General features: G+C 38.4%; 1 protein-coding gene across 8 annotated transcripts; it reads left to right on the top strand.

Annotated features, from left to right (window-relative positions):
- The first annotated feature begins 18968 nt into the window (after nt 1–18968).
- GRB14 (growth factor receptor bound protein 14) lies at nt 18969–197754 on the top strand. Of its 8 annotated transcripts, XM_065931657.1 has the most exons (17): nt 18969–19064; nt 20750–20807; nt 25740–25982; nt 69836–69999; nt 73815–73947; nt 145867–146023; nt 165195–165316; nt 167148–167222; nt 170962–171099; nt 179642–179752; nt 179944–180039; nt 186570–186650; nt 193010–193126; nt 193215–193287; nt 193430–193517; nt 195742–195835; nt 197202–197754. In XM_065931657.1, exons 5-17 carry the CDS (start codon nt 73846–73848, stop codon nt 197346–197348), a joined length of 1401 nt encoding a protein of 466 aa, XP_065787729.1. In that variant the 5' UTR covers nt 18969–19064; nt 20750–20807; nt 25740–25982; nt 69836–69999; nt 73815–73845; the 3' UTR covers nt 197349–197754. The 8 variants fall into 8 exon arrangements, with proteins under 8 accessions (XP_065787729.1, XP_065787736.1, XP_065787730.1 ...); XM_065931664.1 differs by lacking the exon at nt 73815–73947; XM_065931658.1 differs by lacking the exon at nt 20750–20807 and having other exon boundaries at nt 18987–19064.
- The last annotated feature ends 38119 nt before the right edge of the window (nt 197755–235873 follow it).

Here is a 235873-nt window from a genome sequence, read left to right as displayed (position 1 = left end):
GCTATAAATACAGAAAAAATAGAATACATGTTTGCTAGTGGGAATCAAGCAATGAAGACTGGATTGGGGAAATTTATAGGAAGAATCAATTGCATTTGTAGTCATTTCTTTTACAAACTGGTTTGAAAACAAGTTTTACTCCAGATTTTAGCATACTTGAAATAGTTTGTAATTAGGATATTTTTTAAAGATCACACAGGACTTAGGGGGATATATATGAACCATGAATACACATATATTCTGAAAAAGTTCCCTTATCCACACTATTTTTGAGAAAAGCATGTGCTACATTCTCTCCCCAATTGGGAAAGGATGTGAAAACTAGTGAAAACTATCCATATCCTTAAGTGATGACAAAATGAAGATGCAGGAGTGATTCAGAACTTTCAATTTTCATATTTGATTTTTGGCATCTAGGCATTTTGCTTTTTCCTTTTTCCCTCCATCACGTTATTTCTTTATAATACATATTTTTAGAAGCAACTTTAAATTTTCATCTTTAATTTTGGGCATCTAAGTATTTTGCTTTTCATTTTCCACCAGTTTATTTCTTTACAATGCATATTTTTAAGTTATTCAGATTCTATGTAAATTATAGGGTGTGAACTGAGATACCCTCTTTTCTGTCTCCAGCATCCCACTGCCCTCTTCAGTGATAACCAACGGTAATGTTTTGATATGAATTCCTATATGTAGATATATTTATATCCAATATATAGGTTTGTTTTGGGCTTTTGTATTTTTACAGAGTCTGTTTTTAAGATTTAATACTATTTAGCACCGTCCCTTTGTACCAGCAATGTTCTGGAAGAGCTTTTCCATTTGCACATACAGACCTACCCTATCATGTCTCAGTTTGCTGTTCTCCTATTGTTTCTTGCTGTGGTACACAATTCTGTCAAGAGTCGAGATACTTGGGTTCAAATCATATGTCTGCCATTTATGAATCATGGGGTTTGGGAAAATTATTTTATCTGTTCCTCTTTACCTTTGCAAAATTGAATTAATAAACTTACCTCATGGTGATGGTTGTAAAGTGAAGTGAAAGTCGCTCAGTCATGTCCAACTCTTTGCCACCCCATGGACTATAGAGTCCATGGAATTCTCCAGCCCAGAATACTGGAGTGGGTAGCCTTTCCCTTCTCCAGGGAATCTTCCCAACCCAGGGACTGAACCCAGGTCTCCAGCACTGTAGGCGGATTCTTTACCAGCTGAGCCACAAGGCAAGTCCAAGAATACTGGAATGGGTAGCCTATCCCTTCTCCAGAGGAGCTAAAACTACCTATGTTAAATGCTACTATTAGTGAACAGGTATTATTTATCTAGTAATCGAATCTATTTCCCATCCTCCTGAAGAGTGACCTTCCCTCTCATTTTAAGATCAGATCTGGCTTTGGCCTGAGACACCAGAATCCACACTCTGCTAGTTGGTCCAAGTCCTTGAATGAGACTAGTCATTCTCCTGAGACCTAATGTTGCTTGTCCTTGAAACTTAAAAGAATTGCAGTTGATACAATTATTTGTCTAGTGCCAGTTCATTTCTTACCCACTACTAGTAGAGACAAAAAACACAAGATTTAAAAAACTCATCATTTTTTACTATTCATTGACTGTCATAAATGTCTTCAAAGAAAAGGGAACTTGCAATTAGGGGTCACGGTGAAGATTTCCATGGATAGAATGTTTTTCTTAGATGATATTTTATGTAAAAATAGCTAATTTATGTGGTGTTTGAGTTTACACAGAACTTTTATATTATTTGATCCACATATGGAACAAAAAAGTACACAAAGAAATTGCTACTTTACAAAGGTCACACAACCAGACAGGTGGCTGAATTCCACATCTCATTTCCAGTCTGCTCTTTCCTGTGGCCAAACTGTGCAAATGATGGAGAATCTGGTGCTAGATTTCAAGGGACACTTGTTTAGGGACCGACTTGTTCCAGATCTTCAGTTGGTCTTGCTTTTCTCTTAAATGTTACCACCTTCCTGCAAGTTTTCTTCCTTAACACCTCAGACTCTTCATATGGATAGATAGATTTTGTTTATGGCAAGAAAAAATGCCACCATGTGCTCTCTCAAAAGAATTTTCTGACAGGTACTTCAAGAGAAATTGTGAAACATTCTGACAATTTGTGTAGAACTGTTGGCATTTCTGCTTCCACAAACTGGAGAAATTCATTTGGATGCCTCACAAATTACTCATCTTGAAGCAAAAGTGCTAGAATTCCAAACTTATAGTTTTCAAGTCAAGGAATTTCTTTACCTCCCAACTGATCCTTATGTTACTACCCACTCCTTGTGGCAGATGGCAGTGATGGTCCCGATTCTTTACTGCACCTGCATCTACACCTTTTGCCATGTGACTGTGCACTTCCTTTCACTAAAGAGACACGGCCCTTTTCCCCACCCAGAGAAATAGGTTTCATGACTAATAGAATGAGATGAAAATGACACAGTGCCAGTTCTGAGACCAGACATCCGAGGGTGCATGTTTTGGCCTGCTCTCCCTGTTCCTGAAATCCTGCTGGGAGAGACATCTCTGGGTTGGCTGAGTGGTCCTTAAATAAAGGATGAGCGATGCAGAGAGCAGTGTTCCCAACTGAGGTCAGTCTACAGCATTTTACAGTCAGAGTCCTAGACATGAGCAAGTTCAATCAAGATTAGCAGGGCCACAGAGGTGCCCCTGGTGTGTGAGCAACCAAGGTTCCACGATTGGTGGTTATATAGCATTAATGTGGCAATAGATTCAATACATCCTTTTAAACAAATATACATATGACTGCAACCCAAAATATAAATTCATTCAATTGGTTCAGATTCACATGCCCTATATCCCCCAGAGTTCCACAGACTATTTACTAAATCCATCAAAAATATACCTCTGAATCTCTCTAGCTCCCAGCTAGCTCAAAGAACCACTCTAACTTAAAAATTCCTTCATTACTGGTGGTACAGAAATATTTTCTTTCCCTTTTTCACCTCTTGATTTATCTTCAGAACTGGGAGAACGAGAGATCCAATATCAAAGAGATCCACAACCCCCTTAGAAACTCTTTGAATTTGTTTTTTATACAGTTGCCAGATAAAATAAAGATTTCCCAGCTAAATATGAATTTCAATGATAAACAATGAATTACTTTTAAGTCTAGGTATGTCCCATGCAATCTTTGGGAGATACACTAAAAAATTAATCACTGATCTGAAATTTAAATTTAACTGGACAGCCTATGTTTTTCTTTGCCAAATCTGGCAACCTTACTATTTCATGAAAGTCTAGAAGGAGGATATGAACCATCCCACATGTGGGGAAAGGAGAGAGCAGGCCCAGCTGAGTCAGGAAACTGGAAAGTGACCTTGTGGAAGAGTGACTCAACCTTTATTCTCTGATAATTCACCATTAGAGAAACCCTCATATGGTAAATAGGAAAAGTTTCATTGAATAGTTCACAGTGAAGAAACCCTGTGGATGACTTCTGTTGGTGGACTTTAGATACCTTCTAAGTCATCAGGAAATAATATACTCCCAAAATTCTTCTAGAGATTGGCCAAGATGGCAGAGTAGAAAGACAGTGAGCTCACCTCTTCTCGCAAGTTCACCAAAATCATAACTATTTGCAGAACAATGATCAATGAAAAATACCAGAGCCTACCATGAAAGACCTTCTATGATTAAAGACATAAGAAAGCAATGAGACAGGTAGGAGGAGCAGACTCATGATACAATCCAGTTCCATACCCATGGGTGCGTAACCCACAAGCTGGAGAATAATTATATTGCAAAGATCCTTCTACAGGAATGAGAGTTGAGTCCCATATCAGGCTCTTGAGCCTTGGCCTCCTGCATTAGGAAGACAAGTTCTCATTGCATTCGGCTTTGAAGGCCAGTAGGGCTTAATTCCAGGAGTCCCACAGGACTAGGGGCAAGAGAGACTTCACTCAGAAAGGATGCTGACGAAATTTCATGTGCACTGGGACCCGGAGCAAAAGCAGTAATTTGATAGGAGCCTGGGCTTTCCTGGTGGCTCAGATGGTAAAGAATCAGTCTGCAACGCAGGAGACTCAGGTTTGATTCCTGGGTTGGGAAGATCCCCTAGAGAAGGGAATGGCAACCCACTCCAGTAGTTTTGCCTGGAGAATTGCATGGACAGTGAAGTTTGGTAGGCTGCAGTCCATGCAGTGGCAGAGTCAGACACAACTGATCAACTAACACTTTCACTCTCTTTTGGGCCAGATCTAAAGGTGGGTGGGTCTCAGAGAGTGTCCCAGGGAGGCGGAGGGTGGCTATGGCTCACCTTGGGGACGTTCAGCTTCGGAACTGGGACACCCTGCTGGGAGAAATCTTGGGACCCTCCCTCTAGTTTACGGTGCCAAGATCCGACCCCACCCAGCAGCCTCTAGGCCTGTACCCTAGGACACCTCAAATCAAACAACTAAGTGGGCAGGGAAACACCATGTCTATCAGCAGGCAGTCTGCCTAAAGACTTCTTGAGCTCAGGTCACCTCCACACATCCCTCTAATATGACCCTGCCCATCAGAGGACTAAAACCCAACTCAACTCCACAGTGGGGAGGCACCAGTGCTGCCTCCAAGAAGCATGCATGAGTGTCTAGACCAGCCTCAACAAGAGGGCAGACACCAGACATAAGAAAACCATAATCTTGTAGCCCACAGACCCAGTCGGTCTAGAGAAGGCCAGCCCTTTCCCTGGGACCCCAGCCCTACCCACTAGTAGGCCAACACAAGCTTCAAGACACCCAGCACCCCATACCCAAAGGTGTCAGGAACAGTCCCTCCTCCTCCCAGTGATCTGACACCAGCTCCAGGAGCCCTGGAGACTACAGGACCTGGTTGTGCCAGCGTTAGTCCAGTGCTAACCCCATGATCTGGCTTCACTCTCCAGTGAGCAGGCAACAGCTCTTGAGTCTTTTGAACCCCGATTCCACACCCTATCGAGCCAGCACTAGCCTGGGATTCCCCAGGGTTCTTCAGCCTGCTGTTGCATGACTCGGCCCCACTAACCAGCAGTGTCTGCATGAATCTGTACATGGCAATCAACTGCGCTATGGGCCAGTCAAGCTTACCAGACCACTAACATAATCAGCCTGTCACAAAAGAAGAACCCATGCAGCCCTCTGAGATGAAACCCCTAGAACACATAGCTTAGGTGATGAGAGGGGAGTGGGCTGCTAGGACACACAGAATGTCTCCCACAGGAGGCCACTTCTCCAAGGCTGAGAAACATAGCTAACATGACACATACATGAAAATACCAATAGCAATGCAGAAAAAATAGGGCTGCAGAGGAACACGTTTTAGACAAAGGAACCAGATAACACTCCAGAAGAAGAACTAAGTAAAGTGGAGATAGACAGTCTACCTGAAAAAGAGTTCAGAGTAATGATAATAGAGATGATCAAAGAATTTGGGAGAAGAATGGATCCACAGGGCAAGAAATTAGATGTTTTTAAACAGTTAGAAATAACTAAGAAACTTAGTTATTTTAACTCGGGTATGTCCTATCTTTTTGCCTTTTCATACTGTTCATGGGGTTCTCAAGGCAAGAATACAGAAGTGGTTTGCCATTTCCTTCTCCGGTGGATCACATTTTGTCAGCAAAAACAACACCCAGTTGTGGATGTGACAATGGAAGCAAGGTCTGACGCTGTAAAGAGCAATATTGCATAGGAACCTGGAATGTTAGGTCCATGAATCAAGACAAATAGGGAGTGGTCAAACAGGAGATGGCAAGAGTGAACAGTGACATTTTAGGAATCAGTGAACTAAAATGGACTGGAATGGGTGAATTTAACTCAGATGACCATTATATCCACTACTGTGGGCAAGAATCCCCTAGGAGAAATGGAGTAGCCATCATAGTCAACAAAAGAGTCTGAAATGCAGTACTTGGATGCAATCTCACAGAATGATCTCTGTTCATTTCCAAGGCAAATCACTCAATATCACAGTAATCCAAGTCAATGCCCCAATCAGTAATGCTGAAGAAACTGAAGTTGAACAGTTCTATGAAGACCTACAAGACCTTCTAGAACTAACACCTGAAAAAGATGTCCTTTTTATTACAGGGGACTGGAATGCAAAAGTAGCAAGTCAAGAAACACCTGCAGTAACAGGCATATTTGGCCTTGGAGTACAGAATGAAGCAGGGCAAAGGCTAATAGAATTTTGCCAAGAGAATACACTGGTCACAGCAAACACCCTCTACCAACAACACAAGAGAAGACTCTACACACGAACATCACCAAATGGTCAACATCGAAATCAGATTGATTATATTCTTTACAGCCAAAGATGGAGAAGCTCTATACAGTAAACAAAAAAAAAGACCAGGAGCTGACTGCAGCTCAGATCATGAACTTCTTATTGCCAAATTCAGACTTAAATTGAAGAAAGTGGGCAAAATCAATAGACCATTCAGGTATGACTTAAATGAAATCCTTAACAATTATACAGTGGAAGTGAGAAATAGATTTAAGGGACTAGATCTGATAGATAGAGTGCCTGATGAACTATGGACGGAGGTTCATGACACTGTACAGGAGACAGGGAGCAAGACCATTCCCAAGAAAAAGAAATGCAGAAAAGCAAAAAGGCTGTCTGAGGAGGCCTTACAAATAGCTGTGAAAAGAAGAGAAGCAAAAAACAAAGGAGAAAAGTAAAGATATACCCATTTGAATGCAGAGTTCCAAAGAATAGCAAGGAGAGATAAGAAAGCCTTCCTCAGTGATCAGTGCAAAGAAATAAAGGAAAACAATAGAATGGGAAAGACTAGAGATCTCTTCAAGAAAATTAGAGATACCAAGGGAATATTTCATGCAAAGATGGGCTCAAAAAAGGACAGAAATGGTATGGACCTAACAGAAGCAGAAGATATTAAGAAGAGGTAGCAAGAATACACAGAACTGTACAAAAAGATCTTCATGACCCAGATAATCACGATGGTGTGATCACTATGAACAAAGCTGGTGGAGGTGATGGAATCCTAGTTGAGCTATTTCAAATCCTAAAAGATGATGCTGTGAAAGTGCTGCACTAAATATGCTAGAAAATTTGGAAAATTCAGCAGGGGCCACGGTACTGGAAAAGGTCAGTTTTCATTCCAATCCCAAAGAAAGGCAATGCCAAAGAATACTCAAACTATGACACAATTGCACTAATCTCACATGCTAGTAATGCTCAAAATTCTCCAAGCCAGGCTTCAATAATATGTGAACTGTGAACTTCCAGATGTCCAAGTTGGTTTTAGAAAAGGCAGAGGAACCAAAGATCAAATTGTCAACATCCTCTGGATCATTGGAAAAGCAAGGGAGTTCCAGAAAATCATCTACTTCTGCTTTATTGACTGTGACAAAGCCTTTGCCTGTGTGGATCACAATAAACTGTGGAAAATTCTTCAAGAGTTGGGAATACCAGACCACCTGACCTGCCTCTTGAGAAATCTGTATGTAGATCAGGAAGCAACAGTTAGAACTGGACAAGGAACAACAGACTGGTTCCAAATCAGAAAAGCAGTACATCAAGGCTATATATTTTCACCCTGCTTATTTAACTTATTTATAGGCAGAGTACAGCATGAGAAAATCTGGGTTGGAGGAAGCATAAGCTGTAATCAAGATTGCTGGGAGAAAAATCAGTAACCTCAGATATGCAAATGACACCACCCTTATGGCAGAAAGCAAAGAGGAACTAAAAGAGCCTCTTGATGAAAGTGAAAGAGGAGAGTGAAAAAGTTGGCTTAAAGCTCAACATTCAGAAAACTAAGATCATGGCATCTGGTCCCATCACTTCATGGCAAGTAGATGGGGAAACAGTGGCAGACTTTTTTGGGGGGACTCCAAAATCACTGCAGATGGTGACTGCAGCCATGAAATTAAAAGATGCCTGTTCCTCGGAAGAAAATTTATGATCAACCTAGACAGCATATTAAAAAGGAGACATATTACTTTGCCAACAAAGTCCATCCAGTCAAGACTATGGTTTTTCCAGTAGTCATGTATGGATGTGAGAGTTGGACTATAAAGAAAGCTGAGCACCAAAGAATTGATGCTTTTGAACTGTGGTGTTGGAGACAACTCTTGAGAGTCCCTTGGACTGCAAGGAGATCCAACTAGTCCATCCTAAAGGAAATCAGTCCTGGGTGTTCATTGGTAGGAATGATTTTGAAGCTGCAGCTCCAATACTTTGGCCACCTGATGTGAAGAGCTGACTCATTTGAAAAGACCCTGGTACTGGGAAAGATTGAAAGCAGGAGGAGAAGGGGACAACAGACGATGAGATGGTTGGACGGCATCACTGACTCAATGGACATGAGTTGGAGTAAACTCCGTGAGTTAGTGATGGACAGGGAGGCCTGGCGTGCTACAGTCCATGGGGTCCCAAAGAGTTGAACATGACTGAGTGACTGAACTGAACTGAAGAAACAACTAGACAGATGAAATGGGCCTCCTTGGTCACTCAGGTGTTAGAGAATCTGCCTGCAATGCAGGAGACTCAGGTTCAATCCCTGGGTCAGGAAGATCCTCTGGTGAAGGAAATGGCAGTCCACTCCAGTATTCTTGCCTAGAAAATCCCATGGACAGAGGAGCCTGGCAGGCTACACTTCATGGGGTCACAAAAAGTCAGACACGACTGAACAACTAACACATAGGCAGATGAAAAGACACAATAATTTCAATGAAAAGTGCACTAGAAGGAATCAACAGTAGACCAAATGATACAGAGGAACCTTTCAATGAGCTGAAAAACTGTAGTGGAAATCACTGCCTTTGAATAGAAGAAAGAAAAGAAAATGAAAACAAGTGAGCACAGCTTAAAAGACTTTTGGGAAAACATCAAGTGCACTGCTGCTGCTGCTGCTGCTGCTGCTGCTAAGTCGCTTCAGTCGTGTCCAGCTCTGTGCGACCCCATAGACGGCAGCCCACCAGGCTCCCATCCCTGGGATTCTCCAGGTAAGAACACTGGAGTGGGCTGCCATTTCCTTATCCAATGTGTGAAAGTGAAAAGTGAAAGTGAAGTCGCTCAGTTGTGTCCGACTCTTAACGACCCCATGGACCGCAGCCTACCAAGCTCCTCCATCCATGGGATTTTCCAGGCAAGAACACTGGAGTGGGGTGCCATTGCCTTCTCCATCAAGTGCATTAATATTTGCATTTTAGAAGTCCCAGAAAGACAAGAGAGAGAAAGGACATAGAGAACATATCTAAAGACATAATGGCTGAAAACTCTCCTAACATGGGAAAGAAACAGTTATCCAAGTCTAGAAAGTACAGAAACTAGAATATTTTCTAACACTATACATAAAAATAAACTCAAAATGGATTAAAGACCTAAATGTAAGATCTAATAATATAAAACTATTAGAGGAAAACATAAGCAGAACACTCTGACATAAACTGCAGCAATATCCATCTCCTGGAGTAATAAAAATAAAAATAAACAAATGGTACTTAATTAAACTTAAAAGCTTTTAAAGCAAAGGAAATCATAAACAAAAAGACAAACCACAGAATGAAAGAAAATATTTGCAAGTGGAGCAACTGACAAGGGATTAATTCCCAAAATATAAAAACAATTCATATATCTCTATATCAAAAAACAAAACCTAATCAAAATTCAGCAGAAGATCTAAATAGGCATTTCTCCACAGAAGACATACAGATGGCAAAAAAAAACACATGAAAAGATGCTCAACATCACTAATCATTAGAGAAATGTAAATCAAAACTACAATGAATTGTCATCTCACAGTAGTTAATGTTCATTTTCAAAAAGTCTACAAACAGTAAATGCAGAAGGGGAGGAGAAAAGGAAATCCTCCTACACTGGTAGAGGGAAAGTAACTGGTAGCCACTATAAAAATTAAACTATCATATGATCCAGCAATCACTACTACTGGGCATATATGCAGAGAAATCTTAATTCAAAATGATACATGCACACCAATGTTCATTGTAGTACTATTTATAACAGTCAAGATGTAGAGACAAGTTAAACGTCCATTGACAGAGGAGTAGTTAAAGATGTGGTATATGTACCATGGAACATTACTCAGCTGTAAAAAGAATGAAATTATGCCATTGTAGCAACACGAATGGATCCAGAGATTATCATACTAAGTGAAGTAAGAGACAGAGAAAAGACAAGTAACATATAATATCACTTATACATAGAATCTAAAAAAAAAAATGACACAAATGAACTTATTTATAAAATCGAAACAGACACACAGACTTTGAAAACAAATTTATGATTACCAAAGTGGAAAGGTGGGAGGAGGAATAAATTAGATGTCTGGTATTAACATACATACACACACACACACACACACACACACACACACACACACTACCATATATAAAACAGATAGTCAACAAGCACCTAATGTATAGTGTAGGAAATGCTACTCAATATTTTGTAATAAACTATATGGGGAAAGTCTGAAAAAAAGATGGATATTTACACATGGACAACCGAATCAATTTGCTATACACCTGAAACTTAACAAATCAACCATATTCTAATACAAAATAAGAATTAAATGGCTGATTCATATCAATGTATGGCAAAAACCACTACAATATTATAAAGTAATTAGCCTCCAACTAATATAAATAAATGAAAAAAATAAAAAAGATTTTTAAATTTAAAAATTTAAAAAAATAAAAAAGAAATGTTTAAAAAGGATAATCCTCATACACTGTTAGTGGTAATATAATTTGTGTAGCCACTGTGGAAAACAGTATAGAGGTTTATCACAAAACCACAAATAGAACTACCACACTACCCAACAATTTCACTCCATGGTATGTATCCTAAAAAAAAAAGACACTAGTTTGAAAAGATACAAGCACCTCAATGTTCACATTGGTGAACACCTCACCTTCACACCTCAATGTTCATATCAACACTCCCTGGTGGCTCAGTGGTAAAGAACCTGCCAGCCAATGCAAGAGACGCAGGTTCGACCCCTGGGTTGGGAAGATCCCCTGGAGAAGGAAATGGCAAGCCACTCCAATATTCTTGGCTGGGAAATCCCATGGACAGAGGAGCCTGGAGAGCTACGGTCCGTGGGGTCACAAAGAGTCCATGAATTAGCAGCAGCAACAATAACAATGTTCATGTTTATATTCACAGCATTATTTACAGTTGCCAAGACGTGTGAAGCAACCTTATCCAGCAACAGAAGATGAATAAAGGAGATGTGGAATGCCACATAAAAATCAAATAATAATCATTTTTATTATCATTATTCTAAATTCTTTTTCAGGTAGATTCCCTATCTCCTCCTCTTTTGTTTGACTTGGTGGGCTTTTTTCATGTTCCTTTACCTGTTGGGTATTTCTCTGCCTTTTCATCTTGTTTAGATTGCTGTGTCTGGAGTGGGCTTTCTGTATTCTGCAGGTCTGTGGTTCCTTTTATTGTGGAGGTTTTACCCAGTGGGTGGGGTTAGACGATTGGCTTGTCAAGGTTTCCTGATTAGCGAAGCTTGCGTCAGTGTTCTGGTGTGCGGATCTTGATTTCTTCTCTTTGGATAGCAATGGAGTGCCCAGTACTGAGTTTTGAGATGGGTCTATGTGTTAGGTGTGACCTTGGGCTGTCTGTATGTTGACGTTCAGGGCAATGTTCCTGCGTTGCTGGAGAATTTGCGTGGTATGTCGTGCTCTAAAACTTATTGGCTCTTGGGTGGTGGTTGGTTTCAGTGCAGGTATGGAGGCTTTTGTACGGTCACTTATTACTTAAAGATCCATGTAGTCAGGAGTTTTCTGGTGTTCTCAGGTTTTGGGCTTAAGTCTCCTGCTTCTGGATTTCAGTTTTATTCTTCCTGTAGTCTCAGGACTTCTCCAACTATACAGCACTGATAATAAAACTTCTATGTTAATGGTGGAAAATTTCTCCCCCGTTAGGGATACCCAGAGAGGTTCACCGAGTTACATGGAGAAGAGGAAAGGGAGATAGAGATGGGCAGGAGGAGAAAGAGGGGGACTCAAGAGGAGAGAGACAGATCTACGAAGTTGTCTGATCCCAGAGTGTTCTCCGTAGCCCAGACACCCACAAAGATTCACAGAATTGGATTGGGAAGAGAAGGGGAAAGGAGGAAATAGAGGTGTTCTGAGGTAGAAAACAGAGTCAAGATTGGGAGAGAATAATCAACACATTCGTGAATAAAAATGGGAGCTGAATATTGGATTCTTAAATGTTCACAATTTATATCATATACTGAAAAACAAAAATTAAAAATCTAGAGTAGAGGTTAGACTCTTAAAAATACTATATTAAAAACAAAAACCAAAACACACAAAAGAAATTTTAGAAATATATATGAAGTTTGGTATAAAAATAGGGCTTCTCTTCTTTTTTTTTTTCCTTTCTTCTGTAAGGTTATAGTGGATTGAAAATGAAAATTAAGGCATAGTAAAAGGAGTGCTAGAGGGCTTTAAAAGAAATAAGAGAAAAAGAAAAAGAAAATAGAAGAGAAGAAGAAAAAAGAACAGAAAAAAAAGAAGAAAAAGAAGAAAAAGAAAAAAAAGAAAAAAGAGAGAGAAAAAAAAATTGTTTTGCCTAATTAAAAAAAATCGTAAAAATCTATGAAAGTTAAGGAGTAATGGGGGAGTAATAAGGAATTTTTAAAAGGAAAATAAAAGAGACCCAAGAAAAAAGAAAAAAAAAATTTTTTTTTTTCCTTACTTAAAAAAAAAAAAAAAAAAAGAAAAGAAAAAGAAAAAATATATCTAGGAATTTCTCTGGAGCTGTTGCGGTCAGTGTGGGTTCGGCTCAGCTTCAGATAGCTCCTCGTTCCAGCTTACACTTCTCGATATCTACAGGCCCTTCCGGTGTAGTCAGTCGGTGGTTTCTTCAGGGATTTTAATCTGTTGCACCGGTCCCTTCTGAAGCGGTTCCCTTTATTTGGGTTCTGTTGCCGGTCTCTCTTCCGCGCCTAATTTCCGCCCTGACACAGGGGGCGGAGGTGGATTCTTATTCAGGTAGCTAGTTCCGTCGCGCTGCGGGGAGGGGCTGTGCGGGGAGGGGCTGTGTGGGGAGGGGCCGGCGCTCCCGGGAGAGGCTTGCGCTCTTTTCTCTAGAGGAGAACATAGGCAAAACACTCTCCGACATAAATCACAGCAAGATCCTCTATGACCCACCTCCCAGAATATTGGAAATAAAAGCAAAAATAAACAAATGGGACCTAATGAAAATTAAAAGCTTTTGCACAACAAAGGAAACTATAAGTAAGGTGAAAAGACAGCCCTCAGATTGGGAGAAAATAATAACAAATGAGGAAACAGACAAAGGATTAATCTCAAAAATATACAAGCAACTCCTGAAGCTCAATTCCAGAAAAATAAACGACCCAATCAAAAAATGGGCCAAAGAACTAAACAGACATTTCTCCAAAGAAGACATACAGATGGCTAACAAACACATGAAAAGATGCTCAACATCACTCATCATCAGAGAAATGCAAATCAAAACCACAATGAGGTACCATTACACGCCAGTCAGGATGGCTGCTATCCAAAAGTCTACAAGCAATAAATGCTGGAGAGGGTGTGGAGAAAAGGGAACCCTCTTACACTGTTGGTGGGAATGCAAACTAGTACAGCCACTATGGAAAACAGTGTGGAGATTTCTTAAAAAACTGGAAATAGAACTGCCATATGACCCAGCAATACCACTTCTAGGCATACACACTGAGGAATCCAGATCTGAAAGAGACACGTGCACCCCAATGTTCATCGCAGCACTGTTTATAATAGCCAGGACATGGAAGCAACCCAGATGCCCATCAGCAGATGAATGGATAAGGAAGCTGTGGTACATATACACCATGGAATATTACTCAGTCGTTAAAAAGAATTCATTTGAATCAGTTCTAATGAGATGGATGAAACTGGAGCCCATTATACAGAGTGAAGTAAGCCAGAAAGATAAAGAACATTACAGTATGCTAACACATATATACGGAATTTAGATAGATGGTGGCGATAACCCTATATGCAAAACAGAAAAAGAGACACAGAAGTACAGAACAGACTTTTGAACTCTGGGGAAGAACGTGAGGGTGGGATGTTTTGAAAGAACAGCATGTATACTATCTATGGTGAAACGGACTACCAGCCCAGGTGGGATACATGAGTCAGGTGCTCGGGCCTGGTGCACTGGGAGGACCCTGAGGAGTCGGGTGGGGAGGGAGGTGGGAGGGGGGATCGGGATGGGGAATACGTGTAACTATATGGCTGATTCATGCCAATGTATGACAAAACCCACTGAAATGTTGTAAAGTGATTGGCCTCCAACTAATAAAATAATATTTAAAAAATAAAAAAAATAAAAATAAAAACTTCAAAAAAAAAAAAAAAAAAAATCAAATAATAAAATTTTGCCATCTGCAGCAACATGGATGTATGGATGAACTTGGAGGGCATTAGGCTAAGTGAAATATCAAATGGAAAAAGAAAAGTGGTATAAAATATCACTTACACGTGGAATCTAAAAACACAAATTAGCAAATTAGTGAATATAACAAAAAAGAGACAGACTCAGATACACAGATATATAGAACAAACTAGTCATTACTAGGCAGAGAAGGCAATGGCAACCCACTCCAGTACTCTCGCCTGGAAAATCCCATGGACGGAGGAGCCTGGTGGGCTGCAGTCCATGGGGTCGCTGAGTTGGACATGACTGAGCAACTTCACTTTCACTTTTCATTTTCATGCACTGGAGAAGGAAATGGCAACCCACTTCTGTGTTCTTGCCTGGAGAATCCCAGGGATGGTGGAGCCTGGTGGGCTGCCGTCTATGGGGTTGCAAGAGTCGGACACGACTGAAGTGACTTAGTGGCAGCTGCAGCAGCAGTTACTAGTAGGAGGGAGTAAGAAGGGTGGAAAGACAATATAGTGGAAAAAAAAAGGGATATTCTGAGATTATATGAAATTGTGTGTGTGAAACTTTTAAAAACTATTTTGGAAAACTGTTTAAAAGCATTATAGAATTTAAAGACACTTTCATTCAATACAAAATAAAATAAAAAAGATATTCTGCTAATGTCCTCATTAACCTCAGCATCATTCATATGATAATCATTATAATGACTGATAAAGCTAATAGGGGGTATCTGGGTTATAATTACATATGAATATTCAAAATTTCCTACATGTTTGAAATTATTCATAATGTAAAGTTGGGGAACAAGTTACTGAGATACTCCCCTAATAGTGAACAGCTGCACTATGCACAAGTTGGGAAGGAGTTTAATTTGTGGTCATTTGTTTCTCTTCCACCAATGAAGAATTTTAGGCAAGTCAGAGGAGATGTTGTGATGCAAGTATTAATTTGGCAAAAGCAACTAGCTACTAGCAAAGTTTATTGAACAGTTTTATTGTTAAGTCTTAACTAAAAAAGATACACTTCAAGATTTGATTAAATATAGCATTATCTGTGAGAGGGAGGGTAGAAATAAGGAAAATAAAATTTAAGAGGGAGCATGATGAAGATGGCAGGGGGGTAGGACATGAATCTCATCTCCTCCCACAAGTACATCAAAAATATAGCTACCTGATATATGAGCACCCAAATACATTAAAAACTAACAGACCTAAAGGGAGAAGTTGACAGAAATACAATAGTAGTAGGAGACTTTTACACGTCACTCACATCAATGGACAGATTTTCTAGACAGAAAATCCATAAAGCAACAGAGATCCTAAATGATACAACAGGTCAGTTTGACTTCACTGATATTTTCAAAATAAATAGAGAATGACCCTAGGCTCTGGTAATCCTGCTCCCGGGTGTATATCCAGACAAAAGTATAATTGAAAAAGATATATGTACCCCTATGGTCATAACCGCACTATTCACAAGAGCCCAAAACATGAAAACAACCCAAGTGTCTACTGACAGATGAATGGATAAAGAAAGATGTGGTACATACATACAATGGAATATTACTCAGTCATAAAATGAATGATGTCATTTGTAGCAACATGATATAACTAGAGATTATCATAGTAAGTGAGGTCAGAAAGAGAAAGACAAATACCATATGATATCACTTTATGTGGAATCAAAAATATGACACAAATGAATCTATCTACAAAATACAAACAGACTCAACTCACAGACTCCAAGGACAAAGGAGAAGTTGCAACAAATGATAGAGGTGCAATCAGATTAAAATCCAGTCGCATATGCACTGTGAGGGTGACCCACAAACTGAAGAACAATACTAGCAAAGAAGTTTCTTGCACTGTTGCGAAGGCTCTAGGCCCCACGTCAGATTTCTTGACCTGAGGATCCAGCAAAGGAACTGGGAATACCCAGAGAATCCAACTTTGAAGGTCAGTGAATTTGATTACAGAACATCCACAGGGACTAGGGTAAACAGATACTCCTGGGAGGCACAAACAAAACCTTGCATGCACCAGGAACCACTGGAAAGGAGCAGAGACCCCACAAGAGACTGAACCAGACCTGCCTGCAAGTATCTGAGGGCCTCCTGCAGAGATGTGGTTGGTAGTGGCCTGCTGAAGGGATACGGGCCCTGGAAGCAGCAGTACTGGGAGGCCCATGTTGGCATAAGTCCTTTTGGGGGTCACCAACCATAGAGCCTGTAGACTCTAGGACTGGGCCACCTCAGGCCAAACAACAAACAGGAAGGGAGCACGGCCCCACCCATCAGCAGAAAACTGGATTAAATATTTACTGAGCATAGTCCTGCCCACCAGAGCAAGAGTTTTCCCCCACAGCTTGTCTCTCCCATCAGGAAACATTCACAGTCCTCTTATCCTCATCCATCAGAGGGCAAAGAGAAGAAGTAAGAACTATAATTGCACCAGCCTCCAAAATGAAAACTACAATCAGAGAAAGCAAACCAAAATGACCACATGGATCACAGCCTTATGTAACTCATTGAAGCTATATGCCATGCAGGGCCACTCAAGACAGACGGTCATGGTGTAGAGTTCTGGCAAACGTGGTCCACTGGAGAAGGGAATGGTAAACCACTTCAGAATTCTTGCCTCAAGAACCCTGTGAATATGAAAAGGCAAAACCTTGCTGTTTTTGCAAGCTGACCTTTAGAGACTTTAGTCAGTGGGTTCCCTGGCATTCGGGTTGAGTTGGGTTGAGCTAACGAGAGACTCTGCCAAATACTGAAGGGACGGGTTGAGAGTGAGGTCAGGGTTTTTAGTGAGATCAGCTCCCTCTCTGCCAGGCTGTTGATTGGTGGAGTTCTACGAAAAGCTAGAGCTCTGTTGGGTAATCCCTTCCTACAGCTGCAGCTGCCCTCTTCGGGTTCCAGTAATTCCTCCCTCTCCCTTCCTCTTCAGGGATGGGATGGCCATGGCTCCCTGCCCTTGCTAGAGCTAGCATGCTTCATCATCCCATAATAGTTCCTTTATTTAACTTTCCTCAATTACACAATTTGACCTTGTTCCTGCCGGACCCTTATTGGTACAACCTAAAACTCAACAATTTCACCCTTAGGCACACACCCAAGAGAAACCAAAGCAGGAATGCTTTCCAGGAGACATGTGCAAGAATGTCCGCAATACACTTGGCACACTTTGGTAATAGCAAAACAGAAAACAAGGAGGGGTGGGATCAAAGCTAATCGTGATATATTTGCAACCTAATATTATACAAAAGTGAAAACTAACCAACTGTAAGACATGCGGCAACACAGATGAGTCTTAGTAACCAAATGTTGAGGAAAACAGTTTGAAGCAAGCCATAGAAGGCAAACTAGAGCATGATAACCTTTTATAAAACTGAAGATTATTTATATATACTAAAACATTTTAAGAATGAGGCATGACAAACACCAAATTTAGGACTGTGGTTAGCTCTGAGAGAGGGGAAAAGGGTAAGATTAGGATAGATAAGGAGGACACAGGTAGGTTATTAGTATTACATAGCTTGTTACGAATTAGATGGCAGGTTCAGGGTGAAAATAAATTGGTTTAATAAAAGCAAACCCATAATTTACTATTGTTAAAACATGAAAGCATGTTTAGGAAGTCTAGATCCAGGTGAAGAGTTTCAAATTTATCCTCTAATCTTCTGAAGTTTTTGAGCAGAAAGGTGACATCCCTACACATTTATGTTAATCTGCTGGATGCAGACAACCATAGAAATTCAGAAGTTAGCAATGGCATTCTGGTCCTGGAATCACAGCAGGAGCATCAGAAGGAACAAGAAACAGGGCTAAGTGTTGCTAGCATTCTTGGTGGAAATACAGAAGGCCAAAACAAAGGAAGACTGAAGAAGGTGGCCAAGAGTTAATTTCCCAGGATAGGTTTTTCGTCACAGAATTTGTGAAGCCAGAATTTTCAATATCATCTTTTAAGGAGATGTGAAGAATTTTAACTTTCTGATGCTGTCTCTATAAGTGGCTAAATTTATGCTAAATAAACTGAATGGTCTTATTTCTTGGGCTCTTCCCAGGCCTACTGAATGGGAATTGAATTCAAGGGTAAAGTGACACTGTAAATCACAGTGAGTTTTAGCTACATCTGCTAAATCAGTTATATCTAGTTAGCTGATGCTATTATCCAAATTTGGGTGTTTTTTTTGCATTTTTGTTTCTAAGTGAGAATACCATTAAAATATATAAAGGGACTTCCCAGCTGAAAAACTGAAAGAAACCCTATTTTAAATAAGTTGTCATTGCTTGAATGTCAATTGTCCTTAAATTTTGAACATACTTTCATAACCAAGATTTCTCTTAAATATTTAAATGGTATCCTATTTGCTACATTCAACAAAAAATAATGTATCTTATTAATGAATCCAATCCTGTGGGTTGAGTTGTTAATCCCAGTACTCTATTTATACAACTTTTTTCAACTTTATTTCCTATTTTTATCTCGTCCTTCAACTGCAGTAATAGTTCAGGGTTGCCTATTTTTAGTCCACTCAAGTACCACAGGGCAGAAATGCTTTAACACTTCACCGTCTAACCACGGCAGTCCTAGGCTGCACCTTCCCTCGTAGCAGGCGGCCTGTGCTTATGTCATCTGTGTCTTCCAACTTAAAGGGTGAGTCTAAATTTTCCTATTTGCCCAAAGAATACCTGTGTTGTAGCAAGAAGAAAAAAGAGCAAATAAAATATTTTGATGATCCTGTATTTGAGAGGAGACCTCAAAAATCTTGTCTAAAAATAAGACATTTAATATAAGTGCCAAAGGTCAAGTAAATCCTGTGTCCAGGATTGATTTGGGGAAACCTTGTAAAAGAATTGTTTTATTCTTTAGGGGGAAAAAAATCAGAAAAAAAAGCCTGACTTCTTGCAGAATCTGACCATTTTCTTTTTTAAAACCCTTATGAGCAAGTCTGTGGAACAAGTTGACCTTCATTTAAATATGAGTTTACAATCTGCCTCAAATGTCTGGGTAGGGCCAAAATGCCAAGCGTACTTAGGGGTATCTGGTTAATATTAGTGCAGATTATCCAAATCAGCTCCCTCCTAGAAGGCTGAGGCTTGATAGAGAAGATGTGACTGTAGTTGTGACGTGGAGCTTTTGAGTGAGACGAGGACAGTTGGGTGATGGGGTTGTGTGTGTTTCCTCCTTGGCACTCAGGCTGTCCATGCCATTCCCTGCAGAAGGGAAGCAGCAACTGGGCTCCTCCTCAACAAATTTTGCTGATGGGCTCTTCGTTTTCTCTCAGAAGAACCTGTCTTTATTAGGACAAAGGTCTCTGGAGTATCACAGAGATTTATGCCTTAAGAAATGTAGCAAACCGTTGGGAATTAGGATTGCTTTCTTGAAATTGTGTGCGTGTGTGTGTGTGTACATATGCTAGTCTCTCAGTTGTGTCTGACTCTGTGACCCCATGGATTGTAGCTCCCCAGGCCCCTCTGCCCGTGGGATTCTCTAGGCAACAATACCGTAGTGGGTAGCTATTCCCTTCTCCAGGCAATCTTCCTGACCCAGGGATCAAACCCAGGTTTCTCGAATTGCAGGCAGATTCTTTGCTGTCTGAGCAGCCCTTTTGAAACTTTAAATGGTCATAAAGCAATGAGAAGTGGGAAAATAAATTATTCTGAGGATGCCTGCCCAACACAATGGTCCTGATGTGAAATTCCATTTGCTACTCACTTGAAAGCATATGATTAATCCTAAAAATATCAAAGATTTTGAGACTCGGTCACCATGGAGGGTGTGGAACAGCAAAATGAAGTATGGTTCTCTTGGCTGCAAACAAGACAATGACACATGAGCATTTGGAGAGATGTTATTTCCATATAGTATTATTCATGTTGTACTTCCCTTAGCACTTAACAATTGCAGCTTAAAGTTATTTATCCAATTGTTTACTATTTTTCAATTACTAACTTGTTCTCCATGAGGGAAAAAAAATCATACCTAATTTATCTTCCATCCATAGTCCACAACACATAATAACAGCAGCAGTTAACATTTTGCCCTTATCATATGCTCTTCTAAATGCTTTGACATTAATCCTTCAATCTAACAATAGATATTTTTACCTCCAATCTTACAAACAAGGACACTAAGGAACAAATTACCAAAAGACCACATCTAAACATTAAACCAGGTACTCTGACTTCAGAGTCCCCGTTCTCCTATATTACCTGTCATATTATGCAAGCAATAAGTATTGGTTAAAAGCATGAATGAGCAATTCAGTAAATGGTTTTTTAAAATCTTGGCTAAGTGAGAAATGGATCATTTGAATTTTTCTTCTTTTCTCTCATTAGAAATATTGATCCACGTCTCTACAAAGAAAACAATGTAAGAAGAAACAAAGAAAATAATGTAAGAAAACAATGATAGCCAATTGTATTGAGAGCTTAATAATGACAGAACCTAACTTCAATCTTAATACAACTATTGTAGAATCCCCTCAAATTCTAAAGAGACAGAAAATTTGCGTAACTTAGGTTAAATTTACTCAAAGCTGTCTTGATTTCCATTAAACTTTCTGCCAGAAATATATACAAATACCTTAGGAAGCACAGAAACCTTTCGTAGTATTTGTAAAAGTGGCTTACAAACAGAATTTCTATAAATGAGTTTATTGATTTTTAAAATCTTCATCCCTACTCTCTAAAATATTATAGCTCTAATCAAGTCACCACCTCTTCCAGGGCCTTTGATTATTCCCTCTATAGAGAAGTACTCCAAATGGTCACTTTCTCCAGAGTCCAATTCACTATGTATTTTACACTTGGCTTGATTACTACTTGTCCCATTTTAAAAGATTTTCCAGGGGGATGGATGAATTTCATTGTTTCAAAAAATTCTTCAAGTATAAGAAATAACTCAGTTGGTAAAGAATTTGCCTGCAATGTAGGAGACTCAGGTCTGGCCCCTGGATCAGCAAGATTCCCCTGGAGAAGGAAATGGCAACCCAGTCTAGTATTCTTGCCTGGGAAATTCCATGGACAGAGGAGCCTGGCAGGCTACTGTTTATTGGGTTGCAAGAGCTGGATACAACTTAGCAACTAAATCACCACCGATGAATACATTTGAGAGTTTCAAAATTCTACTTAGTGATAAGTATAGTAACATTTTACTGAGGAGAGATCTTACTGCTTTTGTTATCAGTTTCATTCAGGAGTATGTAGGGCCTCAGACCCTGGAGAAGGAAATGGCAACCCAGTCCAGTATTCTTGCCTGGAGAATCCCATGGAAAGAGCTTGATGGACTACAGTCCATGGGGTCGCATACAGTCGGGAACGACTGAGCGGCTAAATAGCAAAGGGGGCCTCAGAAGGAAAGGAGGCTTGCATTCTGGACTGGGACACCAGAGAGCTGGACTCTAGGCCTGTAATGCTACTGACTTACCAGGAGACCTTACCCAGGTCATTTAATTTCTCAGAACCTCAGTTTCTTCATTAGTAAAACTAAAATTCTATTACACGACCCTTATCGCTTCCAGAGAACATATACTTTTTAAGTAAATTACAGAAGTACTATGAATACTAGAATGAATACTGTTACTAGAATAGTAACATTCTAAAGGAGTCATTTTTAAGGGGAAATAAAACACCATCCTTTCTTTCTTTTTTTTTAATTTTATTTTATTAGTTGGAGGCCAATTACTTCACAACATTTCAGTGGGTTTTGTCATACATTGACATGAATCAGCCATATAGTTACACGTATTCCCCATCCCGATCCCCCCTCCCACCTCCCTCTCCACCCGACTCCTCTGGATCCTCCCAGTGCACCAGGCCCGAGCACTCGTCTCATGCATCCCACCTGGGCTAGTGATCTGATTCACCATAGATAATATACATGCTGTTCTTTCGAAACATCCCACCCTCACCTTCTCCCACGGAGTTCAAAAGTCTGTTCTGTACTTCTGTGTTTCTTTTTCTGTTTTGCATATAGGGTTATCGTTACCATCTTTCTAAATTCCGTATATATGTGTTAGTTCATCCTTTCTTAAAATCTAGAGTCCCTCTAAGTGATACTGTTTCTCTGTGAAGAAACAGAATGAGCTATGGTGAGGTGACTTTTGCAAATGATCTCATTCAGGAGGTATCGAGGGGACAGAGACTTGTCATTGCCAAGTAAGTCACATTTAAATTCCCTCAAGCCTTGAGAAATAATGTGAGGGAAAGTGCAAAAATAGCACAGTCATTCCTCTGGACCAAGTCGACTCCGAGGCCTCCTGAGAGTGCCGCAGCTGTGTATTCATCTATATGCAAAGAGAAATGATAAGAATCCTCTATATTTGGCATATGGTGCTCTTCTCTATACCAGTGGGCTTGTCTATCAGTGTATTTTATGCTGAACCTTTCGGTAAGGGAAGATCCACCATGCACCCTGCCTCACACACAGCCACATATATTGAAGATGCTTTATTTTTCCCTTGCAATATGGAAAATTGCAAGAGCACACAGCCACACTGAACCAACCAGAATGAAACTAGAGGCCGCTGTATCTGATTGAAACTGCGGAGAGAATTGAGATTGACAGAGTTGCAGGGCTAGAAGGTTAATGAGTCCATAGTCCTGCCTCCAGGCAGAACTGTCCTGAACCATTCCAGGCAAATGACAGCTCAGCCTCTCAGAAAAACAAACAAACAAAAAAAAAACACAAAAAAAACCTTCATAAGGCGCTTGGGTAACATATTCCATTGTCTAAAATGTCCTTATCCTCATAAAGTTCTGAAAGCAATATAGGTCCACACCTGTTTAAGCTCCCTGTTGACAGATATACAGAATAATAAAATTGACAGAAACATTGATGATGAGAGCCTTCGCGATGGGTCACAGAACTGGTTATATCTTCTCGGAGACCCCAGAAAAGGGAATAATTAGCACATCTGTGGACTCTGGTTCTAGTTATAGTAACATTATGGTTCCAACTATTTGTTTTCTATAAATCAGATCTAGGATTTATCATACAAAAATAAATGAAATTTTGCCTTGCAATTCATACCAAGAATCATAAGGTTAGCAAACACTATCTAACCTGAAACATGTAATTGAGAAATAAGCTCTTACATAAAAAGGCAAAGGAAGTACAGACTGGTAGGCAAATAAACCCATATTTATTTACTAATGTTGTTATAGTATTCCAATTTATGGGTCTGCTGTTACATATAATGCCTCTTATAGATTACTGCCTCTTATGTCTCTGGGCACTAGGAATGATGAAAGTGGTGGTGGCACTATATAAAGATTAGTGTAGGCCATTGGCAGATCAGCGTTCAAATCTCTAGTCTGCTGCCTGTCATCTGGGTGACTGAGTAAGCTGCTGAACCTGATCCTTACTGCCCCTACCTGTAAGAGGAACTCATAATACCTATTTCACAATGGTCTTGGATGATAAAATTGGAAAACGCTGGTAAAAGCACATAGGACCTAACGGGCAGTAGAGTAAGTGTTAGTTGACACTAACCACAAATCTGATGTGCCACACACTGCCTTTCTTACCTCTTCTCCATTCATTAAAAGTTCTGGGAGAGAAGTGATGGCGGGTGGGACACATCTGCCTCCTCTGAGTGTCATCAGGCTGTGTTTCTGCTTTGATTTGGCCTCTCTTCTGTTGCTGATCCCCATGCAAATTCATCAGGGGATTTCCCCTAGGGACATCAGGGGTAAGAGCAAGGAGACTTTACGATGCCAAGCTCAAGACATTGCTGGGTGTTAACTTGGTTTTAATAAAATTTGTGTATGTGATGTCTGCGCTAAGACCAAGTAGATGGAATTCAGATTCTAAAACACTATACTCATTTTTAGAAAGCTGTAACAGAACTGCTTTGTGCAAAAGATAAAAAGACTGATTCAAAGATAGACTTCCTTTTGGTTCACAGGAGTGAGCAATAAGAGGAACTATTATTCATTATGAAACAGAAATGCTAATATATACAGAGTTTGAAATAGATTTAAATATGCAAAGGTCTCATATTATCAGAGAAATATGCTCTTACTACATAAAACAGAGAGAAGTAAGGCATTTTAAATCATCACTCCAACTTTATGATCCAGAAACCACTGATATTTGAGTACATTTTCTCTTTTTCTGCACATAGTCTGACAGGCAGAACTGCTTTTAAGTTCTGCCACTTCCTAGTTAGCTGGTGTTGGGCATACCACTTAGTTTAAGCTTCTGTCACTGCATCTGAAAACTGGTATCCACTTCATAGTTATTGTGATGACTCATAAAATAAAGCATATGAAGCACTTAGCACTGTGCATGGTACATAATAAGCATACAGTCATGACAGCTATTGTAATTATTCTCTTTGTTATGTATTATTTTAAATGAAAAAATGACAACTGGAGAGGAAATGAAGGTCACTAGGAAGCTGCTCTGTCTTGAGCTTGGAGCCAGCACAGTACAGAAAGATTTCTCATGTAACAACATCAGAGACAATTTATTCAATGTTTCATTATGTGCTTCCAGACACTAGGATATCATTAATATAACTGATTCAATCCTTGTACCAATCCTGAGACAAGAGGTGTCACTATTTTCATTTTACAAATGAGCAAAATGAATCAAAGACAGGTTAGGTAATATGCAAAATCTCATAGCTAAATGACAAAGCTAGGGTTTGAATGTAACCCATCTAGTTCCAGAGTCCATTTTTATAAACTGCTGGGTGGCAAGCCCTGTACTTGCCCAGCCTTAAGACTAAAGAAAAAACCCAGAGTAAGTGACAGAGACATCAACGGTTTAATGGATAGAGGGATCTTATCCAAGGTTGTATACCCCACTGTGCAGACAGTGGGAGGGACATGACAGCAGTCTTCACTACTCAGGGAAAAAGAGGCTACCATCAACAGGGGGAATTGACATCAGGTTGGCTCCGTTACCAGAGAGGCCAGCACCTGGGGCAAGGGGCAAGCACACGGGCTGTTAATTGGGTCCTATAATAAGAGAAGTAGATAGTCACATGAGAGAAGCAGGGCCTGGTTACACAGAAAGCAAGAGAACAGCCATCTTGAGCGGCCTGACCATACACTCCATTCCGACTCCCATGCATAACTCTTACAGTCTGTGTCCACCCATCTTCCCAGATACCCCTGGAGTCAGGTATGTAGAGGTACATGGAAACCATACACCACACATACAGAATTGATGAACTGTAGCTAAAGAGTATTGAGAGGCCAAGAGATGGACAATTTGGGGGTCACAAGCTTATCAAGTCAATTTTTCACGGAAGTCCAGAAGAGGACGACACAGTCATCTCGCTTTAGCAACTCAGCAATCATACTTGTTTTGCAGTGAAGCCACCTGTTCATGAACAGATTCCCTCCGCTCAGACTAAGGATGAAATGCAAGATGTTTAACAGGCACAATCCAGGGGAGATCACGACCACTAAGCAAAATGCAGGCAGTAACAGCCTTCTGAGACAACGTCACCCTGCCTGTGGTTTTCATCCTGGCCTGCAGGACCATCTCGCCCATCCACCCACAGTGCTGACAGCTGGTGCTGAATACTGGAGAAGCGATGTGACAGACCCCATGGTAACGTAAGGGGGCCCTTCTCCGAGTGCCTGGAGTAGTTACTTTACTAGGTGGGGCCCGGCAGGAGACAGGTGAGATCTGTATGCACCAAACTGAAACCACCAAGTCCTTACCTGCCGGTCCCAGGGCCATTTTACAGTGTGTTCCTCTGGGGCTAGAGCTTGTGGCAAGGGCAAAAGCAAGTTAGTGTCCTGATCAATAACCAGCAGTCATCCTTTAGTGGTCAGGAGTCAAACTCGCATTGCATGGACTCCCTGCTTCTGGGTTAACACGGCATCAGAACTGGGAAGGGACCACACATGGGGAGAGTGGGTTTCCCATCTCAATAAATGTTTAAGTAGCCTTGCAGAAGTGGGGTTGTAAGGAAGGTGGAAATGCCAGTGTAGGTCATTTTTATTGGCCCATTCCTGAATTCATGGTCAAGAAAAGTGGATCCCTTTGTTCTTATCAATGTTTACAGTGGCAGGGGGAGGGAGTCTATCATGCATAGTTATTCTAGATCCCAAATAATCCTTTTTGGGTTGCTAGATAACTAGGATAGGCCTCCTTAATGTCTTCCACCTGTTATATGGTAGGCTACATTTAGCTGTTGTTTCATCACACTGCATCGTTGCTCTGCCCTTTTGCATAGCTGGGACCTGAAGCCCAAGAACACTCTAATAATTTTGCTATTGTCACAGGCCCCTAACAAACCCTTCCAAGTAAACAGCCATTCCAATTTACAAACCTGTCCCTGAATTAACACCCCAAAAGCCTGTGTCTGTAATTGCTTAAGGGTGGTGCGTTAGGGGTATGCTCAACATAGTTGGTAAAGAATCCACCAGTAATGCAGAACACCAGAGTTTGATCCCTGGGTCAGTAAGATCCCCTGGAGCAGGAAGTGGCAACTCCAGTATTCTTGCCTGGCAAATCCCATGGACAGAGGAGCCTGGCAGGCTACAATCCATGGAGTCACAAGAGTCAGACATGACTTAGTGACTAAACCACCACCTCCACCCAACTAGAAAACAGCCAGGTATATGATAACCCAGGTCCTGCATTTTGTCTGTATTCATCAGCCATTCCTGTGCACAAGCCTGGGGCTGCTACTTTTCAACTAGCAGGATTCTCTGAGGTTAACAGGATTTCATCGACATAATGGAATAAAAAGACACCTTTCATGGTAAACAGTGGCCACAGGGCACCACATGCTGGGGGTGGGGGATACCTTGCAATTTTCATTCCCTGTCCTTACTTCCCAACATCTTGACATTTACGGGAGTCTTCTCGGCCACCTGGCTGGCTCACCAATTGTTGGGCTGCAAGTGCTGTTCAGTTCAGTTCAGTCGCTCAGTCATGTCCGACTCTTTGCGATCCCATGGACTGGCGCACGCCATGCTTCCCTGTTCATCACCACTCCCGGAGTTTACTCAAACTCATGTCCATTGAGTTGGTGATGGCATCCAACCATCTCATCCTCTGTCATCCCCTTCTCCCACCATCAATCTTTCCCAGCATCAGGGTCTTTTCAAATAAGTCAGTTCTTCGCATCAGGTGGCCAAAGTATTGGAGTTTCAGCTTCAACATCAGTCCTTCCAATGAATATTCAGGACTGATTTCCTTTGGGATGGACTGGTTGGATCTCCTTGCAGTCCAAGGGACTCTCAAGAGTCTCCTCCAACACCACAGTTCAAAAGCATCAATTCTTCAGCGCTCAGCTTTCTTTACGGTCGAACTCTCACATCCATACATGACTACTGGAAAAACCATAGCTTTGACTAAGACGGACCTTTGTTGTACTTGCCCAGTTTTAAGACTGAAGAAATAGTCTGTAGTTATGACAGACACACCAATGGCTTAAGGGACAGATCTTACTTGTCTGAAGTGAAGTCCCGGAGCAGCATCCCCCTGTGTGCTGTGTGAGGCAGCCAACAAGCAGGAAATACTAGCAACCTTTGCTACCTGGGGGTGGGGCAGCGGGGCTGGAAGCCTCCGTTTATAGGAGAATTGATGTCAGGTTGGCCAGTTACCAGGGAAACCAGCAGCTGAGGCAAGGGGCAAGCACGCACGCAGTTAATTAGGTTCCATGATTAAGAGGATTAGATATTCATGTGAGAGAAGCAAAGCCTGGTTGAGCAGGGGGGTATCCAGAGAATAAGAGAAGAGCCGTCTTGAATGGCCTGACCATACATAAACGGATATAGAAGAGTTTAATATTGAGCAGATATTTTTTGTTAATGTTGCAGTTTAAGTCAAACGTTCTAAAAAGACCATAAATTTTTTACAATTTAATTGCAATTAATTAGAAAAGGACCAGATAGATAACTACCAGGAAAAGAATTAGATAGATGCCCTATTCTTTATGAAAGAATGTTTTGCAATGTTCCCAAGTGACTTATTATACCCATCCAGAGAAGTTACAGGACCTCAGAGTTGATCCATCTCTTCTGAACTTTGTAGGTAGCTAGAAATGGTTAGGCAGCAAGCAGTGTTCTTGGAAAAATAGATTTGTATTACCCTTGGAAACAGACTGTGTTGCAAGAAAGTTTTTGGCATGAAAGGAGGCTGAGTATACACAGTTGTCTCTCAGATGGTGTGGGTTTGGAAACATAAGTGGACAAGCCAAACCCTTTTAAGTCTTCCTTTTCCTTTGAATTGAATTCCAGAATGTGGTTTTTATGTTACTGTGTAGCATTTGTGTTTATCCTTATTTATTCCTGCATAATATTTCATTGAGTGGATGTAACAACAGCTATTGAATGAAAACAAGAACCCTCAGTCATTCCAAACTGACTAAGTTAAAAGATCCATTCTTTTCAAGTTCATTTACTTATCGCTTTTGGATAGGGAGGAAAACATCCCAAAGCATGTGTGTGGTCAAATGATAAAGCAAAATTGCTGTCAACTTTTGGGGAAAACTGATATGTTCAGATACTGCTAATGAAAGTATAAGTTGGTATATTCCTTTTAGAAAACAATTTGGCAACATTTACAAAGTGCACTATAAATGTTCATAATATTTGGCACAGTTCCTCCTATTCCCGGGAGTTTATCCTAAGGCAATAATTAAAAAAGAAAAAAAACCATAAATGGAGAAAGAATTCAAATATAGTGTCAATTATAAATAAAACCTAAGGAGCATACTGATTGTTCAACAATAGATAAATAGAGAAGTAAACAACATGGAATACTTCATTCCCTCAAATAATGATAAATATAAACTGCATAATAACATAGAAAAACAAGATGTTAAAAATCAGGGCACTAAATGATCTGTTTACTTTGATTATACCATGTGATGTGAATAAACTAGAAAGTTTATTCTAGTTTATTCTGTTTCAATAACATTGAATAATGGAAGCAATGGTGTTAAAATAGGAATGAGGATTAGGTGATTTTTTTTCTTCTTAAATTTCTTAAAATGCTGCTTGAGATATGCAAGAGAATTAACAAATAAGATAAATAAATGATGGAGTGTTTTCTTTGCCATTAGAAGAATAGAGAGAGCTTTCTCTTCCCACCCCCAGTGACAGAAACCAACCAATCAAACACACCAAAACTGGAAAGAAAAAAACAAACATTAAAAAAACTTCTTGCCATTCATCATCTAAGGAAAGCTATTATGTTTAGAGCTTACACTTCTGAAATAGCCACTCTGGTGAGAAAGTTAGATTGAGAACAATCTTCTGGAGCAGGGTCTTCAATTTGGAGTGAACTTTGAGAAATCTTACTCTGGACTTCCCTGGTGGTCCAGTGGTTGAGAATCTGCCTGCCAGTGCAAGGGACATGGATTCAATCTCTGGTCTAGGAAGTTCCCACAGTCCTTGGGGGGACTAACCCCATGCTCCACAATTACCGAGACCATGCTATTTAGGGTCTGTGTTCCCCAAGAGAAGACAGCTCAACGGGAAGCCCGAGCTCTGCGGCTAGAGAGTGACCCCCACTCAGAGGAACTAAAGGAAGCCGGTGAACAGCGACAAAGACCCAGCAGAGCCAGAAATAAATATGGATACATAAATAAATAAATAAAAAGAGATCATACTCTTCTTGCCTCCCCCTTTCCCTCCCTCCCTTTCTTCCTTCAACTACAGCGGATGTTTATATTGCTCCTTTCTTCTTTCCTCTTACAAATTTCTTTTCAACATGGCTTTAAGGCTCCCTTTTCAATACTTTTTAGTAAATTTTTTTTCTTTACCTTCCACCTTGATATAATTATTTTATCTTTTATTTCTATATGTTATTTTACAGTTAATTCACTAATGCACTTTTATTCTCACTCTATTTTGTGTGTGTGTGTGTGTGTTAAAGATATCCTGGCTGACTAGCTACAATTTCACTTTTAGTAATGGACATAAATAAAGGTAAATTCAACTCTAGCCCTTAAAAAGTACTTCATGGTTAAGTGGTTATGGCTAAGTTTATGGTTATAGTTAACTTTCTCAGAAGAACTAAATGACAATAGCTTTGGGTCATTAAGAACATCTTCTAATTATTCCTGTCTTCTATTCAAATTCTGTTACAAACAGAGTAAATGCTTTAAATTTCTTTATATTAGGTTGGTGCAAAAGTAATTGATGTTTTGCATTGCTGAACTTTGCTGTTTGACATGGGAATACATTCTTAAATAACTGTGGTTATGTTATACATCATTTTAATGCACATTTCTCACTTTATGTTTTTCTTCTAATGACATCACTTGCTGTGTATTTTATATTTATCTTAGACAATAGAACTGATGTTAGGCAAAAAACAAATTTGAGTGTTTTTTTTTTTTTTTAATTCGAGTTCAAAATGGGTTGTAAAGCAGCAGAGACAACTCAAAACATCAACAACACATTTGGCCCAGGAACTGCTAATGAATGTACATTGCAGTGGTGGGTCAAGAAGTTTTGCCAAGGAGATGAGAGCCTTGAAGATGAGGAGTGCAGTGGCCAGCCATTGCAAGTTGACAGCGACTGATAGAGAGGATCATTGCAGCCAATCTTCTTAAAACTACACGAGAAGTTGCTGAAGAACTCAGTGTCGACCATTGTCGACAGTTGTTTGGCATTTGAAGCAAAGTGGAGTGAAAATCCTCAATAAATGGGTGCCTCATGAGCTGCCCGAAAAAAAAAACACACAAAACTCGTTGTTTTGAAGTGTTGTCTTCTCTTATTTTACGCAAAAACAATGAACCATTTCTCGATAGGATTGTTATATACGAGGAAAAGTGGATTTTACAAGACAACCTGAGATGATCAGCTCAGTTGCTGGATTGAGAAGAAGCTCCAAAGCATGTCCCAAAGCCAAAGTGCACCAAAAAAAGGCCATGGTCACTGTTTGGTGGTCTGCTGCCGGCCTGATCCACTATAGCTTTCTGATCCCGGCAAAACAATTACATCTGAGAAGTATGCTCAGCAAATCATTGAGATGCATCAGAAACTGCAATGCCTGTAGCCAGCACTGGTCAACAGAATGGGCCCAATTCTTCTCTGCAACAACGCCTGACCACACATCCCACAACCAATGCTTCAGAAGTTGAATGAATTGGGCTACGAAGTTTTGCCTCATCTGCCATATTCACCTGATCTCTTGCCAACCAACTAATACTTCTTCAAGCATCTCAACAACTTTTTGCAGGGAAAATGCCTCCACAACCAGCAGGAGGCAGAAAATACTTTCCAAGAGTTCTTCAAATCCTAAAGCACAGATTTTTACGCTATGAGAATAAACAAATTTATTTCTCGTTGGCAAAAATGCGTTGATTTTAGCGGTTCCTATTTTGATTATTAAAGATTTGCTTGAACCTAGCTACAATGATTTAAAATTCATGGTCTGAAACCACAATTGCTTTTGTATCAACCTAATATTTACACAGTAAAAATAAATGCTTTGTGGGAAAATTAAGTGTACTTTCCCACTTGTTTTTAAAATAGCTTTTGTCACTTAATGTATACAATTTGTCATACGGTTGAATAGTATTTCTGGTCTTCATTGGTGTTGGAATAAGCTAGACAGGTATCTGTTGCTTGATCTGCAATACTGTATTTTCATTGGGTGTTGCTAATGATTTATTTTCTGACTTATTCATATTGAAACATTTTCAGTCTAAGTGGATCAACTGCCCTAAAATACTTTTCAACTTACTAAATATAAGTAAAAGTTAGACTTTTCATTTTGTTATGAAATCTTGATTATAACCAAAGACTCTAATTTGACTGTTTTCTTTGACTTAGTTCTTTTAGCATTAGCAAATACCAGACAGTATTACAAAAACTTATGCTTCTCTAAATGAGAATGTAACACTGTTACATTTTCTGTTTCATTGCTTTTATAGATGACATATAAGTCATATTTCTCTGTTTTCATAAGAGTACCTCTGAAGCTTAATTTAATTATCATAGGTGAACACTTAAGCAATGTCATCATGAAATAATATTCAACTACCTTACCTTCATTAAACAAGCATCTGCCTACAATGCGGGAGACCCAAGTTCAATCCCTGGGTCGGGGAAGATCCCCTGGAGAAGGAACTGGCACCCCACTCCAGTACTCTTGCCTGGAAAATCCCATGGACAGAGAAGCCTGGTGGGCTACAATCCATGGAGCCACAAAGAGATGGACACAACTGAGCGACTTCACTTTCTTTCTTTCATTAAACATACTCACCAAGAACCTACTATGCATTAGCTCAGCGTGATGCCTAATGGAGAAGGAAATGGCAACCCACTCCAGTGTTCTTGCCTGGAGATTCCCAGGCATAGAGGAGCTTGGTGGGCTGCCGTCTATGGGGCCGCATAGAGTTGGACACGACTGAAGTGACTTAGCAAGTGCCTTGGAATACAACAGGAAGGAAAACACTCTTGGTACCCTGTGCTTCTCTCTTGCAAAAAAGGAAACTGATAACTTCATAAAGCTCCCTTGAGGTGTAAACTAATTCATCTGATTGTTTTTATTTCAAGGATCATAAAAGATTACCCATTTTAGTAAATGCAAAACTTTAAAAAAAAAAAAAAGGAAGATATTTTAAGTGACACCTGGTTCAATATCTAGAGTTTACCATGGTAGGCTATAACTGGTGAATGTTAGAGTTATCTTTGAATACGACTAAAGATGTGTGTATTTCTATTTTCAAACATTGGATAATACATGTGTATTGTAGAAAGGAATTTAAATTGTAGGTTGCCCTATACACTCAGAAAACTGAACAAAAGCAATGAAACATGATAAATACAGCTGAACAAACACAAGTTAAAGGATTTCACATAGTCTAAACCTGCTCCCGTCGGTGCATACATTAAATATTTCTACTACCGTGATATTGAGATGAGAGGATGGCCTTTTGTTACATATCGACTCTTTGGAAAATCCAATATGAAAAATTCTAAGCACATGAGAGAAGTATGTGTATTAGTTCCATCTTACACAAGGAGTCATTTTTTGGTTTTCTTTAAAAGGCATCATTTATGATCCTTCCATGAGTATATTTATAACATTATTTCATGTACAAAACTTCTGTTTCTGCACAGTTTATCAGTAATGATCTATTGTGTAAAGCATGGTTCACTTGTAATCTTCTTATACTGCACTAAGCTAGGCTGAGTAGCCTCAAGGTCATTCAGACCAGTTTTTGCTTCTGTGTAAAGACAGCCTCAAGCTATTTAAGGAATATCTGGCTGCTGGAGAGCTTGGAGCCAAATTTGCAGTTCAGTAGCAAGTGTAGGCTTTTTAGATATTAACCTTACTCCTGGCTCCATCTAACTTTTCCATTCTTATTTTTCCTTGTTTAAAAACACTTATTTAAAAGTTCAAAAAAATTTTTACATGTGAAATGAACTCTCAATCATCTACCCTAAATTGTTCTGGGTGCTTATCTAGATATAAATAAAGATGGGCTAAATAATTTGTATGATTATTAGGAAACCCAAAGATCAGAATTATGAAATAGCCTACTGCTTTAATTATGTTTATGCTAGAATATCCAGAATGAACAGCCATAAAAAAGAATCACTTTTTAGCAGATAATGTCATGTATCGGGGCTTCCCAGGTGGCTCAGTGGTAAAGAATCTGCCTGCCAAAGTAAGAGATGCAAGAGACGGGGGTTCAATCCCAGATCTGGGAAGATCCCCTGGAGTAGGAAATGGCAACCCACTCCAGCATTCTCGGGGAGCCTGGCAGGCTACAGCCCATGGTGTCTCAAAGAGTCTGACACAACTGAGCGACTGAGCACACACAAGTCATGTATTAGTAAACATGAAGAAACACTCACGGGTTAATGACTTACTTAAATACATAGTTTTACTTGAAGTAATCCTAATACCACTTATTTGTAAGTTCTAAACAGAATAAGAACCTGCATAAATGGACTATGACATTTTGAAAACTGCTTCAATCTTTAAAACAGTACATTAAAGTTGATTTACTGAAAATCTCATGAAAATACCTATGACCTCTACATTAATACATGGTGAAAGGATAGTAATCAGTGAAACGTCTGTGATTTCCACATGAATCAACAGTGGTACATTGCTAACGTAACACTCAATTACATCATGTTTAATTTATGGGAAAATGTTTGGATATGCTTAAAATGTCTGTGGTAAATCATTTTGGGATCTTAATTGAACATTTTTCTGTGATAAATTACTCTGTAAACACTGAAATAATATTCTTACATAACTACTAATTTATTTTGAAAGACTCCAACAACCCCAAATCATTATGTTATTTTCTTTGTATGATTCAAAGCAGTACCCTGCAGGACTTAATTTTCTTTTCTGGTAGCAAATAATCTTAACATTTATGAAATTCTTATTTCCATTCCACAGCCTAGTTATCAGTTCTTAAAACTCAAAATATCTATGTGAGTTTAATGTACTATATATCATGGTATACAACGGTTTCTTCAATAATGAAAAATGCTTAGAATTAAAAATTTGACACTCTTTTCCCCAATAATAAGCTACTTAATTTAGTATACTAATGTAGTAATGCTCTATTTCCATACTCTATTACTTCATTATAAAGAATATTTAAGAAAAGGGTTCATTTTTATGGTGGAGACTAGTTGAAATGTCATTATTACAGAAAAGATTATTATTCAAATGTATTAATACATTATTAATACAGAAAAGATTTTATGTAAAGTTGAGAAATAAGTATTTTTAATCATAAAATACTATGACACTAAAAATAATTTTCCATGTCACTACCATTCACTACTTGATGAAATGTTTAAGTCAAATAAATATTTAAATCAAATAAATCCTATTTTGAAAATGTATATGTCTGTCTACTTGAAATACAATAATTCTTCCTAAATTATAATTAATTTAGATAATATAATTTAAAATTGATGCAAGTTTATATTATTCCAATAGCTGTGATTTTTCTATCACTTTCCAGAAAAATGAGTTAAGAACAAATCTGGAGACTATACCAGTCCAAGTTCTTGGCTGCAAAAAATAACACAAACAAAGCAATGTGACGCGGCTAAAGTAACCACAGCTTCTTCGGCTGAGGCCTTAATGGGATTCTGTGACTCCCTTTGTGCATTATGCTTTCCTTTGCCTTTAGTTTGAATCTCAGTGGATCATGACTTTTCACCCAATATGGTGAGGGAGCTGAGCCCCCAGGAACCTTGTTTAAGCCAGTTTGCAGTATCCTGACATTTTCTTCCACCCACCACTGTGACAGTAAGTCTATTTTCCCTTAAGGGGAACAGACAACACAGCAACACAGCAACAGCCATCATCTTCTCTGTGCAGCATTTTTGGTGGTTTTTCAAAGTATTTACTTACTCGGCTGCATCGGGTCTTAGTTGTAGCACATGGGATCTTTCGTTGTGGTGCATGGGCTTCTCTAGTTAAAGCACAGGCTCTCGAGTTGCGGGACTCGAGCCTAGCTGCCCCACGGCATGTGGGATCTTAGATTCCTGACCAGGGATGGAACACGCGTCCCCTGCACTGGAAGCTGAGTTTCCAACCACTGGACCACCAGGGAAGTCCTTCTCTGTAGGTTTCTGGTTTTTTCCCCAATGGCTCAGTGGTAAAGAATCTGCCTGCAATGCAGGAGATACAGGACACATGGGTTCCATCCCTGGGTCGGGAAGATCCCCTGGAGAAGGAAATGGCAACTCACTCCAGTATTCTTGCCTGGGAAATCCTATGGGCAGAGGAGCCTGGCAGGCTACAGCCTATGGAGTTACAAAGAGGTAGACGTGACTGAGCATACACACACAAACACACATGGGGCATGAAGAACCCAATCTGATTAGGTGCAGCCTTACTTTTCAATTCAGTGGAATTCCAATCCTCATGTAACTATTCCATCAGAATCTAAAATCAAAATGATAGAAAGCAAACAATTGACATGAGAGTCAGTAAAATATAATCCCGAGAACCTCCATCCCAATTTCAAACCCTAGGGTTTCCGACTTGAATATTCTAGGTGGAAAAGGAACTCCATGGGGTAATCATTTATTCGGAGCATATAACATGTCCTGCAGGACAACACATCAAACCCCCACACTGTTGACTCTCAGGTGAATTTACCTAAGTGACTAGGAATGGGGTATGCAAAAGGAACAGTGAATCCCTTGAACATTAACTCGTTGACTTCCTGTTTCTTTAAAAAAATGTCTTCCTTTAAACTGAAACTATTTAGTGTGGGGTACCAAAATCACTGCAGAGGGTGATTGTAGCCATGAAATCAACAGACGCTTACTCCTTGGAAGGAAAGTTATGACCAACCTAGATAGCATATTAAAAAGCAGAGACATTACTTTGCCAACAAAGGTCCGTCTAGTCAAGGCTATGGTTTTTCCAGTGGTCATGTATGGATGTAAGAGTTGGACTGTGAAGAAAGCTGTGTGCCTAAAAATTGATGCTTTTGAACTATGGTGTTGGTGAAGACTCTTGAGAGTCCCTTGGACTGCAAGGAGATCCAATCAGTCAATCCTAAAGGAGATCAGTCCTGGGTGTTCATTGGAAGGACTGATGCAGAAGCTGAAACTCCATCCAATACTTTGGCCACCTCATGCGAAGAGGTGGGAGGGATAGGGGCAGGAGGAGAAGGGTTCGACAGAGGATGAGATGGCTGGATGGCATCACCGACTCGATGGACATTAGTTTGAGTCAACTCCGGGAGTTTGTGATGGACAGGGAGGCCTGGCGTGCTGCAATTCATGGGGTCGCAGAGTTGGACACAACTGAGCAACTGAACTGAACTGAACTGAACCATGTCTTTGCATAAGGCAACCAGTTAACCTACAGGTGGCATAATGACAGAGAAAAATGATAAGGGAAAGCAAAAATAAATTCAGAATATCTGCTGCAATTCGGAAAAATTGCTGCTGTCTGCTCCCCATACCATAAAGATGACTGGTATTCTGTGTAAACAGTGAAAGTTGCTCAGTCGTTTCTGACTCTGCGACCCCATGGAATTCTCCAGGTCAGAATACTGGAGTGGGTAGCTATTCTCTTCTCCAGGGGATCTACACAACCCAGGGCTCAAACCCAGATCTCCCACATTGCAGGTGGATTCTTTACCAGCTGAGCCACCAGGGAAGTCCAAGAATTCTGGGGTCGGTAGCCTACCCCTTCTCCAGGGGATCTTCCCAACCCAGGAATCAAACTAGGATCTCCTGCATTGCAGGCAGATTCTTTACCAGCTGAGCTGTTTGACATTAAATTGTTCTTTGGTCTCTCCAGGTATAATGCTTTTTAGAAGCCTGTGATTAGTTACTGATATTAGGAAAAGGAGTGTTCCCTGTAGCTGGATGGCCACTGATGAGAACTCCATGTTGTTGAAACCAGGGATAATCTTCATTCCCTCTATGATAAATGTTTGGTTCATGAACCCACTGGCATTGCCAAGAAAGGAGATTAACCTATATTTATGGAATGGGTCACATATCCACACTTGAGGCTTTGTGGTGAACATATAACCTCCCCAGAAAGGTACTCACATTACGAGAGCACAGATTTGTTCAACATACCCTTTCCCCAAACTCCTCCATCATCCTCCAATCCTACTCTTCCCAACTGCCTGGCCATCTGACTAGTTTCATTAGCCACTGGATTGGTATAGGTTCTTGTTCTGATTATCTTTGCTGTTTATAAAACTAACCTACAATTTAGTGGCTTAGGGCTTCTGGTGGCTCAGACAGTAAGAATCTGCCTGCAATGCAGGAGACCAGGGTTCGATCCTTGAGTCGGGAAGATCCCTAGGGGAGGAAATGGCAACCCACTCCAGTATTCTTGCCTGGAGAATTCCATGGATGGAGGAACCTTGTGGGTTACAGTCCGTGGGTCACAAAGAACTGGACACCACTGAGTGACTAACACTTTCACTTTATTTTTTAGTGGCCTGAAGCAATCACTCTAATAGGATCATGAATTCTGTAGGTAAGGAATTCAGGTGGAATCCTGGGGATGGTTGTCCCCTGTCCTGTGATGTCTACAGCCTTAGTTAGGATATCCCGAGCTTGGGGATGACTCATTAACTATGGGCTGGAGCCATCTGAAGTCTCCTTCACATGTATCTGGTACCTAGACTGGACTGACTCAAGGACGAAGACTGATGACTGAAGTAATTACATAAGGCCTCTCTTGGCAACCACAGACCATGATGGTCAGAGAGTGGTAGGATTTCATTCCCAGGGACCACAAGAAACAAGTTAATTAGTTGTTTCAGTTCTTCATACTAGAATCAGGCAGATCTACATTCTGTCTCTAAAATGACTAGAATTTTCTATTCCTTCACCCTCAACAAAGCCAGATAAAAGCCCTGGATCCTGCCCAATTTCACTGAGGTTCTTTGCTGCAACTTACTTACTGGTAACAGTTTCTGTTTAAACTGGGGTCTTGCTTGCATAGCAGAAGCCTACTCTGATTCTACAAAGCAGACAAGGACTTCATTGGAAGAAAAAAATGTTGGCTCAGACAGTCCATAAGAGGGCTAGAGAATCAAGCTCAGGAAAGGGGCCTAGGTTCGAGACTGGGAAGCAGAGAAGGTAGCTAAGCATCTCGCTCAGGATCAGCCTGGACAGAATATCCCCATTAGCAGTGCTGCCACTGGATCCTGGCTGCTGCTGCAAGCATGAGGCCTCGAACTGCGGTGACTTAACTGCTCAGTTGCCTCCAGAACAACCCTCATCTACTGCTGATCTTGTCACTTCCTAAAGATTCAACATTCTCGTATAGAGCTTCCTGCTGACCAAACCTAAGAGACATGCCTGCATCTTACCTCTCGGGGTGAGGGAATGAATGTTCCTTCTGGTTCCCCAAAGGTATTTCCATAACAAGATTCCTATCAGATAAAAATGGGTCTTAGATTCTGAGCAGACAAAAATGAGGGACCTACCCATTGAACATGCCTAATCTGTTATTTAATAATTAAATGAATGGGTGAAATAACAGTAAGATTTAATTAGTTTATGCAACTACTTTAATAAAAAGATCCCAAAACTGCTAGCCTTAGTGTTGAAGTGTGACTGGGTAAGTCATTTAACCTCTTGAGTTCTCTTGTCTTACATATACAAAATGAGAGTTTGGCCTCTGATCTCAGATTTTCATTATGACTAACTTCTTTTAAAAAAACTATTGTCAGTGTAACTTGCAGAGGCCCATCCACATGGTGGAGCCATATGCCTGGGACTTGGCAGTACCACCTGCCTCAGTTTTATAATATTAAAGAAACTCTTAGTAAACCAAGTTGGCTAATTTCTTTGAAGTTACAATGGATTGTTTTAATATGTGTATATTAATGAAAGGTTATTGAACAAAGCTTGGTTAAACTTAATGGTTATCCATCCAATTTTCCATTGTGCGTGCAGAAATTTGGGAAATTTTTTTCCCCACAGAGCTTCATTTTGTTTTCTCAACTCCAACACAGTCTGGAGATAGTCAATAGATTTGAAAATGGCAAATTCAAGAAATATCCTTCCCCAAAGAGTGTGGGTTCTTGGTACAGAAATCTTTTCATGAAAGACTTGGTTCCAAGGTTCTCCATAAGGAAATCTGGGGACTTTCCATCTAATTTGCCTCATGTCTCATCTGAGTCATTCCTTCAGTGGCCTAGATGTCACTTCTGAGGGATGCTCCAACCTTTTCAAGATAACATGGAATTTTTTCCCTCCCCTTTGGGAAACATCACAAATACGCTTTGAAGGAAAAGATGATGACCCTCCAGACTGTCTGGCTTCCCCTTTCACAGTAATTCTATTAGGGATTCTCTTACAGGGAATCCCCCTTGGATCCGTCTTTTGGCAGGCAATACTGAACCAAGACCAAATCTTCAAAGAAGACTTTACTTACAGTGACTCCCACAGTCGATCCCTCACAACACAGCAATGTTTTGCAAATTCTGGGAAGTATGTTTGCATTCTGGACAAAAATATACTTGGTCAAAATTTTGCACAGTGTACTATAACATAGGATGGGTCCAAATTTCCCAACAGGGTTATGACAGGAAAATAAGACAATCGGAATAGGCATTCAGAAATGTCTGCTCATCCTAGCAACATGAAGTTCTCATACTTGGGGACTTTGGGTTTTATTTAGCTGACTTGAGTCATGTCTGTGTAGGGGAAATTCCTAGTGAGGTCCTGGATGTGACCGCTGGGTGTGCTCCAGTCTCCTCAAGCCAACACCAGCTCAAAACAGGACCTCATTCAAGGGAAGCTTGCAGTCAGACTGGCTCCCACAATCTTTCTGTGAGACTAGCTCCATGATTACAGGGATGTTCACACAGTGGGAATATGCATTCAGAAACTACTTTCTGACCAGCTATATTAAATCTATTATGGCAGACAACGGCTATTATATTTTATTATATAGATGTAACTAAAGATCACTGGTTGGGTGAAGATTTAATATGAACAGACGATGGGTAGATTTCACAAGTGACACAGTGCTGTTTGGAACATTTTCATTTTGTCACTAACATTACAAAAAAAACACCAAAAACATGCAGCTGAAGGGGCCAGTAATAATGATCTACTTCATGAGCTGATGGGCTTCCCTGATGGCTCAGATGGTAAAGAATCTGCCTGCAATGCAGGAGACCAGGGTTCAATCCTTGGGTTGTGAAGCTATCTTGGAGAAGGGGGTGGCAACCCACTCTAGTATTCTTGCCTAGAGAATCCCCATAGAGAGGAGCCTGGCAGGCTACAGTTCTTGGGGTCACAAAGAGTTGGACATGACTAAATAACTAACACTTTCACTTTCATGAGCTGATAGAAAAATCAAGAAGATAGTAGATGTTCACACTTATACTATGCTAAAACTCTTCACATAGGGCCTGGCATAAAATAACCATAACAATGAACGAATATTTATGTTAACTTTACAACATGAACATATTATTACATCTAATTTCAGGGAGAAAAACTAAGGTACAAAAAAAGTTAGTCACATTGCCTAAGTACATCCTGTTAGTTACAGATGGGTTAAGGTTTGAAGTCAGGTCTTTTCCTACCACAGCCCATGGACTTAGCCACACCACTTTGCCTGTGATGGATGCAAGCTGAATAGATAAATTTTTTAAATAAATAAATACATTAAACACCGAAATTATGGAGGACAAAACTCCTCCTTGGATTATGAGTTTTTAAAACTCCTCTTCATTCCTACATAATTGTGTTAATTTATCTTATTATTGTCTCAAATTCAGTTTAGCAAAAATATTACTCCTAAACTTTAATAAAATCTGTTGGCTAATATTAACATAAACACCTTGCTTTGTGTTAACTTCTTATGCATGGAATTGTGCTGACCTTTGATGTATATGCTGTATAGTTGTCTTAATTCCAAATTTAAGAATATGTAAACAAAAACAAAAGCTCTTGCATTTTTAAAAAGATTAAGTGAAGTTGTAGAGCACATTGATGACCTATGTAAATACAATGGATTTGCTCAAGGGACTGCTTCAGTGGCCTTTACATACCAAGGTCAAGTTCAATCTGACATGGCAAACTTGTTCCAAAAATACAAGTCATTTTTAGAGGCCACATTTATTTCCCAAAAGACATTTCTATATGCTATAAAAATGACAGTCCCTTTTATGTAGACCCCTTTATTCATTTGCCACTATTCTCTGTTTCTTTTTAGGATTTCTGAGGATTTTCATTTCCTATCGTATATCCAAACCAACCTCACTCTATCCCTTAGAACTTTCCAGAAAAATATCCAAGAATTAATAAGCAAGCAAAAGAATATTTTAGAGAAGTTTTATAGACTGTTCAAGTGCCACATATGCCAAAAAAATCATTGTTTTCATATAGTCTGGTAAATGACCTGATGATCTGTGTAGGAAATTAGTTGTTTTATTCACTTATATACTTATGCATTACATCGTTACATAGGCATCTACTGCTTTGGGGAATGAATACTTACAAAATATTTGAGTTCAAAGGCTTTTGTCAAATAAGATGAAGCTTGGTTGCAAAATCAGGGGCTGGCAAACTTTTTTGTAAAGGATCAGATAATAAGTATTTCAGGCTCTCCTGGCCATACGGTCTTTGTTGAAGCTCCTCAACTCTGTCATTGTAATGCAAAAGCAGTCATACATGAACCAACAGTGTGACTTCATTCCCATAAAACTTTATGGACACTGGATTTTGAATTTAATTTTTATGTATCACAAACTATTATTCTTTGATTTTGTTCAACCATTTAAAAATGTGAAAATCATTCTTAGCTAGTGGGTCCTCCAGCTGTAGTTTACCAATCCCTGCAAAAAACAGTGAAGTCAAGTGTAAATGAAAATAACAAAAATCTGCCAATGAGCTGATTTTTTAAATGTCAATGATAAGGATGTAGAGATAATGGCATTTTAATTAGTATATTTGTTTTTGCTTTTAATCTTTGCTGGGAATTTTCTTTTGTTACCTCTTCCAAATTTGCAATGTTTTCCAAATCCACTATCTTTTTTTCTTTTTTTACTGTCCATCAACCATTTTACCCTTGATACTGTGTTCTTCAAAATGTGCACTGATTTGCTCTGTTATTAGTTATAATAATTGATAAAAATTGAGATAATTGATAGCAAAGAAAATATTGGCTTCTTTATCCTTGCTCTGATAGATGGTTGTCATTTTATGTTTTTAAGTTTCCATAAATGTAGTAAGTATTCCTCTGTCTTCTTAATAATATAAAATTCTCTTCTCTCACCTTTCTCTTTATGATAGATTATCTTTAAAATATGGTGATGTACTATGATTTTGGCTATTCTAATAATGATGTAATCTAAAATGGGGATTAATAGCTATTAATAACATTGGGACTGAACTTTGGCCCTTGTGGAACTGGTAAGCATATGGAAGAGAAGAACTAAGTATAGGCAAGATTGAAAGTTGGGTGAAGACCTGAAATAGAAACACACAGGATAATTGCTTTAATGATAAGGAAGTAAAGATGTGATATTAAAGGGAGTTCAAGACTTGGCCCTATATCCAATTAAAAAAAAAAAAAAAAAAAAAAGGATAGTTACATTTTGAGAATAAGTGACAAAAGTCCTAAAAGTTCAAAACTGTCTTTTTAGAAATGGACTAGGCCATTGGTCAAAACTAAAGAATACTAATTAGTTGGCATTTTAATACAGATTGTGAATAAGATTAATAAACATCACAGTGTCTGAAAAAATTAGTTTTATCATAACATTATCAATATTACAAAAAAAAAAAACCTCAGAGGAGAAGAGAAAAGATCACTATGTATGAACTGATGAGCTGATATACTGGTTTGGCAGCTGGTAGTATGGATCCTGAACTAGAGAGGCCAGGGTTCAAGTGTATGTGAATGGCAGGCACTGCATGGTGAAACACCCAAGCATAGAAATTGGCATATAAAAGTAGGGTAACTAGAGACAAGGCAGAAAGATGAATGGGATCAAGAAAGATATTCACAACCTGGAATCTGAGTCATCCACCAAGGATAGTTCAAAACTTGCAGGGAACAACCTGAATTTTGAGTTCCTGCCAGCATTGGGAGAATAGTCACAGATGAGGCTCTACTGCTGAGAAATTAAAACTGGCAGGAGAAAAAGAGAATGAGTGAGAATTGTACTATAAACAACATAAGAATGAAGTGACACCATAGTCAGATTACATTATTTATTACAAAATGAAACTAGGTCTTCCAATTATTCATTTAAATTATGTCACTATTCAAATTAATTTATGTGTCATCAATTAGAGTTAGCTGATATTTCTTAGTCATTCTAATGAAAAATGTGGTCATGGAAAATGCATATTTGACTGTCTACGCCCTAAAATCTGGAACTTACGCCTGTTTGGAGGAGTGCAGCTGGTCACATAGCTGGCCCCACACCTCACTGACCCATCACTATGTCTGTCCGAGACCCCTGAACATCTCTCGAGGCCTCTACTTCTTTCCTCCTGGTTGCGTCAGTTTAGTTCAACTCTTTGGCTTATTTCACCTGGATTACTGAAATGTCTTCTTAAAGTTGCTCTTCACTCTTGAGTCAGAATGATCTTTACAAAACAAAAAGTAATCATCCCCCTTCCCATCACCTTTAAAAGCCTAGCACCATTAACACCCAGCTGAACAACTTTGCTAAAGGACTTTTAACTCTCTTTGCCTCAGTTTCATTATCTATAAAAGAAGGAGTAATAACAGTACCTAAAGCATGTACCAGTTACGACGACAAAATGAGATACATTTAGAACAATGTGGAGCCCATAATAAGCACTAGAAGTGCATTACTTGTCACTCTTACTTTTTAGCATGACACCCAAAGTGCTTTATAGGGCATCCAGCACCCCTCATGATGTTGCCATTCCTTTCCTGTCTGGCGTTAACCCTTTTCACTCTCTATGATCTTTCCCTCCTTCACACCAGCAAAGCTCTGCTCTCACTATACGGAACTGCTTGCATCTATTTCGAACCTTCCACTCTTCCTCTTGGACTTCCATGGTGGCTTAGCAGTAAAGAATCTGCCTGCAGTAGAGGAGACGCAGGAGACGTGGGTTCAATCCCTGTGTTGGGAAGATGTCCTGGAGGAGGGCATGGCAACTGACTCCAGTATCCTTGCCTGGAGAATCCCATGGATGGAGGACCTTGGAGGACTAAAGTTCATAGGGTCGCAAAGAGTCAGATATGACTGAAGCGACTCAGCACACACATTCTTTCTCTTGCATGTGTAGCTGTTATACCTGGCAAATCCCATTTCACATAATTTGCCTAATTAAATTCTATTCTTTTTTAGGACATAGCTTCATGGCCATCTTTTTTTCTAAGTTAATTATTTTAATTGGAGGCTAATTACTTTATAATATTGTAGTGGTTTTTGCCATACATTGACATGAATCAGCCACGGGTGTACATGTGTTCCCCATCCTGAACCCCCCTCCCACCTCCCTCCCCATCCCATTCCTCAGGGTCATCCCAGTGCACCAGCCCTGAGCACCCTGTCTCATGCACTGAACCTGGACTGGCAATCTATTTCACATATGATAATATACAAGTTTCAATGCTATTCTCTCAAATCAACCCACCCTCGCCTTCTCCCACAGAGTCCAAAAGTCTTTACATGTGTGTCTCTTTTGCTGTCTCACATATAGGGTCATTGTTACCATGTTTCTAAATTCCATATATATGAGTTAATATACTATATTGGTGTTTTTCTTTCTGACTTACTTCACTTTGTATGATAGGCTCCAGTTTCATCCACCTCTTTGCAAAGACTTTTCTGGTCTCCCATGCCAGGACTATGTGCTCTTTCTGCCTGGATGCCCTGTAGGACCTGTATTTTCACCTGCCTTCATGAAACTGCTTACTTCTTTGGCTCTCTCCCCCATTAATCCATAAGGCTCTTGGAGGCAGAATTTTCTGAGGCCAGAGCCTAGGACAGTGCCTGAAATATAGTGCACATATAGTAAATATTTGATGCCCTCATGAACAAACAGGATGGCATAATATGATTATTATTTCAAAAGTGAAACAAAACAAAGCTTATTGGTGGCAATTATATAAATGTCCTATTTGTTCCCTTCCCAAAATATTTAAGCATGCTGGAAATACATAAGTAAATCTGGAATATAAACATGTCTTAAATGAAAGTTTGTAACCATTCTATATCAAACATGTTATAAATGTACTATAAAAATATACTTAATGTTACAAGCTAGAAATTATTGAACCACACAGGAAAAAAAATCAAACTGACAAACTGAGTGAGTAATTATGTTTCTATTTATTTCTTTATGTTTCAATTCAGGCTTTTCCTTTAACTTTGAAATAAACATGTTCAGGGAGCTTAGCTTACTGGACTGTAACCCAGGACTGACTGAATTGAAGCACACTGGGGGAATACAAATATATTTTTATCCATCATGGCAGATGCTCTTTGAAACTTGAATTGTGAGCACAGAAGTTCAATGAATGTGTTTTTCACTTGTTCTTCTGACAGATAGAGGCCAAGTGACACAGTGGGAAGATCCTCAACCAAGTGTCAAGATAAAAACTTGTATTTTAGGGTCTTCTTTGCCACTTAAAATAGCCTTGTGACTATAAGTGCTCATTCAACATCTCTAAGGCTTGGAAATGTAAAAGAAAGACATTTTGTAAGTGGCACAGCATGGGTGGTAGAAAGGCTCTGATATGTACGTGCCTGAGGAGTCTTGGTTTTGCCACTGACACTCGGGTGACCACTGAACCATCTGTTTTCTATTTCTCTTTCACTCATTTACATACTGTAAGTGCTCTAACATACTGTAAATGCACTAACACTTTGTTAGGCATTCAGAAATAAAATATGCGGCTCTTATCTAGAGGAGCTCGGAGTTCAGGGTAAAAGATAGAGATCCAAATCTCTGATAATATCATTTCTATTCACACATCCCAAACATTTGTGTGCGTAAGAATCACCTGCAGATTTCCTTAAAATGCAGATTGTGATTCAGCAGGTCTGTGGAAGAACCTGAGATTCTACATTTTTCACAAGTTCCCAGGCTATGGAGACTGTGGACTAATGGACCAAAGTTTAGGAGCAAGTTCATTGAGATATAAACAGGGTGATGCTAAGAGAGCACAGAAGAAAGGAAACTAACTCAACATGGAAGGCTCCACAGACGGAGATGGAGTTGAAGGATAAGCAATAGAAGGTGGAAAGCATTTGAGTGGGCTTCCCCAGTGGCCGAGCAGTAAAGAGTTCGCTTGCAATGCAGGAGACCCAGGAGATGCAGGTTCAGTCCTGGGTTGGGATGATCCCCTGGAGGAGGATATAGAACCCACTCCAGTCTTCTTGCTGGAAAATCTCATAGACAGAGGACAGTCTCCTGGGCTACAGTCCATAGACTCACAAAGAGTTGGACAGGACTGAGAGCACGCACGCAGGTATATGCATTTGAGTAGAGGCAGTATTTTATACAGGACACAGGATGCGCAAATGGCTGTAGTCTGGGTGTAAAATAAAAGAACATTGGAGGAGGCAAGTGACAGGGACACCAATTTCCAGGAAGTGCAACAGTCCACAGGAGGGATGATGAGGACCTGCTTTGATGCATTCATCTGATTATTTGTAGCTCCAATTTGCAGAGTGGGTACAGTGGAGGGGGCCTTATGAAGGTGGGGATAGTGAGGATGAAAAGGAAATAGATGTCTCCCTATATATTTATGAGGTAAAAAACGACAAGACCAGATTCATGACTGAATATGACTCAGAGTAAAGGGTGAGGCTGGGATGCTTGTGTCTCAGACGACTGGAAAACAGGGTTAGTTTTTAACTCAGGGAATTCAGCAGAGAGACACACTTGGATCAGGTGGGGGAAGTGAAAAATGAGCATAAAATGAGTTTCGATACCGATAATTTAATGATTAGAGGATGGTGGTTCATGTCTATTTAGGTCTAACGATCTATTGTTGTTCTCTTTTGTTAAATCCACTGCCCATGAACGCTGCATAGAGTGATTTTCTCTATTTGAAAGAAACTGTTAATTGCTTAGTCGTGTCTGACTCTTTGTGACCCCATGGAGTAGCTTCCTAGGCTCCCCAGTCCATGAAATTCTCTAGGCAAGAATACTTGAGTGAGTAGCCATTCACTTCTCCAGGGTATCTTCCCGAACCAGGGATTGAACTGGGTCTCCTGCATTGCAGGCAGATTCTTTACCGTTTGGGCCAGGGAAGCCCACTTTCTATTTAGCAATATATAAAACAACCTTAAGAGACCATTAACATTTTACCCTCATCTCATGAGTCCCTTTAGGAATTTTCTTTTCTTACTTATAAATTCTCTTTGTGTATCCTTAAAAGTTGACTATTATGATTTTAAATAATGTTATTTTTTTTCCTGAATATATCTTTTTATCTTGCCCATGCATGCTTAATCAGTCATGTCCAACTCTATGCAATCCCATGGACTGTAGTCCTCCAGGCTCCTCTGTCCATGGGATTTTCCAGGCAAGAATACTGGAGTGGGTTGCCATTTCCTTCTCCAGGGGATCTTCCCAACTCAGTGATTGAACCCAGGTCTCCTGCATTGCAGGCAGACTCTACCATCTAAGACATCAGGGAAGCCCTTATTTTGCCCATGGGTGGGTCATATGATACAATTCATTTTCCTGTGTCTCTTCCTTTCAATTACTGCTGCACTATTTCAGCTGTTTTTGTGAAAAAGTGATTATTGACCTTATTTTCTCCTTTGACACTACCTTCTCATTTCTCATGGGCTCTACCTTATTATATTTCAGGCTTTTAAAATAAGTCGTTCATTCTGAAATAACTTGTCCTGAATAAATTCATTTTGGTAGTCCTATATCTTAAAGCTTATACACTAAAGTTGGACTTTATTACTTAATATTTCTCCAATATATCATACATCTTGCCCCTTTACCTTTGCTGATATTGTGTTGCTGCACAACCTTAATAACCCAGTTCTCTCTTTTAAGATCTTTTGAGTTTTCAAGAGAATTAGAGATCTAGATTTTTATTTGAGGTCTAATGATCTTACTGTTGACTCACATATTTAAAACAGTGTTGTTCATAGTTGTTGCAGTTTGATCTGGCCTCTAAAAAGATGTGTGGAAGTCTACACTCTGGTGCCTGTGGATGTGACCTTATCTAACTTGTTCTTATTTTACTTGGCCGTGTAGGGTCTGAGTTGCAGCACTCGGGATCTTTGGCACGACATTTGGGATCTTTTCAGTGCGTCACATAGACGCTCTAGTTGTGGCACCTGGGCTTAATCTTAGTTCCCCTACCAAGGATTGAACTCGTGTCCCTTGCATTGCAAGGCAAATTCTTTACCACTAGGCCACCAGGGAAGTCCTGGACCTTATTTCAAAATAGGGTCTTTGTAAATGTAATCAAGTAAAGATGAGGTCACTAGGGTGGACCCTAATCCGACATGACTGGTGTCCTTATAAGAAAAGAAGGGAGAAGAAACACACACAAGGAAAAGGTCACATGAGGAAGGCAGATGTAATGATGCATCTACAAAAAGGATTGCTGGCTGTCACCAGAAGCCAGGAAAGGAGGCATGGGACAGATTTTCCCTCACAGCCCTCAGAAGGAACTGACTGTGTTGGCTTCTAGACTCCAGAACCATGAGACTATAAAATTCTCTTGTTTTAAGCCACATATTTTGTGTTGCTCTGTTACTACAGCCCTAGGAAACTGATCCAACTGTAAAAAAAAAGTTCACCTGTCAGTTTCATATATGGTTTACCACTCTATAATATTAAGTAATTTTGTTAAATTTATTTTATTTTTTAGATAAAAACCCTAGGAATTTGTAAAAATAGGTATTTTTGGCTATGTTTTTCTGGAATATGGCAAGTTACTTCATACCATTACCAACATCTCCATTTTCATCTGATATTTCAGCTTAATTGTTATTTTTCAGTAGCTCAGTCATGTCTGACTCTTTGCGACCCCATGAACTGCAGCACGCCAGGTCTCCCTGTCCTTCACTATCTCCCAGGATTTACTCAAACTCATGTCCATTGAGTTGATGACGCCATCCAGCCATCTCATCCTCTGCTGCCCCCTTCTCCTCCCGCCCTCAATCTTTCCCAGCATCAGGGTTTTTTCCAATGAGTCAGCTCTTTGCATCAGGTGGCCAAAGTATTGTAGCTTCAGCATCAGTCCTTCCAATGAATATTTAGGGTTGATTTCCTTTAGGATTGACTGGTTTGATCAAGGGACTTGCTGACCAAGGGACTCTCAAGAGTCTTCTCCAGCACCACAGTTCAAAAGCATCAATTCTCAGTGCTCAGCCTTCTTTATGGTCCAAATCTGACATCCATACATGACTACTGAAAAAGCCATAGCTTCGGCTATATGGACCTTTGTCAGCAAAGAGATGACTAGAAAGTTAAGTTTTTGAATTTATTCCCTCAATAAATATCAGTATTAAACACCAGGTACCAGAAACTGAACTAGATACAATGGATACAACTATGAATAACCATTTTATTAAGAAATTGATCATTATCACAGTAGTTATACTACAATAATGGTGATGATGGAAAAGTCGTACAGATTGCTATGGGAAGATAGAGGAGGCACCTAATATGACCAAGAGATCAGGAGAATCATCCTACTGTGATATATATAATTTAATTCTACAGAAGTGACATATCAGCTGAACTGTCTTACAATTAAATATATAACAGAACTGAGATCCCGATCCAAGACCTCTGACCCAAATCTCTTTCTACAGCACTGCACCACTTTGCTTTTTGCATTTGCAAAATTGAGGATAATATTACTCCTTAAAGCTTTTGTAAAGATTCAATAAAACTTATGAAGCCCTTTGGCCAGATGCATGGTCTTGACAGACCTCACTAGTGCCCATCAGAATCTGGTTCTTTTACCTGCCCTGCATCTTACTCTGTCCTGACTAATACAATGATCCATAATACATGCTCCACAAATTTTCTTCTTTCCTTTGACAATAATTCAGTGCACAAGATGATAGAAATAAGCTTTAAGTTAAAAAAAAATTAAAAATTAGGGCATGTATTGTCCACTTGGATATAATATATTCTTATTCCAGATTCTGAGACAAACCAAAAGCAGCTTAAGATAGTTGAGAAAGTCACCGTGTCCTAAGACCAGCTGAAATGAAAAATCTATTTGCTGTCAGGAAAAAAGTCACCTCTCATTAAGGATCATTTCTTTCATTCTTCCAAACCAAATTATTTAGGGTTAAAAATAGCAAAAAGAACCTTATGAAAAAACATAAATGCTAAAAATCCAAGCTTGAGGTTTCGGCAACTATTCTTAACATACCTTCAGAGGGTTTTGACTGTCATTACTACAAATAGAAGACTTCCAGGAAGGAATTATTCAACAAAAAAGAAGTCTTTTATTTTCTCCACAAATTTGGGACATGGAGAGCAAAATGAGAGTAAATATAATTCCAAGTTTTCCGCTCAAACAAATCTAAATGCTTCTGTCTAACATTCAACGTCTTGATGATGTGTTCTCATTTGCTAACTAACCGCATTTCCCACTTTTTTTTTTTAACATAGACGCCATTTTAATCAAGTCTCCTCAAAGTCCACAAATAAGCCATTTCTTTATGCCTTTATCCATTTGCCTGAAATGCCTTCTCGCTTACCTGGGGAATGTGCTCTTGGTCCGCATCCTGTAACTGTATTTTGTCCTCAAAGATTCAATGCTTTAAAAAAAAAAATAATAATTTATTTGCTTTTAATGTTTAAAAAACTGAGATATAATTGAAATATAACATTAGTCTCAGGAGTACAATATATGTTTATTGCAAAATGATCAGAACAATAAGTTTAGTTAATATTCATTGATACTTTTTTATTCCTAGTAATTGTGTCTCTGACTTCCCAAGTGGCTCAATGTAAAAGAATCCGCCTGCCAATGCAGGTGATGTGAGTTTGAATCCTGGGTTGGGACGATCCCCTGGAGTAGGAAATGGCAATCCACTCCAGTATTCTCGCCTGGAGAATCTCATGGACACAGAAGCCTGGTGGGGTTACAGTCCATGGGATTGCAAAAGAGTTGGACACGATTTAGCGACTAAAGAACATTGTCTCTAATTTGGTTTATAAGTTCTCAAGAACAGGAATGCTTTTTACAACTTTTTACAACTCACCTCAAAGCTCTGGCACAGTACTGAGCAAACCAGCAGTAAGCAAGTACTTCTGGGTTGATCGCTTTGTGAGTGCTTGTGGGGATGACTGCATAAAAGAGTATGAGGAAGAAGAACAGAACATTGAAGATGTTCCAGCAGAAGAACTTGTGACTGAAGTCAAAATCAGTGTCTGGGGGAATGAGCGGGCCTTAAACATCACCCTCTGCAGTTTTTTAGAGCTATGTATTCACAATTAGTGAGCATTGGATAGTAGGCAGTAGTATGACTGCCTCACAGAAAATGAAAGCGGGCGATAGAGCACTTCAGAAACTTTCCTGCTTGGGAAAAGATCTGGTGGCTAGAGAAAAGAGGCCCTGAAAACAACACTGTTGACATTTTAAATATTAGACATTGCATTCTCTGCTATCGTCTTCACTTCTGTGAGGCAGCTACATGATCAGTAGGTATACTGCAAGTGCCATGTCATTTTACCCAGACTGTCATCCAAGTTATAGATGGAGCACAAAGATGTTTTATGTAACAACAGAGTGCCAGTTAGTTAATGATGTTGTGATACATACTGGTGTGAAGTGTATTAACACCAGTAAACACTAACAAACATTTAAGATGTTTAGGTAGGTTTTTCTCAGCTGTCTAGCCGTAATGCACCACCCTGTATCCTCTTACTAAAGCACTTTTCAGATACAGTGCGTTAAACTAGGTGTTGAACTACATTTGACATGCCTAAAAGGAAAGACCCCATGGTAGACAGAGCCATGGACTTCAGCAGAAGCAGAGCAAGGAAAGACTGAGGTAGCGGTTGCCTTGAGTTCAGGTTTTTCATTTATCACTTGAATGCCAGACACGGCTACAGACTTTGAGGGGCTACCCACGAACAAGACAGACATCCTCTGTAACCACGGTGCAGGTGTTCCGTTTGGTGAGCTAGACAATCGATCAATGAATTAGTGATCAAGATTCAGACAGTGATCAATGCCATAAAGAAAAGGAATCAGGGTGTTCTAACAGAGTAGTGAGGGAAGCGGTGTCCAGGAAAGACTGTCTGGGGAGGTGACATGTAAGCAGAGGCCAAAATGACACATGGGAGGCAGAGCTTCCCTAACGCAGGGAAAGAATGACCCAGCAAAGACCTTTAGGCTGCAGGCAGCTCAACCCATTCGTGAGGAATGGCGGGCAGGCCACTGTGATGGGGGCCTGACGAAGGACACAGGAATGAAGAGGGTGGGTCAGATGTGCGGGCCAACAGGAGGAGCTGGGCTTCAGTTTCATTAAGGGTTGGGCCCTCACTGTGGTACTGATGCTGGTAGTACCCGCACATTTTCTACCTGCTCCTAGGTTGTAGTTTCAGGTTCAATTCTCTCCTCTCTCCTGTGCTCACTGCTGGTCTGGGACGCCCTTATCTTTCAAAGAGAAGGACTTAATGTCTTTGCTGGATCATTTGGAGAAAACATATACCTTGTGTTAACTATGGCACTGAAATCTGAACGTGAGAAGCTGTATTTCATCTCTTATGGTGTTGGTGCCAAGGCCATCTTGTCCACATGCTATGGTGCCTATGGTCCACAATATTTAAAATATGTAGATATTTCAATTTATTTTAAAAATCAGAAGGAAAAAAATGAACTTTTAGGTTAGAGAATACAGGTAATATTGATATATTTATTTTCAGCCAATGCAGTTATAAAATATAACTTAATATAGTTTTATTAAAGAAAAGGCCCATGAAGGCTATGTCTAGGGTCCTTGAAAGTCATAATAAAAGCATCATGTGTTTATGTGATAACAGACACTAAGGGGCTGTGTATTCTTCAGTACAATTATTATTCTCACAGAAAAACATGTTATCATGTTCATTCTAGTTTAATGATTGAATAGACTCTAAACTATTTGAATGTGTGTGCGCATGCATGCATGCATGCGTGCTAAGTCGCTTCAGTCGGGTCCAACTCTTCGTGACTCCATGGACCGTAGCCCACCAGGCTCCTCTGTCCATGGGATTCTCCAGGCAAGAATACTGGAGTGGGTTGCCATGCCCTCCTCTAGGCAAATTCCTGACCCAGGGATCGAACTCACATCTCTTGTGTCTCCGGCATTGGCAGGCAGGTTCTTCATCATTAGCACTACCTGGGAAGTCTGTGTGTACCCTGGAAGCTATAAATAATAAATAATTATAATATATATATCTACCACTGTTCTATGATAGAGTATGAAATATAATATATGCATAGTTATAAGTATATAAATGGAAGACTTTAAAGTTTAAAGATGAAATAATGTTTAAATAATTCTTGTTATTAACGACAAAATCTTTGCTGTTAAAATTATTGATAATTATTTTTAGAGAAAACAATATAACCTCACATGTTGAATTTCTATGAAAGTTTTATTTTAACATTTAGTGATCTGAAAGTCAAGTTAAAAGTTCAACTTTTTAAACTTGGTTTTAATGACTAACATATCTGAAAAAGATACTTTACAAAAAATGTTATATTCTAATGAAATGAGTACATCAAGGAAAATATTTAGGAAATCATGATCCTACTCGTTTTTCAATTCCATCTACCAATTACCCAAATATTTTTTGAAATTCAGCAACTTGGCATTTTCTAGATTTTGACACCTAATCAGAAGTTGTTGCATTGTTATATTTTTAGCAATGAGTTCAAGATCCACTTAAATTTTCAGTTAGAAGACTTTAAAACAGATTAAATAATGTTAGTTTATTTTTTAAAATAAGGAAGAGATATTTATAGATGTCATATTTACATGTTATTAAAATGCAGCAAAATCATATATTTTCAAAAATGCCTTGTCTAATTAATGAGTTGCAAAAGCAATTTGTGAATCACTCATTGTTAAGCCACCTACTTTATCTTGATGGGCTGGATGAAAACATATCTTTTTTCAAAAAATATCTATAACGTGGCATTTTGTTGAGACCCACCTACCAGTGCAGAAAAGTCCAGCAAATGTGAAACCCTTATTTAATATATAAAATAAAAATGTATAACTCAATTTTTATTTCAACAATCACTTTAAGTGCTTCAATGAAATAACTAGTGAATGTCTTTGTAAGACAAAAGTTTTAGATATTGTCTTTCTCATTACAAACTACTTAATGGTTATAATACTGAAATAATAAATTTAAAAACTCACTTAATGGGACAAGGAAATTGCAACACATGGCAAATGCTGAAAGGGAACCCAAGAGCGATGGAGCAGCGTTGGATGTCACAGTGCAACCTTGGTGCACCTTGCCCTCACTGTGTGGTCCATGACCTCCTGACACACACAGCGAGTAAGGTGTCAGTGTAAACATCTACATTAATGACTGGTACAACTGAGTTTCTTTTCTATTTTTTAGGCACGGAATGAATATAAATAGGAGACTTGATGCTTATGTCTTGCATAAAAGTGGATTATTTACTTTTAGAGAACATTCTGTTAAATTCCCATTGGGTATTTCTCATTTAAAAATTTTTTTTAATTCTAGCTATCTTTTCCTAATATATTTACTATGACATCAATTCCTTTTTAAAATTTTAGCCAATCAAAGTGTTCTTTTAAAAATAACCATAACAAATAAGTATAGAGATGACTGACACTTTCTAAACAGTGTGTGCATTTATTAACATTCTTTTTGGGGTTTCTCATATCAGTTGAAATTAATCATAGAGATCAACTGAAGAAAAAACTTTCTGCAATTAAAAAGCAATTTTCCAAAGTCTCCATTCATTATTCAAAGAGAACAAATCTACATTAGCAAAAAACATTCAGGCTATGAAATATGCATATTTTTATTAAGAGTGAACAAACCTAGGGAATATAGTCAATACTTTATAAAAAACTATGTATAATGTATAAAAATACAGAGTCATATGTTGTACCTATGAAACTAGTATAATATTGTAAATGAAGTATACTTCAAAAGCAAAAATAAGACTACGCAATCAACTTTTGATGTTGAGCAATAGCTATTTTTTCACCTTTTTTTTTGTGTTCTATAAAATTATCACATAATCATATAATAGAAATATGCTGTGTGTTTATCAACCCTCACCAAAAATCCAAATATAGAATAGCATTTCTGTGACTTAAGCATTATTAAAGGTCAGAGAAACAAATGTTACTTATGTCAAATTGGAATTTTTAAAAAGTAAAATGACATTATCTAACTTACCAGATTGGAAACCAGAGGGCAAAGAGGGATTAGTATTTCAGAGACAAATATAGAAAAAGAAAAGAGTACATTAATAGCTAAGATAAAGTCATCCAATTAATAGGCTATTTTCAATTCAAAGTCAATTTATAACATCAGTTGCTAGTAATTCAATTCATATTTGAATCAAGTCTAAAATTCAGCTTCGAGTCATATTCCTGAATGTTTTAAGAATTTACCAGGAATTGTTTATGCATTACTGCCTATTGCTTTTGTTCAAAATAGGGTGGGTAATGCTTGGGAAAATAAGCCAGTTTCGAAGTAGCATTGTAAAAAAAAAAGTTTTAAAAGTAAATGGCTGCCAAAAAAAAATTCTATTCAGCTCATCAAATTTGCCTTGGCCTAATCCATATTTACCAACTTACTTCCTCCTAGCTATTTCCATCATTTTCTATCATTAAACTAAGACAGTAGTTCTCAGTCTTGAAACTAGCAGAAATAACCCCCTGAGGGAAGTAATAACTACCTACCTCTTTGACCGCGCCTTCTGTGTCTACTTTGAGGCTTCTTCTTCCTCCTTCTGTCCCCTAAATGTTCCTGCCTGAGATTCGTTCAAGTCTTTACTTTCTGCTCTTCAGACTCTTGCCTCTGATAATCTCATTAAGCCTGTGATTTCAATGTTCCTATAGAAGAATCCCAAATAGATGAGTTTAGTAGAAATCTCTCAAGCTATATTCTCACATCCCAGTCTCCTGCTGGTCTTCTTTGCTATGCTCTGTGATCAGCTGCATCCAACTCTTTGTGACCCCGTGGACTGTAGCCCACTAGTCTCCTCTGTCCATGGGATTTTCCAGGCAAGAATACTGGAGTGGGTTGCCATTTCCTTCTCCAGGGATCTTCCTGAGCCTGGTATCGAACCCCCGTCTCCTGCATTGGCAGGCAGATTCTATACCACTGAGCCACCTGGGAAGCGCTAGTCTTCTACATTTGGATAAAATAATTCCTCTTTTCTGTCAGTACTTCATTCTCCTATCTATGTTGCCTTGAGACTCAGAGCTCTTTGAATTATATGCTTCCTTCCTTACTGTTCCACCTTTCCTATCATTACTTGCACTACTTTCAGTAACATCTTAACTAGTCTCCTTGCTTCCACCTGAGGAACATGTCAAGTTGAATCATCATTCTAAAGCATGGCTTTAACCATGTTTCATATTATCTTTAAAAATCTTCATTTGCTTCTGATTTATTTAGTTGGCCGCTCAGTCTTGTCCAACTCTTTGCGACCCCATGGGCTGTAGAGACCACCAGGCTCCTCTATGCATGGGATTCTCCAGGCAAGAACACAGGAGTAGGATGCCATTCCTTCTCCAGGGATCTTCCCAACCAGGGATCAAACCTGGGTCCCCTGCAATAGCAAATGGCTCCTGCATTTCAGGCAGATTCTTTATTGCCTGAGCCACCAGGGAAGCCCGATAAACATTTACTGCTATCGGTTTTAGTCTTTTTGTTGTATTCAATTGTGTCCAACTCTGTGTGACCCCATGGACTGTAGGCTGCCAGGCTCCTCTGTCCATGGGATTTCCCAGGCAAGAAAATTATAGTGTTGTGTTAGTTGCTTAGTTGTGTCCGACTCTTTGTGACCCCATGGACTATAGGCCATCAGGCTCCTCTGTCCGTGGGATTCTCCAGGCAGGAATACTGGAGTGGGTTGCTATTCCCTTCTCCAGGGAATCTTCCTGACCAGGAATCAAAGCCAGGTCTCCTGCATTGTAGGCAGATTCTTTACCAACAGAGCTATCAGGGAAGTCTAAGAATATTTATAAAGAATGTTTAAATTCCTCAGTCTCCTATTTAAGAATTTAATTATCTGTCATACTTTTCTTGATTCATTGTCTATCATCCTATAACTTATACGCTGAATCTGAATTTTATTACCTAATATTTCCTCAATGTAACATGCAGTATCTTATCACTTCACCTTGGCTGATATCATGTTGCTGATATCATGAACACCTAGTTCAAATTAAACCTTTTCCAAGATGCCTTACCTGATAACTCTAGCTAGCTGAGATCTCCCATTGATTTATTCCTAAAGACAATGTGATGCAATGGAAAGGGTATGGGCTTTGGAATTCTTTACATCTAGGTTCCAAAGTCATTCTGTTAGTTTTGTGACAATAGGAAAGTCATTTAACTAAGTCTTGGTTTTTAAATATATAAAATGAGAATAATACAGCTTACCAAGAAGTTCAAAAGAAGTCTTGTGTGGTATAATTGATGTCACCAGGAGAGAGTCCAATTCAGTAGCTAGAAGCTTCTCAATAAACCTGAGATGGTAAAATTTTTATTCATTAACATATATCAAACACCAACGGAGGACCAGGCACTTTAAATTACAGGGTGATTAGCAAGATAAACATAGTCCCTGCTTTCAGGGAGCCAACAACCTGAACTCACCTCAGCCCAGAGTACATCCTTTACTTTAAAGACTCAGAAATGACCTGGGGAATTGATTAGGTCAATGCATATTATACTTGCTGACAGCACCCTTAACACAAATGTATAAAACCAGAGTAAACAATTTCTTATTTATGCTGAAAGTCTTAACTGTCAGACACGCTGACCCCTCGTCGTGATCTAACCAGGGAGCTGTGTGGAATTAGAAGGAGCAGGGAAAGATTCAGATATTTGACAAACGTAGGTTCTCCCAGCCAGGTGGGCCAATCTCTAAACCGGAAGAGAGGCTTCCTTTCTTAAGACAGGTGCGTATTAGGAGATGACACCTGGGAGGAATTCCCTGGTGGTCCAGTGGTTAGGACTCTGCACATCCACTGCACAGGGCAAGACTTCGGTCCCTGATCAGGGAACTAAGAGCCCGTCCCACAGCAGCCAAAGAACAGAAAAACAACAACAACAACAAAACCCCCCAAGAGATGATACCTCAAATCTAAGAGATGCTGCAGAATGATACACCTCTCCTATCTTCCTCATTTTCTAAAGAATTTACAGAAGAGGTTCACGAATATTCTTATGGATCTTAACGTGAGGGATGGAAATGCTTGCCACAGATCTCTGCAATTAAGTATTATCTTATAGTGAGGCTGGAGGCTATGTTGAGAGAAGTGGATAGAACTCTCAACCAAATTCTGAGCAGAACTTATGAATCCTCACAAGGCAAAGAGAAATCACTCAATTAAAAAAGGATGAACTCAACTGAGTATCTGATATTAGGCAAAACAGCAGCTCAGAATCAAAGATGAGATTCAAGCCCAAAGAAAATCATTATGGTAGTCCTATAAAAGCATGTGTCTGGTGATATATTACCTGGGCTTCACTGGTGGCTCAGCAGCAAAGAATCTACCTGCCAACGCAGGAGATGGGGGTTTGGTCCCTGGGTCAAGAAGATCCCCTGCAGAAGGAAATGGCAACTCACTCCAGTATTCTTGCCTGGAAAATCTCACGGACAGAGGAATCTCACAGGCTGCAAACCACGGGGTTGCAAAAAGTTGGGACACCGCTTAGCAACTAAACCACCACAATATATTATCTAAATTTCTTGAAGGCTGATACAAGGCCTGGTTTGGCTTTCTATTAGAATACCATACCCAATAAATAATATGCTTTGCATCAATATTTAAGAAAGGAATAAATGGTCCATCTTTATCTACACATCAGGTAAACTGCTTATGAGAGACATCTTTGGTGACTGGGAGAGGACACTGAAGTAGGCTTTAGGAGGCATGAGACTTAAGTAGTATGACGCTGGCACCAGCAGGGAGGTTTAAATCTTATCCTTAATATCCTCCTATCCCTTCGATATTCAAGTGTCCATTAAAAGGGAGATTCCCCAAGAGATACTGGCTGGTTGGACAGTAAAGTGCCAGTCTCCTCTGTCCATAGAATTCTCCAGGCAAGAACACTGGAGTGGGTAGCCATTTGCTTCTCCAGAGGATCTTCCTGACCCAAGGATCAAACCAGGGTCTCCTGCATTGCAGGCAGATTCTTTACTGTCTGAGTCAGCAGGGAAGCCCAATAAAATGGAAAATTAGTCAAAACAGCTTTAACAAAGAACACTTCTCTGAGCTTTGTCTATACCCACTCTGCAGGCCTTTTGGCCCCTCGCAACACTGTGGAGTGCACAGTAACCATAATAAACTGTTACTTATTATTTACCTACTCATCACTAGGTTCATTCCAAAAACTATATGAGGTGGCCAGAACACACACAGCAAGACAACAATAAAAAGAACAGCAAAAACCAAAATATACAGAAGGAAGTCAAAGTCAATGCTGAACATAAGGAAAGGGAAATAAGCTCCAACCATGGGTAGTATTCATACAGAGAACGCAGGCCTTTGGAATCTCTACACTTGCTATAAATGGATAAGAGTGACACTGACCTTTCTTACATAGCATTTGAACTTTACAGGTAGAGCCTGATTTTCTTGGGAAATTTTAAGTTTCTTAGAATGTGAGCAAAAAGCATCTTTAGGGAAAGAAGCCTTTCTTCAGGGTATACTGTCAGATTTCCTTAGGCCTAAGCCCACAATACTTGGCTGGTTTAAAAACTGCTACCTGAGATTTCAATTTCTTTAGAATGCTCCTTTAAGTGAATTTTCATTTTTACTTTATCTTTACACTATCTCAATCTTTTTTGCCCTTTCTTTCTTCCTTCCCTCTCTCCCTTCTACCTTCCTTCCTTCAACAATCTAATCTTGATGCTCACTTAAGACAGTCATTCAAAGGCTAGTCTTTGGCTTTTCTGGTATTGTTATTTAAATAGGACAGACCCAAAGTGCTTATAAGTGGCTCAGATGGTAAAGAATCTGCCTGCAATGCAGGAGAGCTGGATTCAATACCTGGGTTGGGAAGATCCCTTGGAGAAGGGCATGGCAACCCACTCCAGTATTCTTGCCTGGAGAATTTCATCGACAGAGGAGCCTGGTGGGCCACAGTCCATGGGGTCACAAAAAGTTTGACGTGGCTGAGCGACTAACACACACACACTAATTTGTTTATATTTTTTAAAAAATTAACAAAAAGGGCCCAGGGCTGATTCATGTTGATGTATGGCAAAAACCATCACAATATTGTAAAGTAACTTTCCTCCAGTTAAAATAAATTAGTTATTAAAAAAAAATTAACAAGAAGGGAACCACACTACCGTCTCCTCATCGAAACTGAGGTCCAGCACGTTAAAAAAAAAAAAAAAAAAAAAAAGAAGGGAACCATACCAAAACACTGAAAGTAATAAAACTTGAAATATAAAATGTTTTACACAACTTTCATAGAAAAAGTTGGTGGCAGAATCTCTGTGAGCCATCTGGAGTCCAGGAGTTCGAGAGCATGCATATTTTGAGCTAATGAAGGCAGGCATGCACAGGTGCACTGGTAGGCACTCACTGAACGTCATGCTTCTAGGACTGGAGAATAAAGCACGCTCCCTGGAATATTGTAGTGCTTTTCTTTTTCACTTGAAAGATGATATCATATAGAATGTAGTTCATCAAAGTATCAGACTGGTAGCTCTGCAGCCCCATTTTTCTTCCTGCAAAGCAACAGCAACAGAGGCAGGGATATTACAAATGTGCTGAAACGTTTTTAGTAATGGGACTTAACTGGGGCATTATAGGAACTTATAAGCATGTCAAAATTTTTACATAAATCAGGTTGTTGTTGCATCTGAAGACAGTGGTAGGAGATAAATGAATAAATTCACAAGAAGTGCAGGTAGTTTGGTATGTCAATTATGGCTCCTGGAAATTTCATTTTTAATAAGGCACAAAGATTATTTAAAATGGTTGTTCATGGCAGGGGCCTCCCCAGTAGCTCAGCTAGTAAAGAAAGCAATGCAAGAGACCCAAGTTGGATTCCTGGGTCAGGAAGATCCCCTGGAGAAGAGCCAGACTGCCCACTCCAGTATTCTTGGACTTCCCTGGTAGCTCAGATGGTAAAGAATTTGCCTGCAATGCAGGAGACCTGGGTTCGATCCTAGGGCTGAGAAGATCCCCTGGAGGAGAGCATGGCAACCCGCTCCAGTGTTCTTGCCTGGAGAATCCCTATGGACAGAAGAGCTTGGAGGGCTACAGTCCATGGGCTTGCAAAGAGTTGGACATGACTGAGCCATTAAGCACAGCACACTCACGGGAGAGGGCCACATAACAGAAGATGACGGGATCTCCAACCGATGCGCTCCTGGAAAACAGGTTTCTGCACTGGCTGGTCATGGCACCACCCTTCTATCTTAGAAGAACTTAAACTGTTACTATTATTCTCCTTTATTTTCTATTATTCAGGGGTAGACTTTATTTTCTAAAAGTCACGAATAAATGTATGTCTCCTAGATCACAGAGAAGATGCTTAAGCTTTTCCCACAATTATTAACTGCTTTGTTAGCACAGCTGGCTATAAGTGGGGGTGAAGGGTGGGGGTGGTCTACAATATTCCTGTTTTAAAGGAGTAAGATATAGCATAGGTTAAGATTTGATGATGAAATTTCATTTGTCAGTTCTAGAGGATGGCTGAAAGGCTGAGCAATTTTTTTTTTTTATAGTCTTGTGAGGGTTATGACAATAGAGCACTATCAATGTAGAAAAAGGAATCCTGGAAACAACCCTTGATTTGGGATGGGTCACCAAAAGGATGTACTCTAGCAGTAATGGCAAATCAGAAGTAGTAAATCTTTAAAGGACTGGGAGCTCAACTTTGAGTCATCACCAGATGAGATAATTTCAGAGTGCTACTGCGTTCAGAAGCAGGGAGAAGCAATTACAACCCTTTGGGAAGGAAGGTAGTGTCATCCTAGGCCTCCACTTATTTCTAAAAGTTATTTTGCAAATCAACATCAGGTAAACAAAAATAAATAACCAAGAGTTTAAAGAGACAAAAACATGGGAATCAAATATAATAATAGCAAATAGACACATGATGGGTTCAAAGACTGGCATTATCAGACACATTTAAATAACACCTATTACTTTCAAGGAGATAAGCAAGAAGACTGAATTTTAACAGGTATTTAGATACTAAAAATAGGATACTTTCACATGAATTTATGTATGAATGAATGGATTTATTAATATCTTGGACTCAGCTGAAGAAAGATATGTCAGGAAAAAAATACCTAGCAGAAAGTATGAAAAAATAAAAATTTGGTAATACATGAGAAACGTCAATAGGCAAGGAGGGCACAGTGATAAGGTCTAAGATATACATAATTAGAATCCAAGAAAGGAGAGAAAGGGGAAGGAGCACTATTTGAAGAGATAATGGCTAAAAGCATTTCTAAGATGATAAAAAATATTATGTAGCAGATTCAAGAGCACTTATAAACTGCAAGAAGAATAAAAAGAAATTCTCACCTAGGTGCAACACAATAAAATTGCTGCATATTAAAGGAAAGGGAAACCTTAAGAATAAGGGGGGTAAATAGGATTCAAATTACTTTCAAAATAAATGACAATTAGACTGAGTTGATTTCTCAATATAAACAATTAAGTCAGAGCAATGGAAGAATATATTCAAAGTGCTGAAAGAAAGTAGTGCCAAGTAGGAATTCTCTATGCAACAAAAAATTCTTCAAATAGCAAGCTGAGCAGAAAAGATCATTTAACAAAATCCTATACTTCTTCACAGTGAAACATTCAAAACTAGGAATATAAGTTTACTTTTTTAACTTGATAAAAGTCATCTATGAAAAAACATAGCTAACAGCATACTTAAGGCTGAAAGATTGAATTGTTCCCCCTATGATTAGAATCCAGACAAGGATATCTGTTCTTACCACTTCTATTCAATCCTGTACTACAGGCTCTAGTCAGGGCAATGAGACAAAAAGAAAAAAAAGAATAAAGAAGGCAAAATAAAATAAAAGTTATCCAAATTAGAAATGAAGAACTAAAATTGTCTCTATTTGCAAATGACCTGATCTTGCATATGAAAAATCCTGAGGGGTGGGGTGGAAAAAAATGCATCCTCAAATCTATTAGAACTAATAAGTCAGTTAGACAAGGTTGTAGGATACAGAAACAATATACAAAAAATCAATTTAACTTATCTAAACTAAAAATGAATCAAAAAATGAATTTAAGAAAATAATTCCATTTGCATTAGCACCAAAAAAGATAAAGTACTTAGTAATAAAATTTTTCAAAGTAGTACAATGTTTATAATCTGAAAATCACAAAACATTGATGAAAGAAACTAAAGAAGACCTAAATAAAGGGAAAGATATCCCATGTTCATAGATTGGAAGACTTAATATTTTTAAGAGGACAATATTCTCCTCTTAACTGAACCGAAGTTTAAGTGAAATCCCTATCAAAATCTCAGTTGGTTCTTTTGCAGAAACTGACAAACTGACCTTCAAATTCAAGAGGAACTTAAGGGGCTACAGAAGAGCTTAAACAAACTTTAAAGAGAGGACAAAGCTGGAGGACTCACAATTCCCAATTTCAAAACTAACTAAAAATTTACAATAATAAAAAGAGTATAACAGGCATAAGAAACATAGAGTTCAATGGAACAGAATTGGAAGTCAAGAAGTAAATCCTCATATTAGTGGTCAACTGATTTTTCACAATGATGCCAAAATAATGCAATGGAAACAAAAGTCTTTTCAATAAATATGCTAGGATAATTGAATATATACATGTAAAAAAAATGAAGTTGGACTCTCTTTTCACATGATATATAAAAATGTATTATGGACTTAAACGTTAAGAGCTAAAACTCTAAAACTGATAGAAGAAAATATAGGAGTATATATTTGCGACCTCAGCCTTCTTAGATATGATACCAATAGCATGTGCCAAAAAAATTGGACTTTATCTAAGCTTAAAACATTGTGATTTAAAAAATCATCAGAAGTGAAAAGAAAACCCATAATGGGACAAATGAACCAACTGAAAAAAAAAAGACAAATGAACCAAGTGAAAAATGGGGAGGTGATCTGAATAGACATATCTCCAAAGAAGATATAAAAATGGTCAGTTGGTGCATGAAAAGATGTTCAATACCGTTAGCCATTTGGGAAGTGCAAATCAAACCATAATGAGATACCACATGGCACCCAGTGGAATGGCTATACTCAAAAGACAGAAAATAACAAGTGTTAGTCAAAATGAGGAGAAACTGGAACCTTTGTATACTGCTGGTGTAGACACTTTGAAAAATATTCTGGCAGTTCCTTAAATGATTAAACATAGAGTTACCAAATAGCCTTGCAACTTCAAAGAGAATTGAAAACATATGTCCACACGAAAACCTGTAAGCAAATGTTCACTGTGGCACTATATGCAATAGCCAAAAAGTGGAAAAAAATCCAAATATCCATCAAGTGATGAATGGATAAACAAAATATATATATATACATGTATAAAAGACCATATATAACAACTATGTTGGGACTGCTGAATCCTCGCCACTGGACCACCAGGAAGTGTCCAACTATGTTGAGATACAGGCCACACACCACACAATTCACCACTTAAAATGTACAGTTCAATAGTTGTTAATATATGCACAGATTTGTACAACCAACATTACAATTAATTTTAGAACATTTTTATCACTCCCTGAAGAATCTCACACCCATTAGCAATTATTTTCCATTTTACTCCAACCCAAGCAGTCCTATATAACCACTAGTCTACTGTCTATCTCTACAGATTTGCTTATTCTGGACATTTCATATAAAAGTGTTTGATATCCTTGCATTGTTTGGAAAGATGGTTAAAATTAAATTATTTATTTATGCCGTAATCTCTGATACCACCACTAAAAGAATACTAAAAATGTGCATTATTCTCAAGTTAATAAAGCAGAAAACAGATGGCACATTCAAGCTGGGTAATTTGAAGAGAGTTTAATAAAGGAGCTCCTTATAAAGATGTGACCAAGTTTAAACAAGAGAAAACAAAATATAACAAAAGGAGTTAGTGCAGAACTCCATTGTGTGGCAGTGCAGAACTCCACTGTGTCAAGATCTATCTGAGTTTTTACTCAGCTTGCAAGCTGACAAATTATCCCACTATAGATTCAAGGATGCTGGCAGAAGACACAAAACTCCTGGGTCAGAGACAAAGGACAGTTTGTCACGCACAGCAATAGCAGTAGCCAAAGTATCAGCATTTGCTCAGTTTTCTGAGCTTGAAATTCCCATAGGATTACATAAAGAGGTCAGGTAACACTTATACATGCAGTGGATTGCATTGCAAGAGAGGAACCATGCCACCTGACAGGAGAAAAAGGAGAAAAAGGGAATAAACACTCCAGTTTCATATTCTTCCCCCTGTTCAATTTCTTACGGTTTCTTCCACTAAACAAAACCAACCAGAAGCCAGAAAGTAAGGAAGCTCTTTGATGTCATCTATAAATGTGACCTTCCTTGGGACCCAGGGCAGAGTGGGAAAGATAGAAAATGAATCAATCAGGTAGGACAAATGGATAAGCAGAAGGAAAAACATGAAGTAATACAAAATAATCCAAGAGAAGATAAGAAAGAAGGGGAAAAGAAACACAGAAATGGTTAGATAAGAAGACAGCTCTTATTAGGATAGACATTTAACATAAAATATTCTTCAATTAAAAGCAATGATCATCTACTTGGAAAAAAACAAATTAGCTAAGAGACCTAATCTTTTTTTTTTTTTTCCAGTGGGTTTTGTCATACATTGATATGAATCAGCCATAGAGTTACACGTATTCCCCATCCCGGTCCCCCATCCCACCTCCCCCTCCACCCGATTCCGAGACCTAATCTTATGACATAAAAGACACACAAAACATGGAGATAAAAAATGCTGACACAAAGTATGGAAAGCAGATGTACCATAAAACATCAGCCAAACTGTATGAAAATCAAAGGAAAGCTTGAAGGCAGAAAAGTTAATAGAGGTAAAGGAGAACAGCTCAAAATGTTCAATGTTTCAATTTATCAAAAAGACCTACTAATTCTAAATTTGTAAAATAATATACTAAAGCTAACTTCTAAAAATTTAGCCTTAAAAACGTATAAAGTAAAATAAAATAGTTAACAAAAATCCACAATCATAGTGGGAGATTTTAACATAACATCTCTCACAATATGATAGAATAAACAAATAAAAAATCACTATGAATACAGAGAATTTAAACAACATGGTTGACACAATGAAATGAAAATGCCTTCTTTTCAATCATACACATACTATTATAAATGTTGACCATATGCTTGGCCAAAAAGCAACTTTCAAAGGACTGAAATCACATAGAGTGTTGTCCGTGACAACAAAGAAATTAAATTATATTTTTAAAAAAAAGAACACAAGAAAAAGACAGCTAGAAAAACTCTATCACAATGGAAAATACATTGAAATGAATAATAACCAAAATATAACTCACTGAAACTTGAGAGATACAGCTATGGTCATACTTGAGAGGAAACATATGTCTTTAAATGTGAATATCAGAAAATACGAAAAGCTAAATGTCAATGAGCTATAAGCATTCACATAAAATATTTAGGGGAAACAAAGGAGGGCAAATAAACCCAAAGAAAGTAGAAGGGGGACAGAAGAAAAGATTAGAATAGAAACAAACAAGACAACACAGACAATAAAGTAATTCCTGAAAAGCTTTAAAATTCATAAATTCTGGTGAATATCATCAAAAAGAAAAGTGAGAAAGCACAAATAGCTAATGTTAGGGCTAAGGAATAGGTCAATACAATACATCCTTTAGGTATTAAAAAGTTAAGAAGAAAATATGAATGATTGTCTGCTAAAACATTTCCCTGATGGCTCAAGCAATTAAGAATTCACCTGCAATGAAGGAGAAGCAGGAGACGTGGGTTTGATCCTTGGGTCAGGAAGATCCCCTGGAGGACAAAATGGCAACCAGCTCCAGTAATCTTACCTGGAAAATCCCATGGACAGAGGACCCTGGAGCATGCGGTCACAAAGAGTCGGGCACGACTGAGCAACTGAACATGCTAAACATTTAAAAATTTGGATAAAAGAGAAAAATTCTTATAAAATGCTACTTGTCAAAACTGACACTAGAAGAAATAAGAAAATTAGATTAAGAATATTAGAGTAGTCCTGTAACTATTAAGAACAGTTTCTCAAAAAATATCAATGTCTAAGATATAAGACAGAATGGGAGAATGGATTTACAAGACATTAAAAAAGAGCCCATAACTAGAATATAACTAGAATAAGAAAAAGACAGACAACTCATCATAAAACAGGCAGGAGAACTGGTACTTAGCAAAAGAGAATGTCCAAATGGCAAATAATCACGTGAACAAGTGTTCAACCTCATCAGTCATCAAGAGTCAAATTCCACCATGAGGTATTTCTGTATGTACACCAGAATGTCTATTGTACAAATTCTAATAATATTCCAAAGGTCAAGGACGTGAAGAACTGGGGAAACATGCATTGCTGGCGTGGTGAAAATTGGTAGAGTTAATTTGAGAAACTGGCAGTATCTACAGGAGATGAGCATAGACACAGCATGACCTCACAATGCCAGTTCTGTAGACATGCTCTGCAGAAATGCATGCACACCACCAAGAGAAGGGTGCAAAATGTTCACTGCAACAGTACTAAGACAGTCCAAAGCTGGAAATAACCCAGATGCTTCTCAGTAGTAGATGAATACATATATTGTGGTATTTACATACAATAGAAGAGCTGGAAAAACTAGAGAAACGTGTAAAAGCAAGGAAGAATAAACAACATAAACAAAAGCATGGAAGCATATTGTAAACAATGGGTAAAGGGAACCATCAAGTCAAGCACAAAAGGGGCCTACTGCCCGATTTCACTTACATAAAGGTCCAAACCAGACAACCTACTCTGTTGTGAGTAGGGATGGATACTTAACGGTTAAACTATGAGTTTACTACGATTACACGGAAAATCTGGATTGGAGGGCGGGGCTTTGGGATGACTGACAGTAATGCATTTCATCATCTGACATCAGTGTTTGCCTTATGATAAATCATCACACAGTTCTGTTTGTGACCTTCTTTTCTGTACATGGGCTATCTTTCCCAGTATAAAGGGTTAAGCAGTTTGATTGGCTAAGAAAGGTAGAGAAGAAAGCAGAGGCCACATTTTCCTTAGGGGTAGGAAGCCTAGGATCCCAGGAGAGAGACCAGGGGCAGAAAAGGCTTAAAGTGGGGGAGGGGCCAGGAGACAAACTGCTTCCCTTGCCATTTAACAGGCTCAAGTCAAAAAAGAAGAGCCGCTAGGGGAGGACTGACTCTGTGGTGACAAGGTATCTGCTTTACTGCTTCAGCTATCTTCATTAGTTATGGGAAGGAAAATCTCTTTTGAACTTCCCTTTTCACAGAAAAATGCCTCTGTATTCTCTTAGGCTGTACTAGGTCTCATAGTATTCTGCACCTTTTATATTGCATGATTCTTTATTCAGAAACTTTTTTTTTTTTGGTAAATCTCTTGGATACAAAAGCTAGTTCTTTTGTTGGCTTGCTTTAAAAATGTGAATGAGGGAACTGTATCATTCTTGATATAGATCCTCAAGGTGTCTGGGAGTAAATTCAATATTTAATGTCAATCTACAAGACAAAACTATTTAAGTTCTCATTCCTCAGAGATTTGTTCTTTTCCTTTTTGCCCCCCATCACTACAGGTATAACAAGTTTTCCTCATGGGGGTTAAAGGAGGAATATAAAGTCTGCAAATGGATACTCCCTGGATTTCCACTAAATGAGAAAATGCCCAGAGAGGGGAGACACAATTGAGATCTCATTCCAACCAATGAATATTCTTTCCTGAGGTTAAAAATTTATGCTGGTAAGTGGAGCAGTATACACTACTGGGAAATAGTATTTCCAGTGATTCCAAAGATATAGTTTCCACCTACTCTTTTCTCTGGCAAAAAAAGACAGCCTGCTCTCTCTTTCTCTGTATGTGACAGAGACAAAGAGAAAGTTGTTGAGTAGAGAGGGGACAAACCTCAGCCATTGATTCACTCTCCTGTTAGAATGTTCAAACTATATCATTTTCAGAAAGGAGCAATGGCTGCCTGCAGGACTTTTGGATGAAAATAGGAATGATTGGTGATGATGATGAAGAAAATATATTTATGTCTTTAGCTCAAGTTATCTGCAAATACACGCTTCTTTTTTATTTTGCTGGAAAGACTTCAACATATCTGTACGTTTTTACATTAGACTCTCTTGAAATCCACACAGAATCCAGACCATCCTTCAGGGAATAGGATGTGAATGAGGGCTTTGCCTGGCACACAGCACCAATGTGTTAGCTATCATCATGATTAGTATTGCTAATCTTATCCCTCAGGGGAACTACCATTTGGTCTGGGCTTAGCCATTGCATTGCATAAAGTGTCCTGGAGACCACTCTTGATGTGTAACCCAGGTCAATATTGCTATTTATTGGGTTTTAATTTTGACGTGAGCAAAACTTGGATTCTGTAAGCTCTTTGACTCAAAATTGTGTGCCTCTATGAAGTACTACAGATTTCTCACAGGCTGGGGATTAGCAGACCCTGGGTGTCGGCAGTGGATGGTGCCATGGTGTGTGTGTGTGTGTGTGTGTGTGTGTGTGTGTGTGTGTGTGTGTGTGTGTGTTGGGGCGAGGGGGGGCACGCAGTTATGGAGCAGGGGGCTTTGCCCGTTGCCGTGTGTGTGTGTGTGTGTGTGTGTGTTGGGGCGAGGGGGGGCACGCAGTTATGGAGCAGGGGGCTTTGCCCGTTGCCGTGTGTGTGTGTGTGTGTGTGTGTGTGTGTGTGTGTGTGTGTGTGTTGGGGCGAGGGGGGGCACGCAGTTATGGAGCAGGGGGCTTTGCCCGTTGCCGTGTGTGTGTGTGTGTGTGTGTGTGTGTGTGTTGGGGCGAGGGGGGGGCACGCAGATATGGAGCAGGGGGCTTTGCCCGTTGCCTTAGGAAGCAGTGTTTGCCTTTCTCTGGGCAGAGGTTGTGAAGGTTAAGAAAACCTGGTTAACAGAAGCCAGGGACAGATGTTACCTAATTTGGTCAAAGAACAAAGAGTGTATAAAACATTTGGAAATCCCAAACAGTGCACTGGGATGGTGCACTTATTGGAAGAGCAGAAACAGATTTACCACCCAGAATTCAGAGTAGGGCGACTGCATCTCAGGTGAGCGTAACGTAATTACCACTTCAAACAGTCTGGATTCGGGGCATGGAATCTTTCGGGTTGGAAGCCTCACTGCACTGCTTCACTAGCCCTGTCTTGTACCAGGCACTCCATGACTTTGAGCCTCAATTCCCTTATTCTGGGTAAACATCTAATTTATGAGGCCGTTGTGAGGTAGAGCGGGGCTAGGCAGAGTGGGGACTCATTAGATGAGAGCTGCTCTTATCAGAAGAAAATGAATAATCTTCCTAAGACGTCAGGTCTACTCACACCTTACTCAGAATTCTCAAGCATCTCAGGAGTGTTCGGCACCGACTGTGCCGCCTGTTCCCCGTCCGCCCTTCTCCCTCGCCGGTGTCCTCAGCTGCGGAGTGGAAGCAAGAGGCACGTGGGGGACAGACTGGGACAAACCTGGTCCCCCGCGCTCCTGGCCCGGTGGGCCTGTCATGGCGGCCCGGCGACAGCTCTCCGCTAGCAGAGCAAGAAGAATGAAAAGGTCCCGGGGGTCAGGGCTGCCCAGACCCCCGCCCCGCCTGCGCCCTGCCAGGCTCGCCCCGAGGGAGCGCCGGATCACATGGATCCCGCCTCCCGCGACGTGGATCCGCCCCGACCTCGGGCTCAGCCTGGCGCTCCGGCGCCCACCTGGGAAGCCGGCGGCCGGAGCCTCGGGAGCCGGCAGCCAGGCCCCCGCGCGGGCGGCGCGGGCCCCCAGCCAGCGCCCCCCGGCGCCCCGGGCCGCGAGCGGGCCCGCCCGGCGCCCTCCCCGCCCCCTCCGCGCCTCGCCCCGCCGCCCGCGGCCCCCACCCACCCGCCGCTCCTCCCCTCTCCCCACCCTCCTCCTCCGCCCCCTCCCCTCCCCCGCCGCCTCGCCTACCGCCGGCCGAGCGTCTGAGCCGCCCGGGTCCAGAGCGCAGGCGGCGAGGCCACCGCACCTGCAGCGCGCTCGGGCTGCCGACCCGGCACCTCGCCTCCCGCCGCCCGATCTCCTCCTCCCCCCGCGCCGGGTCTCCCATGACGCCCGGGCCCCCCGGCCGGCGACAATGACCACTTCCCTGCAAGATGGGCAGAGCGCCGCGGGTCGGGCGGCTGCCCGGGACTCGCCGCTGGCCGCCCAGGTGTGCGGCGCTGCCCAGGGGAGGGGCGACGCCCGCGACCTGGCGCCGGCCCCCTGGCTGCACGCGCGGGCGCTCCTGCCCCCTCCGGACGCGACCCGCGGCTGTGCGGCGGACAGGTAGGCAGCCCTCGGAGGGCGCGGGGGAGTGTCCTGGGTCGGCTGCCGGCGAGGGGTGAGGAGGCGGTCCTAGGGGGTGAGCCATGTGCCCGGAGCTGGGCCAAGTTTGAGAAAGTCTCTGAAGACAATTCCCTTTGAGCTGGCTCCTACCGGATGGGCAGGACACTGCGATCTCCCAGCGCCTTATAAATAGCATCACCGTTTCATTGAGAGCTCCGGGTCGCTCTCGCCTCTGCCCATCGGTGTGAACTAGGAGGCCGAGCTCCAGGCTGACCACCCTCCTTCCTTCCTTACTGCGTTAAAAAACAAAAAACAAAAAAAATCCATTTTATATATTATAAAAAATCCGAATAAATCAGTTCGCCTCCCACATGGAGTCTTAGAGCGACCCTGGAGAGGCAAAGTACGGATTGACATTTGAGCAGTCTAGCTGATTATCAGGAAAGAATAGAGGCTTTAAAGTGTTTCCCAATTTCCATAGCATTCAGCCCTAAGTGCCTGTAGAATTCACAATTTCACACATACTTTAGGAAAGAAAAAGGCTGCAACAATACAAAAATCTATAGTCCTTTATATTCATACATTTAAATGGTGTCTTTTTTTTTCCTTCAGATTTTCAAAGTGCTTCAACTTCACTGAAGTTAAAATTACATTGCAGTGGACCAAAGTACATTAATACTAGCAAGTTCTATTCACTTACCTCCTCAAAAACACTGCCTTGCAGTTTAGTATCTATAAGCACTTGAAAAATCAACAGACTGTGTGTGGGCCACATTGTGAATGAAATTTGAAGTGAGATGAACCACAGCTATAATTAATAAACCATAACTTTCAAAAGTGATTAGTAGACTAGAATAGGGATGAATTCACTAAATGTATATAGACTGTCAATTTAGTGGATGCAAAACAATGTCTAACTACTCAGGATGATTTTTACTTCAATAATTCTGTAGTCTGTATGTCAGTTTCAGGAAAATTATCAGAAGTCCTGGAAATGGGGCTTCCAGGCCTGGTGATTTTTTTTTTTTAAAGGCCAAAAGAAAAGAAAGAAAGAAAGGAATGCAAAAGGAGATTGATTTATGTCAATTAACATGTTTTATTCTGACCCACAGATGGTACACCACAGACCTTTCCTGTATACTTTATATTAGTATTGTCACAGAGTGGGGCATTCTGGCCTTAACTTTTTAATCCTGACAGCAACTATATTTTACATTCCGTTTTATGTAAATTACATCCTATGTTCTCTCGGTGTAGGAGAAAAAAGAAAGATCTTGATGTTCTGGAAATGCCTTCTATTCCAAACCCTTTTCCTGAGCTATGCTGCTCTCCATTTACATCTGTGTTGTCAGCAGGCCTGTTTCCCAAAGCAAATTCAAGGAAAAAACAGGTATGCATTTTAAAATGTTCTAATTAAAAAATCTTAGAAGTTCTATATCATATAATCTTTAAGGTACTCAATAACTTACAATATTAGCAAAGGATTAGCTTGGCCTATATTAAATAACTCTGTTAACTGACATAGTTCTTTGCCATTAGTTTCCTTTAGGGTCTCACTTTTCACATCTGTATAATGGGGACATTAAAACATACCCATCAGGCTTTTGGAATGGATTAAATTAAAGAATATATATGAAGTACAGAGCCTAGGAGCTATTATTATTCACATTGTAAGTGGAGAGTTATATATGATAACAACTGATCAATTTTAACTCAGAAATTGGGAGAGCAGGTAGTGATTTAGAGTGAGAAGGGAATTGACTGGTTCCTTTAATACCTTCTTTAATCTTTCATATTTTCAACCCAAGCCAACCTTATTTACTAAAGGAAATTGATAATGGTGAATCTGTGGTGAAAGGTAAATGGAATTTTGGACTCCACAGGTTTTCTTTCATTTCAGCGAATTCCTCAGTTTGGAAGCTTCTGAGTGCAGAAGGCAGATGACTTGTAAGTGATGATTAGCGTATGGACTTAGTTTTTATGATTTTCTTTCAAGTTTCTAGTTTGGAGCTGACTTGAGCATTTAAACTTCAAGAACCAAGCAACTGTGGGGAGATGCATCACAATTATATATATATTTTTTTGGAAAAAAAAAAGTGTTTCCTAGGTTAATCCCATCTCTCCTGAATATACTTCATTCCAGTCTTGAATCAGCAGGCAGAGAGAAGCTTCACTAGGTAAAATGTACCTTATTCTTGCAAGGGTTGTTGTTTGTAGTCGCTAAGTCGTGTCCGACTCTTTGTGACCCCATGTACTACAAACAGCACACCAGGTTACCCTGTCTTTTACTATTTCCCAGGATTTGCTCAAACTCATGTCCACCGGGCACTTCTCTGATGGCTTAGTTGGTAAAGAATCCATTTGCAATGCAAGAGACACCAGTTCAATTCCTGGGTTGGGAAGATCCCCTGGAGAAGGGAATGGCTAGCCACTCCAGTATTCTGGCCTAGAGAATTTCATGAACCGTATAGGGTAGCAAAGACTCGGACACAACTGAGTGACTTTCACATACATACACATACATGTCCATTGAATTGGTGATGCCATCCAACCATCTCATCCTCTGCTGCCCCCTTCTTTTGCCTTCAATCTTTCCCAGCAACAGGGTGTTGTCCGGTGAGTCTGTTCTTTTCATCAAATGGCCAAAATATTGGAGCTTCAGCTTCCGCATCAGTCCTTCCAATGAATATTCAGGGTTGATTTCCTTTAGGATCGACTAGTTTGATCTCCTTGCCATTCAAGGCACTCTCAAGAGCCTTCTCCAGCACCACAGTTTGAAAGTATCAATTCTTTGGTGTCTAGCCTTCTTTGTGGTCCAACTCTCACATCCTGACATGATTACTGGAAAAACCATAGCTTTGACTATACAGACCTGTGTCAGCAAAGTGATGTCTCTGCTTTTTGATATGCTGTCTAGGTTTGTCATAGCTTTTCTTCAAAGGGTAGAAGCAACAAATTTAAACAGTCAGGTGCTTGCCATAAGGAAAGGGTTAATGAAAAGAGACAAGATGGTTGATTATTTTCCCCCAGCTATTGTTCTCTTTCCTTTTTTTTGCACTTTTACTATCTGTGATAGGTTCAATAATGTGTGTTTGGGTTAAGATGTAAGATGGGAATATGGATGATAGATTCATATGTGCATCATGGTGATGGAAAAATTGATTTTGAACTATCCCTGTGATCCAGGATGGGGAAAGGAAATGTCTGATGATGGTATAATAGTCCTTTGGGGAATTTAATACATCATTTTCCATATTTATGGATGGCCTGCTATGTTTCTTGCATCATCCTAGGCTCTGAGGCACAGAGCTAAGCAAAAATGCCATCCAAAGGGTGTTTATCGGGACTTCCCTGGTGGTCCAGTGGTTAAAACTCCATTTTTCCAATGCAGGGGACATGAGTTCTATCTGACTGGGGAACTAAGATCCCACATACTGTGGAGTACAGCCACAAAGCAAAAGAAACAAATAATTAAATTAAAGAGGGTGTTTATCAAAAGGTAGGGCTAGGTTAAGCATTAGGAGATGAACAGAGAAAGGGAAGAAGAGGGAGAAAGGCCTGGGTTTACTCCAGCTTTAAATTCGTGAATGAACACTGGGAGAAAGTCTGTGTCTACCAGGTGAGTCGAAGGGGCAGGGTTTCTTTTGAATAAAGAGAGAATAAACATCTTATGATTAGGTTAACAGAGGAAGAAAAAAGAGAGAGCGGGTGTACGTGTCAGGGTCAGGTCAGAGAGTGGCCCAAGTGTGGGTAGTCACCGTCTAGAGTAGGACATCTGATTCTGAATGACAATGTTCCTTCAGACCCAGCTCAGCAGCTTGGCAGAGTGGGAGAAGGGTGCTACGCTCTGCTTTCCTCCGGCCAGTCCCCACTTGGGCCTTTGTGACCTGTCCCACAGCGACCTTCAGCAGGAGCCCTGCACCCGCACAGGCAGCGGTGCTGTGGCCCAAGCAGAATTCTGGCCTGAATCCTAGGGACCAGTCCCAAGGGTACTCCCATCAGAGAAGCGCCCTCCCTGCTCATCTCTTCCTTGGTGCAAGGGTTGGGATTTCCATGAAGAGAAGGATGTCCTAGAGCTGGGCAAGAAGCCTCCTTTGTGCAGTCTTTTATCTTGTCTGTGCCGGGTATTCATTGCAGCCTCTGGGATCTTTGTTGAGGATCACGGGCTTTCTCTAGTTGCAGCACACAGGGATTTCTCTTGTTGCAGCAGAGGGACTTCTCATTGAGGTGCGGGGGCCTCTCTTGTTGTGGGGCACGGGCTTTAGAGTGCTCAGGCTCAGAAGTTGTGCCTTGCGGGCTGTCTGGTTGTGGGATCTTAGTTCCCTGACCAGGGATCGAACCTATATCACCTGCATTGCAAAGTGGATTTTAACTACTGGATCGCTAGGGCAGGACTTCCAGGTGGCACTGCTGGTAAAGAACCTGCCTGCCAATGCAGGAGCCATAAGAGATGTGGGTTCGATCCCTGGGTTGGGAAGATTCCCTGGAGGAGGGCATGGCAGCTCACTCCAATATTCTTGCCTGGAGAATCCCATGGCCAGAGGAGCCATGGAGTTGGATAAGTTGGATACAACTGAAGTGACTTAACACACTGGCTGCCAGGGAGATCTCTTGCATTCTTTTTGTTCTCTTTTCTGCACCTAGACTTTGCTCTTAGAACTGATCCTTTGTTTTTATTCCTTTCTATATGCTTAGTTCTTCGGAATGAGGGAGTTTTGGGGACAGATGACTCTATGTCAGTAACTCCCCCAAGTTCAGTGTCTTTGTGACACAGATTACCCCTTTACAAGATGATATTTCAGGCCCAATTATCTCTGACCTTTGGTTGAGATGATGTACTAGGTTTCTATTGGCTATTATTTATGGCTGAAAACATTATAGGAGACGATGTCTCATTTCTTTATAGTCTCTCTTTGTTTTGTTTAACCATTCCAGTCATTTTAGCAATTCTTTTCCCCCCATAGAAAAAGTGAAGAATTGCACTTGTTACTTAGAAATAAATGACCAGAAAGTTTGAAAGAATCCAGACTGGCAATGTTAAATCTTGGCCTTTCAAAACCACAGTCAAAAACCATTTTACAGGCCATAGATACTTTTTTTTGTTTTTTACAATTTGCGATGTCTACATAATACATGAGTGGTAAAATGAATTGATGCCACAAATAGAATATGCTTTATCTCTTTGTGCAAATAAAATGTCTCAAAGTATACATTACTATATGCTTTCAATATTTTTATTTTAAAATAATAACTAGATTGGGATAGAACCTGGATTCTTTATCCCCCCCCTTTTTAAAATAATTCTGAGTATTTTTCTTCAGCGTATTTCTTTGTGTTTGCCAATAAAGTAGATTTAAAGTGTGCCCTCCATATACATGATCCAGAAAAGTTACTTGCAATTTAAATTTTATATGAAAAATAACTGAACTTATGAATTTAGGTATCTTTTTTTCTGTTTCTGATTAAAATTTACCAGGAAATCATACCTGAGCACTTATTATTTGAACAAAGGGAAAGAATATCTTTAGCCTTTGCAAAAGAATCAGTTCTTTTCTTGAATTTGCCTACCCCCAGGTTATTTTTGTTCTTGGACTCAGTTTATGTAGTTGCTCTGGCTCATTGCTTTCCAGGACTGTGTAGGATAACTAGTTCAAAATAAAGCCACTGAAGATTTTAAAGATAAAAAATCACCTGTGAGAAATAGTGTCATGGAAGTTTCAAGCTGGAAGGGATCTTTGAGATAAGCTGGTGAAATAGTCTTCTACAGATGAGTAAATTGAGGCAAAGAAATGTTATGTAGCTAATGTTATCACAGCTAGAACCTGAAAATTGGATTTCTTGAAGCATAGACAGCCCCCTTTTAAGGAAGGTACAGTATCTGCAGAAATTGAGAACTGTAAGAATAGCAAAGTAATAATCCTGTATCAGTTGTTGTTAGTTATAACTCTCCCCTTAATATAAAAGGTGAGGCAGCAAATGCCGTTTGATGATCTCCACCTAAGGATCTGGATTCCTTTTTCTTTTTCCTTCCTCGACTATAGCAGTCTTTTTGTGTTTTCTTCCCCCTCTAGCTTTCTTCTCTGTCTTCTCCTTAAAACTGATATGAAAAATCTATCAAATCATTGGTCTACATCAAGTAAGTTTTATCAGTGTTATTAATAAGTGGATTTCGTGTGTAGTTTATAGTCCACAGGCACACTGAGGCCAGGAAGTGTGTCTGTCATCCAGATCATAAGATTTTTTTTAAAAAGTACAAAACTCAGAAGTGATTTGTCCATGCTTCCACAGTTTAGATAAAGGGAAATCGAAAAGTGTCACTTCTGTATGTGTTTGTCCCTCACTACACTATTTCTGGTCTATTTTATATTGAATTAAACCTTTTTGTATATCTCAGGAAAATAAAAACTATCTTCCAAATAATTAAAGAAATTCTTTTCCATATGCTCTGCCTTTGATTTTTGTTTTCTTTTCATATGTCCAGGACTATCAAACAATAAGTTTATCTCTGTCCCCGATGAAAGGGTCTCTGATATCATTCCTTCATGATGTCAGTAGTGATTTTAATTTGTGCAGTGCTAAACCTGTATGTGTGGTTCTTATGTGGCTGCTGCATTATCCAAATATACATACCCATTTCTCCAATATACATAGAAGAAGAAAGCAAAAAACTCTACTCCCCATTCTCATTTTCCAGATTTAGCAGTTATCAAGATTTTGTCTCATTTATTTCATCTATTTCTTTTTGAAAATTTTTTTGTATTTGTTGAAGCACAATAAATTACTTTAAAAAAAAGTCAATTCTGGACATCCTGTCATTGCATCCCTATGCAGTTTTGTATGCACTGCTGAAAACTACATTTTCTTATTTAACCAACAGGCCATTATTCCCTAACAAAAGTAAAAATTCCTTGAAAATGAGTCATTCAGTTGTGTCTGACTCTTTGCAACCCCTTGGAATTCTCTAGGCCAGAATACTGACTGGAGTGGGTAGTTGTTCCCTTCTCCAGGGGATCTTCCCAACCCAGGGATTGAACCCAGGTCTCCCACATTGCAGGCAGATTCTTTACCAGCTGACGCACTAGGGAAGTCCAAGAATACTGGAGTGGGTAGCCTATCCCTTCTCCAAGGGATCTTCCCAACCCGGGAATCGAACCGGGGTCTCCTGCATTGCAGGCAGATTCTTTACCAGCTGAGCTGCATGTGAAAAATTCCTTGGTATCACTTAATATCTTTCATAATCAAATTTTCTAAGTTGGAATGATACATGAAATCCTCAAATTACAAACTGGTTATGTTTCAGAATCTTTAAATTAGGTCTTTGGCTGTTTGAATTCACGGAAACAGCATTATACATTGTGTTTAGGCCTGCCAGGCTCTTTTACAAAATCCTAAATGTAAAATGAAATGCAAATTTAATATATTTGCAGAAAATATACAGAAACAATACTTGCTCCTATTGGGGTTTCAAACAAATACGTGTTTCCAGCAGCAGAGTGCTACTTTTGAATGTTGGCACTTGATGAATATAATTTTCCTTGAGAGAAATTTGAAAGTATCCAGATCTTTGTAGCAATATTGAAGCAGGCTTTAGAACAGTACTTCTCATTGGACCACCTTCCTCAGAATCAGCAGGGATGCTTATTAAAAATATAGATACTGGGGCTTCTTGTAAAATCCACTGAATTATAATATCCTGGTGAAGGGCATGGGATTTGACTTCTTATTTTTCTTTAACATATATACAAAATTAAGGGTACTCATTCTCTGCTGCTTTCAGGCTCTGGAGCAATTTGACCTTTCAAGATTGCGGACAATTTTATTTAGTTGAGAAAAGGTAGAAATATTACAAAAGGACTTTAGTTGGCATTTTATCCAGGTATTGATTGTTTGGGGTGAATAGAGCCTCATGTGAACTAGTTTGAAAGGTTATGTTATAGTACCTGAAGGCCAAAAGTTCATTGATCTCATGAGAGACTGGAATTGGGAATCAGAAAGCCAGCAAAAATCAAGGCAGCCACTCTCTCCATTCTCTCTCTTTCTTTTCCCATAAACATAGCACATAGTCTCTGCTGCTTTTTCTAACTCCATATCATCCTCTGATTTTTTTCTATGGTCTTGCTTGTCTTGATTGCATGTCACTGCATGTGGCCCCAGTGGCCACCCTTATTGGAATAACTGTTTCTTCCTGTTGCTGGTTTAGCATATGGTGACCGACTGGAGTCCATATTTGGAGAGAGCTCTTAGCCCAGTATGTCTAGCTCTTATTCAGTCAGCTGTGGCCACAGCTGACACAAGGGACCTGGACCGCTGCTCACTCAGCAAAGGTTATGAAACAAATTCTGTGAGTAGGAAGCGCAAGTTCAGTAGGTATAATGTATGGAGGTGGGGAGGAAATGATGAACAACTAGTGCCCTAAGGAAAAAAGCTCAAACAAAAAACAGTGGACACACAATTTCTTATAATATATGAATGATATATGGTAGCCCACCGATTAATTTGTCTGACATAACCTGCACAGTTCACAGGATCCAACTCCTTTACCTCAATTCACTTAATTCGGTTGAAGGGAGTTTACTTGACAGTGGTTTCAGCTGATGACACCCTTCAGTGATGGTCATCTTCCTTGTTCCTTGTTCTTTGTTTTAAGCCTGCCTCTTATTGAGGTCCCTTGGCTTCTGAGGACAGGAGCTGTCAACTCAGGATCCTCCCTGCTTCGTGCTAGATACCTTCGACTGTAATAGAAAACAGCTGTCTCTTCCTATTTTAAAACTTAAATCCCCTAGCAGATCTGCTTGTTAAGGTTTTATTTCCAGTTTGAAGTTTGCCTCTAATTTTTAGTTAATTTGCAGGATGCGTTTGCAGTCCAACCTTTATCTGCAACATGACTTTTATTTTTTACTTCTTTGAAAGCTCAGCTTCTAGTTTGTTTTTCCCTAGGGGCATATATTAAGTTTTTTCAAGAGGAGGAAAATTGGTCATTCATGGTTCAATATAAATGTGGATCTTAATTAATATAAAAAAGCTTTCTGTAGTCTTATGGAGTTGCTTTGAAACATGTCAGCTTATATGGAATAGAAATAAATTCCATTGTATAAGTATCTGAGCAAGGATAAGCAGACTTGGGAATTGTCCTTTCGGCACTCCCCGTAAGGGCTAGCTCAATGCAGAACTTAGGAAATGGCTACAAGCCTTTGTCAAAGAAAGGGAGCAGAAGGGAAACTTTCAGAATCAGTTTAGAAGTCTAATGGGAGAGCTGACATAGGAAAAGTATCTTTTGCTTCTTGTCCTTCCCTTTGGTTCCACTTGTTGAGTAGTTTTCAAAGCCACAGAGAGAATAAACACAAATAACAAGATTACCACTTTTAACTATTGGTAGTTTACAGATGGTTCCATCTATTCTGAAAGATCATTTATAAGTTGGCTATTTATTCACATGTATTTTTTCCATAGCTGTAATGTTAGATGGGGTTTCCAGGTAGCGCAGTGGTAAAGAATCTGTCTGCCAGTGAAGGAGACTCAGGAGACTTCTTCAATCCCTGGATTGGGAAGATCCTCTGGAGGAGGAAATGGCAACCTGCTCCAGTATTCTTGCCTGGAAAATTCCATGGACAGAGGTGACTGACAGGCTACATACAGTCCATGGGGTTGCGAAGAGTTGGATGCAACTGAGCACATACAATGCTGGATATGATTATTAGGTTATTAGGGAGCCAGTTAAAAGTTTTTTAACCCACAGTCGTGCCTCCAAATGGTAGATTTACACCATCCTCTGCACCAGCTTTTAATACCATTCCCATAGAAAGATGTAGGACCACATGATGTAATTGAAAGATACTGGACTGGGAATCTACAAACCTAGGTTTTAATAGGGTCCTGCTGCTGAGTGATGTGATATTAGCCTATTGCCCACACTTTCTGGGCCTCTGAGTGCTACAATTTTATTCTGTTCCTAAAGCAAGTGATTCTAATGGCTCTTGGAATATTAATACTAATGACTGCATAGTAGACAGGTGTCTTAGGAGGCTTTTTTGATCCCACTGGCCTCAGCATTTCCCTTTCCATCTTAGATCTTCTCACGTGGTTACTACACCTCCTTTGATGAAGAAAACATTTGGGTGCTATGGGGCCAGGTGCACAGGAGCCAACTTTACAGAGATGATGGGGACAAGAAGGGCTTTTAAACTTGACATTGTGCATCAATGTGTCTAGATCCAAATAAGAGAAAGTCAGAAAGGTGTCATATCTGGAAGGGGTCAGTTTGTGTGGTGAATTTGTTTTTAAACTTAGAAATAAGGCTATAAGATTAGATATGAACATTGAAGTCTGACCTTGGTTCAGTATGCACTTGGTTATGCTTGGCTTAAAGGGTTCGAGGGTCTTATAACTTCTGTGTCCTTTTCTAAACTCCGCTTGCTCAAGTCATTTGTTTGATCACTCAAGTCAAAAACCAAGGAGTCCTCTTTCTGGCCTTCTTTCAAGTACTGCTACATCTTTCATCCCAATAAACTTGAATCCATAACCTTCTCTCCATCTCTGCTGCTACCATCCCAACTTGAGCCTCTGTCTTCTGACATCTAGGAACATTTTAAATGGCCTCCTTTTGCTTCTGCTTTAGCCTGTTGTGGTCCATTTTCCATATACTTGCTAGAAATGAACTTTTAAAAATGTAGATCACATTATGTCACTCTCTGGTTGAAAACTTTTTGATAGATTATGAGAAAATTTAAAATTCTGCCTTGGCCTATAGGTTCCTAGGCAATTTGCTTTCCGTCCATGTCTTGAACCTCACCTGCATTCTACTCTTCATATTCTAGCCACTGGAAAGGGACAGTCCTGCCTGAATGTAAACTTGGCAGGCTTTTTTTTCTACCTCAGAGTCTTGGGCTTCACTGTTTTCTCCATCTGGAACCTTTTTTTCCTGGTTATTTACAAAACTGACTCCTCTATTCTTTAGATCCCAGTGTAAGATCATCTCATCAAGGAGGCCTTTTTTGACAAGTCTACCTAAAGTATCCCCCCACACTTTCATTCCCCATCCTACCACATTTCCTGGTATATTTCCTTGGTCATAGTTACCATAATCTGAACTGTCTCATTTGTTTATTTGCTCTAGTTATTGTTTTTCTCTCCAAATAAAATGCTGTGGTTTTATTGTTCTTGGATTCTCTTAAGAGAAGAATTAACGAGTAAATGGATTATTGAAGATAAATAGTTAAAACCAACTTAACAAACAATATCTTGGCATATTTATTCTAATTATTATCAGTCATCTTTTTCCTCTTCATCACATTTTAAAACATTAAAACATATTTCTAATTTTATTAATAGATTCTATTTACAAAAAACGAATATACTAGGTTCGTAGACCTGTGGGATTTTAGCAGTACATATCTTTTTCTTTCATTATGCACATAGGAAATTTTGATCACGTGTAATGAAATTAGTGGACATATTTTTGACTTTAATCATTATTCTCATTTAGTGGAATTATAAGTGAAAAGTACATGGTGGATTGTTACACTTCCAGTTTATTGTGTGTTTAAAATCTACGCATTTAGAAAAAAAATTAAGTATAAATATGAGTTGGGTTTTTAATATGAATCTCTCAGTGCAAGAGTTAGATGTCATTACATTTGTGCATGCATGCGTGCTAAGTCACTTCAGTCATGTCTGACGTTTTGTGACCCCATGGACTGTAGCCTCTCAGGCTCCTCTGTTCATGGGGTTCTTTAAGCAAGCATGCTGAAGTGGGTAGCCATGCTTTCCTCCAGGAGATTTTCCCGACCCAAGGATTGAACCCAGGTCTCCTGCATCGAAGGCAGATTCATTACCTTCTGAACCACCAGCACGTGCCTGCTAAGTTGCTTCGGCTGTGTCCGAATCTGTGCGACCCTGTGGACTGTAGCCCATCAGACTCCTCTGTCCATGGGATTCTCCAGGCAAGAATACTGGGGTGGGCTGCCATTTCCTCCTCCAGGGGATCTTCCCGACCCAGGGATCAAACCCTTGTCTTTTATGTCTCTTGCGTTGGCAAGCTCGTTCTTTACCAGTAGTGCTACTCGGGAAGCCTTGTTATTATAGCAAGTGTTTTAAATTATTACCTATTAATGTCATCGATGAATGATTTAGGCCAGTGCTATGATGTTGAAATGGGGAGACATATACCCTGTGGATATATACAGAAAGACTTTCCAAGAGATTTACAAACTCAGAGATTTAAGATAACGAGTTTCCAGATCCTCATCCTCCATGTGTACTTCTTCCTAACAGGTACCTGTGTTCACAGTAACTGTCTCACTGCATCACCCTGGGGCATGAAAACCTCCAGGGCATCACACTCAGGGAAAGCTTCCTTTAATGATTAATCAAAGTGCAACAAATCAGAAGGGGTTCTTATCTTTTTATGCCTTCTATTTTTGTTAAGGGCCAACATGGTTAGAAATAAGGATTTTGACTGGTGTTGAAACATTCTGAATTCAGATATATGATGGGAGTAATGACAATTTTCACTTTTTCTGTTTTTCAGTTTACATTTATTGACTTAGTTCTTGCCTCTACTGACTGTTGTCAAAGAATATATAACTTTTGAGGGAGAGTTTCCTAAGAACAAGGCAAATAGTGAGCACATCAGTGGGAGATACTGAATGCTGAAAATGGCCTTTTGTGATGTATTTAAATGTAATTTATGTGTATTTTCCCACTGTTTTCAACACTTGAGACATATCCACAGCTGAAAGAAAATGCACCTACAAACGCCTGATGTTATATATATTACTATGGGTTCTGTGGGTGAGGGAAGTTCCTTGGGGAGCCGACTTGGAGCCTAGGTTTGCCTGCAGGAAGTGTGCTGGGGCGCAGGGCGCTTGGAAACTGTCTGTGGGATGAGCACAGGACAAGGTGGGCTGCAGTGCAGCCACAGCAGAGGCATCAGCTGATCTCATAGGAGCTGGAGCTGCAGAGGCCTATGGCATTGTTCAGAATGAGGGCACAGAGGCTGCGCATCGGGGACCTGAGCTTGAACCTGGGGACTGTCCTCCACTGAGAGCAGGGACAAGTGGGGAAAACTTGCATGCCTGTGTGTGCTCAGTCGCTCAGTCATGTCTGACCCTTTGCAACCTGATGGACTGTAGCCCGCAAGCTCCTCTGTCCATGGGATTTCTCAGGCAAGAATGCTAGCGTGGGTTGCCACTTCCTCCTTCAGGGGACCTTCTCAGCTCCTGCATTGGCAGGCGGACTCTTCACCACTCAGCCATCTGGGAAGCATGTGTCCTCAGCCACTCAGTCCTGTCTGATATTTTGCCCGCCCCGCCCCCGACCCTTAGCCGGGTCTTAGTGGCTGACACTGTAACATCAGGGAGAAGTCCTTCAGTCCTGAAAAGGGCAGTCTTGGACTGTACATGCCGCCGCATCTCAAGGATATAACTTATACATAATTTCTTTCAGCTTTTACGTGTCTTACTTAGTATTGTGGTATTTTATCAAATTATATAGTGAACGATTCATTCCAGTCTATTTCCAACCTGTGTTATCATAAAATACATTAGAATTTTTCACTTGCTATTAATCAAATGGCCTCCCATGGTGGCTCAGTGGTAAAGAATCCTCCTGATGATCCAGGAGGTTTGGGTTCAGTCCTTGGGTTGGAAAGATCCCCAGGAGAAGGAAATGGCAACCCACTCCAGTATTCTTGCCTGGGAAATCTCATGGACAGAAGAGCCTGGTGGGCTGCAGTCCATGAGGTCCGAAAGAGTTGGACACAACTTAGGTGACTAAACAATGACAACATCATCAATAAAATACATTAGAGGCTAATTTTTAGAAGTATATACCGCTTGGTTTCATTAAATCCATAAGAAAACTTTATTATGATGAATACTATAATTAGTGAAACCATTTCTGATTTTATACTTGTTAAAAATTACATCCAAAAGCTGAAAAATCAATGTATAAGTGTACATTCACACAATTATCAAAGGAATTCCATGGCCTTCCTAGTACTTCGTCATACTACTCAGAACTCTTAATTCTATATTATTTTAATTTTGAGTGCTTTTAGGTATTTCTTTAGAAATACGTTTGATAATTAATTTTTAGTGATTTTTAAAATATTTTTTCTCAGAATGTGTATTGATCCCTCCATTTGAATTGAAAAGTAAAGCTGGACTTTATTTGATAGAACATTAGTCTGATTTGTCTGATTGATCTGAGAGTAAGGACTAACTTTTCCAGTTATATGGTTGACATTTTTCTTAAATTGAATGCACTAAGTTTACAGTCCTAAACCTTTTTTATTATTTAATTTAGAATTAAAATTTTCAGAATTGATTTATGGTTGATTTACAGTATTGTGTTAATTTCTGATATACAGCAAAGTGATTCTGATATATATATAATATATATATTCTTTTTCATATTTTTTCCATATGGTTTTATTACACAGTACTGAATATAGTTCCCTGTGCTATACAGTAGGACTTTTGTTGTTTATTTTATATATAGTAGTTTGTGTCTGCTTATCGCAAACTCCTAATTTATCCCTTTCCTATTCCATTTCCCTTTTGGTAACTGTAAGTTTGTTTCTATGTCTGTGAGTCTGTTTATGTTTTGTAAAAAAGTTCATGATTTGTATCATAGTTTAGATTCCACATATCAGTGATATCATATAATACTTGTCTTTGTCTCTCTGGCTTACTTAGTATAGTAATCTCTAGGTCCACCCATGTTCCTACAGATTTATTGGATGATTGATCATTAAAAATGAATTTTAGCTCAGATGGAATTCAGAGATTGATGTTGCTTGCTGTCACCTCTGCACTCTTTTCTCCATTATTGAGCTTAATTATTCTCTAGCACTTACTGTCAGCTGGCATATTATATGTTCATACATGTATTTGTTTATTCTCCCAGTGCCTTTTTTCACTAGCGTATAAGCTCTGTGAGAGCAGGAACTTTGTTTTATATGCTGTTCAGTTTCCAGTAGATAGAGCATTGTCTGGCATTTAATAGACCCTTACCCTGATGCTAGCAAGGTTTGAAGGCAGGAGGAGGAGGGGATGACAGGGGACGAGATACTTGGATGGCATCACCGACTCATGGACATGAATTTGAGCAAGCTCCAGGAGATGGTGGAAGACAGGGAAGCCTGGTGTTGTGCAGTCCACGGGGTCAAAAGAGTTGGACACAACTGAGCGACTAAACAACAACAGTAAATTTTGCTGAATGAAAGAATAAATGAATGAATTAATGCATGGGAAAGGAGCAGAGGAAGTAGGTATTATTAAGAGAAGGAATGAGGGTGTGTTTAAGAACGAACTGATAGTTTAACATAAATGGTAAAGAGTTTGGAAGAAAACAGGAAAGTAAAATTTAGTTTAGTTACTGGGAAGGTTCTGATATTATTAAATGTTGAGAGAGATCCTCATCAGAATAAACTTTTGAGTATTGATTTACCACTATTAGCACATTCTAAATCTGGATTACCGTTGCTCAGAATAAGTGCTGCTCTTGTCTGTTTGGTCTCCTTGTAAGCATTTTCAGTCTTACCAGCCCATGTGTGCCAGTTAAAAAGCATGTATGCTTTATGGGACTAAGTCCAGTAAAAGCTTTTTAGTCAACCCACATTCACAGTAGAAGATTACTTTCATTCTTGGGAAGGGTGACGAAGCCCAGTATTCAGATGAAAGGGGTACTTTGGTATTATTTAACTGGGTATTGGCAAGACTCGGGCCAGTATCTAGTTTCTCTTTAGAGACATTTTGCATTATATTACAGTACTCTTACTGTGCTGTGCCAGGGAAATTAAGATCACCTGGAACATTCTGTAGGTCATTGGCTTAGAATCTTAGGGCACTGGGAACTTGTTTTGTTTTAATGACCTCATTTAGACTGAACCTGTCTTTGTCCCGAAGGCAAAAGGACTTCTTTACCAAGCCATGTCTATGCCTTGGGAAATAAACGGGAAAGGTTTAGGGAAAGGTGATTTGAAAGCATTGGCTCAACCTCCATGTAAAGAACACTTGATAAATTAGGACTCTTCTGTCAAGAAAGATGAGGAAGTGGTATAATTAAAGTCCTTTCCACATGGATGTAGCCATTCAGTTCCATGAAACGTATTTTGAAGGTTGAAGATAGTTTTAAGAAAAGTGAAAGGAAGAAATGTTTATAGGTCATGTAGTAGTTCATGAGCCTTGTGCTCCAGCAGATCCTTCTGCAGAAATTTCCAGAGGAAATGAAGCATGCCCTCCATGTTTCTCAAAGTGGGAGGATATAGTGTGTATATGCATATGGTGTGTATGAGAATGGTGGGAAGGCCATATGGGACGTTGCACGATAAACATGGAACACCTTTCTGGAACAATAATTTTAATTGAAAATGAGAGGAAACACTTTTTTTGTTAGAATAAACACTCCTGTTTTTATGAGTCAAATGCACAATTTACATGGATTTTAAAGAACAAATTGTATACCTTAGAGTTCTTGCCTACCCTGAGAAGGCAAGTGCTGTGTGATGACTTTCTTTTGTATTCTTGATAGAAAAGAATTTTCTGGTAGAAAAATTTGAGAAACCCTAGTGTAGTTTTCAGGTCTGTGGAAAGGGGCTTTTTGTAATCCTCAAAAGGATCAGCTGTCATCTCTCTTTTCCTTCTTGGTTTTTTTCTAGCCAAAGTTCTTTCTCACTGAAATGTCTCTGATTTTATTGGTACCTGTATCATTAATCTTGAGGGTATTGGGTTGTTAAACATCTGAAGTGTTTTTTTCCACTTGACTTTCCTGCAGCATGGCAGGAAATTGTTCTCACTAAAATCTCTAAAGACCACCATATTCCTGAAGACCTACTTCAGTGCTTATTTTGATACCTCAGCAGTTTGGGGCTTTTTTGACTGCCCTTTCCTTTGTGAAACATTTTCTTGGCTTATACTTCTTATAGGCCTCTGTTGGAAGATCTTGATGTTGGTGTTCCCTAGGGTTTTATACTATAGCTTTTTGTTTTCATTTTATTTTCATTTTATTGTTGGGGCAATCTCATCTACTCCCGTGGCCTCTCTATATAAGTCTAGACTTGGTTTTCCTGGGCTGCTTGCTAAATATCTTCTTTTGTGTAGACCATAGGCATTGCACAGTCAGCATATTCCAAACCAAATTAATACTTCTGTTAAATTTGCTTCTTCTGTGTTGCCTTTCCTAGGGAATAGCATGCTCTCTGCTTATACTAGAAGAAGATCAGAAATCTTCCTTCTCTTTTGGCTCCTCAGGATTCTTCTGTCTCCTCATTCAGCTGGTTACAAACTTCTCTTGGAAAAACAACCGTTGAACTTATCAATTTTTTTAATGCACTCTCTGCCATTGTCGTAGTTCAGGCCAAATCATCTCATAATTGAGGGTTTCCTCACTGATTGTTCTATTTTTAGTCTTATTCTACTCCTAAAAGTGTAATGTGCTTAAAACATTTTTTTTAAATTGAGGAGCTAAAATTCATATAATGTAAAATTAACCATTTTCAAGCATATAATTCAGTGGCATTTGGTACATTTACAGTGTTGTGCCATAATTACCTCTGTTTAATTCCATCACCCCAAATGGAAACCCTGTATCCATTAAGTCACTCCCCACCCCATGCCTTCCCCCAACCCCTGGCAACCAGTAATTTGCTTCCTGTCTTTATGCATTTAGCTCACTTTAGATATTTCATATAAATGAAATCATATAATGTATGACCTCTGTGTCTGGTTTCTTTCACTTAGCAAGTTTTTGAAGTTCATCTACTTTGTAACATGTAATAATATGCTTTTAACCATGAAATAATTCCAAACATATGGAGAAGTACTTATTTTTTCTTTTGAGGAAACAGGAGGTTGTTCCTTCATGGTAGCTCCCTTCTTTATTCTTTTGTTCTCCATCCTGTTCTGTCTCTCCTGTCTTCCTATAGTGAGGGAGCCACTGTCCTGAAGTGGGTGAACATCCTTCCTTTCATATTTTTATACTTTGGCAATATATAGCACTGTACTTTGTTTTAGTGATTTATGTAAAAATATGTATTGTATGAATATCTCTGCAACTTACAGTTTCATTCAACATTTTTGATTATTCCATGTCAGTAAATGTAGATCTAGTTTATTTTAATTTTATTTCACTATATGTAGATATAACAATCTACTTATCCTTTGTCCATTGAAGAAAATTGAGAATCTTAATTTCTATCATTAAAAAACATACTGAAGTATACATTCTTATGCCCATGTGAAGGCATTCTCTGCTGTACGTATTCACAAGTGGGATTGTTTGGCTGCAAAGTAGGTACATAATCAATTTCACTAGATACTGCCAAATTGTTTCTACAAAGTGGTTGTACCCACTAGTACTATGGCTCCATTTCCACATTTTTTTATCAACAGGTGGTATTTTCAGATTTTAAAGTTTCTGCCAGTGTAATGAGTGTACTAAAATTAATTATGGCATTGATTTGCTTTAGATTGACTACTTGTAAGATTGCACATCTTTTCATTTGGTTCTGACCATTCATGTTTCTTCTTTGTGAATTATCTATGTTTTTCTATTGTGTTTTTTATTGATTTGTAAGATTCCTTTATAGTTAGTATGAATACTAATCTTTTTGTAATTGTAAACATTGTTGTGATCTTTTCTCAATAATTATGGCTTGTCATAACTTTTTTTAATAGTGTCATGATACAGAGTATTTTGTTTTAGTTTAGTTAAATCTAGTTTCATATTATTGTGCATCTTAATAAATCTTTTCCTCCTATTTCTTGAATATATTTTCATCTAGTCACTTCAACATTTTGCTTCTCATACTTGGGTCTTTAATATAAGCATGACTTATTTTTATACATGATAGGATTCTAATTTTTTTCCAAATGAGTATCTACTCATACAAGTACTATTTGTTAATCACCTCTTCTTTCTCAAAGCATTTTAGCATGCTTTGATCATGTATCAAGCTCTCTTTTTTACAGAAAATTAATAGTTTTAAAGGACCAATCAGATTATACATTTTTAAACCATTCCACAGTCCCCATCATTCTTCGAATACTGATTTTACTAGGGCTGTTGGGTACTGCATAGCTGAACCGCCTTTCTAATCCTGTCACCTGCCCTTTCCTCCTGGATACTCTGTTCTTTAGTCACACTTAACTCCTTTCAGTTTTCTAGCACATCATTTTTATGCTTATCTGACCCATGAGGATCAGGGTTTTTTTTTTTTTTCATTTATTTTTATTATATGGAGGCTAATTATTTTACAGTATTGTAGTGGTTTTTGCTATACATTGACCTGAATCAGCCATGGATTTACATGTGGTCCCCATCCTGAACCCCCCTCCCACCTCCTTCCCCATCCCATCCCTCTGGGTCATCCCAGTGCACCAGCCCCGAGCCCTTTAAGCTGTGGTACATATACACAGTGGAATATTACTCAGCCGTTAAAAAGAATACATTTGAATCAGTTCTAATGAGATGGATGAAACTGGAGCCCATTATACAGAGTGAAGTAAGCCAGAAAGATAAAGACCATTACAGCATACTAACACATATATATGGAATTTAGAAAGATGGTAACGATAACCCTATATGCAAGACAGAAAAAGAGACACAGATGTATAGAACAGACTTTTGGACTCTGTGGGAGAAGGTGAGGTGGGATGATCCGAGAGAACAGCATTGAAACGTATATTATCAAGTGTGAAACAGATCGCCAGTCCAGGCTGGATGCATGAGAATCAGGTCTTTACATAAGACGTTTGACTTCCTGCATCTCTTTTCTCCTTGTGCTTAGTCGTTCAGTCATATCCGACTCTTTGTGGCCCCATGGACTGCAGCCCACCAGGTTCCTCTGTCCATGGGATTCTCCAGGCAAGAATACTGGAGTGGGGTGCCATACCCTCCTCTAGGGGATCTTCCTGACCCTAGAATCGAACCCAGGTCTCCCACACGGCAGGTGGATTCTTTGCCATCTGAGCCACTAGGGAAGCCCAGGAGTACAAAGCTAGCTTCCAATACCTCTCTTTGAACACTAGACTGAGAGAGTTTTCTCTTTCTCTTTCCCAGCTCTATGGTCGGTGCTCTGTTATTTGCTCAGTAAGTTGCATCATCCGTCTGTTTATATATTATTGTTCCACTATCCAGAAAGTTCTCTGGGGGCAGCAGGAACCAAGTTTGCCTCAGACGTCAGAGCGTTTCCAGACCCCAGCCTTTTGCCTGGCATCTTGTAGACCCTCTATAAATACTTGCTGAATTGAACAGATGGTTCAGATAACAGGTTTTTTTTTTCTTTTTTTTTTTTTTTTACCTAAAGTAGGATTTGTCTCTGAAAAATATCTGATAGATGATCCATATAGTCTCCTTAAGCATTTTCAATGATGAGCTTAATTTTCCTATTACCAAGAAAATCCTGGCACCAATGCTTTCTTATGAATTGCATATAAACCAAGATTGTGTATAATGGTTAGAAAATAAATTTAACTGTAATTGTTTGTAGTATCTTACCTTTCCCTATTTAAGTCTAAGTTTTGATCCTTTCCTCCAGTGTGTCAGTATGTTATTGAATTGTATTCTTTCATTACAGTAATTGTCCCTCTCAGTTTTGCTTCATATGCACACAAATATAGATGACAGTGTCTTCAGTCAAGAGTGAAAAATGAAGCTTGCTAGTCTAGGCTGCTTCAAAGGTTTGCTAATGGATCGTAAACACTTTTGTTTTTTTCTCAACATGTCGCCAGTCTGTTCAACCAGTATTTATTGAGTGTCTGCTTTGTACCTGTCATTGTGTTTGGTATATGTACACTTATGTCATCATTTTGGTCTTATTTTCATTTTGTCTATCCAGAGTGTCATGAGATATTCCTCAGTTATTCTTTAGAAATTAGGATATTTTAGTCCTGGATATTCCTTTGACCCATCAGTCTAGAAGCTTATTTAAAGGTCATAACTTAGTCATTACTACTATCAGTAATATTTATTCAGTCCTTATAATGCACCAGATGTTGTGCTAAGAAGATGAGTTTTATAATGTATACTTTTCCCAGTACCTCAGTGAAGTAGATGCTATCATCATATCCATCTTATAGAGGAAGATGTTCAGGTCTAAGAAAGATTGTTATTTGATCAATTTTACACAGACGAGAAGTAACAGCGGCAGGATCCACATTCAGGCCAACTTATATTAGTGACATTTGCACACTCCTGATGACCCTTCCCTTCTTCTTCCCTTCCTCTATTCTTCCCCCCCCAACCTTAAAATTTTTTTTGGAAACAAAAAATGATTGTTTTTATTAATAGACCAGGCCCCTACTATGAATTGTTTTGCATGGTAGAATTCTAGAGGTAGGCATTTCTGAGACATCTCTCATACACGATGTGACCAGTGTGCCTGATGGAACAGAGCCAGTGTGAGATTTACCCAGAGGTTCTTTTCACACAACATTAGCTTGAAGTTGATTAGTTTATCTCTGGATATATAAAATTTAGTAATTGCACAGAATTTAAATATAAAAATGCTTTTTTACTTCTTTGAGAAGAATGGCTTTTCAAATCCAGTAAGACTGGCTCCTAGATTGTGGAGGTCCAGGCTGTTCAGAGCAGTATGACTTCTCATGCCAGTTTCTGAGGGTACGTGGAGCTTCCTGCCTGTGTTACTGATAGTGCAACTTGCAAGGTACTTTCAAATAGGTTATCGCTGTTATCCTTTCACTATCTGAAGGTAGTCTGTAGAAGAGTTAGTGTTTTCTCAGTTTTACATATGGAAAGAAGCTGAGTCAGAATCGTAGAGGCTTGCATAGCCAAAACTTGATCCAAGATTTTCAGATTTCAATTCCAGCCCTGAGTGCCTAACACCAAATTGATAGGTGGCATTCTACTTAAAAACTACATGCAAAAAAAAAAAAAAAACCAACAACATGCAGAATTCCTCCTTTTTGCTTTCAATATCACCGATTTTCATGTCACAGAACATAAATTGTGACAGTAATAAAGAGTTGTCCTTTGAACTGCACGTGAAACCCGACCTTACTGTATTCTGATCTCCCTCTACCTCCAGTGTTTTCTCAATGGTATTGGTATATTGCTTCCAGGAGATATATTAAACAAACCCTTTCTATTATAGTTTCAGAAAGTGTCAGAAATCTTTATTATTTTTTAATTTATAGGATTTTGAATGATTTCTGGAAACTACCCAGGAAATTGGATCCTTCTCAAGTCAGGATGTATTTTGACTGAAAGAGCTTAGCTGTGCTTTGGGGTGTTAAATTAAAATTTTTCACTGACAGACCACTGCCTGGGATTTAGTTGAGATTTAAGTTAGTGAAAATCCTGCCCTGTGACCTAGAGAACAACTGGGCAAAGTAGATGAAGTGGAGAGCAGTGTGTTCTCTCAGCCTTTCTGTTGCATTGGATAGAACCCAGGTCATCTACGGAGAGTAAAGATTTGGTAATGAATCTGTGCTGCCATTGCAGTCACCTGTAGCAAGTCAGAGACCCATTGTCAGACTAAATGTGAGGCTGTAAATGTCAGCGCAAAGAATCCTGGTCTTTGAAGCATGGAATCAAAAATGATTCAAGTGTTCAGAGATCAAATTAAATTCCATTAAAAAAGGTTAGTGGGTTTCCCTGGTGACCCAGACAGTAAGGAATCTCTCTGCAGTACAGGAGACCCCCGTTCTATACCTGGGTTGGGAAGACCACCTGGAGGAGGCGTTGCAACAAACTCCTGTATTCTTGCCTGGAGAATTTCATGAACAGTAGAGCCTGGTGGGCTACAGTTCATGGGATTGCAAAGAGTTAAAAGCAAACACTTTTAACAGAAGTTAGTAATCCTTCATTTAAAAAAAAATTTTTAATACCAAAAACATTTTGTATTGAGGTATAGCCAATTATAACAATGTTGGGGTAGTTTTAGGTGAACAGCAAAGGGACTCAGCCATACATATGCATGTGTGATCCCTCATTTATTAATATGATTACCTTCCAAACCCAGAAAAGTCATTTTATATTTGTAATGCGTTAGGGTGGCAGTTCTCAAGCCTCATTGGGCATGTGTCACATACCTAGAATGTTTGATATCAGTGCCGATTCCTGGGTCCTATTCCTGGGGAGTCTGTTTCCATAGGTCTGGAGTGGGGTAGAGGTATTAGAACATTTAACAAACGCTTCACAGGTGATTCATATGATGCTGGTGCAGGTTGTCTGTAGACCACTTTTCAGGACACCTTGGGATTGTTCTGATTGAGCTGGGTTGGAAAAACAGCATTTCGCTTGCAGAGGAAGAATTAGGCAATCCACCATTATGGTGGAAGTATTACTCCACATGTACATCCACATGCTTTACATCCATTTGTGGTTCTGTATTTTCTGAACGATAGCACTTGTCTAAATATTTTTACTTTCTCTCCAAGCTGATTTGAAATTGCATTGCCTTTAAAAATAAAGCGTATTTGTTGCTTAATAAAGAACTTCTGTGGCAATGAGAATTGGCACAGCTGTGTGACTGCTCAAGTGGTTGCTGGTGTAGATCACACAGGAGGGCGCTGTGGGGATATGGTTTTGTCTGTAGTTAGTTCGGAAAACAGACAGCAGAGGGAGCGTGCTTTAAGTGACCCAGAGAACCTGTGACCTAATTGTTTTAATATGAATTATTCGAGATTGCATCGTTAATTCATTTCATTTTGACCATTAGGAAAGTATTGAGACAAATGGTCTATTTAAGGAAGGACCACGTGATCAGATGTTTTAATCAGTTAATTGAGGCAAAATATTTTAATTATGTATTTAAATAATTCTGGTTTCTTTCCACATTTTCACATTATGTTACAAACACTGGTTGTAGCTAGCATCTCTTCCAGTTAGGGCTTTTTTTTTTTTTTTCCAGTTGTAAGAATTAAGAGTCTGATAAGCTAAATGGTTAGTTGATTATAAAACTAGAATTGACAGATACTTCCTGCAGACTATTTGTTGAGTAAAGTTTTACAGTGTTTTGCCTAGGAATTGAAGATACATATCATTTAGACTAAATTATATCACTAAGAAATTGTAAGTGAATTCCATATCCTAAAACTTTTTTTCTTTCCTTCTAGACCTAGTTTATAGGTAGACTCTGTTTATAATGTGGCATTTCCCCATACATGCTTTTATCAGTTATTAATGTTCTATTAGTAACAATAGAATAAATCAGCTTGAGTTAGGTTACTAAGCAGAAAAGGAATGCTTCCTTTGCCATTCTTTTTGTTGTGTTGAGAACTTTTTCAAAGCCAGGGACTGTTTGTCCTTTTTTATCTTTTTATTTTCTACTGTGAAATATTGGACAGAGTAATGAGTATCACTGCAGGTGTCAATTCCTAGATACAGGCTATATGCAGGATTAAAAGTGCACGTTGATTCTTTCTACAGCCTACCCCTGCCGCTCACCACCCCCTCCCCCCCGCCCCTCTGCCCAGTGAGAGGTAGCATTATATCTTGGTATTCTAGAATCTTTGATGGGTCTGATTACTTGACCAGTATAACACAGTGGAAGTGACTCTGTCTGGTCCAAGGCTTTGAAAGATTGGTGGTTTCCATTTACTGTTTCTTAGAATCCTCTCTTTGGAAGCCCCCAGCTTTCTTGTCTGAGTTTGGTCTGACTGTATTGGGATCACCATGTGGGAGAGGCCATATTCAGGCTCTCTGATTGATAGTCTCAGCTAAGCCCAGCTTTTTAGGCATCCCTGCCAAGGTGCTGGACACCAGAGTGACACAATCTTGAATCTTCCAGACCTGCCCATCCTCTGGCTGAATACCTATGACTTCTATTGACATCATGCCGAACTGAAGAAGTGCTTAGCCAATTGACATCATGCAGAACTGAGGAAGTGCTTAGCCAAGTCATGTCGTGATCCACAAATTCCTGTGATACGATAAAAGCATTCGTGTTTTAGGTCACCACGTTTTGGGGCAGTTTGTTATGCACCAATAGGATAAACAGAACACAAGCAAAGTTCCTGAGAGAAGAATAGATGGTGCTTAGTGGAAGGAACTCTGGGGAACGTCTTACTTAACCACTCCCTTTTGTAGGGAAAAGCTGCGTTCCAGAGAAATGAAGTGGCATGTTCCTTTCAAGACATCCTGACAGTCATGGTCACAGTCAAACTCTAGTCTGACTGCTGCGTTTGCTGCTGGAATACCCTAGATCATTAATTTTCACTTTATACCTGGTAAAGCCAAGACATGTAGATATAGCATAGAGACACCAAGGGAATGGACTGAAAGAACTTTTATACAACCTCAGAAAGGAGCCCCAAACAGTGTTGTTCCAGGATTACCCAACCCAGCCATTTCATATGATTTAACTATCATTAAAAAGTTACATTCCAGTGTAAATGGATGTTTCACTTAATGTTCAAATATAGTAAGTGATGTTAGAAAAAGAAGCACACACACAAATAATAAATGCTCATTTCCTATATGGGTAATCTCAGCATATATGCAACTTGTATTCCAGGAAGCAAAATGTTAGTTGCTCAGGTGTGTCCAACTCTGCAACCCCATGGATGGTAGCCCACCAGGCCCCTCTGTCCATGGAATTCTCCAGGCAAGAATATTGGAGTGGGTTGCCCGGATCAAACCTGGGTCTCCTGCATTGCAGGTGGATTCTTTACTGTCTGAGCCACTGGGGAAGCCCTGTATTCCAGAACTTCCTCGGTGAATTTAGTAACTTGGAATGCATTTCCCTATGTAAACAGTGATAAGCAAATTTCAATTTAACACATAATATGCCTAATATATAGTACTTTAAATAATCACCATATTTGTTGATTTTCTATGGGATGATGCTTTCCAAATTCCGACTTGGTATCTGTGAACCCATCAGTCCAGCCTCTCCCTTTGACTGTGGCAGAGGAACTGGGTTCTGTTCTTTCATGAGCAGTGAGAGTGAGCACCTCACCTCGCTCTTAGCATCAGCTGGGGGCAGACTTCTGATGACTAGGGATGAAGGAGAGCAGGTTCTGGGGGCTCTGTGCAACTGGAAGTGTGCTCTCTTTGGGGATAAGGAGAAGAAAGGCAGCAATAGCAAGGTTCAGGATATCTTGCTGATACCATTTCTCAGTTCAGATCAACTCCTGGTGCTTTCCCCTCTTTCTTCTAAGAATCCTAGAGATTTGTTTACTTTCTTTCCTTTTCATCTTTCCCAATATCTTCCCCCATTCAAGGTATCACTTCTTAAACTCACCAGAGATGGGATGAAGTCTTTTCATTTTCCTATATTTTTCTATTTCTCAAGATAGAAGAGAGATTTTCTTTTCTACCCTTCTCTTCTTCTCTCTCCTCTCTTCGTTCCCTCTTTCCTTCCTCCTTTCCCTTATTTCTATTACAATCAATCTAATTTCTTTTATGCCTTGGGGATTGTTATCTGGTTATTGTTGCTCAGTTGCTCAGTTGTGTCCAACTCTTTGTGATCCCATGGACTGCAGCATGCCAGGCTTCTCTGGTATTTGCTATAGTTAATTAAATACTTCAGTTTATTTTTAGATTTGGAGACGGTGAGTGGCACCTTTACTGCTTATATAACTAAGACAAATTATAGGTGTTTTACTCGATTATAAGCCCTTGATAGGAGAGACTACATCTAATTTTTCTCTGTAATCCCTTTCATATAATTTTGGAATACTTAGCAATATTTATTGTGCAGATGAATACAGATCACAATTATGACCTTATAGTTATATGTCTATAAAATGAAAGAGGGTGAAATGACCTGACAGTTGTTTTAAAATCCTGTGAATGCTGGTGTATTGCCCACATTCCTAGCCTGTATATTTAGTGCAAGTGTATGTGAAAATTTAAAGTCAAATTTTGCCTTTGGTTTCCCCTTTATTACTGCTTAACTTTCTTGTTACGATACCATCAAACAGTGAAACTGTGTGAAGTCATAAACGTGTGGCTAATTCACCAATAATAAGGGCAGTATCTACATTAAATACTTCTATTCCTTAGAGTAAGTAAATAAATGAAGGTTTTGCGAGTTTACTTCAAGGATTAAAGACTACAACTAAGAAACTTTTTTCCCCCACTTGTTTTTTGATGACAAGTGAACTATAGTTCTTTTTTCAGAGTACTTTGCACTGTGACAGTTCTCTTTTCCTCAAGGATAAGAAAAAAATTGTGCCGAAAAGTTCAAGGTAGTTTAGTGTTTTATGTTCCCTGGAGCCTGATTTGAAGTGTAAAAACAAGATGCCAGGAAGTCTCAAATTGAAGAACATACTATTCTACAAAATGTTATCTTTCATATATTTATCAGTTTTTTACCCTAGCCATTCTCAACTGTTTGCTTTTTTTTTATCTTCTTAGATCAAATGTCCTTTAAATAATTCTTCAAGTGATTGAAAACACAACTATGAGAGAATCCTAAATAGTAATTTTAAGAGAAACTTAGAATGATATGTAAGGAAACTTTTTATTAAAGATCTTGGTTAATTCTTAGTCCTTTTTTTTTTTTTTAAAAGAAAACTGACATTTTAATGACTTGAGTGGTATTAATTTCTACTTTTTATGTTAGGGTTCAGGATTCTTTAAACATTTATTAGAGCACTAATTCTTTAGACACTCAGTATTTCAAAAGAGAAACAGCTCTATTTGCTTGATTAAAACTTGACTTGATATTGTTATAGATTTTATGAAAATTCTTATGTCCCTTCCAACACTGCTGACTTGTTTATGTTTGGGTAAATTTATTTTAATTAATTTTTATTCATTAATTATACATGGAGTGAAATATTTTGTACATTAATTGTACATGGTGTGGAATACCTACAGTACTATTCTCAGATACTAATTCCCAAGTACTAGTGCCTAAGTTGGAAGTTTATATGTAGGTACCAAGTATAGAATTCAGCTTTTTCCTAGTTTTTCCCTGAACATATTTTAATATGATGTGTGACGTTATTCTACATCAATGCAGTAATCTCCAGATGCCATCAAGTGGTCTCCCAGACCATACCTTTCTCTCTTTGGGTGTTGTACTTGAGTACTTCTTCTTAGAATCTAAATCTGAACATGATTTTCTTCTCTGTTAATCCTTGAGTAACTCTCCACTGGTGGAGATTGTTGTTGAGAGGCCCAGTTCACTCAAAATTTCAGTCTTTTGTGAATTGTTTGTTCTTTTCTGGAGCTTTTAGGATGGTCTTGTTATCAGAGATGTTCTAGAATTTCATGATGAAGTACCATGATGTGGGATTCTTTTTTTAATTATTGTGTAAGGCAGTTTGTAGTTTGGCGATTAATCCTGTTTTGCATTTTTTTCTGTTATATATCTGTGGTATATTCCTTCTCCCTGTTTTCTCTTCTCTGTTTTAGAGTTATATAAGTCAGATGTTGAGCCTGCTGATCTAATTTTTAAATCATTTCCTCCTTTTCATCCTTCTTTTGGTCTTTTTGTTCTACTTCCTGGGTGATTTTTCTCCTTTTATGTTTCCATTTTGAAACAACCATTTTTTTTTTCAGTGATTATATCTTTCATGTCTAAGAACCCCTGTCTTATTCTAAGTCTTCCTTTTTAAGTTTTATAGTATCTTGATGCAATTTATGCCATCTCTCTCTGGATATTATTTGTAGCTTCTTTGAAATTAACTTCTGTCTCAGTCATTGCGTCTGATTTTTTTCCTCTGTTTATTTGTTGTGCTTCTCTCTCCTGTGCTGGCGATACTCACCCAATGCCTGTTGAATTTTGGCTGCCCATTCATATTTTAAAATGAGGTCAGAAAATGATTGTTGCAAACTGTGTTTGTTGGTTGGCAGTTTTCATGGTAAAGCAGTATTAATCAAGCTTATTGGGAAACACACATGTCTATATAGGCCTTACATCTGAGGCCATCTAGGTCATCCAGACAGGGATTCGCCAATGTTTTGCTTGAGGATATAAGCCTGGCAGCCAGTGTGTAGGCTGGGTAAGAACAGAGTGCTTGGCGAGTGTGTTTCTGATTATTTGGGATATAGATTTTCACCCCTAGCCTCTTCTGACCCTAGAGCCTCTCCAGTTTCATTTCTCTTAAGACTCTGTCTCCCCTGAGACTTGGTAGAAGTAGTGGCCTGACTCTGCAGGGTGGAGAGGAAGGATGTAGGAGTGCAGAGACCCTTTATTCAAAATTTCAGGTCATAACCATTTCTTTTTTTTTTTAATATCTAGTAAGGGCATGCTGCAGTCCATGGGGTCGCAAAGAGTTGGACATGGCTGAGCGACTGAACTGAACTGAACCGAACTTAGGAGTACCTCTTCTGTACATACCTTATATTTCTAGTTTCTGAACATACCAGGGCTTTGCAGGACATAATGGATTGCTTCTCATTGCTCCGGCTCTTAGGTTTGACCTCCCTCTATTCTCCTAAGTCATCTACTATTCTAGCTATTTTATGTTTTCATGTGTTACAGTTTGTAGTTAAATCTGTTCCTTGATCTCTTTGTAGCTGAAATGAATATTTTTGTTTATTGTTCTTGTTTGGGGGCATTTGTAAAGGAGGAAAAATGTATTACCCTATAGTCTTGAAACTTTAATTTTATTGAAAATGCATTCATGCATTTATTCATTTCATTTTTAATTTTATTCTCTTGAGTAGCTATAACATACATATAGTTTGCGATATAAAATATATTAAAATTATTTCATCAAGAGGTCTTGCTCTCAGTTTCAAATCCATTGGTTTAGGACATCTCCTCCACGTCCTATAGGGATTCACTTTTATTAATGTCTTTTTATATCCCAAATCACTGCAGACGGTGACCACAGACACAAAATTAAAAGATGCTTGCTCCTTGTAAGAAAAGCTGTGATAAACCTAGACAGTGTATTAAAAAGCAGAGACATCACTTTGCCACCGAAGGTCTGTATAGTCAAAATTATGGTTTTTCCAGTAGTCATGTATGGGTGTGAGAGTTGGATGATAAAAAAGGCTAAGTGCCAAAGAACTGGTGCTTTTCAGTTGTGGTGCTGGAGAAGACTCTTGAGAGTCCCTTGGCCAACAAGGAGATCAAACCAGTCAGTCCTAAGGGAATCAACCTGAATATTTGTTGGAAGGACTGATGCTGAGGTTGAAGCTCCAATACTTTGGCCACCTGATGCGAAGAACCAACTCATTGGAAAAGACCCTGATGCTGGGAAAGATTGAAGGCAAAAGAAGGGGGCAGCAGAGGATGAAATGGTTGGATGGCATCATTGACTCAATGGACATGAGTTTGAGCAAACTCCAGGAGATAGTGAAAGACAGGGAAGCCTGGCATGCTGCAGTTCATCGGACATGACTGAGTGACTGAACAGCAACAATGCATCCCCTTGTTCTTATTTATGTAAATATTAATAGCTATAAATATATATTTATTTTTAGGCATACCCTATTTACTTTGCTTTTTGGCTTAACACTTTCTCTTGATATCTTTACTTGAAAACACTTTAAGCGGTATAAACCCGTATATATTATAAAGTAATTTGTATTAATTTAGAGTTTAGAATTAGTTCTTATACACTTTCAATCACATTTTTATGAAACTCAAGGATTTTCATGGGGATGGGGATTGTGCAGAAGATTGAGGTATAAAACATAAAAGAGGCTGAGGCATAGAGACAGTTGAGATGCAGTGAGAGAAGCTCAGTGTTGAAATTAGAAAAATGGAGGTGGGTATTTAGGCCGACTTTCATAAACTGAGGAGTATTTCCACACGTGGAAAAAATAGTATAGATAGTATAGTGTTCAACTACATACAAAACACATACAAAGTAAGCATATGGTGCATGTCACCATATGCTTCCCCAAATATCTAGTAAATAGCAAAGCTTGCATCAGAAAGTGTTGCCACTTCTAAAAGAGAACATGCATCTGTGCCCATCTTGAAAAATTTTGATAGACTTGAGACCATTAAATAATTTCTGGCTTATACATGCATATTCAGCAATACATCCACATTCAGTGATTCAAAATGAGGATGATGCCTTCAAGGAACTTATTTTCCGAGCATCTATATCAACATTGTGCTCAGTTGCTAAGTCATGTCCTTAGCAACTTGGTCACAAAAGCCACTCTTCTGTGACCCCATGCATTGTAGTCCTCCAGGCTCCTCCGTTGATGGGATTCTCCAGGCAAGAATACTGGAATGGGTTGCCATTTCCTCCTCCAGGGGATCTTCCTGACCCAGAGATTGAACCCATGTCTTCTGTTGTCTCCTGCACTGGCAGTGGATTCTTTACCACTGAGCCATCTGGGAAGCCCTATATCAACATTATACAAAAACAATTACTCAAAGACTTGGTTGGTTGTAATTCAGTTAGTAATGCTATACGCATGCTTTATGTATGTGTAAATGAGAAAACTCTACTAAAATAGCTTCCTAGTCTACACAAAAAACAACTCAAAAAACATTTAATGATTGGGAAAAATCCTGCTCGACTGATCTTAACCATCTGTCTTTTTGTGAGAAGTTATATAATTTTATTCTGTATTTTAAAATAAATATTTAAATTTAATTAATTTAGATTATTAAATATTGTGGAAAACTATAAACACTATACAAACAAAAGGTAAAATTAAGACCACTGAACAAAAATAAAAGTACTATCCCGTTGCTTAGAAATAACTCCTGCTAAAATTTTGGATTTTTTAATCTTTACCCCTTTAATGCATCTAGACTTCCTTGGTGGCTCAGATGGTAAAGTGTCTGCCTACAATGTGGGAGACCTGGGTTCAATCCCTGGGTTGGGAAGATCTCCTGGAGAAGGAAATGGCAACCCACTCCAGTATTCTTGCCTGGAAAATCCCAAGGATAGAGGAGCCTGGTAGGCTACAGTCCATGGGGTTGCAAAGAGTCGGACACAACTGAGTGACTTTACTTTCACTTAATGCATCTAAAAATATAAAGTTTTTCAATCAAATACTGTATATTGACCTAGAGTCATAAGCTTTTAGCAGGAAGGGTTCTATTAATGATTTTTTTCTTGTTTTACAAATTTAGAGACTGACCCAAGTGAATTAAATTACTTGCCAGTACCTGGCCGTGGTCATTTATCAAGTGAAGTGGTGGCAAGAGGAAACCTCGGGTTTTCTGATGATCTGGCTGCAGTGTCAGTGGGTGTGAGTCACACTCTGATCTTCAGATTGTCAGCAGGTTGCCACGCACACCAAGGCCAGACTGTGGAGACGGAGGCGGCATGCACACAGTGGGCCTGCTGGCTGACGCCAGCCGCCCGCTTGGATCCCAGCCTGGTGGCGCCCAGGAGTCAGGGCCTCCAAGTCAGAGCTGGCCTGTTCGGGGTAGGGTCCCAAAGACCTTGCTAAGATCAGGAGCCTATGAAGCAGAGTCTCTGAGCCAGGCACACCAAGTGTGTCTGCTCAGCTGCCCAGGACAATAGTTACTGCTTTGGAGAAGGCAGTGGGATCAGGAAACAGGTTCTGAGGATTCGTGGGGAATGATAGCAAAGTAACCTGCCCTGAAGCCTTGGAAAACCTTTGGTTTCCAGACCAGCAGTCCAGAGGATTGAAGGTAACCAGGCCTTCCCATATCTGACCTCTGGTTCTCTGAAAATTAGCAAACCAACAGCCTTGTATTTCAGGACTTAGCTGAACTTGGGCAGAATAAAGCCTTTTGTTTTTCTCTCTTCTATTGAAGAATGTAAGTACAGTTGAGGCACAGAGGACTCAAGCCTGTGGTGAACTCAAGCCTATTGATGGGGGGAGAGAGTGGGAAGGGGGAGGGAAGGAGGAGAGGAAAAGATTTTGTTTTAACTCTTGAAACATTCTAAGACTTTTTTTCACTCAGTAGACACCATAAATGCAATGTTTTGATCAAAACTGCTTACTTAATGGTCTGGGATGGAAGGCACCTTAGAGAAATACTCACAAGTGAGGTGCATGCTGGTATAATCTTTTTCCATCCTTAGACTTGGAAAGTCTACTTTCTATGTGGAAGAGTATTTTTAAGTGCCAATTTATTGTAGCAGTTGCTGAGTTTTAGAGGAACCCTCAAGTAAATACACAGAAATTTCTACATATTATTTCTCCTCAGCTTAATATTAGAACTGAAAGCAATTTCCTAGGGCTGAGACAAATTCATTAGGTCAAATAATTTTACTGGGTTAACAAACTTATAAGTGATATATGATTATAGCCAAGTATTGTCCTGTTGTGTTTTTATTACGTATGTGTTGTAGCTTTTACAAAATAAATCAAGTGGCAGTTTTACAATACAAATTATAATATAACCAGTGAAGTTGTATATTTAGAGCACTTATAATACCAAAACAATGGCGTTGATATTTTCTTTTCACAAAGAATATGGTTGTGTCTTGTTTGTTTAAAAAAAGTAAAACTACTTTTGCAAAGCACTATAAAAGTAGTTTCAGTCATAGGTTCAGATGAAATGATACTCTTGAAAAGACGTGGAGCCTTGTAGATTTCATCCAATGCCAGGGTGCTAGATACTATATTATATGCTGCTACTGCTAAGTCGCTTCAGTCGTGTCCGACTCTGTGCGACCCCACAGACTGCAGCCCACCAGGCTCTTCTGCCCCTGGGGTTCTCCAGGCAAGAACACTGGAGTGGGCTGCCATTTCCTTCTCGAATGCATGCATGCATGCTAAGTTGCTTCAGTCGTGTCTGACTCTGTGCGCCCCTATGGACAGCAGCCCACCAGCCTCCTCTGTCCACGGGATTCTCTAGGCAAGAATACTGGAGTGAGTTGCTATTTCCTTCTCCAATGTACTATATAGAGAGCATAAATTAAATGTCAGTTTGCATTAGATTATAATCTAACTAATAGTTTTGTTGTTTATTTCCTCCTTCCAAGCTGGATTCATCTTCATTTGGATATGTGTTAAAGTCATGCAATTTATTTTATTCTAGAATCAATACATCTGAATAAATATACTCTCATTCAAGATAAACACTAGGAGATGACACTGATTCCAGTGATGTGTTACTGCTCAAAAGTTTGTAACAACTGAGTTATTTTTAGAGATTGACAACAATCTTTTAAGCATTCTCATTGGTGACTGATCTTAATTCCTTGAAGCAGTCTCATTTTGAGAGTTAGCAAAAAGTTGTCTTGAGCCAATTCTGGAGAATGATGGGAATGCTCGAACCAGGACATATAGGAAGAAGGCTCTGCATTTCCTGCTTGACTCAGACACCTTGATATTCCTTAAGAAGTATATGAAAATTGCTTGTGGAAAAGAACATTGTTAGAATAAGGATATATAGGATGTCCAAAACTTTTTCTGTGACATTTTCTTTTGAACTGCAAATTAGAATATTTTAACTAGGATAGCATTTTTTTTTTCCAAAGGCAAGGTATTATTATAGTTTTAATTTGAACTAAATACATCCCAGAAGGACAGTATTGTGAAAGCAAAAGCCATAAATCACTCTTAAGTAACAGGGGGATATAGTCTTATATTGCAGTGACTATAAAATGTCTATAAATGTACACAGACTCCAGGAAAGGCCTCTGTGCGCTGTGACGTGTGCATTCAACATACCGAAAGTGTAACTGTACCTCGTCTGTTGTGCAGCTGGTATGTACCAATGAGTGCATATTGGGCTTGGTCTCTCAGTTTTGTCTTTGTAGTTCCACAGACTGTAGCCCGCCAGGCTCCTCTGTCCATGGGGATTCTCCAGGCAAGAATACTGGAGTGGATTGCCATGCCCGCCTCCAGGGGATCTTCACAACCCAGGGATCAAACACAGGTCTTCCGCATTATGGGCTGATTCTTTACCATCTGGGCCACCAGGGAAGCCCAAGAATACTGGAGTGGGCAGCCCATCCCCACTCTAGGGGATCTTCCCAAACCGGGAATTGAACCGGGATCTCCTGCATTGCAGGCAGATTCTTTACCAGCTGAGCTCCCGGGACTATTCAGAAGAAACTTTTGGAATGGTTTATCTGAATTGGGAATTTTAATAAGCATGTCTAAGAGATTTCAATGGAAACCATCTTCTTCTCAAAATAGCGTGCCCTGCAGCAAACTGAACATTCAAAACTACTGCATTAACTTTAGATCCGTGTTACTTCAGGAGGAGCTTACAGCTCCTCCCCATTTATTCCAGAATATAATGGTCTCTTCTCAATAGACTGTTAATGTGGATAAAGGTGGCTGAAAATAAAAATACAGGTTTATTTTCAAATGCAGCTCCAAATGATGAGATCTACCTGAATAACTCCTGAGACAGTCACTCTTGAAGGAGTTCACTCATTTGCTGCATCTTTATGTTCTGGTATATTTGTTAAATCAGGATAATATCACATAGTCACACCTCATAAATATTTGAACTTGAAATCAAGAAACTGCATATTCTCCTACAGTTACTTAAAAGTTAAGAATACTTTTCTCTCCCCACCTACATACAACTCTATAATGATGTCCACATTTGCTTTCTCAAAGTTTCTGCTGTGACCACTGGCAGAAACAGCAGAGGAGACCAGATGGTCTGTTGATTTGAGTAGAGAAATTCTTTGGCCTTTATTTAACTCGGTAGTTCTACTCAATCTGCTCAGGAGAGTCTAATGAGAGAACATAAGGATGCTGCTGTTAAGATGGGGTAGATTGGCACCATTTCTGCATTTCTTGCCTACCCTTGGCTGGGCATTGTCGTTAGTTCTCTTATCTTTATAAAACCATTAAATGAATCATTTAAACAATAAAATCAGTTTTACACGTGTCATAATATTTTAAAAGATGGCTCTATGTTTAAATCCTGTTACATATAGAAAGTTTGTGAGGACTGGAAATGGATTTATCTGTTAAAAGTTGATGAGAAGTTGACCATTTCCTTTGGCTTCAGAAGTATTTTGGTGACTACTGTAGTTCTAATGCAGAAGGATTGCAGTGACTAAAAGTGAAGCCCTAAACAAATGCACACACTATTTTTGGACCTGGTTGTTTATATCAGAAGTTTCCATGACAAACATCATCTCTGAAAAGATCCTTTGTGAATTCACCTCCTTCTGGAGTTGCCTGTGGTGAATCGATTCATGGTACCCCCATCTTGTATGAGAAAAGTTTTATGTCAGTGCGTTTTCTTTACATTTGGTCCTATTGTCTGGAATGAAAGTTTGCTTTGGAAAATAATCCTAAATATCTGTTTAGTAAGATGAGTAGTCTCTGTTCATTAAGATTAGCAGTTGAGCAGTTTAGTAGTTCTTGTTCAGTAAGGTTAGCAGACTCTGAATTGGAGAAAATAAAAATGAGTAAAGATTTGCCTTGAATTATTTGTTGGAATTTCAACTTACTGACTGCCTGAATGATTCCCTTCTTCCTTTTCTTTATTGTCAGTGATTATTTGTCAGTCTGTGGTATGAGAGTTGGTAGATGTAAACAATATTACATTATTGTGTCAATCCCAGTACTAAAAAAACCTCATTTATAGAAATATTAGAATTAAGCCAGTTTGGGGAATTCAGTGTTCCAGTAAACTGAAATTTTTTTATTAACTGTAAGAAAACCCTTTTATGTAGAAAAACTATCTTGGACGAAGTAATTCACCTGAGCTAATGAATGCCTGCTACCACATCTGAAGCAGAAAGGGTGGGTATGGTGCTAGGCATCCATTATCTCAGGTAAATTTATAGTGCTATTGATTAATCATCTGTAATTAAAAGCACATAGAGCTCTGTTTTTAAGGATGTCTTCACTTGACCCTCATTCTTGTTCATTAATTTGGCTAGGTTTATAATTCTAGGTTCAAAATTATTTTATCCTCAAAACTTTGACTCAATTAATCCTTTGTCTCTGAGTGTTCAGTTTGGAAGATAAAAAGTGTGTTGTTAGCCTGAGTCCTGTTTATTTTGTGAGAGTTTTTGTTTTGATTTGTTTATTGGTTTTTATTCTCCTTCCTGGAAGCTTTGCAGTTTTTCTCTTATTGTTGGTGTTATGATATTTCACTAAAATATGTTTAACAATTGTCTTAAAAACCCTGCTATTCCTGCTTTGTACTTGGTAAGCTCATTTAATCTCAAGCTCATAGTCTTTTCTTTAGCTAAGAGAACATTGTGTGTTTCATTATTTTCTCTCTTCTGTTTTTCCCTTCTGGGCCCAAATTTTGCCAAGCATTATGTCAGCCTTGTGGTTTTCAGCTAGTTAACCTCTAACATCTTTGATCATCAATTGCATTATTATAAAGTGGAAATAATAATCCCCAGGAGGCCAGTACCCAAAATGGTAATTATTCTTTCTCCTTCAGATGCCTTGCTGCTCTAAGCTTATCGTTTTGATCAAGGCACTTGAAACTAAATATAGATTTCTGGCTCTTAAAGTGATGTCTGGGCTGTTTTTAGCGTGAAGGTTATTGGACATGACTCTGGTCTTCCTCAAGGTAGCACTGGCTCATTTCCGAAGACTTCTTTGGATACTGTAGCTGTGTTATATGTCAACTACAGTGATCAGCACAGAGAAAAAAAGAGTCAAAGTATATGTGGAATGGGAGAGTGTTAAACAAGGTGACCCAGTTTGTTACAAGGTAGAAGTCTATACAAGAAAGCTGTGGGATCTACAATGTTTCCATATAGATTCAGCTGATGAATAGCTGCTGGATTAATCTTCCCAGAAGAAGAGCTTCAGGCATGTCACCACTCTTTAAAAATCTTTATTGAATCTCCATTTCCTTACAGAGGTAACATCAGATTCTTGAACTTAATTTTCAAGTTGTCCAAAACACTGGCTCCAGTTAAACTTTCCAATCTTATATCCTACTGTTCTCTACATATTCATTCATTCTAATTAAAATATATTATTCTGTTTCCCAAATCTATCCCATGCTGTTCCCTTTGCCTGCAGTTCTCCCTGCCTTCTATTTTTTCTAGTGAAATCCTTTGCTTTTAAGTTTCAACCTCAGAGCTTCTTCCTTTACAAAGCCTCCGGCAGTCTCTGTAACTGTTTCTCTGTACGGCTCTTATAGCATCTAACATACTGCACTGAAATGACCTAAGGAAGAAACTGTAGCTTCATCTGTAATTTACTGAGGTCTAACAATGCCTATTTTGTAACCTGTGCTTGATAATTATGGTTGAATGCTTAAATGAGTGAATGCATTCCAGTCATGCTGCATTGTAATGTTTTACATAGAGGAAAATAGACTTGGAGGTTTTTTTGTTTTTGATGAAACTGACTGGTGACCAAAATTGTGCCTCTTTGACTATTTTGATTAAAGTTTTCTTAAAATATTATTTATATGATCGCTTCTTGATTTTTATGAAAGCTATAAGTACTTTCTAATGACATAGGATATGTCAAATTTTGGAATGTAGTTACTCAGCTTTCAGTTCTTTTCCTTTTAAAAGTCTTTATGAAGAAAAATGAAAATCAGATATAATACTGCTTGTGGCTGAAAAATATTGTGCATTTTAATGAAATTTCTTATACCATCTAATTTGTTTTACCTGTGAACATACTTGTTACTTGGGATTGACTGTGATAAATCTGCTGAGAGTTGAGTTCTGTTTCATAATGCATTCTTTCTTCTAACTTCTTTTCCAGTGATGAAACTGAAGATATGAAATGTCTTCTTTAAGTTGGAGCATTTCTGTAACTAAGTGCATGACTTTTAAAAATGCATTAGAAGTTTCTTGATGGATACAAAGATGAGGAGTAGGGCAAGACATTACATGGCAATTTGTTATGTGTGACTTATAATATTTGGGAAAAGAACAACTATAATTTTGTGTCTTCAGTCAGCAGAGTGGCATTGATTTGTGGCAAGTCAACATATTCCTGTGCAGTTTTGTAATGACAGTACTTAAGAGAAAAGAGAAAAATCCTTACTTAAGTCTTCTGAAAAGAACTTTTAAATTGTAGGGACTTACTTCTGATCATCTCCCCAATATACAGATTTTTTTTCTTTCATAACATGAGTGTGTTTTCAAGTTTATATTAGTAGTTTTTCCCCTTTAAAAATGAAAAAAATATTTAAAGACTGTTTTTTTAATTAATACCTCATTTTGCGGAGAAGGATAGATGCTCTGAGAGTTGGTAGAGGACCTGGAACCAAAATGATCAAGTCTTCCAACTTAATACTGACAATATTAACAACAAAACAACAACAGTAATAATAGCAGCTAATATGTACCATGCATATATTTTCATATACTCTCACTATAAGGAAACTGAAGCATTGAAAAATTAAGTAGCTTGCTCAGGATCACATTATGAAGTAGTAGAGTTGGGGTTCAAAAGTAGGCCGTCTTCTTTTGAATCTCTCAGTATAACCCAGAAATGTGGTTATCTGTGGCTTCACTTTTTAATTGAAACTCTTGAGTGAATTTAAGTGCTCTAAGAAAATAAGGATTAATCTTAAACCTAATATCACAACATTAGTATTAGCAATAGTTTTGTAAATGTCAGTTCATCTCATTACAGAGCATACCTGTCACAATATATAGGCAAAAAAAAGAATCTGCCTTCAGTGCAGGAGACCTGGGTTCAATCCCTGTGTTGGGAAGATCCCCTGGAGAAGAGAATGGCAACCTACTCCAGTATTCTTGCCTGGAGAATTCTGTTGACAGAGTCTACAGTCCCTGGAGTCACAGAGTCAGACACCGAGTGACTAACACTTTCATGTTTATTCCTAGGCTGACTAAAAATTTCTTATTTAAAATAAAAATATGATGGAAATTGAAATTGGGTTTAACCTTTCATAGTTTATAAGTTGAATTCAGTGTAATTCATTTTAGACTCTGGGTACTGATATTGAATTGATGATAATATGTAAGTGCATATGAGGTCAGCTAATCCTGTATATTCACAGGGAAACAAAACAAGTATGATTTTCAGTAAAGAAGAAAATGTCCTCAAGTAAGAAAAGTTCCACTTTGTTGAACTTACTAGAATGTTTACAGACAGAAAATCTACTAAGAAATTATGCCAATTTTAATATAAAAATGAGTACAGTACCTACAGCTTCAGACCATTTATCGTTTACCCTTTTACTATTTGTCCCAATCATTTTATATTTCTTATTTTTTTTTGTTTTCTGCCTTCTTTTGGATTAATGAACTTAAATACTTTGAAAATTATTCAGCTATTTCACTGTATAAGCTGGTAGGTTTACACTATTTTACTATAAGTAATGAAGATAAGTGGATTGATTTTGGAGATGTTCATGAAGTACAAGTAGCAAAATTGGTGATAGAATGGATATGAGGTGTGGATATGAGGCATATCCAGAATCACTCCCAAATTTCTGGCTGCTGAATGGATGGAAGATGCCATTCACTGAGCTAGAAACACTGGAAGAGGACCAGATTTGCATGTTGGATAGTGACATTAAGAGTTTGATTCAGAACTTTTGAGTTTGGGATGCGTTTGAGGCCTCCAAATGGAGATATCAAATATCAAATAGCCAGTAATATCATGAGTCCTTTGCTGCACAGAGATATCTGAGCAAGAGACGTGAGTTTGTGAGCATCTGCTTATATGGTGGTAATTGAAGTCTTTGGACTGAGTGAGCTGGCCAGATGAAAGTCAACAGAGAGATGCTAGCCAAGAATGTTCACATAATGAAGGGCAAATAGAAAGGAGGATGAAAAATGTTCATTTTACTTAGCTTCAAGGAGATCTTTGGTTAAAGGACTGAATTAGGTCTTTCAGAGTGGAAACCTTAGATTGTATTTGGAGAAAGTTTGTTGGTAAAAGAAAAAAAATTATTTTAGCTGGAGAGAAATTTTAGTATCCTTTGTTTTTAAATCTAGAGGCTTCAGTAATATGTGTAAAAGCCTAAGAGAAATCTGGTTGAGAAAAGTTTGAATACCCAGGAGAGAGAAAAGAGCATAGAGTAAGACTTAAGAAACTAGAGAGAAAGGGGGATGTATTAGTTTCCTATTGTTACACTAACAAACTATAACAACACACATTTATTATCTTACAGTTTCAGAAATCTGAAACCAACTCATTGAGCTAAAATCAAGGTAACAGCCTTTTTCCTTCTGGAGACTCCATTGAGTTGCCTTTACTAGCCTCTGGCTCTTGGTCCCACCTCACTGTGACCCCTGCTTCTGTTTTTACATCTTTCTTTCTCTGCTTCCATTAGCACATCATTTTCTTTGACTCTGACTTCATCCCTGCCTTCATCATAAAGACCCTTGTGAATACTTTGAGACCACGTATATATTTCAGTATAATCTTCTCTTATCAAGATCTTTAAATTAATCACATCTGCAAAGCCCTTTTTACCATCTAAGCTAATATATTCACAGCTACAGATTCCAGGAATTAGGACATGGGCTTTTTTTTTTTTTGATGGAGGCACATTATTCAGTTTTATCATTTTGCTTTTTTTCCAAGTTTTAATTTCTACTTTTATTTTTATTAAGTGTTTTTTCTTTCTATTTTGCTGAGATTTAACTTAATAATGTTTTCTAAATTTTGGATGCTAGTGAGTTTATTTTCATTCTTGTTTGTTAATATATATTTAAGGCTATGAAGCATAGTATGAGAATTACTATAGCAGTATAAGATGTGACATATAGTATTTTCATTAAATTCATTATTAATAGTAGTAGTATTACTATATGGATATTCTTCAATTTCAATTTTTATTTTTTCTTTGGAGAGTTACCTGAAGAGTCTTAAAATTTTTCCTAATCCCACATTTTCTTTGTCATTTTTAATTTTATTATATTGTGGTCAGAAACTGTTGTCTGTCATCCTTCCACTATTAGAATTTATTGCGGTTTTATCTGTGACCTAAAATGTGACCGAGTATTTTTTTAACCATTTTCTTAAAGAGAAGTTATATTCTCAATTTAACCTCAGAGTTCAATATGTAGCAGTTAAACCCATTTTATTACTTATTTCAAACTATTTATAGCTTTCATATTTATATCTACTTTTTAATACATCTGTTCATCATGGTTTGAGAGTGTTGGATAATAGTCTGTTGATAGAGTGTTTCTGATGTTCCTTATGTCTCCTATATGGATGTGTATTATATGACACCTGCTGTTGCTGCTAAGCCGCTTCAGTCGTGTCCGACTCTGTGCGACCCCATAGACGGCAGCCCACCAGGCTCCCATCCCTGGGATTCTCCAGGCAAGAACACTGGAGTGGGTTGCCATGTCCTTCTCCAATGCATGACAGTGAAAAGTGAAAGTGAAGTCGCTCAGTCGCTGCAGCGACCCCATGGACTGCAGCCCACCAGGCTCCTCCGTCCATGGGATTTTCCAGGCAAGAGTACTGGAGTGGGCTGCCATTGCCTTCTCCGATTGTATGATACCTAGACATTCATAATTAATATATATTTTTTATTGTGAATCACATCTTTTAGCACTCAGGTTGTCTTCGTTGCTTGTTTGATGCTTTTCTGTCCTGCGTGATGTTGCCCACTGCGTTCTTCCCCTAACCCTCCTTCCCCCCTTTTTTCCCCTTTCTCACCCCCGTGCCGCTCTCCCACATTGTTTTCAGACTTTCTCAGTCACTGGTCATGGAAGTCTCTTTCCCACAGAATAGAGTGGAATCTGCTTTATGATTCAAATGGAAGGTTGGTTCCCTTTCAGTAGGTGAGTTTGGCTTTCTGGCATTTATTGAGATAACATAAAATTTTGGTCTTGCTACTGTTATACTCCTGGAGAAGGAAGCGGCAGCCCACTCCAGTGCTCTTGCCTGGAAAATCCCATGGTGGGCTGCAGTCCATGGGGTCGCAAAGAGTCGGACCCGACTGAGCGACTTCACTTCACTTCACTCTTATACTATTTGTTATGCTTTAAAATAATAGGTTTTGAAGAAAATTTGCTGTGTGTTCTGCCTTCTTAGCATTGCGTTCTTTTAATTAGAAAGGTTTACATTTCTGTTATCATTATGACTATTTATGGAAACCCTTAAACCTCTTATTTCTTTAAGTATTATCTATTAATCTCCTCTAAGGAGCAATAATAAAATTAATATTTTTCTTTTTCCTCCTCCCTTTTCTACCCGCTGGCTTTAGCATTATAAAATAATTTAAATTATCCTGTGATTTATCAGTCTTAAATAATAGCTTTTGATCTCAGTAACATTTCCATGTTTTTCCTCCTTCAGCTTTTATCTTTCCATGTTTGTTTTATCGTTTCTACATTTTTTAAGGTTTATGTTACTTTTATTATAGCAACATAATTACATAGGGATTTAGTCCCATAATTAGTTTTGGTATTTATTATAGTCCTTTTCCTCTGAATTTTCCAGCTGTCTCTCGGATGTTTGCAATTTATCTCCTAGTAAATTCTTCAAGAAGGTTCCATGGGAACAAGATTTTATGTGCTTTCATGTGTTCAAAACTTTTGAATATTGTCTGTTGTCTTTATAATCAATGAGTTTCACGAGATTTAAAAATCTCGTTTCTGTTTTTCTTTCCCCAAGTATTTCATGGGCTTTACTTCATCCACTGGGGTAACTAGAAGGCCCTGAGGTCCAGTGAAACTTGTTGAATCTTATAGTGGAGAAATACTGCAGCAGATGGATTTCCCCCTTACGAGCCACTAGGGCGTTTTTGCCTTGATGTCCGAAGCATTCTTTAAATTTCAAGTCCAATAAAGTAGGATATTTTACTGTTGGCTATTAAAATGACTTTCCTAGCAGATATGTGCCCTTTGGTAGGTACTTTGTTTTTTAATCATTAAAATAGCATTTCAGCTTTATTAATAGTAAATTTGGAATAGGGAAATCAGTTTAGACCATAAGCAAAACTAGAACTTTCTATTCATTTCCCAGCTACCCATTCACTATTCATACAAAATAAACCTTGACTCCCACATCTAAGTGAAATGGGTCTGGAGAATCTTTTGGTGAGTGATGGGGTACCAGTGGCCAGCCTCAAACCTGGTCAGGTCTGAAAATAAGATTACTATAAGTTGGAAGTAACATTTCAGTCTTGTCTTGAGTGGTATAACCTAGGTTCAATTACAACTACATTTGTCATGTGAGGGTAAAGAGTTCAGTGTCTATTTATTGGTCAGAGTGGCAGGTGAGATGGAGCTGAATGTTTGAACTAAATTTATCTAGTTTTTTTTTTTTTAACTCATTTGTTACCTTTTGGTAACTCACTCATTCTTATCTAGGGGAAAGAAAGATTTGCAGAAGAGAATGCCAGGATTTACTGAGTATAAGAAAATACACATCCTTCAAAAGAAATACAAGGAATGAAGTGAAAGTTGTCATCTTTTTCCTAGTCTTATTTGATATTTCTCTGCTGTTACATTGCAACCAAAGCTTTCACATCTCTCAATACAGACTTCTACACTCTGCATTTTATAGCTAGGAAATGCACTAATAAATTTTTACAAAATATCACATATATTCACTATCGTTCCAACTGTATTGCTAAATACCTATTAAACTATAAACAAACGATCAATGAACATTACACAAAGTAGCTTCATTCTCCATGTTGAGGGAATAGACCAGCCCACTGGACAATTTTATTCTTATTTTCAGACAGTCGAGCTCTAATTATATTGGTTTTCCCTGAAGTATATTAAGATACTTTATCTTATAATCATATCTAAGCAGACGCTAGCATTTAGAAAGTATGAAGATGTCCCTCTCTCAACAGATACGGAACAAGCCTTTATTGGAATGTTGAACTCCAATTGAATGTTGAACTTTATTGAATGTTGAAATATGGCCATCAGAGCCTATTGAGAGGAAAATACTTAAACTCTTTCAGAAGTAAACTTTGTGTAGAATGTTTCTGATGTGCCCCTTTAATAAATCTCTTTTTTAAAATTGAAATGCAGTTGGTTTACAATGTTGTGTTAGTTTCAGGTGTATAGCAAAGTGATTCAGCTACACATAAATAAATATAAATATGTATATCTATATATCTTTCAGATTTCAGTATGTATTTTATTGTAAAATGTTTCTCGTATTTTATTTTTATATATTTATTTGTTTCCGATATTTTGATTTTCTTCTGGGGAGATTGTGTAGATTTCCTTTACTTGTCTTTAGTTCTCTGTTTCTCGGCTGTACTGTGCTTAGTCGCTTCAGCTGTGTTTGACTCTTTGGGACGTGGACTTTGCGACCCCATGGACCATAGCCCGCCAGGCTCCTCTGTCCACGGGGATTCTCCAGGCAAGAAAACTGGAGTGGGCTGCCATGCCCTCCTCCAGGGGATCTTCCCAACCCAGGGACCCAATGCACGTCTCCCGCATTGCAGGAGCATTCTTTACTGTCTGAGCCTCTAGTCCTTTTTAAATTTAAAGCAGCTTTTTTCCTCTTTGGTTGCAGTTTTTGTATTTGTCATCTATTTATCCTGACTTTGATTTCACTATAGATGAGCTCTGTCAGCTGATGTTTCATCTCCTCTTATTGTCTTGGTATTTCTTCCTTATATTTTTAATTGTCTACTTTGTGTGCAGACAGATATGATTTTGCTTCATTAATTATTTTTTGATTTTTAGTTTAATGTGTGATCTTAAATTTTATCTGCTTTTTTGCTAGTACTTTTCTTGCAAGTAGTCCACATCTGCCATTTGTTTCTCCTGTGCCTCTTCTTTCTTCCCATTCATAGTATGTTTTTTACAGATTCGAGGATGGGTCTGTTTTAATATTCATCTACAAGCAGTGGGTTTTTGTTAGAACATATTTTTGGGAGGCTCATGAGGAAGACAGCCACAGTTTAAGTACTAAGTTAAAAAGACTTTTCCTTTTCTATGATTGAATATTTTTTTCAGTCTTTATTTCTTCTAAGCTAAGGGATTTGGGAATATGTGAAGTTTTTCTTAATATAATGACTGCCCACTGCTACAGAGGTATGGTGTTCCTGCAAAAACTGATTTCTTACCTCCTTTGGTTTCTGTTACTTTTTAAAGGATTTTTGTGCTTATGTTCATGGGAGACATTGATGAGAAATTGGACAGTAGTATGATGCCAGTCTGATTTTCCTACATTGCAGGTAAACAAAATTTTCTCTCAGAAAGTGTTAGGAATTTTTTTTCTCTTTGAAGTTGTCACATTTCCTACCGTTTGTTGAGCATGGCTCCTTTTTCGTTCATATTAGCCATCTGGGGCACTTTTAGTTTAAAACTTGTAACCTCATTCAGCTAAGGGAACTTCTCTTCTGCCTTTTCTTTCTTATTCCTCATACTTTCTTTTTTAAAAACTCTTTCTGTAACATATTCTATGTGTGTTGATCTTCTAGATTTTTCCTCCATGATTTCTTTTTCTTTTCATTTCTTTGACTTTTCTTCACATTATAGAAGACACTTTCTCAACTTTATCGTCTATATTGTTTTCTAGTTTTTAGCTTTTTTTGTTATAATAATGTTTGAGAGTTCTAGTTACCTCATCTTCTGCATTCCTTTTCTCTTACTTTCTCTAAATATACTGTAAACCTAAGTTCTCTGGACCTGCCTTCACCATCTTGTCCCTATACAAAAGTTCCGGCTTTAATTTCTTGTGTTCTTATCAGTCTAATCTCAATGACTTCTAGCTTTCAGAAATTCTTTTAATTTTTGGTATACTGAAGGTACCTTTCTTGTATCCCAGCATGGTAAAAAAAAGATGAAGTGACTTATTTTCTTTTAGCAAGGAAATTCTCTCATTTTTCTTCTCTTCTTCCTTCTTGTCATTTTAAGGTTTTGGAGGCATGAAGAAAGTTAGTGTTTGTTTTCTGTCTACTTTCCTGATCCATTTTTCTTATGAGAACCTTAAAGTACATGAAATTTGAATAGTGTAGATAAGACATTTATCTTTTTATATTCTATACTTTTTAAAATTATAATTTATGTTGAAAGCTCATATACATGGAAAATATAATTTTATTTCTATTTGTTAATGTTTTTACTATTTGATCCTGTATTTCTCCTCCTTGTCATCTTTGAAATCTTGATTTCTATGTTGATGATTTCCATTTCTCTCTGGGACTCATTTAGGACTAATTTCTCTCTTTCTCTTTTATTCCTTCTAGTCACTGTTCCACAGTTTGTCTTCCACACTAAGATAAAGGTCACATCTTATCAAATACTGCTACCTTTGAGGATGAAAGTCTGACTTCTCAGTGTGACATAGAACGACCATTCTTGGCTGGCCCATGCTTTTCCAGATTTATCTTTGTATATGTTTCCATCTTGAATATTTTGTCCACTTGGGGAACTTGTCTGCTTGCTCATGGTGAAATTAATGTCTTTCTCTTTTATGGTCCCAGAACTTTATGTATAGTTGGTTAAAGAACTTAACACATTGTTGTAATTATTTTTATGTGTCCATCTACCCTCCTGTAGATAGCACAGTACATTATGCCTCCTTGGCCGGCAGCCATAATGCTCCTAGAAAACCATCTCATCTGGAGAAAGAATACCTAGGCACTTTTAAAAATCCTTGAATGACCTGTAGATTAGTAATATTTATCATCAGTAGTCTCATAAGTCATTCAGTAATTTCTTTAAAAGAAGAAACTGAATGACTTATGAGACTAGTGATGATAAATATTACTAATCTACAGGTCATTCTTCTATCAGACTTTTAATCAGTAAGAAAGTCCAGACATTTTTGATGGAAGGAAAGAGCCGTCAAGGTGGAGGAGGAAAAGTAAGATAGAGGAAGATCCGATCAGATCCACCAAGTATAAAGGATGATGCTGTGTCATACCTAGGGAAGCAAAGGGTATTTGAGTAAGATGAACTGATAGGATTAGAAGTACTGAGTTTGTATCTAAAGATATCTAGACTACTTATTGCAATTAACTGCTATGACGAAATATTTTAAGATTTTTTTGAATCCAACGTTCTTAGGACAACAGTTAAATTTAGTGACAACTCTGCTGACCACTGACAGAGCTGTGCGTGCTCAGTCGCTCAGTCATGTCCAGCTCTTTGTGACCCCGTGGACTGTAGCCCGTCAGGCTTCTCTGTCCATGGAATTTTCCAGACAATACTGGAATGGGTTGCCTCCTTCAGGGGATTTCCTCCTCCAGGGGATCTTTCCAATCCAGGAATCGAACTCACTTCTCTCTTGCATCGCCTGCATTGGCAGGCAGATTCTTTACCACAAGCCACCTGGGAAGCCCAGAACTTTGTCGTTTGGCAAAAGAATATCCAAATCATCCTGTGAAGAAGACTGTGTGCTTTTGTTCAGAATAAATCACAAGGCTAGCAATTGTTAAGATGAGAAAGGAAGCTTGTCCACCATGTGACCAGAGTGAGTCGTCATTCCACGTTGACTGTAACGTAATGCCTACTATGCACAGAGAGGAGCAGCATAGGAAAGGAAATCCTGGGTCCCACCCTTAAGGATTATATTTTCCTTGGGCAAATAGCTAAGGCCTACAAAAGGATTTATTAGTTATCAAAGCAATTATTAGTATGTATAGAAAAAGGCATGAGAAATGGAAAAGTTTAAGCCCTAAAAAAAGTATAGAACAAGAAATGATATAATTTAGATGCAGGGAATGACTTCTTGGAGGGGCCAATTTTGATCTGCATCTTTGAGGGAGTTAATGAATATGGAGGGGCAATTAGCTACCCCACAGGGTAGCATAATGGCATGATATTCAGGGACATGGTGAAGAGGGAAACAAGTTTTGTTTTGTGTGAGACAGGAGATTGGTTGATGGGTCCCCTAAAGAAGTATTTGTAGGATTTAGTAAACAGGAAGCATTTATTACAGCATGTTCCCCCATGTATAAAACCACTCGAGTAGAAAGAGTACTGCTCAAAGGGAAGTTAGACATGTCTCTGGGGCTTCCCTTGTGGCTTGATGGTAAAGAATCTGTCTGCCAATGCAAGAGCCTCAGGAGATGTGAGTTTGATACCTAGGTTGGGAAGATCCTCTGGAGAAGAAAATGGCAAACCACTCCAGTATTCTTGCCTGGAGAACCCCAGGGACAGATGAGCCTAGTGGGTTACAGTCCACTGGGACGCAAAGAGCAAAGAGTTAGGCATGTCTTAGCAGCTAAACAACAACAACAAAGACATGTCCCTATTTGCAAGGAGCCTACATTCTAAATAATATAGAATATTAGGGAAAAAAAAAAAGAATGCTAGGAAACAGTAGCTGAAGCTTGACTAAACTAGGGTAAAGAGTCTGAAAAAGATGGATGTGGCTTGAATCTGTAAAATGGGAATAAATAATGCCTGCTTTATAAAGCATTATCTACCTCTCAATTCTAAGGTAACTTGTGCAAAAAAAGAGAGAGAGAGAGAGAGATGCTTGAATGATGCATCACCAGTAAAACTTTCAGAAGAGGTGGGACTGTTTTGAGGCCTTGAAAGGTTTTAGAGAGGCCTTGTGGGTTTTAGAGAGAGAGCATTATAATATAAAGAGGTAGAATTTAAACATGCTTAAGTGAGTTCCAGGAAACTTTCGTTGATGTTGTGTGGAAGGAGAGACTTGAAAGGCAGACTTGGAACCTAGAGACTGATCAGTGCTTATGCCTCATCCCTTCTGCCTGGATCCCACCTTGTATCCTACTTTGCCCAAGTGTTTACCTGTTGCCACGTGTCAGCTCCTCTGCTACACAGGTATCAGGGATGATCAACTCTGAACTCCCGAGAGCAAATAGCATCATACTTTATGCATACTAAAGCCCCCCCGCCCCACCATGTGTATTTATTAAGTGAGTTAGTAAAATGAATGCTTAGGTACATTAGAAAAAGAGTGGTATGAAGATGACATTTTACGCTAATTATACATCAAATTATATAGTTCAATGTGGGAGAGAATATTGTAGAGTAGAATAGCAGTGTCTTGGAGAGGGCCAGATGTAGTTTTCACCTTGACTGATGGACTTACATACTTTGTGAATTTGGGCAAGTTTTTGCAATATGTACTTATATCTGAGACCATTTTTAGCCATATGCTCTTCTGTCCTTAGTTTCTTCATCTACTGAATACCTAGTGCCTACTTTGTAGAGTGGGTGTCCCTTGTGACTCAGACAGTAGGGAATCTGCCTGCAATGCAGGAGACCGGGGTTCGATCTCTGGGTCAAGAAGATCCCTTGGAGGAAGTCACTCCAGTGACTTCCACTCCAGTATTCTTGCCTAGAGAATTCTATGGACAGAGGAGCCTGGCAGGCTACAGTCCATGCAGCTGCAAAGAGTCTGACACAGCTGAGTGACTAAGCTCACATGTGCACTTTATAAAGTTGTGAGAATTCAACGAAAACTAGCTAAATGCCTGGCTCATATTGGGTGCTCCCTTATATAATATTATCATCATAATGTTTATTATTATATATTATTTTTTGTTAGTCTTAATTCACATTGAAACTTTGATATACATAGTTTGAGTGACAAAACTCACTCTTGTTCTAACAAAGTACTGAGCAAAAAACAAAATAATATACAGTGCTATTCTATAATATTTCATTGTGTATTATACTATATTGTTTGCAACCCTGTTATATCAAAATTTAATTTTGGAAACCATGATCTGTGACACAGTCTAAGGAGAAGGTATCTTCGGCCCAGTTCTCTGCAGGAGCAGTTCAAGGAATATTTTGCAGCACCTGCCTTGGACTCTTCCAGATCCTGCACAGAATTGATATCCTTGACCCTCATAGCAATCCCCAAATTGTTGGCCATAGCTTTATATTCCCATTTAGCAGCAGCTGAAGAAATTAAGGCTCAGGTGACAAGATTAGTGAGTATGCAAACCATTGATAATAGTGGTAGAAAGCATAGGCTAAAGTTAAGTTTTGAGTCAGTGTCTGCAATAACTGGGATGTAAGATAAAGGACAGTCACTAGGAACACTTGGAAAGGATCGCTGAGAAGTGTACTCCTTCTGTGTTATTAAGTGCAAGTGTCATCTCATTAATCTTTTCAGCCTGTTGACTGTAAAATATTTGAGTTTTTTTTCAAAAGATCTTTTTGGAAACAGAGTCACAAAATGCTACATTTCACTCTTCATGGTTTTCACTGAAAATTTGTAAACTTTAATTTTCAAGTAGTTCCAAACTACTTCAGCAGTTTATTGTCTCTTGAATGTTTTTTGAGAGCAGGTATGTTGCAGTGCAATGAATATAGAGCCTGGGTGATGTTTTGACTTGAAGGATTCATTTTAGTGTTTAAAAAGTTTGTGTGATGTAAAACAGCATCTCTGACTCTCTGTTCGCCAAGACTTCAAAACTTGCAGTCAGCTTTGAGACGCTCCCTCTGAGTCTCCATCAGTTATCAAGTTCTGCATATTCTTGTCTCCTAAAGACTTTTCAGAGCAAATGTCATTTCCTCCTTGAAGCCTGTCATGATGGTGTATCCCTGGTGCTTGGCATTTAATCACAATGAGACTCAGTCCATTACCGAATGTAATTTCTTTTTTTTTTGGTTCACATCTTTTTAAAAATTTTTAAAATATTTTTTTAAATTGCGTTTTTATTTTTTAAATTATGAAAATATGATGACACATTTACAGAGACTTGGAAAATACAGAACAAAGTTACATATGTGATTTTTCATTTTAAAAAATGAGTATCTATTCCACTACGAAGCAGTGACCATACCTTACTTATCAGGATGTGCCTACCACCTAGCTCACTGCCTAGCACATAGCAGGTACTTTGCCTCAAGATTTAGTGGAATGAATTACCTCGATTATGGTCGAAACGTTTTTGAGACCAGAGATAACACTTCTTTGTAATATTCAAAGACTAAATTGAGAAAAGAAGAAAGAAAAATTATAGATAGTAATCTTGAAACTATGTAGTTACAGTAGGCATTGTCATTGTGTGCCTGCCAAAAAAGTGACTCAAGGTTAAAGCAAAATCTTCCTTCACAAATGGTGACGTCCATCTCAATATTAGTAGAATTTTTGTTGATAGTTTTATTTTAAAAGACCACGATAGTGATGAGCGTATTTGAAGGGAAGGAAAGGAGACACAGATGTAGAGAATAGACCTGGGGACACAGTGGGAGAGGGGGAGAGTGGGGCAAATGGAGAGAGCAGCATCAACACACATACACTGTTGGGTGTAAGATGGAAAGATAGTGAGAGGCTGGTGTGTAACACAGGGAGCCCAGTGTGGCTCTTGCTGATGATCTGGAGGAAGGGGATTTGGGGAGGGGAGGGAGTCTCAGGAGAGAGGGGATATATGTATAATTATGGCCGATTTGCCTTGTTGTATGGCAGAAATCAACTCAACCTCGTAAATTGTTTTTTAAAAAATTAAAGAAAAAAAAAAAGACCATGATAAACCTAATAGGATAGGAATCAAATGAATGCCCCCAAATTAGATGACTGTGACTTTTTTGTTAAGTGAATTCCCCCTACCCCTAACTACCATTGTGAGACATCTGTGTAGGATTTGAAATTCAAAGTAGGGAACCCTAGAGTTTGTAGTGTCTTTTTCTTTTGAGGAGTATGAGATCACCATGCATATAAAACACACCCATGTGAACCCTGCCCAGTAGCAGCTAGACAATGAAATGGAAAGTTTGTGCCTGAGTTGCTGAGCATCTTCCATTTTGCCTTGTTTCTACAACAACCACTTTGTGATCTAGTGATGAGGAGCGCCCCTCAGGCTAAACACAAGGCCTCACACCCTGTGTCCTGCTTGAAAGGGCATTGAGTAGGTGCTTGTTAGGGAGTCAGTCCAGAGGAGATTTTATAATTATAAAAACTAGATTAGTTTTAATATTGTAATACTTTTTTTGTCATTTTTGAGTGTTTCTCTTACTCTTCATTTAGACTTTATTGAAAATTTTCTCATTAACCAGAAATGGACCATTCTCCAACTCTCAAAAATACTGAAATACAGTTTTTAGTTATTATAAGACAAAAGTCAAAATGCTTGTTAATCATGATTATTGTTTAAATGCTTTGAATTAAGTGAAATATGCTCAGTTACACAGATCTGTGCTTTTAAAAAAATTAGCATATCCAATTCATATGTTGTAGCTTAATGCCCCATTTGTATTTAACATTATTATTTAGGTTGATTCTTAAGATTGTATTTAACAGGAATATTTAAGTGTGTAACTTCAAGCGCAGCTGAAAGGTTCATAACAAAAAATTTTAGCTGCTTAGAAGATGAAATGCCTAAGTATATATTAAAATCCTTTTATTATAACTTGTAAATGAACACTTTTGGACTGATTCTAACTTCAGGATTATTTTTTTTTATGCCTCATATAAGATGTTTCAATCGACCCATTTATCACTTTTATGAGTAGCATAAGTAAATTTAGTGCATCTGCATATTTATACACTTTAAATAGACCAATGTAAACAGTTTCTTATCTGCCATATGTTGAAATGTTTTAGTAAAGTAAAGACATAACTGCCTAGTCAACAAAGAATGGCATTGAATTGCACTGTTTTGGAAAAAAAAGTTAAGTGAACTAGATGGCTGTTAATCTGGTTCTTTAAATATCATAAACAAAAGTATCAGAATGTGTTTCCAAGGACAAAGGCGGAGTTTTCTGGGCTTTGATTGGTCGCTGCCTTGTCCTGTCCCACAGCCATCCTTAATTGGCTTTGGGTAGATTGGAATCACATAAGCAGAGTGACATTTATTACTTTCCTAGTTGTTTCTTTGCCCTGAGCCCCGAGATTCCCAAGGAGAAACTATAAAAGATTTCTTTCATTTTGTCCATGATCTACGGGAGGGGATCCCTCTGAGAAGAACAGGCATGAGTTTGAGTGCAAGAAGAGTCACTCTGCCTGCAATAACGCCCATAGTTCTCCAGAAAAGGGTATGTGACTTCTGCTTTTTTCTTTTCTTCTTCTTGCTCTTTTTTTCTTCCTGTAACTGTGTTTATTAGTGTGTTGGTCACTTTCGTTATCTATCCTGAGAGGGGCTAGAATTCATTGAGGCTGTAGGTGATTAAAAGACAGATTATTGAAATTAGACTAAGGGGAGAAAAAAAAGCAGGGCCAGCACATCTCTGTTGTAAAAAAGCCCCATGTGAAAGCAGTTTGGTCTCAATTTGAGGGCCTTGTGATTTAGAGACTGTATTGAAGCTTGTTCTTACTTTTTTTCCCCTTTTACTGTAACTTCAGGCCACTTTGCTTTTAGTTCAATAGGCAATCTGCTAGCTATTGTGTTTCATATTTGTTTACTAAGGAGCAGTTTCTTTGTTTCACTATAATTCATAATATATCCATCTTCATTGTTGAATGGACTGTGTAATTGTTTTACTACTTAAACATATGGCATCCGTTTATTAGCCTCCAGTTTTCTACCCATTTCTATTGAGTTTCTGCTTTCTCGCTTAAGAAAAACTTTCTATTGAAATACCCTGTGAAAAGGCTTTCTGTTAATTGTTAATGCAATCAATCCTTTGTGTGAAAATATTTTGTCTATTAGTTTTTTTGTAAAGTTTATTCCTATGTCTCACTGGCTGCATTGTACTTCATAAGGTAAAAAACACACCACGTAATGTAGCATTTAAGTAAAGCTGAATATACTGAACTTCTCTTGTAAATGCACCAAATAAGAAGCATGTATTGAAATCCTTAAAAATCAAATCTGTTGTATAAAAAAAGAAAGCACCAAAACACATTTTGGCACGTAATTTTTGAATGATTTTGGTGACTTTAGAAACTGTAATGTTATTTCCATACCTAACTTTTAATGGTTAACTATCAGTGTATTTCATTAAGTCAGATGTTATGGTTTAATTTATTTGAAAATGACAAATCTTACAATTAGAGTTTTTTTTTAAAAGAAGTGTCTTTTTTTATTGTTCTTAATTTACTTTCTTATCCAATTGGCTACTTATTCACCAGGGACGTTTTACTTGGCAGTGAAATAGTATATGATAATTTTGCCAACATTTGTTCTTATCTTTCTTGATGTCTTTCTCTCATCTTGAGCAAATTTAATTAAAAATATTTTGCTTTGAGCCAGAATCTTTATTTTGATTTAGAATTAGTAGTATATTAATAATGACTATATAGATTTCCTGAGTCACTGGGAATGTGAAAAGATATAATAGCATATATCACATCTGTGTCCTTATGTTTGGGTTCTTCTTTATCCAGTTAATTTTGCAGTTTGGAATAACCAAGAAACTTTCATCGTGTGATATTTTTTGCATGACATGTTGGTGTGGTGGAAAGCATGCCACGTGGATTCTCCATTTCCTAGCTGCATGACCTTGGGCAAGTCACTTAAACTTGGCGTCATTACCTCCTCACCTATAATTGTTAAGAGATTTTCATTAAATGCTCTCTTTAGTCTTATTTGTGTCTAGAATTTTGTGAATTTGGATTTTTATAACTATAATCAAATATTTAAACCATTTCTTATTTTCTTAGTGTATAAAATATTAGAAAAAGATGCTGTCATCTTCAAGTATTTAGAGCAGTTAGTCTAGGGGAAATTGGTGTGAGTAAATAACATCCAACTCTGATTGGTAAGTAGCAAAACAAGGTTACAGTGATTATAATTACTATTAAGTCTGAGCTGCCAATAGATATATCATTGTGATTCCTCTTGGTCTTTTATAATAAGCTTCTAGCCAGATTTCTATTATAATAATTACATAAGTCAAAATTCCCTTTGCCCAAGTCCATGTTATTCCTTTCCTGTGAGTACACATATTAGATTTTCATATAATTTAGCACATCGTTTGCTGAAAATATGTAATACTATTTCTTTGTCCCAACATTTTAATCCCCAGAGGACCCATTGTCTGTAAGATTGTTCTGAAAATCTTAGTGTTACTCTTATTTTAGAAACTGCGTGTTTCTCTGACTAAAAAATATCCATCTGTTCTGGTCACACCATGCCTTTTTTCCCTAAGATAGGAAATTACTCTGTACTTGTAATTAACTTGTCAGTTTCTATATGCACCATAATTTAAGATGATACAAATTAATACAGCATTTCTCAAAGTATTTGGGGGGCAGCTCTTCCTTTTCCAAAGAATGTAGGTTTTTTTCCCACAGGTTTGGCATAGAGTTTGCTCATCCTGAATGAGTCGTGCTTGCAAAATAATTTGCCAGCTGAAATCCTAGTCATTTCAAAGGCTGAGGATATTTCTGAAAATGCCTAACAGTGCTAAGGAGTAAGTTTCTTATCAGCAAGTGCATATGATTTAACTGGGTATAAGATCTCCTGAGATGGATTGAGAACTTGAACTTTAACATGGCTCGTAACATGGTCTGGATCTTTTTTGTAGCAGATCAAATGTATTTTGATCTTTGAGGAATAGGGTATTTGTGTGGACTCTCTATGAAGTACCTTGGCAAGAGCATTTTACTTTCTCTAATTCTATTAGGATCTGATTTCCTTGATTCTAGTGAGTAGTTAATCAAGGTTCTGGTGAAGAAAGTTTCATCAGCTCGCTCAGAAATGACTACACCCTCATCAAGTGTGCTGAGTGGATTTTTTGCCTCATAGCATTTTTCTCAGGTCACTACTAGGTTAGGCCATTTCTGTTCAGATGAGAAGACTGAATCTCTTGAGTGTTGAGTAACTTATTAGGCAAGGTCACTCAGAAGGTCGATGGCAAAGCTAGAAATAGAATCTAGGTCTTGTGACTTCCAGGGTGCTTCTCTTATTAGATACGTGTTACCGCCCGAATTAATATGTTAATGAAATTGCCTTATGGTGTGTTTAATTGCCATTCAGCTTCTAATCTGAAATTAGCTCAGACAAATCCTTTCATCTTCCTCTGCACCTCCACCAACTCCCATATGCTCTAGTGTAGAAAACATTCTATTCAGAAAGCAATTGTGAGCAAAAAATGAGTGTGTGTGTATGCGCATGTGCACACACGCGCGCACGTGTGTGTGTGTGTGTGTGTGTGTGTGTGTGTGTATGTGAAAGAAAGAAAGAAGAGGGGAGAGGAGAATGGAGAGAATGAGAGACAGAGAGATGGAAATGCAGTTGTACCCAGTGCTCTAATTGGGTTCATTACATCAAGAAACTATTTTAAGGTCCCAGAGAGTTAACAAAAGACTGAAGCATTATAAGGCTTACACTAAGTGCAATATAAAATTCACATTCTTTTTATAGAAAGACTGCAAGACTGCAAGGTCAGAGGCCAGATGTTCATACTTTGATTCTGTGGGTAGGAAGGGTTCTACCTCAATCAAATTAAAATCATTTTGCAAACTATGTTTCCAAGCATTTCTACATTCTTTATCCATACTACAATTACAAGAGACTTTGAAAGGCACACAAAATTCTAACGTCTCTTCCAAAATCTCAGAGAAATAAGAGATACTTTTTAGAATATATTTTTCATAAGATTCAAATCATTTTGAAAATCCAAAATTCATGAGTATAATATGGAGCAAGGCCATTTACTGAACGATCCAGTTCCCGGATTATACAACAGAATAGTTTGTTATATTCATTTTCCTCCTCATACAATTAGAATTATTGCTATGAATTTCTAAAAACAATTTTGTAGAGAACGAAAGAATATAGATCTTCATGTTACTCTTTTGCCCGGAAACTTGTAAATACGTATGAAATCAGTCCAGGCCTATGTAGCAGCCACTGTGCTGCAGGACCTGGATCCACGGGGGTCCCCAGGACCTGGATCCACGGGGGTCCCCCCAGCTTCATGTGAAACTTCCACTCCAGCGCGTGGTTTTTCTCCTTGTGCTCCGAGCAGGGTGTGCTGTTTGTCCCTCTCTACTTCTGCACCCTGACTTGTGCTCCATGGCCTATAGACGACTCCAGGATCCTGTTTGTTCTCCCGAAGGCTCAGGCTGTGGTGCCATCTGAAGCTTTCTAAGACTCATTCTCATCACATCTGTCTTGATGATGTCTGGGCTCGGGTGTTAGTGGCTGTACCTTTGTTACGCATTCCTCAGTTCAGTAATGCCTGCTGGGTGACATCGGTTTCGTTATTACCTTTTATGATATTCAAATCTTATTATCGTATCCTTAGGTATCTTACACTTTCTGACTTTTCATATTTGACTTTTAGTTTTCTTTGTGGACCTCATATATCTTTTATACATCTTGCTCTATTTGGTTTTCAAATTTTGGTGGATTTTGTTTTATAGCTAGATTTTACACTTTTAAGGAAAAGACTCTTTAAATAAAGTGCTTTGTCAGTTGCAGGCTGAATTTAATTTCATGTAACCGGAAAACTCAAATGACAGTGTATTAAACAGGGGAGAGATTTATTTTTCTTTCTCTTTACAAGAAGAATTGTTCCAAAGCTAACCTAGCCTACTGCAGTTTCCTCAGGCAACCAAGCCCCTTGCTTTCTATTGTACCGTCCTTAGTGTGGGTCCCTTTTCCTTTTATGGAAAGACAATTGCAAGTCGCTAGTCATCCTGCTCACATTCCTAGCATACAAAATGGGAGGAACCAAGGGTATACAAACTACTTCTGTCAGTTATTAACGGGCCACCAGGGAATAACCAGGAGCTTCTGCTGACTACTTACTGGCCAGGGTCGTGTCATGTGGTCTGGACCAAGGAAAGCCTGGCCATGTAGGCCTTGAACTCCACAAGCTGCCTTCTCATCAGAATCAGGAGATAGGGAGGATGGTTCTTTGTGGGCAACTAGCTGAGAAGTGCCTCCTACATATAAGGCATGCAAAAAATGTTTGTCCCTTAGATTTCGATTATTGTCATGCCAGCTACAAGATATGGCTATGCTTTTTGAACAAATGTATTTTATTGCTTGATTGGAGACAGTAAATGTCTAGTAAGTGGGGAGAGAGCAGATTTCCTGAGAAGGGGAGGCTACTGGAGATCGCAGATGGTAACTTGACTTTAGGTGACTGACTTGCTTGAAAGGTGAGGTCTTGAAGTGGTAGTGAGTACTGTTTTTGCTTATTTGCCTGGAGTCCCCATTCCTGCTAAACCTTAATCTTTCTGCTGTCCTTTTAATTTTTATACAGGGTAACATAGTTGCATATTCACCCAGGAAGGGTACCACATAGATGAATGGATTTTGTGTTTTCACGGAATGTTTCTTTTCCCTTAAAGTGCACTTTTAGGAAGTGTAATAGAGTGGAGATTCTATTTTAGAGTCAGGAAACCCTGAATTTGAACCCAGCTCTGTCACTGATCAGTGTTGTGACTTTAGGTGTCTTCTTTTTAAACCTTTCTAACAGTCAGTTTCTCTGTCTTGGGAATGATGGTGCTTCCTTACAGAACAGTTGTGAGGATTAAATAGCATAAATATTTAGAAGCACTTGACATGTAGTAGAAGCTCAACAAATGTGAATTTCTTTTTTTTCCCCCCTCATCTGGCATGTTTTACTAGTTTCATAAACAGTTTAAAATCTGCCTATTAAAAATGGTGGAGCGGGGGTTCTATCCTGTTAAGTAGGTGTCCAAAAATTTTCTTGTAACAAATGAATCAACCAAAAAGTACTTGTCCTTGATACAGTGCAGCCAGGGAACAAAAGACAATCTGTCTCTCAAATTCTTGTTGCCTCTGCTCACTTTCTGAATGAAGACTCTAATTTGAATTAAAAAAATTAATCCAACTATTATATGCTGATAAATACTTTTTTAAACATCTGGGAATATAGATTTAAATATAAGAAGATAGGTATTTAGATAATATCTCCTTTCACTCTCCTAGGGAATATCCGTCAGGGACTTCTGGGTTATATATAATATCTGAAAGAGGTACAGTTGTACCTAGTGTTAAGACATTACTGGACTGTGAGCTATAGGCTGATAGGGGCTGTGTCATTTTTGATCATCACTAGACTCAAGTGCCCAGCACAGGGAATGTACAAAGCTGAGATATAATTCCTATTCATTGAATAAACACATTTAAAAAAAAAGTAAACGGGGCATTTTTGATACTGACCTGTTACTGGCATTTCGTTCTTTGCTTTTGTCTCTCTGTAGCACTCCTTTCCTTTTCCGTATTCCATACCGTGTGGTGAGAAGCCATGCACCCAGGGCCCATTTTAGCTGGCCCACCCTGCTTTTTCATGAGCTCTGTTTCACCCCACCTCCCAGCCCCCAGCTTGTTGCCCTGGGCAGTTTTGAGCTCTCCCGGCCGTCCGCATACCCCAATAGAAATAAAGGCAGCTATACTGTGTTCAGCACTAGTTACACGGTCTCTTTAATCCTCTTAAGAACCCTAAAGGATTGGTGGGCAAACCCAGTCTGGGATGAGAAAAGTGAGCCTTGGAGAAGTTACCCAGAGCACAGTGCTAGTGAAAGATGAGGCAGGACTGAGCCCGGGCGCTGTAGTCTGCTTAGTCGCTCGGTTGTGTCCAACTCTTTGCAACGCCATGGACTGTAGCCGCCAGGTTCTTCTGTCCATGGAGATTCTCCAGGCAAGAATACTGGAGTGGGTTGCCATGCCCTCCTCCCAGAATTTTCCCAACCCAGGACTTGAACCCAGGTTTCCCGCGTTGCAGACAGATTCTTTACTGTCTGACAGGTGGATTCTTTGCCATCTGAGCCACCAAGGAAGTCCAGGAATACTGGAGTGGGTAGCTTATCCCTTCTCCCAGGATCTTCCCAACCTAGGAATCCAGCCAGGGTCTCCTGCCTCGCACGTGGATTCTTTACCAGCAGAGCTGCCAGGGAAGCCCATCTGTAGTCTACTCATTGGACAAATCTCACCTTTTTTTCTTTAACCACTCTGTCTTTTGCTTTCCTAGTTATTTTTTCCTTGATGTGCACTCAGTCTTGCCTCAAAGATATAGTGATCAAACCATATGAGAGAGTTCATTGGACCTCAGTAGAAATCTCTTGGGACTTATTTTGCTTTCAAAAATGTATAATAGTGGTCACTATTATGAATGGAATGCTACGAGTTTGCTGTCACTTTGCCTGTTTTACAGGATGAGAAATCTAAGACTCATAGGTGATAAGCTGGTGGTCTAGGATCTGATCACAGAGCAGATTTTGGGAGTCCACCATGGCCTCAAGCACCTGGTCTGAACCTCTGCACGACTGAGGGCCATCCCTCGTATTAGTTTGCAAACTGCAATGTCTGGTCCACTTTTGGCAATGAAAGGAGATTAAAAATAGCTGGGCTGATTAACAGTCTAAGACTCTTGCTCGGGCTGGTCTTAGGGCTGACTCTCCGGGCCATGCCTCAGTGCCCTAAGCCAACTCTAGAAAAATAAGAATCTCTTTTTGGCAGAAAACAAGAAGTAAGACTTTTGGTTATTTCAGTTATTAAGCTCTCTGAAAGGATAAAGATTTTCTACTCCCATAGGATATTAAAAATGCTTGCTCTTAAGACAGTTTCAAAAGAGGGATTAAAAAACCATTTTGGCAAAACAGCATTGTCCTATGTTGTTTATAGCTTCCTAATTGGACTTCATATTTGGATATACACATTCAGTTGTGTCTGTGAAGATACCAGGAGTTTTATTTTATGGTTTTAGAAGTCATATTAGTTGGGGTAGTTTTATCAGGATTTGAAGAAAAATTTTGGCATGATCATTCCAAATGCCAAGGAGGATCTTCAACTTGAGTTCCAGGAAAGGGGACTTTATATTATATACCACCTGAAGTGACATACATATATATTTATATATATATATAAATATAAATATATACACACCACCCTCCACCCCATCCCTAACCCTTCTTATTAAAGATTTAAACATGATTTATCTTAAAAATTCAAATAGTTCAGAATGTTTAAAAATAGATTTAAATTTGTTAGAAGCTTGCAGCTATTTTAAGCAGGACCTCTATAGGGTTAATAATAGTAAAAGTGAAAAAAGTAAAAGTTACTCAGCCGTGTCCAGCTCTTTGTGACCCCATGGGCTATACAGTCCATGGAATTCTCCAGACTAGAATACTGGAATGGGTAGCCTTTTCCTTCTCCAGGGTATGTTCCCAACACAGAGATTAAACCCAGACCTCCCACACTGCAGACAGATTCTTTACCAACTGAGCTACCAGGGAAGCCCAATAATAATAAAGCAATATTAAATATTAAAGGGCTAACAAAGCAACTTTCAAAGCATCCTGTTTTCTTTCTCTATTTGCACTGAGAAATAAAGACTCCCTCTGCTGGCTGTTTCTGAATATGCCTTTTTTTTTTTTTTCCTGGTAAGTTGTGCTGAAAAAAGTGAAATACAAAGAATAACTTTTTTGACATTCAAAAAGTTGGGTGCTTTGAGCCGTATTTGCATATAGTTGCATATTTGGGTTTTCAATCATCTAATGTGTTTATCCAAGATGTCCTGTCAAAACAGCAGCGTAAAGTTGGGTAAGCAAACTGGAAAGACCAGGTAGGAACCCGGAGACGTGTTCCCTGGTAGGTTCTGCCAGTGAGCAGATGGAGATCCCCTGGCAAGTCAGGTCCTCTTCAGTCTCAGCTTCTTCACTTGTAAAATGAGAAGATTTCAGTGGGTGTTTCTAAGAGTCCTGGCAGCCTTACGTATTTTATAATTCTAACAGTATTGATGCCATTTTTTTTTTTTATAGGAATGTGCTTGTACTTAGTCACTCTCTTGTGTCCGACTCTTTGCAACCACATGGACCATAGCCACCCCAGGTTCCTCTGTCCTTGGGATTCTCCAGGCAAGAACACCGAGTGGGTTGCCATTTCCTACTCCATGTTATGGAAATATACATGTTTTATACTGATACACATGCTTTGCACTGATAGAAAAGAAATATTTAGAAAAGTGAGAAAAAGGTAAAATTATAAAAAATGGATATAAATCAGTTTTCCCTAGTGCTATCACAATATGGGAATGTTAGGTCTACAAAGTTATAGTTTGCATGCTGTTAAAAATTCATACAATAATACCCGCAGGTGTATCAGAAGACTGACTATCGCATATTTCACTGATTCTCTGGCACCTTACATCACAAAAAGTATCATTATCTTATATGCTTCCAATTAAACTATGCCGTAACCATTGATGGTAAGTTACGCCTAAGGTTCAGAGAAGTTAAATGTGAGAAGATGTGCTTTTGAAAAATCACTGAAACAGGTAGGTCCTAAAAGTGCTTCGGTTGATGCCAGGCATCAAGAATTTACAACAAAAAGTCTGATGGGTCCTGGGCTCTAATAAATATTCTCTTTCCTCTCCTCATGTTTTCTCCTCTTTTCTAAACTCTTCTCTCCTTGCCCCTCCCCTACTTGTCCTTCTTCCTCACTGTGTGAAACAGTTATTAACTTTTTTGCTTAGGCATGTCTTATGGTTATTCTGGGAACAAACGACTGCTGAAAAACTGAAATGAGATACTGGAATAACATTGTGTCCAACATAAGCATGACCAGTGGTTTTCTGCTTTAAATATGAATAAGCATTAGCACTTGTGAAGGGTTTTTTTTTTTACTTCAAAGATGAATTAGTCAGCACTGGCATCTTCACAGGAATTACATGAGTTTTAAAAACACTGAGGCTTCAGAGAACACTCCTTTGATGAAGTTACTGGGAACATTAGAGTGGGATTTGTGCTTTGACCCTTTTTATTTGTGTTGGATTTATGTCCTAAAATAACATGAATATATTCATATGTATATGTGTATGTCCACAGTTTGGGATATTTTTAGACTTAATTTTAATGTTTACTTTCTTTTATATTGAAATTGGAGCTGTTTCTTTTGCCCTTTTCCCTACCACATAACAGAGCACAACGAAAGGCCTTCTGATATCTTGCTTTATAAAATTGGGCGCCCGTTTGAGTTAGTCTTTCTTGCTCTCCTTGAGAGAGAAAGAAAGTCCAAGGAATGAGCAGTCTGCCTGGCTCTTGACCTGAGAAGGAGAACAGAAAGGATCAAGAATAGAGAAGAGCAAAGGGGCTTGAAGGAGAGTTTCTGGGCCCCTCTTTGCCTGCAGACACACTTTTTCTCTTGGTTGGAAGCCTAGACATGGCATGATTCTCCAGTGTCACCGATCCAGATTGTCAGGTGGGGCAGTGCTAAATCCCCTGCCATGCCAGGCCTGGGGCATTTCCAGTAGTGAGGCCACACTGGACCTCAGGGCCTGATGCTAGACGGGAAATGAATTCATACAGCAAAAAGCTTCATCCTGGCTTTCTGAATTCATACGAAACTCCCAGAAGATCTGTATGGATCCCCAGCCACACTGACGCTTTAACTCTGAGTTAGTTCTCTTTATCCCAGCACACACTGTAATGTTCCTGCTAAAATGTGATAACCTCCAGATGTAACCAAGTTGAGGATTTTTACAGAGGTGGTGTGGGGATGATCCACCTTGTGACCTTGAGGGATTGTAAACTGATATTTAAAGAGCCTGGATCCATAGTTACTTGATGGAATGGCCTCATCAGACCCTGAGCTATCCACCTCTGGTTTCAAATGTGAGAAAAAGAAAACAAAACAAAAAAAAAAATCAAAACTTTAATTTGGTTAATAAGCCATTGTCAAATAGATTTTTCTATTACTTGTAACTGAACTTGTTCCCAAATGATTAGATCACCATGTGGTTATTTATCATTCTCTTACCACTTGATAATCTTATTCTGGTAAAACTGTCTTTTTAAAACTTAATTATCTATTTCCAGCCATTGAAAAAAAGGTAGTTTGCTGTCTGTGTATATTAAAAAGGATCCCCTCTTGGGGTGCCTTCCTCGCTGGTTCGCATTGATGGAAACCAGTGTCTGGCAGTGCTGGGCCGGGATGCTGCTTCCCCAGGCCTCCCGGCGCCCACGCTTCCTCACCTGGTCCTCGGAACTCGGTCTCTCTCATCTCAGCTGAGTCTTCCATCTCGTTTCATGCACAGTTTTTGCCTCTTCAGTCCAAGTATCTTTGCTCATGATATTTGTTCCACCCATATGGTCATTATTTTTTTTTTCAAACTCTCACAAACTCCTAGAGATGTCATCTCATCCACCTTTGTTGAGTCTGCCGATTTCTTGGAAACTTTGCCTGTGTTTTCTCTTTGGTCTCATGCGGGCCCTTCCTGCCCTGGACGTTTTTAAACCCGGTGAGGTTTCCAAGCTACTGTTTTGGAATCCCTAATATTGTCTCCTGCAGAGCCGTTCATGATGGTATCAGTCGTCACTAAAGGAGTGTTTACCCTGTGCTAGGCACTGTGCTGGCTGCCGGGGGACATGGTGGGAATTGCATATTCCCATCCCTGGTGTCAGGTAGCATGCTGAGTAGTGGAAGCTGATGGATAGTGATCACATAGCTGCACGTATGCATACATGAAACAAAGGGCTGGGACCTCAACTGGGGGGAGCGTTGAAAACTTCCCCACAGAATGGATGGTTTATCTGAGGGAGCAGAAGCAGAAGGTGGAGGGACAGTGTTGTAGGCAGTGGTAGTAGGAGGTGCAAAGACCCCATGTCAGGAAGGGGCATGGCTGTTTGAAGAAACTGGGAAAAATAAGATCAGAGTTAGAAAATAAGGGAAGGATCATAGGGAATAAAATTGAAAGGGGCCACCGGAGTATGAAATGGACCCGTTTATGTCATTCATTTCTTGTAATTCTGATATTGGTGACAGTATCAATTTTGAGTTAATATCAGATAGCTAATTGAACATGTACTGCTCATGCTTAAATAAAATATGTTGTTGAATGTCTCGTCTAATGACAAGAATTTAAGTCCCTACTATCTGATTTCTCTAAACTATGTACTGTTTTCTCTTAATAAATATTTGACAGCTAGCAAAATATGAAGGGTAGCAATAAGGAAGCAACAGCTTTTCTTGAACTGTTAGGATCTTTTGGAACAGTCTTTGTTTTTAAATATAACGTTTTGCTAGAGGTTTGGAAAAAGCAAGAATGAATATATTATTTGCCATTTCCTTCAAGGGAACACACTGAGTTGCTTAATTCAAAATATCTGTCTCTTCTTATCTTAGGACGTTGCATTCCTTATTTAGAAGAATGTAAAAATCCAGGGCTACTCTGACCTCTATATAAAAACATTTCACTGTTTTAGGTACATTGCCTATCTGTTAAAAATAATGGAGAAAAAAAATCTGAAGCATTAAAAGATATCTGTATAATCTGGCTGTACTTGGATGATAAAATTTTAAAGAGCAGTAGAAATAAGCTTTACTTTGGGACCTAGTTGAAATCAAATTTCTATGGACTTTACCTTGTTCCCTATTTTCTATTAATTATATATAAACATCATATATAATTAATAGGTATAATAAATGCATTTATCTTTCTTTTGAAAAGTTATGTAATTTTATTCTAGTAAGATCTTGGTATTTAAATGATGGTGTTTAACTTATATTTAATTAAATATTAAATGTGGTATGTAAGGGTACTTAATCTAAAAATCGAATTTAATTTTCCCCAAAATAGAAACTTTGACACAGAAAATGGCCATATCCAGTGGTCTTTTTCCTTCCCTTTTGTTTATTCTTTCTTCTTTTTTTTAAAAAAACGGTCTCTTGCTTCATCCTGTAGATTCTTGCTCATGTAGTTATGCTTAGTCTGTGCTTGTTTTTTACCTGCTGAATGATTATCACCTTTTCCTCTTTTCTCTGAAGAAACAAACTAGTAAATGGGGGAAGGTTATCAAGTAGCTAGTTACTTACCAGTGGGTCCAGCGCCCCTTTTTGCTCTGTGGTTTCGCCAAATGACCAGATGATGACCCTGAGTATTTCCCCATATTCTAGGATGAATCCAGTTTGGAAAGGAACTAGTCATCCTGTTCCATCACTTTCTGGAGTCTTTGGGAAGGATGAGAAAGGCTGACTGCTTAGCGCCTGCCCAGGCCTTTCCTGAGACTTCCCACATAATCTGCTCTGAGAATCAGAGTTTCTGGGGAAAATAACAGATGACTACTGTGTGTGCTTTGAGGGCAAAGCAATACATATCAAATTGACTTTCAACTTCAGTCTCTAATTTTTGGCAATAGCCTTTGTCTTATGTTTTAAGTCGTTCATCTCCTTTAGTCCCTAGACTTTCAGATTTCTTTTCTGAAGTTAACCATTTCTTGCTGTCTTTGTATGTTTGAACATTGTTGTGTCTACTGCTGTCAAAATGAGTTATGTTAATTTTTTAATCTCTTGCCTCCACTTATTTTTTATGAAAGGCCAGTCTAGGGGAGTTGGGGTGTAAAGTATATAAACTGCCTTGATAAGGATGTCAGCCAAAACAGAGATCTGCTCCATCCCCATGCCGGCATGTCCTCTTGCAGGGGCTACTGGGTCTTTCTATTACGTTTTCATTGCTGGATGCCACATGCTCCCAGAGCAGTTTAAACTGTAAACCACGCTAAAGGCCAAGGCTGCTCTGGCAGGATTGCAGCGACACTTGAGGGCTTCTTCAGCACAGCCTGTGTGTACATTGTTGGCTATCCTCTGGAGCTCTCTCTGTTCATCCTAGTGGGATGTTATAGACAGATTTTAGCAATGCTTGTCTTTCTTGCTAATCAAGTGTCTGCTCATTGATGAGACAAAGACAGTTCCTGTTCTTCTTTAGGGTTCTGGGAGGATTTCTTCTTGCTAAGATACATTGCAAATAATCTTGTGGATCAATTGATATGACTTCTTTTTACCCTATTTTTTTTTTTTAACTTTATATAGAAAGTTGAGGATTTGGGCCACTGCATTGGAAATGTATAATATCCCTTTATTAAATAGCATGATTATATGATCTCCATATCTCTCTGTTTTTATCTTTCAGCATGTGGAGGAAATAGAATACCACTGTTTTGCTCTAATGATTCATAAGAGCAACCCTGCTATTTGGTTTTAGTATGCTCACAAAAGTTTGTACCTTAGTTTAAATATGTAGTAGTCATGTAGTTTCACGTATGACTTGACATTTTTCTTAAATAGGAAAGTTTAGTGTAGTAATAATATTGGCAAGGGGCATATTCAACCTACTAAAGAGTTAAGGGTTAGATTATCTTTCCCCTTTTCATAAATTTCAAGGAGAAATAAGTAGAAACAAAAATGAGACATTTTAACAAAGCCTTTATCAACCAAAAATGTAATTTTATCATTTGTTGATAAATGTGTATTTTGGACAAATGTCAGCATTAAATGGAACTTTTTTTTTTAAGAAGGATTTGAAATGGAGTTCAAGCAAAAATATTGAGTTTTTCTCCTAACAAGTGTTATTTATTTAAAAAATGGGTACATGCACTTATTCCAGAAATTTAAATTAGCCTTGTCCTTCTAAATTTATGTGTCTCAATTCTTGGCAACTTTATTTTTTTAAAAATTTGTAGCAACGTCAACTGAAGAGATTAATGGCATTTCCTGGTTGGTTAGATGTCTTTTTCATTTTCCCCAATGCTTACCTCTTGCTCTGTTCTGTTCTCTTCTTGGATTTGGCTTAGACTTTAAAATATGTCCAGATTTTCATTTTGTAGTTCGTCTGATGTAAACAATAGAGCGTGAAAAATAAGAGGCATGCTTCCGTTATCCTGCGTGATGGGAGTTTATTGTAAGAAAGCATGGGGGCAGTCAAGAAGTCCAGGGAACCTGTCCACTGGCCACCAGCTCATTCCCAACCCCTGGCATGGAGTGGGCAGTGGCCTCTGAGGGTACTGAAATGGAGGCTTATCATTGTTCCACATGAAGTCAGATCCAAGTCAGATCTTCTTGTCCTCTCAGGATTGGTCATCTTCATGTTGCTTTAGGCAAACGCTCCCACCTATGCTTGACCACAGCAGCATGGCAGACGGCATCTCTTAGCACCTCAGCAGTTGTCTGGCACTGAGATTTGTCTGAAGGCAATGAAGACACAGGCGTAAGAACAATAGCCTTCCCAGCTGCAATCTCAGGAAACACTGAGATTCCAAACAGATCTTGGGATCTTAGTGAGCAATACATCTTAACCCTAAAGTAAAGGCATTGAATTGAGGGCTCAGACACTTCGTCTGATTTTGGCAGTGTCTCCAGATTTTTATTTCTTAGTTTTTCTGATATAAAATGACCTTATAGCTGCCTCAGTGACTCCAAAACTCAGAACTGTCTGCTGATGGCAATATTGTCAGTTCTTTCCTAGGACTATTTATAAGAAAAATAGAACAATTTTAATTTCCTGAGCATTAGAATTTGATCAGTTTATACTTTTGCAACAGGAAATTTTTTCTAAATTAAAATTACAAATATGCATTGAGTATTATGTACAAAACATTTTGCATGGGTACAAAGTTCATTTGTTCCAAAGATCTTTATTAAGCCATACATTTACTTGGGCTCAGTCTCTGGGATATCATGTCAAATGGTGAGTAAGTAGAGATTTTCCTTAAAGGAGCTTACTAGTACAGTTGAGGAGAAAGATATTCAAATAGAAAATTATAAAATAAGAGACTGAAAGGGGCACATTAGAAGGCCAAGGGCAGTCAAGGGAGACTTTCTGGAGGAAGTGCTATTGAAATTGGAGCCAAATGATAAGTAGGTATTTGCCAAATAAAGCATGTTGTTGGTGGTTGAAGCAAAGGTTTCAAGTAGAGGATACCTTATGAGCAAATGGAAGGAGTAGCAAATGTATATCGTATTTGTCTACGGTCAGAGTGACCTGTTCCATAGGCTGACTTGCTGGGGGTACCCATGCTGTAAGGGGCTTCTCAAGTGGCTCAGTGGTGCAGAATCTGCCTGCCAGCGCAGGAGGTGCAGGTTTGATCCCTGGGTCGGGAAGATCCCCTGGAGAAGGAAAGGGCAACCCACTCTAGTATTCTTTCCTGGAGAATCCCATGGACAGAGGAGCCTGGCGGGCTGCAGTCTACGCGGTCGCAAGGAGTCAGACACGACTGAACGACCGAGCACACCCATGCGTGCTGTGCGTGTGCTAGAGTGTGGGCTTCCTTCCCTGGGGCCCCACTTCCCTGGTTCTCTGTTTCACTTCATCTTTCAGACTTTTCTTGCCTCTAACTCGCCATGAAATATGGGAATTTCTCAGGGTTCAGCCCTAGATTCTTTTTTTTCCCTCATGCTTCTTCCTTTTCTCCCTTGTCTGATACATCCATGTCCACAAGTTTGTTTACCACCTATAAGCTCAGTGATTCTTAAGTCAATTCTGAACTTAGGGTCCTACACCCCTCTTACGACCATCGTGTTTACGACTTGTTTCCTTAGGACCATGCTCTCTGTTTGCTGATCCTGCCACCCCTGACTCTGTTAATCATTAGAACCTGCCGGGTTTCTTCTTGCCCCAGGGACTTTGCCTGACTTCACTTCCCTTATCCTGAAATGCTCTTACCCTGTTTTTGCGGAGCTACTGCCCACTCCTCCTTCAGGTCTTAGCCTGAATATCACTTTCCCAGGGATGTCTTTTGGGCTTCTCCTAACACCCATTTGATGACTAACATACTGCATTTTTATGTCCTACTTTCTAATTATCATTTTTAATATTGCTTTCCCCACTGTGCGTCAGCTCTCTGAGGGCAACAGCCAACTCTTTCACTGGCATACATGTGCATGCTCACTCAGTCGTGTCCAACTCTTTGCGACCCCGTGGACTGTAGCCTGCTAGGCTCCTCTGTCCATGGGATTTTCCAAGCGAGAATACTGGAGTGGGTTGCCATTTCCTTCTCCAGGGGATCTTCCTGACCCAGGAATTGAGCGCACATGTCCTGTGTCTTCTGCATTGACAGGTGGATTCTTTACCACTGAACCACCTAGGAAGCCAGCCTTATATTAAAACACTTAGCAGAGGATGGGCACTTTGCCTGGGAACTTTGTACAATGAGCTGCTTGGGTTAGGACAATGAAGAGGCCCTGAAGAATTTTAGAAGAGTGACCTGATATGATCGGCTATTAGAAAGTTTATTCCTCTAGCAGTATGGAGGACTTAGAGAAGGTCTATGGCTAGAACAACGGAGTTAAGTAGGTGGATATTACCACTAGAATTGTACAGTCTCATAGCGCACATATTATTAAAACACAAAAACTTCAAAAGTTCCTTGGTTCAAGGGTGCAGGGTTATTCTCAGGACTCTTTTCATCTCTTGGCGTGATTTATTCCATGTGGGATCCTATTTTTCCACAGTCTTTCTCTTTGTGAACAGTAGCAGCCACACCTACCCCTGCCCAATGGAAAAGAAGACCCACTTTATGATGTCCAGATTGGCCCTGATCAGCTCTGATTAGGTCATGCCCCCATCTCTGAAATAGTCATTGTTGCCAGGGAAACTCCGGGCGTTGATTGATCCATCTAGATAATATATTCTCTGTGGAGCTGTGGCAATCATGCAGTGGTAAACTGGCTCTAAAAATTTTTTCTTTAAAAAAGACCTATTTGTAGCATTTGCCAAATTCTTCAGTACACATTCTCCCACCATGGCTGATTTCAGGATGCCTGGCTGGCCAAGTTCCTGAATGTTTAACAGTCAACTGTGACGAGCAAGTTCCAGCAGCTCCACTACTCTGTCGCTGAGCTGAAGTTAGAGCTGCCAGCATCACAGAGACTAATGGTGAGGGAGACAGTGGTTCTCTGAAAGCCGATCAGCATGCAGTTAGATGAGGAGCCAGTGCCTGGTAGCCAATCCAGCCAATAAGACTGTGCATAACTTATACTTTGGTGTCCTTATTTTATTTTAAGCCCTTGTTTTTAAAGTTCTTATGTCATTTTCTTGAGTAACATTTTTAAGACCTTATAATATTGCATTTTGTGAAAGTATTGTTGTTTACCACTCTTTTATTGTGGACTATTTAGGTTGATAGGACATATGCAGTGCTTTGCAGGACATATCTATGCCTAAAGCTATTTTCCCCACATTTAGGACAGATTTACTGAGATAGTTTGCCTAAGTGAAATTACTAAGTTGAAGAACTAGCCTCTCTAATGCTTTTGATACTTTCCAATAGATGTAAAAAATAGTTTTACCAATTTATAACACTCTGTCATTGTAAGAGAGCAACTGTTTCATTCCAGTCATTTTATGTAATTAGAAAAATAATCAATAGGAGAGAATTGATACATCATTTTAATTTTCATTTATTTGAATTGCTAAAAATGTATAAATGTCAACATTTTTATAGCAAGAATATTTCTTACATTGAGTTTTCTTATAGCTTCTGGACATTTGTGTGTGTTGATCTTACTATACTGCTTTCATAGGTATTTCAGTCAGTTCAGTTCAGTCGCTCAGTCGTGTCTGACTCTTTGCAACCTCATGAATCGCAGCACGCCAGGCCTCCCTGTCCATCACCAACTCCCAGAGTTTACTCAAACTCATGCCCATCGAGTCGGTGATGCCATCCAGCCATCTCATCCTCTGTCGTCCCCTTCTCCTCCTGCCCCCAATTCCTCCCAGCATCAAGGTCTTTTCCAATGAGTCAACTCTTCGCATGAGGTGGCCAAAGTACTGGAGTTTCAGCTTCAGCATCAGTCCTTCCAGTGAACATCCAGGACTGATCTCCTTTAGGATGGACTGGTTGATTTAGTTCATCATAAAGTTGGATGCATGAGACAAGTGCTCAGGGCTGGTGCACTGGGATGACCCAGAGGGATGGGATGGGGAGGGAGGTGGGAGGGGGGTTCAGGATGGGGAACACATGTAAATCCATGGCTGATTCGTGTCAATGTATGGCAAAAACCACTACAATATTGTAAAGTAATTAGCCTCCAACTAATAAAAATAATTTGGGGGAAAAAAAGCAAAAAAAAAAAAAAAAAGTGCTCACTTTTTTAAAAACCAAAAAAAAAAAAAAACCCATAAATAATTTAATTTATAAATGACATGCCATAGTTAATAGAAATTCTAGCAGGTAGCACAACTTGATAAATGTTGAAGAGAGTGATGTATATGAAACTTTCTCTGATTCTGTATGTTTTGGGGGTGACATAAGCTGCTGTAATAGATAAATACAAAATCACAGTAAGTTAGCAGTAAAAGTTAACTTCTTGCTCTTGTCAAAGTTCCTTGCAGGCATTCCTACTTGAGCTCCTTTTGGTGGTCGTTCAGAGACAAAGCCTCCTTCTGGCCCATAGCTCTGCTATCCTCTTTAGGTCTTTGTCATCATCTCCATTCAGTGAGCAGGTGGTGTAAGAGAATGGAGGACAGTATGTGGGAGAGCTGTAGGGACTAGACCTGTAAGTGCCACATTGCATGTACTTACATCCTATTGGCCAAATTTCAATCCTGTGGACACAACTACTTGCAAGGCAGAAGAGAAAAAAGGATTTTGTGACCATCTGGCCAATCTTTGCCAAAGTTCCTTTAAGCTGAAATAGAGAAATCTTTGCTGCTATTACAACTTGTGTATATCTGAGAATAAATCACCTGTGCTACTTGGATTATGTACAGATTAAAATATGGAATGGAAAATTTTAAATGTTGATAAGAGATGAATAGCTTTTTAGTAGATCAGAGTGGTGGAAAATGACATTGAATGGTCATTGAATGGCCTGAAGTTTACACACTTAACAGATTGGAAGTTGTCGGACAGAGTGACTTTGACATGTTATAAACAAGTCTTGGATGGGCAACCATTTGCTTCATGTATAAGAAAATTAGATGTAAAATAGACTGTATGAGGAATTTGTAATTAGCTCAACCAATAAGTTCAATGACTTGTTAGAATGATATTTTTAACAGACTATTCTAGCTTATTTTTTTTTAAATTTCTACCTACACAGGTAATTAAAGTATATAGTGAAGATGAAACCAGCAGAGCTTTAGAGGTACCCAGTGACGTAACTGCCCGAGATGTTTGCCAGCTGTTGATCCTGAAGAATCATTACATTGATGACCACAGCTGGACCCTTTTTGAGCACCTGCCTCATATAGGTCTAGGTAAGGACACAAAATCATGGTCATATCATTGTTTTTCTGTCCTTTATAATTTTGATCATATGGCAAAGGTTTGCTTCACTTATGGAAAGAACAGAGGACAGTTACGAATCATCCTTTTCTTTGTTTTTAATTTTTGTTGTGGTGATTGAGAGAAAAATGAAGTAGCACTAGAATAGAAATAAGGATAGAAATATTACAAATTTCCCACCTCTCATTGTTTCAATAATGATCTATGGAAATTTGGGAGCTAAACCATAGAGTCTAAGTTGATGAAAAGATACATTGCATAAAAATTTTTAGTAGCACAAAGAAAATTTTTGAGAGGTTAATAAAATATGCTGTAATGTGAGCTACATTTTACATTAATTATAGTACAGCCATGGGAAATACCCATAGTGGTGTTTAACTTTATGTGAGTGTATGCCCTAAATTTTTCTTAAAAAAATAAATAATTCCTTCACATTTGAAAGTCATAAACATAAAAAATAGTCTTATTTTCAGTTGGAAATGCATCTCTGTATTGTAAAGTTGTAGAGGCTTTTCCTCTCAAACCTTTTAAAAACTTATCAACTGTTTCCATTCTCCTGATAGAATGGGACAGACTTTAACAACAGTTTTGTCTCCCTTTTCTTATTTTTACAGATATTGCTGTTAAAAAACATGTTCCCACAGTAGGTAGATGAGAAAGGAAGGAGTGTATTAGGACAGTGCCATTTTAGCACTGTCCTTAGCGTTTTGCACTGATTTTAGCATTGATTCTATTTAAGAATCATTTTAACACTGACTCTTAGCGTTTTATGTTAGTTTCCCTTGGCTACTGTGGCAAATCAGCATAAACTCGGTGGCTTAAAACAACCGAAGTTTATTCCCTTACCATTCTGGAGGCCAGAAGTCTGAAATCAGTATCAGTGGGTTAAATTCAAGGTATCTTCAGGGATGAACTTCTTCTGGAGGTTCACGAAGAGAGTTCCTGTCTTGTCTCTTCTAGCTTCTTGTGGCTGCTGGCAGGCCTTGGCTTATGGCTGCGTCACTCTGCTCTCTCCCTCCATGCTCACACTGTGTCCTCTTCTGTCCATGTGCAATCTCCCACTGTCACTGTCTTATCAGAACAGTAGCATTTAGGGTTTATGCAGCATAACCCAGGGTAATCTCTTTATTTCAAGATCCTTAAATCAATTATATGTGCAAAGCTTTGTTTTCTTTTGTTCTTTATCATGTAAGGTAACGTTCACAGGTTCCAGGGATTAAGATGTAGGTATCTATCATTTAGCCTACCACCAACTCCTTTGCATTATATATCAAACAACTTAGTAGTAAATCATCAAAATTATTTTAAATAATCTGTCAGTGACAGCACAGTTTGTTCCTTCAATTTGTTTAAAGAACTGAGAATTTTATACCTAGCTATGAGAGTCATTCACTTTCTTGCATAGCTAGCTACTAGTCTTATAAACATTTTCCTTTGTTTGATACATAGAACAAAGGGAACATGTTTACGCCCCAGAGCAGTGTACCAAGCATGTCTATGCCCCAGAGCAGTGTACCAAGGCAAGGTTCAGTTTGGATGAGAAGTTTGCCTTTGTCTTATGAAGTACAATGGAGATGATGTTGGCAGAAGAGTTAAGTTCTTAGGAGGATCCGTTTTCAAAAAATTTTGGAAAGTGATTGGTTCATTTAAAGTCCCTCGCATTCCCTAAACAATTCAGAAAGTGCATGTAGTACTTCCTGTTTGAAGACTGCTGTCCTAAGATGTGTCAAGACCTTGGGAGAGGACAGAGGGAAACCTGCAGAAAAGAAGCTTGGATAGTCCCCACAGGGATTCTGAACCCCAGCCCACCCTCCCACCCTCTGTTTGAGAGTTAATGGGCCATAACATGTCAGCTGATCTCTGCAACTGAGCCTATTCCTGGCAGGAAAACTCGAATCTTGCAGGTATGCTATACTGGTCCGTGTGACTTGCTGTCTCACCTTCGTAGGTCAGAAAAAACCCAATGTATATTTTCTTCATTGCCATTTGTAACTAATTTAGCTTCTATTTATGATCATTAACCTCTTAGAAGTATGGTGGTAACTCTCAAAAGGCACGTGCCATAATTCCAAACTATTTTGTTTACTTATGGCTTTTAGCAATATAACTCTTAATTAACATAATATCTAATAAATATATTTTATACTGTTAACTTTTTCTCTTGGAGAGACTTTAAAAATCATTAAACATCTTTTGCAGTTATAGTCACTATGATTTATCCCTAACAAAGAGCTTGAAGTTCAGTAATAAAATCTACTCTGTAAATCAAGCAGCAGTGTTCATGGAGACCAACTGCAGGTTATATGAGGAATAAAAAGATTTGTGCAAGTCTTTTAATGTAGAAGCTTAAAATGGAACATTGAGAATTAATTTGAGCTACATACTAAATTTAAACTTTCAGGCACTGAATAGAAATATATTTCTCCATTACTGTATTTTCTGGAAACTGCTGAAATAAAATCAAAGATGTGAGAATATTGTTTCATGGTTTCATTAACCAAGCATTAGGCCGAAGCTTATGAGAAAGAAATTGAGTTCCAAAGCTTTATTGTGTTCTTTCTCTTTGTTTTTACTCAGATAATATCTTTATACAGTAGAAAAATTGCAGACATTAATGCTACTGAATTACTAATGTGTATTAGATTTACCACCTTCCCTTCCTTTTTTAAAAAATCTACTGCTTTATTTCTGTAAGGATTCACTGAGATGTTAGATGATAATAGTTAATGACTATCCAAATAAACTCCTTTTTATTTCTTCCACTTCTTTATCTAACAGTGTGACAAGAACAACTTTTATGGTGCTGTGGTCTTTCTCAGCATGAAGTATAAAACCAGTGTGTTTTTGAATTGTATTTGTGAGTATGTAGCTTATAAATTGGAGAAGGCAATGGCAACCCACTCCAGTGTTCTTGCCTGGAGAATCCCAGGGACTGGGGAGCCTGGTGGGCTGCTGTCTATGAACCAAGTCGGACATGACTGAATTGACTTAGCAGCAGCAGCAGCAGCAGCTCATAAATACTCTTGCAATATCTTTTCAGCCTAAGAGTGATATTAAGCAACATTTTTGCTATTTGCATTTTAAAATGAAAACAAGTAGGAAGGAGTGTTTCCCCCTTAAATATGCTGGCAGATGACAATGTCCTTTGTCAATAAAGTGAGGCACTCACATACTGAACTGTAAATCTTCTTTACATCCTGTTGACTTAAAGAACCAAAGGACAAACCATTTGCTGAAACTTTGGTGACCAGTTAGTGAGCTCTGCATGTTGTTCAGGGGACATTGTTGACCTCTCTCTGATAGAAATACTGGGTTTTCAATGCATAGAATCCTAAAGGTGAAGGATAGTCTGTTATTTTTTAAAAATATTTTTAGTACAAAAATAATTAGTCTCACTGCCAATAACTTAGAAATAAAGATGTCAAGAAGTAAACAATGCTATCCACAATTTAACAACACTGAAATGTTTCTTTAGTTTCTCTATTTTGACATTATCTCTTGCCTGTGTGTTCACTTGTGTAAACTACCTTTCTATATGTATGTGAACATTTTTTTAAAAAAATCGTGAGTATTTTCAGTTTTTTTTTTTCACTTTGCAGATTCCACAAAAACTAGGAACTCCCTCTGCCCCTTCTGCTTTTCCCGATTGCTTTCTTCCAATAGCTTAACAAATGTCTATTGACTGTTTTGCACAAACCTGTTTTGTATATGGATCCTGGGGGTACAGTAGGAAAACAATAGACAAAAAGCAATGCCCTGATGAATTTGCATTCTGATGGGAAGAGAAAGACAAGAGACACGTGATTAAAATGTGTATTCTCTTAGGTAATGATTAGCACTGGGGAGAAAATGAAGGCAGAGAATGGGGTAGGGAGTCTAGGGCTGGCAGGGAAATCAGGGAAGGTGTCCCTGACAGTGTGATGTTTGGGTGGAGATTGAAGCAGATAGGAGCAGCTCTTTGACTTAAATGGAAGAAGATTGTTCAGCAAGGAGGGAACATAAAGGGGGAAGGCCTGGACTTGGCAACCAGCTTGTGTTCAGGAAGCAGCCCAGAGGTGGGCACTTAGGGAGTCAGGAAGGTCGTGGAAAGGGACTGCCTGGAGCTTCTGTGGGACCCTCAGGCCATGGAGGGGACTGAACTTTTACACTGAGTAAGGCAAAAAGTAACTGGACGTTTTTGCATCAGAAAGCGGTAGGATCTGACTTAGTTTTAAAGTCTACTACTGAGAAAAGCCAAATGCAAGTTTTAACCATTTGGAGGCTAAGCAAATTAATTTTGCATTTACATCAAATTATCTGTGGTTTCCTGGCTTGGTCCTTGCCCATCTCTCATTTCTGCTAGTGATGCATGTCACATTGTATCATCTTCACGTCATGGTCTGCACACATATGAGGCTTAGTGTTTGTGAGATCCTGAAACCTTGTAGGCAAGAACATTTTGACTTATGAGATCATGACAGCTGGGAGTTTTCTGCACTCCAGTTGACTTTAGTGTCCCAGATGAGCTTAGGAAAGTTCCAGAGACATGCTATGTTGTTAATAGATGTGCTACTATTGTTGCTTCTGATCCATTTTAGCACACCACAGATTACTGAGGTCAGGAGGAGGAGCACGTGACATTAAAAATACGGTAGGGTTATCGAATCCAAAAGACTTCCCTGGGGCTCAGCAGTAAAGAATCTGCCTGCAATGCTGGAGATACAGGAGATGTGGGTTCGGTCCCTGATTGGGAAGATTCCCGAGGAGAGCATGGCAGCCTACCTCTGTATTGTTGCCTGGGAAATCCTATGGACAGCGGAGCCTAGAGGGCAACAGTCCAGAGGATCGCAAAGCGTTGGAGATGACTGAAGCGACTAAGCACACATGCACGCATCGAATCCAAAGTCTATTTTCAGAGTGACAGTTGGTGTGGCAAAGAAAACTCCTTTTTATTTTAATATGAATGTATATGTGTGATTCCCTGGGCTTCTCTGGTGACTCAGAGGGTAAAGCGTCTGCCTGCAATGCAGGAGGCCTGTGTTCGATCCCTGGTTCAAGAAGATCCCCTGGAGAGGGAAATGGCAACCCACTCCAGTACTCTTGCCTGGAAAATCCCATGGACCGAGAAGCCTGGTAGACTACAATCCATGGGATCGCAAAGAGTCGGGCATGACTGAGTGACTTCACTTTCTTTCTTTCTTTCTATATGTGTGGTAGCTACTATTGATGTGCATATTGTGTGTGCAGGGCCCCTACTTAGAGGCTTCACATTCATCTTGATAGACACTCAGTATTTAGCTTCATAGCAACCCTGCAAGGTACATTAATTTCATCTCCATTTCCCATATAAGAATACGAAGAATCGGTGATAAAATGCCTGACCCAGAGTTAAACCTTGCACAAATCTATATACCTGTCAGGTTCTCAAGTGTACATGTTTTCCTTGGAAGAAAGTTTGTTTTTTTTTTCACCCCATTAGATCAGGCAAAATTTTGGGGGAGTCTGTAGTTGGTTTGTCTCCCTCAGTGTCCATCCCCGTCTCTCATACATGCTACAAATACAAGATTGAAATTTTGAAACCTCAAGAACATTTTCATATAACCCTTCAGCCAGGTAGTACTGAAATTACTGGTATTCAACTGATCCAGCCTAGTCCAGTTTATTGCAGAGCCAGTTATTTGTTTTGGCTGAGCAAGGGGCTCATTTTGGAAATGACTTGCTCTTGAATTTATACACATCATGAATGGTGATATGAGCTTTGGAGCTTTGACTGCAGAATCATTATTTCATTACCTCTGTCCATAATTATTAATATATACTGCTGAGAATTTTCCCAGGCAGAGTAAATCATGGCGGGCAGCCCAACATCCTGCTTTTGTTACAGATCCCTGATTTGCCTGATTTGGGGTTGTGTTATTATGAGTTTCTAGATGTACACACAGCTTTATTGACGTTGGATTTCAAATATCAGTAAATCAACAAATATTCCCCTTTCTCTAATTATAAAACAAACCCTTTTGTAGCTGGTGTATTTTACTTCACAGCCACTGGATGTCACTGCAGTTCCCTAGATGGAGTCCCCTGCTTTTAAGAATCGTGTAAGAGGAGGGTGGGGGAAAAAGAAACTTCAGTTTTAAGTCTTCTGGAACTTACTAGGATCCGTGTTGGCTTGGCTCCCATTTTGATTCCTGGCATGAAGCAGCGGCAATTAACACAAGACCTCAAGCGCATAGCTATAGACTCCTCGGGAAGTGGAATTAATTGTATTTTAGAGTCGTTGCTGGGGACAGCTGAGATTTCTATTCTGAATATCACTGTAGAGTGACTTTAATAAGCAAAATGAATGACTGGAGACTTTTAATGAAACCACGTCTACGTGTGCGGCTCTCCCCACGTGGTCTGTTTAAGACTGAAGCAGTGCACAGCGGTGGGGAGGGAACCCTTCCCAACAGCCTGCTTTGAAGCTCCTCCACTTTTTCTTCTGGCGAAAGAAGCACACGTGTGGATGTTTGACACTGATGCTAATGTGTATTTGTACTTCCTGTGCTGTTTGGGACCCAGCAGCCATCAGAGTTGTGACCACCCTGGTCACCAGCAGAAATAATTGTGAAGCTTTTAGGACATGTGTGCCTGCGTCTCTCCCAAGACCCTGATCCGAGGGGTAAGGCGACATGGTTCTGGTAGCACCCTAGGACAGGAGATGGAATGTTAAAGCAGCAGAGAGTGCTTATAACCAAATCTGCCTCTCGTGGCCCAGCTGATTTTTCCTTTTCAGCGTTCCAATAGCCTGGGTTCAAGTCTCATCACCTCTCTTCTCAGGAATTCCTTTCTTCTCACAGTGGGCCCTTCCTGTTGCCTCAGATCGTACCAGAGTTATCCATCTGAGCGCAGACATGATTTACCTTGTGTTTGGGTCCAAGGTCCTTTGCAGGGCTTGTAGTATGTGCGACTTCACTACCCTTCCTGTCTCCAGCCTTATGTCCTGCTCCTCTCCTCTGAGTCCATACACGAGACAACTGCCTGTAGTTGCTTGCATTTCTACTCCTCGCTTTCCTTACTCATGCTGTTAAGACTCTCAGGAAGCCCTTTCTCACCCATCTCTACCTGGCTAACTGCTATACATCTTCCAAGGCTTACTTGGAATAGTAGTTAAAATTGACAATAAAGTATAACTGTATAATAATTCTCCCATAGTGCTCGTGCTAAAGAACTCACCTGCCAATGCATGAGAGGTAAGAGATGGGGGTTCCATCCCTGGGCTGGGAAGATCCCCTGGAGAAGGAAATTGCAACCCACTCCAGTATTCTTGCCTGGGAAATCCCATGGACAGAGGAACCTGGCAGACTGCAGTCCATGGTGTCGCAATGAGATGAATGAGTGACTGGCACTTTCAAATGGTAACTTCTAGCCGTTTCCTAAAAATTCCTATAAAAACAAAGATGAAGCCCCTCAGCTGTCCAGGCTGACTGACAGCTAACCTGGTGCCATGGTCCAGGGAGAGGAAAGATGGGAAAGCAGTTGGAGGCATCTCACATTCTGCCTTAAGAAGTGGAGTTGCACTTTCCATTTGAGAGCAGGTAGGGACACACACCTGCCTCTCCCATATGCCTAGGTGCAGCCTTTGGCTGCTCAGAAGCTACTTGTTTTTGAGACAGTCAGCATACTTGCTGGCACTAGTTTTTCTCATAGTCTTTTAAGAAATTACAGACCTCCCTGCAGCCCCCAAAACAGAGTGATGCAAGAAGCACTAGGAGTCAGTCAGTTCAGTCACTCAGTTGTGTTCGACTCTGCGACCCCATGGACTGCAGCACGCCAGGCCTCCCTGTCCCTCACCACCTCCTGGAGCCTACTCAAACTCATGTCCATCACGTTGGTGATGCCATCCAACCATCTCATCCTCTGATGTCCCCTTCTTCTCCCACCTTCAATCTTTCCCAGCATCAGGGTCTTTTCCAAAGAGTCAGCTCTTCACATCAGGTGGCCAAAGTATTGGAGTTTCAGCTTCAGCATCAGTCCTTCCAATGAATATTCAGGACTGATTTCCTTTAGGATGAACTGGTTGGTTCTCTTTGGAGTCCAAGGGACTCTCAAGAGTCTTCTCCAACACCACAGTTCAAAAGCATCAATTCTCCAATTCTCAGCTTTCTTTATAATCCAACTCTCACATTCTTGCATGACTACTGGAAAAATCATAGCCCTGACTAGATGGAACTTTGTTGGTAAAATAATGTCTCTGCTTTTTAATATGCTGTCTAGGTTGGTCATAGCTTTTCTTCCAAGGAGCAAGTTATATCTGCAGTCACCATCTGCAGTGATTTTGGAGCCCTAGAAAATAAAGTCTGTCACTGTTTCCACTGTTTCCCCATGTGTTTGCCGTGAAGTGATGGGGCCAGATGCCGTGATCTTAGTTTTCTGAATGTTGAGTTTTAAGCCAACTTTTTCACTCTCTTTTTCACTTTCGTTAGTTCTTCTCCACTTTCTGCCATAAGGGTGGTGTCATCTGCGTATCTGAGGTTATTGTTATTTCTCCAGGCAATCTTGATTCCAGTTTGTGCTTCATCCAGCCTGGCATTTTGTATGATGTACTCTGCATGTAAGTTAAATAAGCAGGATGACAATATACAGCCTTGACATACTTCTTTCCTGATTTAGAACCAGTCTGTTGTTCCATGTCCAGTTCTAACTGTTACTTCTTGACCTGCATACAGACTTCTCAGGAGGCAAATAAGGTGGTCTGGTACTCCCATCTTTTTAAGAATTTTCCAGTTTGTTTATGATATACACAGGCAAGGCTTTGGTGTAGTCAATAAGGCAAAAGTAGATGTTTTTCTGGAACTCTCTTACTCTTTTGATGATCTAGCAGATGTTGGCAATTTGGTCTCTGGTTCCTCTGCCTTTTCTAAATCCAGCTTGAACATGTGGAAGTTCACAATTCACGTACTGTTGAAGCCTGGCTTGGAGAATTTTGATCATTACTTTGCTAGCGTGTGAGATGTGTGCAGTTGTGTGGTAGTTTGAATATTCTTTGGCATTGCGTTTCCTTTGGATTGGAATGAAAACTGATTAGGAGTGATAGAGGTGAATTGGGTTCTGGCAGGCGACTCTCCCACAAGTGCCAGATAGGTGGGTACAGGGGGCAAGCAAATTTGGACAAGAAACAGACTTAAGGCTGTTTCAAGCAGGATTATTTACAGTATCAATTAATGAGAAAAGACGCCTAATGCTGTAATAATAGAGGAATGTTATAAGTTATAGTACATTTATAGAATATGATGTTATGCAGCTTTTAATCATGTTTTTGTAGTTTTTCCATTGAAGACTAGTATGGACAAATGTGAGACTGTAACGGTGGTTTGAATAAAGTGTATACTTTTCACCATATTTAGGAAATGTAGTATATATGTTTGTAAATCTATATCTACATTGTTTTCTAAATGTGAAAAATCTATACATAAAAACTCACATGGTCCCAAAGAAAAAGACAAGAAGGGAATATAATGTAATGTTAAGTGCTTATTCCTAATGGACAGTTTTAAAGATGGATTGTGATTGTGAGTTGTCTGTTTTCAAATTTTCTGTAATGGAAATACATTATTTTAGTAATCTGGAAAAAAAATAAACACAAATTTTAAAACTTATTAAGATATTTTTTTAAAGACTTAATTCAGAAAACTTCCTGAACGTCCAAGTTGGATCAAGTATCAATCTTTTATGCTGCTGTAACATTTCCTGCAGCTGTCTTAATAGGGATCGTATTATTAAATCTAATCTGTAATTACATCAATTTTGGAACTGTGTATATGTGCATCTTTGTAACTTAGAGTCTAAAACAAATAAATGGCTTCTGAACTAAGCTGTACTGAACAAGCAGTTCAAAGGATAGATTACAATGTGCATAGAAGGAAGAGATTTGAAAAAGGAGCTAAAGGAATCACATGTCATGCCATGCCCAGGTGGAAATTTACTCTGAGTCCTTAAAGGATGCATTGGATAACTTAGAATTTGTGAAAGTTGTTTCTAAACTCAAGTATTTGCAGTAAGCTTAAGATAATATATATGCAGACTTCTGGGGAAAAAATAAGGCTTTCTGTGAATAATACAAGTTGTGATCATTGAATCTGAGTTAGTATGAGGACTGTTATGCTTTGTTGAGGAATGATCCACAAGACCCTTATACCCATCAACTTAAGCATCAACATTTTCTTATTATTGCTTTTGGGAAGCTGAATCTGGCAGTGACGATTTTCTGGGGGATCTTATTGGTATTAGGTAGTTTTCTTAGGTTAAGGAACCTTTTAGAAATTGAGCCTTGCTTTATTGTTTGCTTCCCCAGTTACTGTTTTGCTTGCTCAGATGCTGTTCATTTTTATCTGAAAATAAGATTGACAAAATGTATGTAGTTTCTAGCTAGCACAGAGAAGTACAAGGACCTTTTGTCTCCTGGAGTTTCCTGTAACAAAGGTATACAAAGAATTGTTTTCTGGGTGAATTAGAGCTAAAAGCCACTTTTGTTTCTTCTCTTATCTGGTGATGAGAAGAGTAGGGACTTCAGTTTCTATTTGATCCTCATGCTCTACTTTCAGTAGATTCAGCGAAGAAGTCCAGGCAGAAGGTCACAGGTGAACATTTTCCATTCTGGGAGGATTGAGGTTTTTTAAAAAGACTTTGAAGTTAAATAAACAGTTTCAGAAGAAACTTCTTTCTTCTCTTTCTTTTTAAAGAAAAATTTTCTGAAAATTACATAGAAAACAGAATTATGTGTAGTTATCACTATTCAGTAATATTTCAGTGTATGCCCATAAGACTTCACTGATTTATCAGAAGCAAAAATAAAACTTAGTGATGTGAATCTTCTGTTTTTAAGACAGCTTTTTTTCCCATTCTTTCTGGAGGCTTTTTTTCCCTCCTTGTGGGTGCTGTTTTGAAGTGACTTAAGGTGGCTTCTCTTCTATTTTTCTACCTACATAAGAGTGGAATTTTATCACTATAACAAATTCATTTTACAATGCCTGAAAAATTCTTCGGAAAGTGTTTTAAATCGACTTGTATCTGTGAAGGTTTGTGGCATTTTTTTTTTTTTTTTTCTGCCATGCAGCGCCGGTTGCAGCCTCCTGGTTCCTGACCAGGGATGGAACCCGTGGCCTCTTGCAGTGGAAGCATGGAGTCCTAACACTGGACCACCAGGGAAGTCCCTGTGAAGTTTTAATAATTTATCTTAATATAATAGTTTTGGTGAATTTATGAAGTTTTAAAAGTAAGGTTTTTTAAAAAATCACATTGAATTTGTAGATTTTACCTGGAGTCATTTCTCAAATGATAACTCAACAAGTATCTGAGTTCATCCTGGATGATAGCTCGTAATACTGTGTTTTCAAACATTTAGAGCAAAGAGCCTCTAAATATAGAATTAATGCATTTCTTTTGTTATTTAAGCAATATAAGTTATTTACTAGGATTGCTCAGTTGGTTAAAGTCTGCTTGGCTTTATAATGGGACTACAGAAGAAGAGTCAACGGAAAGTTTATTGAAAGCCATCTAGACAAGTCTTTGGTTTTGTTTTGCCTTTCTTGGGTGTTGGTGGTGATGTCTTACTTTATGAATAGGCCTTGGCAAAACAAAGCTGGTCTTTGGCCACTTTTCACCTACCCTTTAAGTATTTTTCTTTTCCTTTCAAAGTAATCCATCTAGGCATCTTTTATCCTCTTGAACTTCTCCCTATTAAGATCTGTAATTAGTTTGATTTCTGCATTTTTGAAAAACACAATTTTTCTGTAAGATGTGATTAGCTGATAATCACTTAGACCTTTTAGGGTTCTTTGGATTATTATAGCATTTATCCTTTAACATAATGAGCATCAGTTGGGAGATGGTATATATAATGGCACATCTAAATGGGGACTGTGATGTGTAAGTGTAAGCAAATTATTTAATATCATTTTAAGAAGCCAGATTCTATAATAAGTAAGTTTTGTCTCCATTACCAGAAGAGTATAAGAGGTAAAAACCTGTGGCTGCATTTGATACTCTGGCCTTTGTTTGCTTTTTATATGTTTTCCGAATTTTCAATAGAATAGTACCAGAAGTATGTTTCTGCTTTCCCACATACTCTAGTTTTTGTCTGCTTGATTTGAAAACATTTTTTTCTGCTTAAGATTCCTAGGCTATCTTCCTGATGCTAGTAATTGGCATTTGGTATTATCATTCTGTGAACTTTTCTGCAAATCATATATCCCTTAATTTTCCATTCTGGATTGGTATGTTGGGCTTCATATGTGTGTAACCAACGAAACCCCAGCTATACTATTGCTTTTTTGGTGACTACACACATTACACCAGTTTTTTTTGTGTGTGTGTGACATGTTTGTCATAGCTGTTCAAATGCAACGTGGTTTTTCCACTCTTTTTTGTTTTATTTTCTTTTTTGAAGAGAATCCAAATTCAAATAATTTACTTTAATGTGAGGTTAAGATTGATAATTTGAAATACTGCCTGTTAAATTATTTCCCTTATACCCAAACTGTGGTGGTTTGTTTTCAGTTAATTAGTAAATAGTTATTGAACACATATCAAAATAAAAGAATCTGAGGCAATGGAGTCTTGAGAACTGCCAGAACGTGAGAGAGATATGAGCTGATACAGAAAGAACAAGGAGGCTATAAACAGGGGATGCCCTTCCAGTGGGAACTGCAGTGAAGGCCAAGGCAGTGCTGTGCGGAGGAAGGGGGAGAAGCCCGAGGTCAGATATGTGGCTGCCGTTCAAATCCTGAGACGTTGTTATTCTGAACACGAGACTCCTTATCTGCAAAATGGAAATAGAGCTTGCTCTTGTAGATTATCCTCTTAGTTTCGTAAGGCTGCTGGAACAAATTTATGGTGGCTTCATTGTTTGTTGTTCAGTCGCTCAGTTGTGTCTGACACTTTGCAAGGCCATGGACTGCAGCATGCCAGGCTTCCCTGTTCTTCACCATCTCCCGGAGCTTGCTCAAACTCATGTCAAATATTGAGTCAGTGATGCCATTCAGCCATCTCATCTTCTGTCATTGATGGTGGCTTAAACCAATAAAAATGTAATCTTTAAAGGTTCTGGAGGTGAGAGATCTTAAATTAATTTCGCTAGGCTGAAATCAAGGTGTTGGCAGGGCCACACTCTTCCCAGAGGCTGGGGAAGCCGTTCCTTGCCTCTTTCAGCTTCTGGTAGCAACCATGATTCCTTGGCTTGTGACCACTTCACATCACTTGAGTCTGTGCCTCTGGGGTCACATTGTCCTTTCCTCTTCTTTCTCTGTCAGATCTCCTTCTGTTTCTCTCTTAAAAGGATACTTGTGTTTGGATTTAAGGCCCACCTGTATAGTCTTGGATAATCTCTTCTCGGGATCTTTCTGTTAATGACATCTGCAGATCCTTTGCCATATAAGATACTGTTTGCAGGTTCCAGAGATCAGGACCTGAAGTCTTTATTCAACTTACTGCAGAATAATTATACAATAATTAAATACAGCCATGATTACTCAGGTTTATACATGAAGAGATGTAACTCACTTTATTTCTATAGCTTGAATTAATTTCTGAGTGAGTCTCTTGACCTCTTAATGACAGTTTAATCTTTTGTTATTGGCTTGCTTTATGGGTTATTCTTAGTCTTTTTGTCGTAATAATCAGTTCAGGTTATATACACAAGTTTCATACAGGTTTAAGATCCTCTCAGTTGAAGGTTCAGAGAAGGCAATGGCACCCCACTCCAGTGCTCTTGCCTGGAAAATCCCATAGACGGAGGAGCCTGGTAGGCTGCAGTCCATGGGGTTGCTAGGAGTTGGACATGACCGAGCAACTTCACTTTCACTTTTCAGTTTCATGCATTGGAGAAGGAAATGACAACCCACTCCAGTATTCTTGCCTGGAGAATCCCAGGGACGGCGGAGCCTGGTGGGCTGCCATCTCTGGGGTCACACAGAGTCAGACATGACTGACGTGACTTAGCAGCAGCAGCAGCAGCAGCAGCAATTGAAGGTTAAGACCTACTTTCACTCTTCACATACTCTGGTGGGGCATTTAAGTCCCAGGGTGTTTGTCTAACTGCTATCCAACTTTTCTCTTCATGTTCTAGAAACTCTTGTTACTCTCAAGCTTATTGCCTGTACCATAAAGTCCACTAAGTTCATGGTCTTCTCTTAGCCCTTCCCCACTCCTTTTGGGGGACTTGATTCTGCAGTGTTCTTTTCTCATTCTTGAATGTTATGGACTCATCATCCTCAAGGTTGCACTTAGCTAATTGCTTTTCTGCCATGTTAGATGCAGGACTTCTACTTGAGGCTGTAAATCTCCCGAGGTTCTCTCTGGTTTGAACCACACACCACCAGTAAACTTATATGGGGTTTTATCACCATCCACTCCTCACCCTGAAAGGGTCCTAGTTCTAGGAAGGGCAGAGTAGGGAGTCGCTGGGACCTAAGCCATCCACTTACTCTCCATCTCCCTCTCAGTCTCCACTCCACCCTTTCCTCCACTAACCCCTTAATCCAAGATAATTTCCCAGATGACAGAGGGTGCATCCCTGCCTGGGGCAGTAGAGGATCAGCTGGCCGTTATTCTTCCTGAAAGTGAAAATGAAAGTCGCTCAGTCAGGTCCAACTCTTTGCGACCCCTTTGGAGTTCTCCCTGCCAGAATACTGGAGTGGTTAGCCTTTCCCTTCTTCAGGGGATCTTCCCAACCCAGGGATCAAACCCAGGTCTCCCCATTGTGGGCAGATTCTTTATCAGCTGAGCTATAAGGAAAGCCTCAGAATACTGGAGACCCAGGAGTCAAACTGGAGTCTCCTGCGTTGCAGGTGAATTCTTAACCAACTGAACTATCAGGGAAGCTGATTATTCTCCCTAAGTGATCATATTTGTCAAAGATTGATAAAGTCTAATTTGGAGGTCAAAAGTAAAGAAAGTACATCTTTGTCATTTTTCATGTCTGCACAGTTTATCTTCAGGGCAGATCGTGTGCTGTTTTCTTAGTGGTAGGTAGGGATAGGCGATGAGTACAATTAAACACAGGTTGATAAAACAAATAGGCAGACCTCTTGCTTAATACCTTGCAATTTTCTCCCACTGTAGTTGCAGTGAATACAGATCCAGCGCTTAGCACATAGTATGTTTAATAATGTGAACCTGTGCTTCATAAGATTGAAAATATCAACTGGGGTTGTGTGAGAAGTAGACACAAGTAAGGCTAATAAAGATTATTAGAGGTGCAGCTTCTCACTCGATATCTGAGTGACTGCTGGATCTCCCCTCAAAATGCTTCTCTTACAGTCTTCCTAGCTCTGTGGCGGCAGTCCTTCCACATGCTTAAGCCAAGAATCCTGGTGTCTTCCTTAACTGCCCCCTCTCTTTCACTCCCCATTCAGTTTGTCAGCAGATCCTATTGGCTTTGCCGTCAGAACACATCCAGATCCTGCCTGCTTCTTACATGTCTTCTTACTGCTGCCCGCTCACCCAAGCCACGTCATCTCTCCCCTTGTTAATTGCAGTATTCTACCAGATGGGCTTCCTGCTTGCACCCTTAAGCCTTGTGAAATCAGTTCTCCATTGAGCATCTAGTGTCATCCAGTGAAAACAGGGGTCAGCTTGTAGTATTCCTGTTCAAAATGACTTCTTATCTAACTCAGAGGAAAAGCCAGATCCTTATTCTGACCTGCATGTCTTTATCCAGTGGCCCCAGCTCATCACTTTTACGTCCCTGACCTCTCCTCCTGGTACTCCCCTCCCTTTGCTCATTCGGCTTTAGCTCCCTTAGCTCCTTGCCCTACTTCAAACATGCCAGCCTTGCTTTTTGCCTCAAGGGGTCTCCTCTTGTTCTTCCTTTCAATAGCTGCTTGGCTCATGCCTTCTTCTCTTTTGGATTTATGTTTAAACATTACCTTCTCAACATGGCCTTCCTTGGTAAATCTTTATTATCTAAATTTTTTTTTTTTACTTATTTATTTTTGGCTGTGCTGGGTCTTTGTTGCTGCGTGGACTTTCTCTAATTGCAGCGAGTGGAGGCTACTCGCTCGTTGCAGTACACAAGCTTCTCATTGCCGTGGCTTTTCGTGTTGAGACGCTCGGGCTCTAGGCGCGTAGCAGTAGTTGAGGTGCACTGGCGTAGTTGCCCAGTGGCATGTGGAATCTTGCTGGATCAGGGATCAAACCCATGTGCACTGCATTGGCAGGTGGATTCTTAACCACTGTACCACCAGGGAAGTCCTTTGGCAAGCTTTAGAAAATGAATTTCTTTCCTCTGTTCCCTCCTCTCTCCCTCTTCCCCAGTCCATTTTTCTCTATAGCGTTTATTGCCACCTTTTAAGATTTACATTAGATTTTTTTCCCCATGTCTTCACATTAGAATGGGAGTCCCACAAGGCAATGATTTCGTACTGTCTTGTTGACTACAAAATTGCTAGCTCCAAGATGAATGTCTGACACATGGGAGGCCTTCAATAAATATTTTTTGAATGGATAGATGAATGAACAAGGGAAAACTGCCAGATTATATGGATTTATCTCATAACAAGTAGAAAGTAGATGAGTTTTTGAACAGTGGTCATGTTGATGCAAATGTATTATGAGGTTTCTTATGATATAAGGGTCCAGGTTGTATTGGAAGAATGAGAAAACAGCGGTTTGGAGATTAGTTAGGAAAAGGCGAAGGTCTAAATTGGAATAGTAACAGTGAGGGTGAGGAGTTGGTTGTGTGAGAAACTCAGAGGAAGAGTCTAATGTCTGGGGTAACAACAGTGGAGAATATCGGAGAGGACATGGGATTGTAAGAGATGTAGCAGAATTTAAGAAAAAGCACTTTGAGAGAGAAAAAGGAAGATACTCTTAGTTTTTTAATTTTTTCAGCAACTTTTGGGAAAATGTGTGTAACATAAAATTTATCATTTTACCCATTTTACTGTTCACTGGAATTATAGACATTTATATTGTTGTGCAGCCATTATCCCTGTCCATCTCTAGAACACTTTTATCTTCCCATAATGAAACCCTGTACCCATTAAACAATAACTCCTCATTCCTCCCACACCCTGGTCCTTGGCAACCACCGTTCTACTTTCTTTCTCTGTGAATTTGTCTGTTCTAGGTACCGCATGTAAATGGAATCATATAGTATCTATTTTTTTGTGTCTGTCTTATTTTATATAGCATAATGTCTTTAAGGTTCATCCGTGTTGTACCATGTGTAAGGATTTCATTCTTTTTAAGGCTAAATATTCCACTGTATGTCTTTATGACACTTTGCTTATCCCCTTCATTTGTTGATGAATGTGAGGATGTTTTTACTTTCTGGCTACTGTGAATGATGTTACAATGAACACTGATGTATGAGTACCAGTTTCAGTCCTTGTTTTCACTTGTTTTGATTATGTGCTCAGAAGTGGAATTGCTGGAATTGTGTAATATTTTGAGGAACCACCCTTCGGAACTTTGGTTTTAGACAGACTATGTTTGAAGTGGTTGGAAAGGCTAGCAGTTAGGATTGAAGTGCCAGTTGAAGCAACTGCAGTGGAGATTTCAATTCAAGGAACTTGACAGACAGACTTAATAGCTGAAGAGGAGGGAGAGTGAATTAGTTGAGAGAAGGAAAAGAAAAGAGTCGAGCCAAGGACTGCATCTTAGGAGAGAAGGAGCTACCAGAGCTAGTCAATGAGACAGAAAAAGAACGATCAGAGTTAGGAACAGAACCCAGAGTACTGATACACGCTTGGCTCCAACTCATCCATATTCATTGAGCGCTCTTACGAGAACTTCCTTTCAGATGAATAAGCTTCTGTTTAAGTATGACATTACTTTCAAGGGTTTGGGTGCTGTAGGTCACAGATCATTCCTGAGTATTGAATTTCTGAGACAGATTCTTTCCAAAAAGATCCATAAAACACCCCAAAAAAGCAGAGGATTTCTGTATTTCTTATTTGACTCATCTCCATTTTGCATTAATAATTTCATAGTCACTTTTCTTTACCCTTTTATCGAAGTGTGACATACCTTACCGTAAGGGGACAAATGTAGACAACTTGATGGATTCTCAGATATTGTATTATATGTACCTGAGTATCTAACACCCAGATTAAGAAACAGAATATCTCCTTCACCTAGTGGTTCCCTCACAGCCCTGCACCCTCACCCACTGTACCCATTATCTTGATTTCTAACACTGTAGATGTATTGTATTTGTGTTGAACTTACGAAAGTAGACTATTACTCTTTGTGTCTGACTTCTTTCATTTACTGTTATGTTTGTGGAATTTATCCATGAAGTTGTGTGTTGTGTAGTGTATATTCCACCGGTCCTTTACACAATTTACTTATTCATTCTCACATTAATAGGCATTTAGATAACTTCCAGTTTGGGGCTATTATGAATAGTACCACTGTGAACATCACAGTTTCTTTTTAAAACAGGAATTTTGCATGTTATGTTCACCTCTTTAAAGATGCCATTGCTTTTTTCATTAAAGTTCCTTTCCTCCTAAGTGCCTTCCCACCCTACCTATTTATCTTCTTGGTTAATACAAACTGCCTGAACATTAGTAGTGAAAATAAAAAGTACCACAAGAAATTAAGTTTCTTAAAAAGTGTATGTCCTTGCATTAAAAGTTTCTTTTTTAAAGCATTTATTTAAAATTTTCGTAACTATCTAGATTATGACTCTTAAATGCATACTGAACCTGTCAAAATTTTTCATCTCTTAATGGGATGAATTGTTCAACCTTGAGGCAAATATTTTAATTTTTGGCACCATGATGAGTTAGAGAAAAATAATAGCTCTCATATTCTTAATTCAGGTTTGTTGCAAACTTATAATTTACATATCAGCAAAAGGAGATCTAGAATTAGTGAAAAGTGCATTGTGATATTTTATGTCATTTTTCTCTTTGGGTTACAAACTTGCTTTGGTGTAAAATCAACATTGCAAATTCAAAATTGATGAAAATTTTATCATTCTGGCTATTTCAGAATTGAGTTTAAATTGGCTATGTTTAATAAAGATACATATATAATATATTTTATATATTTGTATATATATATATATATATGTCCATATATATATTTGTTTACCTATCTGTCCATCTTTCTGTCTGTTCATCCATCCATCCATCCATCTATCTGTTGACATGCTCACTGGAACATTCTTTACAGAAAGAACAATAGAAGACCACGAGCTGGTGATTGAAGTGCTATCTAACTGGGGAATGGAAGAAGAAAATAAGCTATACCTTAGAAAAAATTATGCCAAATATGAATTCTTTAAAAACCCAATGGTAAGTGAAATCCCAATTAATAGTTATGGAAAATAAATGAGTTTAGTTAAATTTTATTTTATTTTATGTGAGGATAAAGTACACTATAGACACACTATAGATAAAGTACAATTATGTACTTGGTAAATTGTAGGTAAGAATTCTAGTCCTTTAAACTTATAGTTGACATGCTCACAGAAGTTCATATACATAGTTTGGGGGAACTGTTGCTTTTTTTTCTTGCCTTTTAAGAAAAAAAACTGCATTTGATTTGGGGAATGAATTATTAGATATCTCCCAGGCAGGTTCCAAAATACTATGGTTTAAGTCTTTTTGGAGAACTTAGGAAATTAAGAAAAATTCTAAAGGAAGATCCAATTGATGTTTGTTGGGAGTGTTGAAACTTAACCAGAAGTTTAGATTGACAAGCATCTTGCTGTTCCAAATTATTTTGTTTCAGTGCAATAATTACTGAGCTAAGAAGAAATGAGATAAATACCAGTCCATTATCTAGTAAATACTACTTTCATTATAGTTCTTTTTAAAAGAAAATAAATGTATGTCACATACTAATGAAGACTAGTGATCTAGAGAAGTCAGAATAGCCTCTGGGCTCATTACTTTAAATTGTTTTTGTCTTTGCAGCTGTAGCATATTTTTACACCAAGTTTTGGATAATTGGATTGAAATGATATACTTAATGAAAAATATATGATACACACCATAATAGAATATTTTCAAACCCAGAAAGGCCTCTTACGTTCTCTCTTATTTGAACCTATTAATAGAAACATAATGGGATGATCTTTGACGAATAAAATAAGAGTCCTAATAAAAATTAAATAGAATTTAAAAGGAAACTGTTTTCTTGTTGTGAATCTTTATTAAAAGCAAGAAATTTAAAAGTCATCATTAAAGACATATGATTTAGTGCTCATTTTTGGTTTATCTATTTTTCTTTTATTTAAACAAGGCTATAGATTCATTTTGTAGACTTAGAGTAGTGGTTCTCAACTGAGAGTGATTGATAATAATGTCTGGAGACCTTTTTGGTTTTCATACTGAGGGGACGGGGGGGCTGCTAGTGGTGGAGGCCAGGGATGCTCTAAACACCCTGCAATGCACAGAACAATCCCCCCAGCACAGTGTTATTAGACAATGTTAATAGAGCTACTGTTCAAAAACCCTGTCCTAGAGGAAGTATAGTGGCATGTAATTTTCCAAACTTGCCTGATCATAAAAGTTTCCTGGGAGAGGAGATAGTGCTTATTAAAAATACAGGATCCAGATCTACCCTGACCTACTGAATCAGACACTCCAGGATTGAGGCCTGGGAATTCCCATTTTAAACAGCTTTTCTGGGTGAATTTTATGATTAAACAGGTTTGGGAAAACAGTAGGTAGACAAAACTGTCCTTTTAGCAACCTGACCCTCTAGTCAACTCCTGGCTCCTTTTACTGTGGCTGTGACCTTGGGTAGATACTTTACTTCTGTGAGCCTTGAGTTTATGAAATAGCCCTTCCGTACCTGCTGGAGTGGTTGCAGGACTCTGGGACAGGCGCGGAAGCTCACACACAGCAGCCCAAGGGCAGTGCTTTGTAACTGGAGGTGCGTGGATCTTCCTGTGTCGGCACCCCCGAGGGTGTCTGCCTGACGTTTGGGCTGTGCTCCTATCTTCTCATTAACGTACCTGTGTATTGGTTAGAGTCAGGGACTGGCATTTTAAAAAATGCTTTGGGTGAATTTTCAAAACACTGGTTTAAGAACTTTTGCTTTAGAGTATTCTGTTGGTGCAGTTCCCTCTTTTCTGGCATGGCTTCTGGGAGAATGTAACATGTATCTTTTCGTTAGTATTTTTTTCCAGAGCATATGGTGTCTTTTGCAACTGAAACCAATGGTGAAATATCCCCCACACAGATTTTGCAGGTAAAATATATTTTCAATAAGATATGTAAGTAATATATAATAAAGGGAAACTGTAAGGTCCATATTTATTTATTTATCTAATTTTATAAGTAGATATACTCATCTTACATTTCAGTGCCCTTTTTGTTTTACTTTATGAGACTAAAAATTTTCTGTTTTTATTGAAGTATAGTTGATTTACAGTGTTCTGTTAGTTTCAGATGTACAGCGGAGTGATTCAGTTATACATACATATGTATCTATTTTTTCAGATTCTTGTATAAGCTATTACAAAATATTGAGTATAAGTCCCTGTAGGTCTTTATTAGTTATCTGTTTTATATATAGTAGTATATATATGTTGTTTCCAAACTCTTAATTTATCCTCTGCTTTCCCTTTTGGTAACTGTAAGTTTGTTTTCTATGTCTGTGGATCTGTTTCTGTTTTGTATATAAGTTTATTTATATCTTTTTTTTTAGAATTGTACATATAAGCAATATCATATGTTATTCATCTTTCTCTGACTGACTTACTTCACTTTTTAGTATGAAAATCTCTAGGTCCATTCATATTGCTTAAAATGACATTATTTCATTCTTTTTATGGCTGAGTAATATTCCATATTCCATTATGTAAATATATCACATCTTTATTCATTCATCTGTCAATGGACATTTAGGTTGCTTCCGTGTCTTGGCTGTTGTAAATAGTGCATCCATGAACATTGGGAGGCATGTATCTTTTCCAATTATGGTTTTCTGTGGATATATGCCTAAGAATGGGCTTACAAGATTATATTTTTAGTTCTACTTTTAGATCTATTTTTAGTTTTTTAAGGAATCTTCTTACTGGTCTCCATAATGGCTGTACCAATTTGCATTCCTACTAACAGTATAGGAGGGTCCGCTTTTCTCCACACACTCTCCAGCATTTATTATTTGTATACTTTTTCATGATGGCCATTCTGACCAGTGTGAGGTGATACCTCATTGTCGATTTGATTTACATTTCTCCAATAATAAGCGATGCTGAGTATCTTTTCATGTGCCATCTGTATGTCTTCTTTGTGACTATTTAGTCAGATCCATATTTATACATGTCCAGATTTGGGATGTTATGTCTTGAATTATTAATTTTTGATGGAGATAAAGTTGGAAAAGAATAGGAAAAAACAAAATCTAGATAAAGAGTTCCCTAATCAATAAAGACCCCATCACTATATTATTCTTTCCAGTTTGGGACAATTGTCAAAGGATTTTAAGTGTATCACAAAAGGAAATTTGCAGTATTTTGCTCTGTGACATATTTAAAAAATATGTTAGTCTTTGAAAAAGTCAAAATTTCCAGTAAATTGTAGACCCTTTACAAACAAATATGTATTATTAACTTTTATAATAAATGCCCTCCATACTGTTTGTGATAAAATATTTAGCAATTCAATGAAATACTGTCTATGATGGAAATACCTGATTGAAAAATGAAATAGCTGAATTAAGAATACTAAGTATTTAACATTTCCTTAGTTTTGCACCTGTTGGGCATTTCTTCCAAACTGGCTATGGCTTTAGGTGACCATTTTCCCAAGACATTTGCATTACAATAAAAGGTTTCAGGTATTTTATGTTTGATATTATACTTGTTAACAGGTTAATGGTAAGCAGTGTCTTTATAATGGTTGCTGTTTGATCTAAACAGCAGACATCCTCGAATCCACTCAATATTCTCTCATCTTTAATGAAGAAAACTTTTAATAGTTCCAGTATAGATATTACTTTAAATGTATTGATATTTGAATATATTGGTACATACCCTGAGGATCACAGGTTTCTTTTCTGTGGGCTTTTTATTTTTAATAGGTTGTATTTCATTTTTTGCTTCAAAATATTTTAGAGATATGATTGGTCCCGTGATTTCTCCAAAAGCTACTTATATGCTAGTGGGTTTTCATATAAGACACCCCATGGAATGTTGTGGTGAATTGCAGCGGAGGTAGTGCCCCAGGAGCCCTGCTCTCATGCCTCTTAACACTTTGCATTTGGGTTATGAGAGAGTGGTGGATTGGAGTTCTTCTTCTGCCTCCTTTCCAAAATTCGCCTATAATTTAGTTATACTGCTTTAATGTTAGAGTATAAAAACAAGAAAAATCATAACTTTGGAATCAGATAGTCCTGCATGTGCCCCTGACCTCTTCTCTCCACTGAGGCAATGTTTCCACTTTTTAAAACGTTCCTTCTTTTTCTAGTGTGACCTCTGTGACTCCCTTTTTAAAATTTAATTGGTTTGGTTTAATAACTTGGAAAGCACTCAAACTAAAAAACCTACTTCCCTGTTTTGCATGTCAATTAATTAATATCTGTGGCTCATTAAATTAAAAGTTTTTTTTTTTAATTTACTTAAAAAACATTATCTACTCTCGGCATTTCCCTGAATAGCCTTTTAAAAATATGTCACGTTGTTTTAGCTAATACTTTCTTTTAGTTTCAGTTTTTCTATTTTGCATTAGTTTATTCCTAGAGGTTTCTATTTTCTTCTTTTAATGAGACACTAATGCATTTCCACTGTCTTAACTAAGGATGCTGAGCACAGCTACTCAGAGCTAGTCCTTTTCATTCTCCATTTCCTGACCGACACACGCCCTCTGTCTCAGTTACTTTTCACTGGGTAGTCAACTAGTCCAAACCTTAACGGCTTAAGTACCATTCACATTTTGTCAGCAGTTTTGTAGGTCAGGATTAGGAAAGGGCTTAGCTGGATGGTTTTCTGAGGCAGATCGACTCCCAGAGGGGTTATGGACCCACTTCTAAGATGGCTTTTCACCGCATGTGCCTGGTATTGCCTGGCGCCTCTCCCTCTCTCTTCCTCACCCCTCTCCCGCCCTACATGTGTCTCATCCTCTAGGGCTGTTCCACTTGCATTGTGCTTCTCACCAAACAGCCATCTCAGGGTGGTCCAGTTTCTTACATGACAGCTAGCTTCCAACAGTTAGTGAGTAAAAGGCTAGTTAAGGGACAGCAGGCTAGTTGAGGGACAGAGGGTTAGAATCAGCAGCGTGCCCCTCCCGCCACGTCCTATTAGTCAGAGCAGTCACAAGCCTTGCCCAGATTCAAGGGGGCGGAGAAGCTTCATTTCTTGGTTCGGTGGCCCGGTAACATTTGCACAAGAGCTCCTGTTACAGTTCTCTTTGGAAAACACAGTCTGCCATACCCACCCACAACTGAGAACCATAGAGGACAAAGGAGAGATTATTTGCTTTACCTTCATCGAGGAGATGAACTTGGCCCAATTTCTTTACTCACTGAATAATGGAAGTCTGGATCATGGTCTGTCTTAGACTGTAATGAAGTTGAAGTTGATAGGTCAATCTATAATCTCAAGGAAAATCACCAAAAGGGATGAAAAGATACTCTGGTTTCTCTTCAGATCTTATCAATCTTTTACCTTTTATTAAAGAAAGAAATGTAAAGTATCAAGACGAAGTTGAACTTTTCAAATGGACATTGAAATAGCGTATAATTTCTGTAGTACTGATTTCTGAGTACTGATCTCTTAAGAATATATATTTTGTGAACGTATTTACATTTGGAACTTGCCTCAGGGTTTCAGAAGACTGATTTATTTTCTGTGTATATATATGCCGATTTCCATAATGGTGTATAAGTGGCATTTGTGCTGTTTGAAGGTGCACATTTCTGTTTGAAGTATAAAGCTACAGTATCATTGATTCAGAAACTGTATGAGAGTGTCTAATTTTTCTTCCAGATGTTTCTAAGTTCAAGCACATATCCTGAAATCCATGGCTTCTTACATTCAAAAGAACAGGGAAAGAAGTCCTGGAAAAAGATTTACTTCCTTTTAAGAAGATCCGGTTTATATTTTTCTACTAAAGGGACATCAAAGGTAAATGGTAATATCAATGATATATTATGAATTATATGGAAGTTGTAAGTTAAAATGGACTTTACTTTGTTTTATTTATTATTTTGTTACATGGTATTGATATATATATTTTTTAAGATTCCAAACATTTGCCATAACCTGTTTAAAAACTAATTATTCAGCTTTGTTTTCCACCAGTTTCAATATACATCCTTTGATGGAATTTGGATGCTCTTGTTTCAGTATCACATTCCCTGCCCATTTTCCCCCACTCTGAATCTCCCTTCATTCTCCTTATCAAGGCTGGGGTTTTGAAGACCAGCAGAGTTCACATCTTTTCTTTTTACTGAGGTTCATGTTACTGACCTTCTGTTGATGTTGAGCAGCTAATAACACTTAGCTGAGTCTGTAACCGCTTATTAATTCCTTTGTGTGTGTCAGTTTTGCCTCCTTGCCTGGACTGTAAGTTCCTAGAGGAAGTCATCATGTTCTGATCAGATGCATGTACGTGTTTGTGTGTTTGTGCATGCATGCCTGTCTATGTATACAGTTACTTAGACATGGCTGTGCTCATGTTCCTACATACATACAGAATCACATATGCGTATGATTCCCTTAGTGCTAACACTAGTTAGTCTGTTTCTATGTAGTCTAGTTGTTGCCAACTATGCCATATTCCTGCATTTTGTGTCTTGATATTTTATGCAATGCATAGATTTGTTTTAAGTAAAACTACTTTTGAGAGTTTTCATGAGAGTTTAATTCTATGTTCATGCATCTGTTTTGTCACTGACAACATTGTTGCTTTTTTATGGGTAACCTGTCATTTTTCTCTGGCTCTTTTTCAAATTTTATTATCCTCTTTGGTATTTAGTCATTTCCTGGCATATTTCTTGGTATGTTCAAATATATTCTGCTAAACCTGGCTTGATTCTCAACATACACATTCAGACTGCAAATTCATGTTTTTCTTATATGCTGAAGATGTTCATTATTTATCTCTCATTTTCAATATTTGATCCTTTACATTGTAGTACTATTTTCTGTCTTGGCTAGTCATGGCTCTAGGTGTCCCTTTGTTTGTGGCTGCCTTTGGTCTCTGCCTCTCTCTTCACACAGTCTTCTCCTTTTTCTGTGTGTCTCTGATAAGGACACTTGTCATGGATTTAGAGCCCACCCAGATAATCTAGGAAGATCTCATCTCTAGATCCTTAACTTAATTACATCTGCAAAGACCCCTTTGCAAAAAAAAAAAAAAAGAAAAAAAAAGGTCACATTCGCAGTTTCTTCAGGTTAGGACAGGGACAGATCTTTTAATTTTGGGTGGAGAGTGAAATGATCAGGTTGTAAGAAGATTAGTATGGCCATAGGAAGCTTAAAAAATCAACTAGAGAGACAGAAAAATTAAGAGGGAAAGGGAGCAGGGGAGATGGGGGGGTAGTGAGCAGGGAAGGGAGAAAGACTGATTGATTGAGTTGAGGCACAGATGCTGATTAGTGCTAATTAGATGATCATTTCATTAATCAAGGATGGAGGCGATGAAATCTAACCTAGGATGAGCAGTGGAGAGAGGAGTGGGTGTAAGATTAAATGGCAAATGGTCAGGCTTTGTTGACAATTGATATGAAAGAAGAGGAAGCACTTAATGTTCTTAGAGAAGGACATGAAAGGAAAATAAATAGAAAATGATGAAATAAACAGGAATAGGAGATTTGTTTCAAGGTCACCATCTTAGAAGAAAGATAATGATCTTAGTTCAAGATATATTGCGTTGATGATGAAGCATCAAATGGAAATGCCCAGAACACAGCTAATGTTGGAGACTAGATATTTGAGCAGTGGTCCTAACAGGAGTTCAGAGTTGCAAAGGAGTAATGATACCATATTTTCCCCAGCTTTTCTTGCATGGTTTCCTGGCTTCCGTGATACAGAGTTTTCCTTTGTTGCTATTCACACGCTTGTGCACAAAGACTTGCAGGTGTTTGTGTGTGTACCTGTGTTTCTTTAAGGTTTAAGTGGTAGAATATTTCATGGAATAGGGCTCTACTTAGGAAACCATTCCTTCACAGAAATCTTTTATGTTTATTTTTAAGTATATATAGTTTGACTACTACTATTCTGAGCTACCAGGGAAGCCCCATTCTATCTTATAGATGCATTTAACTTTTCTTGAGGATTTAAATCTAGTTCTCAAATTTTTATATTGTAGATAATATGAGGATGAATAATTACCCATTTTTGTAATTAAGATTTTAGATTTTTCCTTAACCTTTGTAATGAACTTTCTCTTTTCCCAGTGTTCTTAATGTATGAAGTAATATATGAAGTTAGTTTTAAACAAATATGTGTTGGATCATCTTTATACTTTTAACATGGGAGAAAAGTAGATTCTAAATCCAGTAACTGTGTTTCTTTCACTGTCTGTCCAATGATTCTTCAGTGGAAGATATGATAGTATCTCCTCAATTCCTGAATTCTAATTGGTTTCTCATGAAAATCCACACTGCCCATTATCTTTTTACTTCACCCGGCTCCTTTCCTTTCCTACCTATTACATAATAAGACAGCTCTTATTCCATCTGTTGGAGCCATGCTCTTGTCCTCGCCATGGTTCCCCCTTGGCTGGGTGGCATTACAAGTATGAAACCTCTGTTCTCAGGTCATATTTTAGCTCTCTTCAGCGTGGTGTCTGACTTTGCTAGACATCATACATGATAGCCTTCTTTTTGTTGTTTATTAGCTAGGTCGTGTCTGACTCTTGAAGAAGGAAATGGCAACCCACTCCAGTATTCTTGCCTGGAGAACGAACAGAGGAGCCTGGGAAGGGTGTAGTCCATGGGGTCACAAAGAGTCAGACACAACTGAAGTGACTTAGCACACAGCATGCACGTCCAACTGTTTGAGACCCCATGGACTGTGGCCTGCCAGGCTCCTCTGACTATGGGATTTCCCAGGCAAGATTACTGAAGTGGGTTGCCATTTCCTCCTCCAGGGGATCTTCCCAACCTAGGGATCGAACCTGCATCTCCTGCATTGCAGCAGATTCTTTACCTGTGAACCACCAGGGAAGCCCAGTCTTCTCTCTAGCCTGTGCTTAATGAGCATGTGTTCCATTGTTTATACATGAAAATGATTTTACCTTCTCCCTCAAAAAAGGAATTCCATATATTAGATAACCCCAAGGATTATGATCTTGATACAAATCATGTAGGTTGTCTAATATGGCATACCTGCCTGGCAAAGTGACCATTTCCTTCCCTTTTTCTATGAGAAAGGTCTTATTTATTTTACTGCATGGGAGTTGGATAAACACTTTTGCAAGCCTTGGAGGTATAGCTGTGACTTATATTTACAGAGAAATATCTAAGTGCCCTGCTGTCCACCTCCCCTCATTATGTACACATGTGCATGCATAGCTTTGCCAACCATGCCAGCTCAGCCTGCAGTCTTACAGTGTTTTAAGCCTTGATATGTCTGCACTTCAGTTCAGTTCAGTTCAGTTCAGTCTGAGTCATGTCCAACTCTTTGCAATCCCATGGACTGCAGCATGCCAGGTCTCCCTGTCCATCATCAACTCCCAGAGCTTACTCACACTCATGTCCATTGAGTTGGTGATGCCATCCAAACTAGTGGACCAAAACTCAAGAGAAGAAGCTGATCATGCCTCTCATGGCCTTCCAGTATTTCTTGAGCTGCCTTTTTCGTACATCCAAATGACTCAGCTACACTGACTTCTACACTATCAGTGGGCAGGAATGGTTTTATTCCATCTTCATAGAAATCAGACATTTTTATGAGCAAAGTTTCTATCAAGGAATAAAGTTTTAAAGGCCATACCAGTGAGAGTACCTTTCTCCCTCCTCCTCCTCCCTTCTCCCAGGACCCTAGGTTGGGTCTCTTTAACAATTTTCTTTTCTGCTTCATTCTTTCATGGAGTTGGGATATTCATTCATTGGGTTAAAGTGCCTAAAGAACAGTGACACGCAGAGAAACAGTTGCATACAATAGAAACTCTTGATGGTTTCTACATGGCCAGTCTACTGTCCAATGACTGAATTTTTTTGGATTTGGATTTGAATGGGTTGCTCAAATTGCTGAATGTTCTTCTTTGTCTTTTTGTTTTAAGAATACTACTGCTTCTCAAATTTCAGTGCATACAATCACTTGGGTTCCTGTTAAAATGTAGATTTTGGTTTTGAATCAGCAGATCTGGGGTGGGCCCTGAGATTTTCCATTTTAAGTAAACTCCCAGGTGCTGCTGATACTGCTGGTCTGAGATTGCTAGTAGCAAGATTTTAAAGAACAAATACATTTTGCTCAGTTTTGATTATACATTCAATCCCAGAATTAAGCATTTCTCCAAGTTATTAACCTATCACAGAAGAGTATGACCCAGATTTCCCATGACCAACTCTAAATCTCATGGCTTTCCCAGAGAAAAAATAGCCCTTCATGATTCCATTTTGCTTGAATATCATACACATTCCATTGCCAGGTAATTTCCCTGCGTTTATCTGTACAGGTTCCCTTGCTTTTGTAAAAGAAGGTAGTCATGCTGCCTCTTACATTGCTTGATGTGGTGTGTGAGGCAGTACACAAACATGAGGAATGATCATTTCTCAATGAAGCAGGGATCATCATCTGTTTCTTTTTTTTTTTCTTTTACTGCTGCAGAAGCTTAAACTACCCTTCTTCCCTTTGAGGAACTACCATTATTTGAAACCCAGATAAAGAAAACATTTTCATTTTTTTTTTTTTAATTTTTTAAAATTAGTTGAAGGCTAATTACTTCACAACATTTCAGTGGGTTTTGTCATACATTGACATGAATCGGCCATAGAGTTACACGTATTCCCCATCCCGATCCCCCCTCCCACCTCCCTCTCCACCCGATTCCTCTGGGTCTTCCCAGTGCACCAGGCCCGAGCACTTGTCTCATGCATCCCACCTGGACTGGTGATCTGTTTCACCATGGATAATATACATGCTGTTCTTTCAAAACATCCCACCCTCACCTTCTCCCACAGAGTTCAAAAGTCTGTTCTGTACTTCTGTGTCTCTTTTTCTGTTTTGCATATAGGGTTATCGTTGCCATCTTTCTAAATTCCATATATATGTGTTAGTATGCTGTAATGTTCTTTATCTTTCTGGCTTACTTCACTCTGTATAATGGGCTCCAGTTTCATCCATCTCATTAGAACTGATTCAAATGAATTCTTTTTAACAGCTGAGTAATATTCCATGGTGTATATGTACCACAGCTTCCTTATCCATTCATCTGCTGATGGGCATCTAGGTTGCTTCCATGTCCTGGCTATTATAAACAGAGCTGTGATGAACATTGGGGTGCACATGTCTCTTTCAGATCTGGTTTCCTCGGTGTGTATGCCCAGAAGTGGTATTGCTGGGTCATATGGCAGTTCTATTTCCAGTTTTTTAAGGAATCTCCACACTGTTCTTCATTGTGGCTGTACTAGTTTGCATTCCCACCAACAGTGTAAGAGGGTTCCCTTTTCTCCACACCCTCTCCAGCATTTATTGTTTGTAGACTTTTGGATAGCAGCCATCCTGACTGGCGTGTAATGGTACCTCACTGTGGTTTTGATTTGCATTTCTCTGGTAATGAGTGATGTTGAGCATCTTTTCATGTGTTTGTTAGCCATCTGTATATCTTCTTTGGAGAAATGTCTGTTTAGTTCTTTGGCCCATTTTTTGATTGGGTCATTTATTTTTCTGGAATTGAGCTTCAGGAGTTGCTTGTATATTTTTGAGATTAATCCTTTGTCTGTTTCCTCATTTGCTATTATTTTCTCCCAATCTGAGGGCTGTCTTCTCACCTTACTTATAGTTTCCTTTGTAGTGCAGAAGCTTTTAAGTTTCATTAGGTCCCATTTGTTAATTTTGCTTTTATTTCCAATATTCTGGGAGGTGGGCCATAGAGGATCTTGCTGAGATTTATGTCGGAGAGTGTTTTGCCTATGTTCTCCTCTAGGAGTTTTATAGTTTCTGGTCTTACATTTAGATCTTTAATCCATTTTGAGTTTATTTTTGTGTATGGTGTTAGAAAGTGTTCGAGTTTCATTCTTTTACAAGTGGTTGACTAGTTTTCCCAGCACCACTTGTTAAAGAGTTTGTCTTTTTTCCATTGTATATCCTTGCCTCCTTTGTCAAAGATAAGGTGTCCATAAGTTCGTGGATTTATCTCTGGGCTTTCTATTCTGTTCCATTGATCTATATTTCTGTCTTTGTGCCAGTACCATACTGTCTTGATGACTGTGGCTTTGTAGTAGAGTCTGAAGTCAGGCAGGTTGATTCCTCCAGTTCCATTCTTCTTTCTCAAGATTGCTTTGGCTATTCAAGGTTTTCTGTATTTCCATACAAATTGTGAAATTATTTGTTCTAGTTCTGTGAAAAATACCGTTGGTAGCTTGATAGGGATTGCATTGAATCTATAGATTGCTTTGGGTAGAATAGCCATTTTGACAATATTGATTCTTCCAATCCATGAACACAGTATGTTTCTCCATCTGTTTGTGTCTTCTTTGATTTCTTTCATCAGTGTTTTATAGTTTTCTATGTATAGGTCTTTTGTTTCTTTAGGTAGATATACTCCTAAGTATTTTATTCTTTTTGTTGCAATGGTGAATGGTATTGTTTCCTTAATTTCTCTTTCTGTTTTTTCATTGTTAGTATATAGGAATGCAAGGGATTGCTGTGTGTTAATTTTATATCCTGCAACTTTACTATATTCATTGATTAGCTCTAGTAATTTTCTGGTAGAGTTTTTAGGGTTTTCTATGTAGAGGGTCATGTCATCTGCAAACAGCGAGAGTTTCACTTCTTCTTTTCCTATCTGGATTCCTTTTACTTCTTTTTCTGCTCTGATTGCTGTGGCCAAAACTTCCAACACTATGTTGAATAGTAGTGGTGAGAGTGGGCACCCTTGTCTTGTTCCTGATTTCAGAGGAAATGCTTTCAATTTTTCACCATTGAGGGTGATGCTTGCAGTGGGCTTGTCATATATAGCTTTTATTATGTTGAGGTATGTTCCTTCTATTCCTGCTTTCTGGAGAGTTTTAATCATAAATGAGTGTTGAGTTTTGTCAAAGGCTTTCTCTGCATCTATTGAGATAATCATATGGTTTTTATCTTCCAATTTGTTAATGTGGTGTATTACATTGATTGATTTGTGGATATTAAAGAATCCTTGCATTCCTGGGATGAAGCCCACTTGGTCATGGTGTATTATTTTTTTAATATGTTGTTGAATTCTGTTTGCTAGAACTTTGTTAAGGATTTTTGCATCTACGTTCATCAGTGATATTGGCCTGTAGTTTTCTTTTTTTGTGGCATCTGTGTCTGGTTTTGGAATTAGGGTGATGTGGCCTCATAGAATGAGTTTGGAAGTTTACTTTCATCTGCAATATTCTGGAAGAGTTTGAGTAAGATAGGTGTTAGCTCTTCTCTAAATTTTTGGTAGAATTCAGCTGTGAAGCCATCTGGTCCTGAGCTTTTGTTTACTGGAAGATTTTTGATTACAGTTTCGATTTCCTTGCTTGTGATGGGTCTGTTAAGATCTTCTATTTCTTCCTGGTTCAGTTTTGGAAAGTTATACTTTTCTAAGAATTTTTCCATTTCATCCAAGTTGTCCATTTTATTGGCATAGAGCTGCTGGTAGCAGTCTCTTATGATCCTTTGTATTTCAGTGTTGTCTGTTGTGATCTCACCCTTTTCATTTCTAATTTTGTTAATTTGGTTCTTCTCTCTTTGTTTCTTAATGAGTCTTGCTAATGGTTTGTCAATTTTGTTTATTTTTTCAAAAAACCAGCTTTTAGCTTTGTTGATTTTTGCTATGGTCTCTTTTGTTTCTTTTGCATTTATTTCTGCCCTAATTTTTAAGATTTCTTTCCTTCTGCTAACCCTGGGGTTCTTCATTTCTTCCTTCTCTAATTGTTTTAGGTGTAGAGTTAGGTTATTTATTTGGCTTTTTTCTTGTTTCTTGATGTAAGCCTGTAATGCTATGAATCTTCCCCTTAGCACTGCTTTTACAGTGTCCCATAGGTTTTGGGTTGTTGTGTTTTCATTTTCATTCATTTCTATACATATTTTGATTTCTTTTTTGATTTCTTCTATGATTTGTTGGTTATTCAGAAGCGTGTTATTTAGCCTCCATATGTTTGAATTTTTAACAATTTTTTTCCTGTAATTGAGATCTAATCTTACTAAGAAAACACTTTCAAAAGCTGTTCTTTGCTATCTTTCTTCCTTCTCTCAGATTCCTTGAAGTGGTGGTTAAAGCGAGTCATTTTAAATATGGAGATACATTTTTTGGTATATTGGAAGTTAAACTATAAACAGGTCACCTCTTCTTAAATTAAAATATCTCATATCCAGCTCCTGGTTATCTAAGGATATGGTGACTTAGTTTTCCTCTCCTTTTGTTTCTATGACATTATTTGGGATAATGTTTACCAAGGTATAAATTATGTAATATAATAGAAATACAAAAGGTAGTGTAAAATATATGTACCCATTTCAACACACACATGTATATTTTTTTAAGGAACCACGGCATTTGCAGTTTTTCAGCGAATTTGGCAATAGTGATATTTATGTGTCACTGGCAGGCAAAAAAAAACACGGAGCACCGACGAACTATGGATTCTGCTTTAAGGTACAGGCTTAATATTTTGCTAGATGAATAAAGCAAGCCTCAGCCTTTTAGGTAAGCTTGAGTTTCTTTTAATTTCTTTTAAAAAGAGACAGCTTTCTCTTATATATAGGAGAATTTTAGTGGCTTTTATTTCAACAGGTGTTACCTTCAAGATATGCATTAACGATAAACAATGTGCTGTGGCCTTCTAGCCTAACAAAGCGGGAGGGCCCCGAGACCTGAAAATGCTCTGTGCAGAAGAAGAGCAGAGTAGGATGTGCTGGGTGACCGCGATTAGATTGCTTAAGGTAATCTCGCTGCAGGCGTGAATTTCTATTAAATGCTGGGAGTACCATCAAAGTTTGAAAATGGCTGTATTTCAAAACTCAGAAGACTCACTCTGATTTCGTGTGGTTATGTGAGGAAAAAGAAAAATAACCACCACTATATGCATGTATTTTATTTTTTATCTAAAAAATAAACATTTCCAGAATAGAGTGGAATAACCTAATGCATTTATTTTGTGTGTGTAGAGTCTTCCATTTTTAGAAATGTTCTGATTATTATTGTTTGGTAAGAGTGTTACATATATAGCCAGTAAAACTGACTGAAATTTCTCCTGTTTGTTACTTAGTCTGCATTTTAAAAACATTGTCATCAATTCGAAGTAAAGTGTATTTTAAAATGTGCCCACCTGGATATGTTTACTGTAGTTGTTTTATGTTTTATTGAAGTATTGTGTGAATTGCTTTTAAGTCTAATGTAAATTATTTTATAAATTTTACTGTAGCTGTATTATTCAAATATTCACCTTTGTGCTAAGTAAGAATTATAGCTTCCATAAGCAAAATTTATTGGCAAGCATTTTGACAAGGAATAAGAATGTTCTGAAAGTAGGTAGGGAAGAGAGACACAGCTGATACCTTCCTGGATGTATAGAAAGCACATGTATTTTCAAAACTTGTATGCTAGTAAATTTAGCACAACTTTAAATTTATAATGATAAAACTTCACCCATTTCATCTTAAGAAGGGCAGAATAATCAGGATCAGAGTTAGTAGTTGTCATACCAGGCTTGGAAGAAAGTTTTATGTTCTGTCCTTTTCCTTTTTTTTTTTTTTTTTTCATTGAGGTAAAATACATGTAACATAAAATTAACCAAATTAGCTATTTTTAATATGAACAAATTAGGGGCATTGAGTACTTTCAAAATATTGTGCAACTGCCACCTCTGTCTAGTTCCTAAACATTTTCTTCACTCAAAATGAAACTCTGTGCCCAGTAAGTAGTTACTCCCAGCCTCTGGCAACCATGTTTTGCCTCTATGGATTTACCAATTTGGATATTTCATACAAATAAAAGTGCCCAGCTATCTCAGTCAGTAGAGCATGCGACTCTTAATCTCAGGGTCATGGGTTCAGGCCCTACATTGGGTGGCACATGTTTTTGGGCATCCCCAGTAGCTCAGTCAGTATAGAATCTGCCTGCAGTGCAGGAGACCTGGGTTTGATCCCTGGGTGGGGAAGATCCCTGGAGAAGGAAATGGCAACCCACTCCAATATTCTTGCTTGAAGAATCGCATGTACAGAGGAGCCTGGGGGGCTACAGTCCATGGAGTCACAAAGAATTGGACATGACTTAGCAACTAAACCACCATACAAACAAAATCATACAATATGTGACATTTTGGATCTGGCTTCTTCACTTAGCATAATTTGTGGTTCATCCATGTTGTAGCAGCTTGTATCTGTAAGTTGTTCTTTTTATGGCTGAGTAATATTCCATTGTATGTGCATTGTTTAACATACGCATATATGTTAAATAAACAATTTGTTTATCCATTTATCCATTGATGGGTATTTGGATTGTTTCTACTTTTTACTGTTGTGAATAGTGCTGTTTTGAACATGTCTATACACATATACACACACACACATATATATATATACCTAAAATGGAGAAGGTAATGGCACCCCACTCCAGTACTCTTGCCTGGAAAATCCCATGGACACCAGGAGCCTGGTAGGCTGTGGTCCATGAGGTTGCCAAGAGTTGGACACGACTGAGTGACTTCACTTTCACTTTTCACTTTCATGCACTGGAGAAGGAAATAGCAACCCACTCCAGTGTTCTCACGTGGAGAATCCCAGGGACGGGGGAGCCTCATGGGCTGCCGTCTATGGGGCCGCACAGAGTCGGACACGACTGAAGTGACTTAGCAGCATATACCTAAAAATGAAATTGCTGGGCATATGGTAATTCTATGTTTAACTTTTTGATTAATTGCCAAACTGTTTTCCTCAGAGGCTAAACCACTTTATATTCCCACCAGGAATGTATAAGAATTCCAGCTTCACCATACCTCATGAACATGTATTATTTTCCTTTTTTTTTTTTTTAAAGTCATCCTAGTGGGTGTGAAATGGTAAGAAGCAAGTGTTTAAAAGTAATTTAAAGCTTTTGGATTAACTGAAATTTTCTTCCTTTTGTGTTATGGCAGAAAGTCACTATGGTTACCTTTTTATTAGAGATTTGTTTGTTTCTCAAATAAGTCTATTGTCAAAATGGCTGTCATGATTTTTATTTCAGCAAATCTTATTAATTCTTTGAAACCCTCATGATAAGTAGTCACTAGTCACTTCTATGTTGCTCTCATTGTCATAAAATGTAAAACAAACAAACAAAATGAAAAAGAGAAGTACTTTAGGGTGTCTTGGAAACCAACCAGTCAAGGCAGTAGTAACTTGGTAACCAGGGACATGCATTGGAATCACAGGAGGTGCTTTCTGAAGCTCCGTGGCCCAGCTGCATCCTCGGGGATCCTGAGTTCGTGATTGAGTTTCAAGTGTCTACCTGATTAAGAACCACTGACTTCATCCCATCCCCTCCTTTCACAGATAAAGAAGCTGGCACTGTTTGAAAGACTTTATTCCATCACAGTTATGGTAGAGAAAATATCTTAAGGTCTCTGATTTTCTCTCCCCTTCCATCAGAACGCTGGAAGCCTAGCTAGGTTGACTGAGGAGATACCTTCCATCCTTGTTTAGCAAGACTTTCTCCCGTCTCATGGGCTCAGTTTCAAATACCCAACACAGAAGCAGGTGGTAAACCCACTTCCTTTAAACAGCCCTTCAGTGACTCTAACATGCCATTGATTTAACTAGGATGCTCCATTATTTTTATGGAACTAGAAAGATAAGAATTATGCCAACAAAATTATGATGTGAGGTTTCACATCACTTATAATTTTTATTTTCTTTTGAGTATTTAGATTTATTTAGGTCTGTAGTCCTACTTCTCATTTTTGTTGAAGTTATCAATTTTGCGTGTGTATATGTATATATATATATATACATGTATATATATATATGAAATAAATTAGTTAAGGTATTCATGAAACTTCTTCATATTCTAAATCTGACTTTTCTGAGTCATTTTCATCTCAGAGTCATGGATACTTATATTTCCCACAGATTATCCAGCTCTGTGCCTTCAAGAGCTTAGGGGAGGCAGATGAGTGCTCTGCCGTGGTCTGTGAGGTTCTTTCTAGCCACTGGCAATCCCTTTGCAAGGTTCGATGCTAATGACTTTTTATTTTTATTTTTATTTTTTTTATTTTTTTAATTTTATTAGTTGGAGGCCAATCACTTCACAACATTTCAGTGGGTTTTGTCATACATTGACATGAATCAGCCATATAGTTACACGTATTCCCCATCCCGATCCCCTAATGACTTTTTAATCCCACCAGTTTCAGGCAATGGCAAGTCGCTTGGTCCACAGTGAATATAAGATGCCATAGGTTATAATACACAGATTGTTAGTCTAAAAACAGATGTCTGTCTGAGAAATGATGAAATATACTGAAAGTTTTGTTCTTTTTGTATCCAGAATGCTCAGTTTCTGGAAGATTGTATCTTCTTATTGTTTGACTCTTCTCAGTCTCTTTCAAGTCCCAGCTGCCCAGTTTAAAGAGGCTGTGTTGTATCAGTTTTCCTAAGCTGCTGTAACACATTACTGCCAGAGTAGTGGCTTAAAACACAAAATTATCATCCTTCACCTCTGTCATTCAGACATCTGAAGTGGGTCTATTGGCCTAAAAAGAAGGCGTCAACAGGGCTCCATTCTCCTTTGGAGGCTTTAAGGGAGGATCTGTTTTCTTGCACTTTCCAGCCTTTAGAGACTGCTCATGACACCTTCCTCCATCCTTAAAGTCAGCAATATCCTGCTGAGTACATGCTCCCTTTTTTCTGATTCTCTCTTCTGGTTCTGGATAAGGACCCTTGTGATTACACTGGATCCACCAGGATCATCTAAGACAATCATGTCATTCCAGAGTCAGCTGATCAACACCCTTAATGTATCTGCAACCTTATTTCCCCTTTGCCAGCTAGGCTAGCAACCCACTCGAGTATCTTTGCTTGGAGAATTCCATGGACAGAGGAGCCTGGTGGCCTGCAGTCCATGGGGTCGCAGAGTTGGACACGACTGAGCGACTTAACACACACACAGCTAGCCTGGTGTATTATATTCATAGGTTCCAGAATGTGGACATATATGGCCCATTATTCTGCTACCACATCCATGTTCTCTGTTTCAATTATGACAACGCTTTTCCAGATGAGGCTGGAAATACAGGCCAGCATCAGTGAAGTCCTTTAGCATGGAGCCAATGAGAAACCACCATGGAATCAAACAGGAAAGTGATATGATCTGTTTTACATTTTAAAGTAATCATTTACAGGAAGTCTGAGCCTGCCAGCACAGACACATGTGAGATTCTCTAACAGGGGACTGGCAGCTTGTTAATGAGCTGCTGATTTGATCCCCATGGCTGGTACAGCTGGGCTCACCTGGGGTTAGAGGTAGCTTTTGATCATCTCCTTTGGTTGTCTGTTGTGTTATTTCCACAGTTTATCAGCAAGGAGCATAATCTATGTTATGTTGGCTCAACCAGAAGTACCCTTCTTATTTCCATTATATGCTGTTTATTAGATGTAGTCTCCCCCAAGAATTTTGGCCTCTTGTTTTATTTTCCTTTCTTTTTCATATATACATGTAAACTCTCCATGTAGCAACAACCAGAAATATTCCCATTCTCTTTGAAGAAATTCCATTTACATGTAGAATCAGAAAAAAACCAGAGACTTAGAAAAGGGGAGATTTGTTCATGTAGATTGTCCCAGGTACATGGTGTCTTTTCCCCTTCCCTTCAGTTAGAACTCTTTAATATATTTTGGTCCCTTATCTGCCCTTCCATAGGACAGGGAAATATTAAGGTGATCCATGCCCTACCTCTTGGACAGAGTTAACTGCCTACTAAAGACTTTCAGTAGCACAGAAGCAACTTCCCAAAGCCAGGGGGTATTGGGGCTAGAACATCTTTGAAGAAAACAGTCTTATTAGTAGATGGCAGACTTTTCACTACAGGTGAATAAAAGGTGTCCAGGCCGCACGTACTTGTGAAAGTGTTGGTTGGAGTCTATTATATATTCTTCAAAATGAACTTGACTAGAAATTAAGCTCCTCTGTCTTCTTTTTAAAATCATTGCAGGCTTAGAGTTGATTTAAAATAAATTTCATTAGATCCTATTAATGTCAATCAAACCTTAAATTAAAAAATAACTTTTAGAAGTTGGGAAATAATTGGATAAAGAAGTCAACACAGAGAATTTTAAATGACTCTAGGTTTGTATTCATATTAAAAGCAAAATCTTGAAAACAGTGACTTCCCTTGCCCCCCTCTGACTTTATGCCTAATTACCAAATATATCCACATTGCTGAAATTGCTTTCACGAAAATAGTTTTTAGTAGAGAAATAGCTCTGTTGGAATGTTTAAATGGAATTCATCCTAAGGGTAATATTGGTTTCCATGGTGTCTTTTCAAAGTCTTTTACATAGGACCTACTTTTAAGTTCATAATGGCTCCATGAAATGGAGAGAATTATAGAGGGTAGCAGAAAAAAAGATAAGCCTATCTGTTCCATTGGTTTCTTCCTTCCTTTCTTTTTTTTTTTTTTTAAGGGAGTAACTTAAATCTAAGGGGGTTATCTTCCAGTTTTAGATGGGGGCTCCTGAAGATATTTGTCCATGGCAGTTGACATTCTTAGTGTTTCTTAAACTAATAATCCAATTATAATCCAAACCCACTTTCTTATCGTAGCCTGGCAGTCTGGTTCTTGAAAGTAAAGATTGTGTAGTTCTGATCTATTGCTCTTTATATTGTATGCCATGACCCTTTGTCTGAAATCAACCTGATGCCCCATCATTTTGATTCCCAGAATTTAAAGTCAAAAATTAAACAATGGCCTAAGAGTATTGTTACCAGAGGAATGGTACAGTGCCAGGAATCTCCAAAATAGGATCAAGTTTGTGGATTACAAAAAAACAGTATAATTCATCAATCAGTCATTGAAGAGTTATGGTAAATTTTACCCAATTCTGCTTAGGATGTGTGTCAGATTCTCAGAGTCTTTGTACCATAAACTCAGGAAGACTTCCAAAGTGAGCTCTCTTATCACTAGGTGATATACCATGCCATGTAATTTTGGTGCTATTGACACTAAGAATAATGAGTAGGAATGTCAATTCCAGATCTTTGTATTTTGAGCTAGAACTTAAGTGTGGGTTCCAATAAAAACCACTCTTTTAAACTGTCCCATTTAGAACACCAAATTTTGTCTTTCAAACTTTTGGTTGCTTTACTTATTTGTTTTAATGAAAGCTTGTAATTTTTATTTTTTACATTGATGTATAATGAATGAAAGTATTGATTTTCATAAGTTATGTATGTGGTAAAAGTGGTGGGACTGTGTTTTTATTTATTTATTCTGCAGTATGGCATGCAGCTATACCAGAATTATATGCATCCATATCAAGGCAGAAGTGGCTACAGTTCTCAGAGTATATCTCCCATGGTAAGCACCAAGTTTTTGAACCTACATCTTATTTTATATTTACATTACATTAATTTGCAATCATGTTACATTATAAATGTACATTACAATACATTTCCTGTGTTGTTTTTTTTTTGTCAAGTAAAGTAACTTTTGAACAGCTTCTTACCATCATGTTATATTAAACTATTTACATTTGGATTTTGTATGATTGCAGCCTATGTGATAAAATCACATAGTGGGGCATACATTAAGTAGTCACTTAAAATAATGTTTTATGTTAAAGAAAAATTTTAAATATTTGAAAGAATTATGAGAGTCATTGTGTGTCATTACATTGAGGATTAGATCTTAATAAGATATTTTATAGAACACTGTCTTTTAGAGTGTAGATATTTCTTAATTATTGATTTGATTGTAGGTTTATTTATTTAAATATTAATTCTGGGATTATCATAGCCTGTGACTTCTTTTGCATGACTTTCTAACAATAATATTTTTAAAGTTTCAGGTCCTTGAAAAACATACCGCTCTCCAGGAAACCCAAAAGATGCAAGCCAAAATATTGGTTGTGCATTACATTAAGACTAGCACCGCTTCACAAGTTTATCCTAAATGGCACTTGGATATTTATACACAGATACATCTTTCCCCGTCTTTGGGACCTAATTTTAATTTCCTGTGCATTAACAAGAAAGTTATTTTTGAACTTAAAGTTTATGTTCTGCTGTTTTTGCTTGTGCTCTTTACTATTGAGTATATTGGAAATTTGGACGTATGAGCTTGTATGACAAATTGGCTAACACGCTGCATTTGCACTTAGGTTAAAACATGCTTTTCATGGCTGTGACCAAGGGAGGTGCATTTTCGCACGTGGTAACATAGCAGATAAAACGCTTAGTTCTAGGAATGAGGCATGAAATAATGTCAATTATGTATCCTGATAGACTAATATAGAAAAAGAATTCCAATTCTGTAGTTATGGTGCTTTAAGTTAAGGAAGAGTAACTTTTCATTTTTATATCGATTACTTTTTAGCTCTAAAATAAGAAAGTAAGGAATGTAATGAATTTTTATAAAAGCAGTAGCTTTAAGGTGAGAATTTTTATAATTTGTCAGCTTACCCTAATCTTTTAATTCATGTATATATGAATAATGAATTTTATTATCTTAATCCTTTTCTAAATCCTTCTAAATTTCTTTCAGAGTCTAAAGTTATTAGGATGAGCATGTTAATAGCAGCCATGATTTGGAGGCAATTATTATTTAGTATCCTCTTAATCACAGGGAAAAAATGCTATAAAATAAGTACTTTCCAGTCTCATCATTGTCATTAATATACAAGTATAGTATTATTCTTGCTTCTTTCCATTGAAACTGATCCTACTGTTGATCATTATATCTATGACAGTTCAGTTAATGTAGCTTTATTTTTTCGGCAACTTGTATAAGAAAAGACACTCTTTGAGTCTTGAATTTGGCTGTAAACAGGGGTTCAAGGACAAGAGGTTTAAACCTCTGTGATGAGGACAAGGATCTAGTCCTGTATGGCAGTTGACACGATCAGACAAAATGGCATCTCAGCTCTTCTTAATTTTCATGAAAGAAATCTAGAAGACTGGGGAGGCATTTGTCTTTACTTCAATATCTATACAGAATCCCAGGATAATTTCTAGATGAGAAAATCAGTGACCTCACCTGCCTCCGTGGGTTTTCATCAAGGTACCATGTTCAAGGAGCAACAGGAAAAGCCTCCTAATTTTGTTATAGTTTTAAGGGACAATATTTTCTTCTCCAGGGATTCATTTTGAGAAGGGAAATGAGAAAAAAAATGATCATACCATAATGAGCATCTTAACTATATATAACACACAGTAGCTACCCCATCAGCCTTTGAAAGGAGAATCATCAGCAGATATTTCAAGAAGCAGATATTTGGTCTTTTTTTAGGACAAAAAAAGGAATTCATTTAAAGGAACATCTGTTAGTTAGACCCTGGCCAGAATGAGGGGATGGGAGAAGCAAATTGACTGAAGTTCTTATTTATTGTTTCTCATATTTGACCTTGAGCTAGACATTCCAAATTGCAATTTTGTCCCCTGTACCTCCCATCCCGTGGTACAGAAAAGAGCCTTAGAGAGGGCCTGTCACTATTTTCACCAAGACTGTGACTTTGGTTGAGTCACTGCTGTCCTGCAGTATAAAATAAGGGAGGGTGGTTGTGTGATCTGTAGAAATGATTACACCTCTGATGTCCCATGGCTCTGTACGATACTGATGAGAGGATGGCCTGCACTGCATATTTATGTGAAAGTCAGTTGCTCGGTCGTGTCTGACTCTTTGCGAACCCATGGACTGTAACCCGCCAGGCTTCTCTGTCCATGGAATTCTCCAGGCAAGAATACTGGAGTCGGTTGCCATTCCCTTCTCCAGGGGATCTTTCTGACCCAGGGATTGAACCTGGGTCTCCTACATTGCAGGCAGATTCTTTACCATCTGAGCACCAGGGAAGCCCTGGAGTGGCAGAGACTGAGCAGTTAACTAGTTGCTGCTTAGCTAAGCTGCCTGAAAAACATTTCAGGCCCCAGCCTCACTCAAAAGTGTTTGGATCTGATCTCAAGTTTGATCTGGATAATGGAGGGTGTACTCAGGCTCCTTCTTTCTTAAAGAGAGGCATGCTGTTAAAATCACGGACTTTTATTTTTCGGGCTTGCCCTGTTTATCCACCACATGGAAGAGCTAGGAAAAGGGACAAATAGTTGAGAAATACATTGATTCTGAATGTTAACAATGTCGCTTTCCTATGTGAAAGAAATTGAGCTGAAAATGACCTTTTGGTTCAAGTCAGATTTTGCTTCACTTCCATTTCTTTGTCCACCAAAGGTAAACTATTAATTTTTCATCTACCACCTGCCATTCAGTAGAAGACATTTGCTCTATTTCTGTGTGTTCCCCTAGCGTAGTAATGTAGCAAATGAAAATACTTATTTGTATTGTAGACTCCCTACTTAAGGTCAAGTAATTATGGAACATGGGATCCTGTTTTACATTTCAGCCTGTCATACTATAGGGGAAAAATGAGAAACGAATTAAGAACAACTGCTTATGTTTATTTTTCTTTCCTAACAGTATTTTTATGTTATCAGAGTCTTGTGATTACAGAGGCCATCTTGGCATGTGAAGGCAGAGATGTTATACGGATAAAGCTATCATTATGATTGAGATTAGTTACTCTGTGGCTTGGGCAGGTGGAAGCTTTTCATTAATGTCGGCAAAGCAAAAGTATATCTGACTGGTCCACAGCCCAGCACAGGAGATCATGGGGTGAGAAGGGCAAAGTAAGGTGTGACAGCAAATAGAGATTACAGAGACAGCATCTGTCTGGAAAGAGCAGCTGTCAGTTACAAAAACTCCTATAACAAATGAAAGATTGCACGCCGGATCTCCGCAAATAAAGATGAACTGTAATAAGATTGTGGACCACTAGAGCAAGGTTTTGAGAGGAAATAATAAATGCTAACAAAGTGGGATGTGTAACGCAGAGATAAATGAGCCCCCCTCCCATTTTTGTATGAACCAAGTTTTGTTTCGAGCAGACATTTGACTAGAGTCTGTTAGACGAAGCAGGATATGCCAGAAACCATGTGGAGAGAGAGGCAAAATGGCCTTAAGCCAGGAGTCTCCAGGTGTATGTTGGCTCATCCTTTACTATGAAAACTCCTTTTTTTGTGTGGTGTGTGTGTGTGCGTGCACGCGCTCAGTCACGTTCGGTTCTTTGCAACCCCAGGGACTGTGTCCGTCAGGCTTCTCTGTCCATGGAATTTTCCAGGTGGGAATACCAGAGCGGGTTGCCATTTCCTTTGGGGATCTTCCTGACCCGAGAATTGAACCACATCTCTTTTGCCTCCTGGATTGGCAGGCAGATTCTTTAGCACTGGCTCCATCTGGGAAACCCATTTTTTGTGTGTGTTGCTTGTCTATTAATGACCAGTGGGGAAAAACTATTAAACATTGCCCGTGCTGGTTTATGGGCTTCCTAGTTAGCACTATGGTAAGGAACCCACCTGCCAATGCAGGAGATTTAAGAGACATAGATTTGATCTCTGGGTAGGGAAGATCCTCTGGGGGAGGAAATGGCAACCCACTCCAGTATACGTGCCAGGAGAATCCCATGGACAGAGGAGTCTGGTGGACTATGGTCTCACTTCAGTTCAGTCACTCAGTCGTGTCCAACTCTTTGTGACCCATGGACTGCAGTATGCCAGGCTTCCCTGTCCATCACCAACTCCCGGAGCTTACTCAGATTTATTTCAGTGGAGTTGGTGATGCCATCCAACCATCTCATTCACTGTCGTCCCTTTCCACTCCTGCCTTCAGTCTTCCCAGCATCAGAGTCTTTTCCAAAGAGTCAGTTCTTTGCATCAGGTAGCCAAAGTATTGGAGTTTCAGCTTCATCAGTCCTTCTAATGAATATTCAGACTGATTTCCTTTAGGATGGACTGGTTAGATCTCCTTGCAGTCCAAGGGACTCTCAAGAGTCTCCTCCAACACCACAGTTCAAAAGCATCAATTCTTCGGCGCTCAGCTTTCTTATAGTCCAACTCTCACATCCATACATGACTACTGGAAAAACCAAAGCTTTGACTAGATGGACCTTTGTTGGCAAAGTAATGTCTCTGCTTTTTAATATGCTGTCTAGGTTAGTCATAACTTTTCTTCCACGGAGCAAGCATCTTTTAATTTCATGGCTGCAGTCACCATCTGCAGTGATTTTGGAACTCCAAAAAATAAAGTCTGTCACTGTTTCCATTGTTTCCCTATCTGTTTGCCATGAAGTGATGGGATCAGATGCCATGATCTTAGTTTTCTGAATGTTGAGCTTTAAGCCAACTTTTTCACTCTCCTCTTTTACTTTCCTCAAGAGGCTCTTTAGTTCCCCTTTGCTTTCTGCCATAAGGGTGGTGTCATCTGCATATCTGAGGTTATTGATATTTCTCTCGGCAATCTTGATTCCAGCTTGTGCTTCATCCAGTCCAGCGTTTCTCATGATGTCTTCCACATATACGTTAAATAAGCAGGGTGACAATATACAGCCTTGATGTGCTCCTTTCCTGATTATAAACCAGCCTGTTGTTCCATGTCCAGTTCTAACTGTTGCTTCTTGACTGGCATAAAGATTTCTTAGGAGGCAGGTCAGGTGGTCCAGTATTCCTTTCTCTTTCAGAATTTTCCACAGTTTGTTGTTACCCACACAGTCAAAGGTTTTGGCATAGTCAATAAAGCAGAAATAGATGTTTTTCTGGAACTCACTCACTTTTTCTATAATCCAACAGACTGTGATCTCTAGGGTTATAAAGAGATGGACACAACTGAAGTGACTTAACATGCATGCACATGCTGGTTTTGGATATTTTGTCTTTTGATTTCTGTAAACCGAGTGACACTTGTAATTGGAGAGTTATCAACTTTTTTTTTTTAGGATACATTATTTAAGATGACACATTTTTAAGAAAGATGGTTGTGAATTAGAGTCCTAAACAAAGAAAAAATAAAATAAGGTCCATGTTTTGAGTGTTTCATTTTCACAGTCAGAGAATATGAATAAAAAAAGTAATTGGCAAAGATGACTTTCTTACTTGTTTAAAATTATTTAAGGATGTCTTCCTTTTGTATTGGTTCTTTTGTCTTTCAGATTAATTTTTGCAACTCTCATTTTGCCATGTTTATGCCTACAAGATGAAGAAACATTCGCATACTAAATCATAGAAATTTTAGTATTATGGAGTTATCTGAATTATTTCATTAAATTTCATTTTCTAAGATAGAGGAAAGTTGATGTGATAAACTTTTAAAATACATGTTATTGGTTTATTATAAAATATGAGTACTGTTTCTTTCTAAAGAAGTATTGTAAGTCAGTTTGTTATAGCTTTAGTGTATCTTGAATCTTAATAAAAGCTGTTTTATAAGTAGGTAGATTTAACATTTAAATAATCATTGATGAATTTCAAAGCATAACAGAGGGATGAATTTGGAAGTGATGGATATTTTTAGCCACATGAAGGGTTATTTTTTTGTAAATTGGTATTTTTCTGCTTAAATGAATACAAAGATACAGGGTTGCTTTAGGAGAAAGACATAATTACCTTGAAAGCTATTAATCTCTCTTAATTCAGTGACCTTAACAAATAACTGTGTAACCTACTTAAATAGATTATTTTATAGCATCATTTCCTATTCAATATATATTGTTAACTTTTTAATTTCCTGCTAGTTACCTTTGGAACCATATCCTAAAATGGAAATGTATTGCCAGCAAAAGACTGAAAGGTAACTTCAAAGGTATTTTCGAGGTAAAAAAAAAATGTGCTTTTTTCCAGAGAAGTATATCAGAGAATTCCCTGGTAGCAATGGACTTCTCAGGCCAGAAAACCAGAGTTATAGAAAATCCCACTGAAGCCCTTTCCGTTGCAGTTGAAGAAGGACTAGCTTGGAGGGTACAGATTAGCTTCATGTTCTTCAAAATTATGATTTGAATTTGTTTCGCCCCGAAAGTTGAAATTTGTTTCCCACTTCCTTATGCAGAAAAAAGGATGTTTACGCCTGGGCAGTCACGGTAGCCCCACCGCGTCTTCACAGAGCTCTGCCACAAACATGGGTATGTCTGTGCAGTCACTGCGGCCAGCGGGGTGGGAAGGTTGCCTTTAGACGAAGTCACCGAGGGGCGAGGGTCAGAGTACATGTAACTAGACTGTGATCATTGCAAACAAATCTTGTATTACCCCACTTTATTTCTTCAGCTATCCACCGGTCCCAACCATGGTTTCACCACAAAATTTCTAGAGAGGAAGCTCAGCGATTAATTATTCAGCAAGGTCTAGTGGATGGGTAAGTTAGATTTTGAATAGCACTGATTTTTGATTTCTCCTATAATCAGTAATTACTTATTCAACACACAGAGAGAGTTTTGATTTCGGCTCAATAAAAGAAGTGACTGTGCTGTAAGGATGGTTGCCACTGAATCCTAGCAATACCTAGACAACACCTGTTACATAGTGGTTGCACAGTCTTTGTCCATAAAGAAAAGAGTTGAATAGGATTCTCTGGTCTTAAACAGTGATAGTTAATATTTTCCCATTCTGTGCATCTCAGATATTAATTGATGGGGCAAAAACTGAACATGTTTTGGCATGTCAACATTTTGATTTGAATTGATTAGTATGGTGGCAAAGTATGGTTTGTGTCATGACAGAACCGCATCTTACAAAACCATGACCCATATCTTACATGTTACACATTTTTTAAGTTTGACGGAGGGTGTGTTAAAGTAAAACATAAAAGTAAAGTAAAAAGCTGTTTCTTATGTACTTAGATTATGTTATGTTTTTCTGTTTACATCCCATTTCTTTCCTCTAAATTTTAACAGTTTCAAGTAATATAAACCTATGAAAATAGTACTTTTTGACTCTTCTCATGTTATCTTTTAGTGGGAGACCATAGAAGACACAGGAGAAGCAGAAAATTTATTATGCAAGATTTATAGTCTAAAAAATTTTATTCTCAAATTACTGTTACAGATACTTCCTATAATATAATATTAGCTGAATTTTATTCCTAAATGCAGTACAAATTAAGGAGGTTGTATTGAGGTTTGGATGGGAAATAAAACCAGCATCAATTTAAACAAGTGGTAATGGGTGGGCTGCCGTCTATGGGGTCACACAGAGTCAGACATGACTGCAGCGACTTAGCAGCAGCAGCAGCAACGGGATCTTATATCTTCAAGGGTTGGATTAAGATGATGGCAAGATTTCAAGGTGATTTAATATAGACATTTGGACAAAAATGCATTTTCATGTAGAAGATTATTAATAGAAAGTCAGCATTTCAGTAGACTCTAAATAAGAAAAGATTTCAATATACTCTGCATGGAACTAGATCTTTTTAGATTAAATCTGAACAATCAGCAGAATTACCATCTGATAAGACCCATAAAAGAAGTAAATCACAAAGAATTGTCAAAATATTTTGGAGGATTATAATTTTCCTCATTTCTGAGCCCAGTTTTTTTAATTGAATGACATAACTGCATAAAGAATGAGAGTATCGTTATGTTTTACGCTTTTTAATTTTTAAAAAATGGTTTTTGGTATTCCTTTTGGAAAGATGTGATGCTGTCAGGCAGTCCACTAGGGGGTAGTGTTGATCCACTCAGGAATCAGGAATGGGGCGAGACTTAGAGCTTGACTGACCAGGGAAACTCCCTTTCGTCCCATCTCGCAGAGATGTAATGTCAGAATCACACAGCACAGGTGCAATGGATAATCTTATCAGGCGTCTGTGATGGTGACTGTTGGCACAGTCTGTTTGCCAGCAATTATTACAAAGATGGTGATGCACTGAGTCGCCAGTTAATAAGAATCCACGCCTGGCCACATTTTTCTTAGGCCATTAAGACGTGTCTTGTTTTTCTAGCTTGTTATAGAGATTTTATGCTACCTTTTTCAAGGTTGAAGTAAATGTTGTTTGGCTGTTTCTTTTACTAAAAATATTTTGCTCAAACATTTAATAAATGATTTCACGATTGATTTTTTAGAATATATTCACTTCTCAGTTTCAGTTGTATGTAATAGTAGGAACCAGTTTGTAAAAACAAAAAGTATCCAGTATAGAAGAGTGGGTTTAAAATTTTTAATTCTAAAAATTTTCTTTCTGCAGGACCTTACATGACCCAGAAGAAACAATATGCTAATGATTCATTCTCTGTACCAAAGGGTTGCATATGATTACCCAACTTCCCACTGGAAAAAGGACTTGGCAATAATTGTTGATGCCAGCATAGCTTTATATTGGTTATTGTGAGGAAAAAATCTGACAAATGACTGTGTATTTATCCTATTAAAATTAAATTAGTTCTGATGATAGTTTTATAGTATTAGAGTGTATCATACCATATTGTTTACCATGTTGGATAATCCTATCATTGAATACACAGTAAAGGAAAACTCTGGCTACATTTAGGAATATACTTCCTGGATTTGGTACAGGCTATCTTTCTATGAAATCCATGAATAAATATAGAGAAATATTGAACTTCCTTCTCTCTCTTTAGAGTTTTCTTGGTACGGGATAGTCAGAGTAACCCCAAAACTTTTGTACTGTCAATGAGTCATGGACAAAAAATAAAGCACTTTCAAATTATACCAGTAAGTATTTGTGATTTCTTATTCGGGTATTAGAGATGATCTTAATGCATAAGCTTTTGGAGACTTTAGTTTTCTTTGGTTCTTTTATTAAATATAATATGGGAGCTTGTGCTTTGACTAGAGTTAGCTATGGCAGAAATGGTTTTATGAGTCTGAATTAATATAAGAAATACAGGAATTGTAAAAATTAAATTTCCCTTTTCTCATGAAATATGATTTGGTAATATTGTATAGACCCCACGCCACCTATTATTAAAAGGCCACTGAAAATTCTTTCTCCTGAAATCTACTAGTGGTTGTTTAAAAACCATTATTTTAAAGCCCGTTCTCCTCTCTTGTCCCAAAAATGTTTTTTTGTAGTTTTGTTTATAATCATCATTATGGATATGTAAGCAGGTGTTGTAGCACTGGAGATCATTATTTAAACTATTCTGAACACCTTTTAAAAATGTAATTCTGCTTCCAGGTGGCACAGCTTGCTTTGAGATTTTTTTGTTGTTGTTATTGCTTCTGCTGTGTATATGTATGTGTGTACACGCATGCGTGCATGTATGTATGCATGTGATCTGTATTAGATCCAGATTGTGTGGAACAGAGATCCAGTCTACTTTTAAAGTAATTAGCCTCCAACTAATAAAAATAAGTGGAAAAAAATAAAAATTAAAATTAAAAAAAATAATAAAAAGAGAAAGTATTAACATGAAGTTGCTAAGTTGCTAGTGTTTTCTTTTTTCAAATGAATTCTTTTTTAAATTATCCAATCCATATGAAGTTTCTTCCTGACTGCATTTGATTATGTGAGTGACATCCCTGGCAAGTTATGAATTGCTTAATGCCTAAAGATCTCAATGCAAAGGGGAAAAAAAAACCAAACCAACCTGTCATTCCATTAACATAATGTTTGACTGACTGCTCCAGAATCAATTTACTGATACAAATTCTGGTGGATATTCATTTTTAAATATACAAAGTGAGGGTTTAGGTAGACAGCAATTAGAAATGGAAATTATTTTCTGAGGGTAGGCATAACAAAATTTTTTGTTTACTCTTACACTAAATAGTGCAGATTTCTCACTGTGTACTGTATTGATTCAGACTTGTCCTACTATTCTAACTACAGAACGTTAAGAGAATTAAAGATACAGGAAGTAGAGCCACACCTTACCTTGGGATCAGATGATATTTCCTTTAGATGCAAGTAAAGTTACAAAAAAGAAGTGGATGTGCCAAAATCTTCTTTTCACTGTCCTTTAGTATTATAAATGTGTCAGTTTTGGCATTTGAAGATGCAGTGTGCAATAGAACATGATTGACTTTCTGAGTAGTTTTTTCCCTTCTTACTGGTTTGTTGGTTTTCCTGTTTCAGGTGGAAGATGATGGTGAGATGTTCCACACTCTTGATGATGGACATACAAGATTTACGGATCTAATCCAGTTGGTGGAGTTCTATCAACTCAATAAGGGCGTTCTTCCTTGCAAGCTGAAACATTATTGTGCTAGGATTGCACTTTAGCCAAACCAGAAGTGACTTGTTAAACTGTTGAGGAAAAAGACCTCAAGAAAAAGACCATAAATAAGGGTGAAGGCATTGCCATGGTGAAAATAATCTATTTCACCTACAATTACAAAAAATAGTTTGTACATTACAAATAATTCAAGATTTGGATTGACATTACCTTCATCATTTAAAAATTCATTAGTTAAAATTAAACCTCAGAAAAAAATGATTTGGTGTGTTCTTGTGTGATTTTACATTATTATAATATTTTCTTCAAATATGCTTATTTAGACATCTTTCTGTCCTTATTTACTATAGCAGCATTAGAATTCTCAACCACAAAATGTGAAAAAAATTTGAGGCTCAGAATGAATTATTTGTGGACTGAATTTCAATTATACCACTGTTTTTATAACTTAAGAAGTATGACAAAAATTCAAGTTATCAATTAAAAGAAGCTACTCGCAACCTGTTAATAAAACTAAAAACTATTTTGAATTGCATATTTTCTGAGTTTATTATAGCCTTAAGATCAAATCATATTTTGAAATAACAGCTGAAATTTTTTTGAAATATATTGATTTTTCAGAATGACTTATTACATATTAAATTATTAATTATACCATAATATTTACATTGGTATTATACCTATCAGTGATATTATTTATTGCATTTTTTTCATTTATTTAAGGATTGACTGTGACTATCTACCTGTTTTTAAGAAAATGATCAAAATGTAGAGGGGATTTAGATAATTTGCACATGCTTTCTCATGGCATGTAAATTTATGACAGTGTAACATTTTCACCATAATATTTCCCATTTGCCTCATGCTGTAACTTTCAGAAGGTTCTTTAGATCCTTATACAACTAGATCATTAACCTGATCAAAATGTTAAAATCAAAGATGTAAAAATCTATTAAGATTCAAATAGGTAAATCCAAGCTATTCTCTTTTCATACCCACTTTTCCATTTCTTACCTTGGCAACATCAGTATGAAAGACAAAGGTTTTGGAAAGTTGTGACACCAGCCTCCCTTATCACCTCCCTGAGACCATAGAGAAAGCCTTTGTTGGGATTCTCTCTCTATTTTTCCTACTTTTTGTGAGAAGGGTATTCAGTGTTCTAAAAAAGGATGAGAAGTTAAACAGCAAAAAAAATTAACATAATACACAGTGTTGCCCATCTGCTCTGATCCTTGTAAAACATTGTGGGAAAGTTAACATTTTTTTAAGAATAATATTTCAAAAATGCATACTTTAATTTTAAATAAAAGCTATGCATTTTTAGTAATAGAGCATCTGAAACATTCACAAAATGCTAATAAAATCAGCTGTTACTAGAAAAGAATTATTGACAGAATTTAAAAGTAGTCAATTTATTTTTAGCCAGTTCAAACCTAATTCTTAGAACACCAAAACTTAGAGCACAAATCTGATGTTATCAAAGATTGATCTGTTCATATATAGATATACCTATGGCTGATTCATGTTGATTTTTGGCAGAAACCAATAAAATTCTGTAAAGCAATTATTCTTCAATCAAAAAATTAATAAAAATCTTAAAGACACCAAAAAAAGAGATAGATTTGGTGTCTTACAAAGGCTTGGATGACACACAGGATCTCTAAATAGAAGAGTAAGAGGTAAACACACTTGACTCTTTCAACCTTGTAGGATATCTCGGATTATTTCTGATTTATAAAAATACTTTGTTTTGAATTGATATGCATTTTCTTGTTTTACAGCAGGGTCAAATTGAGAGTATCAGAAAATGTCCTGTTTTAAATGCTAAACTCTCATAAATTGACCAACTTGCGCTTGTCTTTGCTATTGTGTCTCTAACTTCATTCATTATCTAAATTTATTATTGTGGAGCCCAGATTTTGTACATAATTGCTCATTTTGATCTTAAAGCATGAACCAAGAAAAATTATGGAGGAAAGGTTAACATTATCCTTTCTGATTCTACCTAGTAAAGAATTTTGAACAGGTGTTAATTTGTATATATACCTTATAGGAAATTAAATCTGAGAGTGTCAGATACATCCAGAGTTAGTATAGTATTAAAATGAATTTCCAAGAAAAATAGAAATTACCTTTGGGTTACTTTTCATTTTTGTTTAGCCAAATTCTTCTTGTTCAGTTGATAAATCATGTCTGACTCTTTGTGACCCCATGGACTGCAGCACACCGGGCTTCCCTGTCCTTTACCATCTCCCAGAGCTGGCTCAAACTCATGTCCAATAAGTCAGGGATGTCATCCAACCATCTTATCTTCTGTTGTCCCCTTCTCCTCCTGCCTTCAATCTTTCCCAGCATCAGGGTCTTTCCCAAAGAGTTCTTAACATCAAGTGGCCAAAGAATGGGAGTTTCAGGTTAAGCATCAGTCCTCCCAATGATTAATCAGGGTTGATTTCCTTAAGACTGACTGGTTTGATCTCCTTGCTGCTATCACACCATTTTTGGATTAGGATTAGGACAGATTAGCTGTGTTTTCTTCTTTTTTTGCTTTTCATATGTCAAAGGTAGTGTACAGTACTAGAAAGAATGAAAGAAAAAGCTTATCTGGTACATCCACATTGTTCTGTTTCATTTTTTTTATATGGGAGAATTATTTATTTTGAAACATTCAGGAGACCTAGTTAGACAAGACCAAAATTACTAGGAGTGTTTAGTAATTTTTCTGAATTATCAGTTGGAGATTTTTGTCTTAACTCTATTTTAGGGTGGTCAACATCAGTTAAGCAAGAGAATTCCAGAAAAATATCCACTTCATTGACTATGCTAAAGCCTTTGACTGTGTGGATCACAACAAACTGTGGAAAATTCTTAAAGAGACGGGAATACCAGTCAACCTTACCTGCCTCCTGAGAAAACTATATGCAGGTCAAGAAGCAACAGAACTGGACATGGGACAACATACTGGTTCCAAATCAGGAAAGGAATACCTCAAGGCTGTATATTGTCACCTTGCCTTTTTAACTTATATACAGACTACATCATGTGACATACTGGGCTGGATGAGGCTGAAGCTGGAATCAAGATTGCCGGGAGAAATACCAATAACGTCAGATATGCAGATGACACCACCCTTATGGTAGAAAGCAAGAGGAACTAAAGAGTCTCTTGATAAAGGTGAAAGGAGAGTGAAAAATTTGGCTTAAAACTCAGCACTCAGAAAACTAAGATCATGGCATCCAGTACCATCAGTTCAGTTCAATTCAGTTGCTCAGTCGTGTCCAACTCTGCGACCCCAGGTACTGCAGCACATCAGGCCTCCCTGTCCATCGCCAACTCCTGAAGTTTACTCAAACTCATGTCCACTGAGTTGGTGATGCCATCCAACCATCTCATCCTCTGTCGTCCCCTTCTCTTCCTGCCTTCAGTCTTTCCCAACATCAGGTCTTTTCAAATGAGTCAGTTCTTCGCATCAGGTGGCCAAAATATTGGAGTATCAGCTTTGGCATCAGTCCTTCCAATGAACACCCAGGACTGATCTGCTTTAGGATGGACTGATTGGATCTCCTTGCAGTCCAAGGGACTCTCAAGGGTCTTCTCCAACATCACAGTTCAAAAACATCAATTCTTCGGTGCTTTGCTTTCTTTATAGTCCAACTGGCACATCCATACATGACTACTGAAAAACTATAGCCTTGACTAGAAACCTTTGTTGGCAAAGTAATGTCTCTGCTTTTCAATATACTGTCTAGGTTGGTCATAACTTTCCTTCAAAGGAGCAAGCACCTTTTAATTTCATGGCTGCAGTCACCATCTGCAGTGATTTTGGAGCCCCCCAAAATAAAGTCTGCCACTGTTTCCCCATCTATTTGTCATGAAGTGATGAGACCAGATGCCATGATCTTAGTTTTCTGAATGTTGAGTTATAAGCCAACTTTTTCACTCTCCTGTTTCATTTTCATCAAGAGGCTCTTTAGTTCTTCACTTTCTGGCATAAGGGTGATGTCATCTGCATATCTGAGGTTATTGATATTTCTCCCAGCAATCTTGATTCCAGCTTGTACTTCATCCAGCCCAGCATTTTCCATGATGTACTCTGCATATAAGTTAAATAATAAGCAGGGTGACAATATACAGCCTTGATGTATTCCTTTTCCTATTTGGAACCAGTCTGTTGGTCCATGTCCAGTTCTAACTGTTGCTTCCTGACCTGCACACAGATTTCTCAGGTGGTCTGGTACTCCTATCTCTTTCAGAATTTTCCAGTTTGTTGTGATCCATACAGTCAAAGGCTTTGGCATAGTCAATAAAGCAGAAATAGATGTTTTTCTGGAACTCTCTTGTTCTTCAATGATCCAGTGGATGTTGGCAATTTGATCTCTGGTTCCTCTGCCTTTTCTAAAACCAGCTTGAACATCTGGAAGTTCTCGGTTCATGTATTGCTGAAACCTGGCTTGGAGAGATGAGTGCAGTTGTGCAGTAGTTTGAGCATTCTTTGGCATTGCCTTTCTTTGGGATTGGAATGAAAACTGACTTTTTCCAGCCCTGTGACCACTGCTGAGTTTTCCAAATTTGCTGGCATATTACGTGCAGCACATTCACTGCATCATCTTTTAGGATTTGAAATAATTCAATGGGAATTTCATCACCCCTACTAGCTTTGTTCATAGTGATGCTTCCTAAGGCCACTTGACTTCACATTCCAGGATGTCTGGCTCTAGATGAGTGATCACACCATCCTGATTATCTGGGTCATGAAGATCTTTTTTGTACAGTTCTGTGTATTCTTGCCACCTTTTAATAGTTCCTGCTTCCGCTAGGTCCATACCATTTCTGTCCTTTATGGTGCCCATCTTTGCATGAAATGTTCCCTTGGTATCTAATTTTTTAGAAGAGATCTCTAGTCTTTCCCATTATATTGTTTTCCTCTATTTCTTTGCATTGATTGCTGAGGAAGTCTTTCTTATCTCTTCTTGCTATTCTTTGGAACTCTGCATTCAAATGGGAATATCTTTCCTTTTCTTCTTTGCTTTTCACTTCTCTTCTTTTCTCAGCTATTTGTAAGGCCCCCTCAGACAGCCATTTTGCTTTTTTGCATTTCTTTTTCTTGGGACTGGTCTTGATCCCTGTCTCCTGTACAATGTCAGGAACCTCCGTCCATAGTTCATCAGGCATTCTGTCTATCAGATCTAGTCCCTTAAATCTATTTCTCATTTCCACTGTATAATCATAAGGGATTTTGATTTAGGTCATATCTGAATGGTCTAGTGGTTTTCCCCACTTTCTTCAATTTAAATCTGAATTTGGCAATAAGGAGTTCATGATCTGAGCCACAGTCAGCTCCCAGTCTTGTTTTTGCTGACTGTATAGAGCTTCTCCATCTTTGGCTGCAAAGAATATAATCAATCTGATTTCAGTGTTGACCATCTGGTGATGTCCATGTGTAGGGTCTTCTCTTGTGTTGTTGGAAGAGGGTGTTTCCTATGACCAGTGTGTTCTCTTGGCAAAACTCTGTGAACTTTGACCTGCTTCATTTTGTACTCCAAGGCCAAATTTGCTTGTTACTCCAGGCGTTTCTTGACTTCCTACTTTTGCATTCCAGTCCCCTATAATTAAAGGGACATCTTTTTACTTCATGGCAAAAAGATGGGGAAACAATGGAAACAGTGAGAGACTATATTTTCTTGGGCTCCAAAATCACTGTAGATGGTGACTGCAATCATGAAGTTAAAAGACACTTGCTCCTTGGAAGAAAAGCTATATGACCAACCAAGACAGCATGTTAAAAGGCAGAGACATTACTTTGCCAGCAAAGATCCATCTAGTCAAAGTTATGGTTTTCCAGTAGTCATGTATGGATGTGAGAGTTGGACTGTAAAGAAAGCTGAGCACCAAAGAATTGATGCTTTTGCACTGTGGTGTTGGAGAAGACTCTTAAGAGTCCCTTGGACTGCAAGGAGATTGAAGCAGTTCATCCTAAAGGAAATCAGTCTTGGTTATTCACTGGAAGGACTGATGCTAAAGCTGAAACTCCAGTACTTTGGCCACCTGATATGAGAAACTGATTCTTTGGAAAAGACCTGATACTGAGAAAGATTGAAGTCAGGAGAAGGAACCAACAGAGTATGAGAAAGTTGGATGGCATCACCGACTTACTGGACCTGAGTTTGAACAAGTTCCGAGAGTTGGTGAAGGACAGGGAAGCCCTGCGTACTGCAGTCCATGGCGGTAGCAAAGAGTCAGATACTACCGAGCTATTGAACTGAGCATCAGTTAGTCAGAGCCCCATGTGGTCTATGGCTTCTGATCACCATGAGTGCCATCTGTATATATGGTAGCTATGTTTTGTTATTGCTCTCAGACTTCCACCTGAATTATGATTTCTCTGAGAGGAAAGATTACCGCTGGTAATGGTTACAAGTCAGTGTTTCAAGCTGGCTCCACTATTTAAAAAGCTCTTCTCCCTATTGCCAGCCATTCTTAAACTTTTCTGTACCTTGGATCCATCTCTCAGTCTGGTGAAATTTATAAACTCCTTTCACAGAATATCTTTAAATACATAAAATAAAATAGAATTTCCAAAAATGTAATAACAGAATTGTAACTGTGCGATTATATATGTAGATGGACCCTGGGTGGAAATGTGCGGTAGTGTGACCTGCTGTGTCTCCTGGCTGTGTTGACTGTTGCTCATATAAAGCCTCCAGTTTTCTGTGTCATCCTCTAGGGATTACAAGGCTAATGCTCAGTCAGTGTTACCACACCATGGGGCACAGAGTAGCTTGCTTGAGATGCAGGTTTCTAGGTAACTTTTATTGAATTCTCAACCAAACCTTCCTACTTGCCTCTTGGGGGATATATCAATCCCTGCCAGCCCTGACCCCCACACTTTTACCACTTAGCATTTAGGGATGCTCATAACCAGGGCACTGCTTATAATGTCTGTAGTTGCATATATCTCAGGCCACAAATTAAAGATGTGAACAAGAGAAAGGCTAGCCTTTGGACTCAGCACATAACTATATTAACCCAAAACATCATTGCAGAGATTTTCCCAACAGAGAAAGGAATCCAAGTGAATTTTTAACCAGCATAACTATTTGTTTCTACAGTTAGAGTCAAGGCTATGGTTTTTCCAGTGGTCATGTATGGATGTGAGAGTTGGACTGTGAAGAAAGCTGAACGCCGAAGAATTGATGCTTTTGAGCTGTGGTGTTGGAGAAGACTCTTGAGAGTCCCTTGGACTGCAAGGAGATCCAACCAGTCCATCCTAAAGCAGATCAATCCTGGGTGTTCACTGGAAGGACTTATGCTGAATCTGAAACTCCAACACTTTGGCCACCTCATGCGAAGAGTTGACTCATTGGAAAAGACCCTGATGCTGGGAGGGATTTGGGGGCAGGAGGAGAAGGGGATGACAGAGGATGAGACGACTGGATGGCATCACCAACTTGATGGACATGAGTTTGAGTAAACTCCGAGAGTTGGTGATGAACAGGGAGGCCTGGCATGCTGCAATTCATGGGGTGGCAAAAAGTCAGACACAACTGAGTGACCGAACTGAACTGAACTGAACAGTTAGAGTATCAGGTGATTAGTCCTTTACCACACTAGTTTGTTTTGTAATTATAAAAAATTTACTGCTTCCTAATTCAACTCCTCATGACACCTCAGGCATTAGGAACTAGACTTAAGATTGTAGCTCTGAAGTCATACTTTGCAGATTTGGATGCCAGCCTTGGCATAGTAGTTATGAAGCCTTGGCCAAGTCATAGTTTCTTCTCTCCTATGAAGGGGATTACCATCATCACTATCAGCATCATCACTACTTCTTCAGTTGGGTGGGGAAATGAAATTTATGTAAAGTGCTTAGCACACAATCTAGAATCTTAACTGATGTATTTTTAAATAGTCATGTTAGTGATTGTGCATTTAGGTACTCTACCTCCCTGGAACATTGCCCTTTCTACCACTGACTATCTGCCATGTCACCACTTGTGTGCCCTTCCTGCCAAGAATAGCACAATATATACAATATTTTGTGCCTCAGCCCTGGTTTCAGTCCTTCCTGTAAGACTGCTTTTATGGAAGTAGCCACAGCTGCAGTATAGTTGGGGGTGCCTAACCCTCCCCGCCCCGCCCCCCCGAAGAGACGATGTGGACAGCTGTCCCTACCTGCACCAGATCCTGCAGACTCCCATGCTTCCTTCCACTTGATTAATACAAAGCGATAATTGAGATTCTCATACTTTCCATCTCCATTCCCCCAAATAGCATTGGCAAAGTGGGAAATGTAGTTAATACAGTACAAAGTGTTAATTGAGATTCTCATACTTTCCACCTCCATCCCCCCAAATAACATTGATAAAGTGGGAAATGTAGAAGACTGAAAACCTGATCCAGAGACACCCTGCCCTCCACCCAGACAACACAGGAATTGAGCTAACACATGACTGAGTGGAAGAAGAAAAAAGGACTGCTAAATTAAATGTTACAGTACTGGCTATACAAAAGTGTCCCAGAAGCCAAGATGAATAAGATTATAAATACAATGGGAGAGAGACATTGGTTACACTTGCTGAATGATGGAAAGAATAAGATGGATCCTAGAAGGCCTGTTGGGATTACCTTTATAAAGCCAAATTTTGGAGAAAGAGTCGAGAGTGTCATCAAAGGGAGAGTGGCGATGCCAGCCAGGGTGGAAAGGGCACAGGTTCAATTTAAGAGTCTTCCAGCAAATGATAGCTTCATTGTAACTGAAGTGTGCAGGGCACGTGATGGGGAAAGGTCATGGCTAAGGGCACTGGAAAGGCAAGCTTTCGTATAAAAGGAAAGGCATTTTAGTTCAGGAAGGTCATAGTCAGGGACCTCAGGGTGCCACCCCATTTCATTTTTACCTTGTCGAAATCAGAAATGAGCTTTGTGTTTTCATCTTCCCTCTGCATATTAGAAATTCTCAGAAATATCTATTGAGTCAATGAGTATAATAATTAGAGGATAAAAGTACTCTGATGATATCTGGATTAGAAGGGTAACTCTGTATTAGATGACTAAGGAGGAGAGGGGAACTAAAGGAGGATAGCCCATCATGAAGCCATTGCAGTAATCTGGGCAATAATTAGGAGAGCCTGCTCTCCAGTCATGGGCATGAAAAAATGATTTTATGGAGGAGGAAATCATCAGTGTTATGACCAGACATTGGATGAGAGACATGAAGGAGTAAAGGGAGGAGCTGGAAATTATTAGTAGGTTTAGGGCCAAAGAAGCTAGTGTTAGTCACTCAGTCGTGTCTGACTCTTTGTGAACCGCTGGACTGTACCCTGCCAGGCTCCTCTGTCCATGGAATTCTCTAAGCAAGAATACTGGAGTGGGTTACCATGTCCTTCTCCAGGTGATCTTTCTGATCCAGGGATCGAACCCAGGTCTCCTGCACCACAGGCAGATTCTTCACAATTTGAGCTACCCGTGAAGTCCAAGATCTAGGAAGATTGTAATAATTATGATGGTGACAAAGTTACAACTTTAACAGATTTCATTGGAATTCTTAGAAAAATATTTATCTTTTTTAGCACCTCTTTATGTAGGAAGATGAATCTGAAACTTGATGCTGAAAAAAATTAGTTAAGTATGGAGAACTTCATTTTGCATGGGAAGATAAGAACTTGGGCATGGAAGTAGACAGGGGAGGCAGCAAGAGAATGAATCAAGTGGTCTAATGAGAGAGTGGGAGGCTGGAAGCTGAGGTGAAAGATGGCTATTGGCAAATTCCGGAGACTAAAGACTCTTAAGAATATGGACATTGAGGACGTATTTCCTAGGATGTTTGCTATGTGCTTCTACAGTTTAACAATGCTTCATCTTCCCAAACCTGACGTGAAATCTCCACACAGACAAGGGACTTGGAAGAGTGTTGTGGAAAGTCAAGGGAAGAGACCATACTCCATATCAAGGTTTAGGAGGAACACAGGCAACTAAAATTTCAGCAGAGGTAGGAAACAGAATATTCAAGTTTCAGCCTAATGTCAGAAATTCTGAGTTGGTCATTGCCCTTCCTAGTAGATGCAGCTTGTTTTGCAAAAAACAAAAAGTAATATGCCCTCAGCTAAGATGTAATTTTCACTTTTTGTAATCATTAAAAAGCATCACCCTTTGGTTGCCTTAGTAACAACTCTAACTCTCTCCCTGCCCTCCTCCTTTATAAAGTACCTTCTTGCACATTACCTTTTCTTCACTTGCTGTGACTCACAATCGCTGACATTCCGCCACCTCCTTGAAACTGAGACCACACATAAAAGGAAACATTTCAGATCTTGTGTACCTGCTCTTCAACAACTTCGGTGCTTCTAACCAGTCTCTCCTTCTTGAACCATTCTTTTCTTTTGGTTTCCATGAAAACAAAATTATATTCTTCCAGTCCTGGGTACCACTTCTTGGTCTTCTTTACAAATCCATTTCCCTTTTTGCTCTTTCCTTAAATCTTGCTCTGCTTAGCTAGGCCATAAGATCAATTTCCCTCCCTCCTTATTTTACTCCATCCCTTTATTCTCATGGTTTCACATATAGTCTAAGTGGCTTTCAAGCTTGCTCCTCCTTTCCGAACTTCAGATCCAATTATTTGGCTACTTGTTCAACGTCTCCATTTGTATATCTTATATAGTTACATCAAACTACATTTCCATGGATCTCTTTATCTTCCCTCCAGACCTGATCTCCAGAGCTTCACAGCTCAGTAAAGGTGCTACCACCAACTTCCCAAACAACAATCTAGAAATACCAAGTGCTGTAAAATGTTGGTTATATCTGTGTACTTCCCCTCAGTTCCATTGCCATTACACAGATCTGGGCCACTTGCTTTCCTAGACGACTACAGCAGACTCTTGGCTGGCCTTTCTTTTTCTGATCTTTCTCTATGCTTACCCTCCCTTCTCAAGTTTATTCCATACTCTGTACTCAGAGTGGTCTCACAAAAAATACTTGATCATACCACTCCTCTACTTAAAAACTTCAGTGGCTTCCTACTGGCTCTGGATAAAGCTTTTCTAACAGGGCTAGGAGGCTTTCATGATTTGGCCTTTGTGTTTCCAGCCTTATCTTTAGTCACTTCTTGTGTTCTATTTTCCAGCTAGCTGATGCCCTGGAATAGACTCTATTCTGACATATTCTTTTTAGCTTTGGCCCTTGCATGTACTGTTCCCTTTATCTCAAACACGTTACTGTTTTCTCCAACCCAGGTAACACATTCCCCCTTTTAGGGCTTATATAATATACTATTTCTTCAGGAAAATGTTCTTGATTACAGATTAGGTAGGTTACCCAATAATATGTTCCTCCTATTTTTCTGTTATAATGCTTGTCGCACTTTATTGAATTACTCATTAATTTTTGTTTTCTTTATAAGTCTAAAGTGAAAGTGAAGTTGTTAGTCGCTCAGTCGTGTCCAACTCTTTGCAACCCCATGGGCTATAACCCACCAAGTTCCTCTGTCCATGGGATTCTCCAGGCAAGAATACCAGAGTGGGTTGCCATGCCCTTCTCTAAGGGATCTTCCCGACCCAGGGATTGAACCTGGGTCTCCCACATTGTAGGCAGGTTCTTTACAATCTGAGCCACCAGGCAAGCCTGTAAGTGTAAGTTCCTGGCAAGAAAGAACTTTGTTCATGGCTGTAACCTCAGAACTTAGCGAAGTATCTAAGGCAGATATTAAGTGCTCAATAGAGATTTGCTGAATGAATCAATAGGATGAGGAGGAGGAACAGAATATGAGATCAGTTTTGGAACTCCTAAATCTAGAATTCCTATGCAACATGCATGAGGAAATGGTTTCAGATATTATAAGACAAAACCCAGAATTCAGGTATACCTTGTCATCATTTACCTAATCATGAGAATGATGATATTTTGGTTTTCCTCCATCCTTATTTATCCTCCTTAATTGAAATTTTATACTCATTAAAAATTGCTTTTACATTGAATCCAGTTGAGAACAGCTAAAATCCCCCTCATGTTTTTCTGGGCTGGTGGCATAATATCTCTCCTATTCTGTTTTGAAAAGTTGCTAGAGTCTTAGTACTCAACAAACCTGTAAACTCTCATCAAGATTCTACTGGATCCTCCCCCACCCCATGGTGTAATGATTCTAACTTTGTCCAGAAAAATTAACATATTTTTAAAAATTAACATATTAGCATAGCAAATAGTATGTGGAAAATGGTGGGATATTGCTATAACATATTAAAATCTATGTAAAGTAAAGGTGATAAAAAATAATTTCCAAATAGACTAATGTGATTATTGTACAACTGAGCTACTTTGGTTTTGGTTGTTGTTGCTGAGGACTCATTAGAGAAGAAAGCTACTCCTTCTCCTACCCTTACTTCAGAAAGCAGAGACAAACATCGTGATTGTAAACATCTGAGTTACCCTCACACCTGAAGAGAGGTGATACAACTTTGTCTTTTAGAACTACTGAATGGTGGTAAAATCTAGATTATTCAAAGAGGAGAAAGGGGATTTGTATGTTGCAAAAAGCGGAAATGGCCTAACCAAAGGAGAGGTAATATAGTTTAGTAGAAATTGAGAAGCAGATGGTGGTTTGTAATTTTACTTGAGGAGCAGAAATCTGTGTCCCTTTTATCTGCAGCTCTGTGGATGGGTGGATGATTGGAGAATGCCTGGGAGATGAGACTATTTCATCTTCAAGAAGAGAGACCAAATCTTCTATGGCAGAAGCTGGAGTCAGTAGTAGACTGCGCAGAGCACCAAGGGTAACCTGATGGCAGAGGATCCATATGACACAACATATTTTAGCAAAAGTATCAAATGGTGCTGATCGCCAAAAAGGAAGATCAAGTCACAGCATTTGGTGCCTGGGACCATACCTTGGATTTCTATAAAGGTAAAGTTTGTTGCACTCAAGTGTCATTGAACAAATTCATATTTCTTTAAAATGGAAAAAAGAGAAGCCAGGAAAAGAATAAGGAATGCTCCTGGGATTAGACTCAATGAGGAAACAGTTGATTTTTTAGGTTTGATGGAACAATTAGTATTTCAAAACTCCCTACTTTATTCTCTATGCAATAATAAATTTCGTATAGTTCAAAACCCTAAACAAAAAATATGAAATCATAAAGAACTGGAAAAATGATAGAGGACTATTTCTGCAAAATTGTGGCTGTATTTAAATATTAAAACCAGAAATAAAAGAAGCACTGAAATAAACAAAGTTAAAATTTATACAAAATAGGAATACTGCCACAAATAAGACTTAATTACAAAAGAAAAATTTGATAAACTATTTATGACATTATTAATGAAAAATAAGATTAGTATTCCTATTGTGCAAAATGTGTTTATATAACAGTAAACAAGGAAGGCATATGAGAGAAAAAGACAAATAACTAACTGCCAATTAAAAAAAAGATCACCAACATACATATAAAAAGAAGTCCAGCTTTATTGACACTCAGGAGCTAAAATTTAAATTTGATCCGATATTTCATTTCCTAGTAGATTGGTATTAAGTGTTGTCAGAGATGTGGAGGGGAAAAAATATCCCCATTATGTTATTCGTGAGAATTTCAAGTGTTCCATACTTTTAGTAGAATAGCTAGGTAATATTTGGTTTTAAAACTTGAAATATAACTGAAATACAGCATTATATTGATGTTAGATGTACTCAAATACATAATATAATTGGATATATGTGTGTGTTGTAAAATGCTTAACACAATAAGCTCATCCACCACCACCATATTTATAATTGTTTTTTTTGTGAAGAGAAGTTTAAAAATCTACTCTTTTATCAACTTTTAAATATATAACACATTATTGTTAACTATAATCACTACACTATATGTTACATTACATTGCCAGGACTTATAACTGAAAATTTGTTCCTTTTAACCACCTTCACCCATTTCATCCACCCCACTCCCCACACCTAGCAACCATGAATCTTTACCCCATCTCTGTATGACTTCAGTTATTTTTAGATTCCATATATAAGTAAGAACACTCAGTATTTTTCTTTCTCTGTTTGACTTATTTTACTTCATATAATGCCCTCAAGGACCCTCAAGGACCATCCATATTGTTGAAAAAGGCTGAATAATATTTGGTAATAGGTATATAAAATTTTTAAAAAATTCACTTTATTTAGAAACTCTATGTCTAGAAATTTATCCTAAGAAGAAAACTGGTTAAATAGTGTATCAAGATGTACTCATTGATTCATCTGTTCACTTATTCATTCACGCAACAGATATTTTGTTAATGCCCACCAAATGTTTGACTATGAACCATTGATGTACATAAGACAATCGGAGCTTGTGCTGGTTAAGGATACAGACAGAAAAGGGGAAATAAAATTAAAAACAGATTCAAACAACTTATAAGGAACTACTAACAAAAATGAGAATAATGGGTAATGTACATTAGATAAAGTGGCCAGAGAAAACCTCTCTGGGGAAGTGTCATTTAAGGGGAGACAAAAAAAAAAAAAAAAAAAAGGACAGCTATATGAGTGTCTTATGATTGAAGAGTTTTCCAACCAGTGAAAAGAACACATGTAAAAGCCCATGGCAAAACATTACAATATGTACTTGAGGAACAGAATGACTGGACATGGTGTGTAAGGAGGGAGTAGCGCAGATGATAGTAGAGACAGGTAACATTCAGATCACAAAGGCCCTTTCAGGTCATGGAAAGGAGTTTAGGTTCTATTCTAAGGGTGATGGAAAACCACTGGTGGCTTTTAAACAAACAAATGAAAAAACATAAAATAGGATTTATATTTGGACAAGATCACTCTTAAAGCTTTGTGGATAATGAATTAGAAGTGGGCAAGAGTAGATGTTTACTGCAGCATAATTTGCAATTGTAAAAAAGGTGGAAACTGACAATACCTAGGGTACCAGTCATAATCGTAATGGATGTTTATATATGTAACTCACTGACAGGGAAAAATTTTCACAATTTTTGAGAAAAAGTATATGCACGAGTGTGTGTGCAATGCTAGAAAGATGCTCACAAAAAAGAGGGTAGAATTAGTGGACCCTGCTCTGCCTATGATATAAAATTAGTGGTATTCTTGGCTGACTTTCTATTTGGTTTTGTATTGTTTCTTTATTGCTTTTGATGAATGGGTAGTTTTTATATTCAGAAAAATCAATCTCTCTTCATTTTCAAGAAAAAGAGCCTAATCAACACAGGGAAATTTTTATTTAAGTGATTTTATACTCTCTACTTTTCTAATACAATTGTCATTTCTTAATGTGAACTAGCATTCTTGTAAAACATGCATGTGGATTATTGGGTGTCTTGTCCATCTAAGCTAGTGTTTCAATCTGAGCATCTTACTCTTCAAAACAGGTGGTTTAGTTATTTCCCATTAATTCGCAATGGACAATGAACCCACACCTTGGCAGCTGTTTGACAGTTCCTTAAGGAAAGAAGAAAAGTCTAAATTTAGGCTCTCTCCCCAGGCTGTGGTTTTGTAACTCAAAGAAACTAGAGAATTTTCATTAAAAGAGACCTGTTTTTATCTTCTGAGGTTGGGGAGCTTTTGGCTTTTATCCTGAGAGACTAGTAAAGATTACAAAGTGGCTACAGCATCAAACTCCCCAGTTCTCTTCCAGCAACATTATCCCAGACACACAAGAATCCTACACAGGTCCTTGGGAGGCTGAAGGTGGTTTGAGCATGTTCTCTGAAAGGACATTGCTTTTTTTGTTACTGTACTTTGTAACACTGTGACATTTTATTACAGCTAAAAGAAATAACCTACTTGGACTTGCAATCTACCTCGTTAATTTTTAATCTTTCTCCAAAAAATTGAAAATAGTTTCAAGCCCTCTAAGTTCTAGTTGCTGTCCCTCCTGCCTTTACTGTTTTATGACCCCATCTCTGTAGCACCTTTTACTTGGGTTCTCGTAGAAAATAGCTTAGGCCTTGCGCTCTCTTTCCTTTATGTCCTCTACCTTGTCGGGTCTTCTCAAATTTGTTCTTCACTCCAAGTCACAATTATTCATTTAAATTATGAAATCATAGTTTCTGAGTAAATACCCAAACTCTTTATGCAGTGATTCAATTCTTAAAGGCACCCAGGAAGCTTCTGGTTGATTGAAGGCTGTTTAGGGAAGTGATGATGATAACGATGATAAGGATGATTGGTTAAAATTATTGGTTAAATATTATCAATGCACCATCGAGTCCTCCCTGAACAACTGTGGTTTCCCCAGAACCTGTAGGGTGGGTATGTTTAGCTAAACTTACAAAATAAACAAACACATCCTAATTGCAAAAAACTCAGACATATGTAGCAAAAAAAATTTACTTGTGATTTTACCACCTACAAATAACACATTACTGCTAACACATTGATACGTATAATGAGAATAAATGACATATTGCCTTTGAGTGTTTGACACTCATTACTCTTCACCTATTTAATTTCATTCCTTTCTCGGAATCTGATTTCCATTTATAAACAATCATAAATTATTTCTGTCTTATATGTACTGCCTGGAAGATTTGAAAAAAAATTTTAAATACTTTTGAAAGATCTGATGATCAAATTACTGGAAGTGTGGGTGTGCTCAATCTCTCAGTCACGTCCAACTCTTTTGTGACCCCATGCACTGTAGCCCACCAGGCTCCTCTGTCCATGAAATTTTTCAGGCAAGATACTGGAGTGGGTTGCCGTTTCCTCTTCCAGGGGATGATCAAATTACTGGAAGTGATATAATGCAAAAGAAGTCATTTAAATAAGTTGTTCCGCTGGTAAAGTTGAACTTCTCCCCTATGTTGCCCCCAGTTGGGCATCCAAAACAGTATATTCTGTGTTCTGTATCTAATTCCATGTTTGGAGTACAGAGGGTAAGAAATTTTATTCCTCAAAAGCCAATTACATTAGAAACTTTCCTCAAAGATTCTGATAGGGCTTTGCAATGAAGCCTCCAAATCTGTAGCTGTGATAAGCAAGCCACATAGTTCTGCTGTTTACTAAATGTTGAGAGCTGCTAATCTCAGTGCACTTGACCATTGCTGCACAGTGCTCGTCTTTCCCAAATGCTTCACTGTTTGCAAAATGACAGCAGCAAGGCGTTTCCCCACACCACATTAGCATAACACTGCAACACTGATTTTCACCGATTGTATGCAAAGTGAAGATGTTTTCTCTTCTCACTGTGTCTCCCTTTGTCTTCTCTCAAACTCACAGTCAGGAGCATCACTGGAATCTCTCTAACTCAGAATACACGGAATGATTCACATATATTATTGAATTTCAAGCTCTTCATTGGACACATGATCCACTCAATGTAATGGGTGTACAGGTTAATCCAACTAACCTAGTGTTAAAGAAAGGCATAAATATGTAAGATCTGCTGATTTTTTTTTTTTTTTTAAAACAACTTACACTAAAAATTCAAAGATTCTGAACAATGCCAAAGAACTGCCAGTGGATGTCACCGGTGCACCATAGATTTGTAGAAGCAAGTACTATTTTTGCTGGTACTTCTCAGAAACAACTGTAACTGATGGTCTTTTACCTTTGTAACATCCAATATTTTTTCTTCTTCCCTTATAAATTATTGACTAATTCTGTACCAATTAGTTCTACCAGTTGGTAGGTTTGTTATCACGTTAAGCTTCAAGACAAGAACCTGGACTCAAATGATTAAAAATTTAGAGGCATTTGATTAAATATGCAGATAGTCTGTGAAGCCACTTCTTGAAACAATTATATTGCCTTTTAATACTAATGATTTGTATAATTAATAAAAAAACAAGCTTAGAAGCATTAAAAAAGAAGTGAGACATTAAAGAGAATTGGGTTAAATGTCTAGAAATAAGAATATAATTTGATCAGGACATGTTTACCCTTTAAGTCAGATCTAGCTGCTTTAATAATATGGTTTCCTTTTTAGCAAAGATGATGTATTAAATTGTACAACTGTTTTGGAAATTATGTGTTGGATCAGTGAGTGGTCTGAGGGCTAATTAAATACATTTTGCAAATTGTATACTTTTTCTTCCAATTAAAAATCTTAATTACTCCAGTGAATTTTCTAATTTGAAGGTTTGTTGTGAAGTATAAGCAGTGAAGCATAGATGTCCAGATCAAATGGGAACGGCTGTTGAGATTGCTGGGCTTAAAATAAGGCTATTTTTAGTTAATTATAAAATTATGAAATTTCCCTAGCAACTCTGACCTCCAAATAAGTTTTTAAGATGCTTTTTTTCTCCAGGTCATGGATTCTTCTCTGCTATGAACAGAAATTTTGTGTCAGTTCAGGTCTTTCCATTGTGTGATAGCAGAAAAAAAATTTAAACTCTTTATGTATCTATTTTCTTAGCTGTATTATAGGGCCAATTAAACAACACCAGGAGTAGTTATTATTTTGAAGGGCCAAGTTTCAGGCACTATCACAGGCTCTTTGCATGGTTTACCTCATTTAATCATTGATAAAAGCCCAGACAGGAAGTTGTGCTATTTTGATATCAGAGAAGGGAAAACAGAAAAGCAAGCATTGTAGCTTGCTTTCAAATCATGAGTGCCTGACTCAAAGGCCTAAGATCTTTTCCCAAAGGACTCTCTTTTCAGTAGATAAGGCTGTTGCTATGCTTCCTAAGGTTCAGGTATTGCCCAGGCATTGAAGCGAATATGTTCCATGGCTTGGCGAAGGGGCTGGCAGTGTGAGTGCCAATGATGTCAAAGAACAGTGCTCCTTCCTGATCAGAAAGGATCTGCCAACCTCTTCCAGGGCTCTTTGAACAAGGATCTGTCTATGCCTTTCCATAGGATTTAATCTAGTTATTTGCTCTTTGGAGCTTATGTAATCAGAGTCATTGTAGAATAGTAACCTTTACTGTTTAAGTTTAGTGCCTTATTGTCAAAGGCAGGAAAATGAAGAAGAGATTTTCAGTCTTAATTTACAAATGGAAAAAATCATGGTGAATACAAACAGTAGCCTTAAGGCCATCTCATGAATCTGGATTTAACTCTGCGATTGGCCAGTTCTTCTCATGTTGGACCCTGGACACCACTTGTTTGAGGTTGATTATAGAGATGTTTTTCTGAAGATTAATTTTGTAACTCCGGTTTTCACTAGGTTATCATTAACTATGTAGTCTAACTTTATCCCAATCTCAGCATGATACAATTATATCTGTGGATAAACATTTATGGGTGAATAAAAATAGCAATTGTAAAATGATTTAAAATAGGTTAAATGATTAAGAAACTGAGGTTCTGGGCTTGTGGGGGTAGGTATGGACATTTAAGGACGTTGACGGTATAATTTTTTTTCTATTTCTTGATACGTCAGGGTTTTTGTTTGTCCAAGATTTTGATAACACTAATCTATTTTTGCAGTTGCTTATGTGTGCTGCTCTTCAACTGCTATTTAATGGTCAAACCTCTATCTCTATCTAGCTATCCAACTATGTATATATGTCTTTCATCATTTAAGACCAGAGTACAAGACCTTTGTGTAAAAGATCCATCACGGTGTGTTTTGGTTAAAAGGCACATTCTGGAGGCAGTATGTACATGGGGACAAGGAGATGGGAGGGAAATGTGTTTTTGTTACAGAAAGACAGTGGGTTCAAGTCTACCTAACAACTTTGTGATTTTAGCACAAATAACTTCTCTGCACTTCACTTTCCTTATACAAAAGGAATTCTCATACAGACTGAGAGATAATATATATCAAACATGAGGACTAGGGCCTGGAACAAAATAACAATAAATGCTATCTTAAAAATAATTTCCTTTCTCCTTTATCTATGTGAACATAGTTATTTAATAAATTTTGGTTGAGAGGATAAATAACTGCTACTGTATGGATAAGTTTTAAGCCTACTTATTACAATGTCCATCTTTACCCTAATCTTTCCATGCCTACCTTCCAAATGGTTGTAGATGTGAGCGTGTTGTCTCCCAAATCTCTCTGGGTTCTACTTTTGCTGACTGCTTCATTTGTTTTTGGTGGGTTCTCGTGCCATCTAATATGCACTCCCCTAAAAGCAGACTTTTTTTTATTTGTCACCCAAGACTTCTTCACTTATTCACCATCTTGTTGTACTTCAAAGCACAACTTGACATGTACCTTTTTGATGAAATCTTCCAAAAGAAAAACATTAGATTCACACAGCACACAGTTCTCACAAAATTTTACATTTCTGAGAACATGTTGAAGGGGCTTTGTAAAATCAGCATGTGTTTGAAACAGACTACATGGTCCTCATGAGCAGAGAAAGCATTGCATATATTACTGTCTATTTTCTTGATGCTCCCTAAGCATTCAAAGGAAGGCACTCGGCACTCAAATATTTGCTGATTTGAATAACAGAACACATTTCCAACCAAACTGTATGAGAAAGAAAGGGTATAAAATAATTCTTCTTTGGAATTTTAGAAAAAAACTGGTCATTTTCTTCTGCCTTCACCTTCACCAGTACCTCTCCTTTGGAGAAATAGGAAAATAATTTTAAGCCCATCTGCCTGTAAGGAAAATATCCGAGTTGTTTTTGATTATGATTATTTTATGTATTCCCAGTTAACCTATTTAGCACTTTTGATCATCTCCTATACCTTAGATACTGTTCTCAATGCCAGAGAAATGTGACATAAAAAGAAAACAGGCTCCTGTCCTCAAAGAACTCATGAAAAATTACTAGGACAAACCCAGTACAAAAATATGGTTATATAATACACAACTACAAAAGACACATGCACCCCAATATTCACTGCAGCATTATTTACAATAGCCAGGACATGGAAGCAACCTAGATGTCTACCGATAGATGAATGAATAAAAGAAATAGTGATATGTATTTCAAATCTTAAAAGATGATGCTGTGAACGTGCTGCACTTAATATGCCAGCAAATTTGGGAAACTCCACAGTGGCCACAGGACTGGAAAAGGTCAGTTTTCATTCCAATACCAAAGAAAGACAATGCCAAAGATGTTCAAATGACCGCAATTGCACTCATCTCACACGCTAGCAAACTAATGCTCAGAATTCTCCAAGCCAGGCTTCAACAGTATGTGAATCGTGAAATTCCAGATGTTCAAGCTGGATTTAGAAAAGGCAGAGGAACCAGAGATCAAATTGCCAAAGTCCGCTGGATCATTGAAAAAGCAAGAGAGTTCTAGAAAAGCATTTACTTCTGCTTTACTGACTATGCCAAAGCCTTTGACTGTGTGGATCACAATAAACTGGAAAATTCTTAAAGAGATCAGAATATCAGACCACATGACCTGCCTCCTGAGAAATCTGTGTGCAGGTCAAGAAGCAACAGTTAGAACTGGACATGGAACAAGAGACTGGTTTCAAATCGGGAAAGGAGTACATCAAGGCTGTATACTGTCACCCTGATTATTTAGCTTATATGCAGAGCACATCATGCAAAATGCTGGACTGAATGAAGCACAAACTGGAATCAAGATTTCTGGGAGAAAAATCAATAATCGCAGATATGCAGGTGACACCACCCTTATGACAGAAAGCAAAGGGGAACTAAAGAGTCTCTTGATGGAAGTCAAAGAGGAGAGTGAAAAAGTTGCCCTAAAACTCAGCATTCAGAAAACTAAGATCATGTCATCTGGTCCCATCACTTCATGGAAAATAGATGGGGAAACAATGGAAACAGTGACAGATTTTATTTTCTTGGGCTTCAAAATCATTGCAGATGGTGACTGTAGCCATGAAATTAAAAGACACTTGCTCCTTGGAAGAAAAGCTATGACCAACCAGACTGCATTATAAAAAGCAGAGACATTACTTTGCCAACAAAGGTCCGTCTAGTCAAAGCAATGTTTTTTCCAGTAGTTATGTGTGGATGTGAGAGTTGGACTATAAAGAAAGCCGAGTGCTGAAGAATTGATGCTTTTGAACTGTGGTGCTGGAGAAGACTCTTGAGAGTCCCTCAGACTGCAAGGAGATCCAACCTGTCCATCCTAAAGGAAATCAGTCCTGAATATTCATTGGAAGGACTGATGTTGAAACTGAAACTCCAATACTTTGGCCACCTGATGCAAAGAACTGACTCTTTGGAAAAGACCCTGATGCTGGGAAAGACTGAAGGTGATAGGAGAAGGCGACAACAGGATGAGCTGTTTCGATGGCATCACTGACTTGATGGACATGGGTTTGAGCAAGCTCTGGGAGTTGGTGATAGACAGGGAAGCCTGGCATGCTACAGTCCATGGGGTGGCAAAGAGTCGGACATGACTGACTGAACTGAACTGATATATAGTGGAATATTACTCAGCCATAAAAAGGAATGAATTTGAGTCAGTTCTAGTGAAGTGGATGAAACTAGAGCCTGTTATACAGAGTGAAGTAAGTCAGAAAGAGAAAAATGAATATTGTATATTAACATATAAACATATAATCTAGAAAAATGGTACTTATGAACTATTTGCAGGCCAAGAATAGAGACTCAGACATAGAGAACAGACTTATGGACACAGCGAGGGAAGGAAAGGGTGGAGTGAATTGAGTGAGTAACACTGAAATGTATACATTACCATGTGTAAGATGTTAATAGGCAGCTAATGGGAAGTTGCTGTATAGTGCAGGGAGCTCAGCCTGGTGCTCTGTGACGACCTAGAGGGTTGCGATGGGGTGGGAGGTGGAAGGGACGTTCAGAAGGGCAGGAACATGTGTCCACCTATGGCTGATTTATGGTGATGTATGGCAGAAACCAACACAACATTGTAAAGCAATGATCCTCCAACTAAAGTAAATAAATTATTTTAAAAATATGGTTATACTATGGAAGATTCTTTGGGCACAAAAAGGAATGAAATTGCATCATTTTCAGTGATGCAGATGAACCTAGAGTCTGTCATACAGAGTGAAGTAAGTCAGAAAGAGAAAAACAAGTAAATATTAACACACACATGTGGAATCTAGAAAAATGGAACTGATGAACCTGTCTGCAGGGCAGGAATAGAAACACAGACATAGACAACAAACTCATGGACACAGTGGGGAAGGAGAGAGTGGGATGGATTGAGAGAGTAGCATTGAGGATTATACAGGATTATATGCTAGTGGGAGATGAGCTTGGTGCTCTTTGATGACCTAGGAGATCGGGGTGGGAAGGAGGTCCAAGAAGGAGGGGTTATATGTATACACATAGTTGATTCACTTTATTGTATAGTAGAAACTAATACAACATTGTAAAGCAATCATATTTCAATAAAAAATTTTTTAAAAAGAGTCAGAATTTTAAAAATACTTTGTGCTTATTCAATAAAAAGCATTTGTGTGGCATAAAAAATAGGCAGTGCTAGAACACAGAAGTATAATGAGGGCACCCCAAATGGACAAGTTTAACCTAATTTTGGCTGCCAAAGGTGTGTTCTGGGATATTCTTATTCCACAACTTACCTGTGATGATTTTGATTCAGTGGGCCCATATCCTTTCTCTTATCACGAGTTCTTTTTCCTATTGAATTGACTCCATAAAACCAGGACACTTGTATATTCCATTTGGAAATTATCTATTTATCTATCCTATTCATAAGCCTTGTCTATGCTATACATGAAATTACTCTCATGGCAATAGAGATAATACAGGTTTTCTCTTATGGCAATAGTGATAATATATAATATATTCCTATTCTTTTATTACACTATAAAATCATCAAGAATTTAGACCAGGTCTATTCTCACTGTCAACATCTGTAAAGATAAAAGCATGTTACATTTCTATATCATTTGATACTTTTCCAGGCATTTCTATGGAGGCCTGTGCCTTGGAAGTAACACTCCTCAGGAAAGATATGCCGTGTTTACAGTAGAATATAATGGGCAGACTCTTTGGCAAATGCCATATGTGGCAATTCTTCCCACACAAAAGCAGTCCAAAATGTGTAAGTAATTCTTGTCATGCCAGAAAGTGCAAATGTTCTTCAGGTATGGTTGGTTGATTTTATAAATGAGTTTTTCCACTTTCCATAGTTACGTCAACAGACATTTCATTAAATTATATTTAAAGATTTGACAAGACAGGTCCTGTGGAAAGCATGTTAGCTTGAATTTCACCATCTCATCACATTACACTGTGACTGGTTTAAGTGTGGTAGAGCCTGAAAGGGTGGGCTTAATCAGCATGAACATTTGCTGAAAGTAATGAAATTTAATAATAAATAATTCCAAGAGGCCTCGTTAAGCTGGAACATTATTATCAAACTGAATATACATGTTGACAGCTATGCCAATAAATTTGAGAGCTGTGAACATTTACCACATAAAATAATGAAAGTCCTTTAAAAGGTTCTGCTGTTCTTGTTCTAGGAAAAGGATTACTCCCTGACTTTGTTTTCTTTCTTTGTCAAAAAGAGAAAAATGAAGGGGGAAAAAAATCTTCTGGGCTTGCTGTCAGAGACATGCTTGCAAGGAAATGCAGTAGGTTTAAAAGAACTGTAAGAAAAAAAAATTCTAAAGAAGTTATTATATTATCTCTGCTATCAAAATTAAGACTACAGATCTAGCTGACCACAGCAATTTCCTTGAGGTTTTACATCTTATCAAATTGATATAATGCTTTTGGATTTTTGTTATGAATAGGAATATAAGAAGATTACTTAATCCCTAGATCTTGATTCTGAATGCAGAATTGAACACAAACTCATTATAGTTGCTGCATTGAATTTAATAAAATTATGAGCCAATAATTAAATACTATGCTTCAGAACAGATTATGCTATTTTGCAATTACCAATAGTTTTTACAAAAGATAAAGGAAGCTGACAAGCTCTGTTAGATTTGTTTAGAATCCCTTGTTACAGAACATGGATACATTTTGACATTAAATTGTCTTGGATATAAAAATACCTAGTATGAAACTTCACATAGAGACCTGCCAGCATAGGTGATTACAATTTAGCTACAGCTGGGAGAGAATCAAATATATTGCAGAAAATATTGTATAGTAAATGAATTTGGTCCAAATTATATTATTTTAGGCATAATTGCACAAACCTTAACATCATTGAAGATATATAATCCCCTTAAAAGATTTTTTTTAAAAAAACATCTGCACAAAGTATTTCTGGGAGTTTCACAAATTTTCATTTTACTCTACTAGATCTCATAAACAGAAGAGAAAGAATGAGAATGAATGACCTTTCTTTGATTTTTTTGTTTTCCCACAAACACATTAGATTATGGAAGACCTAAGCACCTATTTTCCAATTGTAGTCCTCAGCAAAATGAAAGAAACCTGGCTTGAATTCTCTGAAAAACAATTATTGATAAAAGTGCCTGTCCTGTGTTTCTGATTCAGAAGATCTTGTAACCACTGCAGGGAAGTTCTATGCTAACAGCCATAGACTAAAGCTATTTTCTCCTAGTTTCAGTATGATAATCAGATATCTGAATCTGAGGGCTACGTTCAGGCAAAAATGGGGAAGTTTGCTCCTTGTGTACACTCTTAGGCCTCTTTTCAACCTTCCATTGACTGTCCTCTCCTGATGTCCTATTTAGCTACCCACTTCCAACTTTGGTAGACGTTAACACCAACATATAATATTTTCCCTTTCTAGGCACATGGAAGACCAACTTCTAGGGTGAGTGGACCCTGTAACTTTTTCTGGCCAAAGAATATGTGGTGGTGAAGAACTTGTGTGCCTTTCTCCCTTGATCTTGATTCACAAATGGTACTAAGAAAATGACATCTTTCAAATATCACAATAATGAACTGGCAAAGCCTCTATGCTTGGGTTCCCTCAGTAGAAAAGAGATCTCCATCAATCTGCTTTGCCCATATAACATGAATAAGACAGATATTTTTATGTTAAACCAACTAGAGTTTTGGGGGTGCTTTGGAGTTGTCCTCCACTAAGCCAGGCCAAGCCCAATCTTTTAATAAATTCTATGACCCAGGTTGTTTCCTACTGCCATTCTTCCTAGTGCAAAAGAATCAGTCACCACGGAGCAACTAAATAACATTCTTCCTTTCAAAACTTTCTTCATTTCAGCTAGCTGTTTCATTAGATTAGAAAGGTTAAAAAAATCTCATGTATCTGGAAAATATTAATAGCTACTTCTAATAAGAAAGAAGGTAGTGAGCAAGAGTAGGAAAGAAGACCAGGGTGATCAGATGTCACAATTCTGTTATCCAAAGAAATAACTCATGGTAGAACAGCAGAGCTTTAGGACTGACTAGTAAGGGAGAATTCACAGGAACGGAGGGCTTTTCCTTACTTCTGTCTGTGCATGCTCAGTTGTGACGATGTGTCCGACTCTCTGCGACCCTGAGGACTGTAGCCTGCCAGGCTCCTCTGTCCATGGGACTCTCCAGGCAAGAATACTGGAGTGGGTTGCCATGCCCTCCTCCAGGGGATCTTCCCGACCCAGGGATCAAACCCACATCTCCTGTGTCTCCTGGATTGGCAGGCAGATTCTTTACCACTCTGCCACCTGGGAAGCCCCCTATTTCTGCCTGGGGTTCTGATAAAAATGCTAGTGCTTCCTGGATACCTAAATCTTCCATACCAGTTTATGTCTGTGTAAGCTCAGGGGTCAGTTGCTTCTGAAATGGTAGATATTTTGAGTTGTTTAAAGTAAAATTTATTCAAGTATTAAGGTGAAAAATGACCATAACTTAAGTTCAGGAAGGTAAAGCTTATGGGAAATGAGATCTGACAATAATTCCTTGAGTGTGTAAGAAGTAGAAATATTTCATACCCCTTCCCTGCAGCTTTAATTTCCATGGCACACAACAACTCCCCCAACCCTTGGAATTATAAATAACATTTGGTCATATTTTCTTCATGCTATTTTTTGAAGAAATAAATTTGATCATATTTGCTTCATGCTATTTTTTGAAGAAATAAAACATTTTAGCTTCCCCTTTGTTCTCCCCTAAGGTAATCACATTCACAAATTTTATGTGTATTTTTAATACTTTTACTACTATGTAACTATCCATTAACAAGATATATTTTATTTTCATGTGTTTGAAAAATTACATAATGCTATCATCCTATACATATTATTCTATAACTTGCTTTTAAAAAGTAAATAAACATTAAATTTTGAGATCTATTTGTGTTGATTTACTTATTGTTCTATTATTCTGTCTAGCTGTGTATGCATTTAACTTTTGCTGCTTTTTACAATTATACCAAAATCTATCAATTTCTGTATATATTATTTTGGGGATTCTTTCAAAGTTTTCATCATTACAAATAACACTACAAACAATTCTAAATTATGTGTTCTTATAAGAGTTTTGTTTGTGTTGTTAATGTTCTTGTCAGTGTATATACCTAGGGGTTGAACTGATAGATTTCAGATTTTGTAACTTTTCTACATTAAAAAATACTTTGAAAATGCTTTCATAATTGGTTCTAACGATTTATGCCCCTATTGTAATGAACCAAAGCTACCTAATCTTCATCAACACTAGGTGTTATAATTTTTTTTGCCAGTCTGGTATGAAACAGTATTTTGAAAATATTAATGTGTGTGGATATCTTCCCACAGGATTGTGTTAACTGACAATGGAAATTTACTTTTCTGGTATTTGTTCAAATCCTTTCCATATTTTACTATATTATTGTGTTTTTATCACATATAAGAGTTTAAAAATTTTTTTTGATTCAGTTTCCTTTTGATACGTGTTCAAATGTCTTCTTCCAGTGTGGGTCTTGTCCTTATATTTTGTTTTTGATATCCCTTATGAACAGAGATTTAAATTTTGATCCAGACAAATTAATCCATCTATTCCTTTATAATTCTTATTTTTTTTACCATCCTAAGTCCACAAATGTTTCCTATTTTTATTCTTTATTTGTAAGTTTTAATATCCTTGGAATTATGTCTGTGTATATTGTTTGGCTAACAGTCCGATTTTATTTTTATTATTATTATTTAATATATGAAGCTAATGTCCAAATTCTCATTTTGGAATAGTTTGTTCTTTGATGATGTGTTTTAATACCCTGTTTATAATTACCAAGTTCATCTATATTTATACTTCTGTGTCTGGGATTCCTATTCAGTTCTATTGATTAAAATATCTTTTTCTACTCTATAAACATATTGTATTCATTACTATGGCTTTATATAAAAACATTTATTTCTGGTGGAGAAAGACTTCTCTGTTCTGTGATTTTTTTCCCTCAAATATATTTGGCTAGCCTCAGAGCTTTATTTCTCTATATGGATTTAAGAATCAGTTTGTTAAGGCATAGGAAAAATCCTATTATGCTTTTGATTGGAATTGCATTGAATTTATAATGCCCAAGGAGTTTTTGATTTTGTCTACATAATACTAACATATTCAAATAAAGAGTTGATGTTGTACTCCAGACTTTAATGCCAAGACACAAATAGAATATATGCATCACTTCCAAATCTAACTCAAGAGATGTGAACCTGTGTTGGAGGTACTTTAGAAAGAAGAGCAGGTGGTTTTTAAAATGGGAAAGAATTTGGAGAGGATCCAATTTTAAAAACAGAAATAGAAAATGAGCAGAAAAATATAACCATGGCAGGGAATGAAATGACATCTTATCAGGTATGAGGATGGGGCCAAAAGGATACATGGAGAGAGTCGCACAAGAATGCTACTTCCAGGTTTGATTCTTCAGTGTCCTGAAATTGGAAGCTTGTCGAATGTGTTTCAAAGTGGTAACCATTTCCCGCAAATAACAAATAAATTAGTTTCAAAAAACCACTGCCAAGTTCAAGCTCTAGAATCTGCCAGTTTAAATGGTCTGTGCCAATGCACTCTTGTATACCCCACTTCCCTCTGCCAGCTTCATTGCTGATTGGATACTGATGGATGGCCCTTCTCTCTTCCAAAGCAGTACTTTATAAATAACAATGCTGTGATCTACAGCACAATGGCAAAGCCTATTTTTGCAGCGATTGGACTGGCTGGAAACAAATGATTTCCCTAACAGCGGGACTTTGAATGGATTCTGGTCTCTGGATCCATCTTTAATAAATGTGTTGACAAGGTATTAAAACAAGATGTATATGTTTTTATGAATGTGAACATTTTTAGGCCCAGAGCAAATTTACTATTTAAATGCACTTGTGCTAATGTAAGTAAAAAAAAAAAAACTAAACTAAATAAAACAAATTGGTATTGGTATCAGGGGAAATGTCAGGCACACAGCACATATTTGTTAGATAAACATTACCATGTGATGTTAACTATTGTCAGTACTTTATGTCCCTAGTGCTTCTCTTTATTATTATATCTGAAGAATGCATTTTTTCATAGACTTGTTTAAAAAAAATGCCTTGATAAGATTGAAAATACTTGGGTGAGAAAAGCTTAACTGTCAAAACCAAAATATAAAAGTTACCATAATTTTAAGATTGTCTATTTATAGGGATATGGTCATTACTAAACATGATGACATTAAATGTAAGCCAAGAATTTACATCAGCTAATTAAGAACTCTGTATTAAGAAAGCCAGGTGGCTAGCTAGATTAAAAAGACTCAAGAAATAAATTCTACAAGAATTTTATAATGAATATTGTTAAGAATTGTAGACTAAGGTAATTACTAGAACTGCAAGGGGTTACATTATCATTTTGTCAATTTCTTCCAGTTTACCCATGAGAACCCCAAGTACCAGTTATTCTTTAATTCAAAAATTACAGGTAAGATCATGTTGGTGTCATGGTGCACAATTCCCTCTCCTGTCATGAGTGAGACTTCCTTTCTGTACTCGTGGAGGCCCTAAACTCCACCCTACTGAACGATATAGATTATATGTGGAATCTGTAAAGAGGCTACAATGAACTTATTTGTATTTATCAAACAGAAGTAGAGTCACAGATGTAGAAAATAAACTTATGTTCACCAGGGAGTAAGAGGGATAAATTGGGAGATTGGGATTGACATAAATATACTGCTATATATAAAATAGGTAACTAATAAAGACCTACTGTATAGCCTAGAGTGCTCTACCCAATATCCTGTAACGACCCATATGGAAAAAGAATCTTAAAGAAAGAGTGGATATATGTATAACTGATTCACTTTGCTGTATACCTAAAAACCAACAAAACACTGTAAATCAACTATATTCCCATAAAAATTAAAAAAAATAAAATGAAAAAAAAAATGCTTTGACTCTGTCAAACTCTCTCTTTGCAGGCTTTTGAAAATATTCCTTTTTGGAATGCCATTTCCTCTACCATCTAATTCATGTTGATAACCTCCTACTTTTACTTTGATAAAAATAGGAATTAGTAACATTTATGACATGCTTGCTAAGTCACTTCAGCCGTGTCCGACTCTGTGTGACCCCATCCCTGGGATTCTCCAAGCAAGAACACTGGAGTGGGTTGCCATTTCCTTCTCCAATGCATAAAAGTGAAAAGTGAAAGTGAAGTATGACATGCTTACTATATGCCAAATTTCTAAGTACATGACATTACGTCACTCATTAAACCCCCATATTGACCTAGTGAAGCATATAAATTATCATCCCCATTTGATAGATGGGGAAACTGAGAAACTGAAAACTTAAATATTAATAACTTGAACAAGAACACAAAGGCAGTTTACCAGATTAAAGCTCAGGCAATATACCTCCAAGACAGTAAATTGTAATCTATGTTACACCAGCACCACAGATTCAGCTCATACTTAACCTTCTCTTCAGACTCTTCTGTCCAGGAAATATCTCTTCTAAGCTCCCACAGGGACCACCATACATAGCAACTTCCAAGGTACATACAAGTAAATTTTGCTTTTGCTCTCCCACTGTGGGGGCTTCCCTGGTGGCTCAGAAGGTAAAGAATCTGTCTGCAATGCAGGAAACCCAGGTTCAATCCTTGGGTCAGGATGATCCCCTGGAGAAGAGAATGGAAATCCACTCCAGTATCCTTGCCTGGAGAATTCCATGAACAGAGAAGCCTGGCAGGCTACAGTCCATGAGGTCACAAAGAGTTGGATTTTACAGAGCCACTAACACTGTATGATCTTCTTGAAAACAATGAACAGCATTTTATAGTACTAAGAGTTTAGACCTGGAATTAGACAGACCTGGATTTGATCCCATGTCTGTCACTTAAAATGTAAACTTGGCAAATTCCTTAATCTACTGGAGCTCGGTTTTTATCATCTATAAATTGGGGATAATAATAATTGCTTCATCATAACATTATACTAGAAAGATTAAGTGCATTCAGCATATCATTGCTTAACATAGATTGTTAATAATTATTTCCTGTATCCTCTAAGTTTATTATCATAATTGTAGATGCAGATTTGTTGCATAAATTGGGCTATGAGGGGCACAGATGAACCATATTGTATTCTGAATTTACTGACTAGTGATACCCTTGTTTCTTGAACTGTGGAGCTTAACCTTCAATACAGAGACAATATCCCTCCCTTAGCTATGTTATCTTCAGCTTAGGGTCCTCCTGGTAATGCATTTGTCATCTTAGTTGATATATCAACTGAGGCTACCTAGGATATTATTTAGGTCACAGGAAATAGATATGTTTTTTTAATGCACTGATGTTTTCTGAACTGAAGGAAGGCTGGACATGGAGAGAATTGAGTCCTTTAAATAGCTCCTTGAAGCAGGGGGAAGGAGCTATTGTAGAGGGGCGATCTGAGCCACTGAGATGTTACATGACCTTCAAGGTATTATTCTACTTTTGCCCTAGAAAAAAGGAAAACAAAACTACAAAACTTTTGGTTCCCTTCATCCATCGCCCCTAGTGTGACTGTGTGTGTGTCTGTATGTGTTGAGATGTGCCCACGTATCACCTTTGTCAAATAAGGTTTGGGGGAGCCAGCTTAGCACTGCGGTGGGAGGTAAGAGTCAGTTCTGAAGTTTTTGCCTTTAAAAATATGGTCTTTTAGTGATAAAACTGGAACTTATATAAACAAACTTGTGAGAAAGCAAGCCAAAAAGGAATGCTTGCGTGTGTGCCCAATCATGTCTGACTCTCTTCTTAAAAGAATGAAGCTGTTAATGAGAAAACCCATTACGAATCCAGTGTCAAAGTGCAAGGTACCCACCAGCATCCTCGGCATCAGGGTCCCAGTGTACTTCTGAAGTTGTGATGAATTCCATGGTGTGATTAGGTACCTAGAAAACTGAGGCACCGCCAGTGGGGTTTTCTGAGTGTATCAGATGAGGTTTCATTAATTAGGAAAAAATTTTGTCAGATTAAAATATGCTAGCTTGTTGAAGGAGTGGCACTTATAAATCTCCACGACTGATGTACAGTAGTCCCCTATTATCTGTGGTTTTGCTGTCTGTGTTTTTCAGTTACCCAAGATCAACCCTGATTCAAAAATATTAAATGGAAAATTCTAGAAATTAGCAATTGGTAAATTTTAAAGGGAGCCACATTCTGAGTAGCTCCTGTGCCAAAATCTGGCGATGATCCCTCTAGGTCCTGCCCCAAACGTGAATCATCCTTTTGGCAAAAATAACTCAGCTGGTTATCAGAGCGGCCATGGGAGTGTCACAGTGCTTGCTGCAAGTAACGCTTACTTTACTTAGTAATGGCCCCAAAACACAAGAGGAGTGACGCTGGCCATTTGGATACACCAAAGACAAGTCATAAAGTGCTTCCTTTAAGTGAGATGGGCAAGTTCTCGACTTAATAAGGAAAGAAAAACATTGTAGGCTGAGGTTGCTAAGACTTACAGTAAGAATGAATCTTTTATCTGTGAAATTATAAAGAAGGAAATAGAAATCTAGTTTTCTTGTTGCACTTTAAACTGCAAAACTTACAGCCACTGTGTGTGATGAATGCTTAGTTAAGATGTGAAAAGACGTTACATTTGTACAGTATGATATTTTGAAAGAGGGAGGCCATATTCACACAACTATCATTAGTCTCTTGTTAAAATTGTTATATGTTATTTAATTTATTAGTTATTATTGCTAATCTCTTACTGCGCCTGGTTTACAAAATAAGCTTTATCATAAGTATATATGTACACAGAAAAGACCAGGATACTGGTATATACAGGTTCAGTACTTTCCATGGTTTTAGGCATGCACTGGGGGGTTAGGAATCTATCCCCTGCCTTCTCCACTTATCCCCCAGAATAACCTTTTAAAATGGGAATATGGCCTATCATGCTTTTGTTTGGACCTCTTCAAGGGCTTTTTGTTGTTTCTTGCACTATGAATACACTAGGAAGTCAGGCTATGTCCTTCAAGGTCCTCCATGATGCAGACTCTGCTTTCCTTTGCAGTGTCGTTCACTCCTCCTCTATGTATGCTCCCAGGCCCAGGGGACTTTTAAATTTCCTGAGGGCACCCAGTCTTTTCCCATATTAGGGCTGCCACACACTCTGTTCCCTCCCCTCTTTAAGGAATCCTTTTAAATGGCTTCTCAGAGAGGTCTTCCCTAACTACCTTTTCATTCTACAGCCTATTCTGTATCATTTGCCCTATACATATCTTCATAAAACAGTTGATAATTTGAATTACGGGTTTTTGTTAGTTTGTCTGTTCTTGTGTGGGCTTCCCTGGTTCACTCAGTGGTAAATAATCCACTTGCAACGCAGGAGTTGCATGTTTGATTCCTGGGTTGGGAAGATCCTCTGGAGGAGGGCATGGTAACCCACTCTAGTATTCTTGCCTGGAGAATCCCATGGAAGGAGGCGCCTGGTGGGATACAGTCCATAGGGTCACAAACAGTCAGACACGACAGCAGCTTAGCATGTAAACTATACTTGTATATGGCTTTTCTTCTCTATTCAACTATAAGCTAGAAGAGGGACCTTTATCTGTCTATCACTGTATAGCCAACACAGCTTACTATATAGAATATATTGTGTCGGTAGCATTTACTGAGTGAAGAATGAGTGAATAATTAGTTGTAGCCTCATTTCATGGAGGTCTATTAGATGATCACCATTTTCTTCTTGCTCCGGTGAGTGCCTGAAGTCAGTTTTGAGGAGGACTCTAAGTAGCTGTATGTCTGAATTCTGGCGAAGTTAGAGACTAGTAGAATGGCTAATGTGTATTTGTCATGTGCATGACACTCTGGGGGATGCAAAGTTGAACTAGATGTGATCTGATTCCTGTCACATGTCACAATTTAGGGTATGGGCATGTTCCTCTGAATATATGAGTCTAGTGTGAGTGGGGCAGACCGGTCATCACCATGTGTTAAGTGCAATTGTGCTACTGTGTTCTAAGTGCCATGGGGGAATGTAGGTAATACTTGGATTTTTAAAATAACACTGTGAAGGCAGTGAGTCTATAGTCTTTCTAATTTAAACTGATCTGTATAAGCAATGGGCTTTCTGCATCTTTAGGTCTATATGCCATTACAAAAATCGAGTGGGAGTGGTAAACTCATCTGTATGTCATTCCCTTATTAAGTCAGAAAATATTCTTTGATCTCCCACACAGGAACAGTCACTGTGCCTGGTGTGTTAGGCACCGGGGACATTGCTGTGAATAAAAGAGATTAACTCCCTGCTCTCACAATTCCCTTTCATTTGTGCATTAAACACAGATGCTAAATAACTGTAATGTCAGATTTTGAAAAATATAATGACAGAGGAGAGTGATGAGATGCAGAATCACTGGGGGAACTAGGGGTGAGCCACTTTAGGTAGGCTGATAAGGAGAGGCCTCCCTAAACACGTGGCATTTGACCTTATGCTTGAGGGATGAGAAGGAGCTGCTCCTAGGAGAGCTTAGAGGAAGAGCCTTCCATTCAGAGGGGGGCAGAATTAAGACCCCTGAGTTGGGACAGGGCTATGTGTGAAGAACAAGGAAGCCAGCATAGCTGAGCCTAGTGGGGAGGAGAGTGAGAGGGGTCACGAAGATAGAGCATGTAAGATCATATGGGCTATGCACAAGAGTTAGAATTTGATTCTAAGAACGAACAAGGGGAAGTCATGGAGGTTCTGTAAGTACAAGATTGACAGAATCTGATTTATATTTTCAAAGGATCATTACTGTAAAAAGAAGGGGTTTTAAAGGGAGCATGAGTAAAATAAATGACTTAATGATCTTTGAGATCACTACTACACATGCGTTTCCATTTATGATAACACAGTTCAGCAGACATGTGTTGAGTAACCTCTGTGTGCCAAGCAAGGTGCAGGAGTAAGAAGCTGGTGCTGTTGGACTGCATCAACAGTATTACTGACATTTTCTACAGGGACGTGATGGCCATATTTTTCAAAATTGATTTCTTCATTCATTTTCAATTTCCTTTTCATGATTAGCTAAATCCAAAGCAAATGTTTGGGGTCCTTTTAACCTACTCACCTCAAACCCTCTTTCTTTTTCTGAGCAGACCTGTAATTTCCCAAAGTAGTGCGTGGCTCTGGCATATAGTACTTATCCTGAAGAAGCAGGTTCTGCTGGGGGTTCATGCTTGAGTCCATTTTTCTTATCTTCCTCAAATGGCCGAAGTTAACTGATTTGAAAGGGCCTCATTTTAAATTACATTCATTCAGTGAAAACAGAAATTAACACTTAGAGACATCTATATGCTAATGATTGTAGCTCAGGGAATTCACTTCTAACCTTTTCAAAAGGCACTGGTAAAGAGCCATTTCACTTGAAAGCAACTTAGTAAAACTGGTAGATTAATTAAATACCATAAAATTTCTTTAAAAATCTTTATTTCATTTATCATTTATGCTATTTTTTTTTTAAAGTGAGTTACCTAGGCTCAGATTGTGCCTTCTAGAACATATTATTTAGCAGATTATTTGACATGAATAATGCAAAATCCAGAGTGATAATGCAATGCCATGAGTTTGGAAGATAGTAAAAGAACAAAAGACAAACAAAGGAAATCTGTTCATCAAGACCACTGTTAGCTTTGAGCAAAATTTTTGATTTAAAGTGCCATTTATTTTGTCAGTGAAGCCCTGAGTGAGGGCACAAGCCCAGTCTTGGTGGATGAAGTTGGGGTGCAAAGCTTCACTTGTCCCTTCAGTGCCACGCACTTGCACAGTAAGCAGATTGAACAGATTACAGTACATCCTTTAGGGCTCTATGTCTCATCTCTGCATCTTACTTATTTGTATTCACTTAGCTTTATCTGTGATTTCAGGTCTTTATATTATCAGGGACATACAGGCTTTTCCCTAGTCTACCTACATCCTGAAGAGTAAAATCTGCTCAGGATTATGGAGTAGGATGAACTCTGTTGAACTGCATGAAAGAAGATCTTATACCTAAGCAGGGAAGCCCTTTCAAGGGGATAGATTAAGTCAAAGTGATGTTTTATTTTCACACCCAGCATTTTTTTTTCCATCTTCTGAATAAGTAGCAATAATTTAGAACATGGGGTTGTAAAGTCAGATTTGCTTGTGAATCTGAGTTTCACCTGTCATTTACGGGTTGTACAATGTTGAGTATGTTATTAAACTCTTGGAAATTCAGTTTTCTCTTCCGTAAAATAGGAACAATAATACCTACTGGGAGAATTAAATGAGGAAATACAAGCCAAGTGCTTGGTAAAATGCTAGGCACAGAGTAAGTGCTCAGTAGAGGGTGCTGTTTGAAGTGCTGAGGATGAGTTTAAAAAAGAAACAAGTGGAAATTTTGCTGCTTTTAGAAAATTGCTGCTCTAGAAAATGATCCCCAAATTAAGCTGAAATAAGTGCACTCAGATACCTAAGTCGGCAATGTCGTATGAAAGCGTTAGTCGCTCAGTTGTGTCTGACTCTTTATGACCCCATGGACTGTGGCCTGCCAATTCTCCAGGCAGGAATACTGGAGTGGGTTGCCATTTCCTTCTCCAGCGGATCTTCTTGAACAAGGGATTGAACCCAGGTCTCCTGCACTGCAGGCAGATTTTTTACTGTCTCAGCCACCAGGGAAGCCCTTATGGTGTAGGACTCTTTGGTTAAATATTCTTTTGTCATGTTCATCTCATACTTTGTTTTTCCTTGACCCATGTACTCAAAAGTAGCATTCTATAATCATCAAAAGGGATCATATCAGTAAATTAGTCCATGGTATGTTTATAACCCCTCTAGTTTTAAACTGTGAAATTGGTTATGCTTTGACCTATATTTATACCCATGAAACCTTCAGCACAATCAAAATAATAAATATATCAATTACCCTTCAAAGTTTCATTGTGTATTTCTGCAGTCTCTCTTTTTTACCCTCCCATCCTCACGCCGACCAAACCCCTTCCCATCCCCAGACAGCCAGTGATATGCTTTCTTTCACAATAGATTAGTTTGCATTTTCTAGAATTTTATATAAATGAAATTATATAGCATGTGCTCTTTCTTTTTTTTTTGGTGTTTTGTTCTGGCTTCTTTCATTTAGCATAATTATTTTGAATTTTATTTTCGAGGTAAGCATTTTTACCTTAGCAAAGGCATTTTTCTATCCAAACAGCATTCTTGTTGTTGCATCTATTAATAATTTATTCCTTCTTTTTGCCAAGTAGTACTTTATTCTATATTTATACCACAATTTACTTATCCATTCAATAATAAATGTTGATAAGCATTTGGATCATTTCCAGGTTTCAACTGTTACAACTAAATTTGCTATGAAGATTCAAATACAAGTCTCTGTATGGACATATGTTTCCCTTTTTCTGGCAGAAATATGTAGGAGTGGAATGACTAGATCATACAGTAAGTGTATGTTTAATTTTTTTCGTTCTGTTTCCAAAGCGGCTGTACCATTTCATACTCTATCAGCATGCGAGTTGCAGCCGTGCCATTCCTTTACCAATAGTGAGTCAGCTTGGCCTTTTTAATTTTAGTCACTTAAAGAGTGATACAGTGGCATCTTATTGTGATTTTAATTTATTTAGTGACTATCAGGTGCCTTTTTGACATCCTTTATCCTCTTTGGAGAAGTGACTATTCAAATATTTTGCTCCACTCAAATAGAATTATTAATGATTTTGACAATTATTTATATATTTTGGATACAAATCCTGTAACAGAAATGTGATTTGCAAATATTTTTTCCTGCTGTGACTGCCTTTTCATTCTATTTGTGATGCCTTTGAAGGGACATTTAATTTTGATGAAGCTTAATTTATCATTTATCAATTTATCACACATGATTCATGGATCTTTGCCTAAGTCGAGGTAACAAAATGTTTCTATTCTTCTCTCTAGAAGTTTTATGGATTTCAGTTCAGTTCAGTCGCTCAGTTGTGTCTGACTCTTTGCGACCCCATGAACTGCAGCATGCCAGGCCTCACTGTCCATCATCAACTCCTGGAGGTTACCCCACCTCACGTCCATCGAGTCGGTGATGCCATCTAACCATCTCATCCTCTTGTCATCCCCTTCTCGTCCTGCCTTCAATCTTCCCCAACATCAGAGTCTTTCCAAATGAGTCAGCTCTTCGCATCAGGTGGCCAAAATATTGGAGTTTCAGCTTCAACATCAGTCCTTCCAGTGAACACCCAGGACTGATTACATTTAGGTTGGATCTCCTTGCAGTCCAAGGAATTCTCCAGAGTCTTCTCCAACACCACAGTTCAAAAGCATCAATTTTTCTGCACTCAGCTTCCTTTATAGTCCAACTCTCAAATCTATACATGACCACTGGAAAAATCATAGCCTTCACTAGACAGAACTTGGTTGA

Source organism: Muntiacus reevesi, chromosome 3 (assembly GCF_963930625.1).
Source record: "Muntiacus reevesi chromosome 3, mMunRee1.1, whole genome shotgun sequence".
Taxonomy (NCBI): Eukaryota; Metazoa; Chordata; class Mammalia; order Artiodactyla; family Cervidae; genus Muntiacus; species Muntiacus reevesi.
Note: the sequence above shows the minus strand (reverse complement) of the source record. Positions and strands in the feature narration are given on the sequence as shown.

Bases quoted from the DNA above. Each gene is read 5' to 3' on its own strand.
- GRB14 (XM_065931656.1), top strand. From the start codon at position 72,367: ATGACCACTTCCCTGCAAGATGGGCAGAGCGCCGCGGGTCGGGCGGCT. The intron at 165,317-167,147 runs GTAAGTGAAATC...TCTTTTCGTTAG, and splicing joins AATTCTTTAAAAACCCAATG to TATTTTTTTCCAGAGCATAT. The intron at 193,127-193,214 runs GTACAGATTAGC...TTCCTTATGCAG, and splicing joins AAGAAGGACTAGCTTGGAGG to AAAAAAGGATGTTTACGCCT.